Below are 247216 nucleotides of genomic sequence, written 5' to 3' on the forward strand. Positions count from 1 at the left end.
AGTGATTTTGGAGCCCCCCCAAAATAAATTCTGATACTGTTTCCACTGTTTCCCCATCTATTTCCCATGAAGTGATGGGACCAGATGCCATGATCTTCATTTTCTAAATGTTGAGCTTTAAGCCAACATTTTCACTCTCCTCTTTCACTTTCATCAAGAGGCTCTTCAGTTCCTCTTCACTTTCTGCCATAAGGGTGGTGTCATCTGCATATCTGAGGTTGTTGATATTTCTCCCGCCAATCTTGATTTCAGCTTGTGCTTCTTCCAGCTCAGCGTTTCTCATGATGTACTCTGCATATAAGTTAAATAAGCAGGATGACAATATACAGCCTTGACGTACTCCTTTTCCTATTTGGAACCAGTCTGTTGTTCCATGTCCAGTTCTAACTGTTGCTTCCTGACCTGCATACAGATTTCTCAAGAGGCAGGTCAGGTGGTCTGGTATTCCCATCTCTTTCAGAATTTTCCACAGCAAATTTGGAAAACTCAGCAGTGGCCACAGGACTAGAACATGTCAGTCTTCATTCCAATCCCAAAGAAAGGCAATGCCAAAGAATGCTCAGACTACTGCACAATTGTGCTCATCTCACACGCTAGTAAAGTAATGCTCAAAATTCTCCAAGCCAGGCTCCAGCAATACGTGAACTATGAACCTCCAGATGTTCGAGCTGGTTTTAGAAAAGGCAGAGGAACCAGAGATCAAATTGCCAACATCTGCTGGGTCATGGAAAAAGCAAGAGAGTTCCAGGAAAACATCTATTTCTGCTTTATTGACTATGCCAAAGCCTTTGACTGTGTGGATCACAATAAACTGAAAACAGGACCCTTACCTAACACCGCAAACAAAAATTAACTCAAAATGGACCTAAGACCTAAGGATAAAACTTGAAACTATTAATCTCTTAGGAGAAAATATTTAGGGTAAAATCTTCTGTCATTGAACTTGGTAATGATTTATTGCATATGGTACAAAAGGTGTAAGCAACAAAAGATGATATAGACAAATTGGACTTTATGAAAAAACCTTAAAGATTTGTGTATCAAATGGCAACCAACAAAGTAAACTGGCAACTCATAGAAGGAAGAGAATATTTGCAAATCACATATCGAAATAATTAATAGCCGAAATATATTAAAAATTCCTAAAACTCAACAACAATACAAACCATGTGATTCAAACATGGGCAAAGGACTTGTATAGACATTTCTCCAAAGAAGATATTTAAATGTGCAGCAAATTCATGAAAAGGTTCTCAGTATCACTGATCACACAGTTCAGTTCAGTTCAGTCACTCAGTCGTGTCCGACTCTTTGCTGCTGCTGCTGCTGAGTCACTTCAGTTGTGTCCAACTCTGTGTGACCCCATAGACGGCAGCCCACCAGGCTCCCTCGTCCCTGGGATTCTCCAGGCAAGAACACTGGAATGGGTTGCTATTTCCTTCTCCAATGCGTGAAAGTGAAAAGCGAAAGTGAAGTCGCTCAGTCGTGTCCGACCCTCAGCGACCCCATGGATTACAGCCTTCCAGGCTGCTCCATCCATGGGATTTTCCAGGCAGGAGTACCGGAGTGGGGTGCCATTGCCTTCTCCGGTCCGACTTTTTGCGACCCCATGAATCGTAGCACGCCAGGCCTCCCTGTCCATCACCGTCTCCTGGAGTTCACTCAAATTCATGTCCATCGAGTCGGTGATGCCACCCAGCTATCTCATCCTCTGTCGTCCCCTTCTCCTCCTGCCCCCAATCTCTCCCAGCATCAGGGTCTTTTCCAGTGAGTCAACTCTTCGCATGAGGTGGCCAAAATATTGGAGTTTCAGCTTCAGCATCAGTTCTTCCAAAGAACACCCAGGACTGATCTCCTTTAGGATGGACTGGTTGGATCTCCTTGCAGTCCAAGGGACTCTCAAGAGTCTTCTCCAACACCACAGTTCAAAAGCATCAATTCTTCAGCGCTCAGCTTTCTTCACAGTCCAACTTTCACATCCATACATGACCACTGGAAAAACCATAGCCTTGACTAGACGGACCTTTGTTGGCAAAGTAATGTCTCTGCTTTTCAATATGCTATCTAGCTTCACTAGGGAAATGCAGATCAAAGCTATGGGATACCACCTCATAGCTATTAGAATGACTTGCTATTGAAAACAAAAAACACAACAAACAAAAAAAAGAAAACAACAGATGCTGATGAGGATGTAAAGAAGCTGAAAATTTCCGTGGTGTTTGAAAGAAGGTAAAATGGTACAGCTAACATAGAAAATCAAGGGAATTTCCTCAAAGAATTAAAAATGTAGTAACCATATGACCCAGAAATTCTTCTTCTGGATATGTAATCAAAAAGATTGAACGCAAGGTCTGGAAGAGGTAGTACACCCACGTTCATAGCAGCAATATCCGCGCTAGCTGAAACATAGAAGCAACTGAAGTGTACATTGATGAACAGATAAGTGAAATGTGATATGAACACACAGTGGAATATTATTCAATCTTTAAAAGGAAAGAAAGTCTGCAATATGCTATAACATGGATGAATCTTGAGGACATCATGCTAAGTGACTAAGCCAGTTACAGAGGGAGAAATAATGTATGACTCCACTTACATGAGGCATCTAGAGTCGGCAAGGGCCTTCCCAAGTGGCCCAGTGCAGGAGATGCGAGTTCAGTCCCTGGGTCAAGAAGATTTCCTGGAGAAGGAAATAGCAACCCACTCCAGTATTCTTGCCTGGGAAATCCCATGGGTAAAGAAGCCTGGCAGGGTTACAGTACATGGGGTCACAGAAGAGTCAGACATGACTTAAGTGACTAAACAACAGCAACAAAGAATAGTCAAATTCATAGATATAGAAAGTAAAACGGCAGGTGCCAGGGACTGAGGAGAGGGAAGACTGAGGAGTTAGTGTGTAATGGTTATAAACTTTCAGTTTTGCAAGATGGAGAGTTCTGGGGATGAATGGTGGTGATGGTTGTAAACAGTACAAATCTCTAACTACTGAAGTATACTCTTAAAATACTTAAAATGATTAATTTTTATTACTACAAAAATAAAGTTGAAGAAAAATTTTCTATCAAGCCAGAAAACAACATGGAAGACACTTAAATTATTACTAAGTGAAAAAGCCAATCTGAAAATTCTATGTACCACATCATTCCAACCACATGACATTCTGGAAAAGGCAAAACTATGGAGACAGTCAAAAAAGTAAACATCCTTTCAGTGGTTTGCAGGAGTTAAGAGAGAGGGAGGGATAATAGGTAGAGCACGGAGGATTTTTCTGGCAGCGGAACTACTCCGCCCGACGGGAGAATGGTACATGGCTGTTGACGGGCCAGTGCAGGGCCACGCCGGGGGTAAGGGAGGAGCGTGATGGGAAGAGCTAAGGCAGAAGCCTCTCTGGTCAAGGCAGAACCCTGCCAGTCCAAGAGAGCGCAGGGCCTATGCCCACCTTGGCTCCCTTCCCACCTTGCCAGGTGAGCCAGTGAGGGGGTGGGGTGGGGGGAGCAGCTGATGTGGCAACGTCGGGTGTCAGTGCCCAGGAGCCAGGTGGCTAGGCTTAGGTATGACCAAGCTCGCACAGCAGGGGGAAGGGAAAGTTAGTGGCTGGATGGGGTGGGGAGGTGTCAGTTCACTTTTGGAAATGTTTGGTTTTTAGATGAGGGGTCTTGGGTCCAAGTAAGAGCTCAGTGGTGGATGTCCAGTGTGCAGACACCATTTTCTGGAGACGGGGAAAGCAAGGAGGGCTGGATTCGCCAGCCTGTCTCGGCTGCCAGTTCCATGAGACTTGCTGAGAATCAAGAGGGCAGAGTCTGCTATCTGCCTGCTCCAGCCTGAGCCCCTCACCCCCACACCGCCAGGAACGATGCTGCGGTGGAACAAGCTGGAATCCTGGATACCTGCCCACAGTCATTTCTCTGCAAATTACCTGGGCGTGTGTCCATGTCTGAAGCAACATTGACACAGAAGAAAACACACCCACCCGTGAGAATATGGAGCTGCCTGCACAGCGCACTGGCTCAGAGGGCTCTAGTCCTGATGATGCCTTTGCAGGCACATAGCCCAGGACAGCCCTGCCCTCCCCCAAACACCAGGAAGGTGGCAGGGCCCTCACCCGCTCCCCAGCACAAAACAATGAAACAGAGGACACCTCATCCGGTGCTGCTTTTTATTGACGTGTGCGTGCATATGCAGGGAGTCCTGAAAGACCGGGAGGCGGGGCCCTGAAGGGCCAGGGCGTCAGCGCACTTGGGCCAGGTTGTGTTTCTTGTACAGCAGTGCCCGCCTCTTTTCCCGCTCTCGCACAAAGACGCGCAGACCAGTGGTTGGGAAGGTCACTGCCGCAGGCTGGGAGCTGGCTGGGCCCTCCTCCGTCAGCCACGGGCTCTGCAGGCAGCTGGACGCACACGGCCGGACCCTGGAGCACACGGAAGGGCAGCATTTACCGCGCTCCCCCCCGCAGGTCAGCGCACAGGGGCATGGGCCAGGCAGAGCTGGAGGAGTTGCTCACCAGGGGTGCACACACAATGTGCTTCGGAGGAAGGCCACAGCACCCCCAGACAGCCCGGCGTAGCAGCGGCTCAGCTGGATGAGCCCCTTGCGCAGGCCCTTCTGCGTGTCTCGCACTCCCTCACCGCTCACCGGGTACTCAGCGCTCAACCTGTGTGTGTGGTGGTCACGTGACTGATGTTACTCTCGATGGACGGAAGTCACAGAGACCTGGGGTCACCATCAACAGACCCCAGGCCCGCCCTTCCTTCCCGCCCGCCCACCCCGCAGAGCACAGGTGGAGACTCACATGATGAAGGCTGTAACACCTATGGCCCAGATGTCGGTCTGCGTGACAGCGCCCTGGCCCTCCAGGAGCTCCGGAGCTGGGGACGGCACAGGTGGGGGTCACGGGCTGTTTGCGGTGGAGGAGGCAGGGGGGCAGGACTGGGGCTTGCTCCCGGCACACCCCTCCCCCAGATCAGGCCTGGTGTCTGTGCCCTGCGCACCCATGGTTTCCATGTAGTCCTTGAATCTCTCTGAGGGCAGGACCCGCTCCTGGGCCAAGCTCTGGGCGTTTCCGAAGTCGATGACCTTGAGCAGGTTATACTCTGTGACGATCATGTTCTCCGACCTGAGGTCTAGGTGCAGGATGCCCTGGGCATGCAGGTACTGGGTGGCACTGAGTATCTGCCACAGATAGTCCTTCACCTCTGATTCCGAGTAGGAGTCCCTGGGGGCAGAGGGCCAGTTAGGGGGCACACGGGGAGAGGCACCCAGGCTCTTTCCACAGCCAGCCCCAGGGCAATCAGGAAGCACCAGCCTTCCCTGTGGGCTTAGGAAGGAGGTCCCAGATCTACTGAGTGACTGGCGGGCTGACGGGCGGAGGCGGGGCAAAGAGGTGGGTGAGGAGGCAGACCACAGTGCTCCAGCCAGGTCCTGAGCCTGGAATCCAGGCCAGGGCGATCCTCACCTCTCGGCCAGACAGGGGAGCAGCTCAGGCCCGGAGCACAGCTCCAAGATGAGGACCAGGTGCCTGGGGCTGAGGTAGGCAGCCTGCAGCTGCGCCAGGTGTGGGTGGCGCAAGCCCTTGAGGGCCTCGTACTCCTGCAGCACGGCAGCCCTGTCTGCAGGGTGGTAGGGCACGATCTTGGCAGCCAGCACGCGCCCACTGGCCTTCTCCCGGCACTGCCGCACCACGCTGAAGCGGCCCCTGGGGAGGAGCGCAGGCCAGGCTGGAGGCTCAGGCCAGACCCCGCCCTCCCTCCTGGTCTGGAGAAGCAAGCCCAGCAGGGAGGTCCGGGAGAGGGTGGCAGACCCTGAGGCAATGTGGACGCAAGTGATCAGAGGGGTGGAAGCACGGGGCTGGGGTGGGAGCTCGAAGAGCCAGCGGGGTGGAGGAGGCCCCGCCGCCTGCCCTCCCCCCAGAGGCCCTGCACCTTCTCATCTGCGTCTGGAAGTCGAAGGTCTGCGTGCTGGGGAGGGGCCGGGCCGGCCCCGCTGCACCGCTCTCCTCTTCAGAGGCTGTAGAAAGAGGGCAACCCTGCACCGCCATCTCCCCCAACCTCTTCTCCCATCACCCCTCCCCAACCCTACAGGAACGCCCTCTTTGAACCCCCAACACTCTGCCCTCTCATTCCTCAGGCCGTTGTGGGTGGGGGGCCTAGTGGGCAGAAGGAATCACCCCAAGTGAGTGTGTGACCGGTGGAGGTGGCAAGCGCATTCCCACAGAGGCCTGCCCAGGGGCTCACCCAGGCGGCTGGGCCCTCCCAGGAGGACCTGCTCCGAGGGGCTGCTGTAGGGGCCCATGCCCGCCTTGCTGACGCAGGCTGTCCGGAAGGTGTATGCCCCACCCCGAGAAAGCTTGCCCGTGAGGTAGCAGCAGTCAAAGACGTCCGAGGCCAGCGTGATCCAGCTGCCGCCTGGGACACACGGGAGTGAGTGAGAGGCGGCCCAGCCACGGCCGCCCACTCCCCGTCAGGGTGGAGAGGCCCAACAGGGGCAGAGAGCAGCCAGGCGCATCCCCAGCCCCCTGCCCCCACCCACAGAGACTCTGGGACCCCCCAGGAGGCGCGGGCTGGGGAGCGGCCCCACACCTTCCAGGCTGCACTGCACAATGTACGTCACAGGGCCGTACGACTCCACAGGCTTCCAGACCAGCAGCACCCCGTCCGCATGCACCTCCCCGATGTCCGGCCGTGGTGAGGAAGAGGGGCGCTCTGTGGGGCCACAGTCAGCAGTCCGGGGTGGGCTTGCAGGAGCTCTCCATGGAAACTCTGAGCCCCAGCCAGCCTGCCTCATCCTCCTCACCCTACTCTAAGGCCCCTGAGCCCACCCGCCCCTGGTCCAGTTCACTCGGGGTCCTTTCCAAGGCTGACTAGTAGGAAGAGTCCAGTGCCTCTCCTTCAAGGGGCCTCGGGAGGTGTCTGCCCTGCTCCCCTCCCACTGGTGCCCACCCAGGAGCCCCACGGAATGGCCCTTGCTCACAGCTCCCCACCAACCCTAGGCTCTAGTCAGGGGGGCCTCTGCTTTGCCGGACTGTGGTGCAGGGCAGGTGGGGGCTGGGGATCAGGTCAGAGGACTGAGAGCTAGGCTCGCAGCCTCTGCTTTGGGTCCCCCAGAAACACACCCTGGAGCTGTGTTCTGAGAGCATGGTTGGACTGTAATAGATACAAAATGGGAAGCCGCCGCCTCCTGCGCTACTGGAGAGACAGGGAGGTACCGCGGGAATGCAAGGAGAACAGCCCCCAAAGAGGGGTCGGGGAGGGGCCTGGCCAGCTGCGTCACCCTGCTCCCACGTCCCCTCCCCATGCCTCCAGACCTGGGGAGGGCCAGGCTGTGGGTGCCCGGGCGCTGAGCCTCACGCTCCCTGGGCCCTTCACGGCCGACCCACCTGCCTTCCGGAGGACGGCCGTCGTGGCTGCCGTCCCCAGCGCGTTGCTCATACTGCATGTGTACACGCCCAGGTCCTCAGCAGTCACCACCAGGATGGTCAAAAGCTGGAAGTTCTTGAGCGTAGAGGAGATGAGGAGGCGGCTGCTGCTCTCAAGCAGAGCCCCATCTGCAGCAGGAGAAAGTGAGCCTCAAGATAAGGTCCCAGCAGGCGCCCTGCCTCGTGGTCACGCCCAGGGCCCACACCCTCTCTGAGCCTCAGTTTCCGTCTATGCAGTGAGAGTAATGCCCGAAAGGAGTACCCTGCCTCCCTGGCCTTCAGCCTCAGGAGAGCTCTTTACCTTTACTCCAGGTGGCCTGTGCGGCTGGCTGGGCCACCACCTGGCAGGCCAGAGTCACAGACTGGCCCAGGACCACCGTCTCATCCGAGAGCTCCCTTAGGAACGACGGTGCTGGGGAACGGAGGTGAGGTGAGCCTTCAGAGGTGGCCTTAGGCCTGAGAGCAAGGCCTGACCCCCACTGCGGGGATACAGGAAATGAGCTGCATCCCCACCCAGCTCATCTCCAACACCAGCGCCTACTCCAGGAAGGCTTCCAGGACTGCCGGCTCCTGACTGCTGGGCCGCCAGTCTCCCCATGTGCACTTGAGCCCCTGTGGACGTGAGCTTCCCCTCGCCACCCTGCACTAGTCTTGACAGCGTTCCCCTCCCCCACAGTCAGGTCCCTTGGGCTGCAGTGAGGGGCCTCGCCTCTGGGCAGTGTACCCACCTCGGTCCTTGCTCTTCAGGCGGAAGGAAGCGAGACCTGCCTTCTTCCGGGGAGGACTCTCCTTCTCCAAACCTGCAGTAAGGAAGTGGCCGCGCAAGGGAGGTCACACTCTGGGGGCCTGGCTCCTCTGGGAGCACGAGGGGAAGGCTCTGGGGATCCCCATGTGGCAGAAAAGCCCAGTCCCAAGGGGTCTTGTTGGCAATGAGCTAAATGCACGGCCGAGGGCACCAGCCCTCCCTACCCAACGTGTCAGCCACTGTGGGCAGCTGAGGCCAGCAGCTCAGGGGCCACTGGGCCAGCTGAGGGCGCTGGGGTCAGGATCAGGGAGGGCCGGGCCAGTTCCTATCTCCATGGGGGTGTAACTGCAGCTGCATTACTGGGCTTCAGATGCACATGGGGAGGGACTGGAGGCCGCACAGCTGACCTCAGAAACAAGCCACTGTGTCCTGGGAGGTGTGGGCAGCACCAGGTCAGGGGAAGGAGCATAGGATGGGGGGCTTCCTGCATCACTCAGGCAAGCTGCGGAGCTATCTTTTTGGCCAAGGAGCCCCAAAGTGCAGAGCGGGAAACGGATGTGCCCAGTTCTGGGGCAGGGTAGGGGTAGTAACCTTCAGGCCTGCCTCTCAGGAGGCGGGAGATGTGAGCCACCGAGGCCTTCACCCTCTGGCGTAGCCCCAGCTCTGTGGGCTCCTCCAGCAGTGAGTGCCTTCCAGGGAAGTGGAAGAGCCTGCCGGAAGGGGGTGACCACTTGCGCTTCCTGCCGCCGGCAGCTTTCCCGAGCAGGGCCTCCATGTCCTCTGGCTCCTCTGTGATCTCCAGGCTGGCTGGCCAGGGCCACGCAGCCTCTGGGAGCTCAGCCAGCTCCTCCCCAGCCTCAGACTCAGGGGAGGATGGACGCTCCGGCTCCACTGGCTTGGGGATCTTCCTAAAGATCATGAACTCAAATGGGAGATACTTGATATCATACAGGTCAGACAGATTGAGGTAGGCAGGATCCACCTCTGAGATGTCCAGGGACACGGTGTCTGCTGCTTCTGGGTCCCTGGACAGGTCCTGGATCTGTACGAGTGACACCTGAGAGCCCCCACTGAAGTCTTCCCACGAGCCCAACTCCTGGGAGGTCCTCGGGAGGGTTCTATCGCCCTCGGGTGCAGGCACTGTGCTAGCCTGGGGCGGTGGGCTCTCGGTCCCTGCCTCGTCCTGCTCCTCCGAGGACTGAGAGACGGCCCAGGTCATCTTGGCCCACATGGGGCCCTGCCCCAGCATTCCACCGGCGTCCCCTCCAAAGGCAAAGGTGCCGTAGCCCGCCACCCCTGCGTAGCCCCCACGGCTCCCCAGGGAGAACTTCCGTGTGGTCGCCTGCTCCTGAGGCCGCTGTAGGCTGGGTGAAGACTGGGACAAGTCCTCTGTCTCCTGGACCAGGCCTTCAGCATCCAGAGAGGGGCTCGACTCCGTGCCCATCTGGGAGGCTGGCTCTGGGGGTCTGGGTGATCCAGGCCTCTTGGTGAGAGGGACGGCCTTCAGCACGCTCTGAGAGTCTACCTGGGGGCTTGCTTGGGCAGGGGGCAGACAGGCCTGCAGCTTTCCTGGGAAGGAAGGGCTAGGGGATGACAAGAGGGCCTCTGTGCAGGGCCCTGAAGGGAAGGAGCCAGGAGGCTGTGGTGCCAAGGCCTCAGGGGGGCCACTGTCCTGGGGGGTGGGGACCCACTGTGGCTGAGAGAAAGGGGCAGCCTGCCCTCCACAGCGGTCCTGGGACAACCCCTCTGGCTGAGTGGAGCACCCATCACTACTGGCAGATGGCAGTCTCAGCCCCTGCGGGGTCCCCTCTGGATGCTCTTTCTCCCTGGCACGTGCACCCCCTCCAGGCATGCCCTCTCCTTGGGCATCTTGAGGACTCAGGGGAGCCGGAGCGGGACACTGCCCCTTGCTGCAGGCCTTGGTGGAGGAACTGGCAGTGTTCGGTGGGTCACGGTCCAGGGAGCGGCGGGAGCCAGAGGCCTCCTGGGGACTTGCTCTGGGCATCGGCACGGCCGTCTCCAAGGGGGCTGCTGTGGCCTGCAGGGCAGCCTGCTCCTCCATGGCAGCCGCCTCCTCCAGTGCCCGGTGCTCCAGCAGTGGCTCTCGAAGTCCCGGCAGGATGCCCGAGAAGTAGCCACCCTTGAGAAGGTGCCGCCGGCGGGCGGGGTGCCGCCTGCCCCCTGTGGACAGGCCCCCTAGCTCTGGGCCTTCGCCCACCTGCTGGTAGAACAGGCTTCGGATGACGCTCTGCCGGGGCACACAGCCCAGGGCAGCTGCTGGCTCCTCGCCCTGCAACGATGCAGGCAGAGCCGAGGCTGCGGCAGGTGGACAGGCCTCGGCCTCCTCAGGCAGGCTGGCCGAAGGCCTCAGGAAGCCCCGGGGATGCAGCAGCGGGGAGTGGGTCACCGGGGAGGACGGCAGCGACTTGGCCCGGGCGAACGGGGCCAACTCGTTGTCGGAGGAGGAGGAGCTGCTGGAGGAGCCGCTGGCATCGCCACGCAGGTGCCGGGCAATCCCGAGGGATGGGCTGTCAGGCGGGCCCTGGAGCAGCTCTGGGATGGAACGCATCACCAGGATGGACTTGTAGCTCATCAGGGAGCGCTGGGGGCGTGGAGAACAGGGGCCCGTCAGCAGGGGACCCACTGCCTTCCCAGTCCAGAGGGGATCTCAGGAAACGGTGGGCCTTAAAACACATGGTCCCCAGGGCTCCGTTATCTTGTCCCCACCTTGGCAGAGACGTTGCATGTTGCCCCGCCTCACCCTGCTGGCTCAGGGAGCAAAGACTTGAAATGAAGGGTGCCCCGCCCCACTCTCTTGCTCTGCAGACCCAGAAGGGACACAGAGCCAGCCCTCTGGGCCTCATTTCCCTCTCTGGCCTCCGGCCGCTTCTGCACCCAGCCCCTCACCCCTCCACAAGGCAGTGCAGCCCACCTGCCAGCGACTGCGGGCCAGGAGGAACTTCAGCTGCTTGGTGTTGATGAAGTGGGCCTCCTCCGCGGGCACAGACTTCTGGGGGCGCCCAGGTGAGAGATCCTCGTTGGGGGTGTGGGGAGCCCCTGGGGCATCCTGCAGCCCAGGCAGGCCCCCACTCCTCTTGGCCTCACTTTCCCTCCCTGCGAGCCAGGCCAGCCCACATTCAGCCTACTCACCCGGAACCAGGGGTGGGCGAGGCACTTGGCAGCACTGGGCCGAGCCCTGGGCGGGGGAAGGAAGGTCCAGGTCAGGCCAAGAGGTCAGCTGGCCACTGAGGCAAGCGCGGGACCTCAGATGTGCGTACTCACCCCACGGCCTTCTGCAGAGCAGCCTTGATGAAGTCCTGGGCATCCTCACTGAGGTGGGCGGCCATGGGGCTACTCCAGGACACCCGCCCTTCCAGGACATTCAGAAGCGTTGCTCGGTCACTCTCTCCAGCAAATGGGGATGAACAGGTCAGGCTGGAAGCAGAGACATGGCTAGCCTTCAGCTGTGACCTGAATTTCTGGGTCCGTGGGAGGCAGGTTGGCAGGACAGGGGTCTCATGGGGATGTAGTGACTGGGGGCCCCCAGCCCTGACTGGAGATGCCTCCTGACACCTCTCTCCTTCAGCCCTGAGAATCCCAGCATGTGTCTCAGATTTGCCCAGAGATCCAGCTTGGAGCTGGGATCCAGGCTAAGCCTGGAGTGGGTATCTGGTCTTAGGCTGGGGTGAGGATCCAGGTTGGCCTGGGATAAGGGATCAAGTGTCATCTGGAGTGGGCACCTGGACTTAGCCTGAGATGGCGATCAGGGGTCCACCTGCAGAGTGAACCCAGGCTCAGTCCTCATCACTAACACCCTCGGGACAGCAACAGCTGTTAAAAGGGACCTCTGGACAAGCTACCCGGACCCTTTAGGGAAAGAGCTCCGTGCTCTGCCCCATGACCTAGCAGAGGTCCTCTGTGACAGGGTGTGAGTGAGCAGCGCTTGGCAGAAACCCCGTATCAGAACTGGCTGACGGCATGTTCCCAACATAGCTGCCCCTCGGGTCTTGCGTCTCTGAGTTAAGGAGCAGTCAGCAGTTCAACAGCTTCCCATTGGCCTGCTGAGGAGGGGTCTGGGCTGGCTTTGGAGGAGAGAGTAGACAGGAGCAGGGGTCTGCTCACCTGAGGTAGGTGATGACCCCCATGGCCCTGCAGAACAAAATCACAGCCGTGAGTCTCTCCAGACCTGGTCCGATGAGGAGGAGGAGGAGGAGGCAGAGGGCGGGCAAACCCACCCCCACCCACCCACTCACCAGATGTCGGAAGCCTCGTTCACGGGGGTCTGTTCGATGATCTCGGGGGCCACAAACTCAGGGGAGCCATACTTGCTGTACTGTGGCTCTCCCGGGGTGATTTTTTGGGCAAAGCCAAAATCACAGATTTTAATGTCTTCCCGAGCAGGATGCACCATCAGGATGTTGGGGGGCTGTCAGGCAGAGTCGGGAGTGGCTGAGCACACCCTGAGGAAAGAATCCTCAGGGCTCCCAGGCCTGGGGAGGACACTCAGGGGACCCTGAGGAGCTGTCCCCGCAGGAGGGTGAGGCCAGCGTGAGGCCATAGGCAGCCCTGGGAGCAGGTTTCAGCGCCCTTGGGGATAGCTTCTACTCCATCAGAGCTGCCCTCCACCTGAAGGTGAAGGGGCTGCTGTAAGGCGGTGAGCTCCCTGTCCCCAGAGATGAGGAAGTCCGCAGAGGGAACTGGAAGCGATGGGCCTTCTCCTGCTCAGCCCTAGGCCCTAGGCTTCCAGCAGCTCCTCCCTGGGCTTGGGCAGCAGGGAGCCGCGTACCTTTATGTCCAGGTGAAGGATGCCTTGGCTGTGTAGGTAGTGCAGCCCCTCCACCAGCTGCTGGATGTAGACCTTGACCTGCGGCAGAGCCGGTGCTCAGCCAGCCTCCAGCACCCCTCTCCTCACCTCCCCGCCTGCTCCCACCAACAGGACCTCCACTTCCCTCCAGATCTGAGCCTGGGGGTGGGGGGGGGGGGGCTCCTGCAGGACAAGTTCCATGCAAAGCCTCGGGGAGCCTGTAGTTGGTAGATTCCTCTAGGCCCCCAGGTGGATGGGTTTGGGTGTGTGGAGCAGCTTGAACAAAGCGGGAGGCGGCTGGGGGAGCAGGCAAGGGCTGGGCAGCTCGGTCAGCGCCGTCAGGGGTGGAGAAGCAGGGAGCCCCGGCCACGGGAGGGCTGTGAGAGCCCACAGGAGCTGCAGCAGCCTGTGAGGGTCTCTGCTGGGGAGCTAGTCTGAGGGACAGGAGGCCTGGCCAGGCCCACGCGTAGCCCTGCAGCTGGATGGGCAGCCGGGCAGCAGCAGTCACCTCGGCCTCGGTCACCACACTCTTCTTGAACAGGCGGTCCAGCAGTTCATCTGACGAACACCTGGGAGTCCGTTAAGGAAAGCTCTAGGCTCTGGAACCCTTGAAGCCTAGCGCCGCCTGGGGGGGTCTAATCTCCAGGAAGGGGTGGGGGCTATGCTGGGGAGGCTGCTGCTTGCGGCTGAGGAGGTTGGGAGGGACAAAGCCCCCCAAGTACAGGGACGGAGGACAGTGGGAGGCAGCAGAGTGGGGGAGTGGCACGCCACCCCCTGACTCCTGCAGGGGATGCTGGGGGTGGGGGAGGGTGTGGTGAGCATACAGGACCCTCAGCTGGGCCAGGAGCAGCGGATGGGTGGGGCGGGGCGTGTGCCCCTCCCTGGAGCGTGCATTGGCATGCAAAGACGCATCAGTGCCTGGGGCATGCCGGAGAAAAGTAAGAAGCCCAAGTTTCCTGCTGGAGGCCAACGCGGGGAGCAGGAGGAGACAGACTTCTTGATGAAGCCCTGCCCGAATTCCCTACCCAAGGGACTGGGAGCTGGGAGCTATGCGCAGTGGCAGTACCTGCGGGGGGTGGAGGGGCCAGGGGCGTGCAGATAGTCCGGAAACATCGCAATGCCAGCGGCACGGGCTGCCCCCATCAGGCAGTTGGGCCTGGGCTACCGGCACCGCAGACCCCACCCAGCCCTGCAGACCACTGTCTGCCGGGGGCACTCCCACCCACCTCCCCCCCCCCGCCACCTGACACCCTCAGGGTGAGGTGGGATACAGCTCCAGGATGAGGATCAGGGTCTTCCGCGTCTCAAACTGGTCCAGCAGCGCAGTGACCAGCGGGTGGCTCAGGCCTGCTAGAATGTCGCGCTCCCGATAAGCCTGGGCACGCGTCCTGCTCCGCAGCGGAATGAACTTGGCAGCACAGGCCATCTGGTTGCCCTTGTGCTGCACCCTCTTCACGAAGCCGAACACACCCCTGCGGGGAGGGGACAGCGCGCTGGGGGCCCGGGGGCAGAGCTTGGGGGCGGGGTTCCTGGGGGGAGGGGACTGCGCGCTGGGGGCCTGGGGGCAGAGCTTGGGGGCGGGGTTCCTGGGGGGGCAGAGCTTGGGGGCGGGGTTCCTGGGGGGGGCAGAGCTTGGGGGCGGGGTTCCTGGGGGGAGGGGACAGCGCGCTGGGGGCCTGGGGGCAGAGGCTTCGGGGCGGGGTTCCTGGGGGGGGGGGTGTCAGAGCTTCGGGGCGGGGTTCCTGGGGGGCAGAAGCTTCGGGGCGAGGTTCCTGGGGGGCAGAGCTTCGGGGCGGGGTTCCTGGGGGGCAGAGCTTGGGGGCGGGGTTCCTGGGGGGAGGGGACAGCGCGCTGGGGGCCTGGGGGCAGAGGCTTCGGGGCGGGGTTCCTGGGGGGGGTGGGTGTCAGAGCTTCGGGGCGGGGTTCCTGGGGGGCAGAGCTTCGGGGCGGGGTTCCTGGGGGGAGGGGACAGCGCGCTGGGGGCCTGGGGGCAGAGGCTTCGGGGCGGGGTTCCTGGGGGGGGCGTGTCAGAGCTTGGGGACGGGGTTCCTGGGGGGCAGAAGCTTCGGGGCGGGGTTCTTGGGGGTCAGAGCTTGGGGGCGGGGTTCTTGGGGGGGTCAGAGCTTGGGGGCGGGGTTCCTGGGGGGCAGAGCTTGGGGGCGGGGTTCTTGGGGGGAGGGGACAGCGCGCTGGGGGCCTGGGGGCAGAGGCTTCGGGGCGGGGTTCCTGGGGGGGGCGTGTCAGAGCTTGGGGGCGGGGTTCCTGGGGGGCAGAGCTTGGGGCGGGGTTCTTGGGGGTCAGAGCTTGGGGGCGGGGTTCTTGGGGGGGGTCAGAGCTTGGGGGCGGGGTTCCTGGGGGGCAGAGCTTGGGGGCGGGGTTCTTGGGGGGTCAGAGCTTGGGGGCGGGGTTCCTGGGGAGCAGAGCTTGGGGGCGGGGTTCCTGGGGAGCAGAGCTTGGGGGCGGGGTTCCTGGGGAGCAGAGCTTGGGGGCGGGGTTCTTGGGGGACAGAGCTTGGGGGCGGGGTTCCTGGGGGGGGCAGAGCTTGGGGGCGGGGTTCTGGGGGGGGGGTCAGAAGCTTGGGGGTGGGGTTCCTGGGGGTCAGAGCTTGGGGCGGGGTTCCTGGGGGGGGGTCTGAAGCTTGGGGGCGGGGTTCCTGGGGGGCAGAGCTTGGGGGCGGGGTTCCTGGGGGGGGTCAGAAGCTTGGGGGCGGGGTTCCTGGGGGGGCAGAGCTTGGGGGCGGGGTTCTTGGGGGGGTCAGAAGCTTGGGGGCGGGGTTCCTGGGGAGCAGAGCTTGGGGGTGGGGTTCCTGGGGGAGGAGGTTTCCTGAGAGGAGAGGTGCCAGGAGAGCAGGGGCTGCGGGAGTGGGCACTGGAGGAGGCCAAGTTGGCAAGGGCAGCGGGTACTCTGCATGGGGGTTTGCAGGAGGCAGGGGCTCCAGAGGGTGAGGGCTGGGGAGTCAGGTCTTCCGTGGGGGCAGGGCTCTGGGTTGAGGGAGTTCAGAAAGCTCTAAGCGGGGATGGTAGGGGTGCAGTGGGCAGGAGAGCTGGGGCTCCTGGTCGGAAACTCGCACATAGGAACCCTGGGAGGCTGAGGCTGAGGGTCTTAGGAGGTGGGGCTCCAGCGGAGGAGGCTCCTGGGGCTGGGATGAGGGCGGTACCTTCCAATTTCCTCCAGGACCTCATAAAAGGAATGCAGTTTCCTCCTAGAGCTGGGCTCACTGTCCCGTGTAGCCAGGGAAGGGGAAGCTGTTTAAGAATGAGTAAAGATCATCCAGCGCCTCTGTCCCCCAACTTCACAGTGTCTGCTGAAGCAGCTTCCTGTGCCTGAACCTGTGAGAGCTCAGGGGAACCCCCACACCGGCATGGAGCCAAGACAAGGCCTGGGAAGTCGTCCCCCACTCACCCCCGTGGATCAGCAGCTCTGCTTTGCACAGCACCTGGCCGCCAGGGTTGTGGGCCAGGCAGGTGTAGACGCCCGCGTCGTGCTGGGCCACGTCCCTAATCACCAGGGAGTAGGTGGTCCCTTCCTGCTGCTGGCTGAGCCTGGGGTCAGCTCCCAGCTGGGTCCCATCCTGCAGACACGGGAGCACGGGGCGGCCATCAGTACACCCTGGGGGACCCCAGCGCCAGGGCCCAGCCTGACCTTCGGTGAGCGCCATGCCCAGGCCAGCAGGGGCGCCACACACTGCCTCTCCCGCAGGCAGGCCCTTACCCAGGCCTGCCCCTACCTTGTACCAGATCACTGTGGGCTGTGGGTTGCCCTCGATGACAGCCTGGAATTGCGCCATACCGCCGCTCTGGGCCTGCACGTCCTCGATGGTGACCTGCATGGACGGGGGGCCTGGGGTGGGGGAAGGAGCCGGTGGGCAGGAGCCAGGCTGTGTCCACCACAGCCTATTCTGTGCTGAAATCTTCTGATGCCTGGCCTCCATTCACGGACACCCAGACCTCAGTGGACTGGCAGCAACCCCAGGTGTGTCTTGCTACCCAAGCTGGCCAGGAAGGCCCTGAGACATACTCCAGGGTGAAAGAGCCCAGCTTCCTCCAAGGGAAGGGACCCCACCCTTGATGGTCCAGAAATGCACCCTCTGTCTTTGCTGCTTCAGCCTCAGCTCTCTGTGGGCAGGCCACAAGAATATGCCAACTTTGCATGGGGTAAAAGGCCCTGACGTCCTGGTCACCGCTGCCTTCTGAGGGCATGCAAGGAGAGAGGCAGCAGGGCCCTGGCCACAGTAAGGCTGGGGCATGCCAGGTGGCTATGCCGGCCCTGCCATGGAAATCACTCCTTAGCCTGGGGCATGGAAGGGACACGTGCGACCTGCCAGGCCCCCACCTACTTGCAGCAGGCGTGTCACTGGTCCGGTACACGTACGTCCTGTGTGTGGTCTCCGTGAACACATGGCTGTGGATGTCCCAGAGCTCACCTGCTCCTGGCCAGGCAGTGCCCTCCATCCTGGGGCATGGAGTGGAATTAGCTGTCTGCCTCATCCTTCCATTCTTGGGGCATGGGAGGCCGAGATGGGGTTCTTGCCCCCTGCCTACTCAGGGGGCTGCAGCACTCTTTGGGAGGGGACATACAGCCCGTGGCCTCAGTCCTAGGTGAAGAAGGGAGCTCGCCCCCTTCCTTGCCCCAGGGGTGGCCTCCCCCTGCCCTGGGGCTTAAGGGTGGGGCTGGTAAGGAGAGTGCAGGCTGCTGTGATCCCACCCCTTGCTCTCCTTCTCTCACACCCCAGCCTGCTCCCAGGACATCCCCTCGCCCCCCAGCCAGCTTGGGAGGTTACCGGATGGGCACCGTGCGTTCTGGGGCCTCAGTGTGTGCCTGAGCCGTCTGCTCGAGGCCCTTGGGGGAGTGAGGCTGAGGCGCCTTCGGAGGCTCGCCTGGTGGGAGGCAAGGGGCCCGGTGAGATGGAGCCTGGGACAGGGCAGGGGACAATTCCCCAGGACAGGTCGCTGCATCAGCCTCCGGTGCCCAGCAGACAGGAGCACAGACAGAGCAGGGGCTCCGAGAGCACGGGGTCCTTGAGCACAGACTCAGCGCTCCCAACTGTGCGCGGGCACCTCACCCCCGGGCTGGGGCTAGCGCCCCGCAGTGCACTCCGGGGGTCTGGTCCACCGGGGCACCGCTCACTTCTGCCGCTTCCTGTCCTCCTCCCTTCCCTCCACTTCCCACCCCCCCCACCCCCTCCTCCTCCTCGCTCCCATCCCTCTCCCTGCTCTTCCCTAGGCTCTGCCCTCACACCCCCCCCCCCCCGATTCCCACACCCTTCCTCTCTTCTCTCCCTTCCTCCCCACCTCCCCAGGAGCACAGGGGACCCAGGCTGGCAGCTAAGGGCAGCCAGAGTGGGAAGGACCTCCCGGAGCCCATCCCGGCATCTAGTTCCACAGGCTGAGGGAGGGGCAGCCTTGTCCAGGACCCCCGCCACGTAGAGCCAACTGAGTGGTGGGGGTCTCAGGCTCTGCCAGTTCAACCCCGTGGGATGGGCACCCAAAGTAACCAAGGTGGGGTCAGAAAGGAGGGGCGGTTATGGGTGGGGGCAGGGGTCCCGGAAGCAGGGATACTTTGCCTTCAACCTGCTGCCAGGCCTCACCGGATGCAGCCTCCACAGCTGGGGGCTCCGGATGCGGCCCCCCAGGGCTGGGGCTGGGGCTGCTGTGATCCCCTGTGGAAGGTCCTGGAGCCTCAGGGCATGTCTGTGTCCTCTGGATGGATGTGCTTTCCTGCCCTGGGGCAGCTGGGGCTGGGGCCGCAGCATCTGTAGGAGAGGCAGGTCGACGCACAGGAGTGAGGGGGGCCGGGGCCCGGGACGGGGACACTGCCCAGATGAGGCCCCCCTCCCCACCCTCCCGCTCCAGCCACCCGCTGGGTTCAGGAAGCGCCGAAAGTGGAGGCCCCTGAGAGAAGAAGGGGTCTGTGCCAGAGATGGCACTCCAGGCAGCAAGTGCTAGACTGGTCCACCCCCAGGGTGTCTCCCAGATGCCCTCATGAGAACGTCAGTTCCCACAGGGACAGCAGGGCCTGGACCCCCACCGTCCACTTTGGGTGGCCCCTCGGTCTCAGTCCCATCCCGTCATCCAGCGGCTCGCCTTGCTCTGTAGCCCACTCTGGACCCGAGGGCACTGGGTCACCCAGGCTCAGGTGGGTCCAGCCCCACGTTCTAGGAAAGCTAAGCACGGCCGGATGTCAGATCAGGAGCCCAGAGACCCTCACAGGGTGGGCTGCCTTCCTGCCTCCAGCACAGCCCCCATTCCCCACCCAGCCCGACACAGACCACCACACTCTCACCTGGTGTGAGTCCCCAGCCCCCGACACAACTCCCCAAGGGAGCCTTCAGACCCTCCAGGCTCTTGGTTTCCTGCCCTCAGCCCCCAATTCAGTTCCTCCTCCACTGGACTCTCAGTCCCCCTGTGGCTGTTCTGGGACGCCCACCGCTCCATTTCCAGAAAAGGCCCCTCTGTGGAGCTCCCTCCCGTGCTCCAGAGCCTCCCTCCTGGTGATCTGCTTTATTCTTGGGGCCCCCAGGCTGAAGAGGCCACTGGGCAGGCTTCTGTCTGTCTGCGGTCCGTGGCGCTGGGGCGACCATCCTGTGCTTCCCCACTCCAAGGAGGTCGTAAGGACCCCGACCCATCATGCCCCCATGGCTGTCCTTACAAAGGACCCAGGCTCACAGGACGCAGGATGACCTGCTTGACCCCCAGCAGACTGGGGGCAATGACTATGGACACCGTGGCCACACTGTGTGCGCCTGTGACAGCCCCTGAGCCCTTGTGTGAGCAAGCTGGAAAGGCCAACGATCACGCCTCCCCCCAGGATCTGCAGGACTGGCCAGCACCCACAGGCTGATGTGGGTGTCCACCCAGGCTGCCAGTGGAAAGGGCCTGGGCTGTCCATTGGTTGGTCTCCAGGGCCAGGAGGGTCCGTCCCTCCTGAGATGCCGGAACCACCAGGTGGAGAAGCAAAAATGAGGAAAGCAGAGGCGGTGCAAGGAACTGGTTTATTAGCATCATCAGGGCTGACGGATGGGACTGCTTCCCCTGCACAGACCCTGGTCCACCCTGCCGAGAAGGCCTAGGAGGCCTGTAGAGCTGGGCCCCACACAGGCCTCCTGGAGGCCAAGAAAGGTGTTCAGGGCTACGATGTGGTTCGGGGGGACCCCCCAGCCTCCGTGAGAGCCACGGCTGGGCCAGGCCTGGACACTGGGACGGGGGCCTAAGCTGGCACACACAGGGCCCATGCGGCCCCTGCCTGGTGAACAGAGCAAGAAGGATGCCCGAGTGCCCTCCCTGTGTCTGCAGCCCCGAGCCTGGAGCGGCAGCCTGCGAGTCAGTCTGGCCCATGCTCTCAGAGCAGCTTGAGAAGCCTCTGAGATCACGGATGCGTGCACCGTCCTCAGCTGACGACCAAGTCCTGTGAGGTAGGAATCGCCTGGTTTGGAAGGGGAGGGCAGGCTGGAGTCCTGAGTTGGTGGATAGCCAGGGGAGGTCAGAGCACCCGTGTCCGAGGCGTGCCAGCTTTGGGACTCCTGATTGAAAACCCAAGGCGGCTGTGTCGTGAGTTGATGCTGGTGCTAGGCGGGGTCCCAACACCGCTGTCCTCTTCCCGCCGCCCCATGCAAGCACGGCAGCTTCGTCAGGGGGTCCCAGGTCCAAGGGTCTCTCATCTCAGCCCCAGCCACGCCGTCCCTGAGGGTCTTGGCCTCAGCCCTGGGAGGGGCTGGGGTCCATGTCCCTGTCTGGGCAAATGTGTAGGGTGACAGCCTCCCCCACAGTCCCAAAGCTGACTGTCTGGGTTGAAACCTCGGTTTTGAAGCTGCTCTGGCCGCTGTCCGCGGAGCGCTGAACCTGAGTGCAGAAGGAAGGCTTCTGGGTTGTGGCGCCTCCGGCCCGGGCCTCCCGAAAGCAGAAGGAGACGCCCGTGGGGCCCCGGCCCTGCAGCCCTGGTGGAAATGCCTCCCGGGGCCTGGGCACACGGCTGAAGAAGCCAGGCGGGCCCCGGGAGTCTGGGGGTCGCCCCACGTTCAGCAGGACAGGCTGGCCCACGGTGGGCTCACTGATCTCTCTCTGCAGCACCGAGATTTCGCAGGGCGGGTCATCAGCGGCACTCGGCCTGGGGCCACTGCAGCCAAAGGTCTCCCCTTCCCGGGGCACGTAATCCTCCAGGTCGGCCAGGGTGAGGGCACGGCCGTGGTGCGTGAGGATCTTGGGGTCGCGGCCCTGCAGACCATCAGCACCCAGCGGCTCCTCCACCCCATAGGCATCTCTCTCCCCCTCGTCCAGTGGGGCTCCCTCTTCAGCACCCCAGGGAGGGGATGGCTCAGGGCTCTCTGGCCCCGTCTCCACGCAGACGATCAGGGGCTCTCCAGCGGTGACCGTGGCCGGGGGCTCCTGGGTCAGCAGCTTGTTGTTGGAGTTGTTTGTATTGGGGTCTCTTCCAGACACCCTTCCAGGCAGCGTGAAGCGAAGCTCCTCAGGGCTGCCAGCCGTCTCTCTGGCCAGAGATGCACCCTTTGAACCGGTCTTCTTCACCCGGACCTCAATAGTCTCCTCAACCTCCACCCATTTAGGTGGGGGCCTGGTGCCCCCCGGCAGGCCTGCCGTGTGGGTCTCAGGCTCTGTCACGAACAGAGTGGGCACAGCGGGCCGCCAGCCTGGCTCCGCCTCAGGCCTGGAGGGTCTGCTGGCCTCTGGCGAGGGCAGCAGCTCAGGGGCCAGCAGGCCTGGCCTGGGCAGGCTGGCAGGGTGACCGTAGCGGGAGGGAGACTTGCTGGGGGACTGGCGTCGGCCACGGGGGCTCTTCACCACAGTGGTAATAGTCTCCTCTCTGTGGGGAGAGGGCCGAGAGGACATGGGCATGGAGCCCCACAGCCTCACCCAGCGCCCTTGCTGTCAGCACATTCGCGGGCCAGCAAGGGAGATCAGGTTAGTGTCCAAGCAGGCAAGTGGCGAAACCGCATAGACAAACTCTTGCGCATGCGCCTGGGCCCAGGCCCCAGATGCCCACCCAAAGAACCGAAGCACAGAGTTCCGTCTGGCCATCTGCGCACACTGGGGCCCCAGGGTGCAGACCTCCGAGTGAGAGGCGAGGCATGCGGGGGCGCGTGCAGCGTCACTCAGGCGGGTCTGTAACGTTATGCACCGGGCTCCCTTCCTGTGCGTGGCTGTCCTGTTCTGGAGACACCAGCCCTCCTTACAGGGCTGAGGGACAAGCCACACTGCCTTCCTCATCAGTCCCACGCTTGCTCTGTGCTCTGTATCATGGCAGGAGGGCACTGGGGGTTTGGGGTGCTTCTCAGAGGGCAGGTGCCTCAGAGATCATCAGTCAGGGACTGCGGAGCAGGGAGACGCCAGAGTGTTGACGTGCAGCCCGCGCTTTGGGCCTCTGAGTCTGGGATGTGAAGCCTGGCAGAGACTCCTGGCCCTGGGCATGGCCTTGCTGTCATGGGCGGTGTGAGCTCAGCCCACGAGGTCAGGTGGGGCCGCAGGGGGATGAGGGGAGAGAACGCAAGTCCATGCGCACGTGAGCGTGCCTGGGACTCTGGCCAGGGACCTCGCAGCAACTCTGGGCGGTGCGTCGGATCCCCTTTGACAGGTGCAGACAAGGCTGGAGAAGGGCTTGAGACTTTCCCAGAGCCAAGAGTCAGAAGTACCCCCGTCAGCGCAGGCCCTCCTCTGCCAACCAGCACCCTAACTCTGCCAGGTACTGGGGGTGAAATGAGCAACACGCAGGGAGCAGGAACACATTCAGTCACACAGCTCTCCTGGGCCCCAGGACCTGCGTTTCCTCCTGGGCTCAGGAAGAGGGATTCGGCATGCATGTGGTGACAACTCGGTGCTGCTACCGGCTGCCTGCAACGGCTAGGGCACTGTCTCTCTTGTTCAGCTTTGCTTCTGGCTAACCCACAGCTCCAACTGGAAGCCGTTACTCATGGCACAGGCACAGAGCTGTGTGGACCAGACCCTGCCTCCACTGGCCCTCCCCTGGCGAAAGGGAAACGCTCTGCCCCCTGAACTGGTGGGGAAGCCGAGGCATGGAGACGCGGCCTGTTCAGGCCCGCAGGCCTGCCTTCCTGCTTCACACAAGGCTCAGTGGCGCAAGGCTTGTTCCTGAGTCAGAGCCTGCCCACATGTCAGGGGAACCTGGCAAGGACCCATCTTCTGGCCTCAAGTGGCCTGATTTGCTGAGGCAGGACAGCGAGTCCATGCCTCCTAAATGCACCCCCGTGCTCAGCTCACTGCTGCCCCCATGAGGACATGGAGGCCCCCTGCCCTGAGGCCAGTGGCACACCACTTGAGGCTGCCAGGCGGCAGGAGCCTCTCTCCAAGCCCGGTCTCCTTCTGGTACCCCTTGGCTCCCCAGAGCTCCTCACTGTGTGGTGTGCCCTTGAGGGATGCGGTGCCAGGCAGCTGCCTCTCTCCATTCCTCAGGTGAGGGGATACCTGTCTTTGCAGGGGGAGGGTTACTGCCTCCCTAAGCCTGGAACAGACTGGACGTGAGGGCGCCTTGTGAGTTACCTAGTCCAGCCTCGCACACACATGAGTCCCCAGTGGGCTGCCTGGCCCCATCTCTGCTCCTTCATGTTTTCACTCATAAAACGTAAATAACAATGCTCCCCTCACAGATGAAGTGTAGAGCTGATCTGTGGAAAGCTCTGGCATGGCTGCATACCTCCAGGGATGGGACTTCTTTCTGCCCCAGGCAGCCTCATCTACTGTGAGGCCGCACTCTGCTCTGGGGGAGAAGGGAGAAAGTCAGGGAAGGATTAACCTGGGATGTATCCAATGTCTGAAGATGGGTTCTGCAGCAACATCACCAGCTGCAAGCCCCTACAGGAGGTCTTCTGCCTAGGGGGAATTAAGAGGTTCCGCATCTTAGAGCCTCCCAGACATTTGGCTTTAGGAAATCAGTTTTTACTGCCTCCTAGGTTTTGCAGGCTCTTCCATCCTTCCACTTCACACATCTCCTACCTCAAGTCCTTCCAGGTCATCCAGGTCAAAACCAGTCCTGCCTTCTGTGCGTTCACCTAGCCCTGGACCGCTCTGGGCCTCTTGTATTCTTTAATTATCAATGACATGTATGGCATTTCCTCAGCCTTGAAGGCACTGAAGCGTGGGGAAGGGGACAGTGGCTGTGGCATCAAAGGAACGAATTCTCAGCCAGCTTCCAACTGGGAGCCACCCCGAGCAAGGCTCCTCTCTTCCCTGAACCTGTTTCCCCACCTTCTCAGTGTGAGGCCTGAGTGTGGAGACCTCTAAGGACCCTAGAGCGCTACTGTTCACTAAGGTTACACTATTTTAATTAAAATCAAATTAACTAAAATAAACTTCAAAATCCAATTCTTCAGCCACACTAGGCAAACGCTCAGTAGCCACATGCAGCCAGTGGCTGCTGGAGTCGGGGGGGGGGGGTAAGCATAAATCACTTCCCATCACGGAAAGCTCCCGTGGACAATGCTCTAATCCTAGGGTACTAGATGGCAGCATTCTGCCTCCAGCTCACTGGAGAAGAAACTCTCAGGCCTTGCTCTTCCCTGACTAGTATGACTCAGAGTCCAAGCCCTGGGTGAGCCCTGGGATGTGCAGAATAAGTTGGCCCTGCTGAAACAACAGAGGCATGGAGAGGGTGCCTAGACCCTGGGAGAGACAGCTTTGAAATGAGGTAGGCAAGGCCTCGGAGGGAGGAGAATGCCCTGTGAGTGTCTGCAAAGTGCAGGCAGTCTGTGTGGTGAACAAAGGCCGTGGGAGCAAGCAGTCAGGCAAGCCAGGGGCCAGGCTACACAGGCCAGATCCGGGGAGGTTAGTGGGCATGCAGGGAGCACTGCAGTCAGAGGGAGGGTTAGGAACACGCCTGCACTTACATGATGACGGTTTTCTTGGGGACCTTAGTCTCCTGCTCAGTGACTACAAAGAAAACAGTCGGAATAGCGAGGGTTACAGACCAGCCAGCCCTGGGGGCTGCGCTATCCAAGTGGCCCGGCAGTGTGGTGACTCGCTCAGCTTAGGACACTGGCTCCAGACCCTGCTCGGCTGCGTGCCCCCCGGGAGGAACGTCTCGGCTTAGAGCCCCAGGCCCTTCACCTTTGAGGCAGTGGTGGTGCCCCCTCCGAGGGTCTGGGGATGAGGCATTGCGGTGGCCATGGGTCCCGCGTGAGGCAAGAAGCCCTGTCCCCCTTGAGGGGTCTTGCAGGAGCTTCCTGGAGAGTAAGTGCCTTCTTCAGGCCGCCCACACAGAAATCCAAGCTCTTCCTTCAGTCCATGTACCCAGGGAGCCCTGGGTATTTGTCAGGCCCTGAAGTTCCTCTCTTTATAGAAACCAAGGCCTAGAAAGGGGAAAGGAATGGCCTGTGTCTGGCAGCCAAACTGGGAGGTGGAGGGCTGGTGCCTAGTTCACAAAGAATTCTAAGACCAAAGGACCTCTCTCCAGGGCAGAGTGACTCTGGAGTCCTAGAGGTAGCCCGTATGAGTGCTGGGCGTCGGGCCACAGAAGGCCCTCTGGGAGCAACCTGAGGATGTCTGAGCAGGGTCCTGAGCTCTGAGCGAGCCAGGAGCATCCCACACACTCAACTGTTTCTTGATTGTCCTAGCTGTCCTCCCTGGAGCCAAGAGGATAAGCCCTGTGGCTCCCATGTTGCTGACAGGGACCCACATCCCAGAGATAGCACGGGACTCATCCAGGACCCGGCAGCACCTACTCCCCACAATCTGGAGGCCTTTTCCTCTGTAGCTTCTGGGTAGGGTCAAGCTTGGCACAGATATGCCCCCTCCCAGCCTTGTCAGCAGGGGGGGGGGGCACCCATACATCTCAACTGTCCCTCTCACCAGACTGGGGGAAAGCTTAGGGGTTGATGTGGCCCAGGGCACATAGCCTCCTAGTCTGTGGTCTGTGGGATTTTGAGCCACATGGAAAAGGACTTCTTTAGATGACCGTGACTATTTTAGCCTTGTTTCCAATGAACAACTGTCCCAGCTGTGTCTGTATGGCACTTGGGTGCCACATTCACTGTGCATGTGTGTGTCTGCACGCACATGTGTGTGACTGTGTGTGTGCCTGCATGTGCTTGAGCAAGCAGCCTCCTGGAGAGAGGGGAGCCTGCTGGGAGAGAGAATGGGATGCAGCCTCAATGCCCTGTATCTAGACGGAGCTGGACCCAGAGAACGCCAGCTGTCTGTGGCCTGTAGGCCACCCCCTGCGCACACGACAGTGAGCGATCCAGGGCCTCTTCCCTGATCCTCCCTGACGGGGACTCATTCTGTTGCTTCTGGGGGTGGTGAGCAGCGCCCCTGTGGGCTGCTACACTCCTGGCACCTTTGTTCCCCATCTAGCCTGCCACCAGAGGGGCTCTGGGATCCAGTGCGTATTGGCGACTACGGAAGGGGTACAGCCATGCCAAGCGGGGCTCTCGGCCCTGCGCAGTTTCACAAGCGAGGGGGCAGCGCCCCACCCCACAGGGCCAGCCAGGGCCCGTCCTGGCTGCAGAGCCACCGGGTTAGTGATGAAGCCGCAGGACAGGATTAGGAGGCAGGAGGCGGCAGGCTCCAGTCCCAGGGGCTGTGAGGACTGGCCTTGCTTTGTGAGGCGCCAAGGCCATTCCTGGCGTGGGTGCGCCGCCCCTTGCAGACCCTGCGTCCACGGGGCCCAGACAGAGGCCTGTCGTGACAGTGAACTGAGAGCTCCATGGGACGCGCTTGTCACCGCTGAGACGGGGTGCTGAGCCCTGCCGTGCGCCACGTAAGACCACCAGGGGCACGGCAGAGGTGCCGGCAGACGCCGTGGGGGCCTCCAGTGGGAGCCGGCTTGACCAGTGCCCTTGGGGGCTTGACGAACAGGACCCCTGCCCACGAGGGAGGAAGGGTCTCTGGGCGGGCCCTACAGAGTGGGAAAGGCCCCAGGCCTGCGCTTCTGGGGCCGGATGGCTGACTCAGTGAGAGTCCAGACAGACAGCAGACCCCGCACGCTGGACCCTGGGACTGGGTCTGGGGGCTCAAGGCATCAGAGGAGCCAACTTTCAGGACTTGGGAGGACACAGATCCCAACCCAGCCCTACTGTGAGAGCTGGAGCTCCTCCAGGTGTTTTAGTGTAGCTTCTGCTTGCATGCCCCCGAGGATGGGAGGCTCAGCCTCTGTCCTGGCAGCCCCTTCCAGGTAAGTCAGCTCAGACCAGGAGAAACTCTCCCTGAGGCTGTCACCCGCCCTGCAAGCCCTGTAAGGCCACTCTCTGAACTGAACAGACACCACTTGCCCTCCTCCCCATCCCAGCCAGCCTGGCTGGGACCCTGGAGCCGCGGAGGGAGACGTCCCATCACCCTTCAGCGCCTGCCTGGGAGCATGCTGCTCCCTAGCGAGGCCCGTTCCGCAGCCCAGACCCCTCCCAGCCTGGCCCAGGCCAAGCCACCGCACCCTGTCCTTTCCTCAGCCAGAGCCGCGCGCTGCGGAAGGATCATGCCCCTGACACAGCTCCTTCTCCCAGGAGCCAAGCTGGGACCCAGCAGCCCGCTTCTGTGGGGCTGCCCCTGCCACCCATCCTGGAAGACCTCTCTGAACACGGCCTGGCAGGCAGCTCCAGGCCTGGCCTGCGTCTGCGCTTGTTATTCCCCCCGACCCTTCAGACGACCCCGTCAGCCTTTCCCAGGCTCTGGCTCACAGCCCACCCTTCTCTGGCCCCCACATATGCGGCTCCAGTCAGGGACGGGCCGCCAGCGCTTGCCCCCGTCCCGAGTCCCCTCCTCCGAACGTGCTTTCCCTCCTCCCGGAAGTGTGCTCTGCCGAGAAGGGCTGAGGGTCCTACCCCTCCCGGCCCTGCCCCGGCCTGTGGGGGTCCAGCTCAGGCTGGGCTGCACGCGGAAGCACTCACCTTCCACGGCCGCGAGCCGCTCCGCGCGGTGCTGATCCCGGGCCTGCAGCATGGGGCTCTGCATGAGCAGCTCCGCACGGCTCCGCTTGGAGCCCAGCCGGTTCACCAACTGCAGGGCATAGAGCAGGGGCTCACCTCCAGCCTGTGGCTCCCCAGAGGCCTGGGCAGTCTCTGTGAGGCCATACAGGCCGGCGGTGGCATGGAGGGCCCACCGCAGCTACTTCAGGAGCTGCAGAGCCTGGCCACATGGGTAAGGGTACCAGGCCAGCTACTGTGTCCCTTGACCAGCAGCTCCCTGGGACGGGGGGACACTCTCCACCTACTCTGTCTAGCATCGTGGCCACATGGGCTCTGAGTACATGAATTAGACGTGAATCTTTACTTAAATGTTGGCTTTAACTGATTTACATTTAAATCACCGGGTGTGGCCAGCACAGGTCCAGAGCTGACTGGGGGTCTGTTTCTTTCTCTGAGAATTGCCTTTGGGAGCAGGCACCCCAGTGTCCCCTGCAGGCTGCCAGCAGCAACAGCACAAAGGAGGCTGGCGGCCAGGAAGGGCCAAGGCTAGCTCATACCCTTCCCCGACCTCCACCAGTGCCCCAGACCACGAGGACCACGGGGACTCCGCCCAGGGCCCGCTCCTCGGTGCCCGTCTTCCCCACACGGACAGTGGGCGACAGCGGCCTGGGGTCCCCTCTCTCACTGCGGTCACGGGTGGTAGTGACCAGGCGGGATTCCCCAGGCAAGGCCCGCAACCCCCTCCCCCGACCCCACCCACCTCACCTCACACTCATAGACGCCCAGATCCTCCGTGCCAGCTGCCCGGATCTCCAGTACCAGCAGGCCGCTGCGGGGCTCACTCAGGGTCTGGTATCTGCCCCCAGGGGTCAGCAGGACCCCATCCTTGTACCACCTGCAGCCAGCCCCAAGGGCAGTCAGGTGGGTCTCCCGCCCATGCCCAGGACCCTCTCCTCAGCCATCCCACAGTTCCAAGTATCCTCACAGAGCCCACCCTCCTGGACACCACCCACCCAACGAACAGCCGGCCCCATGTCCTCGTCACAGCAGCTAGAGCCGTGTTCAGAATGTGCCGCAGCCCTCTCACGCCCACTCCTCACGGGACAGGCGGCGGTTCTGTGCCTAGCCGGCCCTGACCCAGCTAACAGGCTGCCCACCCGCACCTCTCAGGCAGGCAGGACAGCCCCAGGGCAGGCCTGCGTGCCCTCGGCTGCCCCACCCCCAAGCCAGCTGGCCCACCTGATCTGAGGATATGGGGCCCCTTCGACGGTGCAGGTGATCTGGGCATCTTCTCCATCCACAAAGGGTACTGCCCGGACCTTGTGCACAAACCGAGGCGGGACTGCAGGACCCAGGGAATGTGGGGAGACAAGAGAGAGATTGAGAGACGGAGGGAAAGAAACAGAGAGACAGAGACACAGAAAGAAAACCAGAGACAGAGATGGAGACAGAGGGACAGAAAGAGAGAGACAGGAACAGATAAACAGAGATGGACACAGAGAAAGAAACAGACGAGGAGATGGAGACAGAGATGGAGGCAGAGACACAGAGAGACACCATGAGGGACCAGGACCCCACCCCCAGACTTGTCAGATATTCACAACCATCCCTGCAGCTATGCCATCCATGTGCCCCTAACCAGGGCGGATACCTTTATAATGCCCATCGGCTGGGGCCTGGGCACTCATACCCTGGCCTTGCCCTCAGGGCTCACCTTGCACCAGTATTTTGCCCAGGGTGCTGGCATTGCCGGCAGCGCTGGCTGCAAAGCACATGTACTGGCCAGAGTCAGCACCAGTCAAGTTGTCCAGGATAAGCGCACACGAGCCATCGGGGTCTTCAATGAGGATGTGGTGAGGGTCCACCTCCACTGGCTTCCCATCTGGAAAGGGAACACAGAGAGAACACCATCAGGGACAAAAGGTCAGACCTGTCTGGGGGTCACAGTCACGGGGTCTGACGGAGGAAGCTACCCCTATAGCCAAGAGCCAATGGACTCCCTGCCAAGGGTCTAACTGGCCAAGCTGACCTGGAGCCCTGGGTGGAGCGGTGGTACTGACCCGCACCATCCACTTCCCCAGACCTCACTGTGCACAGCGTGGCCTCTAAAAGGCCAGCTCTCAGCTGGAGGCGGGGGCCAGGCTGGGGGACGTCTCCTCTGATAAGAAGACCCTCAACGACCTTGCCAGTGGTTCTGCAGCTCCCTAAAGGTACTGACCCCCCCAGCAGATACTTGGACAGCACCGTCTCTTTAACCGTCCTCATCCAAATGGCCACCTGACTAACACCTCCAGCTGTACCACATTCCCTTCCTGTGAGAGGGGTGGGGAGACGTACATCTTTCACTATGAAGAAATCTTTCCTCCATAAACACGTAAAATTTCATAGATGAACACTTTCCAATAGCTCTCTACGTTCTGAACAAGGTTGTTTAAGTTAAAACATCTTGACATCTGATTCACAGAGAAACTTAACAGTTCAAAAACAAACCCCCCCTCCCCCCGCAGAAAGCTTCCAGCTGCCACCCTATTTCTCTGCATCCCTGTATGGTAATTCCAAGAAAGAGCTCTTCTCATTCTCTGTCTCCAGGAGCTTCCCTTTCCATCTTTTCCCAAACCACACCTCTTGGCTTTCACCTCACACAACATAGCCCTTGGCAAGGACATCAGTGACCCTGTCAGTCAAAGTGAAAGTCACTCAGTCGTGTGTGACTCTTTGCAACTCCATGGACTATACAGTCCATGGAATTCTCCAGGCCAGAATATTGAAATAGGTAGCCTTTCCCTTCTCCAGGTGATCTTCCCAATGCAGGGATTGAACCCAGGTTTCCCAAACTGCAGGTGATTTCTTTACCAGTCGAGCCACAAGGGAAGCCGAAGAATATTGGAGTGGGTAGCCTATCCCTTCTCCAGCAGATGTGCCTGACCCAGAAATTGAACCAGGGTCTCCTGCATTGCAGGGCGATTCTTTCTTTACCAACCGAGCTATCAGGGAGACCTACTGTCAATCTGTGGTCAATTCTCAGCCTTCATCTTGTCAGAAAACACTTCTTGGACTTTCGGCATTCCTGCACAGTCAGACCCTTTGGGCAAAGACACCTACAGCCAGGTGTTCCCTGTCACGTACTCCCTGACACGGACAACCCTCCAGGGGGACTGTCAACAGCTGGCACGTAGGCTCGTGGCACCTGGATGGTGTCTAGAGTGCTGATGACACGCTGCAGAACGTGATCCAGAGAGATGTCGGTGCTTCCTGACAGGTGGTCCTGCCTCTTTGGAAACCTCCCCCAGGAGCCATCCGCATCAGCAGAGACAAAGCCCTCAGCTTCCTTCCCTGTGAGACCTGTGACTGCTTTCTAGGGCCGTAAGTCACTTTTCTCTTTGGAGGGAAGGAGGGGAAGATGTGCCAGCAGCCCCATAAAAGTTCAGTATCTCCTAAAACTCGAGGTTCCTCTCTTGCGGAACAATTCACTGCACGAAGCTGACATCTGATGCCTGGCTGTGGAGATCAGGGCATGGGAAGCCCATGCAAAATGCTGCTGCCTTTGCCGTGGTTGGGGTCTTGTATTTGTGATCTGGCTGGCGGACTGGCTTGCTGGGTTGCAAGCCAAGAGATATCTCAGGTCCTTCACAGCTTCTGATTTGCAATTTTGGCAACAAGGAAGGGACACTGTAAGAGACACACCATTCCAAACGAGAAAGGTGGCGGCCCGTGCACCAGTTAATAGACCTGAGGGAAGGGATGTCCATGGCAATCAGTGGTGGACATACTGCCCAAACATCATGGTCAGCTGTGCAAGAAACAGCTATTTCCTGTGAGTGGAGGGAAACTGAGCAGGCGGCTCCAAGCCGAGCACGGAGAAGTGGGTTCAAAGTCTCCTGGATGGTGCCTTGCTTGACACACTCTCTCTCCCTACAGCAGGGACGCTGCTGGTCACCTCAGGTCAACCCCACTTCCCAACAAACATCAGAGCCCATGCTGAATCCCAGGAGGCATTTCTGAGTCCAGTCACAGATATACCCACCGACACTGGGTGCAAAGGGAAAGCCATCACCAATCCTGGGGGCAGAAGGCAGGCAGGAGCAGGGCTAGAACTCAGGGATGAGAGGCACGGGCACCAAATACATGAAGGATTCTTTTAGAGATGACAGGAAAGGACCCTGGTGTTTGCTGTGAACCCTGGCTTGGGACAACTCCCTGACATAGACCTCTATGGGGAACTGTCAACAGCTGGCATGTGGACTCATGGCACCTGGAAGGTGTCTAGAATGCTGGTGACACGCTGGAGAAGGTGATCCAGAGATGAGTGCCTCCTGACAGGTGGCCCTGCCTCCTTGGACGCCTCACTCAGCCCTCATGGGAAGAACCAGAAAGGGGATGGGAGATGTCACCATGGCTCTGGGCCACTGGAAACCTCTGCTAAGTGGAGCCCACCCCAAATGTCACCATCATGCCAGGCAAGGGACACAGAGCCCGAGAACAGCGTGATGTGGCTGTGAAGTCAAGGGGTCCCTGAAGCTAAAACAGATAGGGTCTGTAGTGACAATCTTGCCGCCTCATCTGAGTGAGCTCAAAACTCTAGGCATCACTGAGCTCCGGAAGTGTGTCTCCTTCCATCCCTGAGCCCTTCCTCCGCCTCCACTCTTACCACTGCTTTAAGAGAAAAATCATCAGAAGTGGGCCTTGGTCTCCCTGGGCTCAGAGGGACCCAACATGCCCCTCCAATACGCCAGGCATGCAGCCAGGGGGAGAGCTTAGATTTTGATGGCTCTGCTGGATACAGGTGTCTGGATTCCACTGATGGGATTTGAGCAAGGTTCCCGCAGAGCAAGAAGAGAACTGTCACCCCGGGGCCAAGTCAGGGTGCTGTGACCGTGGCTTCTGCCTCTGGACCCTGGTGTCTGCTGCTTGGAACACCCTGCTCCACACGAGGGTGGTGAGGCCCTGCATTTCGAGAGGCTACGGAGCATGTGACCAGCTCCAGCCCAGCAATGTGTCACTTGCCAAGCCTGCCAGCAGAATCCCAGCAGGAGAAAGGAAGTTGCAGGCCTCCTGGGAGATGTGAGGAGAGGCTGAGTCCAAAATCAGCAGCGTGTGCAGCCTCAGAGCGGGAGCGGGCAGGAGACCGCCGCCAGCCCAGTCCAGTCACTGCGCCTGTGGCTCCAGCTGGCGAGGACAGGGCCGCCGCAGTGGGGTCTTCTGTGCAGGCGAACAGGAGTCCTGGGCAGTGCAGCCAACTGCTTTTCCTTCCTGCTGGCATGCAGGGACCGAGACCAGAGCATCACTGGGGCTCCCTGCACCAGGGGTGAGTTAGAAGGTGGCCTTCTGCCCCCGACACTTGAACTTCCACCCGATGAATGACGTTTGGCTGGTGGGTGAGTCTGACTTCTGCCAGAAGCTATTTTTCCTGGCAAAGGTTATGTGAGATGTTGTGAACACCCTGGCTATTCAGTTTGACACATAACTGCAGATGGGTGGGCAGAAGACACTCCTCCTCAGGTCCATGAACCATGCAGACAAGATGCGAGCATGACCGGGCTCCAGACCAGCAGAGTCGCTGTGTGCAGCTGCTGCCCTGCATGTGGGGCCAAGTTCCAGTGCATGCCACACGGGACTGCCAAGGGTGACGCTCTCACCTGGAAGATGGGTGTCCCTCAGGAGACATCTCTCAGGTGTCTCCAACTGTGAGGGTCAGGGAACCGCTGGCTTTGACCACACCACGGGGCTGTGTGTGCCGCCTGGCCCACGAGGACCTGTCTGTCACGGGGGCTGCCCAGCGTGAACTGACCACCAGCTGGCCCTTGCTTCCTCCACTCCCCACACACAGCTGTCCTCAGAGGAGTCTAAGCCTGTAAGCTGCTCACCGGGTAAAGGTCCAGATGAAAAAGACAGCGGATGGTCTGGAGACAGCTGGGAACCCGGGATCTCACCCTGACTGTTCCTGGGCATGGGGCAACTCACCTTTCCCTCAGACACAGCCCTGCCAGCACACGCCTCTGAGGGCAGCCTAGCTGAAGGGGTGGGGCTGACCGGCACGTTCTTCTCAATTATTTTTACTGACTGGGTTTGTCTCTCTGAACCCACCCTCACAGGTGAGAGGTCTGGTATGAGAAGGGATGGCGGGGAAGAGGGGTTGCACTGCATGGGCTCTGCGAGGCGGCAGGGAATTCCGCAGATTTCAGGACCCCACAGAATCTGGAAGGAAGACCCTGGGGTGCTGGGGGAATCAGTCACTTCATCCACCGACTCTGCTCTGAAGCTCTAACCCTGGGCCGGGATGGCCTTCGTGCATGTCCCAGCGAAGTGGCCTGCATAGCTGCTCCAGCCCCATTCTCTGCCATCCGTGGTGGACATACGCGCCTGACGGGTTGTGGGCAAGCAGGATGGGAGGGCGGACTTCCCTGGGACCGTCCCCTATAACCAGGAGTGGACTCGGCTACTGGGACCAAACTAGAGCTCAGGACTTACCTTTCAGCCCAGATGAGACCTAGTGAGAGTATCATGGTTTACCTGAGACTTTGAGACTCACCAGATGGTCTAGGCTACACTGTGACTTGGGGTGGGGGGCTTTAGGCCACACGGTATCAGCTGGGCCTCAGAGGAGCTGCAGATCGAGGCCCCTCGTGAGATGGGTGGTCTGTGTGAGCACCCCGGCAGAGACCTGAGCAACGAGGCTCAACAAGGGAGGGTCCCTGGGTGGCCACATGACCTGTGCTGGGACACATCAGAGGCGACAGAAACAGGCATGTCCACACGACTCTACTGTGGGGACGTCTGGCCCACGCCCGGACCCTCGGTAGGTGGAGGGATCCCACCCCACGTACCGCTTCCCTTTTGCTGCAGTGAACCAGAACCCTGACTGGGATGGTTGTGCTGAGTTCCACTGCATCCCTGAGATTCAGTCTGTCGCTGAACCTGAAGGTGGGTGGGGACGCCCAAGCGTGCCATTGGTGCCCAGTGAGAATGGCCTTGGGGTCCTGAAGTTGATGTCAGAGGTGAAGGTGCTCCTGGGGACCCCCAGAGTTTGCGGCTCCCATCACACAGGGGAGTCAAGCCTGAGAGCCACACGGCAGCCCGCGAGGCCCAGCATTCTCCAGCCTCATTCCCCACTACGCCCGCCGCAGCTCCCCTCTGCCTGCTGTTCCCCTGCAGCCTCGCTGCCCACTGCGAGTTCCTCCAACCGGTCTGCCCTTCGTCCTGCCGTATTTCCCTGGCTGGTCACGCCACTTCGGACTTCACACTGCATATCTGTCTCTGTGCTTGTCATGTGTCTCCTTCCCAAGAAGGCCAGGCTCTATCCAGGGACAAGGATGACCTGCCTGTTCACTGCTATTTTCCATGCACCCAGAATGGTTCTGGGCACTCAGCACAAACATGATCAAATGAGGAAATGGATGAGCGAGACTCAGGGGTGGGCAGAGTCACTGTGTCAAAAGCACGACGCACATGGAAGCAAGCTCCGCCTCTGTCCCACCCCACCCAGCTGTGCACACCCGCTAGCTTGGCTTTGATTCCGGAGCAGGCAACCAGAACAGGAGGCCTGTCTCTTGTGCCCAGCCCCTCCATCAGACGCCACCCTGGACCCCTGACCCCCTGCCCAGCCTGATTCCCTCTGGGTGGCTCTTGCCTGTTGCAGGATTAGCTCCCAAAAGCTTACCTTTGTACCAGCTGACAATGGGCTTGGGTGTGCCCGTCACACGGCAGGCCAGCTTGACTGTCTCGCCCAGCTCAGCTGTGCAGTCAGCCAGCTCTTCTTCAAAATCAGGGGGGCCTGAGGATACAAACACAGGGCCTTGATCACTCCCTCCCTCCCTCAGGTGCCCACCTGGCAGGACCAGAGCCCCATGACCAACAAATGGTTGCAACAGACACCACCCCTTAGGAGCCTTTATCCGCAGTATCACACTGGGAGCTGGACGGGACTCAGGGGAAGGGACACAGGCCCAGGATACGTCGGGGAGCACAGTAGGGACTGTGGGAAAGAAGAGTATGTTGAAACAGGATCCTCTCTCCCATTCTAAGAGAGGAAGCAAAACCAAGACTGCCGGGCCCTTCACATCCCTAACACAGCCTGCCTGCCCTATGCTGGGCAGCCAAGCGTGGACCCTGAGGCCCCCACCAAATCTGGCTAACCAAGGGTAGAGCGCGCCACTTGCCCTAGAATTGAGCATCTTCCCTTGTGCTTGCCCAGGTGGGGACAAGGGCCCAGAGCACAGGACCTGCCAACTCGTGTGCTCTGAAGCCAGGCACCCAGGCAAAGGTTCAGCCTCCCTCCTAGCCTTGCCCCAGGAGCCCAGGCACTCACGCCAGATGGGCAAGGCCAGGCGCTGCTGGATGCCACAGATCTCCTTCACCCAGGAGTTCTTGGTGATGACCGTCCGTGCCTGCAGCAGGTACTTGCGCACGGAGTCCTCCCGCTCGTGCCAGATCTCAAAGGCCCGGTCGTCGCCCTCCACCTGGTCGTTCAGGTCGATGCTGCTCAGCTGTGGGAGGAGGGCACAGGCTCACTGCTGGGACGCAGACCAAGCCGTGGTCACCGACGCCGGGGTAGTGGGACCGACCCCGGGCTTCCCGGCCTGCACACCCTGCACGGCCTCCCTGCCCACCCGGGCTCCGCCGGCACCCTGCAAACCTTCATCATGTTCCGGAAGACGTAGCTGAAGGTGTCGGTGCGGGAGTCCCGCCGGGGCTTGCAGACCACCAGGTGGTTCCGGAACAGGAAGACGTGCCGGTGGTGGCCTTTCCACGGCATCCGCGCGCCCGGTGCCCCCTCCCACACGATGAAGTGGCCCTGGGCATGCAGTTGGCCGAGGTCAGCCAGGCCCGGCCGGGCGTCCACCCTCCACCACCCAGGGCCCTCCCTGCACCCTCAGCCCCAGACCTGGCGGACGGGCTCGCCCAGGGCCCTCCCCGCACCCTCAGCCCCAGACCTGGCGGACGGGCTCGCCCAGGGCCCTCCCCGCACCCTCAGCCCCAGACCTGGCGGATGGGCTCGCCCAGGGCCTCCAGAGTGCCGGGGTAGTTCTCCATGAGCGACACGTGCAGCTGGTTCTCCGCTCGCTGCGGCAGGGCCGACACCACCGCGTAGGCCTGCTCGAGCAGCGCGCAGTTCTGGCCGTTCCGTGCCTTGTTTCGGATCAGCTCCTGCGGAAGACAGCAGGTCAAGGCAAGGCCTGGGGTGGCTGGGCACGGGAGCAGCCCCACGGCCCCTGGACCGTACTGCCTACCTTGAGCAGGGCCTGGTATTGCTGGACCCGCTCTACCGGCTGCTCCAGGAAGTGCTGCAGCGGTGGGGGCGGTGGCTGCGAGGGGTCTGCGGCTGACAGCACCTCCTCAGTGTATTTCTGTGGGAACCACAGGGCTGGGCTCAGGGAAGGAGAGTGCAGCCTCCAGGGGGCCTGTGTCCCCAGAGTCTGAAAGCTGGTGGACCGGGGGCCCAGGGGAGCTTACATGCGCACCCACAGACCCACCTCCCCAGGTGGGTCCCACTGCTGCCCCAGGGGGTGGCCAGCATCACTGCCTAACACACGAGCAGGGCTGGTGGGAGAGCAGGGTTGGCGGGGGGACCCTGCCTGCTTTTCTAACCTGGGGGTCAGGGGTCCTGGGAAGGTGAAGCAGAGCCTGAGCAGGGTCAGGGAAGATGACCTACGAGCCAGGAGCCAGAATCAAGCCTGGGGAGTGGAGGCCGGGCTGGCGGGCAGAGGGTCACCTTGTAGAACTCCTGCACGGCTGTGCTGACCATCACCGACTCGGCTTGCACTCGGCCCACCAGGAACTCCAGATACTTCTCAAAGGCTGCCTGGTTCTTGATGAAGCACATGGCCACGTCGTCATCTGTGTCACAGCTACGCAACTCCTGTAAGAAGCTGCCACAGAGGGGAACTGTGGTCAGGTGAGGGCTGGCATCAGGACCCCCACCCAGGACCCACAATCCAGCCCCAAACCTGAGGGTTTGGGAAGGAACAGGCTGCTACCGAGGCCCGAGCTCCTATGGCTGAAAGTCAGTGCTCTGGGCTGTGATGGCTACACACGCTTGCACGTGTGCTGCACGTACACGTGTCTGTGGGGGTGTAAATGTGTAAGGAACGGCATGCCTGTGGGGGTACGTGTACACGTGTGCACATGTATATGTGCGTGTGCCATGCACATGTACGCCCACACATGAAAGGGTGTGTGCGTGCAGGTATGCACACGTGCTTACGTGCGCACACTTCTGGGGCATGCCTGCGTCCTTGGGTTGCAGTGGGTAGGTGTGCTGCAGGCACTGCTGGGGGCAAGCCAGGCACACGTGCCCGTGTTCCTCAGGACACGTGTGTCCTAGTACAGGGCTGTGGTGCACCGATGGGTCAATCAAGTCATACAAGGTCCTGTCTCTTTTCAACCCCTGCCCACTCCCCTGAGGCCCAGGCCTGCCAGGACACACGTGTGCAAGTGTGAGCATCCACGTGAGTGTGTCCTGTGCACGTGACTGGTGTGTGCACGTGTGCATCTGTGTCTAAGCACGCACACATGTACATGCATGTACACACACAGACCAAAGGAGACGCCTCGAGGCCCACCCTGCAGGCCCACCTGCTGTGGAAGTGGCCGATGTCCTGCACGTTTCGGAAGATGACCGCCTTCTGGCTGGTCACGGCTGCGGGCGCGTGGGGGCAGCGGTCCAGGTACTGCATGTGGTGGCTCTGCAGGAACTGCAGCTCGCCCACGAAGGACTGCTCTGAGCTCAGCAGGTCCCGGATGATGGCACTGGCAGGGCGACAGCCGTGTAGGGGAGACCCAGGAGTCAGCTGCTCCACGGGGCGCTTCCAAGTCGCATGCACTGTGCTGACCGCTTTCAGGATGGGCCAGGCCGGACAACGGAGGGAGGGCACCCCCACACCCACCCGGCAGCCCCACCATAAAAAATTAGCATCTCAGAGCTCCCCCACAGAGACCCACCTTCCCACCTGTCTGGGGGCCCCTCACCTCAGCCTCGTCTTGTACTCGTCCTCTGACAAAGCCTCCCCAGGGAACTCAGGGGCCTCTGCTGGCCCCCACTCAGGAGACAGCTGGTACAAATCAGGGTGGAGTCACAGGCAGCCTGGGCACTGGCCTGCCCTTCGAGGGTCAGGCTCCCACCTGCGACCCCAGGACCACCCCTCCGGCCACCTAGTTACCTTGAGCCGCTTGTCCAGGTAAGCCGGGGACACCCAGCCCTGCCGAGAGGGGCTGTTTTTGGTGGGTTTGGTGCGCACGAGCCAGCGCAGGGGGTGGGCAGAGTCCAGGACCTCCACGTACTGGCCCTCCCGCAGCAGGATGGCATCCTGCTCAGCCCCCAGGGGCAGGTAGTCAGCCGTGACCACGTAGATGTCAAAGATCTGCGGGTGAGAGGGAGGAGCTGCTGTGTCAGGCCTGCGCTGGGGCCAGCCAGGCCTCCCAAGGCCCCAGGGAGCCCGTGCAGACACCAGAGGGGAGCGGGGTTGGGAGAGGGCCGATGGGCCTCCCAAGGCCTCAGGCTGCAAGGCCCCGAGGATTCAGTGGAGAAGACACAGCCATCCTAAGATTCTCTGAAGCTCTGGAACAGGCCTGACCCAGCTCCAGGTAGGGAGCTCCTTTCAGGGGTGCAGGCAGCCTGCTCCAAAGGGATCAGGAGGGGTCTGTGGGGTGCTGGGCGTGTCCTGAGTCAGGGTGGTGATGCTGGCCACACAGGGGTGTTCCCCACACCTCCTTCCCCCGACTGTACCAGCTTGACCTGTACCCTGCCCCCAGGCCCTCCCCTCCCCCCACCCCTGCCTGCCCACGCACCTCTCCCCGGGAGTCCCCATCCTCAGACTCTGAGGACGACTCCTGGACACTGGAAGACGGGCGTGAACGGCCATGCCGGGGGGATGCGGACGGCGTCTTTGACTCCTCGTCACTGTCAACTCCAGGCACCTGCAGCTTCGCTGAGGGACATAGGACACATGAGGCCCTCAAAAGGCCTGCCCCACCGGCTGTCTCCCCCGGGTCTCCGGAGCATGCAGGTGGGGAGGGCCCAGGCATGCGGGTGCAGTCTCGGCCTCCCCTGGAGCTCACTCCATAATCAGCCAGCCTTACCCTGTGTGATCTTGGCCGACACCATCTCGGTGATCTGCGAAGTGAGCTTCTTCAGGAACTCCTCCGTGCCCACCTCGGCCAAGGACAGGTGGCTACGGGCCTCTGCTGCCAGGAGCTCTGTTGGGGGCCAGAGCCTGGCTCAGCCAGCTGTGTGCTCCACAGACGTGCCTGAACACCTGCCCGTAGGCCCATCCTGGGCTTGGGATCAGAGGTGCCGATGGACACACAGAGCTGGGCCAGCACTGCCAGAAGCAGGAAATATTGACCACGACTAGAGGTCTCTTTGGCTCAAAAGCATCTGAGCCAAGGTGTGATTTAGGGAACCATGAACTTGGGGAAGCAGAGTTTGGGCAGTGGAAGCAGTAGGTAGCTGGAGGGAGAGCAGGCAGTCAGAGGGCAGGAGGCAGCCTGCAAAGGTGGAGGGCAGTGGGTGCAGGGGAGCTGAGCGCAAAGCTGAGCAAGTGGTCAGGCTAGGCTTGCAGCTTGGAGCTGTGGGGTTCCCCAGGGGGTCCACGCCACTTTCACTCCTGTTGTCCACTTGGCCTTTGGTCTAGGAAGGGGCTTGGGAGGGACAGAGATCAGAGGGAGCCCCGCCAGGCAGTATAATACGAGGACAGGCTCTGGACACCAAAGGCAGTGGGCTCAAGGGCTGGGGGGCCAAACCCTGGCAGCTTCAGGTTGACCTTGATGGACGTGGGATCCTTTGCGGGGGTGATGGGGCAGCGGAGGTGTTGGGGTTAAAGGGCAATGAGGATGACCCATGGTGGGCAGCACAGGAAAGGGAGGAGCGGGTAGATTAACGAAGCAGGTCAGTGAAGAGTGATCCCACAGGCAGGGGGCGCGCGGGATGCACGGCTCCTTCCTCCTGACTTCTGTGAAGACTCAGTATTTTCCATAAGTTACAAGTTTAAAACACGCCAAGGTGCTGGGGCCCTGTGCAGGTCAGAAATGGGTCCACAAGAGGCCAGGGAGACCTGGCCTCAGCTGGGCCAGCGGTGTTCCTGGGGCCACACAGTCCGGAGGAGCCCCACAGGCCGGGGGCAGCCCGCCGAGCAGCCTCCTGCAAGCTCCTGCCCCTCCCTGCACAGACGTGTGCCCACCCTGCCCGTACCTTTCTTCTGCCCAGCAAGGTCCGTGAAAGCTGCAGGTTCTGACATCTGTGCAGCAGCAGCTTGGGTCCTAGAGGGGGAGGAGATACCCTGAGGAGGCTGACAGAAAGGAGGGTCTGGGGGCCGTGGGGCTAGACGCCACGGTCAGGGTCCTGGGGAGGGACTCCTCTCCAGTGGGGAGCCTAGCCCCACGGCCCAAGCAGAGCAGAGCTGGGCGGGGCTGCAGGATGGGGCTCCTCCCCGGTGGCAGCACCACCCCCCACTCCCAGGACCTGCACCCCGGGGCCCACATTCTCGAGCCCTCTCTGCTGGCCCCTGGCTCCTGAGCAGCCCCTCACTCACCCCTGCAGGAAGGTGGAGATGAGGGCCTCCTTCACCTCGGGCTGCTCCTCCGTGGCCCCCGCCTCCTTAGGCACTGTCGGGAGAACAGGGCGAGCCACTGGAATGACGCCACACACCCCTGAGCGCGGATTCTGGCCAGCACCCCTGCCAGTGACGCCTGGACCACCCACCAGGGGCCCTGGCCCGGTCCCCTGGAGCCCCGAGGAAGCCTGTGCCCACTGCCCCACCTTGTCCATAGTCACCCCACCAGTGGCAGGAAATGGAAGGAGTGTGCACTTGATTCACCAGCCCTCCGAGTTGCTGAGAGGGCCCGGGAAGAAACCACTCAGGGTGGTGGGGGCTTCTAGGAGGCTCTAGCTGAGCGGAGCCCACAGGGTAGTGGGTGGGGACTGGGTCAGGAGCTTGGAGGCTGCACGCTGCCCACTCTGCCCCCGCTCCCACGCCCACTCACAGCCAGAGACGTGCAAGCCTGCGGAGCAGAGGGCCTGGCCGGCAGCGTTGGAGGCGATGCAGGTGTAGGTGCCCTGGTGCTGTCGGCCCACATCCAGCAGGACCAGGCTGTGCTGCTGGGCGGAGCTGGCCACCGTGTAGCCGGGCGTGTGGCGGCCGATCCACAGCACACCCTGCTCGGCTTCCTCCCGCAGCCAGTGCACAGCCGGCGGTGGGCTTCCTGCGGGCAGGAGTACATGGTGGATGGCCCTTCCCCACACCAGGAGGGCGGCTCACCTCCAAGCCTCTCTAGAAGGGTCCTGCGTGGGGGCAGGGAGGCGGGACCGCCTACCTTCCACCTTCACGGAGAAAGTGATGCTGGAACCCTTTTTCACCTTCTTGGAGGTGAATTTCTCCAGGAACCGGGGTGGGACCAGCTGCTGGCGTGCATCTGGAAAGACACAGGGCACTTAGTGGCAAACAACATGGATCCCCAGTTCCACACGGGAATTCACAATTCCCCCTCACATTCCCTTACTGAATCTATGCCCAGGGCCTCCCTCTCTCTGCCCTCTGGATTCAGCTCACCTAATGCTGGCTTCTCTTCTGGTTCATTGGGGCCTGAAAAAAGCACACAAGTCAGATCTACAGCACCAAGGTGCCCTCTCCCCTGAACAAGCCTGCCTATCAGGGTGGTAGTCTCGAGGGGGGCCCCACCCACTTCCACACACCACACACAGCACCTTTCCTAAACCTGGCTGGCCATGCAGACTTGGGATTTGCACTCAGGCCCACGGACCAGATGCAGTGCTACCCCATGTCAGCCCAGGGGTCTGGGGCTCGGCGCTGAAACCAACACAGGAACAGGTCTGCTCAAAAAGTCACACTGAAGCCAAGCCACGGGCAATGTTGGCTCCCTAGACCAGTGCAGACTTGGGTAAGACAGAGAATCACCTTGCAGTGCTCAGAACTTGGAACAGTAAGGAAGTTCAGACTTCTCCTTCTAAAATGACTATGAGTCTCTTCCTCCCCAGAGTCTACCGAAGGCCCCAGGCTTGCCTGGGATGACTCCACCAGCTAGCTAGCCTTCTAGCTAGTCAGTTTTCATGGACCCCTTACCCACTCAGCTTCCCTGGCGGCTCAGACAGTAAAGAACCTGCCTGCAATGCAAGAGACCTGGGCTCAATCCCTGGGTTGAGAAGATCCCCTGTAGAAGGGAAAGGCTACCCTCTCCATTATTCTTTTTTTTTTTTCCCATTATTCTTGAATGGAAACTTCCACCGCCAGAGCAGCCTGGAGGACTGCAGTCCATGGGGTCACAGAGGGTCGGAAGTGACTGAGCGGCTAGCATTTTCACGCACACACTTCACCCCTTAGGGGCACATGCTCTCTGGGGAGCAGTTTCTGGGCACCTGTGACTTCTGTACACAGAGGCAGTGACCACTGGGTCCTGGCTTCCAGGCCTGCCACAAGTGTGCCAACCCAGGTGTGGACGCCAGGCCCTGCCACAGTGCTGGGCACCCACCTCGGACCAGGAGACGAGCAGAGGAGTAAGCGGCACCCACGGCGTTGCTGATGTAGGCCGAGTACTGGCCTGCATCCTCGCTGGTGACCGAGGCAACCTCCAGGGTGTGCAGCATCTTTCTGTCCGCCATACGTATGTGCGCGGATGCGGTCAGCGGCTGCCCATCTTTGAACCAGTAGAGTCGAGGCGTGGGGTAGCCTGAGGCCACAGGGGGAGCGGTGAGCGCAGGGCCCCAGCCCAGTGGGCACCGTGCTCACCACAGGCCCTCAGAGCCTGGGGTCACCGGTGACCATGCAACTGTGGCTTGGCAGGAGACAGCGCCATGCCCTCTGTCCCTCTCCCGCTCACCTTTCACCTTGAGCTGGAACTTGGCCAGCCGCGTGCCGGGGGCCACCTGCAGGTCTTTCAGCTCCTCCACGACCTGGGGCAGCTGCCCCTCCTCTGAGGTAGACTCTGTACCCTCTTGTTCCCGGCTGGCAGGGAGAACAAAGAAGTGGCAGCCGTGAGCAGGACCAGTGAGGGCTCCGGGACAGAAGGGGTCCGGGGTTGGGGTGGGTCAGTCCTGAGTTCTCCTCTGTGCTGGGTGGAGAGTACGGTGGGCTGGCTGAAGCCACCACACTTGGGATGCTGTCAGTCCAAGCCAGCACTGCCACCCCCGCAAGGACCCGGGACCACCAGCCCACTGGGCGCTGCCCACCTCTGCCTGGCGCTCTACCTGGACAGGTAGCCCTGGGCGCTGAAGTAGGACGAGGTCTCCGTGGCGTCCGCAGCGGTGTCATAGTCGGTGCTGGTCACTGCGGGTGAAGGGTGGGGCTGAAGCGAGGCCTGCACCTCATCTTCTTCCCAGGCACGACCCCAACCCCCGGAGGGCACCCAATTCTAACTGTGCAGCCATTCCCGGGGGACACTCACACTTCTGCACTTCTGAGTCAGAAGGAACAGGGGACGCGGCTGCCTGCGGCCCCTCCCTGGCCCCAGGCTACTTACCAGCCCATGCTTCCAGGCCTGTAACTGACTTCAAGACCCAACAAATTATCAATATTGGGCTTCGTAATAGCAGACAGTGGCAATTAACTTAGTTCCTTAGTCCCAGCTAACTAAGGAACAAGGGTGACACAGGTCTCAGAACCAGCAGCTGGGGTTTTCTCTTAGAGCCACAATGAAGAACAAGGGCTACATTTATCCTCTGCTGTGGTCTGAGTGCTGTATCCACCCCCCCAAATTCCTATGTTCAAGTCCGTACTCCTACCACGATGGTGTCTGAAGGTGGGACCTTTTCAAGGTGATCAGACTTAGATGAGGTCGTAAGAGTGGAGCCTCATGAATGGGATTAGTGCCCTGCCCTAATAAGAAGGGACCCCTTCTCCCTTCCCCCACGTGAGAACACAGTGAGAAGACAGATGTTGGCAACTTGGAAGAGGACTCTCACCAGCACCCTTCCGTCTCCATAACTTCAGGCAGTGTACTTCTATCATTTAAGCTGCCCAGTCTATGGGACTTTGTTACAATAGCCTGAAATAAGATACCCACCCCCGAAACAACCAAAGGAAAACAAACACAATAAAGAAAATAGTGGCTGTGATGTAGGGATTTATAATAAGAAACAGAAGTTTGGTCTTCTTCCTGTTCCTGACTCAGAGTTCCTACACACTTGGAATTTCCTAACTGGACAGGTGTAGAGGTGGGGATTTTTTAAAAATTTATTTTAATTGGAGGTTAATTACTTTACAATATTGCGGTGGGTTTTGCCATACATTGACATGAATCAGACATGGGTGTACATGTGTCTCCCATCTTGACCCTCCTTCCCACCGCCCTCCCCATCCTATCCTTCTGGGTCATCCCAGTGCACCAGCCCTGAGCACCCTGTCTCATGCAGTGAACCTGGACTGGCGATCTGTTTCACATATCATAATACACGTTTCAATGCTATTCTCTCAAATCATCCCACCCTCGCCTTCTCCCACAGAGTCCAAAAGTCTGTTCTTCACATCTGTGTCTCTTTTGCTGTCTCGCATACAGGGTCATCATTACCATCTTTCTAGACTCCATCTATATGCAGTAGTATAATGTATTGGTGTTTTCCTTTCTGGCTTACTTCACTCTGTATAATAGGCTCCAGTTTCATCCACCTCATTAGAACCGATTCAAATGAATTCTTTTTAACGGCTGAGTAATACTCCATCGTGTATATGTACCACAGCTTTCTTATCCATTCATCTGCTGATGGACTTCTAGGTTGCTTCCATGTCCTGGCTATTATAAACAGTGCTGCGATGAACATTGGGGTACACGTGTCTCTTTCAATTCTGGTTTCCTCAGTGTGTATGCCCAGCAGTGGGATGGCAGTTCTATTTCCAGTTTTTTAAGGAATCTCCACACTGTTCTCCATAGTGGCTGTACTAGTTTGCATTCTCACCAACAGCGTAAGAGGGTTCCCTTTTCTCCACACCCTCTCCAGCATTTATTGTTTGTAGACTTTTGGATCGCAGCCATTCTGACTGGTGTGAAATGGTACCTCACTGTGGCCTTGATTTGCATTTCTCTGATAATGAGTGATGTTGAGCATCTTTTCATGTGTTTGTTAGCCATCTGTATGTCTTCTTTGGAGAAATGTCTATTTAGTTCTTTGGCCCATTTTTTTGATTGGGTCATTTATTTTTCTGGAATTGAGCTGCAGGAGCTGCTTGTATATTTTTGAGATTAATTGTCTGTTGCTTCATTTGCTATTATTTTCTCCTATTCTGAAGGCTGTCTTTTCACCTTGCTTATAGTTTCCTTCGTTGTGAAAAAGTTTTTAAGTTTAATTAGGTCCCATTTGTTTATTTTTGCTTTTATTTCCATTACTCTGGGAGGTGGGTCATAGAGGATCCTGCTGTGATGTAGGTCAGAGAGTGTTTTGCCTATGTTTTCCTCTAGGAGTTTTATAGTTTCTGGTCTTAGGTTTAGATCTTTAATCCTTTTTATTTTTGTGTATTTTAGAAAGTGTTCTAGTTTCGTTCTTTTACAAGTGGTTGACCAGTTTTCCTAGTACCACTTGTTAAACAGATTGTCTTTTCTCCATTGTATATTCTTGCCTCCTTTGTCAAAGATAAGGTGTCCATAGGTGCGTGGATTTATCTCTGGGCTTTCTATTTTGTTCCATTGAGCTATGTTTCTGTCTTTATGCCAGTACCATACTGTCTTGATGACTGTTGCTTTGTAGTATAGTCTGAAGTCAGGCAGGTTGATTCCTCCAGTTCCATTCTTCTTTCTCAAGATTGCTTTGGCTATTCGAGGTTTTCTGTATTTCTATACAAATTGTGAAATTATTTGTTCTAGTTCTCTGAAAAATACCATTGGTAGCTTGATAGGGATTGCACTGAGTCTATAGATTGCTTTGGGTAGTGTATTTATTTTCACTATATTGATTCTTCTGATCCATTAACGTGGCATATTTCTCCATCTATTTGTGTCATCTTTGATTTCTTTCATCAGTGTTTTATAGTTTTCTGTATATAGGTCTTTTGTTTCTTTAGGTAGATTTGGATTTTACATTAATGATGTGATTTTTTTCCTGAAAGCCCCTAAGGATGTGGTGATTGATTCTTCCATAAGCCAGGGTAACTAACCACAGGATTAGAAGGTTGGGAACTTCTGACCACCAGGAAGGAGAGAAGGGCTGGAGATTTCGTTCAATCACCAATGGTCAATGATGTAATCAGTGTGTCTGTATAATGAAACCTCCATTAAAAACCCAAGAGAACAGGGTTCATAGAGCTTTCCCATTGGTAAGCACACAATCAGGGGTGAGTGGCAAGCTCAACCTGGGCCCTTCCCACCTTCCTGGCCTACACATCTCTTCCATCTGGCTGTTTCTAAGTTATATCCTTTTATAATAAACTGCTGACATAGTAAGTAACATGTTTCTCTGAGTTCTGTGAACCACTTTAGCAAATTAATCAAATCCAAGGAAAGAATCACTGGAACCTCTAATTTATAGCATATTGGCCAGAAGCACAGGTGACAACCTGGACTTGCAGCTGATACCTGAAGTGGTGGGAGGCAGCTTTGTGGGAGTGAGCCCTTGACCTACGAGATCTGATGCTATCTGGGAAGATGGGATCAGAATTGAGTTAAACTATAGGACACTCAGCTGGTGTTGCAGATAATTTCTTTTTGTAGGAGAAAAAATACCCATAAGTTAGAATTGGGTACAGAATCAGCAGAATGGTTTTCAAGTCACAGGCATTACGCAAGTGAAGGACAGTGATCTGTTAGAGACAGGAATGCAGGCGGATTGTTTACCAACTGAGCTATGAGGGAAGCCTCAGGAAACAACACTGGGTCCTATCATTGCCCCAGCTTCCTGCCTGAGGTTTACATGAAGGGGAAACTGAGGCAGAGCCAGGCAGATCCTGAGTGGGGGAAACAAGAGCTGATGTCCTGAGAGACAAAGGCAGTCTTTGTCCATAGAACAGAAAATCAGAGAAGAGAAAGCTGAGCAGAGAGAGGGCCCCCTTTCTTGAGGATTCAGCAGAGCACCAGTTGGTGCATGCATACTGGAGAGCCATCTGAAAGGCCCAGAGGAGCACAAGGGCTGCAATAAGGTCTGTCCATGGGCAGATTGGGCACTTTCATAATTCATAGGGCATCAGGCAGAATGCTCAGGAACACTTACTTCAGCAGACAGACAGTCAGCTTGGACTGAGCACTGCCTTGGCCCCACCTACCAAATCACACAAGGCAGATCCAAAAGGATCCAGCTGCTTCCAAGCAACTCACTGTATCACTCAAGAAGACATGCAGAAACACAAAATACTCACCTCTCAACCGGGTTAAATTCACACTGTCAGGCATTTAGCCAAGACTGTCAAGACATGCAAGGGGTCAGAAAACACACAACCTATAACACGCAGAATAATCTGTCAGTCGAAACCAACTCAGACTTGACACAGATGTTAGAACTGAGAGAGAAGGACATTCACGCAAGGACTAGAACTGTGTTCCATGTGTTCAAAAAGTTAAGACGAGATCTAGAACATATCAAAAAGATTCAAGTAGGGTGGCTTCCACAGTGGTCTAGTGGTTAAGAATCCACCCACCCATGCAGCAGACATGGATCTGATCCCTGATACAGGAAGCTCCCACATGCTGCAGAGCAGCTAGACTCTGCATCACACCTCCTGAGCCAAGCCTCTTGAGCCTGTGAGCCTCAACAAGAGAAGCCACCACACCAAAACAAGAGTAGCTCCCGCTCCAGGCAACCGAGGAAAGCTCACATGCAGTGACAGCCCAGTGCAGTCAAAAACTAAAAAGGAAACAAATACATTTATGATGCAATAAATGAAATTTTCTTTTTTACTAAAAAAAAAAAAAGAAAAATGATTCAAGCAGAACTTCTAGGGATAAACAACACAATGGATGGGATTGATAGCAAATTAGATACTATGGAAAAAAAGGAGAGTGAATTAAAAGCACAGCAATAGAAACTATGCAAAATGAAATGCACAGAAAACAAGAATTTTAAAATATAAAAGGATTATTAGTAAGCTGTAGTACAACTTCAGTCGCGCTCAGTTCTCAGTCTTGTCTGACTCTTTGTGAACCCTTGGACTGTAGCCTGCCAGGCTCCTCTGTCCATAGCATTTCCCAGGCAAGGAAACTGGAGTAGGTTGCCATTTCCTTCTCCAGGGGATCTTCCTGAGCCAGGGATCGAACCTGTGTCTCTTGCATCTCCTGCATTGCCAGGCTGATTCATCACAAGATTCTGCAAGATAATTACAGAAAGCATCTACCTCTGCCTCACTGACTAGGGCAAAGACTTTGACTCTGTGGATCACAACAAATGGTGGAAAATTCTTACAAAGATGGGAATACCAGACTACCTTACCTGTCTTCTGAGAAATCTGTATGTATGTCAAGAAGCAACAGTTAGAACCGGACATGGAACAATGGGATGATTCAAAATTGGGAAAGGAGTACGTCAAGGCTATATATTGTCACCCTGCTTTTTTTAACATATATGCAGAGTACATCATGAGGAATGCCAGGCTGGATGACTCACAAACTGGAATCAAGATTGCCAGGAAAAATATCAATAACCTTTGATATGCAGAAGGTGAAAAGGAACTAAAGAGCCTCTTGATGAAGGTGAGAGGAGAGTAAAAAAGCTGGCTTAAAACTCAACATTCAAAAACCTAAGATCATGGCATCTGGTCCCATCACTTCATGGCAAATAGATGGGGAAACAATGGAAACAGTGACAGACTTTATTTTCTTGGGCTCCAAAATCACTGCAGAAAGTGACTGCAGCCATTAAATTAAAAGATGCTTGCTCCTTGGAAGAAAAGCTATGACAAACCTAGATACTATATTAAAAAGCAGACATCATTTTGCCAACAAAGGTCCATATAGTCAAAGGTATAGTTTCTCCAGTAGTCAAGTATGGGTGTGAGTGTTGGACCGTAAAGAAGGCTGAGTGCAGAAGAATTGATGCTTTTGAACTGCAGTGCTAGAGAAGATTCTTCAGAGTCCCTTGGACTACAAGGAGATCAAATCAGTCAATCCTAAAAGAAATCAACCCTGAATATTCATTGGAAGGACTGATGCTAAAGCGGAAGCTCCAATACTGTGGCCACCTGATGCAAAGGGCCAACTCATTGGAAAAGACCCTGATGCTGGAAAAGATTGATGGCAGGAGAAGGGGACGACAGAGGTTGAGATGGTTGGGTGGCATTACTGACTCAACGGACATGAGTCTGAGCAAACTCCAGGAGATAGTGAAGGACAGGGAAGCCCGGCATGTTGCAGTCCATGGGGCTGCAAAGAGTTGGACACAACTGAGCAACTGAACAACAAGTGGAACTTCAACTGCCTCGATTGTGTATAAGTCCCCAGATGAAGGGGGAAAGGAAAAATATTTCAAGAAATAATGCCTCACAAATTTCAAACTTAATGAAAAATATTAAAAGTGTTAGTTGCTAAGTTGTGTCCAACTCTTCTGTGAACCCATGGATTGTACAGCCCACCAGGCTCCTCTGTCCATGGAATTCTCCAGGCAAGAATGCGGCAGAGTAGCCCTTCCATCCTGCATGAGATCATCCTGGCCCAGGGATCAAACCTGAGTTTACTGCATTGTAGGCAGATTCTTTACCATCTGAGCCACCAGGGAAGCCCCATTGACTCAAGAACCTCAATTAACTGCAAGATAAGGAACATAAAGACAAGTGCACCAAAAATTATGATTACTCAAAAACCACTGATAAAAAGGAAATAATAAAATGTACTCAGAGATTATGTTTGCAGGAATTGACAGGCTGATCCTAAAATTCGTTAAAAAATACAAGAGACTCAGGATGGTCAAAACAATCAAGCTGGCGGACTTACACTTATCAAAACTTAATACAAAGCTACAATAGTCAAAACAGTGTAATAACGGCATAATGACAGACATCTGGACGAATGGAAGAGAAATGAAAGTCAGAAATAAATCTATACATTTAATGGAAATTCATTTCTGGCAAAAAGAGTTCCAAGACAATGTTATAAGGGAAAATATTCTTTTCAAAAAATAATGCAGGTACTTTTCCCCAGCCCGTGGCTTTTCATCCTCAACACTTGATTTTTCACAGAGCAAACGGTTTTAAGTCTGAGGAGGTCCACTTTACCAATTTTTCGTTTCAGGGTGAAGTCTAAGTAGTCTTTTCCTAGCCCTTGATCCTGAGGATTTCTTCCCACGTTTTCCCTAAAAGTTTGATAGGTTCATATTTTACATTTAAGTATGTAATCCATTCTGAGGTAATTTTCAAACAAGGTTGAAGTTCCTATTTTTGGTTTCTTTTTTTAATTAATAAATTTTAATTGGAGGATACTTCCTTTACAATATTGTGATGGTTTTTGCCATACCTCAGCGTGAATCAGCCACGGGTGCACGTATTTCCCCCATCCTGAAGCCCCCCTCCCACCCCACCCCATCCCTCTGGGTTGTCCCAGAGCACTGGCTTTGGGTGCCTTGCTTCATGCATCAAATGTGCACTGGTCATCTACTTCACATACGGTAATACACGTGTTTCAATGCTGTTCTCTCAAGTCATCCCACCCTCGCCTTCCCCCACAGAGTCCAAAAGTGTTCTTTACATCTGTGTCTCTTTTGCTGCCCTGCATATAGGATCATCGTTACTGTCTTTCTAAATTCCATACATATGCGTTAATATTGGCGTTTCTCTTTCTGACTTAACTTGACTCGGTATAATAGGTTCTAGGCTCATCCACCTCATTAGAACTGACTCAAATGCGTTCCTTCTTATAGCTGAGTAGTATTCCATTGTGTATCTGTACCACAGCTTCCTTATCCATTCATCTGCCGATGGACATCTAGGTTGCATCCATGTCCCAGCTATCGTAAACAGTGCTGCAATGAACACTGGGGTACACGTGTCTCTTTCAATTCTGGTTTCCTTGGTGTGTTCATATTTTTGTCTACAATTGTTCAAATGACTCCAGCACTATTTGAAATTCCATCCTTGAATCTGAAATTCTGTGTTTCCTCAATTTGTTTTTGGATTTTTGTGAAAAATCAGATGGATTTATTTGTACTGAAGCTATCTAGGGGCCCACCAGGAATCAGGAACAAAGATCAAATATATATATTTCTTATTATGCCACAGTGCTGTTAACCACCCACTGCGCCCATGGGGTACCTCCAAGTCTTCCCAGGTTCTTCCCCACCCCATTTACCTGGCAAGGGGGCTCGAAGAGAAGTCTCTATCTGCCACAAGACTTTCCAGCCCCAAATTCTGCCTGACCTGAGACCAATGCTGGGCTGGTAATCCTCCAACCCAGCACTGCCTCTCACTGCCAGGATCCCTGCCCTGCCTGAATCTTCACACCCAAATGTGCACTCACGGTCCACACGGAGCTCTGCCTTTGTAGAGGACACACCCACACTGTTCTCAGCCAGGCAGCGGTAGACACCCATGTCTGCTGGCACCACCGCCGTGATGATGAGCTGGTGGCCGCCCTGCTGGTCCTCACTGATCATGTAGTGGTCGTCCTCCTCCAGCATCCTCCCATCCTTGAACCAGCGCACAGTGGGCACAGGCTGGCCTGTCACCACACAGTCGAAGCTCACAGGGTACCCATCCAGCACCTCCTGATTCTGTAGCTCGGTCAGGAACACCGGGGCTAGAAGAGAAGGGCAGGGCACCCAGCACGTCAGCCCTGGGTTCCCCGCAGCTACCCCAGCGGCCAGCAGTTCAGTGCTGCATGGCACCCATTCACGTGAGTGCTCACAGACTGGTGGCCAAACAGAATTCTCTCTCTGCCAACTGAGCTATCCCCTCCTCCCCATGCTCTAGAAGAACCCTCTCTTTGCTAGCCTGGTCCCCAAGCTCCCATGAGGCCAGAGAGACAGCAGACAAGAAATGGGGAGGAAGGGGAAGTTAAGGGAAGGCCAAGGCTGGCAAGTCTGGAATTGGAAGCACACAGCAGCTCAGAGTTGAAGAGGAGGAATGATGCTGTGGGTTGTCAACCACCCCTTTAGGGATCATTATGATGGTGATCATTATGAGGGTAATGATGTTCCCTATTAGAGAGAAGTAAACAGCGAAATGACTTTTCAATTAACTTTCATTGCCAGAGTGGGAAATGGGGTTCAGACTGGACTATGTGGGACCCTACTTTTTATACAGATTACATCTCAAACCCTCATGGGGGAAAAAATAAATCCCTAAACTCTAGGAAGTCAGTATGTCTGAACATATTTCATAAAATAGGACTCTGAGGCTCAAAGAGGCAGAGCTGGAATTTAAACTGAGCTTTGTCTCACCCCAAAGTCAGGGCTCTTTCCAGCTCAGTGGACCACATCTGCCCACAACCAGAAGCTAAAGCCCAGCCACCTCCTCGAGTCTTCAGCTGACGCTGGATCGCCAGCCTGGCTTTGCCCGTCCTCCCCGCGTACAGCTTGCAGACTCACCAGCCTCTGCCGTCAGCACTGGCTCCAGCGGGGCTGAAGGGGGGGGTGCCACCTTGCCAATGCGCATCTCCACCTTGCGCGGTCCCAGCTCAGACAGGCTGATGTCCACACGGATGCCCAACACGCCAAACATCTCCTGGAAGCGGCTGGCTGCCCGGCGGGCCTCCGCCAGCGTCTCAAAGCAGATGCAGATGGAGTGCTCATCTTCGCGGTACGTCTGCCAGTCCCCAGGCTCCTCAGGCTCTGCCTTGCCCTCGTCAGCGCTGAAGAAGATCTCCTCGTCCGAGACCTCCGCCGGGCCTTTCGTGCGGAAGAGGCGGTGCAGCCGCCGGGCGGCCCGGCGGAAGGTGTCATCCAGCTCACCCCCGGAGGAGCTCTCGGTCTCACTCTCCGTGCCACTGACCACCACGTTGGCACTGTGGGCCACGTGGCCAAACTTGTTGCTCACCTGACAGGTGTAACGGCCAGCGTCGGCCCGGCCCAGGCTAGTGACCAGCAGAGAACAGGTGCCGTCCGCAAGCTGGTCGATGTGGTGGTGCCTGCTGTCCGTCAGTTCCACGCCGTCCTTCAGCCAGCGGGCGCGCACGTCTGTCTTGCTGGACACGACACACTCCAGATGCAGGACGTCTCCCACCTGTGCCACGGTGTCCCCAAACGTGCAGCGGAGCACGGGCCCCTCCTGCTGCTGCATCTCCTTCCGGACCTTATAACCCTTGAAGGCCGCCTGGATCTTCACCGCGGCCTGGTCCAAGGCCGGGTCACCCAGGTCCCCAGCACTCAGGTCTCCTGGTGGTGGGCGTACTGCAGGTGGCTTCTCCTGCGGCTTCCCAGAGGGGGCTGCTGGGGCCCCAGCCTGTGTGCACAGGCAAGGTAGGGTGCCTGAGGCCCAGGGCAGGCAAAGGATGCGGCGGGACACATGCAGGGCAGGGGGCAGCAGACCCCGGGCCTCCTGCCCCAGCCCCACGCCTCCCGCCTGCTGCTCGCTCTCAACCACACTCCCTTCACTGAGGCCGAACACCTGAGGGCTTCTGCTGCTGACAGAAAGCAAGTCTACCCTCCCTGAAACTGCTTTTCCCAGAGGGGGACAGAGCTGTGAGGAATACCACAGAGAGATTGGTTCCAGCTCTTCAGGAAAAGCGCTTTAACAGCCACGTGGATGGATGGATGGGTAGGGGCATCGTAGCTGGGTCGGTAGCTGGATGACCAATAGATGGGCAGGTGGTGGGTGGGAAAATGACTGGATGAATGAGTGCTGGATGGACTGACGGACAGACAGTGGAAAGACCACGTGTGGATGCATGATGGAGTGGCAAAAATCTAAGAAACATGGGCCTCTCCTTGCAGGTCAAGCGGGAGACTCACCTTGCTGGCCAGTGGCGAGGTGCTGGGCCTCCCAGCCTTCTTGAGGTAGGTAACCAGCGAAGGCGTGCCTGCACGGGACTCGTCGTCAGAGCTGGTGTGCGAGAGGTCGGCCTCGCCCGTGCGCGCCAGCTCGTCGGCCGTGGAGTACTCCTCTGAGAGGTCAGGCGCGGCCTCCTCGGCCTCCTGCCGCGGGCCCTGCGGGCGGCCGTCCTCCTCGGGCAGCTCGCTGATAGAGTCTAGCGTGGGCTCGCGGCTCATGCGGCGCTTCCGGGCCAGCGCCTCCCACAGCAGGTGCAGGTCGCCCTCCTGGGCTGCCTCAGGGGGCAGGCTGGGCTGAGCAGGGCCCTCCTCCCCAGATTCTGGGCTCAGCACCACTGAGGAGGGCGGGAGACTGGTCAGTTAGACAAGCACAGCGACCCCAGGCCAGCCCTGGCTACTGACCACAGTTCCCTTTAGAGGCCTCTGCTGCCTGTCTGCTCCAGTACTCTTGCCTGGAAAATCCCATGGACGGAGGAGCCTGGTGGGCTGCAGTCCATGGGGTCACTACGAGTCGGACACGACTGAGTGACTTCACTTTCACTTTTCACTTTCATGCATTGGAGAAGGAAATGGTAACCCACTCCAGTGTTCCTGCCTGGAGAATCCCAGGGAGGAGGGAGCCTGGTGGGCTGCCGTCTATGGGGTCGCACAGAGTCGGACACGACTGAAGCGACTTAGCAGCAGCAGCAGCTGCCTGCCTGGGCCCCGAGAGCTCGGATGGACAATCTTGACAAGGTTTTAGAGGCTCTGAACGGCCCTCTCTAGGCCCAATTCTCCCTCCTGCACGAGAGCGAGTGAACACAGGAAACCCCAGGCCGGGGGCACAGCAGGTGCAGGGGGCTCAGACAGCAGGCATGCAAGGATTCAAAGAGCCAGCAGGGGGCACCAAGAGGGGGCATCGACCAGGGGACAGTGTGACCTCAGGTGTCAGTGATATGGGCGCTGACAGGAGGCTCAGCCACGCTGATCGGTGCATCTCCCCACCCCAGGCCTCAGTCCTTCATGTGAGGGGTATCTGTCCAGCAGTTTCTCAAGAGAGGGCCAGTGAGGAAGCGCGTGGGCCCACTCCACACCCCGGGCTCCTTCCTCCCCTCCGCACAGCGGGCCCCAGGAGACATACCCTGGAAAGCAGCAGCTGACCCAGAGGCTGAGTCCCGCGCAGGGGCGCAGCGGTACTCTCCCTGGTCCTCTGCGGAGAAGCCCCGGATCAGCAGCACCTGCCGCTGGCCCTGGCAGAGCAGCTGGAAGTGCCCGCTTGGCTGGACGCGCTCCGTCCCCTTCAGCCAGACGACCTCACCCGCCTCAGCCACCTCACACTCCAGGCACACGTCTTCCCCGGCCACCACCTGCCGGCTCTCGGGGGCGGGGGCTGCAGGCCTGGGCTCCAGGGGCTCTGCTGGGAACACGAATCTGGGTCAGCAAGGGTGCGGGCGGGGACCCTCAGCTGAGAGAGGCTTTGAGGGCTGCAAGCTGGGCCCCCGCCCTCGTCAACTAAGACTAAGGCAGCCACTCACCGAGCTTCACCATCTGGGGCAGGTACACGGGCTCCCCAGCACCCGCCGGGCCCACTGCGGCCACACGGAAGCGGTAGGTCTCCCCAGGGACCAGGCCAGCCACCACACACTCGGGCCCGGGCACCAGATCCTGGCATAGCTGCCACTCTCCCGTGGCTGCCGCCTTCATCTCCACCCGGTAGCCACGGAGACCCCCTCCGCCATCGCTCGTGGGGGCCACCCAGGACAATGTCACGGAGCTGCTGCTGCGCCCCACCACCTCTGCGTCCTCTGGGGGGTCGGGGAGGCCTGTGGGGTGGGGAGGAGGTGGTCAGGGCAGCAGCAGGCAGCCTGCACCCGCAGACCTGCCCACGCTGGTGTCTGCCCCCGAGAGCTGTGCGCAGCTGTGCCCTCAGCCTCGTCTTCCTGCAGGGCTGACAATGGTGCACTGGAGTCACAGGAAGTGTGGGCCCCGAGCCCACTCCGCCTGTGGGGCCACAGACAGCCCCCAACAGCTTCTGAAGTGGAAATGCCTCGTCCCCCCACCCAGCTTCCCCAGAGCCCTGGGCCCGAGCTGCGGCAGGCAGGCCCAAGCCACTCACCCAGGACAGTGAGCCTCGCGGAGGCGACAGCATCGTGAGCAGCAAAGGTGACCTCGCCAGCGTGGTGCGGCTGGGCCCGGTGCAGCAGCAGGGCGTGGTGGCTGCCATCGGCAGCCACGGTCCAGTCCGCGTCATCGGGCTGCACGGAGGCTCCATTTATGTACCAAGTCGCCTCGCCCACGGGCACCGTCTCGCTAAGGGTGCAGCTGAAGCTGGCCTGCCCCCCGGCGCGCACGGTCACATCCTGGGGCGCCTCCAAGACCTCTAGACGCCAGCCTGTGGGGCGGGGTAGGGTGGCAGTGTGAGCACAGGGCTGGGGGGACCTGGGGGCACTCAGAAACACCTATGTCACCCCCAGCCCACAGCCCCAGAGCAGAGGAGGGCGCCTAGCCTCCCGCTCCTCCCACCTCTGGGAGCAGCCTCAGAGATCAACGTCCCCAGCACAACCACTCTGCACTCTCCTGTCTCAGAGATCACTGCCCTTCCCAGAGGCCCCAGCTCCCCCAGCTCCCTCCACCCCCCACCAAGCAGCCAGGTGCCCAGTGGAGGAGTCCCTATGACCCCTGCTGCCCCAGCCCTTGCCTATGACCCCCAGCCAAATATCCAATGGTGGGGGGTGTCTCAGGAACCTAGCCCCTCTCCTGTGACGCCAGCCCCCATACCTCCCCCACAAGGTGGCATCTCCTGGGCGGGCTCTGAGAGGCTCATGTGCCATGTCCCCAGCCTCATCACCACCCCCTGCACCCGAGCAGCGTGGGATCTAGTGAGAGAGGTGAAGAGTCCCACACAAGGGCTCGAGCCCACCCCGTCCCACCCCGCTGCAGCGTGCAGTATTTAGGAGGACGGGTCTGAGAGAGATGCACCCCTGTGGTCCCAGCATCAGCCCCAGCACCCCTGATGCGGGTCATCCCCTGGGCCCCCCCGACCCCTACCCTCCTGCACTCCCGCAGGGGGACATCAGCTGGGGGACCACGGAGAACCGCCCTCCCGAGCCCACAAGTCTGACCTCTGACGGTGAGGAAGGCAGACGTCACCATGTCCCCCGCCAGGAAGGTCACGCGGCAGCTGTCCTGTGGCCGCAGGTTTTTGAGCAGCAGCAGGTGCCGCAGGCCGTTCTCGAAGTAGACCACCTCGGCATTGTCAGAGGTGCGCACGGGCTCATCGTCCAGCAGCCAGGTGTGGGCGGCCACCTCCGGCTGGGACAGGACGCACTCGAACAGCGCCTCGCCGCCCTCGGGCGCCTCCACGTTTTCCAGGCCCTTCACCACCGTGTTCTTGGCTGCAGAAAGACAGTGGCTCAAGGCGTGCTCAGGGCTTTTCCTACCCAGCAACCCAAGAGTCGTGTGGGAGAGCCCCCCTCAGGATGAAGGGCCTCAGAGGATGCGGCCAGGGGGAGGGTGTCTGGGTGTCCACCAGGAGGAGCCACACAGGGACGCCCTAAGGCCCTGGCCATCCCCATACAGGGACGCCCTAAGGCCCTGGCCATCCTCACAGAGGGACATCCTAAGGCCCTGACCATCCCCACGCCGTCACCAGGCCTTGGTTAGGAAGGAGAGTCCGCTCCACCTAACAGGTAAGAAGCCTCACAAATGTTCACAGACTGAAAACTCACCCGAAGCTGCAGCCAGGCTCAAACGCAGACAGAGGCTTCAGCCTCTCAGCTCTGCTGCAGCATGGGCCTCTGGAAAACTGTTCCCTTCCTTTCCTCCCCCAGCCAGGGCTAGCAGACCACTGGGCTGCTCCCCTCACTCACTCGGACCAGACATATCTCTACCCTCATTCTCAGCCTGCTCCGGTTCTCCTGTACACAGAGGCCAGGGGTCAGTGGCGAGCAGCTATGCATGCTCTGCGGAAGCCAGGGTGTCAGGCCTGGGCATGCCAGGCCCCAGATTCAGCTCAGCACCTGGGCCCCAAGGGCTTGCCACCTCCGAGAGCCCATTCCCGTGACGGGCCCCTGGTACCGACACCAGTGCCTTCAAGCTCCGGGGGGCTTCTTGGAGGAGGCAGATCTCTGAGGATGGGCATGACTGAGCCAGGAAGGGGAGGGGTCCAGGAAGCGGAAGCACCTGGAGGGGACAGTGTGGTGGGAATGAAGAGGGATGGGTGGGGGGCAGCAGGGAGCCAGGCCAGTGGAGCGAAGGACACCAAGCAAGGTGAGGGGCGGCAGCCAGGAGCGGAGGCGGGCAGGAACGGAGCACGACGGCACCAAGGCTGCACAGGATGCTGCGGAGGTCTGGACCTCCCCAGAGCCGAGGGCCCACGGCGCCCATCTGCCCACCTGTATCCTTCTCCTCGCTGCACTCCTGGCCCAGGTCTGCTCACGCCATAGGCCAGACTCCCCCACATCCAGGGCTCCTTTATTCCCCGAGTCAGAACTGACAGAACCAACAGGGACTTAGGGGTGCATGTGTCCCACATCGCCGCCGTGCTTGGATGGCTGTGCCCAGCCAGATCGAGGCTGCGGCTGCTCTCGGCAGCGATGAGGTGGTGGGGGTGGGGGTGGAGGGAGGGGGAGGGTTGGGCCTACAGTCACTGCTGGAGCTCACCCTCCTTAACACCTATTTCTACCCAATCCCAGATTTTACAGCAGCAGTGGCAAGCCCCTGAGGCCTCCGTCCTGCCGTCTCCCGCATTTCATTCTCTACTCCCTGCCTGGGGCCCAAAGGCTGTGCCCTAGATGTCCCCAAGCCCCTGCCCCAGCTGCCTCCTTCAGACCAGCTCACACTGCAGCTCCTCACTGCTCCTATCACATTCCGTCACCTCCCACAGCTCCCATCACAGTCCTTCACCTTCCACAGGAAAGCCACCAGTGGAGGGAGGGAGCTCTGTCTGTCCACTGTTGGGCCCCCAGGGGCCGAACAAAGAGTGTTTAACAATGGAGCTGTTGGAGTAGTCTGTGAATGGAATCCAAGTGACCTCAGGGGGACTGTGGCCCAGACCGGGCCCCACCTGCTCTTCCCGTTTTGGATGGCCTCTGACAACTGCCAGCTCTCACCACTGGGAACATTTCAGGTTTTCCCAATCAAACGCGGCCATAGCCAAATGACACCCCCTCCCCTGCAGAGCTGCTCCGTGTCCCCCATGGGGTATCCCTGCCGTGCTGCAAATGGGGAAGTGGGGCTCAGAGTGTCCTCTAAGTGACCAGCCCAGGAAGGGGCAGTGCTGGGGTCTAAACCCGGGACTCGGAGTGAGCCCAGTGGCCCTCCTCTGCTCTAGGACCCAGCCCTGTCTATGGTCCCAAAGGCCCCAGACCCTGCTCATCTACCTGCCAGCCTCGGCCTCCATCCCTCCCCAACAGGGTGTTTGGAATGCAGATCCTTCGAGCAGCCTCTGCCCCGTGTTTCCCAGCTGTTCCATCAGACTGCTTGGGGATGAGAAGGGGTCTGGGTGGGCTGGCTCAGGGCCTAGGACCTGCCTCCTGGGAGCCCCTCTTTCCCGCATCCTGTCACTGCCTGCCACTCCGCCGGCACGGCTCGGCGTGGGCCTCCGCGCAGCTGTCCTGGGCCCGGGGGCTGCCCGCCAGGCGGCCTCACCTTGCACTTGCAGCAGGGCCACCACGCGGGTGCCCGCGGCCTCGCAAGAATAGATGCCGCTGTCACAGGGCAAGGCCGGCCTGAAAGACAGCCTGGCCACGGTCCAGTCCTGCTCTATGACGACACGGTGCCCGTCCGCACACACCGCCTGCTCGTCCATCTTCCACGTGGCCTGCACGGGCCGTGAGTACTGGCAGAGGAGCTCGGCCGGGCCGCCCTCCTCCACTGCCAGGTCCTGCATGGCACTGACCACTTCCACTGTGGGATCTGTCGGCCGACAGGCCAGGCACGCGTCAGCCGGAGCCGCGTGCCTGCGGCCCCCCCACCCTCTGCAGTCAGCGTCAGTGACTCAGAGGCAAGCAGAAGCAGGGCTGTGGCGGAAGGCGGACCCGCCCAGCGACCCAGGGCCCTCTGCGTGGGGCCAACCTCGCCCCCTCGCCCCCCCACTTGCAGCAGACTGTGCTGTTCGTTTACTCTCTATCTGCTGGGCCCCTCCTACCACTGGTCCCTCTGAGCCCCCACTTCCTCTAGCCCGGGACACCTGGTGCCCCAATAGGACAGAAAACCCACACCTGAAAGCCCTCGGACCCGTTCAGGATCCAAAGCTCTGCTGGGCACGGGGCATCCCCAGTCCAACTCGCCCCTTCTCCAGGGGCCTTGTCGCCCACCCCCTCAGGGAGCCCACCCCACCTCCACTTGCTGACATCCCATTCAACAAATCGGCTGCCCCGGGATCTGGGCAAGTGCTCACGTTTACTGTGCAAAAGCACAGAGGAGGCCAGTTGAGAAACTGGGCCCCAAGTGGTTGAAACCACACTGGGCTGTCATGCCAAGAATGCGCAATACCTCTTGACAACAGGCTGAGGGAGTTCCCTGGAAGTCCGCTACCCTCTCCAATGGCTAGCTCTTTCCCAGAAGGGCACAAGACCCTGACCAAACCCACAGCAGCAGAAGCAGCTACAAGCGAGGACAGTGCAGGCCAAGCCCAGGGCTGGGAAGGCTGCCTTCACCTCCAGGCTGCTCTCTGGATGTGTGCCCGAGGAAGGGGCAGCCAGGCCCAAGGCCCCGTGAGCAGGTGGGAACGGGGTCGGCCTCCAGCATCACTGCTGAGTCCGACCTTCTTTCTCATCTACTAGCTAGGACTGCTGCCTGCCCACAGCGCTCACCCCTGGCACACATGGAAAGATGCCCCCTGCATCCTGGGGGGTCAGTCCCCAAACCCCCACCCAGGAAGCCCGCAGGAAGCGTGCAGGGGTAGCAGAGCGGAAGTTTCAGCACAGGGCAGGGTTCCATTGGCTGGTACCTTTGACCAACAACTTGGCCCTGGAGACCAGGGACCCTGCTCGGTAGGTGACGGTGCCTGAGTCAGCCACCCCCAGGCCTGAGAGCGTGAGGGAGTGGACGGTCCCATCACGCACGGAGATGGCACTCTGAGGGCCGTCCTGCAGCAGGGTCCCATCCAGCCACCAGTGGGCCTCCGGCCCACCTGCACGGGACACCTCGCAGGAGAACGTGGCCGCCTCCCCCGCAAAGACGTCCACGTTCTGTAAGCCACGTACCAGGCACGGTGCTGCCTCTGTGCGAGAGGGCAAAAGGAGGGGAGATGGGGTGCCCTGGGTCTGTGGGGCCACACCGCGGTCTACCATTTGGGGCTAACCTGGGTCCACCATGCTGGAGGCAGCCTGGGGATGGGGTGTAGAGATCGACCCTGGCCAGCTGGCACCCCCTGCTCACGGGATGAGACAAGGAGAACACCCACAGTGAGTCTGCGGAGAGCCATCTCAGCCCCCCGCACCCTACAGCACCCTTCACGATGTGTTTGCCTCCATCAGATGAGACCAGTGTCCGCACCTACACCCTTTTCAGTAAGGGAGAACTGACAAGCCTCGAGTCCCTTGGAAGCGGTCCTTAAGGGGTTTGGGGCAGCACAGAAAGGTGAAGTCGTGGGGCCCACCTCTCTGAGAGGGAGGGGGTCTGCTAGGGAAGTGAGCCCTACTTCCTGGGGCTTTGGAAGTAGATGCTTCTCCCATCCTCAGAGGGCCATGTGTCCAGACGTCCCCTAGGGTCCCCTGGCCCCAAGGTTCTGGGGCCCTAGTGCAGAACGCATCCTGCCCTGACCTGCTACACAGGCTGTGAGTCCAGGGGGCTTCCCAGACCCTGTTCTGTGCTGGCACACCCACCCCAGCCAGGCCCTCCCCCAGAGCGCCCCATGTCCCTCCCAGGCGTGCACATCGACACGCCTGTCCCAGGCCCACACCAGTCACTCCGTGTCCTCACAGGCGTGCACATCTAACCACACCCCTAACCTGTCCGCCAGCTCCCTATTCCATCTCCAACACGGTCCCCGAGTCTGCCCATCCTCGCCACCCTAGGCTCACAGCTCTGTCTGAAGCCGCAGCTCATGTCTGTATGTGACAGACAAACGGGCAGGGCCAAGGTACGACCCTCAGTGGGGCCTGCAAGACCCAACCCCGCTCCATGCTGCCCCTCACAGATGCCCACTCTGACGACACATGAGGCCCTTCCCACCCAGCTCTGCTCAGGACACCCAGGATACGGCCCTCTCCTGGTGTCCAGCTTGAGGATGCTGCATTCTGGAGCCTTTCCCAGCCCTAGAGGCCACAGAGCTGGCACCAGAAAACTCACGGTGGGGACACCAGGGGCTCAGGGCACACTTTCCTGCCCCACTCCTCCCCTAACAGACTGGGGACTCCCTGAGGGCAGAGCTGCATCTGGCCCCTCTCAAGGTGGATAATACACATGTGATGGACAGATAACGGGTGGATGACGGATGGAAGAATAGATAGCGGATGGATAGGTGGATGAACAGGTAGACGGTAGACGTACGGATGGGTGGCCAGACAGGCATAAGCAAGGATGGCAGCAGAATGATGGTTAGATGGGTGGGCTGACGACTGATGGCGGGTGGATGGTAGACGGATGGGTAGATACCAAATGCATGGGTAGATGGTGCATGGGTGTATGGATAATGCTGAACAGCTGATGGTGGGTGGATAAACGCATGCCTGATAGATAACAGACTGTGGCTGGATAGATGGATAGGGAATGGATGGTGGGTGAACGGATGGGTAGTTGAATAGATGGGTGTGGGATAAATGGATGGGCAGATGAACAGGGAGGGATGCACGGATGCACGGATGCACGCACAGGTAGACGAATGGATAAGCGGTGGATGGGTTGACGGTCAAGAGATGGCAGAGGGATGGGACCAATACACAAACCAGGAGCAGGACAGCAGGCGACGGGGAGGCCTGCTGGGTCAGAGATGACCGCCTCCCAGGGTCAGAGAGGACCAATTCTGGGGACAGAGTATAACAAGTTGAGGGTCCTTAAATCTTATTTTCCATGCCTGGTTCAGCATCTTTCAAAGCATTCATTTGTCCCAGGTGTGCTACTGGACCAGCATCTGAGAGCCTGTCAGGTACGCAATTGTGTTCAAATAAGAGCACGGGAGCCTAAATCGCAGGAGCAGCTATATGGAGGGTAGAAGCTCAGAAGACCCTGCCTCGACCTCAGGGCCCAAGTCCCCAGCAACCACCCTCCCCACCTTCCCCCTACACACAGCCCTGCTCCTACGTGAGGACTCCCTCACACACCAGAATTTCTCAAGCTTATCTTCACTCGCCCACCTCCAGGGGCTTTAGTGGTCAAGGGTGCAAAGTTGCCAACCCACAGCAAGATCACTGCTGGAAGGCTCAGATTTCTGGCCTCAGCACCTGCCAACAGTTCCTCGAGGAGGGACATGGGGGCATGCACAAGGGGGGAGGCCGGCTGCGGGAGGGGGCTGCCCACCTGTGACCTTCAGCTGGGCCTCCGAGCGACATGAGCCCACTTGGAAACTGATGGTTCCAGCGTCCTCAAGGGTCACCTGATGGAACAGAGATGCACGTGTCAGGCTGGCACTGCCACTTCCACCACCCCGACTTTGCAAGTCGCCAGTGCAACTGCACCGGAGCTGGAAACTTCCCTGTCTCCCAGCCTTTGGGGAAGCAGGTGGGAAGGCCCCGGGAAGCACTGCAGGGCACAGGAGGTCTGGGGACACCACCTTGTGCAGGGTGAGCAAGTGGAGCGTGCCATGCTCCACCGTGATGTCGTTCATCTCGTTGGCCTGCAGGGGCACGCCTCCCAGGGCCCAGTGGGCCTCCTGGCCCGACGCCCTCGACAGTCGGCACCGGAAGTGGGCGTCCTGGCCCTCGCTGAGCTGAGCGTCCTGCAGGGGCTCAAGGATGGTCACCTCAGGAACTGCACGGGGTGAGGGCAGGGCAGGGGCACGGCATCAGCCTCCGTGTCGGAGACGCCCCGCCCCGCCCCACCAAAGCCACCTCCCAGGCCCCTGGGCCTGCCCCCAGCATCCCAGCCCCAACTCCTGAAGACAGGCACACTGGGGGCCGCTCTACGGCAACATCTTGGGTCACCCCAGAATCAGTCATTCAGCGCCAGCTCCCCCACCCTCAAAGGCAGGAAGCCTTGCCATCTCTCTCTGTCCCCTGACAAGGTCTTAACCAAGGTGGGGGTTCCGGCCCGCAAGTGCAGTGAAGCCCGGCTCCTGCTACCTCGGACGGTGAGTTGGGCAGAGGACGTGTGGCGGCCCACGTGGAAGGAGACAGTGCCAGCGTCCTCCGGGGTCACGCTCTTCAGCCGCAGTGTGTGGGTGCAGCCACCCTGCACCGCCACGTCGGTCACCTCGTTGCTCTGCAGCGGCAGGCCCTGCAGGCGCCACTCCGCATCCACGCCAGCCTGTGACACCTCGCAGCTGAACTCCGCCTCCCCATCAGCCTGGACCTCGGTGTCAACCAGGCCCCGCACGATGGTCACCTCAGGCTCTGGCGGGCGAAGGGGGCCTTCACCAGCCTGATCAGAGCACCCGAGCCAAGCTCCCATGTCCCCGACCCCGACTCCTCCCCAGGAAGCCTCCCAGGCTCTCTCACACTCGTCTCCTGCCACAGCCTCTGCCTGCCCCATGGGGGATTCAGCACCCACTGGGCTCACAAACACAGCTCCCTCTCGTGACACTGAGCTCCTGGGGACAGGGCTGGGCTGGGGGTGCCTCTGCTGGGTGGAAGCAGGCGGCTGTGGGGTGGGGGGCTGCTTGTGCCCCTTCCCAACCTGTGGCCAGCCCTGCCCTGGCTGGGACATGATGGAAGCGAGACCTTCAGGACAGACAGGGGCTCAGAGAGAGCTGCCCCACCTGCAGGCAGGGGGGTGTGGAAGGCAGGGCGGTGAGCGGGGCGACGCTCTCCTGTAGGCACACCAGCCCAGAGCAGCGCAGAGGTGAGCACAGGAAGCCTGTGCCCCAAAGGCCTGAGAGCCACCCCGGAACAGCAGCTGGTGGGGGGCTGAGGGAGCCGGTGTGCCCCCGCGGCAGGTGTGCAGGCGGCGGGTGAGGCAGGGGGCGCTCACCTTTGACTTTGAGGAAGGCCAAGGTCTTCTGGCTGCCCGCCATGCAGCTGTACTCGCCCACGTCCTTGGCCTCAAGCCCGTGGATCAGCAGCTCACACGTGGCCCCCTGGCGCCGCATCTCATACTTGGGACTCCTGTGCAGCTCCACACCCTCCTTGAGCCACAGCACGGGGGCCCCAGCCTCCGAATCACTCAGCTGGCAGCAAAGCCGGGCGACACCGCCTGCCTCCTGCTCGGCACTCTGCAGCTCCGTCTTAAACACAGGCCTGGGGGCTGGGGAGGAGCAGGGAGGGCACTCAGAGCTACTAATCAAGGGGTCTGGGGGCTGGGGGGAGCCAGGAGGGGCACTCAGAGCTGCTAATCAAGGGGCCTGGGGGCTGGGGGGAGCAGGGAGGGGCACTCAGAGCTGCTAATCAAGGGGCCTGGGGGCTGGGGGAGCAGGGAGGGGCACTCAGAGCTGCTAATCAAGGGGTCTGGGGGCTGGGGGGAGCCAGGAGGGGCACTCAGAGCTGCTAATCAAGGGGCCTGGGGGCTGGGGGGAGCAGGGAGGGGTGCTCAGAGCTGATCATCAAGGGGCCTGCTGGTTTTAGGGGGGCCCAGGGACTGGGGGAGGGCAGGGGCCAGGGGGAGGCTCACCCCGGACAGAGAGGCTGGCGGTGCTCTGCTCGTGGCCCGTGTCACAGGTGTAGAGGCCAGCATCCTCCTGCTCGGCCCCGTGCACCAGCAGCTCAGCGGCTGTGCCTTCCAGCGCCATCTGGTACTTGGCACACGGGAAGAGCTGCAGGGAGCCCTTGCGCCACTCCACGCTGCTGCCCGCCCGGCTCAGCTCACAGCGCAGGCGAGCCGTCGCGCCCTCGTCTACCTCCTGGGCCTGCAGCTCTTGAAGGAACCTCACGGGCGCAGCTACAGGCGGAGGCAGAACGTGAGGGTGGGAGCAGCTATGGGGGCGGGGGGCCACAGGGACGCAGCTCTCGGGACAGCGGTGGGCGGGGGGCATCACCTCAGGCCTGCCCACCCCTAGGGAGCCAGGGTTGCCTCCCCCGTGTGTGCCCTCAGGGGACGGCAGCAGGTTGGGGGGGGCGTCACCCCAGGCCTGCCCACCCTGAGGGAGCCAGGGTCGCCTCCCCCGTGTGTGGGGCCGGCCTGGGCGCGCACCTGTGATGGAGAGGGTGGCGCTGGTGGTCTGGGAGCCGCAGCTGCACGTGTACTCCCCCGTGTCCTCCCGGCGCAAGCCCCTCAGCACCAGCTCTGCCACATGGCCCCGCTGCCGCGGCTCCCGGCGCCCATCGGCCTGCACCTCCAGGCCCCCCTTACTCCAGACGACGGTGGCCCCAGGCTCGGAGAGCTCACACTGCAGGATGGCCGAGGTACCCTCCTCAGCCTGCAGGCTCTGCAGCGGCTTCCGGAACACCACCTGTGGGGCTGTGGAGTGGGGATGGGGTGGAGGGGAGAGGGAAGGTCAGCCCCAAGCCTGAGGCCCAGTCACCCAGAGAGGAGACTGGCACCCCAAATTCAGTCAGACCCACTGAGGGCCTTGGCAAGGCCTGCCTCACCCGCCCACAGGGCCCACTGCCTCAGGCTCCTCTGGACGATCGGGGTGGGAGTGGGGTCACGGGCCAGGGTCTACTCTAAGGGAGAGGAGGGGCTGCAGTGGGGGCCGTGAAAGGGACCCAGGGGGTTCTCATGCCGACCTCCACCCAGGAAGCCCACAGGCAGGTCTGTGTCCCTCCAGCCATTGAGGTGGAAAAGGGGGGGACCTGCTAAGCCCCCAGGGCAGGGCCACGCCCCCCAGATACTGACTAGAGGCTGTGGAGCATGGGGGAACGTGGACTGCATTAGGACAGGCAGGGGGCGGGCACGAGGTGGGAATTCCATTACACATGAGGGTGAGCCGGGGAGGCCATCCCACTGGAGAGCACAACCCAGGCAGGGGACACTGAACAGAGAGTTTGGCAGGTGAGCAGGTGGGCGACAGACAGAAGCTGCACACAACACAGAGGAGACGGCTGCCCACGCGAGGCTGGCATGGGCGCAGGAGTCGGGCACACACACAGGCTCCCAGACCAGCCCGCAAGCCCATCCTCACCCATGACTGTCAGCGAGGCTGAGGTCCTCTCCTGCCCACACACACACGAGTACTCCCCGGCATCCTCCGCGGTCAGCTCACGGATCTCCAGCTCACACACGGCTCCCTTCTGCCTCAGGCTCACTCTGTCCCCGGCTCTGAGGGTCTCGGGCCCCTTCCTCCACTCCACGGGGGCCGCCTTGCTCAGCTCACAGCGCAGAGTGACCGTGGTCCCTTTCACGGCCTCCTTGCTTCTCAGTCTTCCTATGAACTCAGCAGGCAGAGCTGAGGACAGAGAGACATGAATATCAGCGTCTTGGGAGAACTCTGAAGGCAGGACATGACAAGACAGAGAAAAAGACATACGCTCCCACAGGACACAGGACAGAGCCTGCAGTGAGACAAGAGGTGTGGGGCCACTCGGAGCCTGGTTTCCCATGGGCCACACCAAGCCCAGGCAGGAGGAAGGAGCTCTGGGGAGTTACGGCGAGAGGGCGGCGCTGAGACGCGGAGGGAAGGTGGGATTGAGTGCAGGGAGACGACACGAAGTCAGTGACTGGTACCAAACCCAGCTCCGCCTGCCACACGCGGTCTTTACCCCTGACGGTGAGCGTGGCTGAGGTCCTCTCCTGCCCGCACACGCACAAGTACTCCCCGGCATCCTCCGCGGTCAGCTCCCGGATCTCCAGCTCACACACGGCCCCGTCCTGCCTCAGGCTCACTCTGTCCCCGGCTCTGAGGGTCTCGGGCCCCTTCCTCCACTCCACGGGGGCCGCCTTGCTCAGCTCACAGCGCAGCTTGGCTGTGGCCCCTTCCACGGCCTCCTCCTTCCTGAGACCCTTCAGGAACTTGGCAGGCAGGGCTAGAAATGGGCAGAAAGACACAAAGACTCTTAGGCTCTCTGTACACACAGATGAAGTAGGAAATGGAGAGTACACGGAAGACACAACCCAGCTGGACACAGGTATGCTGGGTGTGCCAGCACACACTGTGACTGTGACTTTAAAAGGTCCCACCTGTACACGTGCCGAAGAACAGACGGGGAACGAGACAAGGAGAACAGAACAGTTAGGAAAGGAAAAGGAGCCGGGCAGTGAGTGAACAGGGCAGGAAAGGGAACTGAGAGCAGAGACGAAGAGCAGCCACCAAACACCGGCCACGCTGCCACACGCGGTCTTTACCCCTGACGGCGAGCGCGGCTGAGGTCCTCTCCTGCCCGCACACGCACGAGTACTCCCCGGCGTCCTCCGTGGTCAGCTCACGGATCTCCAGCTCACACACGGCTCCCTCCTGCCTCAGGCTCACTCTGTCCCCGGCTCTGAGGGTCTCGGGCCCCTTCCTCCACTCCACGGGGGCCGCCTTGCTCAGCTCACAGCGCAGCTTGGCTGTGGCCCCTTCCATGGCCTCTTCCTTCCTCAGACCCTTTGTGAACCTGGCAGGCAGGGCTGGAGGGGGTCAGAAACACACAAACACTCGAATGCTCTCTGAACCCACAGAAGGAAACAGGATACAGAGAGTGCACAGAAGACATATAACCCAACCGGACTTGGCCCACCTGCTGGGGGGCCAGCACACACTGCGACTGTGGCTTTAAAAGGTCCCACCTGTACATGCACCACGGAACAGACACGGGACATGACAGAGCCAAAGAAAATAATTATGGGAGGAAAAGGAGCAGGCTCGTGAACTAGCAGGGCAGAAAAGGGAACTGAGAGCAGAGAGACGAAGGGCAGCTGCCAAACGCCAGCCACGTGGCCACACGCGGTCTTTACCCCTGATGGCGAGCGTGGCTGAGGTCTTCTCCTGCCCACACACGCACGAGTACTCCCCAGCATCCTCCACGGTCAGCTCACGGATCTCCAGCTCACACACGGCTCCCTCCTGCCTCAGGCTCACTCTGTCCCCGGCTCTGAGGGTCTCGGGCCCCTTCCTCCACTCCACGGGGGCCGCCTTGCTCAGCTCACAGCGCAGCTTGGCCGTGGCCCCTTCCACGGCCTCTTCCTTCCTCAGACCTTTTGTGAACTTGGCAGGCAGGGCTGGAGGGGGTCAGAAAGACACAAACACTCTAATACTCTCTGAACCCATAGGTGAGATAGGTCCTGGACATCACAGAGAAGACACAGCACCCACTGGACACAGGCCACAGGCTGGGCGCCCCAGGCTCACACCCTGGACTACGGCCCCTCAGCCCAGTCCGTCCAGTGTGCCTGTGGCCCCTTCCACAGACTCCTCAGGCCTCACGTCTGTGAATCTGGTGGGCAGGGCACGGGAGGGCTCCAAGGTGTGGAGAACATCGGATTCCAGAGGCCACTGGGGGACAGGACGTGACAGGATGGAGTGAAAGACACAGACCCCAAAGGGACACAGGACAGAACCTTCAGTGACACGAGGCGGGGAAGCAGCTCAGAGGCTGGTTCCTTGTGATTCACACACATGCCAGGAAGGAGGAAGGAATTCTGTTTAGTTATGGGAAGAGGGCAAGGCTGAGATGAGGAGGGATGAGTGCAAGATGCCGTGAGTCCATAACTGGACACCAAAACCCAGCTCCGCTTGGCCACACGCGGTCTTTACCCCTGACGGCGAGCGTGGCTGAGGTCCTCTCCTGCCCGCACATGCACGAGTACTCCCCAGCATCCTCCACGGTCAGCTCACGGATCTCCAGCTCACACACGGCTCCCTCCTGCCTCAGGCTCACTCTGTCCCCGGCTCTGAGGGTCTCGGGCCCCTTCCTCCACTCCACGGGGGCCGCCTTGCTCAGCTCACAGTGCAGTATGGCTGTGGCCCCTTCCACGGCCTCTTCCTTTCCCAAACCTTTTGCAAACTTTGCAGGCAGGGCTGGAGATAGTCGTAAAGACACAGACTATCACACTTTCTGTATACACAGAAGCAGCAGGACGTGGGCAGTACACCGAAGACACAACACCCAGCTCGACTTGGCCCACCTGCTGGTTGTGCCCAGCACACACTGTGACTGTGACTTTAAAAGATCTGCACACGCGCCACAGAACAGACAGGAAACGTGACAGAGACAAAATAGTTACGGAAGCAAAAGGAATGGGATAGTAAGTAGCAGGGCAGAAAGGGGACTGAGAGCAGAGAGACGAAGGGCAGCCTCCAGACGCCAGTGCACGTGGTCACACGTGGTCTTTACCCCTGACAGCGAGTGTGGCTGAGGTCTTCTCCTGCCCACACATGCACGAGTACTCCCCAGCATCTTCCGCGGTCAGGCCATGGATCTCCAGCTCACACATGGCTCCCTCCTGCCTCAGGCTCACTCTGTCTCCGGCTCTGAGGGTCTCGGGCCCCTTCCTCCACTCCACGGGGGCCGCCTTGCTCAGCTCACAGCACAGCGTGGCTGTGGCCCCTTCTGTAGCCTCCTTGGTCTTCAGTTCTTTGATGAACCGAGCAGGCATGGCTGCAGAGAGTTAGATGGACAGAAGCCATCAACCCCGATAAAGGACTGGGGGTCTCACCTGAACGTTCAGGATGGGATAGATGCAGGATGGGGGGAGGACGTGGAAGGAAGCGGACCAGAGCATGTGTGATAGTGAAATCCTCTCCATATTGCTCAGTAAGTTGCAGGTTGCGAGAGACTGGCTCCGTCCAAGCCTCTTTCTTCTCAGAGTTCATCTGTCCTACTTATGTCTTTTCCTATTGTCTGACGGCCCACCTCATCTACACCCAGAGTCCACGCCATGCTCTTCCAGCTCACGACTTACACACGCAGCAAGGCAATGGACAACTCGCCAGGAGGCACCTTCCAGCCGTGAGAAGCACTGCCCCACCGACACCCCTCGTTTGTGGTTCCCGTCCCAGGTAAGGCGTCAGCCACATGGGGCCTACGTCTGGGCACACTGCAGGCCTTCCCTGCCTCCACCAGGTCCCACCTCATTCACCTTACACATTCCTTTCCCGACTCCACTGGACCCCCACTCTCCTGACTCAGATCTCTTAGACCCCAGTGGATTCCAGCCTTGGCCTTCTAACCCTGCCCCCTAGCCCTCCAACCTGCAGTCCGCTCTCGCATCCCAATTCCAGGCAGAGCGCGAGCGTCACAAGTTACAGCTGATCACAGCTCATCCTGGTTACACCCTGCTGTGGCCTGAATCACATCCCTCAAAATTCGTACGTTGGAGCCTAACCCCAGGATGCAGAATGGAGATGTATTTGATGAGGCAGCCGAGGTGGACGAGCTCACTGCGGTGGAAGCTAACCCAACATGACCGGTTCCCTTATAAAAAGAGTATATTACGACACAGATGCCCAGACAGGGATGACCATGTGAGGGCGTGGGAAGAAGACGGCCAACTACATGCCAAGGAGAGAGGTCTCAAGAGAAACCAGCCCTGCCACATCCTAGCCTCAGGCTTCCTGCTTCTAGGGCTGGGAGGAAACCATTTTTCTGAGGTTTAAGCCACTACTATACTGGTAAGCCATTTAGATTTTGGTACCAGGAGTGGGCTGCTACTGTAACAAATACCTAAAATTATGGAGTTCTCTTTGGAACTGGGTGATGGGTGGAAGCTGGGAGAGGTCTGAGGTGCATGTTAGATAAACCTAGATTGCTTGAAGAGATTTCCAGGGGAAATATGGATTCAAAAAGTGCTCCTGAAAAAAAATAAATAAATAAAAAAGTGCTCCTGGCAAGGCCTCATATGGAAATGCATTGTTGGAAACTGGAAGAAAGGCAATCCTTTTATAAAGCAGTGAAGGATTTGGCTGAATGATGTGTCCCAGAGTTTTATGGAAGGTAGAACTTACAAGTGAACTTGGGTATTTTTAGCTGAGGTAATTCCTAAGTCAAGCATTGAGGGCACAGACTGACTGCTCCTTGTTGCTTATGGTAAAATGTAAGAGAACAGAGTTATATTGAAGAAGGAAGTATTTAAACAAAGAGAAACCAAACATGGATACCTTAGAAATTTTTCAGCCTATTGAAATTTCAAAAAAAAAAAAAAAAGAGAGAGAGAGAACACTTGTTCTGGAGAGAATACTAAGTGTGTGGTTGGAAATCATTTGGTAAAGAGATTTTTAACTGTGAGTCTCAGATCCAATCTTAGAAAAGCCAGGAACAGAAATGGAATCACCCAGGAGGCTGTGTGGAAGGCTCTTGTCTGAAATCTTGGACTGCTGTGAATTATAAAGGAGACCACCAAGGCTTCTGAGAACTTTGTATCAACAGAAACACTGCCAGCCATGAAAATCAGGCTCAGAAGGCACAGGATGGAAGATGGGTGGGCCAATATAGCTATGCAGCTGGGACAGGGACCATCCTTCACAGTTGGGAATAACCCCAAAGGCAATTCAGAAGTCAGCAAGACCACAGCATCCACAGTCCCAGGAGGCCACCTCTGTGCAGGGCCCAGAAGACAGCGTATTGAGCCAGAGGATCATTCTCTAATCTTGAAAATCTCACAGAATTTGTCCTTAGTAGGGGCCAGATTTCTGTGGAACCAGTGGCTTCTTTCTTCTTTCCTATTTCTTTCTTTTGCAATGGGGATATCTACCCCATGCCTGTTTCACTGAAGTATTTTGGAAGCACAGAACTTGTCTGATGTTTCCGGTTTACAACTGCAGAGGAATTCTGCCTCAGGATGAATCATACCTCCAGTCTCACAAACACTTGATTTAGATGAGATTTAGATGAGACTTTGGATTTAGCCTGACACTAAAATAGGTTAAAATTTTGGGGTTTGGGGTAAATGTACTCTGCATGTCAGAACATGCATTTTTGGATCAAGAAACCGAGTATCATGGACTGAACCATTTTGCTTTTCACTCCCGTCATGTCCAACTCTTTGCGACCCCATGAACTGTAGCAGGCTTCCCTGTGCATCATCAACTCTCAGAGCTTGCTCAAACTCATGTTCATCAAGTCAGTGATGCCATCCAGCCATCTCTTCCCCTCTTACCCTCTTCTCCTCCTGCCCTCAAACTTTCCCAGCATCAGGGTCTTTTCCAATGAGTCAGCTCTTCGCATCGGGTGGCCAAAGTACTGGAGCTTCAGCTTCAGCACCAGTCCTTCCAATGGACATTCAGGACTGATTTCCTTTAGGACTGACTGGTTTAATCTCCTTGCAGTTCAAGGGGCTCTTAAGAGCCTTCTCAAATACTACAGTTCGAAAGCATTAATTCTTCGGTGCTCAGCTTTCTTTATGGTCCAAATCTTTATGGACTGAATCATCAAATTTATATCAATCAAATTTATATACTGAAGTCTTAACCCTCAGGAACTAAGAAGGTGAAGTTATTTGGAAATAAGGTTTTTGTAGAGGTAATTAGGGTAGCATGGAGTTACCGGGAGGGTGACTAATTCAATTTAACTTATAAGTATTCTTATAAGAAGAGAAGATTAGAACACAGGACACGCAAAAGGGTGACCAGGTGAAGACAAAGAGAGAGCGTGGCTATCTTCAAGCCAAGGAGGGAAGTCTCCCGCAGACACCTGGATCCTGGACTTCCAGCCTCCAAGACTATGTAACCTGCATGTCAGAACACACATTTTTGGATCAAGAAACCGAGTATTACGGACTGAATCACTGGATCACTGAATCAATGAATGTGTCTTTTGAGTCACCTGTGTGCGGTATTTGTTACACAGGCTAGGTTTTCTGAGACAGAGCTCTTTAGAGGCTGCACAAAAGTTCCAAGGTCAGTCAAATGCTGTCTGATTAGCACAGCACTGGAGGGCTTGGTCTGCCTGCCGCCTGCTCCCTGCACTCCCGAACACTGCGCTTCAGTCCTCGGTGCAGCTCTCTCACCAGCATGAACGACCCCACTGCACACCTGGGTCCGGAGCCCGCACACACCCTCAGACCCCACTGCACACCTGGGTCTGGAGCCCGCACACACCCTCAGCCTCGGCCTCAGCCTCGGCTGAGGGCAGCTCTCTAAACCACAATGCCTGTTTGCTGGTGCCTCCCCGAGTGTCCTTGCACCAGGCACCCCTGGGGTCTGCACCCACAGGGCCTAGGCAGGGTTGGCCTGTGTTTCTGTGAAGTGGGTTGTGACCCTGAGACAGCAGTAACACAGGGAGAGCACACTACACGTGGCAGAGAGGAGTCACGAGCGTGGCCACGTGCAGTCTTCACCTCGACACCGGTGCGGCCACACACACCCCGCAGAGTCCACGCCCCCAGGTCACAGATCTCCAGCTCACACGCGGCCCCGTTCTGCCCCAGGCGCCCTATGTCCCGTATTTGAGGAGCTCAGGCCCCTTCCTCCACTCCACAGGGGCTGCCTTGCTCAGCTCACAATGAGGGGTGGCTGTGGCCCCTTCTGTGGCTTTTTATTCCTCAGGTGTTTTGTGAAATTGGTGGGCAGGACTGGTCACAAAGACAAACACGCCGTCACACTAGGCGAACACACAGAGAAGACATCAGGGGAAAAGAACAGCAGGAACACAACAGCCAGGCGGACACGGGCCACGCCCGGGCCGGGCCACGGACACACCGTGCCTGGGGCTTCCCCCAGCGCAGCCCTGCAGTGGGCTTCCAGGCCCTTCCTGGGCATCACCCGACAGGCAGGGCTGGGAGCGTCAGTGACACGGACACCATGAGCTTCTCTGCAGAACTGCTGGGAAGGAAGTGACAGGACGGGGGAAACGACACGGACTCTGACAGGACGACAGAACAGCGTCACTGGCGACACGGTGGATGGTGGAAGTGGACCAACTGCCGGTTTCCGTGGTTCACACATCAGCACAGGAGGGTGAAGGAGGTTCCACAGTCTCCTGGAAACAGGCGGTACTGAGACAGGGAGGGAGCATGCAGTGAGTGCAGAAGGCGGCCGTGAGGTCAGTGACTGGACACCAGACACAGCTCCGCCTGGCCACACGCGGTCTTTACCCCTGATGGCGAGCGTGGCTGAGGTCCTCTCCTGCCCACACACACACGAGTACTCCCCGGCATCCTCCGCGGTCAGCTCACGGATCTCCAGCTCACACACGGCCCCCTCCTGCCTCAGGCTCACTCTGTCCCCGGCTCTGAGGGTCTCAGGCCCCTTCTTCCACTCCACGGGGGCCGCCTTGCTCAGCTCACAGCGCAGCTTGGCTGTGGCCCCTTCCACGGCCTCTTCCTTCTTCAGGCCTTTTGTGAACTTGGCAGGCAGGGCTGGAGATGGTCAGAAACACACAAACACTATCACACTTTCTGAACACACAGTCCACAGGATGGGAACAGTGCACGGAAGACACAAAACCCAACGGGACTTGGCCCACCTGCTGGGGGGGCCAGCACACACTGTGACCGTGACTTTAAAAGGTCCAACGGTACATGCACCACGGAACAGACACGGGGCATGACAGGGAGAACAGAAGAATTATGGGAGGAAAAGGAGCACGATAGTGCATTAGCAAGCTAGGAAAGGGAGCTGAGAGCAGAGAGACGGAGGGCAGCCTCCAAATGCCAGCCCATGTGGTTATACGCAGTCTTTACCCCTGACGGCGAGTGTGGCTGAGGTCCTCTCCTGCCCACACACGCACGAGTACTCCCCGGCATCCTCCGCGGTCAGCTCACGGATCTCCAGCTCACACACAGCTCCCTCCTGATTCACCCGCAGTCTGCCCCCAGCTCTGAGGGTCTCAGGCCCCTTCCTCCACTCCACGGGGGCCGCCTTGCTCAGCTCACAGCGCAGCTTGGCTGTGGCCCCTTCCATGGCCTCCTCCTTCCTTAGACCCTTCATGAACTTGGCAGGCAGGCCTGGAGGGGGTCAGAAAGACACAAACACTCGAATGCTCTCTGAACCCACAGGTGAGATAGGTCCTGGACATCACAGAGAAGACACAGCACCCACTGGACACAGGCCACAGGCTGGGCACCCCAGGCTCACACCCTGGACTACGGCCCCTCAGCCCAGTCCGTCCAGTGTGCCTGTGGCCCCTTCCACAGCCTCCTCAGGCCTCACGTCTGTGAATCTGGTGGGCAGGGCAGGAGAGGGCTCGAAGGTGTGGAGAACATCAGATTCCAGAGGCCACTGGGGGACAGGATGTGACAGGATAGAGTGAAAGACGCAGACCCCCATGGGACACAGGACAGAACCTGCAGTGACGCGAGGGTGGGAAGAAGCTCAGAGGCTGGTTCCTTGTGATTCACACACATGCCAGGAAGGAGGAAGGAAATCCAAAGTTACGGGAAGAAGGGGGCTTCCCCGGTGGCTCAGTGGTAGAGAATAACCCTGCCATGCAGGAGACGCAGGAGACAGGTTTCATCCCTGGGTCGGGAAGATGCCCTGGAGGGGGGCATGGGAACCTACTCCAGTATTCTTGCCTGGAGGACCGCATGGACAGAGGAGCCTGCTGGGCTAAGGTCCCCAGGATCACAAAAGAGTCACAACTGAAGTGACTAGGCACAGCACAGCACTGCACATGGGGAAACAGTGCTGCCGAGACGAGGAGGGAGGTGGGGTGAGTGCAGGAGGCCGTGAGTCAGTAACTGGACACCAAACAGCTCCGCCTGGCCACACACGGTCTTTACCCCTGACGGCGAGTGTGGCTGAGGTCTTCTCCTGCCCACACACGCACGAGTACTCCCCAGCATCCTCCGCGGTCAGCTCACGGATCTCCAGCTCACACACGGCTCCCTCCTGCCTCAGGCTCACTCTGTCCCCGGCTCTGAGGGTCTCGGGCCCCTTCCTCCACTCCACGGGGGCCGCCTTGCTCAGCTCACAGCGCAGCTTGGCTGTGGCCCCTTCCATGGCCTCTTCCTTCTTCAGACCTTTTGTGAACTTGGCAGGCAGGGCTGGAGACGGTCAGAAACACACAAACACTATCACACTTTCTGAACACACACAGTCCACAGGATGTGAACAGTGTACGGAAGACATAAAATCCAACGGGACTTGGCCCACCTGCTGGGGGGCCGGCACACACTGTGACCGTGACTTTAAAAGGTCCAACGGTACATGCACCACGGAACAGACACGGGGCATGACAGGGAGAACAGAATTATTATGGAAAGACAAGGCACAGACTAGTGAGTGAGCAAGGGAGAAACGGGAACTGAGAGCAGAGAGATGACTATGTGTTGTTCCGTGATTAAATTGTGTCCAATTCTTTGCAACCGTGTGGACTACAGCATGCCAGTCTTCCCTGTCCTTCACCATCTCCTGGAGTGTTCTCAAATTCATATCCATTGAGTGGGTGATGCCATCCAACCATCTCATCCTCTGTCATCCCTCTCTCCTCCTGCCTTTCATCTTTTCCCACATCAGGGTCTTTTCCAAGTCCGCTCTTTGCATCAGGTGGCCACAGTGCTGGAGCTTCAGATGGGCAGCCACCAAACGCCAGGCCATGTGGTCACATGCAGTCCTCACCCCTGACAACGAGCCTGCCCAAAGACCTCTCCTGCCCACACACACTCCCCTGCAACCATTAGAGCCGAGCCATGATCTCCAGCTCACACGCTGCCCCGTCCTGCCCCAGGCACAGTCTTATTTCCGTCTCAAGGTTTTCGGTCCAATCCTCCAGTCCTCATGGACCACCCTGCTCAGCTCACAGCACAGTATGGCCATGCTCCCTTCTGTGGCCTCTGCATGGTTCAGACCCGTTATGAGCCTGGCAGGCAGGGCTGAGGAGGGCTACGAGGTCACTGAGAACATCAGACTCTCAGGGCAACTCTCTCCAGGACACAAAACCCCACAAACTGCAAAAGACCACAGTACAAACAAGTAAAGAGATGCGCAGATGGTGACGGAGGCAAACGTCCCGGACGGAACAGTGGACACACAGCACTGGACACTGACGTCTACTGAACGAGGAACCGGAGCCAGAGACATCTGCAGGCACCCAGGTGGGAAGATGCAGAAAGGCACAGAATCCTACAGTGAGACACAGACCACACGCAAACATGAAGCCATAGGTCCCTGGGGCCTCTCACGGTCTTTACCCGTGACGGCGAGCGTGGCTGAGGTCCTCTCCTGCCCGCACATGCACGAGTACTCCCCAGCATCCTCCGCGGTCAGCTCATGGATCTCCAGCTCACACACAGCTCCCTCCTGCCTCAGGCTCACTCTGCCCCCGGCTCCGAGGGTCTCGGGCCCCTTCCTCCACTCCACGGGGGCCGCCTTGCTCAGCTCACAGCGCAGCGTGACCGTGGTCCCTTCTGTGGCCTCCTCCTTCCTCAGGCCCTTTGTGAACTTGGCAGGCAGGGCTGGAGATGGTCAGAAACACACAAACACTATCACACTTTCTGAACACACACAGTCCACAGGATGGGAACAGTGCACAGAAGACATAAAATCCAACGGGACTTGGCCCACCTGCTGGGGGGCCGGCACACACTGTGACCGTGACTTTAAAAGGTCCAACGGTACATGCACCACGGAACAGACACGGGACATGACAGGGAGAACAGAATTATTATGGAAAGACAAGGCACAGACTAGTGAGTGAGCAAGGGAGAACCGGGAACTGAGAGCAGAGAGATGACTATGTGTTGTTCCGTGATTAAACTGTGTCCAGCTCTTTGCAACCGTGTGGACTACAGCATGCCAGGCTTCCCTGTCCTTCACCATCTCCTGGAGTGTTCTCAAATTCATATCCATTGAGTGGGTGATGCCATCCAACCATCTCATCCTCTGTCCCCTCTCTCCTCCTGCCTTTCATCTTTTCCCACATCAGGGTCTTTTCCGAGTCCGCTCTTTGCATCAGGTGGCCACAGTGCTGGAGCTTCAGATGGGCAGCCACCAAACGCCAGGCCATGTGGTCACATGCAGTCCTCACCCCTGACAACGAGCCTGCCCAAAGACCTCTCCTGCCCACACACACTCCCCTGCAACCATTAGAGCCGAGCCATGATCTCCAGCTCACACGCTGCCCCGTCCTGCCCCAGGCACAGTCTTATTTCCGTCTCAAGGGTTCTGATCCAATCCTCCAGTCCTCATGGACCACCCTGCTCAGCTCACAGCACAGTATGGCCATGCTCCCTTCCGTGGCCTCTGCATGGTTCAGACCCTTTGTGAGCCTGGCAGGCAGGGCTGAGGAGGGCTACGAGGTCACTGAGAACATCAGACTCTCAGGGCAACTCTCTTCAGGACACAAAACCCCACAAACTGCAAAAGACCACAGTACAAACAAGTAAAGAGATGCGCAGATGGTGACGGAGGCAAACGTCCCGGAGGGAACAGCGGACACACAGCACTGGACACTGACGTCTACTGAACGAGGAACCCGGAGCCAAGAGACATCTGCAGGGACCCAGGTGGGAAGATACAGAAAGGCACAGAATCCTACAGTGGGACACAGACCACATGCAAACATGAAGCCACAGGTCCCTGGGGCCTCTCATGGTCTTTACCCCTGACGGCGAGCGTGGCTGAGGTCTTCTCCTGCCCACACACGCACGAGTACTCCCCAGCATCCTCCGCGGTCAGGCCACGGATCTCCAGCTCACACACGGCTCCCTCCTGCCTCAGGCTCACTCTGCCCCCGGCTCTGAGGGTCTCGGGCCCCTTCCTCCACTCCACGGGGGCCGCCTTGCTCAGCTCACAGCGCAGCGTGACCGTGGTCCCTTCTGTGGCCTCCTCCTTCCTCAGGCCCTTTGTGAACTTGGCGGGCAGGGCTAGGCAGGGTCAGAGTGACAAGGGAAACATTAGACTCTCTGGAAAATGTAGGGGGATCAGGCTGTGGACACTTGATAATGCAACAGTCACACACTGGGGCAAATGAGGAATAAACGCTTAGACCCACAGACACATGGGCAGGTAGCAGCGCTTGGCAGGGGAGTGTGTGCAGAGGACAGACCGACCAGCAAGGAAACGGACTCCTCAGGGAGGACCTCACGGCAGGGACAGAACACGGAAATGGCCACAGTGCCCGCAGAAAATGACGACAGATCGGAACGGATGTCCTCCAGCACCCTCCACGGCCCAGCTTACCCCACATCGTGGCCACGGCCCCCTCCAGGCCTCATTCTGTAGTGACTTTATGATCTCGAGGGGGATCGCTGGGCACGGAGACACAAAAAGAGCTACCTAAGCTATCCCACGTGTCTCCCCCAGCATACCCCCCTTGTCAACTCCTACAATGCCGGGGCCGGAGCCCGGGGCTGACAGAACCAGGAGCAGCACGGCCGGAAGGGAAGCACAAGCCACCCCACTCCTGCCCTGTCGCCCTGAAGTAGGTGCCCCTGGGATCGGCACGTTCTGAGAAGCTGCTCTCCTGGACTGCTTGTAGCTGGGCAACTTGAGCACTCCGCAGGCACGCTCAGTCGCTTCAGTCGTGTCTGACCGTTTGCGACCCCATGGACTGTGGCCTGCAGGGCTCCTCTGTCCCTGGCATTTCCAAGGGAAGAATACTGGAGTGGGTCGCCGTGCCCTCCTCCAGGGGCTCTTCTAGCCCAGGGATCAAGCCTGAGTCTCCTGTCTCCAGCGCTGGCAGGCAGGCTCTTTACCACGTGCGCCAGGGGGTTCTCTGGTCCTCGGCCCTCAGCGGTGCTTCCTCCCTGCAGCGGCAGCTGCTGCTGACCGTGTGACAGGCCTCCGAGCCCACACCCCTTGTGGTCTCCTGGTGAGTCTGAACAGTGTGCGCACCAGTGTCTCTGTGCTAGGGATGCTATGCTCCACTCGTGAAGTTCACCCATGAAGGCGGCATCATGGCCTGACCTCTCCCCAGAGATCTGAGTTATCTGTGTTCATGACGGCCCTGCCCAGCCTCAGGGTCCTCTTCTTTACCGTCCCACCTTGTCTCGTGAGCACACCCCAACAGGGCCCAGGATGTGAGGCCTCTGAGCACCTGCAGAGCTGTCCCCTTTGCTCTGGGAGGTCACGCCACACCTTGACAGAACCCCTTCTGTGGCTGCTGTCTAGAGTCAGCGTACCCCCCAGAGGTGCCAGACACTGACCCCAGTCCAGCATGGGTGCCCACCTGCCCTCCTGGACCTGGCTCTGCTCCCCGGCGTCCCTCCTTCCTCTCCCGCCGTCGTCAAGCACTGTCCACACCTATTTCGCCTCCACTCCACTCTACACCCAGACCTCACCTCCTGGCTTACCTCCACCTCACCCTCCACAGGCAACTCTCACTCCCAGTTCACTTTCGCTTCAAACGCCACCTCACCTCCACACCGAGGAGTCACCTCCACATCACCTCCAGCACGTCTCCACCTCCCCCACACCCCGAGCTCACTTCCCATAACAACCAGGCGCTGGATGGAAGACCCGAGGCCTTCCATCACGGCTCTCTCTTGGGACTACCCTCTCAACACCGGGTCAACATCCCACCCTCAAGGGCCATGCTCTCATCTATTTCCCAGCTTCTCTCCTGTTCCGCTCCCGCGAGAGGACCATAATTCTGTTCTTTCCCATGTGGCTGCCCGCCTCCTCTTTCTCAGACGCGAACCCCTGAGGACAGTGAGGACCTTATCCTCTGCTCATTATCTGAGAGAAGCGTGGGAGACTGTGGAGACTCCTGCTGCAAGAATGCAGGAGATGCGCAGAGACATGAAAGACTGCAGCCAGACAGGGCGGAGCTGGAGGACACGATAAAGCCCGCAGACATGAAGCCGCTGCTCCACACGCCACACGCGGTCTTTACCCCTGACGGCGAGCGTGGCTGAGGTCCTCTCCTGCCCACACACGCACGAGTACTCCCCAGCATCCTCCGCGGTCAGCTCACGGATCTCCAGCTCACACACGGCTCCCTCCTGCCTCAGGCTCACTCTGTCCCCGGCTCTGAGGGTCTCGGGCCCCTTCCTCCACTCCACGGGGGCCGCCTTGCTAAGATCACATCGCAGCTTGGCTGTGGCCCCTTCCACGGCCTCTTCCTTCTTCATACCTTTTGTGAACTTGGCAGGCAGGGCTGGAGACGGTCAGAAACACACAAACACTATCACACTCTTTAAACACACAGAAGCAGCAGGATGTGGAAAGCACACCGAAGACACAAAACCCAGCTGGGCTTGGGGAGGCCAGCACATACTGCGACTGTGGCTTTAAAAGGCCCAGGGTGCGTGTGCCACGGAACAGACACGGGACACGACAGGGAGAACAGAATAATCATGACAGGAGAAGAAACAGGACAGCGAGAGAGCAGAACAGAAAGGGGACTGAGAGCAGAGACGAAGGGCAGCCACCAAACGCCAGCCACGCTGCCACACATGGTCTTTACCCCTGACGGTGAGCGCGGCTGAGGTCCTCTCCTGCCCGCACACACACAAGTACTCCCCAGCATCCTCCACGGTCAGCTCACGGATCTCCAGCTCACACACGGCTCCCTCCTGCCTCAGGCTCACTCTGTCCCCGGCTCTGAGGGTCTCGGGCCCCTTCCTCCACTCCACGGGGGCCGCCTTGCTCAGCTCACAGCGCAGCTTGGCTGTGGCCCCTTCCACAGCCTCTTCCTTCTTCAGGCCTTTTGTGAACTTGGCAGGCAGGGCTGGAGGGGGTCAGAAACACACAAACACTATCACACTTTCTGAACACACAGTCCACAGGATGTGAACAGTGTACGGAAGACATAAAACCCAAGTGGACTTGGCCCACCTGCTGGGGGGGCCGGCACACACTGTGACCGTGACTTTAAAAGGTCCAACGGTACATGTGCCACGGAACAGACACGGGGCATGACAGGGAGAACAGAAGAATTATGGGAGGAAAAGGAGCACGATAGTGCATTAGCAAGCTAGGAAAGGGAGCTGAGAGCAGAGAGACGGAGGGCAGCTGCCAAACAGCTCCGCCTGGCCACACGCGGTCTTTACCCCTGACGGCGAGCACGGCTGAGGTCTTCTCCTGCCCGCACACGCACAAGTACTCCCCAGCATCCTCCACGGTCAGCTCACGGATCTCCAGCTCACACACGGCTCCCTCCTGCCTCAGGCTCACTCTGTCCCCGGCTCTGAGGGTCTCGGGCCCCTTCCTCCACTCCACGGGGGCCGCCTTGCTCAGCTCACAGCGCAGCTTGGCTGTGGCCCCTTCCACGGCCTCCTCCTTCCTTAGACCCTTCATGAACTTGGCAGGCAGGCCTGGAGGGGGTCAGAAAGACACAAACACTCTAATGCTCTCTGAACCCACAGGTTAGATAGGTCCTGGACATCACAGAGAAGACACAACACCCAACTGGACACAGGCCACAGGCTGGGTGCCCCAGGCTCACACCCTGGACTACGGCCCCTCAGCCCAGTCTGTCCAGTGTGCCTGTGGCCCCTTCCACAGCCTCCTCAGGCCTCACGTCTATGAATCTGGTGGGCAGGGCACGGGAGGGCTAGAAGGTGTGGAGAACATCGGATTCCAGAGGCCACTGGGGGACAGGACGTGACAGGATGGAGTGAAAGACGCAGACCCCAAAGGGACACAGGACAGAACCTGCAGTGACGCGAGGGTGGGAAGCAGCTCAGAGGCTGGCTCCTTGTGATTCACACACATGCCAGGAAGGAGGAAGGAAAGTTATGGGAAGAGGGCAAGGCTCAGATGAGGAGGGAAGGTGGGACAAATGCAGCAAGATGCCACGAAGTTAATAATTGGATGCAAAACTCAGCTCCACTTGGCCACACATGGTCCTTACCCCTGACGGTGAGGGTGGCTGAGGTCCTCTCCTGCCCGCACACACACAGATACTCCCCAGCATCGTCCACGGTCAGCTCACGGATCTCCAGCTCACACACGGCTCCCTCCTGCCTCAGGCTCACTCTGTCCCCGGCTCTGAGGGTCTCGGGCCCCTTCCTCCACTCCACGGGGGCCGCCTTGCTCAGCTCACAGTGCAGAGTGACCGTGGTCCCTTCTGTGGCCTCCTTGCTTCTCAGTCTTCTTGTGAACTCAGCAGGCAGAGCTGAGGACAGAGAGACATGAATATCAGCGTCTTGGGAGAACTCTGAAGGCAGGACATGACAAGACAGAGAAAAAGACATACGCTCCCACAGGACACAGGACAGAGCCTGCAGTGAGACAAGAGGTGTGGGGCCGCTTGGAGCCTGGTTTCCCATGGGCCACACCACAGCTGGGAAGGAGGAAGGAGCTCTGGGGAGTTACGGCAAGAGGGCGGCGCTGAGACGCGGAGGGAAGGAGGGACGAGTGCAGGGAGACGACACGAAGTCAGTGACTGGTACCAAACCCAGCTCCGCCTGCCACACGCGGTCCTTACCCCTGACGGCAAGCGTGGCTGAGGTCCTCTCCTGCCCGCACATGCATGAATATTCCCCAGCATCCTCCGCGGTCAGCTCACGGATCTCCAGCTCACACACGGCCCCGTCCTGCCTCAGGCTCACTCTGTCCCCGGCTCTGAGGGTCTCGGGCCCCTTCTTCCACTCCACGGGGGCTTCCTTGCTGAGCTCACAGCGGAATGTGACCGTGGTCCCTTCCGTGACCTCCTTGCTTCTCAGTCTTCCTATGAACTCAGCAGGCAGAGCTGCAACAAGGTCCAATGGACACAGCACATCACCTTCATGCTCCCGCAAAGGATGAAAGGGGCAGTGTGGGACTGTGGAGTGTCACGTGGGCAGGGTGGCTGAGACTCTCACCCTTTACGGTGAGCCTGGCCGACGTCTTCTGGTCCCCGAAACTGCAGAAGTACTGCCCGCTGTCCTGAGGCCGCAGGTCTCGGACCACCAGCTCCAGCACGGCCCCGTCCTGTCGCAAGCTGTATTTGCCTCCAGGCTGCAGAAGCTCATCCCCACGCCGCCACTCCACGGGCCTGACCACGGATGACAGCACGCAGCGCAGCGTGGCAGCGCCCCCCTCCAGCACCTCCACGTCCTTCAGGCCCTCTCGGAACTGCACTGGCCGAGCTGCGGACAGGCACGAGCTCCATCAGCACAGCCTGCACGGCTGAGGATGGTGGAGGGCAGCAACTGGCAGAGGCAGGCAGGCCCACCCAGCTGTCTGCACTGGGGGCTGAGGATGGGGCCCTGAGAACTCTGCCTGTCCAGCAGGGTGAGCTGAACAGCACGGAGCAGAGAAGGGTGGGGCATTACAGGCTACATTTAATCCCCCAAATTCACCTGTTGGCACCCTAACCCTCAGGATCAAAGAATGGAGCCATATTTGGAGATAGGGGTCTTGAAAGAGATGATTGAGTTAAATGAGGTCAGCAGAATGGGTCTTACACCCGTATTATCGGTATCCTTACAAGAAATGGAAATTAGCACAGAGACACACACAGAGGGATGACCAGGTGAAGACACAGGGAAAGATGGCCATCTATATGCCAAGGAGAAAGGCCTCAAGGGAAGCCAGGCCTGCAACACCCTGATCTCAGACTTCTGGTCTCCAAACCCAGGAGAAAATAAATGTTTGTCTTTTAAGCCACCCAGTCTGTGATACTTGGTAGCCAGGCCGAGCCAACTGAGATGGAGATGAGCCAAGCCAAGAGAAGGGAGACATGGCAGTGTAAGCACAAGAGAGTCAGCAATGAAGTTAAAAAGGGAAAAAGACTGCTGGTCAGAAGACCAAGAGAGGGTGAGAGAGGCTTTCAGGAGCAGAAGAAACCCAGAGACAGGACAGACAGCGGGCAGAGTGAGATGGACGAACTGCTGAAGATACAGGTGGACAGAAGGAGCCTTAGGACACCCTGCACCCACATGAAGAGGACAGAGTGTGTCCTGGAGTCCCCCTCGCCCCGAGCAAGACGAGAGACGTGTCAGGAGTGCGGCTGGAGACTGCCCACGCCCCTCTCCCGGGGCTCACCATGGACCCTGACAATGGAACTGCTCCAGGCGCCCGCAGCCTCACACTTGTAGCGCCCGCTGTCCTGCAGGGTAGCCTCAGTGATGACCAGCTGGGCCCGGCGGCCCTCATAGGTCAGCCGGCACCGGGCCGATGGCCGCAGGGGCTTCCCATCCTTGGTCCAGCACACAGGGCTGTCGGAGGCGGAAGTCTCACAGACCAGGGTCAGATCCTCCCCCTCCGTGACTGTGGCATCCGTGAGCCCCTGGGAGAAGACACTTGGCTTCTCTGCAGACAGAGAGGGATGCGTAAGACTGTTGGGGGCTCCTGCAGGAGAAGCCCCAGGTCTTGCTACACACCAGTGCCCACCCGCCCCTACACCCCATTCTGGGCTGCAGATAGGACTGTTGGGAGAACAGGATGGGCTCTGTGTGGCCCCACCCCCACGCTGACCTTGGGTTCACCTCTGCACACCATGGACAACAACATGTCTTCAGACAGCACCACTCAGCCCTGGGATCCAAGGCTCCAGCCCAAGGGAAGCCTACAGTGCCTTCCTTCTCTGGGAGCCCCAGGGCCTCACCCAGGAGATGGCCAAGCCACTGCCTTGAGGTTGCACGTTCAGCCATACGGACTGGTCCCCGCCATGCACTGGGCACTGGGCCTACCACCTACCTGTGACCTGCAAGGCAGCTGAGGTTCGCTGGTCACCTGCCTCAAAATGGACGGTGCCTGAGTCCTTGAGCGCCAGCTGCCGCAGGGTCAGCACGTGGTAGCCGCCGGGCTGGGCCTCGATCTCGTTGAGTTCATTGGCAGAGAGGGGCGTTTTGTCCAAGAACCAGTGGACAGGCTTGTAGTCGGCAGGGGAGATACGGCAGCAGAAGGTGGCTGAGGAGCCCTCCTGCACCTCCACGTCCTCCAAGTCCTCTGTGATGAGCACTTTCTGGCCTGCAGAGACACAGACAGGCACGTCAGGGAGCCCCGGACCGCTGCCAAGGGAAACGGGGTGCTCCCCAAGGCCGGATCTGGGGTGGGCTCTCAGCAGGGAGCGAGCAAATGACTAACAAAGAACGTTAAGTGGGTCTGAACTGAACGGCCCAAAAGCATTTGTTTTGGGCCCACCAGTGAGCCCTCAATCCACCTCTTGGGGCCTTCTGCAGAGCACACACGCTGACCCACAGCACGGCCCCTCCATCAAGCTGGGCTCCGTAACGTCTACACCCCTTGTCCCTGTCACAGAAAATCACTTAATGCCATTCGATCTTGTATTAACAGAAGTGTGGGGGGAAAAAAGAGACATGCGGCTATAACAACATTTAAATTGAATGATTTGGAGGACTGACAACATGAATTTCTAGAAAAAAAATTTTTTTGCTGCTGTCTTAGGTATGGTGAAAGCTTAAGACATAACTACTGATTGGCTGCCAGATTCCTTCTGCGTTCATAGGTGTCTTGAAGCTACTGCATGCCAGGAAGCAGGGATGGCACGTCGGTTCTTGCTGTCCTTCAGTCCCTGAGTCATGTCTGACTCTTTGTGACGCCGTGGACTGCAGCACAGCAGGCTCCTCCGTCCTCCACCACCTTCCTGAATTTGCTCAAATTCACATCCATTGAGTCAGTGATGCTATCTAACCATTTCATCTTCTGCCACCCCCTTCTCCTTTAGCCTTCAGTCTTTCTCAGCATCAGGGTCTTTTCCAGTGAGTCAGCTGTTCACATCAAGTGGCCAAACACTAGAGCTTTGGCTTCAGCATCAGTCCTTCCAATGAATATTTCCTCTAGGATGGACTGGTTTAATCTTCCTGCGGTCCAAGGGAACTCTCAGGAGTCTTCTTCAGCACAATTCAAAAGCATCATTCTTCAGCGCTCATCCATCTTAATGGTCCAGCTCTCACATCCATACATGGCCACTGGAGAAACATAGCTTTGACTGTGTGGACTTTGGCAGCAAAGTGATGTCTCTGCTTTTTAATATGCTGTCTAGGTTTGTCATAGTTTTCCTCCAAGGAGCAAGTGTCTTTTAATCTCATGGATGCATTCACCATCCACAGTGATTCTGGATCCCAAGAAAAGAAAACCAATTACTTTTCCCCTTCTATTTGCCATGAAGTAATGGGACCTGATGCCATGATCTTAGTTTTGAATGTTGAGTTCCAACCCAGATTTTTCAAACTCCTCGTTCACCCTCATCAAGAGGCTCTTTACTTCCTCCTCCCTTTCTGCCATTCAGTTCAGTTCAGTTCAGTCGCTCAGTTGTGTTTGACTCTCCGTGACCCCATGAATCACAGCACGCCAGGCCTCCCTGTCCATCACCAACTCCTGGAGTTCACTCAAATTCGCGTCCATCGAGTCAGTGATGCCATCCAGCCCTCTCTTCCTCTGTCGTCCCCTTCTCCTCCTGCCCCCAATCCCTCCCAGCATCAGAGTCTTTTCCAACGAGTCAGCTCTTCTCATGAGGTGGCCAAAGTACTGGAGTTTCAGCTTTAGCATCATTCCTTCCAAAGAAATCCCAGGACTGATCTCCTTCAGAATGGATTGGTTGGATCTCCTTGCAGTCCAAGGGACTCTCAAGAGTCTTCTCCAACACCACAGTTCAAAAGCATCAATTCTTCGGCACTCAGCCTTCTTCACAGTCCAACTCTCGCATCCATACATGACCACAGGAAAAACCATAGCCTTGACTAGACGGACCTTAGTCGGCAAAGTAATGTCTCTGCTTTTCAATATGCTATCTAGGTTGGTCATAACTTTTCTTCCAAGGAGTAAGTGTCTTTTAATTTCATGGCTGCAGTCACCATCTGCAGTGATTTTGGAGTCCCCAAAAATAAAGTCTGACACTGTTTCCACTGTTTCCCCATCTATTTCCCATGGAGTGATGGGACCGGATGCCATGATCTTCGTTTTCTGAATGTTGAGCTTTAAGCCAGCTTTTTCACTCTCCTCTTTTACTTTCATCAAGAGGCTTTTGAGTTCCTCTTCACTTTCTGCCATGAGTGGTGTCATCTGCATATCTGAGATTACTGGTATTTCTCCCAGCATCTTGATTCCAGCTTGTGCTTCTTCCAGTCCAGCGTTTCTCATGATGTACTCTGCATAGAAGTTAAATAAGCAGGGTGACAATATACAGCCTTGACATACTCCTTTTCCTATCTGGAACCAGTGTGTTGTTCCATGTCCAGGTCTAACTGTTGCTTCCTGACCTGCATACAGATTTCTCAAGAGGCAGGTAAGGTGGTCTGGTATTCCCATCTCTCTCAGAATTTTCCACAGTTTCTTGTGATCCACACAGTCAAAGTCTTTGGCATAGTCAATAAAGCAGAAATAGATGTCTTTCTGGAACTCTCTTGCTTTTTCCATGAGATCCAGCGGATGTTGGCAAATTGATCTCTGGTTCCTCTGCCTTTTCTAAAACCAGCTTGAAAAAAAAAAATACAACCAACTTGAACATCTGAAAGTCCACGGTTCACGTATTGCTAAAGCTTGGCTTGGAGAATTTTGAGCATTACTTTACTAGTGTCTGAGATGAGTGCATTTGTGTGGTAGTTTGAGCATTCTTTGCCACTGCCTTTCTTTGGGATTGGAATGAAAACTGACCTTTTCCAGTCCTGTGGCCACTGCTGAGTTTTCCAAATTTGCTGGCATATTGAGTGCAGCACTTTCACAGCATCATCTTTCAGGATTTAGAGTGGTGTCATCTGCATATCTGAGCTTATCGATATTTCTCCCAGCAATCTTGATTCCAGTTTGTGTTTCATCCAGCCTGGAATTTCACATGATGCACTCTGCATACAAGTTAAATAAGCAGGGTGACAATATACAATGCACTCCTTTCCTGATTTTGAACCAGTTCATTGTTCCATGTCCGGTTTTAACTGCAGCTTCTTGACCTGCATACAGGTTTCTCAGGAGACAGGTAAGGTTGCCTGGTATTCCCATCTCTTAAAGAATCTTCCACAGTTTGTTGTGATCCACACAGTCAAAGGCTTTAGTGTCGTCAATGAAGCAGAAGCAGATGTTCTTTGTAATTTTCTTGCTTTCTCTGTGATTCAGCAAATGTTGGCAATTTGATCTCTGGTTCCTGTGCCTTTCCTAAACCCAGCTTGCACATCTGGAAGTTCTCAGTTCACATACTGCTGAAGCCTGGCTTGAAGGATTTTGAGCATAACCTTACTGCTGCCGCTGCTTAGTTGCTCAGTCGTGTCTGACTCTGTGCGACCCCATGGACTGCGTCCCGCCAGGCTCCTCCGTCCATGCGGATTCTCCAGGCAAGAGTACTGAAGTGGGTTGCCATGCCCTCCTCCAGGGGATCTTTGTGACCCAGGGATCGAACCCAGGTCTCCTGCCTTGCAGGCAGATTCTTTACTGCTGAGGCACCAGGGGAGCCCAGAGTGAAATGAGTGCAACCGTATAGCAGTTTGAACTTTCTTTGGCATTGCTCTTCTTTGGGATTGGAACGAAAACTGGTCTTTTCCAGTCTTATGTCCACTGCTGAGTTTTCCAAATTTTCTGGCATATTGAGGACAGCACTTTGGCAACATTAGATGGCACATCAGGAGGGTGATTTATTCAGAAGGAGATCTCCTTATCTTTGTGTGTCAGCTGTGATTCATGAACTGACACACAAGGTAAGGCTTTGGCAGGAAGCATTAGCCTGGCATAAGCCTGTGTGTTCTGAATCTGTCCAAAGACTATGTGGTGTTATTATGGTGCTCTCACTTGCGTAACTGTGGTAGTCGCTCAGTCGTGCCCTACTCTTTGCGACCCCAAGGACTGCAGCCTGCCAGGCTTCTCTGTCCATGGGACTTCCCAAGCAAGGATACTGGAATGGGTTGCCATTTCCCTCTCAAGGGGATCTTCCTAACCCAGGGATCAAACCCAGATCTCCTGCACTGCAGGCAGATTCTTTACAGACTGAGCTACCCGGAAGCCCCACTTTTATAACACATATGTTTATTTATTTACCATCTATTTAGCTGCATTAGGTCTTAGCATGGGGGCATCAGTAGTTGTGGCAGGCAGACTTAGCTGCTCTAAGGCATGTGGGGTCTTAGTTCCCTGAGCAGGGATTGAACCCACATTCCCTGCATTGCAAGGCAGATTCTCAACCACCGTACTACCACGGAAGTCTGGACACTTGCTTTAATTGCCTTTTTTAAGCATTAACATTCACTTTAGATTAGACAGCTGTGATTCCACTGCACTAACGAAATGTTTTCACTGAGCTCAGTGGATTCACTGTATTTCACTGAAAAACAGGAAAAAATTCAAGAGTGGGGCTTCTTCATTATTTTCTATGGACAGATCCCGGGAAGGACCTACAGCTAACTTCACCCTGACGCCAGCCCTGGGATTAGCAGGGCTAGGCTCAACCGGCCCTGACGTCCACTTGCCCTGCAACCCTGGAGCAGCCAATAAGCCCCAGTGAAGCCCCGGTTTCCTTATCAGTGAAGTAGGATAATGACAACCCCCAGCCTGCCGGCCCGGTGAAAGTTCTGTTCAAACCTGAAGACGTCCCTGAGCCAGTGACTCTCCGCAAGGGCAGAGGACGTACATCCATGTGTGAGCGCGTGCAGAGCCCACGTGTGAACACACGCGGGGAGGGCTCCAGAAACATCCACCTGGCAGACAAGCGCACAAGGAGACGAGGGCTGCCAACGCACTGATGCAAGGCCCAGCGAGACCGCCCAGGGCAGCCCTCCTTGGAGACGGGGAAACTGAGGCTGAGTTAGTCCAGGGCCAGGCAGAGCTCTGATCTCTGCTGCTGCTGCTGCTAAGTCGCTTCAGTCGTGTCCGACTCTGTGCGACCCCATAGACGGCAGCCCACCAGGCTCCCCCGTCCCTGGGATTCTCCAGGCAAGAACACTGGAGTGGGTTGCCATTTCCTTCTCCAATGCATGAAAGTGAAGTCGCTCAGTCGTGTCCAGCTCTTAGCGACCCCATGGACTACAGCCTACCAGGCTCCTGCATCCATGGGATTTTCCAGGCAAGAGTACTGGAGTGGGGTGCCACTGACTGCCCACCTACAAATCTACTTTAAACAGAGCTTACACCTGAGCACACCACAGGCCTTGAAACCTAGTGGGCAAATGCGAGCAACGGCACAGTGCCCAGGCCTAACCTTTCACCAGGAGCCGAGCCTGGGACTGGGCCTGGCCAATGTCGCAGCTGTAGGTGTCACTGTCTGCCTTCTCCAGGGCGCTGATGGTGAGCCGCAAGGTCACGCCCTCCTGGCTGGGCGCATGCTTCCCCGAGGCCTGCAGCTCTGTGAGGCCCTTGCGCCAGACCACTGAGACTGCGGGCCGCTCCGTCTTGCAGGTGAACGTGGCTGTGCCCTTCTCCTCCACGTGCAGGTCAGCCAACGGCTCCGTGAACCGGTTTGCCTTTTCTGGTGGAGAAGCAAGAATGAATGAGGGGTGAGGTCTGTGCAGATGCCATGCAGGCCCTCAGGACGGGAAATCATTCCCATCACAGGTGGTTCTCCTGGCTCACCCCAGACCCTCAGGGACCTGGGCGAGTTCCTTATCTGCTGGGTGCCTCTCTCTTCCTACCTGGGACAGAACGGCTCCCAGGGGGCAGCCCCAGGCTCTCATGGGGTTTACCTTCCACTCGGAGACTGGCTGTGCTTTTGGAAGACTCCGTCTCACATGTGTATTTGCCCGAGTCTTTGAGTGAGGCTGCATGGATGACCAGCGAGGCCCGAGTGCCTTCAGTGAGCAGGTCATACTTCTGACTCTTGCGGATGGCCTTCCCGTCCTTCAGCCAGTGCACTGGGGTCCCCTCCCGCGACAGCTCACACCTCAGCACCACATCCTCACCCAGCATGGCCTGCTGGTCTTCCAGTGGCTTCATAATGTCAGCTGACCTCTCTGAAAAGAACAGACGTGGTGCCCGATAAGGCCTGGCCATCACTCCACCCACAACCTTGGCCCTAGCCATGCCTGGGGTTAAAACAAGGCAAGCACTCAAGAGTTTCCAAGCTCTGGAGGCTGAGACCACAGAGCCCATGGCTCTAAAGCTTCCAACTCTGGAGCCTCAGGCCCAGGGACCTCAGATCCCTGGAGTGCCGGGGAGGACCCTGGGAAAGAGAGCTGTTAGACCACAGAATCTTAGGTTCTCACCACTGTTCAGAGCTCTGTAACTCAAAGCATAGCCATGGGATGAGCTCTGTATTTATGCTGGAAGTAGCAGCTCATAAATTTCAATGGCAATTTCACTACCAACATGAGCCATGCACCCTGGGAGCTAATATAGCATTTGAACCACGGCCTGAAGGTTACGAACCGTGCTCCTGCCCAAAGGCTCCAGAACCTCATCCTAAAGGGTAATCCTGGTCGTCCATGCAGTTCTGGATGACCAGAACCCCCCAGGACTCCAACAGATGCCTCTAGGTGCTCAGCAGGGGCTGGGGAGGCAGTCCCTAGACACAAGCCCTTGCAGCTTCCAAGCCCAGGACCCCGGCTCCAGGCTTCCTGGGGAGAGCCCGGGCTCAGGAGCTCCTAAAGCAGCCCCTGGACCTGCCCCAGCCAGTCAGTCCCTGCTGCCACCATTCACCCACCTTTGACGATGAGCGAGGCCTTGGAGGTGAGGCCCCGCACAGAGAAGACCACCTCCCCAGCGTCACTTGGCACGGCATCTCGGATAGCTAGAGTGTACTTGCGGCCCTGGCGCGTGGCACAGAAGCGGCCAGAGCTGCCCACTGTTTTCCCGCTCACTGTCCACTCAGCCACATCGCCTGTGTTCTCATGGGACAGGATGCACTCAAAGCTGCAGCTCTCGCCCTCCAGCACCTCCACTGTCTTCAGCCTCTTGGTGATGCCCACGTGCAGCTCTGCGGGCCATGGAAACAGCTGTCATGCCCCACGAGACAGGCACCATCAACTGACAGCAGCCACAGGCAGACCCCAGGAGGCGGCCCATCCCTGGATGACCCGCATACCCCCCTCTAACCCCGCTCCCAGGAGGCTGCCGCTCCCTCAGCAAGGGTCCTCTCGGCCTCCTGCTGGCCACACCCTGGCAGTCAGATGGCTGACGGCTATGAGTGGTGACCACTCCTTTCACATGTGCTAGAGCATAACGTGGAGAGAATAAGCACCACCTGGTTGCCACCAGCTTACATGCTCCATAGAAAGAACAGCTCCCCCAAATGAAGGGGAATCCAGCTCTAAGAAAAACTCACCACACCACCCTTCCCCTTCCGTCTCATCACAAACTGGCCAGACCATCAGGGACCAGCCAGAGGGTAACTGGGCAACACTCCTGCCAAACACAGAAGAGGAGAAAGGACTAGGGGAGTGGAGTCAGGACAGACATACACGGGACCTCAGGGACCCACCAGAATCATGCCTGGACAGGAAGGCGCCTGGGAAGAGAAAGGTGACCTGCCCACAGCTACCTTCACCAGGCGGGGCGGTGGCCTGGGCGTCTTCCGGGGGCACCCCTGCCTGACAGCGCAGCCTCTCCCACGCACTACCCTCCTGACGCCTCCCTCTGGGGCCCCTGTGCCTGCCCACACATCCCCGGGTGCAGAGGGAAGTTTCCAGCCTCCACTGAATCCTTTATCCCCTGGGACTTGATCAAGCAGGGCCAGTCTATCTCCCAGGCTTTGCTCTATCGCTTGTTACCCCTGGCCCACCTGCCTGCACCTGGGCCTTCTAAGACCTTGTCGAGGCCATTCCTTCAAGAGCCTGCCCCGATCTCTCCAGGCTCAGCAGAGCAGACCCTGGCCTCTGAGAGTGAGTGAGTCCCCCAAACACAGGCACACCCAGAGCCACGCCCCGGTGCCCTGGCCCCACATCTGCAGCTGGCCACAGCACGCACCATGCACGCTGACATGGGCACGGGTCTCATCAGTGCCCACGTCGCAGGTGTACAGGCCAGCATCATCCCGAGTCAGGCTGCGCACCACGAGGCCTCGCATGCCCGCCGAGTGCAAGAAGTCGTACTTGTCACTGGGGCCCAACTCCACCCCGTCTTTCCGCCACACCACGTGGGCTTGGTGGTCAGAGACCTCACACTGCAAGGCCAATGTGCCCCGCTCCTCCACAGACACATCGTCCAGCGCCTTCAGGAATACCACCGGCTTCCCTGCAGGAAGAGCACAGGCGACTCAGGGGACCAGCTGCCACCTCTGGCCCTCTGGGTAAAGGGTGCGTGTCCCAAGGGTCCCCACGGACCACGCACAGCCACCTCACCTTTGACCACCAGGTGGGCAGAGGCCGTAACCTTGGGGGAGGAGATGCGCACGGTGCCCCCGTCAGCCTGCCGGACCCGCTTCAGCACCAGCGTGTGGCGGCGGCCCTCGTGGCTGATCTCGTGGAAGCTGTCGTTGTACAGCGGTGTCCCATTGAGCAGCCAGTCTACTTCTTCGTCCTCGTGGGACAGCTCGCAGGAGAAGCGGGCACGGCCCTCCTCCAGGACCTCCACGTCCTCCAGCGGCTGCGTCACCGTCACCTTCCGTTCTGCCGGGAGCACGAGGCGGCCTCAACGTGACTGCCGCTGCCTCCTCCAGAGACCCTTGGGGCCACGCCCCCTCACTCTCTGCCTTCCACGGTGACCTCCTACAGACCCTTGGGGGCCCCTCACTCTCTGCCTTCCACAGTGACCTCCTAGAGACCCTTGGGGGCCCACATCCCCCTCTCTCTACCTTCCACAGTGACCTCCGTGCTGCTCTGGGCGCTGCCGGCCTGGCACCGGTAGACACCAGCATCGTCAGGGGTGAGCCGCAGGATACGCAGCTCTGCCATGTGGCCCTCAAGCCTCATCTTGAACTTGCTGGATGGCGCCAGGGGCGTCTCCTCCTTGTACCACTGCACAGCCTTGGGGGGAGGCTTGAAGTCACAGGACAGGACGACGGACTGCAGCTCCCGCCCCACCTTGGGCTCCAGAGGCCGTGTGAGCACCACGGGAATGTCTGCCGTGGGAAAGCAAAGAGGGCAGCAGGCATTAAGTGGGCCAGACCATGAGGATGGAACCCCCGCGCCCCAGGCCCTGTCCACCCTCAGCAGAGCCATCGGCCAGCGCCCTCTCACCAGAGACCACCAGGGAGGCGGTGGAGCGCGATTTGCCGATGGTGAAGTGCACTGGCCCCGTCATGGTGGAGTAGGTGCGCCGCAGCGTCAGCCGATGCACCGTGCCTTCCTGCTCTATCCCCACGTCAGCCCCCGCCTGCAGCACCGTCTTTCCCAGGAGCCACTTGGCGGGCCGCACCGAGGGGATGGAGGTCTCACACTCGAACCAGGCGGGTGCCGGCTCCATCACCGTCACATCCTGCAGGCCCCGCACAACCACGATGGACTGCTCTGTGGACGAGGGCCAGTCAGCGGGGCAGTCCCACGGGAGGGTCTTGAGCCCCCCCCCCCGCCCTCACCTCTGCAGGGCCTGCTCCTGGGAACAGACCCTCTCAGGGACACTCACATCCTCCTGGGAGCACCCCGAGGCCACCAGTCAGGCCCTTCTCAGGGTTGTGTTCAGCTCTGTGCGACCCTATGGACTGTAGCCTGCCAGGCTTCTCCGTCTATGGGATTCTCCAGGCAGGAATACTGGAGTGGGTTGCCCTGCCCTCCTCCAGGGGATCTTCCCCACCCAGGGACCAAACCCAGGCCTCTTACGTCTGCTGCACTGGCAGACGGGTTCTTTACCACTAGCACCACCTGGGAAGCCCAAGCCTCCAAGTGCCACAGGCCACAGCCCTTCTCCTGGGGAAAAAAGGAACAGCTTCTACCCGGCCCTGCCCAAACCTTCTACGAAGAACTGTGCACTGGTCTTCACGTCGCCGGCATCACATGTGTAGGTGTCCTCGTCCTCGGGCTGGACGGCGTTGATGACCAGCTTGCGGTAGAGGCCGTCGCTGACCATCTCGTACTTGGCCCCAGGGTGCAGCTCCATGCTACCCTTGAACCACCGCACCTGGGCACTGGCCCTGGACATCTGGCACTCGAGCACGCCGCGGTGCTTCTCCATCGCGATCTTATCCCGCAGCGGGCGGAGGATGGACACGGGCAGCTCTGGGGGTATACCCCGTGGGGTCAGAGTGGGCGCACAGCGAGCCTGAACCCCCAGGATAGGGTGCTCGGGCTGTGCATCTTCCCACCAGCCTAACTGAGACCCCATGCTCAGGCTAAAAAGAGCCCAGGTGACCCGCCCGCCAGAGCCAGCAGGCAGCGCGGCGGAGTCTCACCCTCAGGCTGGCCAGGGACGTGCTGCTCACCTCTGACCACGAGGACTCGTCCAGGGGGCCCTCAGCATGTGCGTGCCCGCCCCACCCTGACACCCCATCCATCCCCTCACCACACAGCCTTACCCTCACCCTGCACACCCCGAATCCTCTGCACCCTGTCCCCTCCATACGTATCCAACACCCGGCCCCCTACCCCCAGCCTGTTCTCAGGCCCTTTCTCCCTCCTGCCCCACCATCACCTTCACTGTCACCAAGGTCACCAGACAAAAGGCTTGTACGCTCACCTCCTGCCGGGGCCTCACCCTTTCCAGCATTTGCTGAGGTCCCAGGAGGGAGAATTTACTGGTAACTACATTTTCAACAAAGAAGGAGACCCCAAGACTGCCTCCCCTGGTCCACTCTCTTCCTGCTGAGGAGGGAACACCCCTTTCCCTCCTCCTGGGTCATTTCTAACCTCATTCCGGGAGGTACCCCAGGACAGACAGCAGGCCTTTCAGCCCCGCAAGACCCAGCACATGTACTCGTCCACACAGACACTGTCCAGCCCCTCCCTTGTTTGGGGCTCCCATTACCTTTTACTCGGAGCTGGGCTCGTGATTCCGCATTTTCTGCTACAAACTTGATTTCCCCTGCATCTTCCACCAGGACCCTCCGATAGATGAGAGTGTATGTCCTTCCTGGGGACAAAGCCCACTCAGCACTAAAGGGCAGGGTGGCCTGGGGACGGGGAGGGGTGGCCTGGGGGCAGGAAGTGGGGAGGACCCCTGCTTTGTCCCCCCACTGTCCCCGTCTCACCTTCCTGGCGGATCCTCACGTTGTCACTAGGCCGGAGCTTACTGCCCTCCCAGAACCACTGCGCAGGCACCTCATCATGGGAGACCGCGCAGGAGAAGGTGGCGCCCTCTTTTTCCATCACTTCCACATCCTCCAGAGGCCTCACGATCTGCACATTCCGGCCTGGGGCACAGAGTAGGCCCTGCTACACCCCGAGGCACAGGTCTCCTATCTGACCACCACCCCCGGCCCAGCTTGCTAACGGGGTACAGGCTGGGCACAAGGGCAGAACCAGAGGGCCAAGCATTTGCTGGGGGACACAGTAGGAGGCCGGGAGGTCCTTGCAGCCACCCACCCAGCCCTCACCTTGCACCTTCAGGGAGGCCGAGCTCTGAGCATCGTGGGCATCGCACACATACACGCCCTGGTCTCCAAACTCACATCGGTAAATGACGAGACTTCTGCAGGCCCCTTGGGCCAACATGCCCATGGTCTTGCTTACCCGCAGCTCCACATTGTCCTGTGAAGGAACGAGGCCAGGTCAAGGGCTGGCACTGCCCAGCAGAATGGTCTGACACTTGCCCACTCCTGGTTAGAGGCAAGAGGGGGCAGAGGAGTTCGCAGGCACCTTCAACCAGCGCACATCCACATTGGGGCGTGAGAGCTCACAATCCAGGGCCACCTTTTCTTTCTCTGTGGCCACCACGTCCTGCAGAGGGCGGATGAACTTCACAGGCAGCTCTGGGAAGACAAGAGGGAAGTGCTGAGATGCAGGGCCTCTGTGCGGGGACAGAGTCTGAACTGGCTGGAGTCATTCAGCTGGTTTTAGGAAGGGGTCCCCTCCCCTACGATGCCCCACCTGCCTCCCTGGCACCGTAGGGACAGGGGCAGGCACTCTGGAGTGAGTGCTGCCCCACCTATGAGCACCCACCAGTGACCACAAGATGGGCAGAGGTGTGCACGCCCTCCGCCCGGAAGGCCACCAAGCCACCGTCCTGCCGCTGCAGCCGTGACAGCGTGAGGGTGTGTGTGGGGCCGTGCACCGCCAGCTGGCAGTTGGGTCCCGGCTGGAGCCGAAGACCGTCCCGAGTCCAGGTGCCCTCCACGTCTGCGTGGGACAGCTCTACTTCCATGGTGGCCGTGCCCTGCTCCTGCGCCTCCACGGCCTGCAGGCCCCGCACGAGCCGGATCTGGCGCACTACGGGACAAACAAGGGAAGGGTGAGCCGCTGCAGCAAGACCCCGGCCTCGGGCCAGCCCCTGTCACGTCCCGCGGGAGCCTCACAGTGCCCTGCGGGGAGGCCTCCCCGCTCCTCACTCCCTTCCCCTCCTCCCCGCCCCCTGCCAAGCGCAGGGTCTTCTTCCCTTTTCCCCCTTTTCCAAGGCCCTGCCCCCAGACGGAGTTCCCCTCTCCGCCTACCCCCTCTACCTCCTCAATGCTCAACCCTTGGACCAAGCTCGCTTAGCTGCTCACTTTCCACAGTCAGCTTGGCCTGCGTCTTGTCGTTTGGTGTCTCGCAGCCGTAGAAGCCGCGGTCGGCGAAACCCACACTGTGCAGAACCAGACGGTGACGTGCGCCCTCCGCGTGGATCTCCACTTTCTCGCCCGACGCGAGTGCTACGGCATTGCGTGTCCACTTGACCTCCGGCCACAGCCGCGTCAGCTCCACCTCCATAGTCACCGAGCTCCGCTCCTCCACGGTCTGCGGCTCCAGCTTCTTTCTGAACAGCACTGGAGCCTCTGCGGTCACGAGAGGAGGAGATCACCAGAGCCACTGTTTACTCTCAGAAAAGCAAGGCAGAGCGACCCGGCCCACGACCCCCAGCCAGCAGACCTGCCCTCCACCACATTCTGACTCCGAGCTAGGGAAGGCCTTGGCCATACTCAGGGCTCAGCAGTACGTGTGCGCAGGTATGATTTTATGGGTGGATAAGAGCACTTCAGCTGGAAGAAGGCATGGCAACCCACTCTCCCATGGACAGAGAAGCCTGACAGGCTGCCATCCATGGGGTCACAGAGAGTCGGACACGACTGAGCTACTGAGCACACACACAACCACACCTCAGGAGGGCTTCTTCTCACCCAGTCCCCCTCCCGCCTACTGCTCCCCTCTTCTGAACTACCTCCTGCCACGCCCGTAAAAGCCTAACGCTCCTAAGCGCAGCTGGTGAACAGAAGCCTAGGGACACAGAGAGCTCTTGAGACAGGCAGACTCCAAGCCCCCAGACCAGCTGCACCCTGTTCAACTGGCCCTGGGTGCACCACATTACGGAAGAGAAATGTCTGAGGAGTCCTCCCAGACTCAGGTTGTGCCATGGGCAGAAGCAAATCTATCCATTTCACTCCTTTCCTCATGAGCTGGCTTGGCTCCCCCGGGATAAAGTTCTGGCTCTCCCCACACAACCTGGCTTCAGTGAGCCAAGCGCATCCCCATCCCCTGCATATGCTTGCCCACCTTGCCATCTCCCCCACCTCTCGGCTCAGCAAGGGTCCTTTCCTCCAGGAAGACCCCCTGGATCCGACCTCCGCCCACTCTCTCGCCAGGGGTGCACTGCAAGAGTGTACCACCTCCCCTTCAGAGCAGGTGTCTGGCCCCATGGGCCCACTCTGCAGCTGACAAACCCACGTCCTCTGAAGTCAGCCCAAGGGGCAGGATCCAGGCCGGCAGCAGGCTGTATCGGTACAGCCACCTGGGAACCAGCTCACTAGGAGAACCTGGTACAAGAAGCTGTGGCGCCCTCCCTGCCGCCCCACAAGCTCACCTCGGACCCGGAGGGCAGCCGTGGACTGGATGCCCTCAGCCTCCGCAGTGACCTGGCCGGCATCCTCCAGGGCCAGGCTTAAGATGGTCAGGCTGTGGCTGGCACCCTTCTGCGATATGAGAAACTTCTCGCCGGGCTGTAGTTGGACACCATCTCGGAACCATGTGACCGCCACGTCGCTGGGGGTCACCACACACTGGAAAGTGGCCTCGCACCCCTCCTCCGCAACCACCGCACTCAGCCCAGACGTGAACTTGACCACGCGGGGTACTGCGGACAGAGGCTCCACTTGAGATAACAGAGAGGATAGGCGGGGCTTCCCCCTCTTGCAGACTCCGCGGAAGGACCCCTCCTCCAGGAAGCCTCCCAAGAATGCTCCGCCAAGCTACCCATCCTCCCTGGCGACTCAGCCCGCGGACCTGGCACACGCATACCGATAACGGTGAGCATGGCGCTGGTGTGGTCGTCGCGGCTCTCACACACGTACTCCCCTGCATCCTCTTCCCGCAGGCCCGACACCGTGAGCGAGCGCTGAGTCCCCGCAGCCGCCATCTGGAAGCGTTTGCCGGACCGGAGTTGCGTGCTTCCGCGGCGCCACACCACCTCAGCCTGCGCAGGGCTCAGCTCACAGACCAGCGTCACCGTGCCGCCCAGATCCCCGCTCACGGGCTCCAGGGGGCGGCAAAACTTGGCAGCCACCTCTAGGGGAGGGGAGGGGACGTCAGCCTGGCAGGGTTCAGGCCGCGGGACCAGCTCCGAGCCGCCTGCTTGCAAGCCCGGAGCCCCACCCAGTCTCCACTCCAGGATGCTGCCAACAAGGGGTTCCCAGAGGACCACCCGGCGGAGCCGCTCACCTTCCACCTGCACCGGGAAGTCCTGCCCCTCTGCGCCCACGCGGCAGCTGTAGACAGCGCTGTCCAGGGTCTGTGCCCCACGCACGGTCAGGGTGTGGGTGTCCCCCAGGCTGGCCATCTCATGCCGCTTGCTGCGGCGAATCTCCACACCGTCTTTGAACCACGTCACCGCGGCCACAGACGGCGTGGCCAGAGTGGCTGTCAGGACGATGTCCTCGTGTTCCCTGACCACCAGCGGTTCCCTGCGCCTGGGTTTCTCTGGGGCGGGGGGCTCAAACTCTGGCTCTGGGCAGGGGGATAACAAAGGAACATTAGACAGGGGACCCCCTCATCCTTGGCCTGAATCCCAGCCCCCTCCAGGCCACGTGGTGGGAGACTTGAAATGAAACTGCCTAGGTGGTCCGCCTCTCCACCGCCGCCTCTCTGCTGAGCAAGCCAGAGAGGAACGCCTCAGGGCCACACTCCGCCTGCCAGGCACCATCCAGGCTCCCAGGGGCAGCACAGGGCAGTGAGGAGGAGCCACTTGGGACCACAGGCCTGGGGGCCACGAGCTCTGTCCACCAAGAGCTCGGAGTCCAGGATCCCTGCCCCACCCCAAGCAGCACTGGGCTCCATGAGCAGCTAAAGCAGGGAAAGCGGGGCACATAAAGACCCTGATGCAGCCTGTGGCTGGGCCAGCATTCCAGAGGAGCAGGAGGGAGCGGGGCCAGGAAGGGCAGCAGAGGGGGACAAGCTCAGTAGAGGAACCCCTTGCAGGGAGGGGAGAGGCCGGGCAAAGACTGAGACGTGTGAAACAGCCTGAGTGCCTCCAGCAGCCAAGCATGGGGGAAAGGCCAGGGCTGAGAAGAGGGTGAGGGAGGCCCTGGGAGGGGACCTAAGAGGGTCCCTGTGAGGGCTGATCCGGGGGACCACCTGGAAAGACCATTATCAGATGCCAGGGCCACAGGTGCGGAAAGGTGGCCGTTAGGGTTAGGGACAGGGTTAGACAGAGACAGGGTCATTGAGCTCAGGACTCTGAAACCCAGTGATGTCACCAGCAGCAGGAGGGACAGGAGCAAGCAGGCAATATACCCACTTGGCTCAGGCTCAGGACAGAATGGGCATCTGAGCAGAGGCCAACACAACAGGCTGACCTAAATACAGTTGGACGGTCAGGGGCCTGAGCCGAGACAGGGGCGCCAGACCCAGTGAAGGCAGGGGCATTCAAGGCCAGAAGTGCCCCAGAGCAGGGCCCCACAGCTGCCCAGGAAAACTTAATATGGGAATAGTGCCCCCTGCCGACCACAGAGAATGGCCATTTCAACAGCCTGCAGATGGCTGAGAAAGCCTCTGTGGCAGGTTTCACGCTGGGAAAGGTATGGATGTGGCAGGGAGAAGCGGGAATCTGGGGGAAGAGATGTCAAGAGTGTCCTGGACTCAGGGCTCTGGCAGGCGTCCTGCCGCTCAAGGCCCTTGCCGGGGGACAGAGCCCTGGAGCTGACTGCATCCGTGGAGAACCCAGCAGAGGACCCCAGGGCCCAGCATCCCCCGCACTCACGCCCCCCAACCCTGCCTTGGCACCCACCTGTGATGTCCAGGTGGAAGGAGACCTTCTGGCCCCTGGCCTCGCAGCTGTACTCCCCGGCGTCCGCCTTGCCCGCCTGCTGCACCACCAGCTGCCGGGTGCAGCCCTTGGCTTCCACATGCACTTTCGAGCTCGAACTCAGCCTCTTCCCATCCTTGTACCAGGTCACCTCCGTCTGGGCCTGGGCCACCTCGCAGCTCAGCGTGGTGCGTGCTCCCGCCTTGGCCTGCACTTCACTGCGTGCCGGCTGCTCCTTGGCAAACACCACCATAGGCTCTGCAGACAAGGAAGGATGCACAGGCTCAGAGATGCCATCTAAGTCAGGAATGCAGCAGGATGGAAAGAAGGCCTGGGCAGGTAGGAAGGGGGCTGGGCCCTGCTCCAGGCTCTGTGTTGTGCCACAAGTGCCCACAATTGATCTATACATTCCGTGCGTGCTGCTCCAAGTGGGGGCTCTGGGAAAGATTTCCTCCCTGCACAGACTCCTCTAGGAAAGGAACTGTGGGGTCAGGATGCACGTGCCCTTCAACCTTCCTAGAGGACGCAGTCTTTCTCACACGACTGTACAGAGAACACTCCCACCCACAGTGCATGAGAGTTCCTGAGGCTCCATCCTCTCGGTGTCGTCAACTGGTAGGGAGCATGGCTGTACTTCCTGAGCTTTCCTTTGCACAGTCCTAACGACTTACAAAGTGAAGCACCATTTCTCATCTTTTTGGCTTTTGGAGTTTGCTCTTCTGCAGTATCACTGCCAGACGTTTACCGAGTTATCAGTAGCACTGTCTGTCTTTTCCTTTTTCATTTTCAGGAGCTCTTCATATTTTTATATTAGAACCTTGACAGTTATGGGTGTGTAAATATTTTCTCCATCTTTGTCACTTGCTTCTTTATCTTTTATGTGTCTTCTGTTGACATAAAGTTCTGAGTTTTAACACAGGCAAGTATGTCAATTGTCCTTTGGGGAACCCTCTTACACTGTTGGTGGGAACACAAACTAGTACAGCCACTATGGAGAAAAGTGTGAAGATTCCTTAAAAAACTGGGGATAGAACTGCCATATGACCCAGCAATCCCACTGCTGGGCATACACACTGAGGAAACCAGAATTGAAAGAGATATGTGTACCCCAATGTTCACTGAAGCACTGTTTACAATAGCCAGGACACCTGATGCGAAGAGCTGACTCACTGGAAAAGCCCCTGATGCTGGGAAAGATTGAAGGCAGGAGGAGAAGGGGACGACAGAGGACGAGATGGTTGGATGGCATCACCAGCTTGATGGACACGAGTTTGAGCAAGCTCTGGGAGTTGGTGATGGACAGGGAAGCCTGGTATGCTGCAGTCCATGGGGTTGCAAAGAGTTGGACACAACTGAGTGACTGAACTGAACTGAGGACATGGAAGCAAGCTGGACCTCCACTGGCAGATGATAGATGAGGAAGATGTGGTGCACACACACAATGGAACATTGTTCAGCTATAAAAAGGAATGCATGTGAGTCCGTTCTAATTAGGTGGATGAAACGAGCCTGTTATACAGAGTGGAAGTCAGTCAGGAAGCGAAACTCCAGTACAGTATACTGATGCATGTATGTGGAATTTAGAAAGACGATAACAGCGATCCTCTATGCAAGGCAGCAAAAGACACCGATATAAAGCAAAGACTTTTGGACTCAGTGGGAGAAGGCGAGGGTGGGAAGATTTGAGAGAACAGCACTGAAGCATGTATATTACCATATGTAAAACAGATGACCAGTGCAAGTTCGATGCATGAAGCAGGGCACTCAAAGCCGATGCTCTGGGACACCCCAGAGGGATTGGGTGGGAAGGAGGTGGGAGGGGGGTTCAGGATGGGGGGACACATGGGCACCTGTGGCTGATTCATGTTGATGTATGGCAAAACCCACCAGAATGTTGTAAAGTCAGTATCCTCCCATTAAAATGAATTAATTTTTAAAATGTAGTGATTAATACATGTATATACTGCTTAAATCTTTTATTACCATCAGGTCACTAAATAATCTATATTAGCTGCTAAGAGCTTGTTTTAACTTTTATATTGGAGTCTCTAACCCACCGGGAGTTGGTGTCCATGTGTGCTGTGAGAGATATGTCAATTTTTATTATAGAGGAATACATATAATATATATATGTGGTTATATGGCATTTGCAGTTTGTGAAAAAATTACTCTTTCTCTACACTACACACTAGCACTACATAGTTAAAAAACAGAAAAGGGATGGGAGAGTTTGGTTAAATGCAGGGCTTTTTCAGAGCTCACTATTCTATTTCTTTGCATTTATCCCTGCACTGAAACCCAGCTGTTCACTACGGTAATTTTATAACGTTTGATATCTTGCAGATCAAGTGCTCTCATTTTACGAGTGTTTCCATCTCACCTGACCCTTGGAATCAACTTGTCAATTTTGACACACCCACAGAAGAACTTCCCTTTGGATTTTGATTGGTGGTACGTGTTCAGCTGTGTCCAGCTCTTGCAACCCCAAGGACTGTAGCCGGCAAGGCTCCCCTGTCCATGGAGTTCCCCAGGCAAGAATTTCTGGACTCGGTTGCCATTTCCTCCTCCAGGGTTTTGAGTAGGAATGGACCCCTTGGTGCCTTCCATGCATAGCTCACCATTCATTTAGATCTTCACTGCCTCCCTAAAATGTTTAATAATATCTTCTCTTGGAAGCCTTGAACAAATTTTACTAGGCATGGAATTAGAAGCATGATACTTTTGATGTCATTGTAATTGTCTTAAAATATCATTTTCTGACTCTCAGTTGCTAGTACATCAACATAGAAGCGTTTTCTGTGTATTTTGTATGTGGCGATTATTCTTAACTTTCTTACTAACTTTATAAATTCTTTCTACTTTCTGCATTAATAATGTTATCATCTAGGAACTCCACTTCTTGCTGTATCTAAATCTGACTTTATACTGTTCCTGACAGTCTCTACAACATTGGACATAAGATGTGATAGTGGAGCCACTTGAAATGCTCCAATGACAAGAAAAGCTTTCAAGGTTTCTCTGTAAGTATGATGTTTGCTGTTGTTTTCTTTAGTACTCTGTATCAAATTAAAGAACTATTCATTTATTAGTAGTTCAGTAAGAAGTTATCAAAATGAACATATGCTGTATTTTATACAACTCAACCTAGATATGATGTAAACATTTTATCAAGCACTTTTATTCTGCATTTTTTAAGGCAGAAATACGCTTTTTCTCTTTTAGCTTCTTAATGTTATGGGTTGATTTTTCTAATGTTCTGATGTTGAACAAACCTTGCATTCCTGGATTAAGATCTTCATGTCTTGCTCCATTCACTTTGCCAATGTTTTGTATAGGATTTTGATATTGACATCCATAAAAGACTGGCTTGTAATTTCAATTCTTTATACTTTGTCAGATTTTGGTATCAATGCTATGGTAGATACATAAAATGAGTTAAAGAGTGCCTGTCTACACACACACACACACACACACACACACACACACACACAGATACACACACACATACATATATCCCTTTTCCATTCTCTTAAAGAATCTCCATGAATATGAAAGTTTTCCAGAATATTTCATATAATTTGCCAGTAGAGCCACTGAGCTTAATCTTGTTCTATGAGATTATTTTATTATGGTTCCATTTATCTAAAAGATTATAAGACTGTTCAAGTTTATTTCTCCTTATATAAGTTTTGATATAGTTTTGTAAGAATTGGCCAATATTTCAAAACTCAAATTTACTGTGTGAAGTCATATTTTATTATAATAATGTAATTATTATAATAATTCATCTCTATTTGAAGTTAACCTCTCTTAACAAAAGGAAACTAAAGTTGGTCTGCAGACACCTCTGTGAACCGCCTCAGAACATACAGAAAGACATGCGTCATTAGGAAATGATATGAAACAAATACTGCTCTGCCAGTCAGTAGGGCTACTCTAGTACCTCGTCTTTAAGAAAGCCTGTTGGTGTGTCGGGAAAGCTCCTTACTACTCTCCATTTCTAAATTTATAAATCAAGCTCCAAAGGGAATACTGCCACAGAATGTACTAACTCAAGGCAAAAGAAAACCAAAATTTGCTTTTAAAAGAATGTACCATATCTCAGAGGTGCATGTCAAAGGCACCAATCCTCTTCTTTTGGTTTACTTTGCACAGACATTGCAACAGAACAGAAACCTAGATTTGCAACATTTAGGTGCACAGATAACTTCTACAACAATGTGCAAGAAAAAGAAACAGTGTCCCATAACAACTGAAATAAATTCAGACTTGAGGTAATGCCAAGTATGATTATGTGGCTGAAATCCTCTTATCCGCTTCAAAAAACTACAAACATCTCTGATTAGGGAGAATCCTCATACAACGCCGGGTGAGAGAATTTGGATATTGCTAAAACATCCAAAAACTACATTCACATATCCCAAGGTGAGAGATATGTGGCCCACTTGAGACCCCAAGGGCCAGATGGAGCCAGGGTCCTGGGCACCAAAGATCACCTGGAACATTACAACGCGGAAACAGCACTCGGGGTGCCCAAGAGAGGCCCCTCCTCCTCCCACACACACCATTCCCACCCAGTGTCCCTGGGATCAGCCAGGAGCATGAGAATGGGAGGTGGGAAGATGGGAGATATGAAGAGGTTAAACGCAATGAAAAGATCCGGTCACCGCTGTAAGTCAGTCACATCATCTCCAAAAGATCCTCTCAAATAACTGACCTGTGACGTCCAGGCGGAAGGAGACCTTCTGGCCCCCGGCCTCGCAGCTGTACTCCCCGGCGTCCGCCTTGCCCGCCTGCTGCACCACCAGCTGCCGGGTGCAGCCCTTGGCCTCCACACGCGCTTTCGAGCTCGAACTCAGCTTCTTCCCGTCCTTGTACCACGTCACCTCTGTCTGGGCCTGGGCCACCTCGCAGCTCAGCGTGGCACTCGCCCCCGCCACGGCCTGCACCTCACTGCGTGCCGGCTGCTCCTTGGCGAACACCACCGAGGGCTCTGGGGACAAAGGGGGATACACAGGGTCACAGATACTGCCTAGGTCAAGGTGCAGCACTGGGAGGAAGGACTAAATGGTGAAGCAAGAGAACTGGAAATTTCTCTAGATCCTGGCTAGCTGTGTGGCCTGGAAAACCCTACCTCCTTCTCACTGAGTGACCACAGGTTACCTATATATTCTCCCACTGATCCACGCCTGTTGTTCCAGGTGAAGACGCTGCAAGAGACTTCAGTGTACACACTACTCTGGGAGAACTTCAGGGTCCTGAGGCATCGGTTCCTCAACCTGTCTAGGTGGGCACCCAAAGGGCAGTGCAGGGTCGCAGCCACAGTCACCTGGCATTAGCGCTCTGCACGGGCCAGCTCAGGGAGGGGTGCGCTCCCACCTGCCGTGCGGAAGCGACCTTGAGCCTCCAGCCTCTGGTCTACGCTCAGCGTGCCAACTGTGGCCAGTCAGGTGGAGGGAAGTCGTATCCCCCTGGCGACTGTTTCAGTCTTCTGGCCCTCGCTGTTTGCACTCCTGTGGTGTCACTCTTCAGGTGTTTCAGCTGACTTTCAATAGTGGTTTCTGTCTCCCCCTTACTCATTCTCCAGAGCTCTTTATGTGCTTAAGTGCTAGAGGTTTGACAGATGATGCACTCTGCGAATACTGTACCCATCTGCATAACTTGCCTTTTCACTCAAGTTTTTGTTTTAACTCTGTTTATTTAGTTTCACCACAGAGCTTGTAGGATCTTAGTTCCCCAACAATGGGTCAAACCTGTGCCCCTTGCGGTGGAAGCACAGATTCTTTACCACTGGGCCACCAGGGAGGCCCCCAAATTTAGTTTTAATGTAGTCGAATACAGGATATTGTTGCATTGTTCTGTTTAAGACTTCCTTTACCCTGAAGCCATTAGATAATCTATGTCATCATCTGAGGTTTTATGGTCTTCCTTTCATACTCTGGTCTCAAACCCACCTGGAGTTCCTTTTTAACTGCTGTTCCAGTTACCTATGCAATTTTTTATGATTTAATGGTGAAAACACCATATCAAAAAGACCATCCTTTCTCCATTGCCTATACAAGTTCACTGGTTTAAAAACAAAAACGGTGGGGATGGCGGCAGAGTTGGAAGTTCATTTATTCACAGGTCTGATTGTGAGTTCACTATTCTGGTCCTTTGATCTGATAACTATCCCTGTATTGTAACCCCAGTATCTTTATTACTATAGCTTTATGATAATTCTCTTTTCAAGAGTATGTTGGCTCTACTTGACCTTTGGAATCTGCTGCTCAATTTTCAACTATCCAAAAAAAAAAACATTTGTTGGATTTTGATTGGATGTGAATATATCTGAATCTTCCATAGATTTCCATCCATTTCTTTAGGCAGTTTTTACTCTCTCTCTCAAAAATGTTTAACTATTTTCCCCCACTAATGTCTTAAACATCTTTATTTTACTTGGAACTGGAAAGATCATACTTTTCACAATGCTGTAAATCTTTTAAAATTTCATTTTCCAACTATGCTGCTACTATATGGAAATATATGTTTTCCACATATTGACTTTTTACATGGCAATTTTCTCAACTCTTATACTAAGTCTAAGTAACTTTTTAGATTTTCTGAGTTGATATCCATGTAATCTGTTATTCCTTCTTACGTTTCATGCTTTGCACTGATCTACTTTGTTTGTGAAGCTACATAAGCCTTGCAATATGGAAGTACAACCTTATCACAGTGTATTATCTTGTTGATATACTGCTGAATTCAGTTTGCTAATATTTTGTCTAGGGTTTTCCTTTGATAGCTATAATAAACTGACCTGTAATTTTAATTCTTGGTACATTCCTTGTCAGATTTTGTCAGAAAACCATGTGCAGAGTGTCTCTCTTTCTATTCTCTAGAAGAATCTCCATGAACATGGATTACTTTCTTTCTAAACTATTTAGTATAATTTACCAGGAAAGCCACTGGGCTTAGATCTTTCTGACAAAAATGACTTACTGTGGTTCAACTTACTTAAAAGGTTTAGAACTGTTGGAGTCGTCTAATTCTCCTGTGTTACTTTTGATAATAGTTTTCTAGGAACTGGCCAAATTGTCAAAATTTTTCCAATTGACTACCATGAAGTAATGTGTCATATTCTCTTAAAATATTAATAACATTTGACAAAGGTACAGAGTGAGTTTTCTGGTATCTATACATACCCACAAACTATTATGTACAGGTACAATCCCACACTGTTAGGTATTGGCGACCAGAGGTCAGTGTAGGACCACAGCCTTAGTTATTTGATATTAACACACTCTTTTAAAAAACTATTTATTTATGCTTTTAATAGTATAATGAACAATGAATCCACTACCCACGGAAGAACGAATCCATTCCCAATCAGTTCTCTACCTGTAACAAACTCCTACTGAAAGGAAAAGAAATTTAGATCTCAGACTTCTCTCTGAACCAGCCAGGGAGACACAAACCACGAGGGAAACTCTGTAAAGTACATACTGTTTCATGAGACCATGGCTGCTGCTACTGTAAAAACTCAGCTTTTAGTGCAGTGGTGTAGTTAGCTTACTCCTTGGAAGGAAAGTCAGGACCAACCTAAACAGCATATTCAAAAGCAGAGACATTACTTTGCCAACAAAGGTCCATCTGGTCAAGGCTATGGTCTTTCCTGTGGTCATGTATGGATGTGAGAGTTGGACTGTAAAGAAGGCTGAGCGCCGAAGAATTGATGCTTTTGAACTGTGGTGTTGGAGAAGACTCTTGAGAGTCCCTTGGACTGCAAGGAGATCCACCTAGTCCATTCTGAAGGAGATCAGTCCTGGGTGTTCTTTGGAAGGACTGATGCTGAAGCTGAAACTCCAGTACTTTGGCCACCTCATGAGAAGAGTTGACTCATTGGAAAAGACTCTGATGCTGGGAGGGACTGGGGGCAGGAGGAGAAGGGGACGACAGAGGATGAGATGGCTGGATGGCATCACTGACTCGATGGACGTGAGTCTGAGTGAACTCCGGGAGTTGGTGATGGACAGGGAGGCCTGGTGAGCTGCGATTCATGGGGTCGCAAAGAGTCGGACACGACTGAGCGACTGAACTGACTGATAGTATTAGCTTCTTATTCGTTTCCATTTCTAAGCTTACAAATCAAACTCCGAGAATACTGACACAAATGTTCTAACTGAAGACAAAGGAAAACCATATGCTGTTTGGAAAGAGCATGCTAAACCTCAGGCGCATGTCACAGGTGCATACCTACCAAGAGTCAGCTCCTTTTTTACTCTTCACAGGCGCTGAGACAAAACCTGGATGTAGAATTTGGTACATGAAGTGAAAGAGAAAAGAGCCTCCCAGAACACCTAAACTAGTATGAACCAAATTTTAGTTTTGAGATAATTCCAAGCATGATTATGTGCCAAAGTCCCCTTAATTTTGGTTCAGTGAAATTCAAACAGGTTTCACTAAGAAGAACTCTCGTGTGATGTTAGGTGAGGGAGGGATGTGGGAACAGCCAAAACATTCAACATAAGGATATGCACATATTCCCAGGTAAGAGACATCTCATCTACTTCAAACCTCAAGTACCAGGTGGATTCCAGAGTCCTCAATATGGGGAGGATTCTACACAGCTTCTGGGACATGTGAATAAGTGTTACATCAAACACTACTTGAAGTTTACAAGAATGGCCAAACTCCCTTCCATATCCATGCCCCTCCAATTTAAATTCCCTCGGTGCAGCCACGGGCGTAAGAATAGAAGTGGAAGGATGGGAGACTTGAAGGGAAGTCTGATGTAAAGAGCACTAGGGTCCAGTCAGTCTATTAGTCAGTCCCATCATCTCCTCCAAATGCTCTCAGTTAGAACCCCCTGTGATGTCCACACACAAGGAGACCTTCCAGCCTCCAGCCTCAGAGCTGTACTCCCCAGTGTCTGCTCTCCCCGCCTGCTGCACCACCAGCCGCTGAGCATAGCCCTGGGTCTCTTCCTGCACTTTTGAGCTGGCACTCAGCTTCTTCTCACCCTTGAACCATGTCACCTCCTTCTGGGTCTGGGCTACCTTGCAGCTCAGCTTGGCTGTCCCCCCAGTCACAGTGTGCCCTTCACTCAACACTGGCTGTTCCCTGGCAAATGATGTGCAGCTATGGACTCTGGGGACAAGGAGGGAAGTGCAAAGTCACAGACACGATCATCTAAGGCAGGAAGGCAACAGCAGGGGAAAGGGACTAAGTAGGGAAGTAGAGGGACTAGAAACTTCTCTAAGCTCTGCACTAGATACATGCCCAAGAGCCCCATACCTTATCAGCAGTGGTGACACAATTTATCCATACATTTGGCCACAGCTTCAAGTGGGCAGTTCTAAGGAAGAACATTGCAAAAGACTTCTCTGTGTATAGGATCTGCGGGGGAGGGGTGGGGGGGTGGGAGGGGGTGGAGTCATGATCCATGCAACCTTCCTAGATGAAGCCAGACTCTCCTTCCTAGATAAAGCCTCAACCTTCCTAGATGAAGCCAGACTCTCCTTCCTAGATAAAGCCTCAACCTTCCTAGATGAAGCCAGTCTCTCCCACTCGGCTGTGCGGAGAGCGCTCCTACCCACAGTGCATGACAATTACTGCGGCTCCACCCTCTTGCCTGTTCTCAGTGTGTCGGCTGTTGCCAATCTGGTGGAAGTCAGGTGGCACTTTCTGCGGCTGTCTCCTGCGTGGTTCTGGTGACCCACAAAGTGGAGCAGCTTTATTAATCTCTTTTGTCATTATGGTAATTTTTTGGTCATTTGCTTTCGCCTTCTCCGCCCAGTTAAAGAGCTTGCCTGATTTTCAATGGCACTGTTTGCCTTTTTCATATTCATTTTTAGGACTTCTATTTGCATGTTAAAACGTTTCTCTCCCATATCTGTGTGACTTGCATGCCACTCTTTTATGGAGTCTTCTGATGAATCGAGATGGTTGGATGGCATCACTGACTCAATGGACGTGAGTTTGAGCATGCTCTGGGAGATGGTTAAGGACAGGGAGGCCTGGCGTGCTGCAGTCCATGGGGTTGCAAAGAGTTGGACATGACTGAGCAACTGAACTGAATGAATCTAATGAAAGCTTTCAGGTTTTTTTTTAATTTATTATTATTGTAAAGCGTTTAGTTTTAATGCAGTCAAATGTGTCATTCTTGTTCCATGTCAGGAATCTCCCCTTACCCAAAAGCCACAAGGCAATCTAAGTCATCATCTACGAGTTTTTATGGTTTTATCTCTTACCGTCAGGTCTCTAACCAACCTGGAGTTGGTTCTGTGTGGTTTGTGTTATCAGATGAACTTTTTTTCCTTATACGGTCAAATGGAAAAGCAAATTCTTACAAAAAGACCATCATTTCCCACTCCTTGCACAGCCACCACACTAAAAGAAAAGAAGTGGGGGTGGAAAGAAGGTCCGTCTGTGGACAGGTCTTTTGCTAAACTCTCTCTTCTGTTCCTCTGGTCTGATAACTGGCCCTTCACTGACCCATCTTTCTGCATTACTGCAGCTTTATAACAGTTTTTAATATTGATACAGCAAATGCTCACACTGAATTTGATTGTCAATTCTCAATACTCTCCCAAAGAACATCTGCTTGGATATGGACTGTTATCAAATATCCTAGATTCTTTCATGGATATCTATCCATTTATTTAGGACCTTCTTTATCATCTCTCAAAAATGTTATTTCCTCCCCCGCCTCCAGAGCCATTAAGCACCTTGTATTATATTTGGAATTAGAAACATGATACCTCTGATGGTATTATTAATGTTTTAAAATTCTATTTTAAAATAACTGTTTGTAATTGGTATATAAATATAGTAGTGTTTTCTGCATGTTAACATTTGTGTGCATTTATATTTCCAATCGCTCTAAGTCAAATCACTTATCCTTGAAATTCCAGCATTGATAACCATGTCATCTTTGAATCCCACCATGCTTTTCCAACTTATATGCATTTCATTTGCCCCCCTTCTGTTTTGTGCAGCGTTGGACAGAAGTGGTGACAGCTGGCCTCCTTCTCTTGCTTGCAAACTCATATTAAAACCTGCAAGGTTTTACTTTAAATGTGATGTTGCCTGGTGTTTTCTAGAGTGCCATTTATCAAGGTAAGGGAAAGTTTGTTTATTGATAGAATTTTATGGCATAAGTTGATGACAACACTATGGTGTTAAAATTGATCAAACTTTTATTCTCCATTTACTGGGAAAAATCACATCATTTCTCACTTCCAATCGGTCAATGTCATGCATTATACTGGTTTACTAATGGTCAGAATATTAAATCAATGTTGCCCGCCTGGACCATGTCTTTCATCATAATCCATTCTCACATTCATATATTGTTTAGCGACTTTGCCAATATTTTGTCGAAGATACTGGCCTCAACATCCACAAGATTTGATGTTACTGCTCAGCTGCTCAGTCGTGTCCAAGTTTTTGTGACCCATGGACTGCAGCACACCAGACTTCCCTCTCCTTCACTATCTCCCGGAGTTTGCACAAACTCGTGTTCATTGAGTCAGTGATGCCATCCAACCATCTCATCCTGTTGCCCCCTTTTCCTCCACAAGATATTTGCCCATAATTTTAATTCTCCTTACATTCCTTGTCACATTTTGGTATCTAAGTTATCCCACAGATACATGAATCAAACTAGAGAGTATATCTCTTTGTTTTATTCTCTAGAATCTCCATGAACATGGAATAATTACTTAACAGAAATTTGGCATAATTTTATCAATAGAACAGGGCTTCCCTGGTGATTCAGATGGCAAAGAATCTGCCTGCAATGCAGGAGACCTGGGTTCAATCCCTGGGTCAGGACTGTCCCCTGGAGAAGGGAATGGCTACCCACTCCAGTATTTTTGCCAAGAGAATTCCATGGACAGAGGAGCCAGGCAGGCTACAGTCCAAGGGGTCACAAAAAGTTGGAAATGGCTGAATGACTAACAATTTCACTTCATCAGCAAACCAACGGGCTTGGATCTTTCTTTATGAATTTTTTTTTTAATTACTGGTCTCATTTATTTAAGTTTTAGGGGAAATGGGGCCCAGATGATAGAGAGAGAAGATGTAGAGCCCATGTGTCCCCACCAATAGGATATTTACCAGATGCTGGTGGAGGACCTTGGACACCCAGGAAGACCAGAGGAACCCCCGAGCAGCTGGGTAGGATGGCGGGGTAGCGACGGGGGAGGAGAAGTGGAGGCTGGGCGTGGCAGGCACACTCGCGGGGCGGCTGGGTAAAGGGAGGGGTTTACACCCCTGAAGAGACACATTTACCTTCCGAGGAGCAGCAGGGACTAGGAGGGACCTGAGGGGTTGGAGGACCGGGAAACATATCCAGTATTCTCCATCCCTAGTCACTGAGCTCCAGGGAGCTTGCTGAGGCCCTGGGCCTCTCAACCTTGAGGCCAGAGGCACTCCAGAGGGCCCCTACAGGCCAGGCTGAGCCTGGGCGCCACCCTGACACCCACCTAGGGCCTTTCCTGGCCTGGGTCCTACGCCTAAACCACACCCTGCCTAAGGGCTGCCCTGCCTAAGCCCTGCCCCCCACAGCCAAGGCTTTTTCTGGTCCTTTTTGTTTTGGTTTGGTTTTTGGTTTTCTCCTTTGCTACTGGAGTTCTGTTTTACCTTCTGGTGTTTGTTTCAGATATATTCTTATTTTTTCGAATATATCTGCTGGTTTTCTATATTGTAATTTTTATTCTTTTTTTTTTTTTTCCTGCTCTTCTTTTTTTTTTTTTTTTTGCAGTGTCCTGTGGCTTGTGGGATCTCAGTTCACGGGCCAGAGATTGGAAATGAGCTCTAGTGGTGGGAGTACCAACTCTGAACTAATAGAGAACCTCGGACCCCAGGGAATACTCATCAGAGCAAGGTCTCCCAGAGGTCCACATCTCAACACCAAGACCCAGCTTGACTCAACTGCCTGCGAACTCCACTGCCAGAAACCTCAGGCCAAACAAACAGTAGATAGGAACACATTCCTACTCATAAAAAAAAAAAAAAAAAGGATGAGAAAAAAATATGTTACAGACAAAGGAGCAAGGTAAAAACCTACAAGATCAAATAAATGAGGATGAAATAGGCAACTATCTGAAAAATAATTCAGAGTCGTGATAGTAAAGATGATCCAAAATCTCAGAAGTAGAATGAAGAAAATGCATTAAACAAACACCTAGAAGAACAAAAGAATGAACAAACAGTGATGAAAAATGCAGTAACTAAAATTAAAAATATGCTGCTGCTGCTGCTGCTAAATCACTTCAGTCGTGTCCGACTCTGTGCGACCCCACAGATGGCAGCCCACCAGGCTCTCCCATCCCTGGGATTCTCCAGGCAAGAACCCTGGAGTGGGCTGCCATTTCCTAAGAATCAACAGCAGAATAACTGAGGCAGAAGAACGAATAAGGGAACTGGAAGACAGAATGATGGAAATAACTTCCAAGGAGCAGAATAAAGAAAAAAATGAAGAGAACTGAAGATAATCTCAGAGCTCTCTGGGACAATATTATATTAAATGCACCAACATCTGAATTATAGGGGTCCCAGAAAAAAAGAAAGAAAAAGGATCTGAGAAAATATGTGAAGAGATTATAGTTGAGAACTTCCCTAACATGGGAGAGGAAAGACTCACCAGAATCCAGGAAGTGTAGAGTCCCATACAGGATAAGAGAAACATACCAAGACACATAATAATCAAACTAATAAAAATTAAATACAAAGAAAAACTATTAAAAGCAGCAGTGGAAAAGCAAAAACTAACATACAAGGGAGTCCCCATATGGCTATCAGCTGATTTTTCAGCAGAAACTCTGCCGGCCAAAAGGGAGTAACAGGATATATGTAAAGTGATGAAAGGAGAAAAGCCTACAGCCAAGACTATACAGCAAAGATCTCATTCAGATTTGACAGATAAATCAAAAGCTTTACAGACAAGCAAAAGCAAAGAGAATTCAACACCAATTAAGAAAACAGTATAGAAAATGGTAATAGAAAGATATAAATCATACATAAATGTAAGGGGATTAAACGCCCCAACCAAAAGACACAGACACTGAATGGATAAAAAAACAAGACCCGTGTATATGCTGCCTACAAGGGACCCAGTTCAGACCTAAGGACACATACAGACTGAAAGTGAGAGATGGAAAAAGATAGCCCATGCGAATGGGAATCAAAAGAAAGCTGGAGTAGCAATACTCATATCAGATAAAATAGGCTTAATAAAAATGGTTAAAGAGGTAAAGAAGGACACTACATAATAATCAAAGATTCAATCCAAGAAGAAGATAAAACAATTACAAATAGTTATGCATAGAAATAGGAGCACCTCAGTACATTAGGCAAACACTAACAACCATAAAAGGGGAAATCAGCCGTAACACAATCAGTATTGGGGGACTTTAGCTCCCCACTTACACCGGTGGAAACATCATCCAAACAGAAAATAACTAAGCAAACACAAGCTTTCAATGACACAAGAGACCGAACAGAGTTAATTGATATTTATACGACATTCCACCTGAAAGCAGGAGAACAAATTTTTTTCTCAAGTGCACATGGAACATTCTCCAGGATAAACCACATCTTGGATCATATATCAAGCCTCGGAAAATTTGAGAAAATTGAAATTGTATCAGCATTTTTTCCCACCACAATGCTGAGATTAGAAATCAATTACAGGGGGGAAAATGCAAAAAAAAAAAACAAAAACCCACAAACACATGGAAGCTAAACAGTGCGCTGCTAAATAACCAAGAGATCACCGAAGAAATTAAGGAGGAGATTTTTTAAAAACGCACAGAAACAAGCGATGCTGGAAAGGTGACAACACAAAACCTATCGGACGCAGCAAAAGCAGCTCTGAAAGGCGAGCGCAGAGCAGTGCGATCTCACCTCAAGAAACAAGAAAAGGCCTCGCACTAACAACCTAACCTGCGAGGGAGAGAGGAGAAAGAAAACTCACAGTCAACGGAAGAAACGAAATCAGAAAGATCAGACCAGAAATGAACGAAACAGGAAACGAGAAAACAATAGCGAAGATCAATGAAAGGAAAAGTTGGTTCCTCGAGAAGGGAAACAAAACCGATAAACCTTCAACTAGACTCCTCAAGAAAAAAAGAGCGAGGACTCAGTAAAATTAGAAATGAAAAAGAAGACATCAGCACGGACACCACAGATATACAGAGGCTCACAGAGACTGCCATAAACAGCTGTAATCCAATAAAAAAACGGCAACCTGGAAAAAACGGATACATTCTTGGAAAGATGCATGCTTTCAAGACTGAACCAGGAAGAATTAGAAACTATAAACAGGCCAATCACAAGTAGTGAAATTGAAAATGTAATAAAAAATATTCCAACAAACAAAAGTCAAGGACCAGACAGCTTCACAGGCAATTTGAGCAAACTTTTAGAGAAGAGATAACATCTATCCTTCTCAAACTCTTCCCCCCAAAATCTCAGAATTACAAATACTTATAAATTCATTCTATAAGGCCACTATCACCCTGATACCAAAACCAGAAAAGATATCACACAAAAAAAGGAAATTACAGACCAATATCACTGATGAACAAAGACACAAATATCCTCAACAAATTACTAACGAACAGAAGCCAACAACACATTAAAAGGATCATACATCATGATCAAGTGGTTATCCCAGAGATGCAAGGATTCTTCAATATATGCAAATCAACCAGTGTGATAACCATATCAACAAATTAAAGAATAAAAACCATACAATCATCTCAATAGAGGCAGAAAAAGCTTCTGACAATCTTCAATATAACCGTTTATGATAAAAATTCTCCAGAAAACTGGCATAGAGGCCATTACAACAAACCCACAGCAAGCCATCATTCTCAATGGTGAAAAAGTGAAAGCACTTCCCTTAAGATTAGGAACAAGACAAGGATGTCCACGCTCACCACGCTTTTTCAACATAGGTTTGGAAGTCCTCACTATGGCAGTCACAGAAGTAAAAGAAAGAAATCCAAATTGGAAAAGAAGTAAACAAAAGTGTCAGTGTATGCAGACGACAGGCAATCACATGTAGAAAATTCTAAAGATGCCACTAGTTTTTCTACTGGACCTGATCAATGAATTTAGTAAAGTTGCAGGATACAAAATTAATACATAGAAATCTCTTGCATTCCTTTATACTAACAATGAGAAATTATGAAAACAATCCTGTTTACCATCAAGACAAAAAGAATAAAATATCCAGGAATAAACCTACCTAAGGAAGCAAAAGATCTGTACTCACAAAACTATAAAACACTGATGAAAGAAATGCAAGAGGACACAAACAGATGAAGAAACAGACCATGTTCTTGGATCGGAAGAATCAATTTATAGTGAAAATGACTACATTGCGCAAAGCAATCTACAACTTCATTGCAATTCCTTTCAAGTTACTAATGGCATTCTTTACTGAATTAGAGCAAAAAGTGGTATAATTTGTATGGAAACACAAAAGACCCCGAAGAGGCAAAGCAATCTTGAGACAGAAAAATGGAGCTAGCTCTCTGACTCCTAACTATAATATAAAGCTACCGTCACCAAGACAGCATGGTGCTGACACAAAAACAGAAATATAGACCAACAGGACAAGATATAACTCCCAGAGATAAGATACAGGCACCTTGTCTTTGACAAAGGAGGCAAGCATATATCTGGGAGATATTGAGAATATGGAGAAAAGACAGCTTCTTCAATAAGTGGTGCTGGGAAAGCTGGACAGCTACATGTAAAAGAATGGAATCAGAACACTCTGTAACACTGTGCACAAAAATAAACTCAAAATGAATTAAAGACCTAAATGTAAGACTGGACACTATAAAATTCTTAGAGGAAAACACAGGAAAAACACTCTTTGACATAAACCACAGCAAGATCTTTTTTGACACACCTCCTAGAGCAATGAAAATAAAAATAATCAAATGTGATATAATTAAACTTAAAAGCTTCTGTACAGCTAAGGAAATCATAAATAAGACAAAAAGACAACCCTCTGAATGGGAGAAAATATTTGCAAACAAAGCAACAGACAAAGGACTAATCTCCAAAATATACAGGCAACTTATGGAGCTCAATATCAAAAAACAAACAACCCAATCAAAAACAGGCAGAAGACCCAAATAGACATCTCTTCAGAGAAGACATACAGATAGCCAAGAGGCATATGAAAAGATGCTCAACATCATTATTGCTGCTGCTGCTAAGTCGCTTCAGTCGTATCCAACTCTGTGAGACCCCATAGACGGCAGCCCACCAGGCTCCCCCGACCCTGGGATTCTCCAGGCAAGAATACTGGAGTGGGCTGCCATTTCCTTCTCCAATGCATGAAAGTAAAAAGCGAAAGTGAAGTCACTCAGTCCTTAGCGACCCCATGGACTGCAGCCTACCAGGCTCCTCCATCCATGGGATTTGCCAGGCAAGAGTACTAGTGTGGGTTGCCATTGCCTTCTCCGCAACATCATTATCAGAAAAATGCAAATTAAAACTACAGTGAGGTATCATCTCACACCAGTCACAGTGGCCAGCATCAAAAAAAATCTACAAACAATAAATGCTGGAAAGGGTGTGGGGAAAAGGGAACCCTCTTACACTACGGGTGGGAATGTAAATTGATACAACCACTTTGAAGGACAGTATGGAGGTTCATTAAAAAACTAAATATTAAACTACCATATGACCCAGCAATCCCACTACTGGGCTTATACCTGAGAAAACCATAACTCAAAAAGACACATATACCACAGCGTTCACTGCAGGACTATATACAATACCCAAAACATGGAAGCAACCTAGATATCCACAGACAGATGACTGGATAAAGATGTGGTACATATACACAATGGAATATTACTTAGGCATAGAAAGGAATAAAATTGAGTCATTTGTAGTAATGTGGGCAAACCTAGAGCCTGACACACAGCATGCAGTCAGTCAAAAAGAGAAAAATACATATTATATAGTAACACATCTATGGAGTCTAGAAAAATGATACTGATGAACCTATGTGCATGGCAGGAACAGAGATGCAGACAGAGAATGGACTTGTGGATGGGGTGAGGGGGAAGAGAGGGGCTAACTGAGAGAGTAACACCGATATATATGCACCAGCATGTGTGAAATAGATAGCTAGCAGGAAGCTGCTGTCCAGCACAGGGGGCTCAGCTTGGTGCTCTGTGATGATCTAAGGGGTGCAATGGGAGCGGGGAGTGGGAGGCAGGCTCAAGATGAAGGGGATATATATACACACACTTATGGCTGATATGCACTGTTTTACAGCAGAAATGCTATGGAAGAAAATGACCCTGGAAGGAAAGCTATGACCAACCTAGACAGCATATTAAAAAGCAGAGATATTACTTTGCCAACAAAGGTCCATCTAGTCAAAGCTATGGTTTTCCAGTAGTCATATATGGATGTGAGAGTTGGACTATAAAGAAAGCTGACACCAAAGAATCGATGCTTTTGAACTGTGGTGTTGGAGAAGACTCCTGAGAGCCCCTTGGACTGCAAGGAGATCCAACCAGTCCATCCTAAAGGAGATCAGTCCTGAATATTCATTGGAAGGACTGATGCTGAAGCTGAAGCTCCAATACTTTGGCCACTTGATGCAAAGAACTGACTCATTTGAAAAGACTCTGATGCTGGGAAAGATTGAAGGCAGGAGGAGAAGGGGACAACAGAGGATGAGATGGTTGGTAGGCATCACCAGTTCTACAGACATGAGTCTGAGTAAGCTCCAGGAGTTGGTGATGGACAGGGAAGCCAGGCGTGCTGCAGTCCATGGGGTTGCAAAGAGTCGGACATAAATGAGAAACTGAACTGAACAGATATATGCTTTGGCAATCTTTGATCAATGGTCTCTGATGTTACTATTACCCACTGGAGGCTCATATGATGTTTAACATTTTTTAGCAAGAAAGCATTTTTTGCCTAAAGTATGTACATTTTTAAACATAATGCCAGGGCACACTTAACAGACTACAGTACAGCGTAAACATAACTTTTATATGCACTGAAAAAACAAAACATCTGTTAGGTCACTTTATTGCAATCATGCATGCATGCAGGCATGCTAAGTCGCTTCAGTCGTGTCCGACTCTGTGTGACCCCCATGGACAGCAGCCCACCAGGCTCCTCTATCTATGGGGTTCTCCAGGCAAGAATACTGGAGTGGGTTGCATATTCACTTTATTACAGTGACCTGAAACCAAACCCACAATATCTCCTAGGCATTCCTATACATAAATGTACATGAGGGTCTTAAAACAAAGAAAAAATTAATAACCCAAAGTTTACTCAACCTTATACAAAGAGATGCAAGAGTCTCTGACTAGTGAGAACCCCAATATGGTTCTAAGAGAGGGCATACCCAGACATCCAAAAAAGCAGTCACATAACTCAGGTGTGAGATGACTAGTCTATTTTAGAATTCAAGCATCCAATAGAGCCACGGTCCTGGACACCAAGGAACATGACAAGGGTCGTGGGCAGCGTTAATCACACTCAGGATGCGTGATCAAACACTGCTACATGGAAGCACCACAAGGTGTTCAAGAACGGTCCCTCTTCCTCTCATACACACCCTTTCCATTTTGTCTTCCTTGCCCCAGTCACGGGCATGAAAACAGGAGGCAGGAGGATGGGAGGCCTGAAGAGATGACGTCTAATAAGAGAGTATCAGGGTCTAATGCAATTCAACCACCATCTCCAAACAAGACTAAGTACCACAAACGACTGACCTGTGACATCCAGGTGGAAGGAGACCTTCTGGCCCCCGGCCTCGCAGCTGTACTCCCCGGCGTCCGCCTTGCCCGCCTGCTGCACCACCAGCCGCCGCCCGCGGCCCGTGGCCTCCACACGCACTTTCGAGCTCGAACTCAGCTTCTTGCCGTCCTTGTACCACGTCACCTCCGTCTGGGCCTGGGCCACCTCGCAGCTCAGCGTGGCACTCGCCCCCGCCACGGCCTGCACTTCACTGCGTGCTGGCTGCTCCTTGGCGAACACCACCGAGGGCTCTGGGGACAGAGGGGGATACACAGGGTCAGAGACCCCATCTATGTCAAGATGCAACACTGAGGAAAGAATGATTAAATGGGGAGGCAAGAAGACAGGAAGCTTCTCCAGGCTTTGCACCAGCTCTGTGACCCAGAGAAACTCCACCACCTTCTCAGCAACAAGCAACACAATTTATTTCTATATTCTACCCCTGCTCTGTGCAGGCTGTTCCAATGAGAAGCTGTGAAAGACTTCTCTCATGCACAAATCCTCTCGGAGAAGTGCAGAGTCATGCATTCCTCAACCTTCCTATGGGAGGCCAGGGTCCTTTCCATACAGCTATACAGGGCACGTTCTCATCTGCAGTGAATGAGAGCTCCTGAGGCTCCACCCTAACCACACTCTCAGTGTCGTCAGCTGTTAGCAACCTGATGAGAGTAAAGCTGCACCACTGTGGCATGGTCCTAGGGATTCACAAACTGAAGAATATGAGTTTCATAGTTATTCGGTAGTTTACTCTTCTGTAGTTCAAGTTTTGTACAATTTTCAAGATTTGCAGTCTATTTTTTCCAGATTCATTAAATGTTATACAGTGTTGATGGTTCAGTTCAGTTGCTCAGTTGTGTCTGACTCTTTGCAGCCCCATGGACTACAGCACACCAGGCCTCCCTGTCCATCACCAGCTCCCAGAGTTTGCCCAAACTCATGTCCACTGAGTCGGTGATGCCATCCAGCCATCTCGTCCTCTGTCGTCCCCTTCCTGCATTCAATCTTTCCCAGCATCAGGGTCTTTTCAAATGAATCAGCTCTTCACATTAGGTGGCCTAAGTACTGGAGTTTCAGCTTCAATATCAGTTCTTCCAATGAACACTCAGGACTGATTTCCTTTAGAATGGACTGGCTGGATCTCCTTGCTGTCCAAGGGACTCTTAAGAGTCTTCTAAACACCACAGTTCAAAAGCATCAATTCTTCGGTGCTCAGCTTTCTTTAGAGTCCAATTCTTACATCATGCATGACTACTGGAAAACCATAGCCTTGACTAGACAGACCATTGTTGGCAAAGTAATGTCTCTGTTTTTGAATATGCTGTCTAGGTTGGTCATAACTTTTCTTCCAAGGAGTAAGCATCTTTTAATTTCATGGCTACAGTCGCCATCTGCAGTGATTTTGGAGCCCCCCAAAATAAAGTCAGCCACTGTTTCCACTGTTTCCCCATCTATTTGCCATGAAGTGATGGGACCAGATGCCATGATCTTAGTTTTCTGAATGTTGAGCTTTAAGCCAACTTTTTGACTCTCCTCTTTAAGAGAAGACTACACATGGACATCACCAGATGGTCAACATTGAAATCAGACTAATTATATTCTTTGCAGCCAAAGATGAATTAGCTCCATACAGTCAGCAAAAACAAGACTGGGAGCTGACTGTGGCTCAGATCATGAACTCCTTATTGCAAAATTCAGACTTAAATTGAAGAAAGTAGGGAAAACCACTAGACCATTCAGGTATGACCTAAATCAAATCCCTTAAGATTACACAGTGGAAGTGAGAAATAGATTTAAGGGACTAGATCTGATAGACAGACTGCCTGATGAACTACGGACAGAGGTTCATGACATTTTACAGGAGACAGGGATCTAGACCATCCCCAAGAAAAAGAAATGAAAAAACCAAAATGGCTGTCTGAGGAGGCCTTACAAATAGCTGTGAAAAGAAGAGAAGCAAAAGGAAAAGGAGAAAAGGAAAGATATACCCATTTGAATACAGAGTTCCAAAGAATAGCAAGGAGAGTTAAGCAAACCTACCTCACTGATCAGTGCAAAGAAATAGAGGAAAGCAATAGAATGGGAAAGACTAGAGATCTCTTCAAGAAAATTAGAGATACCAAAGAAACATTTCAGGCAGATGGGCTCAATAAAGGACAGAGATGGTAGAGACCTAACAGAAGCAGAAGATATTAAGAAGAGGTAGCAAGAATACACAGAAAAACTGTGCAAAAGAGATCTTCACGACCCAAATAATCATGATGGTGTGATCACTCACCTAGAGCCAGACATCCTGTGATGTGAAGTCAAGTGGGCCTTAGAAAGCATCACTACAAACAAAGCTATTGGAGGTGATGAAATTCCAGTTGAGCTATTTCAAATCCTGAAAGATGATGCTGTGAAAGTGCTGCACTCAATATGCCAGCAAATTTGGAAAACTCAGCAGTGGCCACAGGACTGGAAAAGGTCAGTTTTCATTCCAATCCTCAAGAAAGGCAATGCCAAAGAATGCTCAAACTACTGCACAATTGGAACTCATCTCACATGCTAGTAAAGTAATCCTTAAAATTCTCCAAGCCAGGCTTCAGCAATATGTGAACTGTGAACTTCCAGATGTTTAAGCTGGTGTTAGAAAAGGCAGAGGAACCAGAGATCAAATTGCCAACATCTGCTGGATCATGGAAAAAGCAACAGAGTTCCAGAAAAATATCTATTTCTGCTTTATTGACTATACCAAAGCATTTGACTATGTGGATCACAATAAACTGTGGGACATTCTTAAAGAGATGGGAATACCAGACCACCTGACCTGCCTCTTGAGAAATCTGTATGCACGTCAGGAAGCAACAGTTAGAACTGGACATGGAACAACAGACGGGTTCCAAATAAGAAAAGGAGTACATCAAGGCTGTATATTGTCACCCTGCTTATTTATCTTATATGCAGAGTACCTCATGAGAAACGCTGGGCTGGAAGAAGCACAAGCTGGAATCAAGATTGCCAGGAGAAATATCAATAACCTCAGACATGCAGATGACACCACCCTTATGGCAGAAAGTGAAGAGGAACTGAAGAGCCTCTTGATGAGAGTGAAAGAGGAGAGTGAAACGTGTTGTTGTGTTTATCTGTCCTCCCACTTTTGTGCTCTACCTTTTTCATTTTTTAATAATGTTTCTGGTGAGATTAAGTTATTTAATTAAGGCAACTGTATCAGTTTGTCCTTTGTGGTTTCTGCATTTATGTTCTGTTTAAAAATCTTTCATTATCCCATGGTCATTAAATAATCTTTACTGTCAGATAAAAGCTTGTTTTATCTTTCACACAGAGGTCTCTAACCTGCCTGGAGTTGGTTCTTTGTGTGGTAGGAGGCAGATTCCAATGTTATTTTATTTTTCCGTATGGTTAATGGTCTTTCCATTAATGATGATAAGATCCTCCTTTCTCTACACTTCGGTGTGAGTTCACCATTCCATTCCTTTGGGCTATTTATCTGCATTGACACCCACTTGTCTAAATTGCTGTAACTTTTATTTTTTTTAGTCATGATTAGGTTGGAGCAAATGTCCTCATTTTTTTAAGAGTCACTTGGTTCTCTTTGGCCGTTGCAATCAACTTGTCAATATTCTAACACCCCAAAGAACTGTGATTTGGCATTTAATGGGAAGTGAACGTCTCTGAGTTCCATAGATTTGTATACACTTATTTATATCTGTTTCCTGCCTCTATGCAACGTTTAATATTAATACTTTCACCAAGTCCTGAAGACCTCTGATTAGACTTTGAGTTAGTAACATGACCCATATGCTGTTATTGCCATTCTTTTAAATTTCACCTTCCAGGTGTTTGTGTCTGGTATATAGATACAGAATCGTTTTCTGTGAACTGTTTTTGTATGCAGTCATCTTTACCAATTCTCTTACTAAGTGTAGTAATCAACGTTTCTAGATTTTCTAAATTGCTAACCATATCATCTGCATGTTTCATTTTTATTTTTCTAACTTTTAATCTTTCAGTTCCCTCCTTAGTGTGTTGTGAATGTACCATCAAAGTGGTGACAACTGGCTTCCTTCTCTTGTTCCTGCTGCAAAGGCAGTGCCTCCAAGGTTTCACTTTATGGATGAGGATAGCCGGTTTTTCTCTATACTGCCAATGACTAAATGAAAGAAGAATCCTTATAAGAATTTTATGGCAGGAATTAATGCTCAATTTTATCAAGTATTTCTCTTGGATATATGTAACTATATTTTACTGAGTATTTTTATTCTCCACTTATTGGGGAAATCATATCATTTTTCTTTTATTTTATTGACACTAAGCTTTCCATCAAGTTTTCTACTGATTCTTGTTTTAAACCAACCTCACGCTCCTGGAATATGGCTGTTGCTGTAGTGTATTTTCCTCTTAAGAAACTGCTGAATTCAGTTCACTATTATTTTGTGGAAGATATTACCCTTAATATCATCAATAGACCAAACTGTGTTACTTCTTCATAATTACTTTGTCATATTTTGCTATCAATGATATGTTCTCTATGTAAGATAAATTAGACAATGCATTCCATCTTTCAATACTACAGAAGAATCTCTGTGAACACGGAATCATTTCTTACCAGAATACTCAGTACAATTTAACAATAGAGCAAGTGGGCTTAGATATTCTGCTGGGAGAAGATTGTTTATTATGGTTCCATTTATTTAAAATGCTGGGGTCTTTACAACTTGCTTGTTTTCCATTTTGTGAGTTTTGACACAGTTTTCTAGGAACTGATCAGTTTTCAGTCTTGTCTATTTTCATGAATTCTGTACACACACTACAACAAATCATGGACTAGGTTTTGCTACATCTGTGTTCAAGGAGTTTACTTATCCATGTGAACATTGCTAACCCAGAATAGCTAAAGATTTATAAGCCAAAATTCTGCCATGAAATAATTCCCGCATTACTGTGTGGCCAAAACTTTCTCTTATTCTGGTACAGTGAATTCAGCTATCTCTTGTTAACAGGAATTCTCCAGTGTTTGGGGTAAGAATCTGCCGGGAAAACCCCAGGGGAAAGATATCTTATCTACCTCAGCCCTATAGATCAGATAGAGCTCACATAATAGACACCCAGGACCACCAATGGAGTCTGAACACTTGTTGGGAAAATGTGACTGAGCATTATTACATGCGTGGTATAAAAGAACTGCCTCTCTCCCTCCAGAATACACTCACTCACCCATGCTTTCTTGGCTCAACATCGGCAGTAAAGATGGAAGAATATAGGATAAGAGAATTCAGGAAATCAATTTAAAAAAAAGAGAGCACAGAGTCTCTTGGCTATACAGCTGTCTGATCCTCACTGCAAACTATGATAATTTGGTATCTTATATAGATGGAAAAATGCATTCAGGTCCTAGGAAAAAACAGAGTTATTACCTAATGTACCAAACTGATGTACAGACAGCTACATCCCAAAGGACTTAACTCCACACATACTTTCAAACTCGACTCGGCTTCTTCCCATCCTTACACCACCCACTTGATGTAGTTACGCACTACCTCACATTTCGGCATGAAAAAGCACCACTTTGACCCACACCACTCTATACGCCAGATGCTCCTTGAGCACCACTGAGGACCAAGCAAAAGGACTGATACACAGGATAAAAGACACCATGTGACAGAGACAGAAAACGAACCCAAGGCCGGGATGGCGACAGGGAAAGAGGACTTCCACAGGCGCTCTACCAGCCCCCTGTGCTACAAAGCCCCCTCTGCCCATCGCAGTAACAAACAACAGTCTCCCACTGACCTCCTGTATCTAGGAAAACGGAGGGAAGACCTCCCAGAAACCTCAGGTTTGAGCATTCAAACTTTACTCCTGAGAGAATGCGAAAGAAGATTGTCAGGGATACATCAGACTGAAACAGCTGACCCACGGAGGACTCGCATAAGGTGCCTGATGAGGATGTGTGCTGGGCTCTCGGAAAAACGCACGGTGGGAGGAAAGTCACTCATCCCCAGGCCCACCCCCGCCCCCAGGCATCAGGGAGAGCCAGGGTCCCGACACCAGGAGAAAGGAAGGCTCTGGGCAGTGTGATCGAGCCCCACTGCCTGGCAACAGGGGGACAGAAACAGTCCCTCTTCTTTCCACATGTACCCTCCCCATTCATCCTCTTCCAGGTCAAAATGGGCCTCCAGATGGGATGCAGAAGATAGGGAGGCTGAAGAGATGAAGGTTCAAGGCACTCATGTCTGAAAGACAGTCCCCTCATCACCTGCACACGGGCCAACTCAGCGCCCCCTCCAGGACTGACCTGTGACGTCCAGGCGGAAGGAGACCTTCTGGCCCCCGGCCTCGCAGCTGTACTCCCCGGCGTCCGCCTTGCCCGCCTGCTGCACCACCAGCCGCCGCCCGCGGCCCGTGGCCTCCACACGCACTTTCGAGCTCGAACTCAGCTTCTTGCCGTCCTTGTACCACGTCACCTCCGTCTGGGCCTGGGCCACCTCGCAGCTCAGCGTGGCACTCGCCCCCGCCACGGCCTGCACTTCACTGCGTGCCGGCTGCTCCTTGGCGAACACCACCGAGGGCTCTGGGGACAGAGGGGGATACACAGGGTCAGAGACCCCATCTCAGTCAGGACGGCAGCCCCGGGCAAAGACGACCTGGATGGGGAGCTGGGAGGGTCCAGGTGGGAGTAGTGAAGCTGGAGACTTTTCCAGGCTCTGCAGCAGCCCTGTGCCCTGCAGAAATCCTTCAGACATTCTCAGAAACAAGTGATACAGTCTATGCCTTTTCCCGCAGGTCCACCTGTTTGAGCGGGTCCCACACGGGAAGGGTTGCTGGACCTTTGGAGAAGACCTTTGGACGTCGTTGGAGAAGACATCTCCCTGTTTACGACATCTGCAGGATAACAAGGCACGTGTCCCCCAACCTTCCTACCCGATGCCCCAGTCTTCCCCAGGCTTCCCAGGCTTGTGCGGGGAACTTTTCACCTGCAGTTCACGGAGATGGCTGAGGCTCGGTGCCCTTGCCTGCTCTCGGGATGGTCAACGGATAGCAATCTGGGAGGAGTACTTCCACCTCCCTGTGGCTTTCTTTGTCATCGTCTAAGGAATGAAGAAGTCAGTACCTTCCCCCTTAGAACTGGGGTCCCCATTACTGTTTCTTCTTTCTAGTGAAACCATTCAAGTCTTTTCTCCACTCACTAATAGTATGCTCTCTGTTTTCAAGATTCACCTCTGGGCACTCTTTATCCATTTAAATACCAGAGAATGACACATAGGTAGGTTTTAAGGATGTTCCCAACTATGTGACTTGCATTTGCACTCTCTGATTGAGTCCTCTGTTAAATCAAAGTTTTTCCTTCCAATAGTGTCAAATGTCCATTTCAAAGTCCCTTGAGTTTGGAGCATTTGTGTTTGTACTTAAGAAATGTTTCCTTACCTTAAGTCTTTAAAGAAATCATGTTATCATCCAAGGGAATTTTGGGTTTTACCATTTACACTGAGGTTCTAACCTATCCTGAGTTGACTTTTGTGTGTGGTATGAATTGCTGGTACAATTTAAGTTTTCAGAATGGTCAAACGTTCCAAGTATGATTTATGAAGACAGCACTTTCCTCAACTTCTCCAATAGATACCACAGGATCAAGTGGAAGGTGTGGTGGGTAAATGAGTGGTACAAAAATCCATTTATGCAAGGAACTATTTCTGAGCTTACTTCTGTCCCTCTGACATGGTAACTATCCCTATACTGGGATCCTCTTATCTTCAAAATTGTAGCTTTGTGACATCAGGTCCCAGTGAATGCTCCCACCATGCTTTCCTTCAAAAAAACAGTGTATTGATGGCACCTGGCCTTTGGAATCTGCCTGTTATTCTTCCATCAGGCCACCCAAACAGAAATTTGGTTTCAATTCTGATTGCTAATAAATATCTTTGATTTTTTTCTCTCTGATTCCTATCTCTCTATTCCAAATTCTTACTGTCTCTCAAGAATCTTGACTAATTTTCCCACTTAGCAATTTTTATCAGATCTGGAATTAGAACCATACTGTAACTGTGCTAGTCTAACTCTAAACGACAGAATGATCTGTTTGTTTCCAAGGCAAACCATTCAATATCACAGTAATCCAAGTCTACACCCCAACCAGTAATGCTGAAGACGCTGAAGTTGAACGGTTCTATGAGGACCTACAAGACCTTTTAGAACTAACACCCCAAAAAGATGTCCTTTTCATTATAGGGGACTGGAATGCAAAAGTAGGAAGTCAAGAAACACCTGGAGTAACAGGCAAATTTGGCCTTGAAAAATGGAATGAAGCAGGGCAAAGGCTAATAGAGTTTTGCCAAGAGAATGCACTGGTCATAGTAAACTCCCTCTTCCAACAACACAAGAGAAGACTCTACACATGGACATCACCAGATGGTCAACACCGAAATCAGACTGATTATATTCTTTGCAGCCAAAGATCGAGAAGCTCTATACAGTCAGCAAAAACAAGACTGGGAGCTGACTGTGGCTCAGATCATGAATTCCTTATTGCAAAATTCAGACTTAAATTGAAGAAGTAGGGAAAACCACCAGACCATTCAGGTATGACCTAAATCAAATCCCTTATGATTATACAGCGGAAGTGAGAAATGGATTTAAGGGCCTAGATCTGATAGATAGAGTGCCTAATGAACTACGGACAGAGGTTCGTGACATTGTACAGGAGACAGGGATCAAGACCATCCCCATGGAAAAGAAATGCAAAAAAGCAAAATGGCTGTCTGGGGAGGCCTTACAAATAGCTGTGAAAAGAAGAGAAGCAAAAAGCAAAGGAGAAAAGGAAAGATATAAGCATCTGAATGCAGAGTTCCAGAGAATAGCAAGAAGAGATAAGAAAACCTTCCTCAGCGATCAATGGAAAGAAATCGAGGAAAACAACAGAATGGGAAAGACTAGAGATCTCTTCAAGAAAATTAGAGATACCAAGGGAACATTTCATGCAAAGATGGGCTCGATAAAGGACAGAAATGGTATGGACCTAACAGAAACAGAAGATATTACGAAGAGGTGGCAAGAATACACAGAAGAACTGTACAAAAACGATCTTCATGACCAAGATAATCATGATGGTGTGATCACTCACCTAGAGCCAGACATCCTGCAATGTAAAGTCAAGTGGGCCTTAGGGAAGCATCACTACAAACAAAGCTAGTGGAGGTGATGGAATTCCAGTTGAGCTATTTCAAATCCTGAAAGATGATGCTGTGAAAGTGCTGCACTCAATATGCCAGCAAATTTGGAAAACTCAGCAGTGGCCACAGGACTGGAAAAGGTCAGTTTTCATTCCAATCCCAAAGAAAGGTAATGCCAAAGAATGCTCAAACTACTGCACAATTGCACTCATCTCACACGCTAGTGAAGGAATGCTCAAAATTCTCCAAGCCAGGCTTCAGCAGTATATGAACCATGAACTTCCAGATGTTCAAGCTGGTTTTAGAAAAGGCAGAGGAACCAGAGATCAAATTGCCAACATCCACTGGATCATCAAAAAAGCAAGAGAGTTCCAGAAAAGCATCTACTTCTGTTTTACTGACTATGCCAAAGCCTTTGACTGTGTGGATCAAAATAAACTGTGGGACATTCTTAAAGAGATGGGAATACCAGACCACCTGACCTGCCTCTTGAGAAATCTGTATGCACGTCAGGAAGCAACAGTTAGAACTGGACATGGAACAACAGACTGGTTCCAAATAGGAAAAGGAGTACGTCAAGGCTGTATATTGTCACCCTGCTTATTTAACTTACATGCAGAGTACATCATGAGAAATGCTGGGCTGGAAGAAGCACAAGCTGCAATCAAGATTGCCAGGAGAAATATCAATAACCTCAGATATGCAGATGACAGCACCCTTATGGCAGAAAGTAAAGAGGAACTAAAGAGCCTCCTGATGAAAGTGAAAGAGGAGAGTGAAAAAGTTGGCTTAAAGCTCAACATTTAGAAAATGAAGATCATGGCATCCGGTCCCATCACTTCATGGGAAAAAGATGGGGAAACAGTGGAAACAATATCAGACTTTATTTTGGGGGGCTCCAAAATCACTGCAGATGGTGACTGTAGCCATGAAATTAAAAGACGCTTACTCCTTGGAAGGGAAGTTATGACCAACCTAGATAGCATATTCAAAAGCAGAGACATTACTTTGCCAACAAAGGTCTGTCTTGTCAAGGCTATGGTTTTTCCAGTAGTCATATATGGATGTCAGAGCTGGACTGTGAAGAAAGTTAAGCACTGAAGAATTGATGCTTTTGAACTGTGTGTTGGAGAAGACTCTTGAGGGTCCCTTGGACTTCAAGAAGATCCAACCAGTCCATTCTAAAGGATATCAGTCCTGGGTGTTCTTTGGAAGGAATGATGCTAAAGCTGAAACTCCAGTACTTTGGCCACCTCATGCGAAGAGTTGACTCACTGGAAAAGACTCTGATGCTGGGAGGGATTGGGGGCAGGAGGAGAAGGGGACGACAGAGGATGAGATGGCTGGATGGCATCACCGACTCAATGGACATGAGTTTGAGTGAACTCTGGGAGTGGGTGATGGACAGGGAGGCCTGGCGTGCTGCAATTCATGGGGTCGCAAAGAGTCAGACACGACTGAGTGACTGAACTGAACTGAACTCTAACATAAAATTTCATTTTCCAAGTATTCTTTGCCAAGACATAAGCAAAGAAATGCTTTCTGTATAATTATTTTTTTACACACTAATCCTACTCAAGAATCTTACACATTCTAATAATTTATCTTTGGGATTGTCTGAGTTGATCATCCTATCATTAGTAAATTCTACCTTGAGTTTTTTTTTTTTTCCCAAAATTGTTTGCCGGTGATTTTATTTTCCTCTTTATCTGACTCAGTGGTCAGGGTGGCCTAAGTGTGCTGTCCCTCAGGTCAAAGATTTCCAGGTATACCTTAGGTGGGATGTTGCTGTTGTTGATGCTGTTGCAGGCATTTTTCAATATTTTTTTAAAAAGAACACTTTTATACTGCTTGCCAAGAATTTTACGGCAGAAACTGATGCTTAATGTTATCAAACTTTTTGTCTTGATGTATGATATTCAAATTTAATCAACCATTTGATACTGTACTCATGGGAATGATGACATCTTTTTGCAGTTTGTCTTTTTTAATATTCCCAAAAGTAATAAAAGTAAATTTATTTGCACTGTTTACAACAGCCAGGACATGGAAGCAACCTAGATGTCCATTGGCAGATGGATGGATAAGGAAGCTATGATCCATATACACAATGGAATATTACTCAGCTATAAAAAGGAATGCATTTCAGTCAATTCTAATGAGGTGGGTGAAACTGGAGCCCATTATACAGAGTGAAGTACGTCAGAAAGAGAAATACCGTTATAGTATATTAACGCATACATATAGAATTTAGAAAGATGATAACAATGATCCTATATGCAAGGCAGCAAAATTAGAGATATCAAGGGAACATTTCATTCAAAAATAGGCACAATAAAGGACCGAAACGGAATGGACCTAACAGAAGCAGGGGATATTAAGAAGTGGCAGAAATACACAGAAGAACTGTACAAAAAAAGGTCTTAATCACCTGGACAACCCAATAGCGTGGTCATTCACCTAGAGCCAGATATCTTGGAGTGTGAAGTCAAGTGGGCCTTAAGAAGCATTACCACAAATAAAGCTAGTAGAGGAGATGGAATTCCAGCTGAGCTATTTCAAATCCCCAAAGACGATGCTATGAAAGTGCTGCACTCAATATGCCAGCAAATTTGGAAAACTCAGCCAAGGCCACAGGACTGGAAAAGGTCAGTTTCCGTTTCAATCTCAAAAAAAGGACAATGCCGAAGAAAGTTCAAACTACCACACATTTGCACTCATTTCAAATGCTAGCAAGGTAATGCTCAAAATCCTTCAAGCTAGGCTTCAACAGTACGTGAACTGAGAACTTCCAGATCTACAAGCTGGATTTAGAAAAGAAGGAACCAGAGATCAAACCGCCAACATCCGTTGGATCATAGAAAATGCAAAGGAATTCCAGAAAAAGTTCTACTGCTTCACTGACTGTGCTAAAGCCTTTGACTGTGTGGATTGCAACAAACTGTGGAAAACTGTCAAAGAGATGGGAACACCAGACCACATTGCCTGCCTTCTGCGAAACTTGTATCAGGTCAAGAAGCAACAGTTAGAACAAGACAAGGAACAGTATACTGGTTCCAAATTGGAAAAGGAGTATATCAAGGCTGTATATCGTCACCCTGCTTATTTAACTTATATGCAGAGTACATCATGCGAAATGCCGGGCTGAATGAAGCTCAAGCTGGAACTAAGATTGAAGGGAGAAATATCAATAACCTCAAATATGCAGATGATTACACCCTAAAGGCAGAAAGTGAAGAGCAACTAAAGAGCTTCTTGATGAAGGTAAAAGAGGAGAGTGAAAAAGCTGGCTTAAAAGTCAACATTTAAAAAATTAAGATCATGGCATCTGGTCCCATCACTTCATGGCAAATAGATCAGGAAAAATGGAAACTGTGACAGACTTTATTTTCTTGGGCTCCAAAATCACTGCAGATGGTGACTGCAGCCATGAAATTTTTTAAAAGATGCTTGCTCCTTGGAAGGAAAGTTATGACCAACCTAGATAGCATATTAAAAAGCAGAGCCATTACTTTGCCAACAAAGGCCCTTCTAGTCAAGGCTATGGTTTTTCCAGTGGTCATGTATGGATGTGAAAGTTGGACTGTGAAGAAAGCTGAGCGCTGAAGAATTGATGGTTTTGAACTGTGGTGTTGAAGAAGACTCTTGAGAGTCCCCTGGACTGCAAGGAGATCCAACCAGTCCATTCTAAAGGGGATCAGTCCTGGGTGTTCTTTGGGAGGACGGATGCTAAAGCTGAAACTCCAATACTTTGGCCACCTCATGTGAAGAGTTGACTTACTGGAAAAGACCCTGATGCTGGGAGGGATTGGGGGCAGGAGGAGAAGGGGATGACAGAGGATGAGATGGCTGGATGGCATCACCGACTCAATGGACGTGAGTTTGGGTGAACTCTGGGAGTTGGTGATGGACAGGGAGGCCTGGCATACTGCAACTCATGGGGTCACAAAGAGTCGGACACGATTGAGTGACTGAACTGAACTGAACTGCTCCTTGGAAGAAAACCTATGACAAACGTAGACAGCATATCAGCATATTTAAAAGCAGACATCACTTTGCCAACAAAGTTCAATCTAGTCAAAGCTATGATTTTTCCAGCAGTCATGTGTGGATGTGAGATTTGTACCATAAAGACGGCTGAGCACCAAACAATGGATGCTTTTGAACTGTGGTGCTAGAGAAGACTCTTAAGAGTCCCTTGGTAGCAAGGAGATTAAACCAGTCAATCCTAAAAGAACTCAACTCTGAATATTCATTGGAAGGACTGATGCTAAAACTGAAGCTCCAATACTTTGGCAACCTGATGTGGAGTACTGACTCACTGGAAAACACCCTGATGCTGGGAAAGATGGAGGGCAGGAGGAGAAGGGGTTTGACAGATGATGAGATGGTTGGATGACCCGATGGCCATCAATTTGAGCAAACTCCAGGAGATAGTGCAAGATAAGAAAGCCTGGGGTACTGCAGTCCATGGGGTCTCAAAGAGTCAGACATGACTGAACACCACCTATTTAGCCACGTTTCCCAACTTTCCTATGATCTTTTCTTAGAATACACTCTAACATTCTCAAAAACAAAAAACACTCCAGAAAGATGCACTTTGAGATCTGAGGTATCTGTACACATCCACAAATCATCCTACATTATTAGTACAATCAAAAACTGGTAGGTGTTGGCACCTAGAAGTCAAGGTAGGATGCCAGCCCAACTCTTTTCAGCATGAAGACTTCCTTGGCAGAAGAAGAATAGTCTGATTTCTTAGACTGCCCTGTGTTCCAGGCACAAGGCAGAGACTCATTCACCATTAGGAAAATGCAATGAAATAAAAGACTGCTTTGCCAGTCAGAGGCTAGTAGGACAGTAACTCCCCATTAGCAAAGCCTAGTGATGTGGCAGAAGTGACTTTTTCCTTTCAATTCCTAAATTCACCAGCATCACATCAAGGGGAATACAACCTGCAGCATCCAACCTGTTTGAAGACAAAGGCAAAAATCATATTTTGCAATCTAAGGTCACCCTAAATGTCACACGTGATGCTCTGCCAATCACCCTTAAGGACCTGACAACATAACATGGGCGTCTTCTGGCTACCTACAGACAACCAGAGCAGGAACAGGAAGGAAGGGCATCCCAGAAACCTCAAGTTTCACCATCCAAACTTCATTCCTAACAGAATTCCAAGTAGGACCGTGTGGTCAATATGTCTCCTAAACTGGGATCCATCAAATTGAAATACTTCTGGGCAACTGAGACCAGCAAGAGGTACTGGATGAAGGCCTATGCTAGCTGTCAAGAAAGAGATAATGGGAGGAAGGTCAGTTATTCCCAGGCCTACCTCGGCCCCCAAGCAACAGGGAGAAGCAGGGTCTCCACACCAGGAACAACAGGCAGATTGTGAGCAGGTGCTAAGACAGTGTGACTGAGCCTCACTGCCTGAAAACACACGGATCAAAACACCTCTCTTCTCTCCATGGACACCCTCCCCATGCATGCTCCCCCAGACAAAATGGGCACGATGGTGGGACATGGAAGACAGGGAGGCTTGAAGAGACGAAGGATCCAGGCAAGGGCACACATAGTCTGGTGAGGCTGGAAGCGAGTCCCCTCATCACCTGCATGGGCCAGCTCAGTGCCCTCCTCCAGGACTGACCTGTGACATCCAGGCGGAAGGACACCTTCTGGCCCCCGGCCTCGCAGCTGTACTCCCCGGCGTCCGCCTTGCCCGCCTGCTGCACCACCAGCCGCCGCCCGCAGCCCGTGGCCTCCACACGCACTTTCGAGCTCGAACTCAGCTTCTTGCCGTCCTTGTACCACGTCACCTCCGTCTGGGCCTGGACCACCTCGCAGCTCAGCGTGGCACTCGCCCCCGCCACGGCCTGCACTTCACTGCGAGCCGGCTGCTCCTTGGCGAACACCACCGAGGGCTCTGGGGACAGAGGGGGATATACAGGGTCAGAGACACCATCTCTGTCAGGACGGCAGCCCCGCGCAAAGATGACCTGGATGGGGAGCTGGGAGTAGGGGCTTGGGGCAGTGGAGCTGGAGACTTCTCAGGCTCTGCACCAGCCCTGTGCCCTGCAGCGGTCCCCCTGCCTTTCTCAGCAAGTGACACAATTTACGCATTCTCCCACAGGTCCCTGCGAGCAGGTCCACGGTGTAGGACAAATGGGACAGACTTGTCCCCTGCTCATGACAACTGCCAGGTCTCGAAGTGGATGTTCCCATCTTTCCTCAGCGGTGTCCCAGTCTTCTCCATGCTGTTTAACAGCAGGGAACTTTCCATCTGTGGTCTGTGGAGACAGCTGAGGCTCAGCACCCTCGTCCACTCTTGGCATCGTCAGCTGACAGCAACCTAGGGGAGTGCGCACACCTCCCTGCGGCTTTCTTCATCACTGTCTGAGGAATGAAGAAACTGAGCGCCTTTCCCCTTAGGACTGGGCTCGCCGTTACTGTTTTCTTTTTCCTGGTGACACTAGTCAAATCTTTCGCCCACTTATCAACAGTAAGCTCAATCTTTTCTTGATGCAACTCTGGCCATTCTTCGAACATTTAGAGAATGATAAACAGGGAGGTTTGAAGGATATTCCCAACTGTGTGACTGCCCCTTTCACTCTCAGGTCCAGTCCTCTGAGAAACCAAACGTTCTCCTTCCAATAGCCTCACAAGGCCCATTTCTGCCCTTTGAGGTTAGAGCATCTGTGTTCTATTTAAGAAGTATTTCCTTACCTTGAGTTTTTAAAGAAACCACTTTCTCATCTGAGGTTTTTTATGCCCTAAGCTTTCTAACCCAAGAAGAGTTGACTTGTGTGTGGTATGAATTGCTAGGACATTTTAAGTTTCCCATATGGTTCACTGGTTCAGCAACTATTTTTGACTAGAACATCCTTCCTCAACTTCTCAAATAGACAACACAAGAACAAACAGAAGATAAAGAGGATCTGTGGGGATGGTGGGTGCAGGAACCCTTTTATGCAAGAACTGTTTCTGAGCTCACTATTCTGTTCCTCTGACATGATAACTATCCTGCACTGGGATCCCATTATCTTGAAAAAACTGTAGCCTTACAAGAATTCCTGACTTCAGTTCCCAGTAAATGCTCCCACTGTGCTTTCATTCAAGAAAACAACATATTGGGTATACCTTGCCTTTGATCTGCCTGTTATTCCTCCATCTACCACCCAAAAAAGAAATTTGGTTTCGATTTTGATTGTTAGTAAGCATTTTTCATTTTTCCCTCGAATTTCTATCCACATACTGCAACCTCTAACTATGTTTCGAGAATCTTGAATAAGGTTCCCCACACAGCCTCTGAGTAACTTTTATCAGATCTGGAATTAGAAACATGATACAATTTTGCCAGTCTAACTCTTTCACACAAATTTCATTTTGCAAGCACTCCTTGCCAGGACTTAGATGTAGAAATAATTTCTGCATTTCGATTTTTATTAATACACTAATCTTACTCAAGAATCGGACGCAATCTAACCATTTATCTCTGGGATTGTCTGAGGTGATCATTCCATCATCAGCAAATTCCACCTTTAGTTTTCCAGTGATTTTATTCTCCTCTTTATTCAACTCAGAGGTTAGAGTTGGCCTGAGGGCTGTCCCTCATGTCAAAGATGCTGGCGTTGGTTTTGTTTTTGCAGGAGTGTGATGACATTAAAAAGAACTCTTTAATATAGATTGCTAACAATTTTATGGCACAGACTGATGCTCAGTCTTATCAAACATTTTGTCCCAATGTATGACCTTCAAGTTCAATCAGCTATTTGATTCTGTTCCCATGGTGATGATCATATCTTTCTGCATTCAATCCAGCATCAAGCTTTCTACCTATCAACAGCGCCAACGTGCAGTCCTGAACTGTGACTTTCATCACTCATCGCTACCCAGGGATACACTGCCGAACTCTTTTTATTAACATTTAATATGTGATTTTTACCTTGGCGCTTGCAGTAGATTTTCTGGAATTTCATTCTCCCTGCCTCTCTAGTGCGATATTGGTATCGATGTTATATTCTGGACATGAAGGAGTTATGGAGACTATCTCATTCTTCTCTCTCTAGGACCATCTCCATAAGCATGGAATAACAATTTTTCAAATATTTTGCATACCTCATTAGAAAACTACAGGGCTGAGAATAGTTTTCATTACTGGTCCTACTGATTCACAAGTCACACACTCTTTTAAATTTACTCTGTCTTCATGCGTCCGATTATCACATAATCTCCTAGGATTTAGCCATATATCACAACTTTCAAAGGTTTTACCATAAAATACTTTCTAATGTGCTTCCCGCCCCCCCCCCCCAAAAAAAACACATTCTAAGAGATGCATGGTGGGATCTGGGGTATACATATACCCACACATCCTGCTACACTGCCTGGTCTCAAACTCTCACACACTGGCACCTGGGAGTCAGTGTGGCATGGCAGCCACCCCTATTCAGCATGAAGACTCTCTTCCCAGAAGCAGCATAACCTGATTTCTTAGACTGCCTGACATTTCGGCCACGAGAAAGAGACACTCGATGACCACGAGGAAAATGCACGGAAATAAAGGCTGCTTTGCCAGTCAAGGCTGCTAGGACAGTAACTGCTTATTAGCAACACCCACTGATGGGGCAGAAGAGATTTTTTCCTTTCCATTTCTAAATTCATCAACTAATGCCAAGCAGAATACTGACCTGTAACATACAAACTTGTTCAAAGACAAATGGAAAATCATATTTGATCTAAGATCACCCTAAATAGCACAGGTGACTGTCAATCATCCTTTCTTTCCTCCCTTTGTAAGGCGTGTGTGCATGCTAAGTCATTCACTTGTGTCCAAGTCTTTGTGACCCTTTGGACTGTATGTAGCCCATCAGGCTCCTCTGTCCATGGGATTCTCCAGACAAGAGTACTGGAGTGGCTTCCATGTCCAGGGGATCTTCCCAACATAGGGATCAAACCCACGTCTCCTGCAGCTCCTACAGTGCAGGCGGATGCTTCATTGCTGAGCCACCAGGGAAGCCCCACTTTGTAAGGACCTGACAACAAAACATGTTTTGTTTTGTTTTTTCTTGCAATGTACAGGCTACTAGAGCTTTTATATCCAGAGACAGGAAGGAGTGGCATCCAAGAAACCTCAAATTCAATCATGTGAAGCTCACTCCTGCAAGAATCCCAAGTAGGATTGTGTGGCCAGTATTTCCCCTAATCTGGAATCCATCAAACTGAAACACCCAAGAACTTGCATGAGGCACCAGATGAGGGCATGTGCTAACTCTCAGGAAAGACAGATCATGGGAGGAAAGTCACATATTCCCAGGTCTACCTCAGCCCCCAAGCATCAGGGAGAGTCAGGGTCCCGACACCAGGAACACAAGGAAGGTTCTGGGCAGGTACTAAGACAGTGTCACTGAGTCTCACTGCCTCCAAAGAGGAGGACAAAAATGGCCCTTCTTCACTGAAGGTGCATCCTTCAGGGCCAAGATGATATGAAGATGAGACACGGAGATGCGATGAAATAAAGGCTACAGGCGAGCACACACATCTGTTGAGACCAAAGGCCAATCCCTTCATCCTCTGCACACGGCCTAGCTCAGCGCCCTGCTCCAGGACTGACCTGTGACGTCCAGGCGGAAGGAGACCTTCTGGCCCCCGGCCTCGCAGCTGTACTCCCCGGCATCCGCCTTGCCCGCCTGCTGCACCACCAGCCGCCGCCCGCGGCCCGTGGCCTCCACACGCACTTTCGAGCTCGAACTCAGCTTCTTGCCGTCCTTGTACCAGGTCACCTCCGTCTGGGCCTGGGCCACCTCGCAGCTCAGCGTGGCACTGGTTCCCGCCACGGCCTGCACTTCACTGCGTGCCGGCTGCTCCTTGGCGAACACCACCGAGGGCTCTGGGGACAGAGGGGATACACGGGGTCAGAGATCCCATCTCAGTCAGGACGGCAGCCCCGGGCAAAGAACAGGATGGGGAGCCAGGGAGGAGGTGTGTGTGCTGGCAGTGGAGCTGAAAATTTCTGGGCCCTGCACCAGCCCTGTGCTCTGCAGAGGTCCTCTGCCTTTCTCAGCCACAAGTCACACAGTTCTCGTGTGTGACACAGCATTCTCATCTGAGTCCATGTGAGCAGGGTGGCCCCTGGAAGACTTCTCCTGTGCTCATGGCATCTGCAGGGTCACGAGGCACGTGTCCCCGAACCTTGCTAGCTGGTGCCCTAGCCTTCTCCATGTGGTTATGCAGGCACTTTTCACCTGCGGTCCGTGCAGATGACTGAGGTGCGGTGCCCTTGCCGACTGTTAACTACTGTCAGCTGGCGGCAATCTGGGAGGAGTGCTTCCAGCCCTTTCCGTGGCTTTCTTTGTCATTGCGCAATAAAGAAGCTGAGTACCTTTCCTCTTAGCACAGGATTCACCATTCCTATCTTCTTCTTCATGGTGATACAATTCAAATCTTTTGGCCACCTACAAACAGTAGGCTCTTTTTTCAATTCAACTCTGGCCACTCTTTATACATTTACATACCAGAGACTGATACAAACTTAGGATTTACGGATATCTCCAACTGTGTGACTGGCATTTTTACTCTCAGATCCAGTCCTTTGACAAATCAAAGATTTTCCTTCCAACAGTTTCACAATGTCCATTTCAGCCCTTTTAGGCATAGATCATTTATGTTCCATTTAAGAAATTTCTCCTTACATTGTCTTTAAAGAAACCACATTATCATCTGAGGGTTTTTTTGGGGTTTTGCCTTTTGCCCTGAGTTTTCTAACCCACTCTGAGCTGACTTTTGTGTGTGGTGTGAATTGCTAGCACAATTTAATTTTTCCGTATGGTTCAGTGGTCCAACGCCATTTATTAGACAACATCCTTTCTTGAGTTCTCCAATAGATGACACAGTAACAGTGGGAAGGTGCAGGGGAAGAGGGGGATGGGTGGTACAGGAAGCCATTTATGCAAGGAGCTGCTTCTGGGCTTACCATTCGGCTCCTCTGATGTGGAAACTATCACTGCACCGGGATCTCCTTATCTCAAAAACTACAGCTTTAGGATCATTCCTGATACATGAGAACTGGTCAGGCTGGTCCCCCACGGAGCAGGGATCACGCGCCCACACACGTGTGGCCTTGTAGCTGTGTGCGGAGCTGGTGTGCCTGGGTGTGTGTCTGCTTCTGCAGCCAAGAGTGTCCTGAGCAGGAGCCTGCTTTGGACATAGCTCTGTGGTTTCAGAGGGCTTCCCAGGTGGCGTTAGTGGTAAAACGTCCACCTGCCAATGCATGAGACATAAGAAAGGTGGGTTTCATCCCTGGGTCGGGAAGAGCCCCTGGAGGAGGAAATGGCAACCCACTCCAGTATTCTTGCCTGGAGAATCTCATGGACAGAGAGCCTGCCTGGTAAGCTATAGTCCTCAGGGTTGCAAAGAGTCTGACACTACCAAAGCGACTTAGCCTAACACAGGTCCCAGTAAATGTCCCCACCATGCTTTTCTTCAAGAAGACAGTGTATTGGCTGAACCTTGCCTTTGAAATCGGCCAACTATTCTTCCATCAGACCACCCCAAAAAGAAAATTCTACTTTGATTGTTAATAAACATCTTTGACTTTCTTCTCAGATTGCTCCATCTAACGTAAGCTCCCACTGTCTCTCAAGAATCTTGAATATGATTTCCCCATGCCCAGCCTCTTGGTGACTTCGATCAGACCTGGAATTAGACACACGGTAACTGTGCTAGTCCAACTCTTAACACAAATTTCATTCTTCAGGCGTTCCTAACCAGGACTTAGGTGTAGGAATTATTTCAGCATGTTGATTTTTTTCCTCAAGAATCATTCACAGTCTAATAATTTATCTTCAGATTTTCTGAGTTGATCATCAAATCATCAGCAAATTTCACCGTTAGTTTTCCAAAACCATCTGCTGGTGATTTTATTCTCTTCTTTACTGGATTCAGGGATTACAGCAGCCTCCATGTATTCAGTCAGTTCAGTCGCTCAGTCGTGTCTGACTCTTTGCAACCCCATGAACGGCAGCACACGAGGCCTCCCTGTCTATCACCAATACCTGGACTCCACCCAAACCCATGTACATTGAGTCAGAGACGCCATCCAACCATCTCATCCTCTGTCGTCCCCTTTTCCTCCTGCCCTCAATCTTTCCCAGCATCAGGGTCTTTTCCAATGAGTCAGCTCTTCGCAGCAGGTGGCCAAAGTAGTGGAGCTTCAGCTTCAGCATCAGTATCAGTCCCTTCAATGAACACCCAGGACTGATCTCCTTTAGGATGGACAGGTTGGATCTCCTTGCAGTCCAAGGGACTCTCAAGAGTCTTCACCAACACCACAGTTCAAAAGCATCAATTCTTTGGTGCTCAGCTTTCTTCACAGTCCAACTCTCATATCCATACATGACCACTGGAAAAACCATAGCCTTGACTAGATGGACCTTAGTCGGCAAAGTAATGTCTCTGCTTTTGAATATGCTATCTAGGTTGGTCATAACTTTTCTTCCAAGGAGTAAGCGTCTTTTAATTTCATGGCTGCAGTCACCATCTGCAGTGATTTTGGAGCCCAGAAAAGTAAAATCAGCCACTGTTTCCATTCTTTCCCCATCTATTTGCCATGAAGTGATGGGACCAGATGCCATGATCTTAGTTTTCTGAATGTTGAGCTTTAAGCCAACTTTTTCACTCTTCTCTTTCACTTTCATCAACAGGCTCTTTAGTTCTTCACTTTCTGCCAGAAGGGTGGCGTCATCTGCATATCTGAGGTTATTGATATTTCTCCCAGCAATCTTGATTCCAGCTTGTACTTCCTCTAGCCCAGCATTTCTCATGATGTACTCTGCATATAAGTTAAATAAGTAGGGTGACAATATACAGCCTTGACATACTCCTTTTCCTATTTGGAACCAGTCTGTTATCCCTCACTCAAAGATTTGCAGGTACACCTTAAGTGGGATGATATTATCACCATTGTTCTTTTCACAGGAGTTTTATTATGTTAAAAGAAAAAATATATAGTTTCCCAAGTATTTTATGGCAGGGACAGATGCTTGATGTTATCAAATATTTTGTCTTGATGTATGATGTTTGAATTTAATTAACCATTTGACTCTGTACTCATGGAGATAATCACATTTGGAATCTTCATAGGACAAGGATCAAACTATTGTCCCCAGCATTGGCATTCTGGACCACCAGGGAAGTCCTTGCACTCTATTTCTCAATATCCAGCTTTCTACTTTCTATCTATTAACATATCCAACATTAAGCTCATTGTGCAAGCCTAGACTACAATTTTTATCATGGGCCTACTCCTGGATACATTGGTTAATTCATTTTGCTAACAAATACTATGATTTTTTATTTTGGCCTTGATATTCACAGTAGATCGGTCTGAAGTTTGATTCTCCCTGCCATTTCTGGGTCATTTCGGTATCAATTCTATGTTTTATATATGAAGAAAGTTACAGAGTCTATCTTCTTTTTCTTTCTCTAGGATCATCTCCACAAGCACAGAATAACAGTTTTCCTGGACATTTTGTACAGTGTACCAGAGAACTGATTTTCCTGGTGGTTGGGCAATAAAGAATCTGCCTGCAATGCAGGAGATGCTAGTTCAATCCCTGGGCCAGGAAGATCCCCTAGAGAAGGAAATGGCAACCCACTCTAGTATTCTTACCTGGGAAATCCCATGGACAGAGAAGCAGGACGGACTACAGTCCACAGGGTCACAAATAAGTTAGACACGACTTGCAAATAAACAACGACAAAAACAACCAGAAAACTACAGGGCCGAGAAGACCTTTCATTATTGGTCCTACTGATTGGCAAGTCTTACCACACTTTGACTTCTGTCTGTTTTCCTGTGTTCATAGAGCTTACAATGATTCAGCCACCTTTCACAAGTTTTCAAAAGTTCTGCTTTCAAATACTCTCTAATGTGCTCCCAAAAACACATTCTATAAAGATGAACTGTGGGATCTGAGGTATCTATTCGCACCCACAAATCATTCTAGGTTGGCACAGCCTCAAATCACGTGTCAGCACCCAGGAGTAAATGTGAAAGGGCAGCCCATCCCTCTGTGGCGTGAGACTCTCTTCCTGGAAGAAGAATACGCTGATTTCCAGTCACAAGACAGACTCACTCACTGACCATCAGGAAACTGCAAGGAAGTAGGCACTGCTTTGCAGTCAGAGGTTGCTAGGACAGTAACTCCTTAGGGAAGACTAAGAAGAGACTAAGAAGGACGTGGCAGAAATGAACGTGTTCCTTTCTAACCCCCTCGGCGGAGCGCAAAAAGGAATACTGACGGGAAAATCCAACCTGTTTGAAGACAGAGGTAAAAGCATCTTTTATCTAAGATCAGCCTAAATAGCACAGATGACTCTCTACCAGCCACCCTTTTTTTTCCCTTTGAAAAGATGTGATAACACCCCTGGGCCTATTTCCTGCTACCTCTAGGCAACTGGAGCTTCTATATCCAGGAAAAGGAAGAAAAGGCCTCCCAGAAACCTCAAATTTCATCATCCAAAGTTCACCCCTGAGAGAATTTCAGGTAGGATTGTGTGGCCAATATTTCTTACCATCAGGGATCCACCAAATTGAAACACGTCTTGACAACTGAGAACTGGCATGAGGGGCAACACGAGGGAATGTGCTGGGTGTTGAGGACTTACAATGGGAGGAGAGTCACGTATCTCCAGGTCTACCTCAGCCCCCAAACCCGAAGAGACCCAGGGTCTCAACACCAGGAATAACCAGCAGGTTCGGGGCAGGTGCTAAGCCAGTGTGATTGAGCCTCACTGCCAGGAAAAGATGTGGGCAGAAACGGCCCCTCTTCATTGCAAGCACACCTTCCACATCACCCTCCCCCAGGGACTAAGATCGGACATGGAAGACAGAGAGGCTTGAAGAGATGAAGGACACAGGCAAGGGCACACAGGTTTGGGGAGGCAGGTAGCCAGGCCTCTGATCGCCTGCACGGGCCAGCTCAGCGCCCTCCTCCAGGACTGACCTGTGACATCCAGGCGGAAGGAGACCTTCTGACCTCCGGCCTCGCAGCTGTACTCCCCGGCGTCCGCCTTGCCCGCCTGCTGCACCACCAGCCGCCGCCCGCGGCCCGTGGCCTCCACACGCACTTTCGAGCTCGAACTCAGCTTCTTGCCGTCCTTGTACCACGTCACCTCCGTCTGGGCCTGGGCCACCTCGCAGCTCAGCGTGGCACTCGCCCCCGCCACGGCCTGCACTTCACTGCGTGCCGGCTGCTCCTTGGCGAACACCACCGGGGGCTCTGGGGACAGAGGGGGATACACAGGGTCAGACACCCTATCTCAGTCAGGATGGCAGCCCCACGCAAAGACGACCTGCATGAGGAGGTGTGGGGGGCTGGGCAGGAGGATGGTGGAGCTGGAGACTTCTCAGGCTCTGCACCAGCCCTGTGCCCTGCAGAGGACCCCTGCCTTTCTCAGCAACAGGGACACGATTTATGCATTCTCACATGGGTTCCTGGGAGTACACCTTGGGGTGGGCGGTCATTGGAACAGATTTTTCCCCTGCTCATGACATCTGCAAGGTCTCGAGGCAACTGTTCCCCAACATTCCCAGATGGCGCCCCCGTCTTTTCCATACTACTATGCCGGAACTTTTCACCTGCAGTCCATGGAGACTGCTGAGGCTCAGTGCCCTTGCCTACTCTAAGTACTGTCAGCTGGTGGCAATCTGGGGGAGTGCTCGCACCTCCCCGTGGCTTTCTTTGTCCTTGTCTGAGGAATGAAGAAGCGTAGCACCTTCCCTTTAGGACTGGGTTTGCCATTACTGTTTTTTTCTCATTGGTGACAGTATTCAATCAAATCCCTTGCCCACTTACCAATAGGTTCTGTCTTCTCTCAATTCACATCTGGCCACTCTTTGTCACTTTAAACACCAGAGAATGACACATAGGTAGGATTTAAGGATACTCTCAATCATGTGACTGACATTTTCACTCTGATCCAGGTCTCTGATAGCTTTTCCTCCAATAGTCTCACAATGCCATTTTGTCCCTTTAAGCGTAGAGCATATGTATTCTATTTAAGAAATCTTTTTACCTTAAGTCTTGAAGAAACCACATTAGCATCTGTGGCTTTTGGGGTTTTATCTTTGACACGGAGGTGTCTAACCCACCTCAAGCGGACTTGTGAGTGTGGTGTGAACTGCTAGCACAAGTTAATTTTTCTGTATGGTACAGTGGTCCACCCACCATATTTTGAGGACAACATCCTTCCCCTAGTTCTCAATAGACAACACAGTAACAAACGGAAGATGCGGAGGGTCGGCAGGAATGTGGGTGATGCAAGATTCCACTTCTGCAAGAACTGTTTCTGAGTTCACTATTCTGTTCCTTGGATGTGGTAACCATCCCAGCACTGGGATCCCTTATCTTGAAAACTGTAGCCTTGTAATAATTTTTGACATTGCTGCTGCTGCTAAGTTGCTTCAGTCGTGTCCAACTCTGTGCAACCCCATAGACGGCAGCCCACCAGGCTCCCCTGTCCCTGGGATTCTCCAGGCAAGAATACTGGAGTGGGTTGCCATTTCCTTCTCCAATGCATGAAAGTGAAAAGTGAAAGTGAAGTCGCCTAGTCATGTCCGACCCTCAGCGACCCCATGGACTGCAGCCCACCAGGCTCCTCCATCTGTGGGATTTGCCAGGCAAGAGTACTGGAGTGTGGGTAACAGTAAATGCTCCTACCATGCTCTTCTTCATGAAAATGATGTACTGGCTGTATCTTGCCCTTGCAATCTGCCAGTCATTCTTCCATTAGACCACTCAAAAAACAAGTTTTCTTCCATTTTGATTGTTAATAAACATCTTTTGATTTTTTTCCCCGTTGGATTTCTATCCATCTCTTGCAACCTTTAACTGTCTCTCAAGAATCCAGAATAATTCCCCTCACACAGTCTCTTGGCAACATTGATCAGACCTGGAATTAGAAACATGATACAACCGACCTAGTCTAACTCTCACACAAATTTCATTTTCCAAGCACACCTTGTCGGGACTTAAACATAGAAATGTTCTTTCCATGTCAATTTTTTACACACTAATCCTATGCAAGAATCATATGCATTCTAATAGTTTATCTTTAGGATGGTCTGAGTTGATCATTCTATTATCAGCAAATCCACCTTTAGTTTTTTGAAACCATGTCCAGTGGAATAGCAGTTTCCAGATATTTCGTATGGTGTATCAGAGAACTACAGGGCTGAGAAGATTTTCATCAGTAGTCCTACTGATTCACATGCCATATCTCTGATTTTCCTTATCTTCCTGTATCTGATTTTCATAGAGATTACTAAGATTTAGCCACATTTCACTATTTTTAAACGGTTTTACCTTAGAATACTCACTAACATGCTCCAAAAACTACATTTAACAAAGTTGCGTGGTGGGGTCTGGGGAACACACATACCCACAAACCAGCCTGCCCTGGTATGACCACAGAATGTCAGAGGTTGGCAGCTAGTGACTGACGTGGGGTGGCAGAGGAGCAGGTGGACGTGGAGCACATCTCCCTCCACGGATCCATCAGGAATGCACTGATGGACACAGAAGTGCACGTGGGACACCAGCTGGGAGCAGGCAGGAGGACCTGACCACTAGGAAAGAATATACAGCACCGCACAAAACTCGGTAGGAGGAAGGAACTAGGGAAAACAGGAGTGTCAGTAAGACTGGACCTGCCCTTGGCAGGTAGGGAAACTGAAGAAGGGGGCCGATCCCCACATCCGGGCAACTGTCTGAGTCAGAGGAGAAACATTTGAGGCTGAGAGTGAATCAGCTGATCTGTGACAGCTTAAATGGAATGAGAATCAGACAGTCCTTGCTGCAGCCGTACATACTGGACAGGGACGTGGGCCCCCTGGAAGGCGCAGTGACTGGGAGCTGGAGAGTAGGGATCGTGGAGCAATCCCAGGGCGAGGGCAGCTGTGGACTGCAGAGAGAGACGGACTGAGGGGACGTGAGGGAGGAGACTGTGGGAAATGCCTGTGGAGGAAAGCCGGGCAGCCGTGGAAGCAAGGTGACACAGCTGAGTCATGCGTAGGGGGTGGAGCCATCACCACAACCTCTCTCCCCCCACAGGCAAGCACTGGCCACTGAACAATAGAGAGGCTGGCCCATCAAACGCCCAACGCACCAAACTACAGAGTAGGACCCCAGCCAGGGTGCCCCTTGATGTGCCTGATGTGCCCATCTAGAGGAGGACCCCAAATGGGCAGAGCAGGGGAGAAAGACTAGACAAAGAGGCCTTTTGCTTGCCAGCTGCTAGGGGCTAGAAAAGCACCGATAGGGCCACAACTCCTGTGGCTAACAGAGTCCGTGTCCCTGTGTATTTGGCGCTGCCAGGATCCTCATGACCCACGCAGCTGCGCCACCTTCACGCTCAACCCCACTGGGGCACAACTGCCACGGGCAAAAAAAAAAAAAAAAAGGCTTGCACCTATGCACGCAGGGTGCTTCAGTCCTGTGCAATTCTGCAACCCTGTGGACTGTGGCCTGGCAGGCTTCTCTGTCACAGGGGTTCTCCAGGCAAGAAAGCTGGAGTGGGTTGCCAGACCCTTCTCAGTTCTGTTCAGTTGCTGAGTCGTGTTCAACTCTTTGCGACCCCATGGACTGCAGCACACCAGACTTCCCTGTCTATCAACAACTGCTGGAATTTGCTCAAACTCATGTCCATCGAGTTGGTGATGACATCCAACCATCTCCTCTGTCGTCCCGTTCTCCTCCTGCCTTTAATCTTTCCCAGCATCAGGGCCTTTTCCAATGAGTCACGACTTTGGATCAGGTGGCCGAAGTATTGGAGCTTCAGTTTCAGCATCGGTCCTTCCAATGAATATTCAGGGCTGATTTCCTTTAGGACTGACCAGTTGGATCTCCTTGCCATCCAAGGGACTCTCAAGAGTCTTCTCCAATACCACAGTTCAAAAGCATCAATTTTTCAGCGTTCAGCTTTATGATCCAACACTCACATCCATACATGACTACTGGAAAAACCATAGCCTTGACCAAATGGACCTTTGTCAGCAAAGTAATGTCTCTGCTTTTTAATATGCTGTCTAGTTTGTCACAGCTTTTCTTTCAAGGAGCAAGTGTCTTAATTGCATGGTTGCGGTCACCATCTGCAGTGATTTTGGAACCCAAGAAAATAAAGTCTGTCACTGTTTCCATTGTTTCCCCATCTATTTGCCATGAAGTGATGGGCCCAGATGCCATGATCTTAATTTTTTGAATGTTGAATTTTAAGCTAGCTTTTTCACTCTCCTCTTTCACTTTCATCAAGAGGCTCTTCAGTTCCTCTTCACTTTCTGCCATAAGGGTGGTGTCATCTGCATATCTGAGGTTACTGATTTTTCTCCTGGCAATCTTGATTCCAGCTTGTGCTTCATCCAGCCTGGCATTTCGCATGATGTACTCTGCATATAAGTTAAATAAGCAGGGTGACAGAATATGGCCTTAATATACACCTTTCCCAATTTGGAACCGGTCTCATTGTTCCATGTCCAGTTCTACCTGTTGCTTCCTGACCTGCATACAGATTTCTCAGGAGGCAGGTCAGGTAGTCTGGTATTCCCATCTCTTTCAGAATGTTCCACAGTTTATTGTGATCCACACAGTCAAAGGCTTTGGCATAGTCAATAAAGCAGAAGTAGATGTTTTTCTGGAACTCTCTTGCTTTTTGGATGATCCAGCGGATGTTGGCAATTTGATCTCTGGTTCCTCTGCCTTTTCTAAATCTAGCTTGAACATCTGGAATTTCACTGTTCACATACTGTTGAAGATTTCCTCAAAAGAATTTTGAGCATTACTTTGCTAACATGTGAGATGAGTGCAGTTGTGTGGTAGTTTGAACATTCTTTGCCATTGCCTTTCTTGGGATTGGAATGAAAACTGACCTTTTCCAGTCCTGTGGCCACTGCTGAGTTTTCCAAATTTGCTGGCATATTGAGTGTAGCACGTTCACAGCATCATCTTTTAGGATTTGAAATAGCTCGGTTGGAATTCCATCACCTCCACTAGCTTTGTTCACAGTGATACTTCCTAAGGCCCACTTGACTTCACACTCCAGGATGTCTGGCTCTAGGTGAGTGATCACACCATCATAGTTATCTCGGTCGTGAGGATCTTTTTTGTACAGTTGTTCTGTGTATTCTTGCCACCTCTTTTTAATATCTTCTGCTTCTGTTAGGTCCATACCACTTCTGTCCTTTATCAAGCCCATCTTCACATGAAATGTTCCCTTGGTATCTCTAATTTTCTTGAAGAGATCTCTAGTCTTTCCCATTCTATTGTTCTCCTCTATTTCTTTGCACTGATCACTGAGGAAGGCTTTCTTATCTCTCCTTGCTTTTCTTTGGAAATTTTCTTGAGATGGGTATATCTTTCCTTTTCTCCTTTGCCTTTAGCTTTTCTTCTCTTTTCTTTGGATTTTTAAAAAAATTTACTTATTTTAATTGGAGACTAATTACTTTGCAATATTATAGTGGTTTTTTCTCAGCTATTTGTAAGGCCTCCTTAGACAACCATTTTGCCTTTTTGCATTTATTTTTCTTCGAGAGCACTATTTCCTTTTAGAGCACTATATTTCCTGCTGCCCCAGCCACCAACTCCTCTGAGTTCCTGGTACTGTCAGATTCCCTGCGACCCAAGCAGCTGTACCACCTCCACCTGGCCCTCACCAGGGCAAACCCAAGTCCTCCAGGGCAGCCCTGGGAGCAAACCCCAGTGGACGACCCACATGCAGAGGTGGAAATAAAGCCACAACTGAAACCCAGGGGCAGTGTGGCTAGGGAAGAAGACCCAAAACCTTCCCACCAGCTGTACAAGCTGCAGGTTAAATCCACATGATCAACTAGGCAGACTCTGTGTCTATGGAATATATAAAAGGACACTGAGAGCTCCCACAGAAGAAAACGCACTAGTTCTGACAGCTGTGGACACTGGAGGCAAGAACACACAGGAGCAGGATCAGATTAGAGTCTGAGCTGCCCCCACAGCAGGTCCAGAGACCAGCCTCGTATTAGAGAGCATCCTCGGGAGGCAATGTGGACTGTGACTCACAGTGAGGGAAAGAACGCTGACAGCAGAGACTCAAGAAAAACATTTATTCTTCTTATACTCTGACTTGCTCTATAGTTGCTTCTGGATTTTTTTTTCTTTTTCTCTTATTTTCCCTACCTCCCCGACCGTGCTGTAGTTGTCCATTTTATTAGCACTATGAAATCTGTTTAAGCTTATGGGATTTTCTTTTTCAATCACACTGTTTATTTCTGTTATAGACTTCTGCCTTTTGCAGAACTTTGGCCTTTTGCAGTTCTGTACTTTTCCTTTTTTTTTTCTCTTTAATTTCAATTAAAAAATTACTTTTAAAACTTATGATCTTTTCTCCATTTATTTGTTTGCTTTTCCTGCTGTTCTTTTCCCCTTGCAGTTAATCTTTAATATATATAAATCTTATCTACCTACCTCTATTTCACTTTGCATTTCTATTCTTCCTTTCTTTTCTTTCTCTCACCATATTTGTTATATTTGTTTTCACTGCTTTATCCCCCAGTTGGTACCTTGCTTCAGTTTTGTTTTCCAGTTTGTGCTTTAGTTAGTTTTGTTCTCAGCTGGTGGATATCATTTCTGGTTTCCTTTCTTCACTGGGTCAGTCTGTTGTACTCTATTTTTGTTGGACTGTTTTGATTTTGCTTATGGGTATTTATGTATGTGTGCATTGTCCATTATTTAAATTATTATTTGCCTGATTTTTTAATTGCCATTTGTCTGGGGTTCATCTTTGTTTTCTCCTTTTTGGGTACTTGTTTTAATCCCATTTAATGCCATAACCACCCACCTGTGGAATCTCAGTTCCTGGCCAGAGATCAAGCCCCAAGCCTTTGGAGTGGGAGTGCTGATTCCAAGACCCTAGACTACCAGAGAACTAACCCTAGGGAGCAGCAAGCAGCAAGAACTCCCACAAAGGGAACCACTTGTACACAAGACCTGATATCGCCCAACTACCAGTAGCACCCTGTGCGGGGTACCTCATCCAAACAACAAACAAGACCAAAATACAACCCCAATCATCAGCAGACAGGATTACCACCTTACTCAGTCCTGCCCATCAGAGGAAGAAGAAAAAAAAAAACAAAACACTCACTGCCTCCCACCAAATGCAAGCACAAGTCACACCCTACACAAAGCTGACACAAACCACTGGACCAAACGTATGAGGGCAGAAGCCAAAAGGAAGAAAGAATTCAACCCTGAAGCCTGGAAAAAGGAGACCTCAAACATAGTAAGTTTAAAAAAACAATGAAAAGACAGAAGTACTGCACAAATGAAGGAGCAAACCAGAAATACACAAGTCCAAATAAATGAAGAGGAAATAAGCAAACTACCTGGAAAAGAATTCAGAATACTGATCATAAAGATAATACAAAACCTTGAGAATAAAATGGAGAAAATGCAAGAACCAATTAACAAAGACCTAGAAGAATTAAAGAATAAACATACAGACACAAACAACACAATTACTGAAATTAAAAATACTCCAGAAGGAACCAATAGCAGAATATCTGAAGCAGAAGAATGAATCAGTGAGCTGGAAGATAAAATGGTGGAAATAACTGCTGAAGAGCAGAATAAAGTGGAAAGAATGAAACGAACTGAGGACAGTCTCAGAGATCTCTGGAACAATATTAAATGCACCAAAATTTGAATTATAGGGATCCCAGAAGTAGAAGAGAAAAAGAAAGGGTATGAGAAAAAAATTTTAAGAGATTATAGTTGAAAACTTCCCCAACACTGAAAAGGAAATAGTCAATCAAGTCCAAGAGGCACAAAGACTCCCATACAGGATAAACCGGAAGAGAAACATGCTAGGACATATACTAATCAAACTAACAAAGGCTAAACACAAAGGAGGAATATTAAAAGCAGCAAGGGAAAAGCAACAAGTAACATACAAGGGGAACCCCTATGTTTACCAGTTGATCTTTCAGCAGAAACTCTGCAGGCCAAAAGGGAATGGCAGGATATATTTAAAGTATTAAATGGGAAAAATCTACAACCAAGATTATTCTGCCTGGCAAGAATTTCATTCAAAATTGATGGAGAAATCAAAAGCTTTACAGACAAGCAAAAGTCAAGAGAATTCAGTACCACTAAATCAGCTTTATAATAAATGTTAAAGGGACTTATATAGTCAGGAAACACAAAATAAGAAAAGATGTGCAGAAACAAACCACAAACAATTAAGAAAATGGAAACAGGAACATATATATCAATAATTACTTTAAATTTAGATGTATTAAATGGTCCAACCGAAAGACACAGACTAGCTGAATGGATACAAAATCACGACCCATACATATGCTGTCTATAAGAAACCCACTTCACACCTAAAGACACTTATAGACTGAAAGTGAGAGGATGGGAAAATATATTCCACGCAGATGGGAAGCAAAAGAAAGCTGGAGTAGCAATCCTCATATCAGACAAAATAGACCTTGAAATAAAGAATATTACAAGAGATAAGGAAGCGTGCTACATAATGATCAAGGGATCAATCCAAGAGGAAGATGTAACAATTATAAATATCTATGCTCCAGGACTGGAAGAAACACAGGCTGGAATCAAGACTGCTGGGAGAAATATCAATAACCTCAGATAGCAGATGACACCACCCTTATGGCAGAAAGTGAAGAGGAACTAAAAAGCCTCTTGATGAAAGTAAAAGAGGAGAGTGAAGAAGTTGGCTTAAAGCTCAACATTCAGAAAACAAAGATCATGGCATCCGGTCCCATCACTTCATGGAAAATAGATGGGGAAACAGTGGAAACAGTGTCAGACTTTATTTTTTGGGCTCCAAAATCACTGCAGATGGTGACTGCAGCCATGAAATTAAAAGACACTTACTCCTTGGAAGAAAAGTTATGACCAACCTAGATAGCATATTCAAAAGCAGAGACATTACTTTGCCAACAAAGGTCCGTCTAGTCAAGGCTATGGTTTTACATGTGGTCATGTATGGATGTGAGAGGTGGACTGTGAAGAAGGCTGAGCACTGAAGAATTGATGCTTTTGAACTGCGGTGTTGGAGAAGACTCTTGAGAGTCCCTTGGACTGCAAGGAGATCCAACCAGTCCATTCTGAAGGAGATCAGCCCTGGGATTTCTTTGGAAGGAATGATGCTAAAGCTGAAACTCCAGTACTTTGGCCACCTCATGCGAAGAGTTGACTCATTGGAAAAGACTTTGATGCTGGGAGGGATTGAGGGCAGGAGGAGAAGGGGAAGACCCAGGATGAGATGGCTGGATGGCATCACTGACTCGATGGACGTGAGTCTGAGTGAACTCCGGGAGTTGGTGATGGACAGGGAGGCCTGGCGTGCTGTGATTCATGGGGTCACAAAGAGTCAGACACGACTGAGCGACTGAACTGAACTGAACTAAGGAGCACCTCAGTATACAAGACAAACACTAAATGACATAAAGGGAGAAACTGACAGAAACACAATAAGAGCAGGAGACTTTATCACCCCACTCACACCAATGGACAGATCATCAAAACAGAAAATTAATAAGGAAACACAAGTCTTAAATGATACATTAGATGAGATGGATCTCATTGATGTCTTCAGGACATTCCATCCAAATTCAGAAGAATCCACCTTCTCCTCAAGTGCACATGGAACATTCTCCAGGATAGACCACATCTTGGGTCACAAATCAAACCTCAGGAATTTAAGAAAACTGAAATCATATCAAGCATCTTTTCTGACCACAACTCTATGAGACTAGCTATCAATTATAAGGAAAAAAAACTGCAAAAAACACAACACATGGAGATTAAACAATATGTTTCAAAATAATGAACAGGTTACAGAAGAAATCAAAAGGGAAATCAAAAAATTCTGCAAAAGCAGTTAAGAGGGAAGTTTATAGCAAGACAATCCTACCTCAAGAAACAAGAAAAACATTGAACAGACAACCTAACTTTACACCTAAAACAATTGGGAAAAGAAAAACAAACAAAAAAAAATCAGCAGAAGGAAAGAAATCACAAAGATCAGAGCAGAAATAAATGAAAAAGAAATGAAAGAAACAATAGTAAAAATTAATTAAACTAAAAGCTCATTCTTTGAGGAGATAAACAAAATTGATAAACCTTTCACCAGATTCATCAAGAAAGAGAGAGAGAAGAATCAAGTCAACAAAATTAGAAATGAAAAAGGAGAGGTTCCAACAATGCAGAAATACAAAGGATTATGAGAGACTCTTAATGAGCAACTTTAGGGCAATAAAATGGATAAACTGGAAGAAATGGACAGATTCTTAGAAAAGTTAAATCTTCCAAGACTGAACCAGGAAGAAACAGAAATAATGAACAACCCAATTACAAGCACTGAAATCAAAACTGTGATCAAAGATCTCCCAAAAAAACAAACCCCAGGACCAGATGGCTTCACAGGTGAATTCTAATCAAACACATAGAGAAGAGCTAATTCCTATTCTTCTAAAACTCTTTCAAAAAATTGCAGAGGAAGGAACACTTCCAAACTCATTCTATGAGGCCACCATCACCCCGATACCAAAACCAGACAAAGAAAACTACAGGCCAATATCACTGATGAAAATAGATACAAAAATCCCCGACAAATTCTAGCAAACAGAATTCAACAACACATTAAAAATCTCATAACCATGATCAAGTTGGGTTTATTCCAGGGATGCAAGGATTCTTCAGTACATACAAATCAATGTGTTACACTGTACTAACAAACAGAAAGATAAAAACCACATGATAATCTCAATAGATGCAGAAAAAGCCTTTGACAAAATTCAGCACCCATTTATGATTAGAACTCTTCAAAAAATGGGCATAGAAGGAACCTACCTCACCAGAGTAAAGGCCATATATGATAAGCCTCCAGCAAACATTATTTTCAATGGTGAAAAACTGAAAGCATCCCCCTAAGATCAGGAACGAGGCAAGCGTGTCCACTTTCACCATTATTACTCAACATAGTTCTGGAAGTCCTAGCTACAGCAATCAGAGAATAAAAAGAAATAAAAGGAATTCAAATCAGACAAAAAGAAGTAAATCTGTCACTGTTTGCAGATGACATGATACTACACATAGAAAACCCTAAAGATATTATCAGAAAATTACTAAAGATAATCAGTGAATTTAGCAAAGTCGTAGGATACAAACTCAATATACAGAAATCATGTGCATTCATATATACTAACAATGAAAGATCAGAAAGAGAAATTAAGGAATCAATCCCATTCACCATTGCAACAAAAATAATAAAATGTCTAGGAATAAACCTACCTAAGGTGACAAAAGTACTGTATAGAGAAAATTATAAGACACTGATGAAAGAAATCAAAGATAACATAAACAGATGGGGAGATATTCCATGTTCCTGGATAGAAAGAATTAGTATTGTCAAAATGACTATACTACCAAATGCAATCTACAGATTCAATGTGATCCCTGTCATACCAATGGCATCTTTCACAGAACTACAACAAAAAATTTCACAATTCATATGGAAACACAAAAGATGCCAAACAGCCAAAACAGTCTTGAGAAAGATGAATGGAGCTGGAGGAATCAACCTTCCTGACTTCAGATTATACTACAAAGCTACAGTCATCAAGACAGTATGGTACTGGCACAAAAACAGAAATATAGACCAGTGGAACAAGATATAAAGCCCATAAATAAACCTGTGCACCTATGGTACCTTATTTTTGACAAAGGAGGCAAGAATATACAATGGTACAAAGATAGCCTCTTTCAGTAAGTAGTGCCGGGAAACTGGACAGTTACCTGTAAAAGAATGAAATTAGAACACTTCCTAACACCATACACAAAGATAAACTCAAAATGGATTGAAGACCTAAATGCAAGATCAGAAACTATAAAACTCTTAGGGGAAAACATAGGTAGAACACTCGATGACATAAATCAAAGCAAGGTCTTCTATGACCCACCTCCCAGAGTAATGGAAATAAAAACAAAAGTAAACAAGTGGAACTGAGTGAAACTTAAAAGCTTTTGCAGAGCAAAGGAAACTATAAGCAAGGTGAAAAGACACCCCTCAGAATAGGAGAAAATAACAGCAAATGAAACAACTGACAAAGGATTAATTTCCAAAATATACAAGCAGCTCATACAACTCAATGCCAGAAAAGCAAACAACTCACCCAATCAAAAAGTGGGGAAAAGACCTAAACAGACATTTCTCCAAAGGAGACATACAGATGGCTAACACATGAAAAGATGCTCAACATCGCTCATTGTTAGAGAAATCAAATCAAAACTACAGTAAGATATCACCTCACACCAATCAGAATGGCCATCATCAAAAAGTCTACAAACAATAAATACGGGAGAGGGTGTGGAGAAAAGGGAATGCTCTTGCACTGTTGGTGGGAATGTAAATTGATGCAGCCACTATGGAGGATGGTATGGAGAGTCCTTAAGAAAAACATCACCATATGACCCGGCAATCCCACTCTTAGGCATATACCCTGAGGAAACCAAAACTGAAAAAGACACATGTACTCCAGTGTTCATTATAACACCTTTTACAATTGCTAGAACATGGAAGCAACCTAGATGTCCATCAACAGATGAATGGGTAAAGAAGGCGTATTACGTACACACAACGGAACACCACTCAGCCATAGAAAGAAACGCATCTGAGTCTGTTCTGAGGTGGATGAACCTAGAGCCTATTATAGAGCAAAGCAAGTCAGACAGAGAAAGATAAATATCGTACACTAACATACATACATGGAATCTAGAAAGACGGTGCTGATGAACCTATTTGCGGGGTAACATGGAGACACAGACATAGAGAACAGATTTATGGGCACAGGCAGAGGGGAAGAGAGGGTGAGATGTATGGAGAGGGTAACACGGAAACGTACATTACCATATGCAAAATACATAGCCAACAGGAAATTTCGGTATGTCTCAGGGAACTCAAACAGGGGCTCTGTATCAACCTAGAGGGGTGGGATGGGGTGGGAGATGGGAGGGAAGTTCAAGAGGGAGGGGACACATGTATACCTATGGTCGATTCGTGTTGATGTCTGGCAGAAAACAATGAAACTCTATAAAGCAATTATCTTTCAATTAAAATTAATTTTTTAAAAAAAAAGGAAAAAAAAAAAGTGGGATGGCAGGCCATTTCTATATTGGCACGAAGACCGTCTTCCCAGAAGAGTAACCTGATTTTTTAGACTGTCCTGTGCATGAGGGGCAGAGGCTCCTCCTGACCACTATGAAAATGCAACGGAATGAAGACTGCTTTGCCAGTCAGAGGCTGCTAGGGCACTAAGTCCTCATTGGCAACGCCGATTGACGTGGCAGCTGCGACTTTTTCCTTTCCATTTCTAAATTCATCAACGTAACACCGACAGGAATACTGACATGGAACTCAGAGTCTGTTGGGAGACAAAGGCAACGTCATCTTTGATCGAAGAAGATCACCCAAAGTAGCAGAAGCGACTTCTATCAATCGTCCTCTGTTTCTTCCCGTTGAAAGGAAGTGACGCTAAAACCTGTCTATTTTTTTCTATCTATGGACAACTGGAGCTTCTACATCCAGGAAAAGGAAGGAAGGGCCTTCCAGAAACCTCAAATTTCATAATTCAAAGTTCACTTCTGGGAGAAGGCCAATGAGGATTGTGTGGCCAAACTTTCCCCTAATCCAAGATCCTTCAAACTGAAACACCACTGGTCAACCAGGACCAGCATGACGGCATGTGCTTGTTCTCAGAAAAGACAGATGATGGGAGGAAAGTAAGCTATCTCCAGGCCTACCTCAGCCCCCAGGCATCAGGGAAAGGCAGGGTCCCAACAGCAGGAACACGCGAAAGGTTCTGGGCAGGTGCTAGGACACTGCCATTGAGCCTCACTGCATGGAAACAGGTGGACAGAAACGATCCCTCCTCTTTGCAAGTGCACCCTCCCTTTACATGCTCCCCCAGCCAAAACGGGGACCACGCGGGGACATGGAAGACAGGGAGGATTGAAGAGACGGAGGATCCAGGCAAGCGCACACATGTCCGGTGAGGCAGGTAGCCCTCATCACCTGCACGGGCCAGCTCAGCGCCCTCCTCCAGGACTGACCTGTGACATCCAGGCGGAAGGAGACCTTCTGGCCCCCGGCCTCGCAGCTGTACTCCCCGGCGTCCGCCTTGCCTGCTTGTTGCACCACCAGCCGCCTGGTGCAGCCCTTGGCTTCCACACGCACTTTCGAGCTCGAACTCAGCTTCTTGCCGTCCTTGTACCACGTCACCTCCGTCTGGGCCTGGGCCACCTCGCAGCTCAGCGTGGCACTCGCCCCCGCCACGGCCTGCACTTCACTGCGTGCCGGCTGCTCCTTGGCGAACACCACCGAGGGCTCTGGGGACAGAGGGGGATACACGGGGTCAGAGACCCCAACTCAGTCAGGATGGCAGCCCCGCACAAAGACGACCTGGATGGGGAGGTGGTGGGGGGCTGGGCAGGAGGATGGTGGAGCTGGAGACTTCTCAGGCTCTGCACCAGCCCTGTGCCCTGCAGAGGACCCCTGCCTTTCTCAGCAACAGGGACACGATTTATGCATTCTCCCTCAGGTCCCTGCAAGGAGGTCCTGGGTGGGAGGTCCTGAGAACAGACTTGTTCTCTGCTCATGACATCTGCAGGTCTCAACGCAACGACTCCCCATCCTTTCTAGATGGTGCCCCTGTCTTCTCCATACAATTATGCGGGAACTTTTCACCCGCAGTCTGTGGAGATGGTTGAGGCTCGGCCCCCTTGCCTACCCTTTGTACTGTCAGCTGGTGGCAATCTGGGGGGGGGGGTACTTGCACCTCCCTGTGGCTCTCATCGTCTGAGGAATGAAGAAGCATTGCACCTTCCCCTTAGGACTGGGCTTGCCATTACTGTTTTCTTCTTCGACCTGACATGAGTCAAATCTTTTGCCCACTTGCCACTAGTAGGCGCTCTCTTTTGTTGATTCAACTCTGGCCTATTTTTACACATTTATGTGCCAGAGAATGACCAACAGGTAAATTTTAAGCATATTCCCAGCCATGTGACTCGTATATTCATACTCTGCTCCAGTCCTGTGTTAAGTCAAAGTTTTTCCTTCCAATAGTGTGACAATGTCCATTTCTTCCCTTTGCATTTAGAGCATTTGTGTTCTACTTAAGAAATCTTTCTTTATGCTGAGTCTTTGAAGAAACCATGTTATTATCTGAGGGTTTTTTTGGTTTTACCCTTTACTCTGAGGTTTCTAACCCACCCTGAGTTGGCTTCTGTGTATGGTGTGAATTGTTAGTACAGTTTAAGCGTTCTGTGTGGTTCAGTGATCCGCCCACCATTTCTTGCTACAACATTCTCCCTCGACTTCCTAAACAGACAACATAGTAACAATCGAAAGGTATTGGTGAGGGAGGGACGGTGGTGCCGGGAAGTCATCTGTGAATTGTTTCTGAACTCAGGTTTCTGTCCCTCCAGTGTGGTAACTATCCCCACACTGGGACCCCCTTGTCTTCAGAACTTTAGCCTTATGATAATTCTTAACATCACGTCCCAGTAAAGACTCCCACCCTGATTTTCTGCAAGAAAACAACACATTGGCTGTGCCTTACCTATGAATCTGCCTGTTTTTCCTTCATCTGACCCACCCGCAAAAAAACTGGTTTCGATTTTGATTGTTAATAAACATCTTTGAATTTTTCCCCTTTTATTTCTATCCATCTATTTCAACCTCTGACTGCCTCTCAAGAATCTTGAATAATGTCTCACACACAGACCCTTAGCAACTTTCATCAGGCCTGGAAATCAGAAACATGATACAGTTGTGCTAGTCTAACTCTTTCACACACAAATTTAATTTTCCAAGTGGTCCCTGCCAGGACTCAGATGTAGAAATAATTTCTGCATACTGATTTGTTTTTACACACTTAGCTTACTCAAAAAGAGAGGAGATGGGGAGGGAGGTGGGAGGGGGTTCAGGATGGGGAACACATGTACACCTGTGGCGGATTCATGTCAATGTATGGCAAAACCAATACGATACTGTAATTATCCTCCAATTAAAATAAATAAATTAATATTAAAAAAAACAGATGCAATCTAATCATTTATCTCTGAGATTGTCTGAGTTGAACATCACACCAAATTCCATCTTTAGTTTTTCAAAACTCCTTGCCAATTATTTTATTCTCCTCCTTACTGAACTCAGCGGGTAGAGGGGCCTGAATGTGCCATCCCTCACATCAAAGATTGCCAGGTATACCATGAGTGGGATGTTGTTGTTGTTTTTGCCAGAATGCAATAACATTAAAAAGAAGATATCTTTTTTATAGTCTACTAAGAATTTTACAACAGAAACTGATGCTCAATTTTGTCAAACATTTTGTCTCAGTATAAGACAAGCAAGTTTAATCAACCATTTGATTCTGTACACGAGATGATCTTTGTGCATTCAATCCAACGTCAAGCTACCTATCAACCTTGTCAACATTAATACAACATGCAATCCTGAACTAAGACTTTCACCATTGATCTCTACCCCTGGATACACTGCTGAATTCATTTTGTTAACATTTAAATTCATAATTTTGATACTCTCAGTAGATTGGTCTGGTATGTCATCCTCCCTTTGGCTTTCTGGAGTGATTTTGGTATCAATGTTATGTTCTGTACATGAACAGTTATGGAGGGTACCTCATTCTTCTCTGTCTAGGACCATCTCCAAGCATGGAATAACAATTTCCTGAATATTTTATACAGTTTACCAGAGAACTAACTACAAGGCTGACAAGCCTTTCATTATTTGTCTTATTGACTACAAGTACAAGTCATCCAGCTCTTTGAGTTTTCTCTATCTTTGCATGTCTGATCTTCAGATATTTTACTAGGTTTCAGATTAATGCACTGGAGAAGGAAATGGCAGCCCACTCCAGTATTCTTGCCTGGAGAATCCCAGGGACGGGGGAGCGTGGTGGGCTGCTGTCTATGGGGTCGCACAGAGTCGGACACGACTGAAGCAACTTAGCAGCAGCAGCAGCGGACACATTTTACAATATTTCAAAGGTTTTTACCTTAAAGTACTCTTCAATGTGCTTCAGAAACCACATTCTACAAAGATGCATGCTGGAATCTGGGGATATACACACCCACACATCCTGTTATACTGGCACGATCTCAAACTCTTAGGGGTTGCCACCTAGGAGTCAGTGTGGCATGGAAGCCCACCCCTATTCTGCATGAAGACTTTCTTCCCAGAAGAAGAATAACCTGATTCCTTAGACTGCCCGATGTTTCAGCCATGAGACAGAGACACTCAGTGACCACTAGGAAAATGCAAGGAAAGAAACACTGCTTTGCCAATCAGAGGCTTGCAGGACAGTAACTTCTTCTTAACAAGCCACACTGATGAGGTAGAAATGACTTTTTCCTTTCCATTCCTAAATTCTTCAATCTCATGCCAAGAGGAATACTTACCTGAAACATCCAACCTTTTTCAAAACAAAGGAAAACCATATTTTATCTAAGAAGCTCACCCTAAATAGCACAGGTGACCCTCTACCATCATCATTTCTTTCTTCCTTTCACAAGACAATGATAACAAAAAGTCGCCTATTTCTTGGTCCCTACCAGCAACCAGACCTTCTCCATAGAGGAAAAGGAATGAAGGGCATCCCAGAAACCTCAAATTTCATCATCCAAAGTTTACTTCCAAGAGAATTCCAAGTAGGACTGTGTGGCCAATATTTTCCTTAATCCAGGATCGACCAAACTGAAACATCCCTGGCCAGCTGAGACCAGCATGAGGTTATAGATGAGGGTGACTACTGGTTCTCAGGAAAGACATATGATAGGAGGAGCCAATTATAGCCCAGGCCTACCGCAGCCCCCAAACATCAGGGAGAGCCAGGGTCCTAACAGGAGGAACAACAGGAAAGTTCTGGGCAGGTGCTAATAAGACAGTGTGACTGAGCCTCACTGGCAGGAATCAGATGGACACAAACAGGCCCTCTTCTCTCCACAAGAACCCTCCCGATGCAGCCTTCCCTGGAGCCAAAAGCGGTATGAAGATGGGACATAGATGACTGGAAGGTGTGAAATCCTAAAGATTACAGGCGACTACACAAGTCTGGTGCGGCTGGAAGCCAGTGCCCTCATCACCTGCATGGGCCAGCTCAGTGCCCCCTCCAGGCCTGACCTGTGACGTCCAGGCGGAAGGAGACCTTCTGGCCCCCGGCCTCGCAGCTGTACTCCCCGGCGTCCGCCTTGCCCGCCTGCTGCACCACCAGCCGCCGCCCGCGGCCCGTGGCCTCCACACGCACTTTCGAGCTTGAACTCAGCTTCTTGCCGTCCTTGTACCACGTCACCTCCGTCTGGGCCTGGGCCACCTCGCAGCTCAGCGTGGCACTCGCCCCCGCCACGGCCTGCACTTCACTGCGTGCCGGCTGCTCCTTGGCGAACACCACCGAGGGCTCTGGGGACAGAGGGGGATACCCGGGGTCAGAGACCCGATCTCATTAAGGTGGCAGCACCAGGCAAAGAATAGGATGGGGCGTTAGTTGTGGGTGGAGTAAGAAGCAGCAACAGAGCTAGGGAATTTTCAGGCTCCACATCAGCCCTGTGCTCTGCCGAGGTCACCCAAACTTTCTGAGCAGCAAGTGGCATGTTTATGAATTCTCCTCTGGGTCCATCCATGTGAGCTATTGCAGGACGGGGCGGCCACTGGAACAGGCTTGTTCCCTGCTCATGCCTGGCGTGTGTTCCCCAACCCTCCCAGATGGTGTCAGTCCTTTCATAACATTATCCTTGGAACTCTTCACCTGCAGTCCGTTTAGATGTCTGAGGCGGGCACCTTTGCCCACTTTTACCATTGCCAACTGGTGGCAATCTGGGGTGAGTGCTTACACCTCCCTGCGGCTTTCTCTGTCATTGTCTGAGGAACGAAGAAGCAAGCACCTTTTCCCCAGGGGTCACCATTATTGTTTTTTGTTCCTGGTGACACTATTCAGATCTTTTGCCCACTTACAAATAGGATGGGAACTGCGGGGTCATGACGGGGGCGTTCCTAGATGAAGCCCCGCCTTCCCCACAGAAATGTGCATGTTCCATCGAAGTGACCAGGACTTGCTGAGGCTCCACTCCTGCCCACTCGCATGCTGGCCATCTGGTGGGAGTGAGTGTGCCTCCTGTGACGTTCTTTGGCGTTTTCCTCATGACACAAAGGAAAGAACCCTTTGTGATATTTTTGCTCACGGGTATTTGCTCTTCTGTATCATCGTTGTTCAAAGATTTTGCCCTATTTTCAATAGCATCTTCTGTCATTTTGAGGACATGTTTATATATTTAAATGCAAGGCGCTGACAAGTATGTATGTTCTAAACGTCTTCCACGTCTGTGTGGTTTGCCCTTTAGTCACTTATACTAACTTCTGATGAATTTTCATGGTTAGTTTTAGTAAAGTATTTCAAATGTGTTTCATTATGGCTAGTACACTTGTATTCTAAGAAATCATTCTTTATCCTAAAGTAATTTACGTCTATGATTTTTGCTTCTATTCTGTGGTTTCTAACTCAACAGGAGTTGACTGTGTGTGGTATGACGTACTGGTCTAATCTCTTCTCTCTGTGGTTAAATGGTTCAAGTATCATTTACGAAAACTATGTTGCCTCTCTGCCTTGCACCATTCCATAATGTTTAAAAAGGAGACGGGAAATGCGGTCATTCAGGTCCGTGTCTGAAATCACTCTCCAGAGGCTCTGGCCTGTGTGTCTATCTTTGCAACAAGACACTACTGTATTCATTACTAGAGCTTTATAGTAGTCTTAATATCTGGTAATATCACCAAATATTTGCTCTCGTCAAGAGTGCACTGACTGTACATGGTCTTTGCAATTTACTTGTCAGTTTTCAAAGTTCCCTCTAAACAAACTTTAATTTGTATTGAACATTTTTCATTCTTCTGTAGATTTCTGCCAAACTATTTAGAACTTCTTGACTGTCAAAAAAATTCCAAGAATCCTCCCCACCACAGAGCTTCTCAGAACCTTTTATTAGACTTGTAATTAAAAAATGATTGCTCTGATGCTATTTTAACTCTTAAAATTTCATTTCCAACATGTTTGTTGCTACTGTTAGACACAAAAGTTTGTTTTCTTCCTACTAACTTCTTCCACGTTAATCATTCTTAACTATCCGGTTGTCTTATAACTTATCTTTCGGTAAATCATATTATCTGTGAATTCCACTTTTGTTTATTCACACTTTTATATTACTTTATGTTTTCCCTAACTATGCTGTAAAATGTTGGATAAAAGCAGCAACAGTGGGTTTCCTCGTCTAGTTCTCTATCTCAAAGCAAAGCCCTCAAACTTTCACTTTTTTGTGTGCAATTAGCTGGATTGCCTGCAGAGTCATTGATCCAATTAAGAAAGAATTGTTTTATTTATAACTCATCAAGAATTTTATGGCAAAAATTGATGCAAACTTCATTAAACATTGTTTCTCTATTTATAATGCCAAATCTCATCCAATACTTTATTCTGCATGTCATGAACAGAATGGTTTGCTAACATTTCTGGTATTTCAACAATCTTGCCCTTCTGGACTATGACTTTCAGCACAGCGTATTACCAGTTATCCTCTTAATATATTATTAAACTTATTCTGATAATGTTTTCTTTCAGATTTTGGCCTTGCTATCCACAATAGATTGATAATAATTTCAATCCTCACCCCTTTCCTTGTTGGATATTGGTATCAGTGTTACATTATCTACATGAAACAAATCAGAGGCTGTGTCTCATTTTTCTATTCTCCAGAATAACCTCCATGAACACGGTTTTTCTTTTTAAAGTAGCTCATATAATTTACCAATGGAACTACAGGGATTAAACATTTCTCTGTGGGAAGATTTCCCATTATGATTCCAATTACTTAAAAGGTTTTAAGACTATTTGAGTTGTCCAGTGTATCTGTGTCACTTGGTATATAATTTTCCAAGAACTTAATTGATTTGTCAAGCCTTTCATATTTACTGCAATGAAAATAATTGTCATATTCTCCTAAAATACCATTTTTTTAAAGATACATGCATATTCGTATAGGAGAAGCGACTATTCCTCTTCAAGTCTAAATCTGTAAATCAAGACTCCAACTAGAGTTCTGGCATAGACTGTTCCAACAGAAGATAAAAGAACTCAATATCTGCTTTGAAAAGAGAATTCCAGACCTCACATGTACGTATTTCAGGCACACATCAACCAATCCTCTGCTCTCTGTTTACTTCCCACACAAACTGCAAGAAAAACTGACCTAGACCTGTGTATCTGTGTAGCTGTGCCTGTGTGCTCAGTCCCTTCAGCCGCCTCTCTGTGACGCCATGGACTATAACCCGTCAAGCTCCTCTGCCCATGGGATCCTCCAGGCAAGAATACTGCAGTGGGTTGCCATGCATACCCAGGGATGGAACCTGCGTCTCCTGCATTGCAGGCAGCTTCTTTGCCCACTAAGCCACCTCAGAAGCCATGGAGATACACAGATAATTTCAATATCCAGTGCAAGGAGAAAGAGTGTCCAGAACAAACTGAAACTCTGGCAAATCCATAGTTCATTCCCGAGATAAAGCAAGCACAACAGTGTGGTAAAAATTCCCCCTGGACCTGGTTTAAAGAAATTCAACCATCTCTCCCTAATGTCAACCCACACGCATTGCTGGGTGGGGCATCCAGGAGCTGTCAGGACAGCCAATTCACATACCCACAATTGAAAGGCATCTGGTTTACATCAGACTCCAAGTGCAACACAGAACCAGAGACCCAGACACCAGGGAACACCCAGACGACCCTGGGCAGATGCTGGGAACTGACGGCCGTGCATCACTGTGTGGAAACGCCACTCTGGGTTTACAGGATGCCTTTATCCCTTCTGTTCACACCCTCCCATCCAGCGCCCTTTGCCTGGCCTTGGGTATGAAAATGAGGGTCAGAGGACAGAAGGCTGAAAGAGATGAAGCCTAGGGGAAAGACCATCGGGTCTGTCAGGGGTGCAAGCCCGTCCCATCACCTCCACATAAGGCTAACTTACTACCTCCAAACTGACCTGTGACGTCCAGGTGGAAGGAGACCTTCTGGCCCCCAGCCTCGCAGCTGTACTCCCCTGCGTCCGCCTTGCCTGCTTGTTGCACCACCAGCCGCCTGGTGCAGCCCTTGGCTTCCACACGCACTTTCGAGCTCGAACTCAGCTTCTTCCCGTCCTTGTACCACGTCACCTCCGTCTGGGCCTGGGCCACCTCGCAGCTCAGCGTGGCACTGGTTCCCGCCACGGCCTGCACTTCACTGCGTGCCGGCTGCTCCTTAGCAAACACCACTGAGGGCTCTGAGGACAGAGGGATACACAGGGTCAGAGACCCCATCTCAGTCAGGATGGCAGCCCCGGGCAAAGACGACCTGGATGGGGAGTTGGGAAGCAGGGTGGTAGGAAGGAGCGATGGAGCTGAAAACTTTTCCAGGTTTTGTACCAGCCCTGTGCCTTGTAGAGGACACTCTTGTCCTTCTCAGCAGCAAGTCACACAAGTCATGCATCCTCCCACAGATCTGTGTGAACTGGCCTGAGAAAGGGGCTGTTGAAAAAGGCATTGCCCCTGCTCATGACATCTGCAGGTTCACGATGCAAATGTCCACAACCTTCCGGGATAGTGCCCCAGTCTTCTCCATAGGATTATGCAAGGGACTTTTCATCTGCAACCAGTGGAGATGTCTTAGGCTCAGCACCCACGCCTGCTCTTACTCTTGTCAGCTTGTGGCAATCTGCTGGGAGTGCCTGCACCTCGCTGTGGCTTTCTTTGTCATTGTCTGAACACCTTTCCTCAGGACTGGGTTCATCACTACTGTCTTCTTCTTCTTCTTCCCAGTAACACTATTCAAATCTTTTGCCCACTTTCCCTTGGTAGGCTCTCCCTTTTCTCGATTCACCTCTGGCCATTCTTTATGGTTTAAATACCAAAGAATGACACATAGGTAAATTTTAAGGATATTCCCAACTGTGTGACTCGCATTTTCACTTTCTGATCAAAACCTGTGATAAATCAAAGTTTTTCCTTTCAACAGGGTCACATTGTGCCTCCATCCCTTTGAGTGTAAAATATTTCATTCTCCCTACCTTTCTTGTGTGATTATGGTGTTGGTGCCATGTTCTGTACATGAAGAGAGTTATGGATGGTATCTTCTTTTTTCTGTCTCTAAGATCATCTCCACAAGCATGGAATAAGAGTTTTCCAGGAAATTTTGTATACTGTACCGGAGAACTACAGGGCTGACTTTTCATTATTAGTCCTACTGACTGACAAGTCATACAACTCTGACTTCTATCTTCTTCTGTCCTCTTTCATATAGTTTACTAGAATTTAGCCAAATTTCATAATTTTTCAATGGTTTTATCTTAGAACACTCTCTCCTATTCTCAGAAAACCACATTCTACAAAGATGCATGGTGGGACCTGGGGTATCTATACATACCCATAAATCATCCTATCCTGATAGGTATTGCCACCCAGGAGTCAATGGCATGGCAGCCCAGCCCTATTTGGCATGAAGATGCTCTTCCCAGAAGAATAACCTGATTTCTTGGACTGCCCTAAGTTCCAGCCACAAGAAACAGGCCGTTAGGAAAATGCAACAAAATAAAGACTGAACTGATTCTATGAGGCCACCATCAGCTTGATACCAAAGCCAGACAAAGAAATCACAAAAAAAGGAAATTACAGGCCAATATCACTGATGAACAGAGACGCAAAAATCCTCGACAAAGTTCTAGCAAACAGAATCCAACAACACATTAAAGGAATTATACATCATGATCAAGTGAGATTTATCCCAGGGATACAAGGATTCTTCAATATATGCAAATCAATCAGTGTGATACACCATGTTAACTAATTGAAAGAAAAAGCATGATCATCTCAACAGATGCAGAGAAAACTTTCAACAAAATTCAACATCCATTTATGATAGAAAAAAAAAAACTGTCCAGGAAATTGGCATAGAAGGAACACACCTCAACATAATAAAGACCATATATGACAAACCCACAGCAAACATTATTCTCAATGATGAGAAACTTTAAGATTGGGACAAGACAAGGGTGCCCACTCTCACCACTATTATTCAATATAGTTTTGGAAGTCCTCGCCATGGCAACAAAGAAGAAAAAGAAATAAAAGAAATCCAGATTGGAAAAGAAGAAGTAAAACTCACTGCTTACAGATGTCATGATACTATACATATAAAACCCTAAGAGCACCACTAAAAATCTACCAGAGCTAATCAACAAATTTAGTAAAGTCACAGGATATAAAATTAACACACAGAAATTCCTTGCATTACTATATACTAACAATGAAAATTCAGAAAGAGAAATTAAGGAAACAGTTCCATTCATCACTGCAACAAAAAGAATAAAATATCTAGGAATAAACCTATTTAAAGAAACATAAGACCTGTATGCGGAAAACTGTAAGACACAGATCAAGGAAATCAAAGACAACATAAACAGATGGAGAGATTTACTATGGTCTTAGATTAGAAGAATCAGTATTTTGAAAACTACCATACTACCCAAAGCCATCTATAGATTCAATGTAATCTCTATTAAGCTACCAATGGTACATCCATAGAACCAGAATGAAAAAATTTCATAATTTGTATGGAAACACAAATTCCTTGAATAGACAAAGCAATCTTGAGAAAGAAAAACAGAGCTGGAAAATTCAACTCTCCTGACTTCAGACTACACTACAAAGCTAATAGTCATCAAGACAGTATGGTACTGGAACAGAAACAGAAATATAAACCAATGGGACAAGATATTAGCCCAGAAATAAACCCACACACCTATGGGCACCTTAATCTTTGACAAAGGAGGCAAGAATATACAATGAGAAAAGACAGCCTCTTCAATAAGTGGTGGTGAGAAAGCTGGATTGCTACATGTAAAAGAATGAAACTAGAATACTTCCTAAAACCAGACACAAAAATAAACTCAAAATGGATTAAAGACGTAAACGTATGGCCAGAAACTATAAAGCTCTTAGAGGAAGCCAAAGACAGTATACTCTTTTGCATAAATCACAGCAACATCCTCCTTCACCCACCTCCTAGACTAATAAAAACAAAAATAAACTAATGGGACCTAATTAAACTTAAAAGCTTTTGCACGGCAAAGGAAACTAAAAACAAGATGAAAAGAATGGGAAAAAATAATTGTAAATGAAACAACTGACAAAGGGTTAATAACCAAAATATATTAGCAGCTCATACAGCTCCATATCAGACAAACAAACAGCTCAGTCAAAAAATGGGCGAAACACCTTAGACATTTCGCCAAAGAAGAAATACAGATGGTCAATGAAAACGTGAAAAGATGCTCAACATCTCTCATTATTAGAGAAATGCAAATCAAAACCTCATACAACTCAGAATGGCCATCATCAAAAAATCTACAAACGGTAAATGCTGGAGAGGATGTGGAGAAAAGTGAACCCTTTTGTACTGCTGGTGGGAATGTATACTGATACAACCATTATGGAAAACAGAACAGAGATTCCTTTAAAAACTAGGAATAAATCTACTAAATAACCCAGCAATCCCACTATAGGTCATATACCCTGAGAAAAACCACAATTCTAAAAGACACATGTACCCCAGTGTTCACTGAAGCACTATTTACAATAGCCAGGACATGCAAGCAACCTAGATGTTCACTGACAGATGAATGGATAAAGAAGTTGTGGTGCATTTATAGAATGGAATATTACTCGGCCGTAAAAAGGAATGCATTTGAGTCAACTGTAGTGAAGTGAATGAACCCAGAGCCTCCGATACAGAGTGAAGTCAGTCAGAAAGAGAAAAGCAAGTATTGTATATTAACGCAATATACATAGAATCTAGAGAAATGGTACTAATGATCCTAGTAGAGAACAGACCTGTGGGCACAGAGAGGGAAGGTGAGGGAGGGACTAATTGAGAAAGTGGCATTAACATATATACACAATCGTGTAAAGCAGATAGGGGGAATTTGCTAAAAAAACACAAGGAGCCCAGCCTGGTGCTCTGTGATGACCTAGAGGGATGGGATGGGGGTGGGGGAGGGAAGAGAGGCTCAGGAGGGAAGGGGCATATAAATATATATATATATATATATATATATATATATATATATAATTATGATTGATTCACGTTGTATTATGGCATAAACCAGCACAAAATTGTAAAGCAATTTTCCACCAATTAAAAAAATTTTTTTAAAAAGATCGCTTCCCCAGTTAGAGGCTGCTAGGACAGTAGCTCTTCATTAGCCATGCCTAATGGTGTGATGGAAGTCACTTTTTCCTTTCCACTTCTAAATTCAACAATGTAATGCCAAGGGGAATACTTACCTGCAACATCCAAACTCTTTGAAGACAAAAATAAAGTCATATTTGATCCAAGAAGATCTCCCTGAATAGCACAGGTGTTTCTCCACTAATCATTCTCTCCTCCTTCCCTTTGCCAGGACATGACAACAAAAAACAGCCCTCGTTTTTGCTACCTTTGGGCAACCGGAGCTTTTAAATCCAGGAAAAGGAAGGAAGGCCTCCCAGAAATCTCAAATTTCATCATCCAAAGTTCACTCCTGAAAAAACTCTAAGTAAGATTTTGTAGCCAACATGTACCCTAATCTGGGATCCATCATATTGAAACACCTCTAGCCAACCAAGAACCAGTATGAGGTTTCAGATGAGGGCATGTGATTGCTCTCAGGTAAGACATATGATGGGAGGAAAGTCAGGTATCCGCAGGCCTGCCTTAGCCCCCCAAGCATTGAGAAGGTAACAGGCAGGAAGGCCAGGGGTCTCCAAACGGAGGAAACAGCCTGCAAGTGTCAGACACTTTTATCTCTCTTAAGCGGCAGGAAACAAACTAGCGATATTTTTTTCCCTTCTCTATACAAATTTAAAAGGTTTCTCTTAAAATTCTGTGTTGCCATGATACCTGGTTTCACCTGAAGTTAACTATTCTCAAACCTAGAGATAACCAACTTTTTCTTATGGAAATGTTTATCTTAAGCTATGCTAACATCACATCATGGGAAATAGATGGGGAAACAGTGTCAGACTTTATTTTTTGCGGGGCTTCAAAATCACTGCAGATGGTGACTGCAGCCATGAAATTAAAAGACACTTACTCCTTGGAAGAAAAGTTATGACCAACCTAGATAGCATACTCAAAATCAGAGATATTACTTTGCCGACTAAGGTCCGTCTAGTCAAGGCTATGGTTTTTCCTGTGGTCATGTATGGATGTGAGAGTTGGACTGTGAAGAAGGCTGAGCGCCAAAGAATCAATGCTTTTGAACTGTGGTGTTGGAGAAGACTCTTGAGGGTCCCTTGGACTGCAAGGAGATCCAACCAGTCCATTCTGAAGGAGATCAGCCCTGGGATTTCTTTGGAAGGAATGATGCTAAAGCTGAAACTCCAGTACTTTGGCCACCTCACGCAAAGAGTTGACTCACTGGAAAAGACTCTGATGCTGGGAGGGATTGGGGGCAGGAGAAGGGGACGACCGAGGATGGGATGGCTGGATGGCATCACGGACTCGATGGATATGAGTCTGAGTGAACTCCGGGAGTTGGTGATGGACAGGGAGGCCTGGCGTACTGCGATTCATGGGGTCGCAAAGAGTCGGACACGACTGAGCGACTGAACTGAACTGAACTGAATGTACTATGCATTTACCCCAAATGCATAGTCTTCAAGTCGGTTCCTCCTTTTGGGCTCAGAACCTACTTGATAAACCAGTATATTCTACTCAGATATTGTTCCTCTAATCTATGTAAATGAAACTATTTGTATGGTGATCTGCCCTTCTTCAAGATTCAAGTTAATCATTATATGGCCCAAAATAAACCATTTGGTGCCAAGATTATCCCAAAATGCATCTTATGGGTGAGGGGCCTGGTGCCATTCTGAGTTTTAAGCCATTCCTTTCTTTCATTAACAGACTGCTAGTGACTAAAGGGAGTGGGGCTTGGAATTCTTGAGCCCCTGGATTCATGCCTGGGTTTAATGAAACCCTATCCTGATTCACAAGATAAAGCAAACAGCTCCGTAAAAATGTTAAACTAAAACCAGAGCTGCATTTTTGCATGCAAACTGATGATGCAGCCTGGGGTTATAAGCAGGGGCCCCCCAAACTGCAATCTGAAGTCTCATCAGTGGAGTGGACTGCTGCTGAGGCCCTCTTCCCAACTGGGACTCCAGATTAATGTTAACAAGAGACTTCTCGGCATGATGTTTAAGTCTGGATGCTGGTCAGCCCCATTTGGTGATATATGTACTGTTACTCTTTGCTTTTGCTTAATTATTTTCATTGGAGGATAGTTACAAGACTGTGGTGGGTTTTGCCATATATTAACATGAATAAACCATGGGTGCACACGTGTCCCTCCATCCTGAAGCCCCCTTCCACCTCCCTCCCCAACCTATCTCTCTGGGTTGTCCCAGAGCACCGGCTTTGAGTGCCCTGCTTCATGCATTGAACTTGCACTGGTCATCTGTTTCACATATGGTGATATACATGCTTCAATGCTATTCTCTCACAATTTCCCACAGAGTCCAAAAGTCTGTTCTTTATATCTGTGTCTCTTATGCTGCCTTGCATACAGGATCATTGATACCATCTTTCTAAATTCCATATATATATGCATTAATATACTGTATTGGTGTTTCTTTTTCTGACTTACTTCATTCTGTATAACAGGCTCTAGTTTCATCCACCTCATCAGAACTGATTCAAATGCGTTCCTTTTCATAGCTGAGTAATACTTCATTGTGTGTATGTCTTCTCTTGTGTTGTTGGAAGAGGTAAACTTCAAACTGCAATCTGAAGTCTCATCTGTGGAGTGCACTGCCGCTGAGGCCTTCTTCCCAACTGGGACTTCAGATTGCTGTTAATGAAAGACTTCTCAGCGTCATGTTTAAGTCTGGATGTTTTTTTAGTTTACCTCTTCCAACAACACAAAAGACTTTTCATGTGGACATCACTAGATGATCAATACCGAATCAGATTGATTATATTCTTTGCAGCTAAAGATGGAGACGCTCCATACAGTCAGCAAAAACAAGACCAGGAGCTGACTGTGGCTCAGATCATGAACTCCTTATTGCAAAATTCACACTTAAATTGAAGAGAGTAGGGAAAACCACTAGACCATCCAGGTATGACCTAAATCAAATCCCTTACAGTAGAAATGAAAAATAGATTTAGGGGACTAGATCTGATAGACAGAGTGCCTGAAGAACTATGGATGGAGGTTCATGATTTTGTACAGAAGGCAGGAATAAAGGCCATCCCCAGGAAGGAGAAAAGCAAAAAGGCAAATGGTTGTCTGAGGAGGTCTTATAAATAGCTGACAAAAGAAAAGAAGCTAAAGGCAAAGGAGAAAAGGAAAGATATACCCAACTGAATGCAGAGTTCCAAAGAATACCAAAGAGAAATAAGAAAGCCTTCCTCAGTGATCAGTGCAAAGAAATAGAGGAAAACAATAGAATGGGAAAGACTAGAGATCTCTTCAAGAAAATTAGAGATACCAAGGGAACATTTCATGCAAAGATGGGCACAATAAAGGACAGAAATGGTATGGACCTAACAAAAGGAGAAGATATTAAGAAGAGGCGGCAAGAATACACAGAAGAACTGTACAAAATGACCTTCATGACCCAGATAATCATGATGGTGTGATCACTCACCTAGAGCCAGATATCCTGGAATGCAAAGTCAAGTGGGCCTTAGGAAACATCACTATGAACAAAGCTAGTGGACGTGATGGAATTCCAGTTGAGCTGTTTCAAATCCTGAAAGATGATGCTGTGAAAGTGCTGCACTCAATATGCCAGCAAATTTGGAAAACTCAGCAGTGGCCACAGGACTGGAAAAGGTCAGTTTTCATTCCAATCCCAAAGAGAGGCAATGCCAAAGAATGTTCAAACTACAACACAATTGCACTCATCTCACACGCTAGAAAAGTAATGCTCAAAATCCTCCAAGCCGGGCTTTAACATTATGTGAACCATGAACTTCCAGATGTTCAAGGTGGATTTCAATGGCACCCCACTCCAGTACTCTTGCCTGGAAAATCCCATGGACGGAGGAGCCTGGTGGGCTGCAGTCCATGGGGTCACTAGGAATTGGACATGACTGAGCGATTTCACTTTCACTTTTCACTTTCATGCATCGGAGAAGGAAATGGCAACCCGCTCCAGTATTCTTGCCTGGAGAATCCCAGGGACGGGGGAGCCTGGTGGGCTGCCGTCTATGGGGTTGCACAGAGTCGGACACAACTACAGCGACTTAGCAGAGGAACCAGAGATCAAACTGCCAACATCTGTTGGATCATAAAAAAAGCAAGAGTTCCAGAAAAACACCTACTTCTGCTTTATTGACTATGCCAAAGCCTTTGACTGTGTGGATCACAATAAACTGTGGAACATTCTTAAAGAGATGGGAATACCAGACCACCTTAACTGCCCCCTGAGAAATCTGTATGTAGGTCAAGAAGTAACAGAACTAAACATGGAACAACAGACTGGTTCTAAATTGGGAAAGGTATATGTCAAGGCTGTATATTGTCACCCTGCTTATTTTAACTTACATGCAGAGCACATCATGCAAAATGCTGGACTGGACGAAGCACAAGCTGGAATCAAGATTGCCGGGAGAAATATTAATAACCTCAGATATGTAGATGACACCACCCTTATGGCAGAAAGCAAAGAACTAAAGAGCTTCTTGATGAAATTGAAAGAGGAGAGTGAAAAAGCTGCCTTAAAACTCAACATTCAGAAAACTAAGATCATAGCATCCAGTCACATCACTTCATGGCAAATAGATGGGGAAACAATGGACACAGTGAGAGACGTTATTTTCTTGGGCTCCAAAATCACTGCAGATGGTGACTGCAGCCGTGAAATTAAAAGATGCTTGCTCCTTGGAAGAAAAGCTATGACCAACCTAGACAGCATAATAAAAAGCATAGACATTACTTTGCTGACAAAGGTCCATCTTAGTCAAAGCTATGGTTTTTCCAGTAGTCATGTATGGATGTGAGCTCTGGACCATAAAGAGGGCTGAGTATTGAAGAATTGGTGCTTTTGAACTGTGGAGCTGGATAAGACTCTTGAGAGTCCTTTTGACTGCAAGGAGATCCAACCAATCAATGCTAAAGCAAATCAGTCCTGAATGTTCCCTGGAAGGATTGATGCTAAAGCTGAAACTCCAATACTTTGGCCATATAATGCAAAGAACTGACTCACTAGAAGAGACCCTGATGCTGGGAAAGATTGAAAGCAGGAGGAGAAGGGGACCACAGAGGATGAAATGGTTGGATGTCATCACTGACTCGATGGACATGAGTTTGAGCAAGCTCCAAGAGTTGGTGATGGATAGGAAAGCCTGGCATGCTTCAGTCCATGGGGTCACAAAGAGTCAGACACGACTGAGCTGAACTAAATATTTCATTGTATTCAACTTCCTTATCCATTCATCTGCTGATGGACATCCAGGTTGCTTCCATGTCCTGGCTATCATAAACAGTGCAACCATGAACATTGGGGTACACGTGTCTCTTTCAATTCTGGTTTCCTCAGTGTGTATGCCCAACAATGGCATTGCTGGGTTATATGGCAGTTCTATTTCCAATTTTTTAAGGAATTTTCACTCTGTACTCGTAGAGGCTGTCCCAGTTTGCATTTCCACCAACAGTCTGTTACTCTTTTCTATTTTTTCTATTTCTTTTAAAGGTTATATATTGAAATTAAGTTAAATAAATCTCTATTAAATATTGAAATTGCTTATTTGTGTGTAATGAGCTGTTTCGTTTGAAAACAAATTCTCTGAACCTGAAATGAAAGTAAAACTTTTGGTAAAATGGGTTTTGACACCAGGAAAAACAAGAAGCCTCTGGGCAGGTGATAAGACAGTGGGACTGAGCCTAATTGCCTGGAAACAGGTGGGTGGAAACGGCCGCGCCTCTTTCCAATGCACCCTTGTCATTCATCCTCCTCCAGGCCAAAATGGGTATCAAGATGGGACATGGAAGAATGAGAGGCAAGAAGAGATGAAGGTTATAGGCGAGGGCACATGTAGTCTGGAGAGACCAAAAGCCAATTCCCTCACACTTGCAAACAGGCTAGCTCAGCGTCCTCCTCAAGACTGACCTGTGACGTCCAGGCGGAAGGAGACCTTCTGGCCCCCGGCCTCGCAGCTGTACTCCCCGGCGTCCGCCTTGCCCGCCTGCTGCACCACCAGCCGACGCCCGCGGCCCGTGGCCTCCACACGCACTTTCGAGCTCGAACTCAGCTTCTTCCCGTCCTTGTACCAGGTCACCTCCGTCTGGGCCTGGGCCACCTCGCAGCTCAGCGTGGCACTGGTTCCCGCCACGGCCTGCACTTCACTGCGTGCCGGCTGCTCCTTGGCGAACACCACTGAGGGCTCTGAGGACAGAGGGGGATACACAGGGTCAGAGACCCCATCTCAGTCAGGATGCAGCCCCGCGCAAAGACGACCTGGATGGGGAGCTGGGATTTGGGGTGGTGGGAAGGGGCAGTGGAGCTGGAGACTTCTCAGGCTCTGTACCAGCCCTGTGCCCTGCAAAGGTCCCCTGCCTTTCTCAGCGAAAGTCACACATTTATGCATTCTCCATGTAAACTGGTTCAGTCGGCCGGGGGGCCGTTGGAAAGGACTGGTCCTTTGTGCGTGGCATCTGGAGATTCACGAAGGTTCCCCAACCTTCCTGGATGGCGCCCCAGTCTTCCCCATATGGTTATGCAGGGAACGTTTCACCTGCAGTCCACAGAGATGTCTTAGGCTCAGCACCCACGCCTATCCGTACTGTTGTTAACTTGCACGCTTGCACCTCCCCATGGTCTTGTCCTTCACTGTCTGCGGAGTGGAGAAACTGACCACCTTTACCATTAGGACTGGGTTCGCCATTACTGTTTTCTTCCTGGTGACACTATTCAAACCCAAACTGGTGCGTCATCATGGGTGCATTCCTAGCCTTCCTCTATGAGGCCAGACCCTTTCCCACAGTACTGTGTAAGCCATGTTCTCATCTGCAGAAAGTGAGACTTGCTGAGGCTCCACCCTCACCTACTCTCACTGTTGGCAAACTGATGGGATCGAGTGCACCTCCTGAGACGCTCTTTTGCATTTTTTCCTAATGACCCAAAGTAAAAAACCCTTTCTGATGTTTTCGCCCAACAGTGTTTGCTCTTCTATGTTGTCACTGTTCAAAATTTTTGCCTTATTTTCAATTGCAGCGTCTGTCATTTATTTGTTCATTTGAAGGACCTGTTTATTTATATATATGTAAATGCTAGGCGCTGACAAGTATGTGTGTCCTAAATATCTTCCATATCTGTGTGGTTTGCCTTTTATGAACTTATGCTATCTTCTGGTGAATCTTCATGTTTAGTTTTAATATAGTCAAGTATTTCAAATTTGTTTCAGTATTGTTGAGAGCTTCTAAGTGGTGCAAGTGACAAGCAATCTGCCTGCCAATGCAGGAGACGCAAGAGACCGGGGTTCAGTACCTGGGTCACGAAGATCCTCTGGAGAAGGAAACAGCAGCCCACTCATCATGGTTTGCGAACATTCTGAGAAATCATTCTCTACCCTTAAATAATTAAAATCATCTATGTTCTCATCTAAGAGTTTTATGAGAAGTTCCTTTGTGGCACAGTGGAAAGGAATCTGCCTGCCAACACAGGGGACACAGGAAGAGTTCACGTGCGAGCTCTAAGAGCAACCAAACCCATGCGCCACAGCTGCTGAGCTCAAGCTCTAGAACCCAGAAGCTGCAACTACCGAGCCCGTGGGCCACGAGCACGGAAACCTGTGCACTCTAGGGCCCACAAGCTGCAACTGCCAGGCCCATGGGCCACGACCACCGAAACACATGCACTCTGGGGCCCACAAGCTGCAAGTACCAAGCCTGAGCGCTGCAACTTCTGCGTCTGCCTCCTGCAACTACTGAAGCCTGTGTGCCTAGGGCCTGTGCTCTACCACAAGAAAAGTGACTCAGGGAGAGGCTTGTGCACAGCAGTGAAGAACGGCCCCTGCTGACCACAGACAAAGTCCACATCCAGCAACAAAGACCCAACCCAACCAAAGACAAATAAATCATTTTTTTTAAAAGAATTGTATGATTTTCTCTTCTATTCCCTTCAATTCCAAAAGGAGCTGACTATGTGTGGGATGAGTTACAAGTCTGATCTTTTTTTTTCTATTGATTTTACTACAGTTGAATGTTTAAGTACCATTTATTAAGAACATGCTGTCCTTCCCTTTGCACTATTCCACAGTTTTCTTTTAAAAAGAAGGGGAACGTGGTCATCTACTTATCGGTGTCTGGGATCCCTATTCTGGTCCTTGGGTCTCAATACCTGTCCTTGCAGCAAGACACTACTGTGTTCATTTCTGTAGCTTTCTAACAGTATTGATATCTAGTATAGCAGATAACTATCCTTTTGTTCTTCAAGAGTGAATTCACTGTACATGGTCTTTGAAATTTATATGTCAATTTTCAAAGTCCCACTAAACAAACATTTATTTGAATTTTAATGAGTATTGAACATGTTTTATTGTTCAATTGATTTCTACCCAACATTTTGGAACTTCCTGTCTCTTAAATTTTTTTTTTAACTTCTCCCTGCCCTTACAGAACCTCTCAGCACATTTATTAGACTTGGAATTAGATATTGATCCTTTTCAAGCCATTGTAACTTTCAAAATTTCATTTTCGAGATGTCTGCTACTATTCTTAGACATGGAAGTGTTCTTTTCATACTGATTTTTTACATGGTAATTATTTTTAACTATCTTATTATGTTGCATATTTTATCTTTTGGATAAATCATATTATCCATGAATTCCACTTTTGCTTTTTCACACTTTTATACCTTTCAGTTTATTTTTGTCCTAACTGTGTTTTAGAATGTTGGACAAAAGCAGTAACAGTTGGCTTCCTTGTCTGGTTTCCTATCTCACAGGAATAGCTTTAAAACTCACTTTTTTTATGTACAGATAGCTGGTTTGCCTGCGGCATTGTTTATCAAATTAAGAAAGAATTGCTTTCTGTATAATTCATAAAGAATTTTATGGCATGGTTTGAAGCTAACTTTATAAAACACTTCTTCTGTATTTAAAATGCCAAATCTTATCGAATACTTTATTCTGCATATCATGAACAGATTGCTTGCCAACGTTTGTAGTGTGTAAAGAACCTTGTATTTCTGGAGTATGACTTTCATCACAGCATATTACCAAGTTTCCTCTTATTATATTCTTAATTTTGATATTTTGTTCCAGATTTTGGCTTTGATATCCATTATAGATCGGTCTACAATTTTAATTCTTACTACTTTCCCTGTCAGATACTGGTATCAACGTTACATCATCAACATGAAACAGAGACTGTATCTCCTTTTACTGTTCTCTAAAAAACTCTCCATGAACAAGACTTTTTTTCCAAAGTATTCCATGCAATATGCCAGTGGAACCACTAGGATGAGATCTATGAGAAGATTTTTCATTACGGTTTCAATTACTTCAAAGGTTTTAGGACTATTTAAGTAGTTGAATGTTTCCTGAGTCACTTTTCATAGAGTTTTCCAAGAAACTAATCAATTTGTAAAAGCTTTCATATTTATTGCCATGAAAAAATTGTCTATTCTCCTAATATACCATTTTAAAAAATATATGCATGCGGGGATAGGAGAAGCTACCATTCCTGTCCAAATCTAAATATATAAATCAGACTCCAAGCAGAATTCTGACTCAGAATGTTCTAACAAAAGACATAATAAAATCAGTATTTGTTTTGAAAATGTACCTAGATTTCGTTATATGTAGATGCACAGATAACTTCTAATCCCATGTATAAGGAAGAAAGAGTGTCTAGAACACTTAAAATTTTGGTAATCCATAGCGCAGTATTGAGATAAATCAAGTACGACAGTGTTGCCCCTGCTGCTGCTGCTAAGTCACTTCGGTCGTGTCCGACTCTGTGCAACCCCATAGACGGCAGCCCACCAGGCTCCCCCGTCTCTGGGATTCTCCAGGCAAGAACACTGGAGTGGGTTGCCATTTCCTTCTCGAATGCATGAAAGTGAAGTCGCTCAGTCGTGCCCGACCCTTCGCGACCCCATGGACTGCAGCCATCCAGGCTCCTCCGTCCATGGGATTTTCCAGCAAAGAGCACTGGAGTTGGGTGCCGTCGCCTTCTCTGGTGTTGCACCTAGTCTGATGAAATTCAACCATCTCTCCTCGTGTGAACCCCCACGCATTGCTGGGTGGGGCATCCAGGAGCTGTCAGGACAGCCAAGAGGAGCAAATTCACATACCCACAGTTGAAAGGCATCTGGTTTACATCAGACTCCAAGTGCAAGACAGAACCAGAGGCCCAGACACCAGGGAACACCCAGACGACCCTGGGCAGATGCTGGGAACTGACGGCCATGCATCACTGTGTGGAAACGCCACTCTGGCTTTACAGGATGCCCTTCTCCCTTCTGTTCACACCCTCCCATCCAGCGCCCTTTGCCCGGCCTTGGGTATGAAAATGAGGGTCAGAGGACAGAAGGCTGAAAGAGATGAAGTCTAGGGGAAAGACCATCGGGTCTGTCAGGGGTGCAAGCCTGTCCCATCACCTCCACATAAGGCTAACTTACTACCTCTAAACTGACCTGTGACGTCCAGGCGGAAGGAGACCTTCTGGCCCCCGGCCTCGCAGCTGTACTCCCCGGCGTCCGCCTTGCCCGCCTGCTGCACCACCAGCTTCCGGGTGCAGCCCTTGGCCTCCAAGTGCACTTTCGAGCTCGAACTCAGCTTCTTCCCGTCCTTGTACCACGTCACCTCCGTCTGGGCCTGGGCCACCTCGCAGCTCAGCGTGGCACTGGTTCCCGCCACGGCCTGCACTTCACTGCGTGCCGGCTGCTCCTTGGCGAACACCACCGAGGGCTCTGGGGACAGAGGGGGATACACGGGGTCAGAGACCGCATCTCAGTCAGGACAGTAGCCCCGGGCAGACGACCTGGATTGAGAGCTGGAGACTTCTCCAGGTTCTGCACCAGCCTGTTGCCCTGAAAGGAGCCCCTGCCTTTTTCAGCAATGAGAGGCACAATTGGCACATTCTCCCATGGATTCCTGTAAGCTGGTCTAAGGGTGCAGGCGCTGCTGGAAAATACTTCTCCTCTGCTTATGGCATCTGTAGAGTCAAGAAGCAAGTGTTCCCCAACCTTCTTATATGGTGCCCTGCCATCTCCACATGGTTACACGGGGAAGTTTCCACCTGCAGTCCACAAAGACATCTCAGGCTTGGCACCCTTGCCTGCTCTTACTATGGTTAACTTGTGGCCATCTGCTGGGAGTGCCTGCACGCTCCGATGGCTGTCTGCATCGCTGTCTGAGGAAAAAGAAGCGGATCGCCCTTCCCCTTAGCACTGGGTTTGCCATCACTGTTCTCTTCTTGTTGGTGATGCTAGTCAAGCCTTTTGCCCACTTGCCCGTAGCAGGCTCTCTCTTTTCTCCATTCAGCTCTGGCCACTCCTTTCCATTTAAAAACAGGAGAATGACGAGACAGCTAAGTTTTAAGGATATGCCCAACTGTGTGGTTGGCATTTTTGCTCTTTGATCCAGTCCTCTGATAAGCCAGAGCTATTCCGTCCAACAGTGTCATAATGTCCACTAGGCCTTGGAGTGTAGATCATCTGTGTTCTATTTAAGAAATCTCTCCTTACCCTAAGTCTTCAAAACAGACCATTTATCATCTGAGGGTTTGGGGGGTTTTACCTTTTACACTAAGATTTCTAACTCACTATGAGTTGACCTTTGTGTGTTATGTGAACTGCTAGTACAATTTAATTTCCCATATGATTCAGTGGTCCAAGCACCGTTCACTAACACAGCATCCTTCTCGACCTCTCGAACAGACAACACGGTAACCAATGGAAGACACAGGCGTAGGGAGGGGTGGCACAGGAGTCCGTTTATGAAGAGCTCTTTCTGAGCTCATGGTTCTCCTGCTCTGATGTGGTAACTATTCCTGTACTGGGATCCCCTGATCGTTAAAACTGCAGCCTTATGGTAATCCCCGACATTAGGTACCGTAAATGCTCACCCTGTGCCTTTCTTCAAGAAAACAAACCACTGGCTGGACAGTGCCTTTGCAGTCTACCTGTTATTCTTCCTTCAGAACACCCTAAAAACACATTTGGTGTTATTTTGATTGTTAATAAATATCTTTGATTTTTTTCCCTCCAGATTTCTATCCAACTCTTGCAATCTCATCTCTCAAGAATCTTATGTAATTTCCCCACATGCAATCTTATGTTATTTCCCCAGTATGTGGGGAAACTACCAACTTTTATCAGACCTGAAAGAAACGTGGCACAATGGTACTAGTCTAACTCTTTCACACAAATTTCTTATTCCGAGCATTCCTTGCCAGGACTCAGATGTAGAAATGTTTCCGCATATTGATTTTTTTACACACTAATCCTACTCAAGAGTCATACACAGTCTAGCAATTTATCATTGAAATTATCTGAGCTGATTATCATCTCATCAGCAAATTCCACCTTGATTTTGATTTCTTCAAAACTGTTTGCCAGGGGTTTTATTCCCCTCCTTCCTGAACTCGGTGGTTAGATTGGCCTACGTGTGCCATCCCACACACCAAAGATCTCCCGGGACGTTCTAAGCGGGATGTTGCTGTTGCTGTTGTTGTTTTATAGGAAGTTTACAACATTAAAAAAAAAGAACACTTTTACATAGCTCACTAAGAATTTTAAAGCAAGAATTTATTTGTTCAGTATTATCAGACTGTTTATCTCTCCCATTTAATCAGCCACTTGATTCTCTATTCATGGAAATGATGACATCTTTTTTCATTCAATCTCTTAATGTCAAGCTTTCTGTCTATTACCATGGCCAAAGTCAAACCCAAAGTGCAAGCCTGGACTAGGATCGCTGATCTCTGCCCTCAGATACACGACTGATTCCATTTTGACAACATTTAATTTATGATTTGGGCTTTCACAGTATACTGGTTCACAGTGTACTGGTCAGTATACTGATTCACAGTACCCTGGTCAGGAATTTCCTTCTCTCTTCTTCCGCTGTGTGATTTTTGCTGCTGTTATGTCCTATGCATGAAGAGAGCACTTTCTTTTTCCCTTCTAGGATCATCTTCACAAGAATGGAGTAACCGCTTTCCAAGTAGTTAGTTACAGTGTACCAGAGAACTATGGGCTGAGAAGACTTTTCACTATTGGTCTTAACGACTGACAAGTTATACAGCTCTTTGACTTTCCCCGATCTTCTTTTGTCCATTTTCACATAGTTTCCTGGGATCTAGCCACATTTTACAATATTCCAATACTTTTATCTTAGAATAGTCATTGACACGTTCTGAAAACAACTAACCACGTGAGATCTCAAGTATCTATACAAACCTGTGAATATATGAACCTTACAGAGGCGTGGTCCCAAACTGGTATGTGCTGGCACCTAGGAGTCAATGTGGGATGGCAACCCATCTCTACTTTCCATGAAGACATTTTTTCCCAGAAGAAGAATAACCTGATTTCTTAGACTATCCTATGTTCTAGGCACAAGGAACACACACTCACTGACCATTTGGAAAACAGAACAAAATAAAGACTGCTTTGCCAGTCAGAGGCTGCGAGCATAGTGACTCCTCACGAGCAAAAACTACTGATGTGGTAGGAGTGCCTTTATCCCTTCCATTCCTAAACCCATCAGTAACATCAAGGGAATATTGACCTGGGTCGTCCAACCTTCTGAAGCCCTTGGAGAACCATATTTTATCTACGATGATCACCCTGAATAGCACTGGTGACTATACATATCACCCTTTCTAATTCCCTTTTCAAGGACATGACAAGAAAACATGGGCCAATTTCTTGCTACCTACAGGCAGTAAGAGCTTCCACATCAAGCAAAAGGGAGGACGGGCCTCCCAGAAACCTAATATTTGATCATTCAAAGCTCACTCCTGAGATAATTCCAAGGTCACGTGGCCAACGTTCCCCCCTCCCCACAAAATAAATGATGAATTTTGACGAATTTTTGATGAATCTGGGATTCATCAAATTGAAACAGCTCAGACCAACCAAGAATCTACACAAGGTCCTGGGTGAGGGCAAGTGGTGGCTGTCAGAAAAGACATCCGATGAGAAGAAAGCCACACATCCCCACATCTACTCCAGCCCCAAGCTTCAGGGAGAGTCAGGGTCCTAACACAGGAACAACAGGATCGTTCTGGGCAGATGCTAAGACAGTGTGACTGAGCCCCCTGCTGCAAACAGGTAGAAAGAAACAACCCCTCTTCTTTCAACCCCCACCCTCCTCTCCATCCACCCACCCCTGAGCCCAGACAGGTGTCAAGGTGGGGCATGGGAGACGGGCAGATATGAAGGGATAAAAGCACCAGGTAAGCGCACACACATCTGGTGAGGCTGGAAGCGAGTCCCCTCATCACCTGCACACAGGCCAGCTCAGCGCCCTGCTCCAGGACTGACCTGTGACGTCCAGGCAGAAGGAGACCTTCTGGCCCCCGGCCTCGCAGCTGTACTCCCCGGCGTCCGCCTTGCCCGCCTGCTGCACCACCAGCCGACGCCCGCGGCCCGTGGCCTCCACATGCACTTTCGAGCTCGAACTCAGCTTCTTCCCGTCCTTGTACCACGTCACCTCCGTCTGGGCCTGGGCCACCTCGCAGCTCAGCGTGGCACTCGCCCCCGCCACGGCCTGCACTTCACTGCGTGCCGGCTGCTCCTTGGCGAACACCACCGAGGGCTCTGGGGACAGAGGGGGATACACGGGGTCAGAGACCCCATCTCAGTCAGGACGGCAGCCCCGCGCAAAGACGACCTGGATGGGGAGGTGGGGTGTGGGGTGATGAGAAGGGGCAATGGGGCTGGAGACTTCCGCTGACTCAGCGCCAGCCCTGTGCCCTGAAGAGGACACCTGAGTTTCTCAGCAAAAGACTTACAATTTAAGCATTCTCCCATGGGTCCTTCTGAGCTGGTCCAGGGGGAGCCACTGGAAAAGATTCCCTGCTCCTGGCCTCAGCAGGGTCCTGAGGCAACTGCTCCCTAGCCTTCCTAGATGGACCCACAGTCTTCTCCCTACTATCATGCAGGGCTTTCCACCTACAGTCCGTGGAGTTGGTTCAGCATCCTTTCCCGTTCTTCCTGTTGTCAGCTGATGGCAATCTGCTGGGAGTGCTTACACCTCCCCGTGGCTCTTTTTACGCTGCATGAGGACGGAGGAAGCTGAGCCCCTTGGCACTGGGCTCACTCACTGTGGCTGTGTTCTCCTTCCTAGCAACACTATTCAAAGCTTTAGTAGGCTCTCTCTTTTCTTGCTTCACCTGTGGCTGCTCTTTATGCATTTAAACACCAGAGAATGATATAGGATTTAAGGATCTAAGGATCTTTCCAACTATGTGACTACCATTTTTACTCTTCGATCGATTCCTCTGATAAATCAAACTTTTCCCTTTCAATAGTTTTCACAACTTCTCATCTCTTTCATTGTAGAGCACTGTGTTCTATTTAAGACATCTTTCCTTACCTTAAATCTTTAAAAATATCATCTGAGGGTTTTTTGGGTTTTACCTTTTACGCTGAGGTTTCTAATTTACTACAAGTTTACTTTTGTGTGTGGTGTGAATTGCTATTACAACTTAAGTTTTCTGTATAGTTTTCAGTGACACAACCACAATATTTGAAGACCATATCCTTTCTCAACTTCTCCGATAGGCAACAGAGTAACAAACGGAGCATGAGGAAGGTCGGGAAGGAGGATGGCTGATGCAGGAATCCATTCATGCAAAGAAGTGTTTCTGAGCTCACTATTCTGCTCCTCTGCACTGGAATCCCCTTATCTTGAAAACTGCAGCCTTATGATAATTTCCAACATTCAGTTCAGTTCAGTTCAGTCACTCAGTCGTGTCCGACTCTTTGCGATCCCATGAATTGCAGCACGCCAGGCCTCCCTGTCCTCACCAACTCCCGGAGTTCACTCAGACTCACATCCATCGAGTCAGTGATGCCATCCAGCCATCTCGTCCTCTGTCGTCCCCTTCTCCTCCTGCCCCCAATCCCTCCCAGCATCAGAGTCTTTTCCAATGAGTCAACTCTTCACATGAGGGGGCCAAAGTACTGGAGTTTCAGCTTTGGGTACCAGTAAATGCTCCCTCTGAACATTCTTCAAGAAAACAGCGGATTGATTGTACCAGACCTTTGGAATCTGCCTGCTATTCTTTCATCTGACAATCAGAAACATATTTTGTTCCATCTTGATTTTTAATAATAATTTTTGATTTCTCCCTCAGACTTCTACCCATCTATTTCAACCTCTGCCTCTCAAGAATCTTGACTAATTTCCCCACACACATCCTCTTAGCAACTTCTATCAGACCTGAAATCAGACCCATGATACAATTATACTACTCTAACTCTCTCACACAAATTTCATTTGCCAAGCATTCTTTGCCAGGACTGGTAGGCAGAAATGTTTTCTGCATATTGATTTTTTACATACTAATTCTACTCTAGAATTATACACAGTCTAATAATTTATCTCTGAGATTATCTGAGTTAATCATCACATCATCAGCAAATTTCACTTTGAGTTTTTCAGAACTGTTTGCTGTTGATTTTATTTCCTCGTTACTCAGCTCAGTGGTTGGAGAGCCCTACATTTATCATCTCTCACATCAAATATTTCCAGACACACCTTGCTGTTTTTGTTGTTGTTGAATGAATTATATAATGTTAATTTTTAAAAAGAATACTTTTATACATTTGCTAAGAATTTTATGGCAGGAACTGGTGATCAGTATTATCAACATTTTTTCCTTAGTGTGTAACATTCAAGTTTAACCAACCATTTGATTTGTACTCATGGAGATTAGGTCAAGATAGCAGAGTGGACGTACACTCACCTCCTCCTGGAAGAGAACCAAAATCACAACTAACTGTTGAACAACCATCAGCAGGACTAGGCTTGAACCCACCAATAAAGACACCCGAAGTCCAAAGACAAAGGAGAAGCCACAACAAGACGGCAGGAGGGGTGCAGTCATGATAAAAGAAAATCCCATATCCACCGGGAGGGTAACCCACGGTCTAGAAACAATGCTACCACAGAGGTTCTCCCACTGTTGTGAAGGTGCTGAGCCCCACATCAGGTTTCCCACCCTTGGGATCTGCTAATCCCCAGGGAATCTAACCTGAAGGATTTGACTGCAGATTTCCAAACGCCCTGGGGAAACAGAAGCTCCACCCCTGGAGGGCACACACAATATCCTGGGCGCATCAGGGCCCGGGGGAAAGGAGCAGTGACCCCACAGGAGGCGGAACCAGACCTGCCTGCCAGCATTGAGGGTCCCCTGCAGAGGTGTGGGTTGGTGGTGGCTCAGCATGGAGGTAACAACACTGACAGCAGCTGTCCAAGGAAGCACCTGCAGGCGTGAGCCCTCCTGGAGGCCTTTGCCATTAGCCCTAGCCTAGAGCCTGCGGATACCCGGCAAGAATCACCGCAGGTCAAAAAACTAACAGAGAGGGAGCGCAGACCTGCCCATCAGCAAACAAGCGGATTGAAGTTACTGACCGCTGCCCTGCAAACCAGAGCAAGACCCGGTTCTACCCGCCGCCAGTCTCTACCACCAGGAAGTTTGCACAAGCCTCTTAGATAGCCTCATCCACCAGAGGTTAGACCACAGAAGCACAACATTCTTAAAGTGATGGAAGAGAAGAAACTATAACCAAAAATACTCTACACAGCAAGGCTCTACTTCTGATTTCATGGAGAAATCAAAAGCTTTGCAGACAAGAAAAAGTTAAGAGGATTCAGCACCACCAAATCAGCCTTATAGCAAATGCTAAAGGAACTTCTCTAGGCAGGAAATGCAAAAGAAGGAGAAGGCCTACAAAACAAAGAAAAACAATTAAGAAAATGGGAACAGGAGCATACATACTGATAACTGCCTTAAATGTAAATGGAATAAATGCATCAACAGAAAGACACAGACTGGCTAGTGGATACAGAAACAAGACCCGCGTATATGCTGTCAAGAGACCCACCTCAGACTGAAAGTGATGGGATGGAAAAAGATATTCCATGCAAATGGAAATCATAACAAAGCTGGAGTGGTAATGCTCAGACAGAACAGATTTTAAAACAAAGACTGTTATAAGAGATAAAGAAGGACACTACGTAATGATTAAAGTTCAGTTCAGTTCAGTCGCTCAGTCGTGTCCGACTCTCTGTGACCCCATGGACTGCAGCACGCCAGGCTTCCCTGTCCATCACCAACTCCCGGAGCTCACTCAAACTCATGTTCATCGAGTTGGTGATGCCATCCAACCAGCTCATCTAATCTACTGATCAAAGGATCAATCTAAACAGAAGATATAACAATTGTAAATATATATGCATCCAACATAGGAGCACATCAATATATGAGGCAAATACTAACAACCATCAAGGGAAAAATCAACAGCAACATAATAATCATGGAGGACTTAACACACCTCTTTTGTCAATGGGCAGATCATCCAGGCAGAAAATTAATAGGAAACACAGGCCTTAAATCACACATTAGACCACATGGACTTAATTGATATTTACAGAGCATTTCATCCAAAAGCAGCAAACTACGCGTTCCCCTCCAGTGCACTCAGAACATTCTCCAGGATTGACCACATGCTGGGCCACAAGAGGAGCCTTGGAAATTTAAGGAACCTGAAATAATCTTTTCAATGAAAGCATTTCAAAGCTGAAAGCACCTTTTCCAATAGCGATGCTATGGGATTAGAAATAAACTGCAAGGACAAAAAAAAAACTATTAAAAATACAAACACGTGGAGGCTAAACAATATGCTACTGAACAGCCAATGAATCAGTAAAGAAATCAAAGAGGGAATCAAAAAATATCTAGAGACAAATGAAAATGAAACCACAATGATCCCAAACCTGTGGGATGCAGCGAAAGCAGTTCTAAGAGGGAAGTTTATAGTGATACAGTCTTACCTCAAGAAACAAGAAAAATCTCATGTTGATGTATGGCAAAACCAATACAGTATTGTAAAGTAAAAAAATTTAAAAAAAAAGAAAAATCTCAAATAAACAACCTAACCCTATACCTAAAACAATTAGAGAAAGAAGAACAAACAAAATCTAAATTTAGTAAAGAAGAAATAAATCCTAAAGATCAGAGTAGAAATAAGTGAAAAAGAGATGAAGAAAATGATGGCAAAGATCAATGAAACTAAAGCCTAGTTCTTTGAAAAGATGGAGAAAATTGATAAACTTTTAGCCAGATTCGTCAAGAAAACAAGGGAGATAAATCAATAAAATCAGAATGAAAATGAAGAAGTTACATCAGATACCACAGAAGTACAAAGGATCATAAGAGACTACTACAAGCAACTGTATGCCAATAAAAGGAACAGCTTGGAAGAGACGGACAAATTCTTAGAAAGGAACAGTCTCCCAAAACTGACTCTGTACTCATGGAGACGATCACGTCTGTCTGCATTCAATCTCTCGAAGTCGAGCTTGCTCTCTATTAACGCTGTCAAGGTTAACTCCAAAGTGCAATCCTGGACTTGGACTTCCACCAGCAATCGCTAACCCCTGGGTACATCGCTGAATTCCTTCTGCTAACATTTAATTTACAATTTTGGCCGTGTTACTCAGAGCACCCTGGTCTCAAATTTCATTCTTCCTGCCTTTCTGGCGTGAGTTTGGTATTCATGTCATGTTCACGGAGAGACTTACAGAGTATATCTCCTTGGTATCTTTCTCTAGGACCAAATCCACAAGCATGGAAGAATACCTTTCCCATTTTGTATAGTTTAGCAGAGAACTATGGGGCTGAGAAAACTTACCATTATTGGTCCTACTGATTGACAAGTCATGCAACTCTTCAGCTCTTCTCTATCTCCTCGTGCCCATTTTCATAGTTTCCTAGGATTTAGCCACATTTCACAACTGCTCAATGGTTTTACCTTAGAATACTCTAACATGCTCTGAAAACCACATCTTCCAAGGGTGCATGGTGGGGTCTGGGGTATATACACACACCCACCAATCTTCCTATCTGCCACGGTCACAAAGTGTCAGATGTTCGGACCTACAAGTCAATGGAGGATGGCGGCCCACCCCTATTTGGCATGAAGGCTCTCTTCCAGTTCTTAGACGGCCCAAGAATTGGAAGGCTCTCTTCCAATTCTGTTTCATGGCTGAAACAGAGATACTCACTGACCATCTGTTAGGGGAATTAAATGAAAGTAATTCAGTTCAGGCTTCAAAGACAAGAAAGCAAAGTAGACCTCTGACCTTGCTTCCGACCTGCCCAGACATAGGCCTGACTATGTGCCAGATGTGAGTACAAGCCCAGCAGCATCATAGATAAGAAAGAGGGCAGATCAAGGGATTCTTGAGCCCTGGAGGGTGTCTGGCCAACCATACCTGAGGCTTAACAACCTTCCAAGCTTTGCAAAACAAACAGCTTTGTAAAACACGATTAACATAAAACCAAAGCTGCAATTTACTCCTTTGCAGCCAGGCATTATAAACCGGAACCCCCAAACTGTAATCTGAGGCCTCACCCATGGAGCAGATGAGCTGCCTGAGACGTGTTCCCGACTGAGACTCCAGAGCACTGTTAAACGGGATTTCCTAGCACTGACTGAGTCCGGAGGTCAGTAAAAACACAATTTGGTGATGTATATACTGTTACCCTCCTTTACTGTTCTATTTCTCTTTTCTTGTAATGGTTGTTTATTGAAAGTTGTTTACTGAGCTTTCCTGGTGGCTCAGATGGTAAAGAGTCTGCCTGCAATGTGGGAGATTCAGGTTCGATATCTGGGTTGGGAAGATCCCCTGGAGAAGGAAGTAGCAACCCACTCCAGTACTCTTGCCTAGAAAATCCCACGGATGGAGGAACCATGGGGTCTCAAAGAGTAGTCGGACACGACTGAGCAACTTCACTTCTTCTTATTGAAAGTAAGATAGATAATTCTCTATTAAATATCGAAATTGTGTATTTGTGTATAACAAGTGGTTTCTTTTGTTAATGAATCCTTAAAACCTGAAACAAAAATTAAAACTTTCAGCAAAACACCATTAGGAAAACAGAATGAAATAAAAGACTGTTTTGCTGGTCAGAGGCTGCTAGGACAGTAACTCCTCATTAGCAAAGCCTACTAATGTAGCAGAAGCAAATTTTTCCTTTCCATTCCTAAATTCATCAATGTAATGCCAAGGGGAATACTGACTCAGAACATCCAAATCATTTGCAGACAAATGCAAAATCACATCTGATATAAGAAGACCACCCTAAATGACACAGGTGACTCTCCACCAATCATCCTTTCTTCTCTTTGCAAAGGTGACAAGAAAACATGGGCCAATTTCTTGGTACCAACAGGCAACTGGGGCCTCTATATCCAGGAAAAGGAAGGAAGGACCACCCAGAAACTTAAAAATTGATCATCAAATGCTCACTCCTGAAGAATTTCAAGTAGGACTGTGTGACCAATATCTCCCCTAATCCGGGAACAATGAAACTGTATCACCTCAGGCAAACCAAGAACCTGTATGAGGTGTCAGATTAGGGCATGTGGTGGCTGTCAAGAAAGACATATGATGGGAGGAGAGTCACATATCTCTAGGTCTACATCAGTCCCAAATTATCAGGGAGAGTCGGGGTCTGGATACTAGGAACAACAGGAAGACTCGGGGCATCTGCTAAGACACCGCGGCCGAGCCTTACTGAATGCAGACAAGTGGAGAGACTCAGCCCCCCTTCTCCAGGCACACCCTCCCCAGTCATCCCCCCCAGGCCCACATGGGTATCCGTGTGGAACATGGAAGACGGGGAGATATGAAGAGATAAAAGCACCAGGTAAGCACACACACATCTGGTGAGGCTGGAAGCGAGTCCCCTCATCACCTGCACACGGCCTAACTCAGCACCCTGCTCCAGGACTGACCTGTGACGTCCAGGCGGAAGGAGACCTTCTGGCCCCCGGCCTCGCAGCTGTACTCCCCGGCGTCCGCCTTGCCCGCCTGCTGCACCACCAGCTGCCGGGTGCAGCCCTTGGCCTCCACACGCACTTTTGAGCTCGAACTCAGCTTCTTGCCGTCCTTGTACCACGTCACCTCCATCTGGGCCTGGGCCACCTCGCAGCTCAGCGTGGCACTCGCCCCCGCCACGGCCTGCACTTCACTGCGTGCCGGCTGCTCCTTGGCGAACACCACCGAGGGCTCTGGGGACAGAGGGGGATACCCAGGGTCAGAGACCCCATCTCAGTCAGGACGGCAGCCCCGGGCAAATAGGATGGTGAGTTGGGAGCAGGTGGAGGGGGAAATGGGGCTGGAAGTTTCTCGGGGATCTGCACCAGTCTTGTGCCCTGCAGAGGTTCCCCAAACTTTCTTAGCAACAAGTGACATAATTTATGCACTCTCCTGCATGTGAGCTGTCCGTGTGAGCTAGCTCAGGATGTGGTGGCCTTCGGATCAGCCTCATCCCCTACTACTGGCATCCACAGGGTCAGAAGGCAAGTATTCCCCAAACTTTCTAGATGCACCCACAGTCTTCTCCATCACGTGCAGGCAGGAACTCTTCACCTGCAGTCCACGGAGACGGCCAAGGCTCAGCGCCCTTGCCTACTCTTACTATTGTCAACGATGGCAATCTGGGGGAGCTTTTGCACCTCCCTGTTGCTTTCTCTGTCATTGTCTGAGGAATGAAGAAGCTAAGCAACTGTCCCCTTGGGACTGGGTTCGCCATTTCTTCTTTCTGGTGACACTATTCACATCTTCTGCCCACTTACCAACAGGACGGGAATTGTAGGGTATGATATGTACATTCCGAGACTTCCTATATAAGGCTAGAATCTTTTCCACAGGAATGTGTAGCCCATGTTCTCATCTGCAATGAATGAGATTTCCTGACGCTCTCCTGTTATCACTGCGGGCAAACTGGCGGGAGTGAGTGTTACCTCCTCCGTCTTACACATTTTTCCTGATGACTCAAACTCAAGAACCTTTTCTGATGTTTTGCTCCAGTGTTCGCTCTTCTGTGTTGTCACTGTTCAAAATTTCCGCCCTATTTTCAATAGCACTGACTGTCATCCATGTGTTCACTTTAAGGAACTTTTTTGTCCTTAAATGCTAGGCACTGACAAGAATGTGTGTTCTAAACGTCTTTCATATCTGTGTGGTATGCCTTTTACTAACTCATGCTGTCTTCTGATGAATCTTCATGCTTAGTCTTAAGGTACTCAAGTATGTTAAATTTCTCTCATTATGGTTAGTACACCTGTATTCTAAGAGATCACCTTTATCCTAAATTAATCAAAACCATCTATCTTGTCATCTATGATTTTTCCCTTTAATTCCATGGTCTCTAACTCAGCAGGAGCTGACTATGTGTGGTATGAGTTACTGGTCTAATCTTTTTTCTATACGGTTAAATGGGTCAAGTAACATTTGTTAAAACCATGCTGTCCCTACCCTTCTCGCCATTCCACATTTTTTAAAGAGGAGAAGGGGAATGTGGTCGTCCATTCATGCCCAGGTCTGTGTATGAGGTCACTGTTCTGGCCCTTTGCTCATCTATCCTTTCAACTAGGCACTATTCTATTCATTACTGTAGCTTTACATCAGTTGATACTTGTAGCAAATAAATCACCTTTTGCTCTTCCTCAAGAGTAACTGACTGTACATGGTCTTTGCAACTTGTCAGTTTTCAAAATCCCCACTAAAGAAACATTTTTTGAATTTTAATTGGTATTGAAAACTGTTTATTCTTCCACAGATTTCTACCTCTTTAGAACTTCCCATCTCTCTCTCAAAAATAATTTTAATAATCCTCCCCAAGCATCTCTCAGCACTTTTTATTAGACCTGGAATTAGAAAATGATTCTTTTTATGCTATTGTAACTCTCTTAAAGTTTCATTTTCAGATGTTTGTTGCTACCATGTAGACACAGAAGTGTCTACTTCATATTGATTTTTTATATGGTAATCATTCTTAATTATCTTATTAGGTCTCATAATTTATCTTTTGGATAAATCGTATTATCCGTGAATTTCACTTTTGTTTTTTCACTCTGTTGCTTTTTGTCTTAACTGTATTGTAGAATGTCAGATAAAAACAGTAACAGCTGGTTGCCTTGTCTGCCTCCCTATCTCATAAGCAAAGCTTTCAAACTTTCACTTTTCTGTGTGCAATTAGCTTGTCTGTCCACAACATCACATGTCAAATTAAGAAAAAAACAGTTTTAGTTACAGTTTGTTAAGAGTTTTATGGCATGAATTGATGCTAATTATATTAAACATTGCTTCTGCATTTATAATGCCAAATCTCATCGAATCCTTTGTCCTGCATGTTGTATACAGATTGATTTGTGATGTTTCCAGTGTTTCAACAACCTGGCATTTCTGGCTGTTGCTTTCCTCACAATGCATTTGCAATTTTCCTCTTAATATACTGCTGAATTTATTTGGACAGTATTTGGCTTCATATTTTAGCCTTGATATCCATAACAGACAGGTCTGTAATTTTAACCCTTACTACTTTCCTTGTCAGATATCAGTATCAATGGTACACTATCTCCATGAAACAAATCAGAGACTGTAGTCTTTTTTCTATTCTCGAGAAAAATTTCCCTGAACATGGATTTTTCCCCAAGTATTTCATATAATTTACCAGCGTAAACTACCAGGATTAGATCATTTCCTATCCAGAGTTTTCACTATGGTGCTAATCACTTAAAAGATTATAGGACTATTCCAGTTGAATGTTTCTTGTGTCACTCCTAAGACAGTTTCCTAAAAATCTAATCAATTTCTCATAAGCTTTCATATTTATTGCCATGAAAAAAATTGCTATATTCTCCTAAAATACAATTTTTTTAAAGATACATACATGCTGATATAGGAGAAGCAACTATTCCTTTCCAAGTCTAAATCTATAAATCAGACTCCAAGCAGAATTCTGACATAGAATGTTCTAATAGAAGAAAAAAAGGAATCAATATTTGCTTTGAAAAGAGAATTCCAGACCTCACATGTGCATATTTCAGGCACATACTGACCAATTCTCTGCTCTATTTACTTTGCACACATATTACAAGAAAAACGGATCTAGATTTTGTTACATGTAGATACACACGCAAGCATGCTCAGTCACTTCAGTCATGTCTGACTCTTTGCAAAACCATGGACTGCAGCTCAACGGGCTCCTCTGCCCATGGGATTCTCCAGGCAAGAATACTGGAGTGGGTTGCCATTCCCTCCTCCAGGGGGTCTTCCCGACTCAGGGATCGAACCTGCATCTCCTGCATTGCAGGCAGATTCTTTACCCACTGAGCCATCTCGGAAGTCCTGTAGATACACAGTTAACTTCAATATCCATGTGCAAGGAAGAAAGAGTGTCCAGAACACTTAAAACTCTGGTAATCTATAGTTTGCTCTTGAGATAAGTCCAAGCCTATGCAGCAAAAATTTCCCCTGGTCCTGGTTTAATGAGATTCAACCATCTCTCCTTGTGTGAACCCACACGCATTGCTGGGTGGGGCATCCAGGAGCTGTCAGGACAGCCAAGAGGAGCAAATTCACATACCCACAGTTGAAAGGCATCTGGTTTACATCAGACTCCAAGTGCAAGACAGAACCAGAGACCCAGACACCAGGGAACACCCAGACGACCCTGGGCAGATGCTGGGAACTGACGGCCGTGCATCACTGTGTGGAAACGCCACTCTGGGTTTACAGGATGTCTTTATCCCTTCTGTTCACACCCTCCCATCCAGCGCCCTTTGCCTGGCCTTGGGTATGAAAATGGGGGTGGGAGGACAGAAGGCTGAAAGAGATGAACTCTAGGGGAAAGATCATTGGGTCTGTCAGGGGTGCAAGCCCGTCCCATCGCCTCCACATAAGGCTAACTTACTACCTCCAAACTGACCTGTGACGTCCAGGTGGAAGGAGACCTTCTGGCCCCCGGCCTCGCAGCTGTACTCTCCGGTGTCCGCCTTGCCCGCCTGCTGCACCACCAGCTGCCGGGTGCAGCCCTTGGCCTCCAAGTGCACTTTCGAGCTCGAACTCAGCTTCTTGCCATCCTTGTACCACGTCACCTCCGTCTGGGCCTGGGCCACCTCGCAGCTCAGCGCGGCACTGGCCCCCGCCACGGCCTTTACCTCCTTATGCATTGGCTGCCCCTTGATAAACACTGCAGAGGAGTCTGGGCACAGAGAGGGATACACAGGGTCAGAGACACAAATCAGATCCTATTCCAGGGCATCTTCCCGACCCAGGGATCGAACACACATCTCTGGTGTCTCCTGCATGGGCAGGCAGATTCTTTTCCTCTAGCACCACCTGGGAAGTACAAACCAGCTTATGAGACCAAAACTTCAGGGTTCAGGAAATTTTCTCCTTGGAGCCAGTGATGCTCTAAGCCCAGAAAGGTGCACAGGTAAAGAGTCTGATATGTCTCCTGTGTCAGAACCTCACGTGTATTATAGTCGTGTTCTAACTCAAAAGTAATTCCTAAGGCTGGGAGAAGGTGGCCAAGGTTATCCTAGCATCTGTCACAGCTAGCTCACTGTCCTTCCCACATGACAGTCACCGCTGGTGGACAGACTGAATTGTGTGCTCTTGTATCCCCAGAACCAGGCATATGGTATATTCCCCACAAACTAGTCCACGTTTTTCAAGGTATAACGCATATGTAAAGTACATGAATTCATTTACAGCTCAATAAAGTTTAGGTGTACCTATCCCCATGTGACCAAAACACATCAGTTCAGTTCAGTTCAGTTCAGTCATTCGGTCATGTCCAACTCTCCGCGACCCCATGAATCGCAGCACGCCAGGCCTCTCTGTCCATCACCAACTCCTGGAGTTCACTCAAACTAACGTCCATCGAGTCCATGATGCCATCCAGCCATCTCATTCTCTGTCATCCCCTTCTCCTCCTGCCCCCAATTTCTCCCAGCATCAGAGTCCTTTCCAATGAGTCAACTTTTCGCATCAGGTGACCAAAGTATTGGAGTTTCAGCTTCAACACCAGTCCTTCCAATGAACACCCAGGACTGATCTCCTTTAGGATGGACTGATTGGATCTCTTTGCAGTCCAGGGGACTCTCAAGAGTCTTCTCCAACACCACAGTGAAAAAGCATCAATTCTTTGGCCCTCAGCTTTCTTCACAGTCCAACTCTCACATCCAAACATGACCACTGGAAAAACCATAGCTTTGACTAGACAGACCTTTGTTGGCAAAGTAATGTCTCTGCTTTTGAATATGCTGTCTAGGTTGGTCATAACTTTCCTTCCAAGGAGTAAGCATCTTTTAATTTCATGGCTGCAATCACCATGTGCAGTGATTTTGGAGCCCCAAAAAATAAAGTCTGACACTGTTTCCCCATCTATTTCCCATGAAGTGATGGGACCAGATGCCAGACCTTTATATCAGATGCCATGATCTTCGTTTTCTGAATGTTGAGCTTTAAGCCAACTTTTTCACTCTCCTCTTTCACTTTAATCAGGAGGCTCTTTAGTTCCTCTTCACTTTCTGCCATAAGGGTGGTGTCATCTGCACATCTGAGGTTATTGATATTTCTCCCAGCAATCTTGATTCCCGCTTGTGTTTCTTCCATCAACAGACAACATTTCCAGCTCCCCATTCACTACTGACCACGCCCCCAAAGTCCCCTTTTGACCTTTATCACCATCAACAACTTTAACCTGTTCTTTGATTTCACATGAATGGAATTATACATCATATGTTCTTTGGGTCTGTCTTCTTCCACTCAACATAATGCCTGTAAGATCTATCTCTGCTATGCATGAGGCAGCAGCCTGTTCTTTCATGCCGATGGATAGGATCTGTTGTTTGAGCAAGCACCACAATTTATTTTCTCCTTTTTTCTCTTATGGTTCATTTGGGTTGCTTCCAATGTGGCGATGTCATGTGTGAAGTTGCTATGAACATTCTTTCACGTATCTTTTAGAGCACTACAACGGCTGGGACACAGAAGCATCTGCTTTTGGCTTTCGCAGATATTTCCAGTTTACCAAAACTGTTTTACCAACTTATGCTGCCAACATAAGTATGTGGAGTTCCAGTTCTCCACATCCTTACCAACAGCTTATATCACCGATTATAATAACTGTGCATACGCCATCAAATTTAAGTAAATACAGAGATGATCTCAGAGATTCCACGTTACAGATGCAGTCATTCACTTATTCACTGAATCACTGATGAAACTAATGTCAATGAAGGGTCTATTATCTGCAGGCACTATGGTGGTAGCTTGGAATGCTACACCACAGCTGGAAATGTGTACAGCACAGTCTCTGTGCTTCTAGATCCTACCTTCTATTGAGGAAAGATAAGCAAACATATAAACCTGACAATGATATAATGCTAAGTTGAGTGCTGTGAGGAAGTAAGTGATATGCTAGAGAAAAGGGACTGATTGGTGGCTTAGATATGGCGGTCCAAGCAAACCTTGCTAAGGAGTGATGTTTAGGTGAAGGCTAAATGATAGAAGGGAGGTAGCCCTGAAGAAAGCTGAGCGGGTCACTATAATAGAGATGAGACCTACAGCCAAGGCGCTCCTAAAGGGAAAGATATGGAATGAGTGAGGAAGGTAAAGGGGAATTGTACTTTTAGAACCACACTGGGCATCCGATTTTCTCCTGTGGACATTGCTGCTCCTTGGTACGGCATGACAATATAAGGTATAGGGTTGCTACTATGAAACAAGAATACTGTCCATGCTGTGGACACCTTGTGTGAATGGAGAGACGAAGTTAGAGATTGAGGAGGCAAGCCTCCAGGGAAAAGAGACTTTGAGGAATTGAGCCCCACACTCAGTTACATTTCCCCCAAGATATTTGATGATTTCCCCAGCTGCATGACCCAGGGGACTATGAAGCTAAGCAGAAGATCTCTGAAAAGTAGAGCAGACATTTTAGCACCTTGCATTAACAGAGAGACAAAGATAGGGTTGAGTCTCTGCTTGGAAAGAGACCCTCACCCCTGCCCAAGTCTCTGCAGGAATCCTTGGAGGATGCCCCGGACTAGAAGCCAACCAGAGACAAACAACCCTGACCAAAACTGCAATGCAGCCTTGACTCAGTGCAGTACCGGGACAGGCTAAAATTCTTAGTTGTTTCCTTTATCCCTAGCAAAAGAAATACTGATCCTCTTTCTAAAGTAAGATAACATCATCCATGTTCAAAAAAAAAAAAAAAACAATATCTGACCATCAACTGAAAATTCACTGGCTTGCCAAGGACAGGAGTAAATAGGAATTTTTTAAAAAGGCAATATTAGATGATCAGTTTTATGGTTATCAGACCAGGAGTTAACCATGTGCGCAGTTGCTAAGTTGTGTCTGACTCTTAGCGACTCCATGAACTGTAGCCCACCAGGCTCCTCTATCCATAGGATTTCCCAGGCAATAACACTGGAGTAGGTTGCCATTTCCTCCTCCAGGGGCTCTTCCCAACCCAGGGACTGAACCCATGTCTGTTGTGTCTCCTGCACCTGGGGAGCTGATATATAAGCGTGATAATATTTCTTTAATATGAAAGAAAAGAAAATAGGTCAAATATAAAAATTTTACTACCAACTCTAAGAATCTATAGATTCTGTAAGAAATTAAACAAACATAAATTATAAAATGGGAAAATAAAACTGAAAGTAAACACACTATAAGTGGATTTGACAACAGATTAGATACAAAGGAACAGAAAACTAGTGAACTGGAGGACAGAGCTAAAGAAAACACCCCAACTAAAGTAGACAGAGAAAAAGAATTGAGGTAGAGAGAAAGATACGTGAGAGACACAGGAGAAAACTTACTCCATGACTGAGCAAAGACAAAAATCTGCACTCAAAATTCTCTGGAATTCTAACCCAGATGAATACAAAGAAAACCATACCTAGGTGCATCAATATAAACTGCTGAAAGTAAAAAACAGTATCTTAAAAACAACAGGGAAAGAAAGATGGGACCTTGAGGGAAGATAAATCAGACAGTTGATATTCCAAAAAATACATGGAATGTGGAAGGTGGTGGAAGTCTCTTAAAAAAAAAAATTTAATACAGTTTGGAGGGTGGATTGTTAAGTTGTAATTTGATACTGAGAGAAAATAACCCTCAGAATATTGGGCTAGACTCTGGCTCTGTATTTCTCTGGCTATATGAACTTTGGCAAGTTACGGAGTTTCTTTTTTGTGCCTTATCTTAAAATGGGAATTCCTCTTCCTGAAGCGGGTGTGAAACTTAGACAAGTAAAGAGACAAGAAGCACTCATAGAATCTGGCCCTAGGCGTATGATTAATACGTGTTAGCTGCTATGTCGTCAGTTTTGCGAGGAAACGGGCTTCTAGGCGGCATGATCACACACTCCTCACTCCCTAATAGTTAACTTGAGGAACATTAAGAAGCTTCAAGGAACCCACCTGCGACACTGAGCTGGAAGGAAACCTTCCAGGTCTCGACTTTTCAACCAGAGTCCCCAGGCTCTGCCTTGCCCACCTGCTGCACCACCAGGCTCCAGATGCAGACCTTGGCCTCCACATACACTTCCAAGCTTCTGCCCTCTTTGAATCATGTAACCTCTGTCTGGGCTACCTTACAGCTTAGCGTGGCTCTGGCCCCCCACCTCAGCCTGCACTTCCCCGCATGCTGGGTACACCCTGGAAAACATCAATGTGGGCTCTGAGGACAGGGAGGAACAAGCGGTCAAAGACAATCAAATTTCTAGAACTGGATGAGGGCTCGCCTTCTGGAACTCAAAACTAGAATGCCTCGGCCCCAAGCTGGCCCTATTCCTAGCTTTCTCAAGGCAGGGAACTTCACAGGGAGAAGATGCACAAAGCAGGGAACAGGATAGTTCTTGGAATCTGAACGCTCCCAGTTCAGTCGTGTTCAGGTTGATATATGCTACAACCCAGGTTTACTCATCACCTGTGATCTCATAATTACTCTAACAAAGGGAGGCATAATTTGAGGCTGGCACATCAAAGAACTGGTATTCTCAGGGAGAGTTGCTTATACCATGTTACCAAACAGGCGATTCTCCTGTCACAGGAACATCAATATGCTAATACAGTCTACAACTTCTAGCAGGCCAACCACCATTGGTGTAATCAGATCGTGTAATCAAATCCTTGGCCTTGTAATCAGATGTTCTTTTTTAATTAACTTATTGTATTTGCTTCATATCACATTACTCTAGAACCCATTCTATTACTCCAGATTTGATTTTCTTCTTTATAAAATAAATTCATTGGTAATTCTTTCAGTGAGAGTTTGTGAATGATAAATTCTCTCCACTTACTCTGTGCTCTTCATTGCTGCTGATAAACCTAAAGAAGAATAAATATCATCCCATTAATCTTTTTTCTCTTTGGAAATAAATGGGGAAACAGTGGAAACAGTGTCAGACTTTATTTTGGGGGGCTCCAAAATCACTGCAGATGGTGAGTGCAGCCAGGAAATTAAAAGACGCTTACTTCTTAGAAGGAAAGTTATGACCAACCTAGACAGCATATTGAAAAGCAGAGACATTACTTTGCCAACAAAGGTCTGTCTAGTCAAAGCTATGGTTTTTCCAGTGGTCATATATAGATGTGAGAGTTGGACTATAAAGAAAGCTGAGTGCTGAAAAACTGGTGCTTTTTCACTGTGGTGTTGGAGAAGACTCTTGAGAGTCCCTTGGACTACAAGGAGATCCAACCAGTCCATCCTAAAGGAGATCAGTCCTGGGTGTTCATTGAAAGGACTGATGTTGAAGCTGAAACTCCAATACTTTGGCCACCTGATGCGAAGAGTTGACTCATTGGAAAAGCCCCTGATGCTGGGAAAGATTGAAGGCGGGAGGAGAAGGGGACGACAGAGGATGAGATGGTTGGATGGCATCACTGACTCGATGGACGTGAGTTTGAGTGAACTCCAGGAGATGGTGATGGACAGGGAGGCCTGGCGTGCTGCGATTCATGGGGTCGCAGAGAGTCGGACACGGCTGAGCAGCTGAGCTGAGCTGAAGATCTCCTCTTGGTTTTTTACCTTCTGCAGTTCACTATAATGTGTGTCGCTGAGACTGTTTTTACAATTTCCATGATTACTTACAAACCTTACCATTTAGGATTTATGTCTTTTATCATTTCTAAAATGTCTCCAATTATTTCCTTCATTATTTCGTCTTCCTCATTATTTCCAGTCTCTCCTAGAAGTCTTTTTAGACATACATGTGGCCTGCTTCTCATCTCTGTTGTATTGTTAACTGTTATTACTTCTTTGTGATTCATTCTGACTAACTTTCTCAGATATATCTTCTAATTCAGTAATTTTATGTTCAACCATGTTTAATTTGCTGTTTATTCCTCTTATAAATTGTTCATTATAAATTTCATGTTTCCTTTCCAAGAAATGTCACTTGTTCCTTTAAATCTGCCTGTTCTTTTCCCTAGTATTACACTTTTTCTTACGTTTTCAAGTCCTCCATACATCTTTTTAATCATTTTAAATAGATTTAGATTCTCTTTCAGACTGTTGTTCTATCATCTGAAGTTCCTGGGTGGTCTAATCATGCTTATGTTTGTAAGTTCCAACTCTCATTTATATTGGATAATTCCTCTGATACTTAGATTTTTATTGTGAGAGCATATTTATCAGGGATTCTTTTTTAAAGACTTTTATTTATTTGGCCATGCCACGCAGCTTATGGGATTTTAATTCCCTAATCAGGGATTGAACTCAGGCTCTTAAAAGTGAAAGTGGGGAGTCCCAACCACTGAGCCCCCAAGGAGTTCCCCAGGGATTCATTAAGTATGACCTGGTAGTGGAGGGGTATCCCTCCTGAATGCTTTCCATTTACTCCAGTCAGGTATTCTAGGAGTATCACTGGCCTAGAGCTTCATTTTTAGCTTAACTTCTTATTCTGGGGTCCCATATATGATACATTCACATTCCAATCCATTTCTTTTCACACCCAAGCCAAGGAAAATGGAAAAATACTTTGACACCTCCCTGGGCTATGGGTAGTTTACTCTTCCGGTCCAGCTTTTCCTTAAACACGTGGTTCCGTAAGGTTCTCAGATTTGTGCAGTTGTCTCAGTTCCAGTCCTCTAAGTCTCTTGAGCCAAAGTTCCTACTGCCTATTTGCAAGTCAGACCCAGATCCCTGAAACCAAAACCCCACAACAACATCAGTGCACCAGCTCATCACTGACTGCTTTCGTCTTTCATTCCACTTCGCTTCCAACCTAGAAATTTCCCTTTTTTCCCCCTGCCAGTTCAGATATTAACTTAACCTAACACCTCATGCAAACAGTTGACTCATTGGAAAAGACTCTGATGCTGGGAGGGATTGGGGGCAGGAGAAGAAGGGGACGACCGAGGATGAGATGGCTGGATGGCATCACGGACTCGATGGACGTGAATCTGAGTGAACTCCGGGAGTTGGTGATGGACAGGGAGGCCTGGCGTGCTGCGATTCATGGGGTTGCAAAGAGTCAGACACGACTGAGCGACTGAACTGCACTGAACTGAACTTTGCTACATTTTGTCCACAAGAAAAGGCCATGTGAAGATACAGGAAGAGAGCTCTCACAAGAAACTGATTATGACGGCACCTTGATATTGGACTTCCAACCTCCAGAACTGCAAGGAAAAATAAAGGTTTGTTGTTGAGGCCATACAATCTGTGGTATCTTGCTATAAAAACCTGAGCTGACTAATACACTGGATAAATAAAATACACTGTACCTCTCCTCTTGAATTCTTTAAAATGTTCGATGGTTAAAAGCCAAAGATCATCACACACTGGATAAGTTTACGATGCACACAGAGATGATGCATAAGACAACTGGGAACGTAAAGAAGAGACAACAAAAGTACTTACATATAAGTTCTACAAGTCAGCTGAAGTAGTAAAATTCTGGATTCTAAGCAGGTGGTGAGGAGTATGTTTATTGCAATCCCTAGGGTAACTACTGTGTCACAACAGACAAATTAAAATGCAATACTAAAAACATCATAAATAACCCCAAAAGATAGGAAAGGTAAAGAGAGAAAAAACAAAAATAAATATTAAGGCAGTAGACCAGAATTCAAATAATTACCACATTAATAACAAGTCTAGTCTAAACACACCTATTATAAGAGATTGTCGGGATGTGTAAAAATGACCCAACATTATGCTGTCTGCAAGAAACTCACATCAAATATGTATAGATAAAAGAATGAAACAATATATACAATGCAAACAATAATCGAGACAAATCTTGCGTATCTACATTAATACCAAATAGAATAGACTTTTGAGCCAAAAAAGTTACCAGCAATAAAGAGGAGTATTACCTAAAGATAAACCAGTCAACATAAAAAGAAGACATAACGATTCTAAATGAGTGAGCACCAAATAGCAGAGCTTCAAAACACATGAGACAAAGTCTGCCAGAACTGAGGGTAAAGCCAGAAATGCCAGTTACAGCTGGAGACGTCAGCACTCTTCACGCAATACCTGGTAGAACTCACAGACAGAACACCATTAGACGCCGACCCAGTAACCAGCACGATCAGACACTCCACCCAAGGGCAAACTATACATCCCTTTCAAGTATACATGGAACAGTCACCAACATCTACCATACTGTGGTTTACTAAGAAAGCGCTAAACATTTCTAAAATCTAAAAAACATAAAGTATGTGCTAGTATAGACTAGGAATCAACAACAGAGAGGTAACAGCTAAATCTCTAAGCACTTGGAAATTAAACAACACACCTCTGAATAATACAGCAGTTGAAGAATTTTTTTCAAGCAAAATTAGTAAATATTTTAGGCTGACTAACAATGAGAATACAGCATATCAAAATTTGAAGAATAAAGTTAAGGCAGCACTTAAGGAAATTTAAAGTATTAAACATTTATTTTATAAAAGAAAGATTTCCATCAGAAATCTAAGTTTATACCTTAAGAAATTCAACAAAGAAAAGATTAGAAAGAAGGAAATAATAAAGATAACTTAAATCAATGAAATTAAAAATAAAATCAATGAAACCTACATCTCGTTCTTTGAAAAGATCAATACGGTTGATAAACCTTTAACAAGAAAAAGAAAGACGATATAAACTGACAATACCAGGAATGAAAGAAGAAATATCACTATTTTAATATCACACTGCAGATATTAAAAATGAACAGAGGAAGACTGCAAACAACTCTATGAGCATGAAATAAACAAGTCTGATGAAGTAATCAACTTCTTAAAATCCAAAAACTAAAAAAAAAAAAAAAAACTTGCCAAGAGGAAACAGATAAACTATATACTTTCATAAGTATAGACAAAATGTTTTTATTATTTTATTCTGTTTCTCCAAAACAGAAATCTCTGGGCCAGGATGACTTCACTGGTTCACCTGGTGAAATAACCAAAACAGAAATTAAAGAGGGAACAGAACAGCATAGATTCTACACAATCTCTTTCAGAAAACAGAAGCAAAGAGAATACTCTTCAACACACTTTGTGATTCCAGCATTATCCTGATACCAAAGCCAGACAAAGACAGTGTAAGAAAGCTACAAACCAAAATTCCTCACGCACATAAATACAAAAGTACTCAATCAAACATTTTCAAACTGAATCCAGTAACACACAAAAAGAACACCACCCCACAAACAACCAAATGGGCATAATCCAAGAAATGCAAGGCTGCGTTCAATATTTTAAAGTCATCCTAAGACACGTTAGCAAAATGGCAAAATAGTAACTTTTTAAAAAAACTCTCTTCCATGAAATCAATTAAGACATCTGCAAAAATTGTTGTAATCAACTTTCTCAAAGCTCTGGAAATTAACCAAAGGCATCTTAGCAATCTGAGGAGCATACAGTCAAGAAAAACAACCACATCTTGGTAAGAACAGCAAAACGTGGTATTTTCACTTGCCCAATCCTCATACCCTTCTCCCTGGTTCTGACGTAGCCTTGAAAACCAACAGTCCACTATCACAATGAAAACCAGCAATTGGAAGCCTCCTGGTAGGTAAAGAATGAAATGAGGGCTCTTTCAAAGTTCCATTCCCAGAGAATAGTCATTATTTAAGCTGACTAGTGGTTCCTTGCCAGAGAAGGCAATGGCACCCCACTCCAGCACTCTTGCCTGGGAAATCCCATGGGCAGAGGAGCCTGGTAGGCTGCAGTCCATGGGATCAGGAAGAGTCGGACACGACTGAGCAACTCCCCTTCTCTTTTTCTTTTCATGCATTGGAGAAGGAAATGGAAACCCACTCCAGTGTTCTTGCCTGGAGAATCCCAGGGACGGGGGAGCCTGGTGGGCTGCCATCTATGGGGTCGCACAGAGTCGGACACGACTGAGGTGACTTAGCAGCAGCAGCAGTGGTTCCTTGCAAAACCCCACAAACAAGGCTGTCTTTATTTATTCATTATCCAAGCCTGAACAGAAGCTCACCAAGTAAAAACAGCTTTTCCCCAGGGGTATTTGTTAAAAAATAATCACAGGCAATTACTGAACACGGCTGTCTGGGTTTGTGGATAACAATTGGCAGACAACAGGCTAATCAATGGGCTTAAAAGGAAAAGCTGGATTATGAGATGTTAGTAGATGGCTTTGGAAAGCTCTGACCTCTTCCTGGGCATCTAGAAGGCCATACATCCATGATACTCAGAAGACCCCTGAGAAGGTCCTAAACTCACACATCTGCCTCATGGAAGCCTGAAGTAAAGGCAGAGGTGGATATGGCTTTGAGTTACATGCATGCAACAACACCCACACAGAGTCCCCTGGCAAAAACTGGGAGACGTACAGGTTACAGACATTGGAGGAAATCACTGTGAAGTCATTAGCTGGCCAACAAGCTAACTGAAGAGAGACTTCAGTATCTTACACACACACACACACACACACACACACACACAGACTTCACAGAATTCATTCAGGAAAGTCACTGAACATCCAAACAACAGCAGCAAAAGCAAACAGCAATACCAAGAAACACCAGGCAGGATGGGAGAATCTGAACTCCAGAGTTGCCACATATTATCACATAATATTCCAGTTATCCACAAAGAATTACATAACATGCTAAGAAACAGGACAGCATGGCCCACACACAGGCAAAGACACAGTCAACAGAAACTGCGCTTGAGAAAATCCAGATACTGGACTTATGAGAAAAAGTCTTGACATCAGCTATTTTAAGTATGCTTTTAAAAACCTAAAGGGAACAATTTACAATGAAATCAAGGAAGACATGAGGACAATGTCTCACCAGATAAATAATATTCATTAAGAGATATATTTTAAAATAGAAATCCTAAATTTAAAAAGTATAATAATTGAAATGAAACCTTCACTAATGAGGCAGTCAACAGCCAATTTAAGCAGGCAAAAGAAAGAATCATTCAAGTTAAAGACAGGTCTCTTGAAATTAGCCAGTCTGAGGATCAGAAAGAAAAAACCATGGAGAAAACGGACAGAGCCTCAGACAGCTGTAGGACAACACGGATTGTACCGATACATGCAAGATGGGAGTCCACAGGAGGGGAGAAAGGGGCAAAGAGGTTATATGAAGAACTGGTCAGAAACTTCCAAAACTGATAAAGAACGTGAATCTATTCACCTAAGAGGCTCAACAAACCCCACGAAGACAAACTGAAAGAGAGTCACACTCAGACAGTGTATGTCAAATTGTCAAAAGTCAGAAAAGCAGCCAGAAGTGACCTGCCACACCCAAGAGCTCCTCAATGGGACAAATAGCTGATTTCTCCTCGGAAACCACAGAGGCCAGCAGACTGTGGGATGGTGTATTTAAACTGTTCAAAGAAAAAACCATCAACCAATGGTTTTAGATTTGCCAAGGCTGTCCTTCAAACGTGAGAGAGAACATAGTACAGCCCCAGATTAACAAAACCTAAGGATCGCTTTGCCGGCCCCCGTCCTACAAAAAATTCTAAAGTAATCTTTCAGCTCAAAATGAAGATACAAGACAGGAACTTGAAACTGTATGAAATCAAAGAATTACAGTAAATGTAGCTACACAAGTAAATATAAAAGCCGGGAGCATTTTTATCCTGTAATTCATCTTGTTTTTATATGACTTTAAAAAGGGTATACACAATAATAATAAAACTACAAAGTTAATGGATACACTATGTATAAAGACAACTTGTAACAATGAGAACATTCAGCTTGGGGCACAAGTTGTAAATATGCAGAGTTTTTATTGAAACGAAAAGCATATAATTTCAAAGTTGATTATTATAAAGCTGTATGCTAATGACAAATCCCCAGGGTAATCACTTAAGAAAAAATGAATGTATATATGAATAAAGAAATGAAACAGTAACACAATGGCACACTAGAAAAAAATCAGTTAGTCATTAATGACAGTAATGCAGAAAGCAACAGCAGAAAGATATGACAAGAAACCGAGAACAGAATAGCAGAAGTAAGCCTTTCTTTTTAAGAAGTAACAACACAAAATGAATTTAAGTGCTGTCTGTAAGAGAGTCACTTTATGCCCAGACATACAAATGGGTTGAAAGTGAAAAGATACTCCATGCAAATAGCAATCAATAGAGACCTGAGGTGGCTATACTTAAGTAAAAAAAAAAAAAAGAAAAGACATTACAAGACATTATATTATAATATATATAATTTTAGACTGGGCTTCCCTGGTAGCTCCGAAAGTAGAGAATCCGCCTGCAATGATGGAGACCTGTGTTCAATCTCTGGGGTGGGACGATCCCCAGGACTCTTGCCTGGAGAATCCCGCGGACAGAGGAGCCTGGTGGGCTACAATCCACGAAGTCACAAAGAGTTTGACAAGACCAACTACTCACAGCACAGCACACAGATTAATGATGTTACATGCTGATTCAAAGAGCCTTCACTAAGAAGATAACACAGCCATAAACATGAGCGCAACTAAGCACAGCACAGCAGGAGAGCTCCAAACACATGGAACGAAAGCTAGGGGACTAAGACATAACAGCTCTCCAAGAACCGCTGAAGGCTTCAGTACCCTACTCGGAACAATGGACAGAATAACAGATCAATAAGGAAATCCAACATGAACAACACAACACAAGAAACCGGGCCTAACAGAATTAGAGCAGACACTCCCCCAATCAACAACAGAAGACGCTCTGACCAACAACATCAGACAGTCCCCACAACAACAGCAGACACTCCCCCCGACAACAGGAGACACTCCACCCAATCAACAACAGAAGACACTCTGACCAACAACAGCAGACACTCCCCACAACAACAGCAGACACTCCCCACAACAACAGCAGACACTCCCCACAACAACAGCAGACACTCCCCACAACAGCAGCAGACACTCAACCTGACAACAGCAGACACTAAACCTGACAACAGCAGCAGACACTCCACTCAACAACAGCAGACACTCCACCCAACAACAAGAGGAGACACTCCCCCAATCAACAACAGAAGACACTCTGACCAACAATAGCAGACACTCCCCACAACAGCAGACACTCCCCACAACAACAGCAGACACTCCACCCGACAACAGCAGCAGACACTCCCCCCAACAACAGCAGCAGACACTCCACCCGACAACATGAGACACTCCCCCCAACAACAGCAGCAGACACTCCCCCCAACAACAACAGCAGACACTCCCCCCAGCAACAGCAGCAGACACTCCGACCAACAGCAGCAGCAGACACTCCACCCGACAACAGCAGCAGACACTCCCCCAAACAACAGCAGCAGACACTCCCCCCAACAACAGCAGCAGACACTCCCCCCAACAACAGGAGACACTCTACCGACAACAACATGAGACACTCCCCCCAACAACAGCAGCAGACACTCCCCCCAACAACAGCAGCAGACACTCCCCCCAGCAACAGCAGCAGACACTCCCCCCAGCAACAGCAGCAGACACTCCCCCCGACAACAACAGCAGACACTCCCCCCGACAACAGCAGCAGACACTCCCCCCAACAACAGCAGCAGACACTCTGACCAACAACAGCAGCAGACACTCCACCCGACAACAGCAGCAGACACTCCACCCAATCAACAACAGAAGACACTCTGACCAACAACAGCAGCAGACACTCCCCCCAACAACAGCAGCAGACACTCCACCCGACAACAGCAAACACTCCCCCAATCAACAACAGAAGACACTCTGACCAACAACAGCAGCAGACACTCCACCCAACAACAGCAGACACTCCCCCCAACAACAACAGCAGACACTCCCCCCAACAACAGCAGACACTCCCCCCAGCAACAGCAGCAGACACATTTTGCTCAAGTACCTACGGAACACTCCCTAATATATGTTAAGCCATAAAACGAGTCTCAGTAAATCTTAAAAGACTGAAAGCATACCAAGAATCTTTTTGACTATGATGGAATGAAACTAAAAAGCAATAATTGAAGGAAAACTAGAAAATTCACAATCATATGTCAAAGTTAAACAATACGCTCAAGAGAGATTTACAAGGAAAATTAGAAAATATTTGGCGATAAATGAAAATGAAAGCACAGCATCCCGAAACTTATGAGACGCAGTGAAAGCAGGGCTTCCTACCACCCAGAGCTATACATTATAGGCCTATTAAAAAAAATTACAAATCAGTGATCTAACTTCATGCCTTAAGAAAAAGAAGATTACGTGAAACCCAAGCTCAGAAGAATGAAAACAATATAGAGTGCAAATAAACGAAATAGAGAATACAAAAGCGACAGAAAGAACTGAGAAAACCAAAAGGTGGTTTCTTGAAAAGATCGACAAAATTGACAAAACATTAGCTAGGCTGATCAAGAAAAACACAGAAGACTAAAATTATTAAAATCAGGGGGAAAATAGGGACCTCAATAAAGACTTCGTAAAAGTTAGGATTATAACAGAATACTACAAACTACTGCACACCAACTAGATAACCTAGATGAAATGGAGAGATTCCCAGAGACACACAGACTATCAAACCTAACACAAGCATAAACAGGAAAGCTCTGAATGGACCTATAACAAGTAAAGAGATTTAATCAGTAATCAAAAGCAACATGAGAGGCATCCAGACCGGAAACGAAGTAAAACTATCTGCAGGTGACATGATCTGCACATGGAAAATCCTAAGGCATTCACAAAAGAACCAGCAACCAGTAAATAGACGGACTCAGAAAGGCGGCAGGCAGGCCAGCGGCTACTGCCCAAGCACATATGGATCAAGTCTACTTCTTGATCAAGCCTATTTCTATGTCTTCAGTTCAGTTCAGCCGCTCAGTCGTGTCCCACTCTTTGCGAGCCCATGAGTCGCAGCACGCCTGGCCTCCCTGTCCATCACCAACTCCCGGAGTTCACTCAGACTCACGTCCATCGAGTCGGTGATGCCATCCAGCCATCTCATCCTCTGTCGTCCCCTTCTCCTCCTGCCCCCAATCCCTCCCAGCATCAGAGTCTTTTCCAATGAGTCAACTCTTCACATGAGGTGGCCAAAGTACTGGAGTTTCAGCTTCAGCATATTAGGAATGAGTAATTTAAAAGGAAATTAAGAAAATAATTCCATTCACAGTAACATAAAAAAGAATAAAATATTTAGCAACAAACACCACAATAAGCACAATTCTTGCACACTAAAAACTATAACATAATTGAAAGGAAGTTAAAACACCAAAATAAATAGAGTCATTTCATACTGTAGACTAGGAGACTAATGCTGTTAAGATGTCAATATTCCCCAAATTGATCTATACACTAGGTGCAATCCCAATCAAAATACCACCTGCTGTTTTTGCAAAATTTAAAAAAGATGATCCTAAAATTTATGTGCAAATGCAAGAGACCTCAAATAGCCAAATCAATGTTGTCTGGGGGAAAAAAAAGTTTAAAGGATTCACATGTCCCAACTTGAAAATTCACCACAAAGTTACAATGATCCAGACTGTAGCAGACATATACATCGATAGAGTAAAATTAAGAGTCCAGATAAAACCAGATGGTGTCAAGGAGGAGGACCACAAAGGTGGGAAGATAAACTCTGCTGCCAAAGCATAAAAAAGGCAGGAGAGAGGGGACTCAGCAGGTGCACAGCTTCGGCATGCTTAAAAATATGAGCAGCAGGAAGGGTGTGTCCAAAAACGTGGTCTCCAGGTGAGGCCTACTGTACGCTAAGGAGGTTCCCTGCCTCAAGATTCTCAGCAAAGCCCCAGGGCTGGCACTGTGGCTGGCCCACTTCTGGTAAAGCTGCTCCAAGTGTCTGAAATCTTGGGGGCAGAGTGCTGAAGGGCTGAGTCTTCAGTCAGTGATGCGAGAGCCAGCGGCACTGACTGGGACCATGGTCTGTGCTTAGATGCTCAGCTGTGTTTGACTCTGTGAGCCCATGGACTGCAGCCCACCAGGCTCCTCTGTCCATGGGATTCTCCAGGCAAAAATACTGGAGTGGGCTTCCATGCCCTCCTCCAGGGGATCTTTCCAACCCAGGGATCGAACCCATGTCTCCTGCATTGCGGGCGGATTCTTCACCGCTGAGCCTCCAGGGAAGATTCTTCGGGTGAAGCCCTGTTCCTGATGCTCCAGACAATCACCTGGTCCTGGTCCTGGTCCTGCACTACAGAGTGCAGACGTGAGAGGTGTTGCTTTCCTGGCGAGCTACACCCTGGCCCTGCTGCTGCTGCTGCTGCTGGCACCACTAACGCCCCAGGCTGTCACCACGCCGCTCCAGACCTCCAGCATGCCTGCTGTGGAGGTGAGAAGGCTTCTGCAGGCAGCCACGAAGTACCACATGGGCACAGCTCTCAGCCATCACAGTCTTTCTGCTCTGGAGGGATTCCCTGGCCCCAATCTTCACCTCCATTCAGGAAACTGGAAACCCCCTCATGTCTGGAACCTTTGCAGTCTCTTCTCTCTGCAACAGCCTCATCGCTGTTCAGCTACTCTTCTACTGGAACGCAAAGATTCCCCACAAGAAGAAAGAGCAGCGGAGTTGAGCTGGCTCCCGGAGTACACTCCATGTTTCCATTTATCCACCCCACCCTGGGGGCCTTCTCATCTGAATCACTCTGCCGGAGTGACTTGTAAACATTCCCTGTTTCTGTGCAACTGCAACTTTAGTGGAAATACTTGGTTGACTTCCATCCTTAGAAAGGACAGGGGTAGAGATTTTCAGACTGACATTTTGACATTGTGTGCGTCCTTACAAAATTCAGGAGAAGAAAGTAAGGAAGACCACTAGGTCATTCAGGTACGACCTAAATCAAATCCCTTATGATTATACAGTGGAGGTGACAAATAGATTCAAGGGATTAAATCTTGTACACGCAGTACCTGTAGAACCATGGACAGAAGTTGTTAGCATTGCAGAGGAGGCAGCGACCAAAACCATCCCCAAGAAAAGGAAATGCCAGAGGGCAAAGTGGTTGTCTAAGCTATTAGAAAAGAAGAGATGTGAAAGGCAAGGTAGAAAGGAAAAGATATACCCATTGACTGCAGAGTTCAAGAGAAAAGCAAGGCGAGATAAGAAGGACTTCTCAAACAAACAATGCAAAGAAACGGAGGAAAACAACAGAATGTGAAAAATTAGAGATCTCTTCTTAAAAACTGGAGATATCAAGGGAACATTACACGCAAGGATGGGCATGATAAAGGACAAAAACGGTAAGGACTTAGAAGCAGGCGAGATTAACAAGAGGTGGCAATAAGACAAGAAGAACTATATGAAAAAGGTCTTAATGACCTGGGTAACCACGATGGTGTGATCACTCACCTAGGGCCAGACGTCCTGGAATGTGAAGTCAAGTGGGCTTTAGGAAGCATCGCTATAACCAAAGCTAATGGAGGTGATGGAATTCCAACTCAACTATTTGAAATCCTAAAAGATGATGTTGTGAAAGTGCTGCACTCAATATGCCAGCAAATTTGGAAAACTCAGCAGTAGAAATAGGACTGGAAAAGGTCAGTTTTCAGTCCAATCCCTAAGAAAGGCAATGCCAGAGAATGCTCAAACTACTGCACAAGGGCATTCATTTTACATGCTAGAAAGGTTATACCCAAAATCCTCCAAGCTAGGCTTTAGCAGTATGTGAACGGGACTTCCAGATATACACACTGGATATAGGAAAGGCAGAGGAACCAGAGATCAAACTCCCAAAATTCACTGGCTCATGGGGAAACCAAGGGGATTTCAGATTAAAAATCTACTTCTGCTTCATTGACTGTGCTGAAGCCTTTGACTGTGTGGATCATAAAAAACTGGAAAATTCTTAGAGATGGGAATACCAGACCACCTTACCTGCCTCCTGAGAAACCTGTATGCAAGTCAAGAAGCAACAGTTAGAACTGGACATGGAAAAATGAACTGGTTCAAAATTGGGAAAGGAGTATGTCATGGCTGTATATTGTCACCCTGCTTATTTAACTTTTATGCAGAGCACATAGGGGATATGCCAGGCTAGATGAATCACAAGCTGGAATAAAGATTGCTGAGAGAAACATCAACAACCTCAGATATGCAATGATACCACAGAGAGTGAAGAGAAACTAAAGAGCCTCTTGACGAAAGTGAAAGAGGAGAGTGAAAAAGCTGGCTTAAAACCCAATGTTAATAAACCCATGCACCTATAGGTACCTTATTTTCGACAAAGGAGGCAAGAATATACAGTGGGGCAAAGACAGCCTCTTCTACAAGTGGTGCTGAGAAAACTGGACAGCTACATGTAAAAGAATGAAATTAGAACACTTCCTAACACCATACACAAAGATAAACTCAAAATGGATTAAAGACCTAAATATAAGACCAGAAATTATAAAACTCTTAGAGTAAAACACAGGCAGAATATTTTATGACATAAATCAAGAAAGATCCCCTAAGACCCACCTCCTAGAGTAATGGAAGTGAAAATAAAAGTAAACAAGTGGGACCTGATTGAACTTAACAGCTTTTGCACAGCAAAGGAAACTATAAGCAAGGTGAAAAGACAATCCTTAGAATGGAAGAAAATAATAGAAAATAATGAAACAACTGACAAAGGATTCATTTCCAAAATATACAAGCAACTCATACAACTCAATGCCAGAAAAACAAACAACCCAATCAAAAAGTGGGGAAAAGACCTAAACGGCCATTTCTCCAAAGAAGACATACAGATGGCTAACAAGCACACGAAAAGATGCTCAACATCTCTCATTATTAGAGAAACACAAATCAAAACTACAATGAGATATCACCTCACACCAGTTAGAATGGCCCTCATCAAAAAGTCTACAAACAATAAATGCTGGAGAGGGTGTGGAGAAAAGGGAATGCTCCTGCACTGTTGGTGGGAATGTAAATTGATGCAGCCACTATGGAAGATGGTATGGAGATTCCTTTACAAACTAGGAATAAAACCACCATATGATCCAGCAATCCCAGTCCTAGGCATATACCCTGGGGAAACCAAAATTGAAAAAGACACATGTATCCCATTGTTCACTGCAGCACTGCTTACAATAGCTAGAACATGGAAGCAACCTGGATGTCCATCAACAGATGAATGGATAAAGAAGCTGTGGTATATATACACAATGGAATATTACTCAGCCTTAAAAAGGAGCGCCTTTGAGTCAGTTCTAATGAGGTGGATGAACCTAGAATCTATTATACAGAGTGAAGTGAGAAAGAGAAAGATAAATACCATATTCTAACGCATATATACAGAATCTAGAGAGGGTGAGAGGTATGGAAAGAGTAACATGGAAACTTACATTACTGTATGTAAAATAGAGAGCCAATGGGAATGTGCTGTATGGCTCAGGAAACTCAAACGGGCTCTGTATCAATCTAGAGGGCTAGGATGGGGAGGGAGATGGGAGGGAGTTTCAAAAGGGGGGGGATATATGTATCCCTATGGCTGATGCATGTTGAGGTTTGACAAAAAAACAACAAAATTCTGTAAAGCAATGCTCCTTCAATTAAAAAAAAAAAAAACCCAACATCAGAAAGAAGTTCATGGCATCCAGTCCCATCACTTCATGGCAAATAGAAGCAGACGAAGTAGAAACAGTGACATTTTATTTTCTTGGGCTCCAAAATCACTGCAGATGTTGACTGCAGCCATAAGATTAAAAGACACTTGCTCCTTGGAAGGAAAGCTATGACAAATCTCAGTTCAGTTTGGTCACTCAGCCGTGTCTGACTCTTTGCAACCCTATGGACTACGGCACGCCAAGCTTCCCTGTCCATCACCAACTCCCGGAGACTGCTCAAACTCATGTCCAACAAGTTAGTGATGCCATCCAACCATCTCATCCTGTTATCCCCTTCTCCTCCTGCCCTCAATCTTTCCCAGCATCAGGGTCTTTTCAAATGAGTCAGTTCTTTGCATCAGGTGGCCAAAGTATTACAGTTTCAGCATCAGTCCTTCTAATGAAAATTCAGGACTGATTTCCTTTAGAATTGACTGGTTGGATCTCCTTGCAGTCCAAGGGACTCTCAAGAGTCTTCTGCAACACCACAGTTCAAAAGCATCAATTCTTTGGCACTCAGCTTTCTTTATAGTTCAACTCTCACATCCATACATGACTGGACCTTTGTTGGCAAAGTAATGTCTCCACTTTTTAATATGCTATCTAGGTTGGTGATAGCTTTTCTACAAGGAGCAAGCGTCTTTTAATTTCATGGCTTCAATCACCATTTGCAGTGATTTTGGAGCCCAAGAAAATAAAGTCTGTCATTGTTTCCATTGTTTCCCCATCTATTTGCCATGAAGTGATGGGACCAGATGCCATGATCTTAGTTTTCTGAACGTTGAGTTTTAGGCCAGCTTTTTCACTCTCCTCTTTCACCTTCATCAAGAGACTCTTTAGTTCCTCTTCACTTTCTGTGGTATTATCTGCATATCTGAGGTTGTTGATGTTTCTCCCAGCAATCTTGATTCCAGCTTGTGCTTCATCCAGCCCAGCATTTTGCATGATGTACTCTGCATTAAGTTAAATAAGCAGGGTGACAATATACATAAGAATTACTGTCGCCCTGCTTATTTAACTTCATGCAGAGTACATGGCTTAAAGCTCAACATTCAGAAAACTAAGATCATGGCATCTGCTCCCATCACTTCATGGCAAATAGATGGGGAAACAGTGGAAACAGTGACAGACTTTATTTTGGGGGGCTCCAAAATCACTGCAGATGGTGATTGCAGCCAGGAAATTAAAAGATGCTTACTTCTTGGAAGGAAAGTTATGACCAACCTAGACAGCATATTAAAAAGCAGAGACATTATTTTGCCAACAAAGGTCGTTCTAGTCAAGGCTATAGTTTTTCCAGTGGTCATATATGGATGTGAGAGTTGGACTATTAAGAAAGCTGAGCACTGAAGAATTGATGCTTTTGAACTGTGGTGTTGCAGAAGACTCTTGAGAGTCCCTTGGACTGCAAGGAGATCCAACCAGTCCATCCTAAAGGAAATCAGTCCTAAATATTCATTGGAACGACTGATGCTGAAGCTGAAGCTCCAATACTTTGGCCACCTGATGCAAAGAACTGACGCACTGGAAAAGGCCCTGATGCTGGGAAAGATTGAAGGCAGGAAGAGAAGGGGACGACAGAGGATGAGATGGTTGGATGGCATCACCGAATCAATGGACATGAGTTTGGGTGAACTCCGGGAGTTGATAATGGACAGGGAGGCCTGGCGTGCTACAGTTCATGGGTCACAAAGAGTCAGACATGACTGAGCAACTGAACTGAACTGAACTGACTGATGATATACAGCCATAACATACTCCTTTCCCCATTTGGAACCAGTCCGTTGTTCCATGTCTGGTCCTAACTGTTGCTTCTTGACTTGTGTACAGGTTTCTCAGGAGGTGGGTCGGGTGGTCTGGTACTCCCATCTCTCTAAGAATGTTCCACAGTTTGTTGTGATCCACTCAGTGCCTCCTGCATAGGCACGAGTCAGCAGTGGCCTGCCGCAGGAGCGCTGGGCGCAGCAGACATGGGTCACACAGTCTGTGGCATAAGCCCTCTTGGAAGAGGTCACCATTAACCCACCATAGTTGCCTGGAGAATCCCAGGGATGGCGGAGCCTGGCGGGCTGCCGTCTATGGGGTTGCACAGAGTCGGACACGACTGAAGTGACTTAGCAGCAGCAGCAGAGCTACCGAGCAGATGACTCACAAACTGCAGAACAACTCTACCAAGGAAATTCTCGCAGTTAAGAAAGTTCTAGGTCCCACAACAGATTTCCCAACCTGGGGATCTGGCAAAGGGACTGAGAATTCCCAGGGAGTTTGACTTTGGAGGCAAGGGGGATTTGATTACAGAATTTACACAGGACTGGGGAAAGAGAGCTCTTATAGAACATAAAGAAAACCTTGTCCACACCAGGACCCAGGAGAGAGGAACAACGACAAACCTAGACAGCTTATTAAAAAGCAGACACATCACTTCATCTACAAAGATTCATAGAGTCAAAGCTACAGTTTTTCAAGTAGTCATGTACAGATGTGAGTGTTAGACCATAAAGAAGGCTGACTGTCAAAGAACTGATGCTTTTGAAATGTGGAGACAGAGAAGGCAATGGCACCCCACTCCAGTACTCTTGCCTGGAAAATCCCATGGGCGGAGGAGCCTGGTGGGCTGCAGTCCATGGGGTCACTACGAGTCGGACACGACTGAGTGACTTCACTTTCACCTTTCACTTTCATGCACTGGAGAAGGAAATGGCAACCCACTCGTGTTCTTGCCTGGAGAATCCCAGGGACGGGGGAGCCTGGTGGGCTGCCGTCTGTGGGGTCGCACAGAGTCGGACACAACTGAAGCAGCAGCAGCAGCTAAAGACTCTTCAGGGTCCCTTAGACAGCAAGGAGATCAAACCAGTCAATCCTAAAGGAAATCAGCCCTGAAGATTCTAAGAGCCAGTTCACTGGAAAAGACCCTGATGATGGGAAAGATCGAAGGTAAAAGGAGAAGGGGTTGACAGAGGATGCAATTGTTAGAGAGCATCACTAACTCAATGGACACAAACCTGAGCAAACTCTGGGAGATCATGAAGGACAGGGGAGCCTGGCATGCTGCAGTCCATGGGGCTGCAAAGAGTCGGACATGACTTAGCAACTGAACAACAACGTTTAGTCATTTGGCTGAGATTCTTCCTTTGCCAGAAGTGTCCAGCCTCTTACCTATTCTGAGCAAAAGTCTTACCCCGTCCCGCCATTTCCCCACTTCCCCTCTGACCCTACAGGACACAGCCTGGACAGTGGAAGGGACTAGGTGATGTTGGCTTCCTCCCTCCCTCGGACTAGCTCAGACTGTCTCCTGAGCCCCAGTGCTTGGTGGGGGTAGGGGAAGATGCACAGAAGGATGACTCAGGCAGGGCCCCAGGGTCGGGGAGGAGACTCCTGTTCCGGCAGGGCCAGGCAGGAGGGGGTGGAGACTGCCGGAGTAAAGGGGAGCAGCAATGGAAAAAAAGACTCAGAAACACGGAAAAAGACAACAGTCTCCGGAAGTAAATCCTTATATATTGGTTAACTGATTTTTCAACAAGGATGCTAAATTCAGTGGGAAAAAACTTTTCAACAAATAGTGCTAGGACAACTGGATATCCACATGGAAGGAATGAGTATCCCCTAGGTCACACCATATACAAAAATTAGCATAAAATGGATCAAAGACCTAATTACAAGGGCTAAAACTGGAAAATTATTAGAACACAGGTATCAGTCTATTTGACCCTGGATTAGGCAAAGATTTTGTAGATGTGACACCTAACACACAAGCAACCAAAGAGAATAAACCGGACTTCATCACAATTTTAAAGCTTTTGTGTGTCAAAGGGCACAATTAAGAAAGTAAATGGAAGAAAATATTTGCAAATCATCAATCTGATAAGGCTCTACTATCCAGGATATATAAAGAACTCTTACAACTCAGTAATAAAAAGATAAATAACAACTAAAAACAAGTAAAGAATCTGAACAGACATTTATCCGGAGAAGACATGCAGATGGCCAAATGCATATGAAAAGATGCTCAACATCATTAGTCATCAGGGAAATATAAATCAAAACCACAATAAGATAACACTTCACATCCACCAGGATGACTATAATCAAATAAACTGAAAATAACAAGTGTTGGTAGGCATGTGGAGAAAATAGAACCTTCAAACACTTTTCTGGGAATGCAAAATGGTACAGTCCCCCTGGAAAACAGTTTGGCAGTTCCTTAGAAAGTTAAGCACAGAGTTACTATCTGACCCAGCAATTCCAAGAAAACTGGAACTATATGTTCAGACAAACCCACGTATAAGAATATTCATAGCAGCACTATTCACAACAGTCAAATGGTGGAAAGAATTTACTTGTCTATTAGCTGATGGATGGATAGGAAAAATATGATACATCCATACAATGGAATGTTATTTGGCCATAAAAAGGAATGGAATACTAACGCGTGCTAGAGTATGGATGGACTTTGTGAACATTACACGGAAAAAGCAGACACAAAAAGCCACACATCGGGGAATTCCTTGGCGGTCCGCTGGTTAGGACACAGCACTTTCATTGCTGTGGCCTTAGTTTAATCCCTGGTCGGGGAACTAACCGCAAGCCACATGGCACAGCCAAAAAGAGAAGGACTCAGTGTTCTCACGGCAGACACAAAAAGTCATCATGTGATTCCATTTAAATGAAATGTTCAGAAGAGTCAGATCCATAGAGACCAAAGCTAGACTGGCAGTTGCCAAAGCCTGAGGAAAGGGGGTGACTCACAATGGGTTCAGGGTTGCTTTGCGGGGGATCATAAGAATGGTCTAGAATGAGACTGTGGCGTGGTTGCACAACCCATGAATACTAAAAACCACAGAACTGTACACTGTAAAAGGGTGGATTTGATGCCATGTGAATCTGTTGCTGTTTAGTCACTAAGCTGTGTCTGACTCATATGCAACCCCATGGACTACAGCCTGCCAGGCTCCTCCGTCCATGGGACTGTCCACGTAAGAATACTGGAGTGGGCTGCCATTTCTTCTCCAGGGGATCTTCCTGACCCAGGGATGGAACCCACACTTCCTGAATTGGCAGATGGATTCTTTACCACTGAACCACAAGAAAGCTCCATCATGTGAATTACTGAATTTAAAAAATCAGTCAACACAATCCTCCATATTAATAGTCCAAAGTAGAAAGCCCATGGTCCTATCAGCAGACGCCCAATAAAGCTCACCGAGGACAACTCTGGACTGCATTTGACATCAGGAGGTCAAGCTCCCCTTGGCATGGGGGCTCAGTGCTCTGCTTACTGCAAGGAGACTTAGAGAAATGAGTCTATTAAACTTTACAAGCTCATCAATCAGACTGGCTAGTTTTAATCACCTCTCACAGGTTTCTGTTTTTTACATTTAAATACAGAGGGATGCTGAAATAACAAATTTCCCCATTACCTGACACTACTGTGTTATCACAGACCTCCCTAGGGCAAGTCAGTAGAGGAAACCAATTGCATATTTATAAGTAAAAATGCTTTAGGACAAAGAAAAAGGCAGGACCTGAAATTAAAGGCGCGTGAGAAGCCCTGCATGTAGTGTAGTACATCAGACTCTCTTGGTGGAAACAGTTTAGACTTCCCTTTGTCACCGAGGAACCCCAGTTCCCAACTTCTCCTCCCCTGGGCTAAAGACATTGATCCAAGTCTCTGAAGGGGATGGCAGGGCCCCAGTGGAATGAAAGCAAATGGAACCTGTCTCAACAGCTGTGTAAGAATTTAAATATTTAAATCAAACATCAGTTGAAAACAGAATTATTCCCTCTAATCCAAACTGCTTGCTCCTCAAAAGAAAAGCCATGATAAACCTAGACAGCATATTAAAAAGCAGACACGTTACTCTACCAATAAAGGTCCACATAGTCAAAGCTATGGTTTTTCCAGTAGTCATGTACAGAGAGTTGGACCACAAAGAAGGCTGAGCGCTGAAGAACTGATGCTTTTGAACTATGGCATTGGAGAAGACACTTGAGAGTCCCTTGGACTGCAAGGACATCAAACCAGTCAATCCTAAAGGAAATCAGTCCTAAATATCCACTGGAAGGACTGATGCTGAGGCTAAAGCTCCAGTACTATGGCCACCTGATACAAAGGGCTGACCCCTTAGAAAAGACCCTGAAGCTGGGAAGGATTGAAGGCAGGAGGAGAAGGGGACGACAGAGGATGAGATGGTTGGATGGTATCACTGACTCAATGGACATGAGCTTGAGCAAGTTTTGGGAGATGGTGAAGGACAAGAAAGCCTGGTGTGCTGTAGTCCATGCGGTCACAAACAGTCAGACACAACTGAGCTGACACAACTGATTTGAACAACAAATCCAAACTGCACAGATGCCATTGCTAAGGAGGGCTTAGACAGGCAACAGTAACTTTTTCAAGGAGTCAATTTAAAGAAAAGTCTTATGTAACGACCACCAATTTGAGATAAAACCCTGAAGGCCTGCAGGGCTCTGGCTTCCTCTACACAGCCACAAAGACCCCCACAGCCCATGCAAAAGGGCGTCGCGGCTTATCACTCAAGCGGACAAACGTGACAAAGCCACGCAAGCCTGTGGACACACAGCTTTTGTCTCACATCTAGAGCAGGGCTTCCCAGAGGAATAATTCGGGGACAGGCAGAAAAGACGGAGCATTAGTGTAGACTGGGCGCTGTGTGCACCTCTTGACAAGCGCCATCTCAACCTAACTCCCTGGACAGCCCTCAAACTGGGTGGGCCTCATGATACAGGTGAAAAAACTGACACCACACAAGGTAATGATGTGGCTTCCCTGGGGCGCCACTGCAAGCGAGAGCATCAGGACTCAGGCACAGGAGCACACACTATTCAACAGGACCAGGGGCCAAGCACATGTCCAGACGTTCCCACATCACTGTCCAGAACTTTCTGGAGGCCCTGACGCACATTTGGTGGAGTGCCACCCTGCCTGACATGCTTGGGTTCACCTCCAGTACCAGACACGGGGCCCACCACGAAAGCTCCGCCCCCTTCCCTGGACCTACGTCACTGCCAGAATCTCAGTCCAGCGGTGCGGGAGGGGGCCAGCCCGCAGCACTCCTCGAGGGTGTCCTCAGGACAGCTCCAGCAGTTCTATCACTGCCCCTCACCGCAGATCCCCTGGCCCCCTGATGCGAAGAGCTGACTCACTGCAAGAGACCCTGACGCTGGGGAAGACTGAAGGCAGGAGAAGGGGACGACAGAGGGTGAGATGGTTGGATGGCATCACTGACTCAATGGACATGAGTCTGAGCAAGCTCCGGGAGCTGGTGATGGACAGAGAGGCCTGGTGTGCTGCAGTGCATGGGGTCGCCAAGAGTTGGACACGACTGAGCGACTGAACCGACCGAACAGATGAGCAAACGGGGTGGGAGGCAGCTGTACGAGGTCCTAGAACGGCCAGAACAGACGACCACAAAGAGGGGGCTTAAGACAACAGAGTTTGTTCTCTTCCAGTTCTGGACACCGGAAGCCTGAGATCAAGGTGTGGGCAGGCCGAGCTCCTGAGGCACCGTGGGCAGACCTTCCCAGGTGCTTCCAGTGCCGTCCCTGGGTCTGTGGCTGCATCACCCCAACCTCCGCCTTCACTATCACTGGCCGTTTCTCCATGTCTCTGTATTGCAAACATTCCTCTTCTTTCTCTCAAACGACACCTGTCACTGGATTCAAGGCCCATCCTAATCCACGGTTATCTCACCTTGTGATGCCTTCCTTGATGTCACCTGCATAGACCCCATTTCCAGTTAAGCCCCCATTCTGAGTTTCTAGGCCTACAAGAACTTCACGGAGATACACACTGACAACTTGCCTAAGGTCACCTGGCTCCTAAGAAGCCAGGGTGAGGTCTGACCCTGTCCACACTCTCATCCGTCCACAGCCTGCCTCGAAGTCAGTGTCTAAAATCAAGGCACAGTCACCCTGGTGTGGTCATGGGCCAGTCCTGCAAGACAGGTCCCTCAGCAGAGTCGGGCCAGCCACACCATCTTCAGAGTCACTCTGCTGAACCTGGAAGGTTAGGGGCTCACTTTCCCAGGCTCCTGAGCAAGGCAAGGCTATCGGACCCAGGCAACACTGGGAGGCATAGGGAAACTCTGCTGTGGGTTCCTCAGAGATGTCTGTTCTCTGAGGAGAGGAATAAGCAGATGACACCCTGTGCTAGGCTGGACTGTTCCAAGATCCCTGCCTCACAGTGTGCATGCCCCCTCTAAGCTATTCCACCAAACACCACTCTAGGTGCTGCTGCGAAGGAACTCAGCAGAAGGAAGTTAGGTCCCAGATCAGCTGACTGTGAGTTCACTCACTAACGAGGAGATCCTCCTGGTTGGAACTGGCCTGAGCAGGTGAGACCTTACAAGGGAGGGGCCTCTTCCTGGCCAAAGAGATTTTAAGCATAAGAGTGAGTGGACATGAGATGCTATGTGCCCCTAGGGGCCAGCCAGCCAGAACACAGCCCAGAATCACAAGGAAATGAATTCTGCTAGCAACTTGGCTGCGCTTGGAAAAGACCCTGAGAGAATTCAGCCTGATGGCACATGGATTCCAGCTCTTGAGACCCTGAAAAGAGAATCCAGATCTATAGAATTCTGACTTATAGGACTATGATCTAACATATGGGCATTAATTTAAGCCACTGAGTTTGTGATAATTTACAACATAGTAGTGAAAAGGGGAAAAAAAAACAACCCGCATACAATCCTCACATGTTCTTCCCACCTTGAACACGATGGCTGGAGCTGTGGAAGCCATCCTGTGAGCGTGAGGCAATAAGCATTAGAAAGATCTTTATCCCAAGCTCAAGAAAGATCTAGACAGATAGAGCCACGTTCCTGTAGTAGATTGTAAGAAACTGTCCCGAATGAGTCGGGGACCCCTCATTAACAGCAAAGTCTTCTTTTCCCATCCCCTGGAACTAGGCTGACCTTATGTCTGGCTTTGTACAATAGAACATGCAGACTGTAACACTCTGGGGCTGGTGAAAACAGCCCTTAACAAACCTTGTAGCATCTCCTATTCCCTGAAGGGAATCCTGCCACTGTATGAAGGAGCTCAGGCCACCCACATGGAGAAAGAGGCCTTCACAATGAGACGTGACAGGGAGATGGCCTCAGGAGAGAGAAAAGCATGGTCCCAGACAGACAACATTACTAGAAGAGAGAAGCCCCATCCCAGCCAGCCCCCTGGGACATCAGGCACATAGATGAAGCCAGACTGGATCCTCCTGTCCTGGCCAACACGTGGAGCAGGGATGAGCCTCTCATACTGACACTGCTTGAATTCCTGCCCATGGGTTGTTCCATTGGGCCACTAAGTTCTAGGGCTACTTGTGTAACTGACAGACACAGACCTGCTGAGTCTGCTGAGCACTGCCATCATCCACACTGAAACGGTTCCTCCAGGCCTGTTGCTGTTCAATGGCTAAATGTCTGCTTCATCAGCTGACTTGTGATGCTCAAGTGGAAAGAGATCTTCTGGCCCTGGTCTCACAGCTGTACTCCTCAGCATCTCTCTTCCCTACCTGCTGTACTACCAGACTCTAGGGGCAGTCTCTGGCCTCCAGGCACACTTTTGAGCTAGCGCTCAGCTTCTTCCCATCCTTGTACCACATCGTCTCCATCTGGGCCTGGCCACCTCACAGCTCAGTGCAGCACTGGCCCCCGCCTCGGCCTGTACCTCCCTGAGTGCTGGCTGCCCCCTGGCAAACATCACTGAGGACTCCAGGGACAGGGAGGGATACACAGTCAGAGGTTCTGCCCAGGAGAGGTTTTCCAAGTCCTGGAGTCATGACAGAGCCGTGCTCTAGACCCTGGCAGTCTCAGATCCACCATGAAAATCCTTTGTGACTGGCGGCTGCACATGGACCCTCCATGGGCACCGGTGGTCCAGGTCCTCCAAGCCCACCTAGGTGTGATGGGAAGCAGCCTCAGCGTCCCTGATGGGCAGATGGCCCTAGGGCCTGTGTTCAGGTGTAAGGACACATCAAGGACAAGGCAGAGACCCTCCTGAAGGCCAGGACGGGGCAGAGCTGGACTTGGAGAATCTGCCAAGAGACCTCAATGGCTTCGAGAAAAAAGCCAGGGCCTCAGACTTACCAAGGTCCAAATGTAACCTTCCAAGGACACTTCCAACACTTTCCAGGTCTGCTCTGCCTTATTTCCTCATCTTTACAAAGAAGACACAGGTTTTTAATTTTCTCATTTTTTATATTACAAACCTGTGTTCCTCATATATATACACACACACATATATACATACATGTGTTTTGTGGGCAGTTTCTTTACCCAAATCCAGGAGTAGCTACCCCTACTCCCAAGCATTCTCAGAAGAAATGAAGTGAGCGAGCTTGGCCTTGCAAGCGCAACATAGCTGGAGCAGCCAGACCTGCTCCCTACAAACCAAGCCTAGGGGGCAGTGCAGTCACCACAGACACACAATCAGGAGTCCAGAGCCCTCACCGGCTCAGCACCAATGGGTGCCCTCACCCTGCACAGTGCCTGAGGTGGCCACCAAGCAGTGCCGTGTGTCTACATCCTCCTGGGAGAAGTGCTGGCAGGAGCAACCGAGCTCCACGCCATCCTTGTACCCAGGAACGTGCACATGGGCATCTGAGGTCTCAAGTTCCAAGTGGGCTGGCCTCCCTGCCACGGCACCCACAGCCGTGTCCTTGTGCAAGGAGGGTGTGAGGCCTACAAGGGCACACAGGCAGCTCAGGGAGCTGACAGAGCCCTCAGCACACACGTGCCCACGCAGCTAGTAACCGAAGATGCTCCTGCTTCAGAATCACGGCAGACAGCAGCCCTCGCCCACACCTGGAGACCGAGCAGCCTCCGCGGCTGACTTTCGACCACCAAGTGCCGCCCTCCCCTGCTGAGCAGAGCTCCTGCCCCCACCCTCCCACCAGGGTGGGCTGGGCTCCTGGTTCCCCACCCTACCCTCAGGGGTGACCTGACGGCCTAGCCTCCTCAGGAGGTCGACAGAGCTGCCCAGACCTCTGCCATCTGCACGTGCTCACCCAACACGATCCCATCCCCTGCTGTAGCCACGGGGTGGGCCGAGCACCCCCCAACACACCTCTGACCTCCCACAGGGTAACCCGAGCCCATCTGAGCCCCCTCCCCACAGGCTTGGCAGAGCTGCTCCCCGCCCCCCCATGGGGACCGAGGACAGCGGCTCCTGCCACTCAGGGCTTCTCCAGAGTTGAAGGGGGAGAGGGACACACACACACACAGTTGTGTCACCTTGCACCATCAGCTGGTAGGCAATGCGGCCCCCGCGGCTGACGCACTCGTACAGGCCCGCGTCTTCTCGCTTCACGTCCCGCACGAGCAGCGCCCGCTGCCCAGCTGAAGCCTGCACCTCATACTTGGGGCCGGGAGACAGCGTGTGTCCGTCCTTGAGCCACGTCACAGCTGCCGCCTGGTCCGACAGCTCGGCCAGGAGCTGGGCCTCCTCATGCAGCCGGGCCAGCACCTCCCGAGCGGCCGCTGCCGGTGCCGGATGCTTGGCCGTCAGCTCCAGGGCCGCTGGAAGCCACAGACAGGTGACAACGGGGGTGTGAGTGAAGAGGGCAGCGAGAGGAGGAGCGTGATCAGAGGAGGAGGGTGGGGAAGTGGGATGAAGGCGTGGACAGCAGGGTGTGGAGGCAAGGAAGGGGGTGGTGGGTAGAAAGAGACAGCAGCGGACAGAGGAGGGAGAGCCGGATATCGTGGAACAGACTCCAAGAGGCAAGAAAAGAAGACACAGAACAAGAAGCGGAGTAGGAGAAGGAATCAACAAGAAGGGAGGAGGGCAGAGGGGAGGGAAGTGGCGGGCACAGACACGGAACGGAAGCTTGGCGCCATCCGGCTCTTTAGGCCCTCCTCCACTCACACCCAGTGGCCTTGCACGGCCTTGCACGCCCTACCACCTGGCCCCACGTTATCCAGCTGCTCTGAGAGCCACGGCAGATCTCCCGGGATCCCTGCGACTGCAGGGACCCCGTCCCACCCCATCCCTCGGGAAACATGGCCTGGGGAAGCCCTGGGGCCACAAGACTGGGTCCCTACCTCGGACTTCCATGCGGATGCTGCTCTCGATGCCATTGGCCACGAACTTGAGCTCTGCCCCGTGCAGGCTGACAGGCACCGAGCGGATGGTGAGGGTGTGGCGGGTGCCATCCCGCTGTATCACATACACGCTGCTGGCCTTCAGGACCCGCCCGTCCAGGAACCACTCCCCTGAGGAGGCCGTAGTGAGGTCCACAGAGAAGGTCACCTCGCCGCCTTCCACTGCCTCCACTGCCTTCAGAGGTGTTTTCACAGCCAGCTGGGGAGCTGCGGAGTGAGAGCTTCAGAAGTAGTTGGGCCCCTCCCCTCCTCTCCTCCAATGCCTAGCCCCAAATAACCTCTCCTCTAGGAAGTCCACTGGGCAAGCACATGGAGACCCTGAGTGAAAGCGAGACCAGGGTGGAGGGAGAACAAGCTGGAGCTACCCAAGATCCCCTTCAGCTCCCACAGACCCAGCAGGTAGCCCAGTGCCCTGGGGTTGGGGGGCACAGACAGTTCCTGGGGGCTTGAGTCCTGTGTTGGGGTCACCTGGCCTTCCCACCAAAGAGCCTTCAAGAGCATCAGGATCCTGGGCCCACCCCCCTCCACAAAGAGGACGCAGGAGCCACGGGGGGCCCTCCAGCACTGGGCTACACTCTAGGTCGGGGCGATTCAGAGGCAGATGGCGCCACAGACTGCTGCCAGGCTGCTGTGGAGACGAGAGCCTTCAGCACTTACCCAGGTGTACAGTTCCTGGGAACTCGAGGTAGGGGCTCTGGCCAAAGCTGTTCACAGCTGACACCCTGAACTGGAACTCCCCCTCCTCGGCCACGCCAGCCACAGTCAGCTCAGGCGTGGTCACCCACTCATCTTCATGGCACCGGCTCCAGGCGTAGGCGCCCAGCCTCTTCCTCTCCACCAGGTAGCCCTCGATGGCAGCAGGGCGGTCCCCAGGGGGTGGCGGGGACCAGCCAAGAGTCACGGAGCTCTCTGTCCGGGCCTTCACCACGGGGGCTTCAGGAGCATGCAGGGGCGGCCTCCTGGGGGCTGAGCAGAGCACAGGCCCACGTCACCAACTGGGACCCCCCTCCCCAACCCTGGGTCCCATACCACAGGAGGGAGAAGTTCTTATGCAGAACTCCCAGCCCTCCGTGGGGGGGCACTGCCCTGGTGGTCTGGAATGGCCACAGCCCGAGGGGCCTGCCAGCCCAAGAGCGAGCTGTGGGCCCAGCAGCCCGGTCTCAGCTCTGTGGCCCTTTCTCTGTCTGCAGTGGAAACAGCACCCGGGCCTCGAAGGCCACACTTGGCCCAGGGCCACCATGAGCTGTCCATGGGGCCTGGAAAGGGACTCCTTCCAGTTCCCAGCCTTGACCCCCTCTGTGCATTGGGATCTTGGGCTGGATGATGGCTAAGGCAAGGCACAAGGACCCTTCCACGGGTGCTGAGGCCCGCACACCCCTGACCCCAGCAAAGGGCTGACCCTGTGCCAGCTGGTCTCAGCACCAAAGGCCAAGAAAGAGGACACACGCAATGTTCCCCTACACGCTGTGCTTCTAGAACCACCTGCACCGTTTAAGTTGGTTCACAGATCAGGGGGGCCACTGGGACTCCCACTTTGCAGACGCCTAGTGTGACCGTCGTGGAGGAGGGTGTCAGACAAATCACAGCCCCCACAGAAGCAGATCTACAGCCTAGGCAGTCTACAACGCACTGCGCTCCCCGCAGCAGGCGAGAAGTCAGAGCAGGGCCCAGCGCACGGCGGGCAGGGGCGGGGCCCCCTCCGTCCGACAGGGGCTCTCACGGCCCTTACCTGACACGCAAAACTGGGTGGACGTCCGGCAGTCCCCAGCCACAAAGACCACCTCACCCACATCCTCCAGGCTGCACCGGGAGATGGCCAGCGTGTGGCACGCGCCCTCAGCAGTGACGGCCACCCGGCCCCCAGCCACCACCGCCTTCTGGTTCCACAGCCACTGAACGGGGCCCTCTGGCTTGGCCAGCTCCACACAGAACATGGCCGTGTCTCCCACCCGCACGGCTGTCTTCCTCGGGAGCTTCCGAAGGAGGTTGCCTGGGGCGGGCAGAGGGGCAGTGAGCGAGGGGGAAGCGGGCAGAGCCGGTCAGAGCGCCCCCCATAGGGCTGCCACACCCACACCTCCTTCCTGCCCCTGCATCCAGAGTTCCCGCTCCACCTCTCCCTGACCCACCCCTTGTCCTGGGATCCTGCCTGCCCCGCCGCCCAGGACCTCAGTCACTCGCCCAGGTCCTGGGAGACCCATGCCCTGCCCAGTCTCTTGGCCCGCTGCCCGCTTACCTTGCACTGCCAGCTCAGCCACCGTGCGACTGCCCTCTGCCGTCTCACAGATGTACACGGCGTCATCGTCAGAGGAGACATTGAGCACGGTCAGCCGGCGCTCAGTGCCCGCCTCCTCGATGAGGTACTTGGCACTGGCCCACAGCCGCGTTTCCTCCTTATACCAGGCAGACTCCATGGCTGGCACCGGCACCTCACACTGGAACGTGGCTGATGCCTTCTCTGGCACCTCCAGGTCCTGCAGGCGCTTTTTGAAGGGCACTGTGGGCTCTGCGGAAGAAGGGCTCAGATGAGCAGGGCGGGGAGAGGGAAGAGGGGCAAGTTGGAGGGGTGCCAGAGGCCGGGGGATGAGGGGGCAGTGCAGAGGGGCAGGGAAGCGGGTGAAAGAGAGGAAGGAAACAGGGGAAGGTAGGTATAAGGCTGGGGTGGGGGCAGGGAGCCAGGGTAGGGGTTGGAGGGGCTTTGCAGGCAGAGGGTAGATAAGAGGGCAGAGGAGCTTCAGGGAGTGGGGACAGAGGGAGGTAGGGGGAAAGCAGAAAAGGGAGAACAGTGGAGAGGGAACAGCACTTAAAGCAAAGAGTCCTTTCCCCCAAGAATTAAGGTGAAGTCTGTACGAAAAAAGGAGAAATGTCGCACGTAAAGTCATAGCAAGCAGCACTGCTGGGCAGCCCCCTAAGCTGGTGGTCCTGGACAGCCAAGAGAGGCTGGATCACACAGCAGAGAGGCCACTGGACAAGTACTGGCCTGAAAAACTGCTCAACCCCAGCACACTTCCGTGCAAAAAAAAAAAACCGAGGAAGCAGACACACACACACAAAGGTTGAAGCGCCCTGCTGGAGATCCTACATCTGGTAAAAAGTGGAGACGCGACTCCGACCACATGGAGGCTGGTCTTAGGAAACAAGAAGGAACAGTCCCCCAGCAAGTTCTGACGGTGTTGTCCACAGCTGCCCCGTGCGCTGGGGACAGGAGCCTGCAAACTGACCCAGAATCACGTTCAGGCTGCGCCCTGGTGTAGCCCCAGCTTGGGGCCTCTGAGAGCAGGAGACCTGTCCTTACTTCTGCCTCCTCCAGCTCAGCTGGGGAGACCCCCCCCCCCCAGCATCCTGTAGGAGAGGGGGAGAGCCTGGGTCACCCTCAGCCTGCACTGGGCAGCCATCTCCCGAGGGAGGGGCTGTTAGTGACAAGCACTTGGTTGCACATGCGTGACTTTCACAGAGACAATGAAACACCACAGCAAGAGCCGCCAAGACCTGCAGCCACGGACTTCTCTACACGATAGGGAAATGGCAGCGGCAGCGGCAGCTAGAAGGAAGGGGTGGGAGGCCCGGGGAGGACCCTCCGCCTGCGCTCACTGCGCACGGAGACTTCGTGCCAGCCACCAGGAGCTCACCTCTCACGACGACCAGCACCGAGCTGTAGGTCTGGCCCACAAGGTTGGACGCCGTGCAGGTGTAGAGGCCACAGTCTGACTGCTTGCAGAAGAGGATCTTCAGCACGAAGTTATCCTGCTCGTCCTCGTACACCACGTGCCGCCGGCCCTCCACCACCAGCTGTCCGTCCTTCTTCCACACGATCTCAGGCTTGGGCTCGCCCGTCACGAAGCAGCTGAGGCGCGCGTGTTTGCCCTCTGTCACCGTGCAGGTGCGCGTGCCGGCGCTCGGCGGCGAGGCCGGGGCGCCCCCGGCGCGCATGGCCTCGCGCCGCCGCTGCAGGTGCGCCAGCAGCATGGCGGTGGAGGCCCCCGGCGGGCTGGCTGCCTCCGCCTCCGCGTCCACCGTGAGCCCGGCGGCGGCGCTGGCGGCCCCGAGCGGGTTCTCCGCGTGCACCGTATAGGTGCCGCTGTCTCTCGGCTGTGCAGCCTGGATGCGCAGAGCGCTCGCCTCGCCGCTCTCCTCCACTCGCACTCGGGGGGCGTCCAGCACACCCAGGCGCCGCCCGTCCTTGGCCCAGCTCACCGACATGGGCGGCGAACCGCGCACGCGGCAGCGGAAGGTGGCCTCGGCGCCCTCGCGCACGCGGATGGAGGTGGGCCGCAGCAGGAAGTGAGGCGCCTGCTCGGCGCACGCAGCGTCGGCGTCCACCTGCAGGCCGACCGCCGCGAAGGCCTCGCCGATGGCGTTGCGCGCACGGCACACGTACTGCCCACTGTCGCCCAGCGCCAGGTCCAGGATGGTCAGGCGGTACAGGTCGCCGTCCTGGGCCAGGCGGAATCGACCACCCGCTTTCACCAGCTGCCGGTCTTTCTCCCAGCTCACTTGCGGCGTGGGGTTGCCCACGATCTGGCAGCTCAGCGTGGCATCTTTGCCCACTGATACCACGAAGGCCTTGGGCCGGGTTAGGAAGCGGGGTGCACCGCTGAACGAGGAGTGATCCATGGTTGTGGGGGAGAGGCGGGAGAACCTGTGAGTGGAGTGGGGGAGGGCATGGTGGGGATGAGTCCTGGGTGTGCTCAGAGCCCCGCTTAGCTAATGTGCCTGTGCCCCCTTTGGCTATTTCATCGGCCCAGTGCCGCCTAGAAATTTTAGCTTAATACGGGGTGAACGTCTCCCCATTCTGCTCCCATCTCCTCCCACACAGCCCGTCCCTGCAGGTGGCATCACCAGCCGGTATGGTGGTCCAGAAGTGCCAGTTTGCCTCTTTCTGGGCCTTGGAGTTTGGCCCCACCTCCACCCCCCAAATGGGCTCTTTTTAATTGGCTGGAGCATCTCCTCCCTCTTGTCCCAGCTCCAGGCCTGCTGCCCCAACTCAAGATCCAGCTGAGCACCTATCCCCAGACGCTGCACCAGCAGCAAGCTTGCCCTCTTCCCTGAGCGGCCTCTGCCATGCTGTATGTCACCACAGGGCCTTCCCTGTCCCTCCTGGCCACTCCAGGTTCCATCGGGTGTCCTGTCTCCCCACACACTGGTGCTTCCTGGGGCCTGAAACTCCAGTCTACCTAGTGTCTCCCAGTCAGAGAGAGGCAACTCTCTGCACCCTGGCAGGCCCTGGCCTTGGAGGCTCATGAGGCGCCCACTGCTGGCCTGTTCTCTCTAAGGCACACCAGAGGTGTTTACTCCAGCAGACTCTCCTCTGAGCCGCCTGCTTGGCCTGTCCCCTTTGCTCCCCATTCTCCTCAGTGGCTTTCCCCACTCAAGCACTGGGCTGCCCTGCAGGCTGTGTGCACAGCTGTCCCGCCTTCCTCACTGGACATTGCCCAACAGAGAGTGCAGTACACAGGGCCTGTCCCTCCTGCCACTGTCCTGGGTCACATCTCACCCCTCCTGGGGTCCCGCCACAGATCCTCTCGACCCCTGCAGGGGGGCTGCTTATCAACGAGCAAAGAATGGAAATTCTACAGCTGGAGGGCTGGGCACCCCTCCAGCACATAGGGCTACCCATGAGCTCTTGCTGTGAGTGCCTGCCTCCTTTCATCAGAAGTCGAAATGGGGAAGGTCAGTGGTGTGTCTGTGGAGGACAATGGAGAGTGCTGCAAGAGTCCGGAAGGCTGAGAACGGGTGGGCCAGCGGGCCAGGGGTACCCAGGGGGCTGTGGGGGGACTGCAGCCCAGCCGCTGCAGGTCTTGGCTGAGGCCCCACTGGCTGCGGCTCTGCCTTGCAGGGGTGGGTTTGGCACCAGCAATGCCAAACGCCTCTGACTCACTCTGGTGTCTGCCAACTCCAGGCTGGATCCTGCTGGCCCCCAGCGCCAGTGGGTGCAGTGAAACTGGGCCTTGCCTACACAGGGGCTTCTGTAAGAGCCAGCACGGATGGGCCCATGGGCCCTGGGCTGTCCCCACGTGCGTTAACTCTCTTCACCCCGGGAGCTGGGCCTTCAGCATGGCGCTGACCGCCCTGGGACACACAGGGCAAGGTTCCCAGGCCCTCCAGCTCCCCATCCTGGGATTCGGGACCTAATCCGCTTAATCCCCCTCAAGGAGGTGAGCTGGGACCAGCCTGCTGACTCACTGTGCAGTCAGCACCTCTGCCCTGCCCGCTTCCCCCCCTTCATTAGCTCCCCCATGGCCTAGCTGGGCTCTTGGCCTGAGAAGGACCTGGGCGGGTGGCCACCCGCCTCCATGGACAACCTCCTGGACCTCAGCGTCCCTCCGTGGAAGAATTACTTTGACACCAGTTCCACAGGGGCCTGAGTTCCGATCTCTTCCCAACACACCACTGTCTCCTGAATTATACAGTCAATCTGTGGGTTCCCCAAGGCAGGACCTGGCACCCTACCCCTGCCACACCCAGAGCAGGTGCGGGAGGGAAGACAACTGCTCTGAGCTCATGAGCAAGTCTGTCCAGGGTCAGGGGGCCACTTCCACAGCTGGCAGCCCCTTAGGCCCTAGAAAAGGAGGATGGGGAGGTCTCATCTCTCCACATACTTAGGGGGAGCCAGCTCTCAGCAGGTGCTCAAGAGTGGGCAGAGACTCCAAGATCCTCTAAAGCCATGGAGATGAATCCTCAGTCCAGGGCCTGCAAGCCCCACTCCCAAGGCAGCAGAACCATGGAAGTCTAAAACAAGGCCCCCTCGACACCCCCACACCAGGCAGGCATCCTCACTGGACAGCAGGGCCAAGGAAGCCCGAGGTATGCCAGAGGACTCTGGAGCCACCCTGCTTCAAGCTGGGTGTGGGGTGGGGACCACCCAAGGCCCCTCTGGGCCCAGATTCATCCACAGTCTCCTTCTGCCCTGCCGTGTTGGCAGCTGGGGCCGTGGGAGCCGCAGCCACAAGGGCAGAATCAGGCGTTTCAGGAGGAGAGACCAAGCCAGGACCTGAACCCCAGCATCTCAGGGAAGGCCCTTCCTCCCTCTGATGCCCACCTGTAGACCCTGCTTGAGCTCCTCAGCTCCTTGGAGCCCCCATCTTGGCACTGGCAGGCTCCTCAAGCCTACCAGGGAGCCTGCGGCTGACCCGTCACACCGACAGCCCCTCACTTTTCCAGAACTTGGCCACTCTTGGGTCCTGGTGGGACTTGGGCCATTTTCCAGATGAGCCCAGGGTGAGAAGTTGTTCACAGCCGCACAAAAGAACCCTGGCCGGCACCCTCCCAAACGCCCTGTCTCCCCCGCTTTCCTCTCCCCGCTGTGTTGCCCCATACCCTTCCAGAAAACACTTCAAAGGGCAGCTCCTGCAGTCTGTGCTTTCCCCCTAGACCTCTGGGCCTTCCAGCTTCCCAAACTCCAGGGGAAATTCTTTCCTGGAGTCAGGTGTCACTGCCCCTCTGGCTGTCCCCTCCGCTGAGCCAACAGGCCCAAAATAGCCCCAGCTGTCAGCGGACATCCATCTCAACAGAGCTGGGGGCAGGGCCAGCCGGACCCTCAGGGCACTAGGCAGAGGGGAGGTGGGCGCTTCAGACGCCCCCCGCCTGCCCCAGCTGCTGCCTCCCCACATGCAGGTCTGGCTCCATTCGCCAACGCGCCAGGGGCTGCAATCCACAGCCCCAACCCCAGGAGCAGCACAGCCTGGCTGAAATTCTATCCCAGGTCCCTCCATCCCCCAGAGCCGTGACCTTCAGCTCTGCCGTCCTCAGGGGCCCTGGCTGGCCCCCCACCCTTCCTGCGCTCTGCCTCCTCACCTGTCTCTCCGGGGGGCACGAGACAGCACCCAGGCGAGGTGCTCAGATGGTGCAGCAGGGGCTGCTGGGCCTCACCTCCCTCCGGGGGCCCAGGACCGACAACGTTCCCCACCCAGCAGCCCGCACGCCTGCCGGTCCTCAAACTGGACAGGGACGAAAGGACAGGCGGATACTATCCACTGAAGAAGACTGGGCCCGCCCCCAGCCCGCCCCCACCGCCGCTAGCTCGCCCAGCCCAGCCCAGCTCCAAAATAGCCCAGGAGTCACTGCCCCAGATTGGGTCTCACCTCTGGCCCCACGGAGGCAGAGGGCAGAGGCTCAGGGCTGCTGGGGGAGGAAGGGCCTGTGTGTGCCAGTGAAGTGTGCCCCCCGCTCGTGGGGACCCCTCAGACCAGTGTTCCAGAGCACAGGGAGGGACGGAAAAAGGGGGACCCAGGACCACTCATAGGAGCACCCAGGACCACCACCCAGAGGGGAGCAGAACCACCCCAAGATGACAGTCACCAAAGAATGTTGCAGCCTTTCGGTTGAGCAGCTGGGAGCCTAGCACAGGTGCCCAAGGTCAGCCCCTGCTCCACCCTAACCACACACGTGACTGGGGTGGGTTCATTATCCCTGGTCCCTGCCAGCCACCCCTGGCCTGTCTGGGTGTTCGTGGCATCTTTACGTGGGAGTGAGGGTCCCTAACATCCCATCCCGTATCCTTCACTTTCCAGGGACCAGGGACCCAGCCCCGGGAGGTGGGCAGACAGGACAGCGGCAGGGGGTGAGGATGGCACAAGCCAACTCGCACCCCAGGATGGCTGCCCCCCACCCCCGTGACCCCGGCACCGGGTCAAGGGTGAACAGGATGCTGGGCCCACCTGGGTGAGAAGGTGGGCCTCACTGAGCAGGCGTCTACTGGGGAGCCAGATTTGAAAGCAGTTTTGCCACCTTTAGGAGAATGAGAGGATGGGAATCAGAGATCTGGTAGAAGTCCGGGGGCCTCTCCTGGGAAGAGGCTGACCCACGAGTGGAGAGTTGGGGTGCTGCTCTCTGCCCATCATCACAGACTATGGTTCTAGATGCTACAACTTCAATATGAAGGTATTGGCAGATTCCATGTTCACTAACAGCCTTTCTTTCTGGTAAACAGATGGCACATTCTCTGTGTCCCAACTTGGCAGAGAGAGTGAGTTCTGATATCTCTGCTTCTCATATGGGCAATAATCCCACCGTGGGGACATACCGCTAACTTCATCTAACCCCAGTCGTCATACCCTCTGTCTTCCCAACCCTCATACTCTCCTGCTGTGCTCCTCCACAGCTCACCCTCCTCCAGGCATTATGCTCTTGCCCAGCACCTGCAGCCTGGGGTCGGATCCATGCCCTTGCCCCATCTAGGCCCTCTGTACTCGGGCCTGTGCCCCTCCCTACCTGTGGTCCTCCATAGCTCCCCGTCCTCCCCCCTGTCCTCCTCCCTGTCCTGAGACCCACCTCCATGCCTCAGCTGCTCTGAGGTCCAGCCTGACTCCACACTGCCTGCAGACAAGTCCCTGGTTACCAGCTACAATCAATGGGTCCATACACCGCTGTGCACTCGGAAGATGCCTTCTCTCCTGGGTATTCTCCATCTCTGCAGGGGAGATGCCTAGCACCCAAGCAATGAATTTTTCAACAATCCACATACTTGTTGCACCCCATGAAACCTGCATTGGTCACCTTCATCATCTTTGGCAGAGAGAATGGATAACCATCACCCACCAGGACCTCTCTGACTATAAATCATCTACCTGTCAATCGGGAGGGACCGTATGCCTCAAGGGTCCTGGACCCTGTCTTCTTCAGCTAGCTTTAGACTCTTGTACCAACGTTCCCATGAACAGAGGAATAAATGCGAAACCCAGTGGGCCCCCAGGGTGTCTCCAGTGTTATCAGGCAAGTCTTGTGCGATGATGTCAAAAGTCTGTGCTTTCAGTGCAGTTGTGAAGATGGAAGCCGTGTATTCTGGGCAGAAAGGGGGTTTTATTTCCCTTCTGAACATTTTAAAGGGAAAACATTTATGATGTTTGATCAGCTTGTGAGTAACACAGATGAAGGAAATGCAAACTCTTATCATACGGAAAACAAACACACATAATAACACTTCTTGGTGTTTTGTATCAAGAGTTTATTGGATCTTCCCAGAAAAAAAAAAAATTTTTTTTTTAAATTTTACAGCAGAAACCTGAGGCTCAGAGAAGTTAGAATACTTTGTTTAGGTTTATACAACTGACCGTGCTTAACCAAGTTTCTCCTGAGAATAAATAACAAACAGTCTGTAAAACCAGGGGGATATAACAACTCACTGCATCACCACAGCCTGCATGACATCCTGGAACAAAAAGGGGACATTAACGGGAAAGCTGGTGAAATCCAAACAAAGCCTGAAGTTCGGCTTTGAAAACATATGTAAATGGCTAAAAATTCCTTGGTGGAGAGGTGGGTGGGGGGTGGGATGGAGTAGGGGATTGGGGGTGGGGAGGATGCAAGGGCAGAAAGTTTGAGGACGGATGACCAGGTCAAAGTTCTGCATGCATTTAGGCAGATAAAGAGTTTTCAAAGCATACTTTTGCTTTTAATAGGGACTTCTTTGGTGGCTCAGTGGTAAAGAACCCACCTGCCAATGCAGGAGATGCAGGTTTGATTCCTGGGTCGGGAAGATCCCCTGGAGAAGGAAATGGCAACCCTCTCCAGTATTCTTGCCTGGAAAACTCCACGGACAGAGGAGCCCGGCAGACGAGTCTACGGGGATGCAAGAATCGGATACAACTGAGTGGCTGTAAACAACAACACTTGCTTTTAATGGAGAAACATTGGAAAGAACCTAAATGCCCGCCTATATGAAAATAAAGAAATGACTGTGCCATTGGGCAGCGAGTGCTACACATCAGTTTAAAAAGTGAACTGGAATTGTATCCACAATGTCAGTAAATAAAGTAGGTAATCAAATGGAAAAAAAATCAATAGAAAGTTGGGGGCTCCCATTTCCTTGAGTCTCTGCTGGTTCCTGGTGTGCCCAACACCTCCCTTTGGCCACAAGAGGCTAAACCTACAGCTGGAAGCTAAGGGAGGGGGAGGAGGGGCAGGAGGTGGGTCAGAAAGGAGCTGAGGCCAGAGCTAAGCAGGGAAGAAGAATGTGCCAGAATGACAAGGGAAGGAGCCTCTGCCAGGCAGGACGGCCTAGGTGAGGACCGCAGGACCTCCAGAGACCTCCTGGGGCCTTCATCTGCCCACAGGGCCTTTGGGACTCCACGCTCAGAAGTGCAGACCCTGGAAACAGCTCCAGAATGTCCTCCGCATGGCAGGGCCAGAAGGGGGCCCAGGATGAGGGGCCAGGAGGAAGAAAGGGCCCCAAGGGAGACCCTGGACTGACTGCTGACCACCAGCTGTGCAGAAGCAGGAAAGGCGAGTGGCCTGGCCTGGCTCTGCACAGGGGATGGCTTTGCTCCTTAGGTGGAAACAGGAGGCACCAAGAAGAGTGAGCAGGCTCTGGGCATTCTGGCTGGACAGGCCTCTGGGAGAAGGCATCCATGGGCCCCTGGGTCCAAGGAGAGCTGGCACTTTGAGAGGCCAAGCCAGAGCCTCAGGGACACTCATAACCAAAGGAGGGACACCAAAGGGGTGAGGGGCCTATCAGCACCCCGTTTGTCTTCCCACCCATGTGGTTAATGATCTCTTTGTAGATCTGAGTGTACTCGCCACGCCAAAGCTGGAATGGTCCTGGTCCCTATCTGGGGACCTTGCCCCAGGATACATGCTAGTTACCCCCAGGCCTGAGCGCAGCATCCCTCCCAGGAACACAGTGAGCCCCAAGATGGGGGACTGCTTTCCCCAGTCTGAGGACCTGTGCTCCCCAGGGGCAGGCCCACCGCAAGGCAGTTGCAAAACTCAAGAGACAAGTGCTTCTGAAAGAAGGTTATTATAAAATCACACCATGTCCAGTACAAGAAAGGGGGAGCCCAAACTTGGTTTCGAGAAAACACCCAAGAAACCACAGTCACTTGGAAAATGAAGCTCCTGAGGACCTCAGCAACAGCCCAAAAGGGCTGTCTCAGTGATTGATACCCTCCAAAGATGTTACGAAAATTGACAGCAGAGAAAAAAAAATAAGGTTGCTCATAACATCATTCATGGTCAGTGTAGGTAAGACTGCTTTTAAGAGAAGCCTCCAAAATCACCAGGGAGTAAATACCTGCCCAGGGCAGGGATGGAACCCACCACCACTCAGGTTCCAAGGTCAGAAGCCACCAAAGGACTGAAGAAAACTCTTGGTAAACTGATAACTGTGGTTCTCATTAGAAGTGGGGGGTGTTGTAACTGGACGTACTTGTATATGATTTAAATTTTGAACACTAAGCATGTTTTCCTTTGCAAGGGAAAGAAGTGAAAGACAAGACTCTCCTGGCAGTCCAGGGATTAAGACTCCACACCTGCACTGCAGGGAGCACGGGTTCAATCCTTGGTCAGGGAACTAGTCCCCTCCATGCTGCATGGCATGGCCAAAAATAAAAGTGAAAGACAAAAATTAGTTCCAGGAAACAGCGGCTGTGAGAGTTTCCTGAGTCTCCTCACTCCTCATCACAAGTGTGCAGGAAAAGTGATGGCTTGATTTTTTTTAATTTATTTCTTGTTTTAAATTTTGAAGTTTTTTTTGAATTGTGAATTTTTAAAATTATTTATTTATTTTTTTTTTGGAAGCTAATTACGTTACAATATTGTATTGGCTTTGCCATACATTGACATGAATTCGCCACGGGTGTACATGTGTTCCCCATCCTGACCCCCGCTCCCACCTCCCTCCCCATCCCATCCCTCTGGGTCATCCCAGTGCCCCAGCCCTGAGCACCCTGTCTCATGCATCGAACCTGGATGGGCAATCTGCTTCACATGTGATCATTTACATGTTTCAATGCCATTCCCCCAAACCACCCCACCCTCTCCTTCTCCCACAGAGTCTAAAAGTCTTTCTATACATCTGTGTCTCTTTTGCTGTCTCACATACAGGGTTATCGCTGCCATCTTTCTAAATTCCATATATATGTGTTAGTATACTGTATTGGTGTTTTTCTTTCTGGCTTACTTCACTCTGTATAATCGGCTCCAGTTTCATCCACCTCATTAGAACCGATTCAAATGCATTCTTCTTAATGGCTGAGTAATACTCCATTGTGTATATGTACCACTGCTTTCTTATCCATTCATCTGCTGATGGACATCTAGGTTGCTTCCATGTCCTGGCTATTATAAACAGTGCTGTGATGAACACTGGGGTACACGTGTCTCTTTCAATTCTGGTTTCCTTGGTGTGTATGTCCAGCAGTGGGATTGCTGGGTCATATGGCAGTTCTATTTCCAGTTTTTTAAGGAATCTCCACACTGTTCTCCATAGTGGCTGTACTAGTTTGCATTCCCACCAACAGTCTAAGAGGGTTCCCTTTTCTCCACACCCTCTCCAGCATTTATTGCTTGTAGACTTTTGGATAGCAGCCATTCTGACTCGCGTGAAGTGGTACCTCATTGTGGTTTTGATGTGCATTTCTCTGATAATGAGTAATGTTGAGCATCTTTTCATGTGTTTGTTAGCCATCTGTATGTCTTCTCTGGAGAAATGTCTGTTTAGTTCTTTGGCCCATTTTTTGATTGGGTCATTTATTTTTCTGGAATTGAGCTGCAGGAGCTGTTTGTATATTTTTAGATTAATTCTTTGTCAGTTGCTTCATTTGCTACTATTTTCTCCCATTCTGAAGGCTGTCTTTTCACCTTGCTTATAGTTTCCTTTGTTGTGCAAAAGCTTTTAATTTTAATTAGGCCCCATTTGTTTATTTTTGCTTTTATTTCCAGTATTCTGGGAGGTGGGTCATAGAGGATCCTGCTGTGATTTATGTCGGAGAATGTTTTGTTTATGTCTTCCTCTAGGAGTTTTATAGTTTCTGGCCTTACGTTTAGATCTTTAATCCATTTTGAGTTTATTTTTGTGTATGGTGTTAGAAAGTGTTCTAGTTTCATTTTTTGTTTAAGTCGTTGACCAGTTTTCCCAGCACCACCTGTTAAAGAGACTGTCTCTTCTCCATTGTATATTCTTGCCTCCTTTGTCAAAAATAAGGTGACCACAGGTGTGTGGATTTATCTCTGGGCTTTCTATTTTGTTCCATTGATCTATATTTCTGTCTTTGTGGATGGCTTGATTTTAAAATCCTACCTGAGCCAGACCCAAAGAAAGTAAAGTCACAGCCTCAGCCTCCTGCCTAAGACAGTCTGGTGGCCTCATGAACTGACAAAGGGTGGCTCCTTCACCTGGACGGGGGTGCTGACCTGTCCCTCCCACAGGAATCAGCTGTGCCCACTCCCATTCGAACAGGTGTGTGTTTGGGGCGAGCAATCTGGTGCCTTTCTTCATTGGCAGCCCAGGCAGGGAGACACTTAGAGATCCCTTTATTCCAGAAGGAATCTGAGAAAGCTCTGAGCTCACAGTGCAGACTTACTGGACTCACAAAGGGGGCTTGTTTTAGACCAAATGTTGATCCATTAATTAGGGGCAGCACAGCATCATACTGGGAGCTAAATCGGCTGCCATAGACCAGCATTCATGTCCCCAAAATGCTGAAGTCTAACCCCTATTGTGTTGGTATTAGGAGTGAGGCTTTGGGGTGATTAGGTCACACAGATGGAGCGCTCAGGAATGGAATTAGTGTCCTTATGAAAGAGACCCCAGAGGGTGCCCTTGCCCCTTCCACCACAGAAGGACATAGTGAGAGGTGGAAAAATTAAGTGAAAGTGTTAGCCCCTCAGTCATGTCTGACTCCACGGCCTCATGGACGGTAGTCTGCCAGGCTCCTCTGTCCATGGAATCCTCCATTGTAGGATAGCATTTCATCAGGATGTTAACAGAATTAGAGCTTGAAATACTAAATTACTTGAATTTAGCTTGAATGTTTAAATGGATACAAAGGATGGCTGTGGATGTGCAGGTAACATGATCAATAAGTGTAACTTCATGGTGTTTTTTTTTCCCTCCCCCACAGGTGTTAAAAAAGCGTATCCTCAGTAAAAAGATAAGTTAGCTGCTTAGTCGTGTCCGACTCTTTATGACCCCATGGACTGTAGCCCGCCAGGCTCCTCCGTCCATGGAATTTTCCAGGCAAGAATACCAGAGTGGGTTGCCATCTCCTTCTCCAGGGGATCGACCTGACCCAGGGATTGAACCCAGGCCTCCAGCACTGCAGGCAGACACTTTACCATCTGAGCCTAAATCCTCAGTGAAGTTCTCTGTTACTGTTACAATGGCCCTTCAGATTTAGAAATAGATAGAGCCGGGGTGTCTTCCAACAACCACAACCAGTTCTCCCATTCTTGGCTGATATAAGCGGGGTGTCCCCACAATTTGACAGTGCCTGGCTTTTAGAGTTAGCCATCTGGGTGCAGTACCATCAGATCTCACAGGGTAAGGGCTCTGTCCCACAAAACCAGCCCCATCTCAAATGCCAATCGCAAGTCCAGAGCTACCCAAACTTCTGACCTCCTGGCTATAAACCAGAGCTTCCACGACCCCCTTCTCAGGTTGAGCCATTTGCTGGAATGGTTCACAGAA

At 51.0% G+C, this 247216-nt stretch overlaps 1 protein-coding gene and 1 pseudogene across 19 annotated transcripts; one reads left to right on the forward strand and one right to left on the reverse strand.

Annotated features, from left to right (window-relative positions):
• Window positions 1-4142: 4142 nt before the first annotated feature.
• Window positions 4143-239788, reverse strand: OBSCN (obscurin, cytoskeletal calmodulin and titin-interacting RhoGEF). 19 transcript variants are annotated; one of them, XM_069590440.1, is made up of 122 exons: window positions 239608-239788; window positions 235443-236452; window positions 234050-234319; window positions 233546-233806; window positions 232474-232782; window positions 231757-232023; window positions 230950-231234; window positions 199625-199900; window positions 195645-195920; window positions 188157-188432; window positions 184299-184574; window positions 179769-180044; window positions 169619-169894; window positions 165720-165995; window positions 161630-161905; window positions 147464-147739; window positions 142072-142347; window positions 138109-138384; window positions 129587-129862; window positions 123267-123542; window positions 108221-108496; window positions 103486-103761; window positions 101922-102206; window positions 101502-101768; window positions 101068-101337; window positions 99779-100045; window positions 99237-99503; window positions 98934-99046; window positions 98672-98825; window positions 98327-98488; window positions 98104-98208; window positions 97092-97358; window positions 96384-96653; window positions 95999-96265; window positions 95547-95813; window positions 95173-95439; window positions 93911-94183; window positions 92955-93221; window positions 92474-92740; window positions 87031-87303; window positions 86377-86643; window positions 85212-85478; window positions 84836-85099; window positions 84260-84523; window positions 83457-83720; window positions 82871-83134; window positions 82298-82561; window positions 80064-80327; window positions 78654-78917; window positions 77244-77507; window positions 76206-76469; window positions 75618-75881; window positions 70922-71185; window positions 70342-70605; window positions 69543-69806; window positions 68952-69215; window positions 68369-68632; window positions 67792-68055; window positions 66861-67127; window positions 66342-66608; window positions 65706-65978; window positions 64859-65128; window positions 64351-64547; window positions 64098-64173; window positions 61588-61860; window positions 60285-60551; window positions 57758-58030; window positions 56752-57027; window positions 56171-56458; window positions 55777-56049; window positions 54618-54991; window positions 53256-54108; window positions 52187-52465; window positions 44016-44094; window positions 43649-43773; window positions 43301-43498; window positions 42364-42396; window positions 42128-42226; window positions 41798-42016; window positions 41347-41419; window positions 41007-41074; window positions 39896-40012; window positions 39605-39744; window positions 38977-39177; window positions 38786-38868; window positions 38393-38566; window positions 37530-37686; window positions 37048-37164; window positions 36800-36964; window positions 36453-36611; window positions 36126-36303; window positions 35478-35591; window positions 29535-29702; window positions 29060-29162; window positions 28586-28715; window positions 27803-27911; window positions 18545-18709; window positions 17738-17834; window positions 17294-17409; window positions 16685-16797; window positions 16360-16528; window positions 16115-16202; window positions 14229-14429; window positions 13466-13526; window positions 12940-13017; window positions 12407-12579; window positions 12276-12302; window positions 11436-11588; window positions 11304-11349; window positions 11086-11163; window positions 8745-10755; window positions 8137-8208; window positions 7710-7820; window positions 7370-7537; window positions 6573-6695; window positions 6228-6398; window positions 5916-6000; window positions 5450-5689; window positions 4986-5209; window positions 4787-4862; window positions 4499-4648; window positions 4143-4405 (listed from the first exon to the last, which is right to left on the reverse strand). In XM_069590440.1, the coding sequence occupies exons 2-122, from the start codon at window positions 236425-236427 to the stop codon at window positions 4228-4230; spliced, it is 28272 nt and encodes a 9423-aa protein (XP_069446541.1). In that variant the 5' UTR covers window positions 236428-236452; window positions 239608-239788; the 3' UTR covers window positions 4143-4227. The 19 variants fall into 19 exon arrangements, with proteins under 19 accessions (XP_069446541.1, XP_069446540.1, XP_069446549.1 ...); XM_069590439.1 differs by having other exon boundaries at window positions 55777-56052; XM_069590448.1 differs by lacking the exon at window positions 169619-169894 and having other exon boundaries at window positions 55777-56052.
• On the forward strand, window positions 206272-216684 carry LOC138440556 (mannose-P-dolichol utilization defect 1 protein-like; annotated as a pseudogene).
• Window positions 239789-247216: the final 7428 nt, after the last annotated feature.

The sequence above is a fragment of the Ovis canadensis genome, chromosome 5 (assembly GCF_042477335.2).
Source record: "Ovis canadensis isolate MfBH-ARS-UI-01 breed Bighorn chromosome 5, ARS-UI_OviCan_v2, whole genome shotgun sequence".
Classification (NCBI taxonomy): domain Eukaryota; kingdom Metazoa; phylum Chordata; class Mammalia; order Artiodactyla; family Bovidae; genus Ovis; species Ovis canadensis.

Excerpts from the sequence above, each read along its gene's own strand:
- OBSCN (XM_069590439.1), bottom strand. The coding sequence starts at position 236,427 with ATGGATCACTCCTCGTTCAGCGGTGCACCCCGCTTCCTAACCCGGCCC. Across the intron at positions 232,024-232,473 it reads CCCAGGAACTGTACACCTGG|CTCCCCAGCTGGCTGTGAAA; the intron begins GTAAGTGCTGAA and ends CTCACTCCGCAG. Across the intron at positions 6,001-6,227 it reads GGGAGGGCCCAGCCGCCTGG|CCTCTGAAGAGGAGAGCGGT; the intron begins GTGAGCCCCTGG and ends CTCTTTCTACAG.